This window comes from Panthera tigris, chromosome D2 (genome assembly GCF_018350195.1).
Source record: "Panthera tigris isolate Pti1 chromosome D2, P.tigris_Pti1_mat1.1, whole genome shotgun sequence".
Taxonomy (NCBI): domain Eukaryota; kingdom Metazoa; phylum Chordata; class Mammalia; order Carnivora; family Felidae; genus Panthera; species Panthera tigris.
This window is the reverse complement of record NC_056670.1, coordinates 45,282,500-45,570,857: the sequence shown is the minus strand read 5'-3', so window position 1 is coordinate 45,570,857 and position 288,358 is coordinate 45,282,500. Positions and strand designations below refer to the sequence as shown.

At 41.6% G+C, this 288,358-nt stretch overlaps 3 protein-coding genes, 2 long non-coding RNA genes and 1 other non-coding gene across 19 annotated transcripts in view; 2 read left to right on the top strand and 4 right to left on the bottom strand.

Annotated features, from left to right (window-relative positions):
* MAPK8 (mitogen-activated protein kinase 8) overlaps positions 1 to 27,599 on the bottom strand; it is a 97,231-nt gene extending 69,632 nt beyond the window's left edge. For 3 of the 5 annotated variants that reach the window (XM_042961236.1, XM_042961235.1, XM_042961238.1), the window contains exons 1-2: positions 27,456 to 27,599; positions 25,943 to 26,096 (exon numbers count right to left, since the gene is read on the bottom strand). The gene's annotated coding sequence lies outside the window, so the exon portion shown is untranslated. The remainder of the gene's footprint in view (positions 1 to 25,942; positions 26,097 to 27,455) is intronic. The other 2 variants (XM_042961241.1, XM_042961237.1) reach the window with 2 other exon arrangements.
* Positions 27,600 to 68,923: 41,324 nt separating this feature from the next.
* Positions 68,924 to 150,390, top strand: FRMPD2 (FERM and PDZ domain containing 2). The gene is given in 28 exon segments (XM_042960270.1): positions 68,924 to 69,138; positions 70,689 to 70,846; positions 75,290 to 75,355; positions 77,860 to 78,051; positions 79,604 to 79,736; positions 80,404 to 80,491; positions 82,516 to 82,651; positions 84,556 to 84,627; positions 86,745 to 86,919; positions 90,256 to 90,406; positions 91,049 to 91,187; positions 97,842 to 97,994; positions 102,958 to 103,143; positions 108,597 to 108,744; positions 114,685 to 114,907; positions 120,286 to 120,386; positions 121,743 to 121,835; positions 122,436 to 122,543; positions 122,633 to 122,749; positions 126,132 to 126,337; positions 130,095 to 130,199; positions 131,249 to 131,342; positions 132,205 to 132,290; positions 135,700 to 135,847; positions 137,802 to 138,016; positions 140,327 to 140,425; positions 145,454 to 145,797; positions 150,323 to 150,390. Coding segments are annotated over 28 exon segments (3,909 nt in total). The 5' UTR covers positions 68,924 to 69,014; the 3' UTR covers positions 150,372 to 150,390.
* LOC122232163 lies at positions 128,535 to 128,653 on the bottom strand. The gene has a single exon (XR_006209523.1). It is a non-coding gene; the product is annotated as a 5S ribosomal RNA (ribosomal RNA).
* A 749-nt stretch (positions 150,391 to 151,139) lies between the features above and the next one.
* Positions 151,140 to 166,244, bottom strand: LOC122231794. Of its 2 annotated transcripts, XR_006209037.1 has the most exons (5): positions 165,773 to 166,244; positions 160,502 to 160,576; positions 159,630 to 159,747; positions 155,102 to 155,341; positions 151,140 to 151,213 (listed from the first exon to the last, which is right to left on the bottom strand). It is a non-coding gene; the product is annotated as an uncharacterized LOC122231794 (long non-coding RNA). The 2 variants fall into 2 exon arrangements; XR_006209036.1 differs by lacking the exon at positions 160,502 to 160,576.
* A 107-nt stretch (positions 166,245 to 166,351) lies between these two features.
* Positions 166,352 to 283,621, top strand: PTPN20 (protein tyrosine phosphatase non-receptor type 20). 9 transcript variants are annotated; one of them, XR_006209035.1, is made up of 14 exons: positions 166,373 to 166,395; positions 166,705 to 166,785; positions 193,562 to 193,715; positions 222,922 to 223,019; positions 228,754 to 228,848; positions 234,731 to 234,840; positions 253,680 to 253,828; positions 256,819 to 256,909; positions 268,661 to 268,995; positions 272,937 to 273,152; positions 279,674 to 279,736; positions 280,598 to 280,867; positions 282,333 to 282,376; positions 283,542 to 283,621. XR_006209035.1 is itself a non-coding variant. In XM_042960269.1 (13 exons), exons 4-13 carry the CDS (start codon positions 194,110 to 194,112, stop codon positions 280,661 to 280,663), a joined length of 1,245 nt encoding a protein of 414 aa, XP_042816203.1. In that variant the 5' UTR covers positions 166,366 to 166,395; positions 166,705 to 166,785; positions 193,562 to 193,715; positions 194,035 to 194,109; the 3' UTR covers positions 280,664 to 283,621. The 9 variants fall into 9 exon arrangements, 5 of the variants coding, with proteins under 5 accessions (XP_042816200.1, XP_042816203.1, XP_042816198.1 ...); XM_042960269.1 differs by adding an exon at positions 194,035 to 194,131 and having other exon boundaries at positions 166,366 to 166,395; positions 280,598 to 283,621; XR_006209034.1 differs by having other exon boundaries at positions 282,333 to 283,621.
* LOC122231795 lies at positions 241,152 to 247,812 on the bottom strand. The gene is made up of 3 exons (XR_006209038.1): positions 247,772 to 247,812; positions 241,329 to 241,454; positions 241,152 to 241,226 (listed from the first exon to the last, which is right to left on the bottom strand). It is a non-coding gene; the product is annotated as an uncharacterized LOC122231795 (long non-coding RNA).
* Positions 283,622 to 288,358: the final 4,737 nt, after the last annotated feature.

Here is a 288,358-nt window from a genome sequence, read left to right as displayed (position 1 = left end):
TTCTTTTAGGAAGCATTTACCAACCTTTTGTTTTCTGACTCCATCTGGATTTCAGTGGGCAGAGAGGAAAAAATAACTTACTCTTTTCACTCCTAAAGAGCTCGATCATATCACAATCACCTAGAATTCCTGAACTCTACAGCATTTTAACTTTACCTGTCTCATAGCAATTTAACTACACAATTTGGGTATATTTACATACATGCTACCTCTCCATGGACTGCAGACATTTGGAGGGTAGAAAAATTTTTGTTACTTTTTTTTAAAGTTTTCCAAAGTAATTAACACATTGCCTTGTTCATAGAAGCTATATAACGTATATTTTGAATTTAATCAGGAAGATTAATCTTACAGCATTATGAGGCTAGAAAATATATCAACAATGAGATCCTAATAAACAGTCTACCAGTTTAGAAATGTACACTGACAATGGCCACCAAGAAGACGATACCCAACAGTGGCCTGCTGTGAAACTCCCCAACATAGGAATGAACAGAACTGTTTTGGTTAAGTACATGATGAAAAACTAATGACTAGTGGGAAACAACTGCAGATGGCCAATCTGGCAAATCTTAAATGGGGGGAGCTCTTTAGGAATGAAAAGAGTAAGTTATAAATAGTACCATAATCTGTAAACTCAAAAGTAGCTCATAAAATATGTGCAATTTACAAAATGAATATAGAGAAGCAAATCTTTTAGCCTAAACTTTCTAAAATTCATCTGGGCCATATTTCCTTGTAATATTTTCAAAGGTGATGAACTATAGTCGCTTTTAAATTATCTGTGGTCACTGGTGAAACCCATAATTAGAGTCAAAATATCATTGTTTACTCTGACATTGTTCTATATTACCAACTATTTAACTTGCATTCCTTAAGTGTATCTTGACTAAATGAAAGTGACTGGAGGTACACCAGAAGATACACATGTGCTATGTTCAATGGGTAATCTTTCTAGAATTAAAATACTACAAACCCACATATCAAATAATCCAGATTTGTAAATAATAAATTTATAGCACATATTTCCATATATTTTTATGGATAGCATCACCTTCTTTTGTCTCCTTCCCTTCTGGCTCCTTGACCTCTACTGCCTTCTCTTAGAAACAGTAGAAATAAAAGCCTACAAAAGCTGAAACACTTGCCTTGTGAAGCAAGTTAAGACTGAGATCAACTGAAGCCTTCACATTAGGTCAATTTTAGTCAATTATTTTGAGAACTGGGCCCAGTGTCCACCATCTCAAAGAAAAAGGTGAAAAAAATCATAATGCCTCTCCTTTCTCATTTCAGCAAAAACCAATTATTTTTAATGCCTAACCAAATGCCCACCATCATCTCCATGGAATTCTATACCTCTGACCTGTGACCAAGACCTCCACTCTTCCTTAACCTTCCCAAACCTTTCTATAAAGCCACTAAATCTGCAGCTCCAAATTCCCCTATATTGTCAACCTTTTTTCCAAACATTTGCTTTGTTTGCTTTCAATGAAACCCTGTCTTGTCTCAAACCACCACCCATGCTTTCTCAAATGGTGGTATAGGTATCTTGCTTGCTCCCCACTACTACTATGATTCCCAAACTCTCTTAGGAGACATATACACAAAAACTTGCTCCTTTAAAGTTCATGTTTCAGCTGCAACACCTATTCCCATCTTTACTGCTGTGATCTACCAGCCTTCCTCGCACCTCCCTCATTCACTGAGGAGTTTCATGCCTAGTTAAAGTCTTCCCCTTTACCCTAAACCCTATCACCCTCAAAGATTATCAACATCCCTGAGATCACTGTCCAAAACTATGTTCTTTCAGTTTTCTGACATCCTCATCTACAACAATCTATCTCTCTACTTAACCCTAGCTAACTCTTCCCATGGTCACTATCTGGGATCTAGTCATCATCTGAAACTGACCCACTTGTAGAAAACATAGTTCATGTATACCACTCTAACCATAATCTCTTCTCCTGGAGGCCTACTGATAAACCACCCTCGTAATAAGCAATCTTTGAACTCAAATGGTCTTCTAGTACCTTGACTTTCTTCTCCCCATCTATCCTCCTCTTACTATATTCTTTTTGGTTTTGGGCTTTTTTGGCCAACTTAAATTCCATGTTCCATCCTGTTAAAAAAAAAACTCTTAGGAATACCTTAAATTCCTGTTTTGCAAAATCCTAAGCCCAGAGGAACCCAAATATCTGCTTTCTCCATACTCACACTCAAGTGCAAGTAGAAAAAGTAACACAAAATGACGGATACAACTATCATTTCATGATAAACCTCAATGAGTGCACAATGTTTTTAAAATTACTTCCTACTCTTTACAAAATTCATTTCAAAATTTCTCCCTTCTCTTCAACCTGCCAAATCCTAGAACATCCTTCTCTTCACAGAAAAGCTATCAAACAAGAAGTTTTGCAACTTCTAGGTACTAAACAGCCTCCCTACACCCTTAAAACACTCCAATCTGGCTTCTGCTTCCATCAAAGAGGTCTCCGAGACGACCAACAGAATATTGTCAATTCACATTTAACTTGACCTAACATAGCTGATCAACAGAATCCTTGAAGCATTCTCTTCTCCTGTGTGAAAGGTTGAAAAATGCTTCCCCAAAGATACCAGGTCCTAATCCTTGGAACCTGAGAAGGTTATCTTATTTGTTAAATGTGACACAATAAAAAATGTATTGATTCCTGGCACACAGCTCCTAAGATAAAACCTTTGGAATCTCTGCAGTGGTAACAGTGTCTTTTGTATGCTAACTGGATGGCTAGATGGTAGCTAAGGGCCATAGGTAACTTCAAGATGTGTCCTGGTTGCAAGGAAGACCAAAGCATGATTAGAGGGTTGGAACTTTCAGCTCCATCCCCTGACCTTCAAGGAGGGGAAGAGTGGCTGGAGAGTGAGTAAATCACCAACGTCCAATGATTTAATCAATCGTGCCTACATAGTAAAATCCTGAACAATGGGGTTTGGAGAACTTCCAGGTTGGTGTACACATTAAAGTACTTGGGAGGTGACATGCTTGGAGAGGGCATGGAAACTCTTCAAACTCCTCATCCCGTGACTTGTCCAATGCATTTCTTCCACCTGGCTATTCCTGAGTTGCACGCTTTACAATAATCCGGCAATAGTTGCTAAAGTGCTTCTCTAATCTCTGAGTCATTTCTTGCAAATTATCAAACCTGAGGTGAGGGGTCATGGGACTCCCCCCACCTCCACTTTACAGCCATTTAGTCAGAACTATGGGGTGATCCAGACTTACAACAGACATCTGGAGTGTGGGCAATCTTGAAGTACTGGGCCTTCAACCGGTGGGGTCTGCATTAACTCTGGTAGTTAGTATCAGTATTGAATTGTAGAATACCCATGTAGTGTCCAGAGAATCAGAGAATTGGTTGCTATGAGGAAAAAGCCCACACATTTGGTGTCATCAGTGTTGAGTAGGTAAAAACAGCTCAGGGTAAACCTTTGGCAGATGAGATTTCATGATGAGATTATCCAGATAGACCTTAAATGCCATCATAAATATCCTTACAAGGTAGAGGGAGATTAAATAGAAAGGGGGAGGTCATGTGACCACAAGAGGCAGTGACTGAAGTGGCATGGCCACAATTAAGAAATACTGGCAGCCACCAGAAGCTGAAATAGTCTCTAGAAGGAGCATGGCTCTGTCAACACCTTGATTTTGGCCTAGTAATACTGATTTCAGACTTGTGACCTCCAGAACTATAAAAGAATATAAATTTCTACTGGTTCAAGCCACTAAACTTGTGGTGATTCGTTAAATCAGCCACAAAAAACTAATACACTGTAGTTTCTCTAATAATTCACTGTCCTGGTGTGCTGAAATCAGTTCTTCTTGGGCTTTTAAGAACTAGTCATTCTCTCTACCTAGATATTAAAATAAAAAAAATCTTCAAAGGCTAGGACTTCTATTCCTTTGCTCTGATGAATTTCACCCCACATCCACAGCTGTCACCACCTTGATCCAACAATCCAAATGCGTATTTTCAACTCTGATCTCTCTTCTGATTTCAAATCTAACCGCCTACATGATATTTCCATTTGGATGTTCCAAAAGCACCTCCAGTTCAACAACCAAAACCCGGTTCTTCTAAAAACTAAATCTGGTCCTTCCTCCAGTGTTCCTTGTCTCAGCAAATGATATTCTGCCTTTCAATCACCATATTAGCCTTCCCTCATTCCTTGGAATATGTAAGGCTCTCTCCTGATAGCTTCTGCATATGCATTCTCTCAGCCTACACTGCTCTGTCCAAGTTCTACTCAACCTACTTCCTTCCCTCACAATTGAGGAGCATCTGCACACCCTTCAAATCTCAGATTTCAGCTCAGCTGCAAACTTCTCAGGTGGGCTTTCCCTCACTCTCCAATCTAAACTGGGTGTCTTTATATGCTTCCATGACACCAAGTTCTCTTTACTGCATTTATCAGAGTTCTAATTGTTCACTTAGTTTTGTGATTAATGCTATTCTCCACTAGACTATGAGCTCCAAGATGTCAGGGAATGCTTATTTTATTTTCTTCACTCTATATCCTGAAAGCCTAAGCAGAGTGTCTGCTTTGGTATTTAGGAAACACCAAATAATATTTGATAAATAAATGAAAACTGAAATTTTTTGATTCAAATATGGGTGTCCTGGAAGTCTCCTACACTTTTTACAATTAGTTACTGAGGCTATTACATGTATCTATGCTTTTTTAAAGTTTACATTATGCCAATTCACTTTTAGAAAAGACCTACCTACATTAGTACCTGTTTTCACTAATCAAAAGAAATCCAATGATCTCCATTTTTACAAAAAAGAGGCAAAAAACAAAAATAGCACTCAGCACTTGTTTTGCAGCAAGCCATTATTTTTTTTCAATATATGAAGTTTATTGTCAAATTGGTTTCCATATAACACCCAGTGCTCATCCCAAAAGGTGCCCTCCTCAATACCCATCACCCACCCCCCCTCCCTCCCACCCCCCATCAACCCTCAGTTTGTTCTCAGTTTTTAAGAGTCCCTTATGCTTTGGCTCTCTTCCACTCTAACCTCTTTTTTTTTTTTTTTTCCCCTTTCCCTCCCCTATGGGTTTCTGTTAAGTTTCTCAGGATCCATATAAGAGTGAAACCATATGGTATCTTTCTCTGTATGGCTTATTTCACTTAGCATAACACTCTCCAGTTCCATCCACGTTGCTACAAAGGGCCATATTGCATTCTTTCTCATTGCCACGTAATACTCCATTGTGTATATAAACCACAATTTTTTTATCCATTCATCAGTTGATGGACATTTAGGCTCTTTCCATAATTTGGCTATTGTTGAGAGTGCTGCTGTAAACATTGGGGTACAAGTGCCCCTATTGCAGCAAGCCATTATAAAGGCAGTGCACACTCCAAGCAGGAAGAGTGCACTGCCAAGCTCCTTCCCAGGAACTACACTCAGTATCTTAGTACCAAACCACCATAGCCTTGAACTCTGCCTGTGAGCATGTGTGCATTAGCTTAATTATTCTGTGCATTTACTAGCAAGCCGTGTCCTAAGGTATCAGAAAAGCCTGAGAGAAGTTATGTTGGGGTCTGGGAATGCTCAAAAAATTGTTCCAATACACTAACGGCGATTGCTTCTTTGCTTAACATCATTTTAGCATACTAAAGGTGAAATAGGAATGTTCTTTCAGATTAGGGGGGTGGGGACCTGTAGTATGTTTTAACCCAGGTAACAGATATTTAGAGCTTCCTAAAGAAAAAAATATTTCATTGTCCAGTATTATCCATTTTATATTAAACATGGATATTTATAAATATTAAATATTTATATTAAATATGATTCAGTTCTTTTAAAACAATCATTCTTGGGGTGCCTGGGTGGTTCAGTCGGTTGAGCACCTAACATTGGCTCAGGTCATGATCTCATAGCTCGAGCCCAGAGAGTTGGGCTCACAGCTCACAGAGTTGGGCTCTGTGCTGACAGCTCATAGCCTGAAGCCTGCTTCAGATCTGTGTCTCCCTCTCTCTCTGCCCCTCCTCTGTTTGTGCTCTCTCAAAAATAAACGTTAAAAAAAAAAAAAAAAAGTTCTTAAAGCAGCTCTAAAAATACATATTAATAAAGCTGATTTCTGTGTCTGGCTTGCTTGAGTACTAGCATCAGATTTACCCACTTTCAGTAACTAAAAAGTAGAGAAAATACAACACTGTTATCAGACACTGGACAGAGATTAGGTCTGCAACCTCCCAAGAAAAGGAAAACAAAGTTAAGTAAACCCTCTAACTGTCCTACCGTTCTGCCTGGGGGCCCCTTCCAGACCACTGTGTGGAACAGGCCACACTACACAGCACAGCAGCTTCACTGAGTTGAGAAGCCACATCAGGAAGGCAAAGGTATCTAGAATCTTGAGGGTGGAGTAGAAAGAAGGGAGGTAACTCAGAGCAGAAAGAACTCCAGAAATCACCATGGGGTCCTCTTGTGTCTTTGGCTGAATACTAATCTATACATGCCCAAGGCAAACTCCCCAAGTGAGGTACAGGGAACTGTTAAGATGAACAATTCCCAGAATTCACATAGAAACAGGGATAAAAATGACCACAGGCTTCTCTGAAACTGCGCGAGTCGAGACAAGGAAACTACAACTTTAAAGTTTTGACACTGACACAAATGTCAATCTAGAAATGCAAATCATTTATATTTTTCAATCTCATTCACAAATGTACAGGCATTTTCCAGAGGCTAAAAGACGGTGATTTCATAACAAATACTATTTTTCTTCTGGAAAATAGTTGTTTTTCACAAAAACATTATTCATGTTAAAAAGAAAGCTATTCATGTTAACTTGTAATTGGTTTATCATTTTGTAAATAAACAAACTTCTTAAAGTTAATTTTAGTTTTCTAATAAGGTAAACTTTGATACCTATAGTTCATATAAAGGCAATCTCTTTGAGATCCTCAATCATTTTTAAGAACATAAAGACATAAAGACATTTCAAGACTAAATAATTGGGAGAATCACAGCTTTAGGAGTAGTGGCCCCATTGAATTAGTGTTCCTTTGTGATGCCAAAGAGCCCAGGTGAAACTTTTTCATTACAAAATCAATTTTTTTGTAATAAATACACTGCTTTCTTGTAGTGTCAATCTGGGTAATGCATGTCTTTAAAAAGAGTTTTTCCATTCCATCTAAGTTGTTTAATTATTAGTATATATTGTTGATAATATTCCCTTTGTCTGCAGGATATGTTGTCATGTCCCTCTTTTACTTTAGATATTGGTAATTTGAGGCCTTTCTCTTTTTATAGTAACCAGTCTGGCTCCAGATAACAATTTTAATAATTTTTCCCCAAAATTATTAATTATATAAATCTTAGCCCTCAAATACTTGACACAGATGGGGTTTTTGGTGATAGCCCAGTGAGTCCTAAGACACTATGACAATAACAATATACTGAAATATTTCAACATTCAGAAGATCTGCAGACCTGACTGAACCCATATTTATGCATAATCAATTTTATGCAATACCATTTTTACTTGAAAGAATGACTGACAACTATTAATTTGGAGTAGGGTATCTGGAAGACATTTTCTTGAAAATGAACAAAGTCAGTCAATTACCTCAAGGAAAACAAATGACAGCATTTACTGCCAATGATAAAATTCAAGGTTTCAAGTGAAAATTAAAACTCTGGAAAATTTAAACCTGTCCCTGTGAGTCTTGGCAGCTTCCCAAGATATTTCTGATAAAATAAGCAGTCACGTGAACAAATGATTTCTTGATATCCTATAACGCAGCAGCTCTTAAATTTTTTGGTCTCAGGACCCCATATGCTCTTTAAAATTATTGAAGATCCCAAGGGTGCCTAGGTGGCTCAGTGGGTTAAGCGTCTGACTTCAGCTCAGGTCATGATCTCACAGTTCATGAGTTCGAGCCCCACATCGAGCTCTGTGCTGACATCCCAGAGCCTGAAGCCTGCTTCGGATTTTGTGTCTCCCTTTCTCTCTGCCCCTCCCCCGCTGGTGCTCTATCTCTCTCTCTCAAAAATAAACATTTAAAAAAAAATTGAAGATCCCAGACAACTTTTATTTATAATTTATATTGGTTATAGCTATTAATATGTACTACATTTGATGCTAAAATTGACCATTTAAAAACTTTAAAGCTTACTTAAATATAATAATAAAACTTATTACATGTTAACGTAACTAGCATTTTGCTGGAAAACATTTTTTCTTTTAAACACTATTGAGAAGACTGCCTCTGTTTTACATTTTTACAAATTCCTTTCTTTTTGGCTTAATTTCGGACAGCTGGATTCTCTTATGTGCTTCTGCACTCACTCTGTTGCCACATCACAGGTCTGGTCACATGGCCTCTGGAAAACTTGAGAACAAGCATGAAAAAGGCAAATAACAACTTAGTATTATTTTTTTAATGTTTATTTATTTTTGAGAGAGAACACAATTGGGAGAGGGGCAGAGAGATGGGACTGAGGAATCTAAGCAGTCTCCATGCTGACAGCAGAGAGCCCAATACAGGGCTGGAACTCACGAACCCTGAGATCATGGCCTAAGCTGAAGTTGGACACTTAACTGAATGAGCCACCTAGGCACCCCACAACTTATTATTATTATCATTATTATAAAATGTTTCACTTCATGGAACCCTTGAAACCCCTTCCTATATTTTCTACTGTCAAAGAAATATTAATATTAACATAAGAGATGTTAATAAACCTTAGCAGACTAAGGTATGAAAACCAATATTACAAATTTTCTTTTATTTTATAAAAGTTCTTACTCCATTAAGGACACATTTCTTTTAGAGAAAAATCTATTTTTTCAGGCTTTATTCCTAATCAGATCAAAGCACTTATCACCATGATAGTTCCCAATTGATACATGTTAACACTACTCTTGGATCCCTTATAAACATATACCTGATGTGTGAGCTCATGTATATAAATAATGATCTCTCTCACACATACACAAAATATATGGAAAGAAATATACCAAAATATTATTAGCAAGATTATGAGCAGTTTTGATCTTTTTATCTTTACTTTCCCCAATATTCTGTATGTATTTGCATTGAATTTTTAAAAAATAAACAAAAGGGCACCTGGGTGGCTCAAGTCGGTTAAGTATCCAACTCTTGATACCGGCTCAGGTCATGATCTCACAGCAGTGGGATCGAGCCCCACGTCTGGCTCTGCACTGAGCGGGGAGCCTGCTCAGGATTCTCTCTCTCCCTCTGCCCTTCCCCTCCTTGTGCGCGCTCTCTCTCTCTCTCTCTCTCTCAAAATAAATAAAAATAAACTTAAAAAAAAATAAACAAATGCCTACTCTTTTCCTCTCATTAGCACTGGATAACATTCTTTCCAAAAGGGGTGCTTCCTAACCTTAGGGAACTAGCAGGCCTTAGTAACTGCAGGGAGGCACAGAAAGAGGAGAAAATTAAAGAGAAAATGGGATGCAGTGGATCCCTTGTTAACACAGCAAAGAACTGAAACTTAGAATTCTAAGAATCTCAGATTTCCAGTAAGATGTCCTCATAAAATAATAATCCTTTCTATATATACAGTACCGGCCAAACTACGTACACCAATAAACTTGTTACAAATATTCAGCTCTCCATACCTTATGAAGTGTTTTTACTTACTCTCCTTTGATCTTACATCATCACAGAATATAGTACTTCAAAATTCATACTCTAAATGGATTTAGTAAACTTTTTTTTTTTTTTTTAAGGAGAATGCAATCTTTTTAGAGATTATCTCTATTAAAGAAAATGTCTTTTGGCCAAAAAGAATTGCAGCAAAGGGCCAATAGTACAAAGCAATGAAATACAAGGCTCTGAATTCTTCCAATTAGGGATCTCAAAACTCTACTGCTTATATAACTGGTGCCTACAATGCCACACCAAGTCATTACAGTAATATGAGTGCCACCCACCACACCATAATTAACAGGAAGAGAAAGGGAGAATGTGATGCAAAATCACAACTCATCCATGTAACTATCACAGGAGAGGCCACACAGAGCAGTGATTAAAACTCAGACTCTAAAACAGATTATCTGGGTCAGATTCTGGCCCCACCACTCTGGGCAATTTACTTAACTTTACCTGCCTCAGTTTCCCCATCTATAAAATGGAAGACAGGGTAGAATAATAACATCTACCTAAAAGGTTGTTAGAAGGATTAAATGGGTTAATTGTGAAGTGCTAGCAGACAGTAAATATTTGGTGAAAAAAAAAATAGCAAAAACCTTGAAAGTTAAAGTTCAAACACTTCAAATATAAATGATGAAACAATTCTAGAGATGCAGAAAAGCCAAATCAAGTAATTCAGAAAATTGCATACTTAATTTTCTACCTTCTTAAGAAAGTGTGTTCAGTTATCTCTTAACATAGCAGGAGCTCAAACTGCTGAAGTTCAAGTCACTTTCAGTGACTTATAGAAGAAGTTTGGCTATATGTAAAGTATCATTACGCCTATACATACTGAACAAGAAAATGTTCTGTTTTTTAAAAAAATTTTAAATGTTTTATTTATTTTTGAGAGAGAGAGAGAGAGAGAGACAGAGTGCAAGCTGGTGAGGGGCAGAGAGAGAAGGAGACACAGAGTCTGAAGCAGGCTCCAGGCTCTGAGCTGTCAGCAGAGCCCAACACGGGGCTGGAACTCACAAACTGAAAGATGGTGACCTAAGCCAAAGTCAGACGCTTAACCGGCTGGCTGAGCCACCCAGGCACCCCTGTTCTGTTTTTGAAACAAGGAAGAATTCAACAAATACAGGAATGGACAGGATACCTCAGTTGCTCTGTAGCCTACCAAAGAAAAACAAAAGGGCTGATCCTTTGTGGCAGACCTGTTCAAAGTTTAAATGAAAGAAGTAAGCAACCATGTAAAATTAAGGTTAAAACCAATTTCGTAAGGAATGGAGTGTTCCAGGCTGAGGCAGGGTAAGTACAAGTTGAAACGCAGATATCTCGTTCTGCACGAAGCACTCAATGACCAACCAGGTCAGATCAAAACGATAGGGCATTCACTTCAAGAAATTCCCACTGGCCAAATCTGGAACAATGTGAGCATCAAAAAGAATAATGACACTTAAAGCAAGCAGAAGGAAAAACAAAAAACAAAAAACTAGAGCAGAAAGCAATAAAACTAAGAACAGACAAAGAAAACAAATCAACAAAAACAAAAACTGGTTTCTTGAAAATATAAAGAAAATCTAGCCAAACTAAGCAAGAAAAAAGAGAGAGAAAGAAGACAAAAATTAGTAATATAAAAAAGGAAAGAGAGGTCATCACTACTGATTTCAAGTACACTAAAAGGATAGTGAAAGAATACTATGAAAAATTCTATACTCACAAATGTGGCAACTGAGATGAAATGGACCAATTCTGTGAAAGATAACACCCACCAAAATTCACACAGAAACACATAATCTGAATAGGAGTACACTAATTAAAGAAACTGAATCAATATTAATTAACCTTCCCAAACTGTCAGCACCAAGTCTAATTGGTTTCACTGATGAATTCTACCAAACATTTGGGGGGGGGGGGAATGATACAAATTATTAATTCTCTACAATGTCTTCCAGAAAACAGAAGCAAGGAAACATTCCCTACTTCACTGTATGAGGGCAGCATTATCCTAATAATCAGACAAAAACATTACAGGAAAGGAAAACTACAGAGCAATATTCTTTATGAACACAGATATAAAAATCCTCAATAAAATATTAGCAATGGAATCCAACAATATATAAAAAAAATTCTACACCACAACCAAGAAGTATTTATTTCAGGTATGTAAGGCTGGTTCTAAAATCTATTAATGTAACCTACCACGTTAACAGGCTAAAGAAGAAAAATCCTATGGTCCTATCACTGGAAAAGAAAACGCATTTGACAAAATCTAACACATATTCGTGATAAAAACTCTCAGCAAACTAGGAATAGAGAGAATTTTCCTCGATTTGATAAAGAAATCTAACAAAACAAAACTCTGTAATTAATATCATACTTAATGGTGAGAAACTGGATACTTTCCCTTTAAGTTCAGGAACAAGACAAAAATGTCCCCTCTCACCACTCCTATTCAGTATCATACCAGAAATTCTAGCTATTGCAGCAAGACAACAAAAGAAAATAAAAGGTATGGGGTGCCTGGGTGGCTCAGTCCTAAGTGTCTGACTTAGGCTCAGGTCATGATCTCACGGTCTGTGGGTTCCAGCCACAGCTCGAGCTGTCTGTGCTAAAAGCTCAGGGCCTGGAGTTTGCTCCGAATTCTGTGTCTCCCTTTCTCTCTGCCTATCCCCAGCTTGTGCTCTCTCTCAATACTAAATAAACTTTTAAAAAATTATTAAAAATTAAAGAAAAGAAAAGGTATATAGATTGTGAAAGAAAAAATAAAATTGTTTTTGTATGTACATGTGATTATATATGTAGTAATTCCTAAAGAATACACAAAAAGCTCCTGGTTTTTGGGTATGGGTTAATAATTCTGATACTGCTCTGCATATATACATACTGGAATTAAACAATTAAGTAAATGAATCCTATATGGTAGGAGGCAGGTTTCTCAGTATGGAAGGAAATTTACTGTCACTAAGGGGAGAATGCCAAAAAGATCCATGTGGTGATGGATTAGAGTTGAAGACAGTAAGAACTCGTTTAGCTTAATATAGACACAGATGGTTACATAAAATATTTATAGATATGTGTATAGACACATATTTATATACGTGTATGTTAATATACGTACACATTCATTTCTTTGCTGAATGCTAAGAGCACCTAAAAGAAATTAGATCCCAGTAGCAATAAGCACACCTAGCACCCAGATCTTGGTTTCTAATTTTCCAACAACATTCTCTAATGAAAGGAAATAGAGCTCCTTGGAGAAGTGGTTGATTTTAGGATTAGAGCAGAAAATATGTAAGATGGGCTGGAACCACCTTGTACTGACAGAAACTAAAGAAGGCCTCAAAAAACAAACTACAACAAAAAACAACCCACTCTGATGGAGGTATGTCAAAGGCACACAGGAGCCAACTGGAAGACCAACTGGAAGGCCAAAGCTGGAACAATTTGAGCAAGAAAATAATTTAGTATTATTGGGTTACAACCTAAAGTATGAAACAAATAATCATGAATCTATATTGATACAAAGTCCTGAATTAGTAAACGAGGAAAAGAGTCAAATCTCTCATGTGAAAGGATTTCAATTAATTTATGTATTCCACTCTTAAGGAGGCAAAACATACCTCTTCACTCTTTAAGTATAGCTGCACATAGTGACTTCTTCCAAATAGTACAATGGGGGGGGGGGGGGGGTGAGTGGAGTCACTTTATACCAGAGAAATCTTACAAACATTATCTCAGCCAGGTGCTAAAGGCCAACATCAAGAGTTACAAATTATGTTAATAGTATGTACCCTTGATATGATGTAATGAAAATGGCACTTTACCCCTATGATCTGCTTCCCCTAAACCCACAATCCCAGTCTAAAAATGAGAAAAACATCAGACAAATTCCAACAGAGGGGAATCTACAAAACACCTGACCAGTGCTCCTCAAAACTGTCAAGGCCTTCAAAAACGTTGAAGGAATGTCTGAGTACCCAATGGCAAGAAGATTCTAAGGGGACATGACAAATAAATGGAATGTGGTATCCTAGATGGGATACCTGGAACAGAAAAAGGACATTAGGTAAAAACTAAGGAAAGCTGAATAAACTATGGACTTCAGTTAGTAATGATATATTGACATTAGTTTACTAATTATCATAAATGTACCATATTAATGTAGGAGGATGTTGTTAATAGGAGAAATTGGGTGAGGGTATATGGGAAATCTCTGTAATATTCACACAAATTTCTGTAATACCGAACGAGAGAAAGAAAGAGGTAAATAAAGTTGTTTGCCACCATCAGAGATAACTAATAACTAATTTTCAGAGTAGAAATCAAGTTCAGAATTCAGAATTCAAGGAGTTTTCAGAGTTAAAAGATTGATATATCAAAGGAAAATAAACATTTACCTCATCTTTTTAGGAAAAAACTGTGGTTCAATCCTAGTTGACAAGGGAAAAGTCTTTTTAATGGAGGACAGCTGGCTAACAGATCCAGAATAGAAACATTTTGTGAGTCCAAATGAAATAACTGATTTAAAAATTTTTAATGTTTATTTATTTTAGAGAGAGAAACAGAGAGACAGAGCACAAGTGGGGGCAGAGAGGGAGACACAGAATCCGAAGCAGGCTCCAGGCTCCAAGCTGTCAGCACAAAGCCCTGACACAGTGCTCAAAGTCACAAACCTTGAGATCATGACCCGACCAAAGTCAGACAACCTACTGAGCCACCCAGGCGCCCCTGAAATAACTGATTTAGACAACGAAAGGCTTTAAAAACATCAAGCAAAAAGCTTCTGGGAGACAGAATTTTCTCGGTGAACCAAACTACTGCCTCTGATCAGCTGCTAATTGCAAAGAGGGGGAAAAAACATCTTTATAATGGATGGATCTATAAAATACCACTTTAACCAAATGATCACACTTTAGGCATACAAAACCCGGTGTTATATGCCTTATATTATGAATGAATACAATGTACACAAGAGCATCTAAGCTAAAAAATCTAAATATAATCCAGCATTTAGACCCAACCTTCTATTTTTAGGAAACACAGTGGCTGCAGATACAAATTAAATACCACAAGGAAACAATCAGACAAATTCAGAATGTGAAACATTCTGTAAGACAACTGTCCTGATCTCTTCCAGAAGCCAGGACCATGGGGAGAGCAAGTGGAGGTAGGACAAATGTAGTACAGTAGTCTCCCCTTATCTGAGGTTTTGCTTTCCATGATTTCAACCACTGGTCCAAAAGCAGATGATGCTCCTTCTGACTCACCGTCAGAAGATCAATAGTAGCCTAACACTACATCACAGTGCCTACATCATTCACCTCATGATGAAGTGAATGAATCACACAAGCATTGTATCATCATCACAAGACGGGTGTACAGTACAATAAGATATATAGGAAGGGACAATTTTCACATAGCCTTTATTATAATATATAGTTATGAACTATTTTATTATTATTGTTATTAATCTCTTGCTGGGCCTAATTTACAAATTAAGCTTTATTACAGATATATATGTATAGGAAAAAGTAGGGTTTGGTACTACCTGCAGTTTCAGGCATCCATTGGGGGTCTTGGAATGTATACTCCACAGAGCGGGGTGGGAGGTGGGAGGGGCACGGATTAAAAGTGTCTAAGGCAACAACAAATGTAACACATGAACTTTGATTGAATCCTGGTTTGAGAAACCTACCTACAAAATGGACAACAGAAGAAACTTGGATATAGAATAAAAATTAAGGTGTTTGGTGTTTTGGGATTTGTTTTTAGTTTTTGTTTTTGAGAGAGCAAGGAGGGGCAGAGGGAGAGTGAGAGAGAGAATCTTAAAGAGGCTCCATGCCCAGGGCAAGAACTGCAGGATGCAGGGTTCCATCTCACCACTGTGAAATCATGACCTGAGCCAAAATCAAAAGTCAGACACTCAACCAACGGAGCCACACAGGCGCCCTAAGTATGGAATTTTCAGAGTGACAAATATGTTCTAAAATTAGGCTGTGGTGATGGCAGTATTATTCCATGAATAACAAGAAGAATTTTTTTTTAACTTGTATATTTGAAATAGGTGAATTGTAATGGCGTATAAATTAAATCTCAGTGAAGTTGTTAAAAAATTCTTAGCCCCTTATTACTTGTGATATTACTCTGTGATATTTTCTATTCTGTTTCATTTAAAACCACAACATTAGTTGTGACCTCCTAAATTCATTCTCCATTAATGGGTCATGACTGGCAACTTGAGATACACTGCCATAGAGTCCTCTAACAGTAGAACTGATGCCCACATCTCCTATTATCAGGACCAATCTCATTCATGCTTCATGTCCCAGAAAAAGTCCAACTCTTCCTGGTCATCTTCTCTGAGTTCTTAACTGCCACATCCTCCATGTACATGTACAATGGAGGTTGTGTACATCCGCCATTTTACCGAATCCGTCATCTCTCCTCAGCCCTTCACTGGGCTGAAATTCCTAGTTTGTGACAAACTTAGCTGATTATACGTTTACCATTCCTCATTATCATCTACCCTCCTTCCATTTCTTCTCCACTGATTAAGGATGTTGGCAACTCGTTCACAGTATCCTTACTGCCGTCACCACCTACTGACCACCATTCATGCAGACTGACTGACCCCTTTAATACCTCAGCCTCTTTAATTCATTGGCGTCCTCATTTCCACAGACTTTTCATTCAATCCCACTTTAGCAGTCCATTTTCCAAAGCATCCTGGGTATTATCATTGCCAGAAACGATTATACCTGTTAAATCTCTATTTCAAGCATCCCACTCTGACCAACACACTCAATCCTTCTAGTTCATTACTTTACCCAGTCCCACCCACCCCCAACAATTCTAATTGAAATTTCCAATACATTAATGCTACCACTTCCTTACTATCCATTCTGATTTCACCTCCTTTTCTTGTCCAGTTAAGAGTTCACGATTCATCACCACTCCTGTAAGCACTCCCTTTAAAAAGCCCTTATTTTCCTTGTCCCTTCCTTTTTCCTTATTTTATAGTGACCTAGTTTTATGTGTCACTTTGGTTGTGCGGCAGTCCTGTTATTCAATCAAACACAAATCTAAGTGTTGCTATGACGACATTTTGCAGATGTTGCTAACATCCACAGTCAGTTGACTTTAGGTAAAGGAGATTATCCTCAATAATGTGGGTGAGCCTCATCCAATCTGATGAAATGTCTTAAGGGACAAACTGAGGTTTTCCTGAGAAAGAGGAAATTCTACTTCAGGTCTGTAGCATCAACTCTTGCCCAAGAGTTTCCTGCTAGCCTGCCCTACAGATTTCCAACCTGCCAGCCTCCAACTGTGTAAGCAAATTCCTTGAAATTTCTTTATATATAAATATCTGCTACTGATGCTCTCTCTTTAGAAATCTGATACACCTAGCAAAACCTCACCCCAGAAGTTGATCTGCCTATCCGTGTTTGTATCTAACCAGTTAAATAATGCCAGCGGGGGGGCGGGGGAGATCACAAAACCAGGCTGACTAATATCACTTTAAATTCAAGATTTCAAACCTTAAAAGGATAATTAATCAATACTTCCTGGCAAACTGCTTAAAACTTCCCACACTCCCTTCCCCCTCTTGCCCATACCAAACTCATACTTCACTGAGAAAACTGAAACCAGGACAGAAGATAAAGGCTGAACACAAGAAGGATAAGCTTTCATCTTCTAACCACCAAACTTCTTACAAGGGCACACAATTTTTCTGCATTTCCTCCTCTTTGATGGAAGACCTCTAACAAAGACCAATCTCTCTACTCATGCTCTCCATTCCTTTTCCTGTATATTCTCTTTTTCATTCACTAGACCCTATATTTTACTTTACCTACCCATTCACTCTTCTGTTTCAATTCATGGCTAATCTTTAAAAAGTTTTCTGCATATACTATACCTGCATTTGCTCATTTCTCATTTACTCTTAAAAAAACTTTTCATTCAATGTATTTTGACTGATTTCAATTTGGTTTCTTTCTCTTCACTTCAATAAAACTCATCAACGTCACCAGCAATTTCCCACATAATCTTTCTGTGCCTGCTTCCTCATCTATAAAATGGGAAAAAACACTGAACAGAGTCTACCTCATAGGGCTGTTGTGTGATGTTCAAACACTTTAACATAGGTAAAGCACTAGAACAGTGCTTGGTATATGATAAGTATTGAATAAGTATTAGCTATTATTAGAACATTCTGGATTCTTGTTTTCCCTCGGTTTTGATTATTTATTTCTATCTGCTTATTCAACAGTGTGTGAGTCCTGGAGGAGTAAATCACCTCAGATTTTTGTGGGGCAGGGAGAGGTGGAAAGATACAAACCCAACTATGAAATCTCCATTAAACAATTAAATTGAATTGAATTTCAGCCAAATATCTTCAACCACGACATAATTTCACAAGGATGAGATACCTCAAGCCCAATAGTCAAATCAAACCCACTCCTTCTACTCATTCCTCCACCTCCATGCTTTCCAGTCTTGCAGATTTTTGCCAGCATCATTTTTCTAAGTCCTTCCTCTCCACATTCATTTGCTGCTCACTTCTATATAGCTTGACTCTCCACTTTGATTATATGTTTCCAGACAGCAGACTAAGTTATACTTCCAGAAACTGCCTCTGGGTGCTATGTACATAGAAAACTATCTATAAGTATTACCAAATAAGAGACAAAAAAGTTATTTACTAATTCTGCATTCACTGTCAAATCATCACTAGCTTGTCTACTTGACGTTTTGGAAACCATGATTCAAGTCTATTTAATGTTAATGTTAAAAAACTACACATTGCCCTAATTACTCTCATAATCCCTCCTGAATTTCACCACTCACATCCTTTAAATACTCAACAGGTATACAGATATTTTGATCTTTGTTTTATACACTGTGGAAGAAAACTATGTTTAAAAATCACTAAAAGTTGGGAGAGAGGAGGTAAACCTGGAGAAAGTAAAAAAGGATACATGGTTTATACCTGATAATAAAAATTTCAACTACAGAATTACTACAAATTACAAGTTTTAAAAGGGAGTTTAACATACAAATTATTATTAAATATACAAATTATTAATTAATGAGCAAAATAAACAGCTTTCTTATATATACAATCAGGTAGAAGATAAAATGAAAGATGCCATTTCTAACAGAGAAAAGAAAGAAAAAAAATTAATAGCAAAGAACCTAAAAATGCTATTAGGAACCCAAAAAGGGACTTGAAGAAATGAAAAGATTAAGGTTTTCCATATTCTTGGATAGAGAGACACAACACTTTCATAAAGCTGCCAATAAATATGAAGAAAACCCTAAACACAAAGTGAATCTATGTGATAGAAGTTAAGGTGGGAGGGGTGGTGCACAGGAGGAGATATTAACTTGAAAAGAGCGTAAGAAAACTTTCTGGGTAATGGTAATGTTCCAGATCTCGATCTGGGTGTTGCACAGAATATATACATAGGCAAAATTCACTGGGCTATACATTTAAGGACTGTGCATCTTACTGCAAATTTTACCTTCATAAAATAAAAAAATCAAGTCATCCCAACAGAAATGGTAACTAAACTAAATGGACTGATTGCAAAATTTCATATAAACAAGATGGACGTCAGAAAAGATTTTGAAGAAGAAAGGGAATTAGCCCTAACAGAAAACATAGTATAAAATACAATAATTAAAACAGGATGGTTTGGTTCCCAAATGGGCAGATAGGTCAGTGGACCAGAAATGGTCCCAAATACACATGGAAATCCAGTAAATTATAAAGGTGGCATTTCAAATCTGTAAGACAAAAACTGTTATTCAATAAATCATGTTGGGACAACTGGATGGTTATGTGGTAACAGAAATAAGGTTGGACCTATGTATCAGATCTTACTCCAGAATAAATTCCAAATAAGTAAAAGAATTAAAAGTACAAAAAGAGAGTGAGAAAAGAACAAAGAAACCATAAAAGTTCTAGAAAAATAACATTTGAGAATTCTTGCATAGTCTTTAGCTTAGCAAAAGACTTTCTAACCATAACATGCAATTTAGAAGTCAGTAAAGATTGGTAAGCATTTTAACTATTGGGGAAAAAAATTCAGAATGATAAAATCACCATAAAGAAACCAAAAAGTGAAGAGCAAATTAGGAAAAATATTTCCAAAAATTAGCATAGAGCTATTTTCCCTAATATAAAAATAAATTCTACAAATCTAAAAAGATGAGTAACAAAGTGATATAAAAATAGGCAAGGATATGGACAGTTCACAATAAAGAAACTATAAACAGCCCTTAAAAGTACAAATATGTTTAATGTCTCTCATAATGGCAGGGCTGGTGAAACGCAAGTTGGAACAACTTCTACAAATGTTATTTTGGCAATGTCTGTCAAATTTAGAAAGGCACATACGTTCTGATCTAGCAATTCCACTTCTGGATATGTATCCTACACATTTCTATGCAAGTGTTAAATGATGTATATTTAAGGTAATCCACATGACCGTGGCTTTTGACAGCAAAAGAACAACCTAAAACAACTTAGATGTACATCAAAAAAGGGGCTAGTTAAATCAATGTTACACCTGTAAAATGGTGTTATGATGTGAATTTGTGTCCCCTTTGGAACTTTGGGAGGTAATTAGTACTGTACGAGCTTGTGAAGATAGGACCTCAATGATGGGATCACTATCATAAAAACAGGAAGAGAAAGCAGACACTCCCTCTCTCCAAGTGAGGACACAATGAGGTGACATCTGCAAGCCAGGAAGAGTCCTCACCAGGAACCAAATCTCTGAACACCTTGATCTTGCACTTCCCAGCCTCTTAGAACTAGAATGCCTATTGTTTAAGCCACCCAGTCTATGATATTTTGTTATAGCTGTCCAAGCTAAGACAAATGACACATTGTGAAGGTGTTTAAAAAATAAAATAAATTTGGTATTTACATACTGATGTGATTAATAGGAAATCATCTCTAAACTATATTGTTAAGTTAAAAATAAAAGATAAAGGATACTGTGCAAAGTATGCAACAACTCAATGAATAAGGAGGTGAAGTCAGAGGACATACATTACATATGTAAGACACACAATTCCTCATTGGCAATCCTGAAATCTGTCAAGCTCAGAAAAATAAGTTTTTTATAAGCTTAGTACAAACCTACTTGGTGTCAAAATCTGACAAAAATTTCCATAAGACTTTATAATCTTTATTTATCTTTAGTGTACTATTTACGCTTTTGAACAGAAATATTAACATTTAATTACAGGACGCTACACACTTCCCCCCCTCCACTAGGGATTTTGATGAAATGGTAGATGCACTACATTACCTTTCTGCAGCAACCCCCCCCCCCCAAAAAAAAACACCAAAAAACAACTAATTCTGAAATGCATCTGGATCCAGGGTTTTGGACAAGTAATTGTGTATTTACTTGCACATACATTAACTTCTTTACAGGGATTCACAGGAAACTTAACACTGTTTCCATGTGGAGGAAGAGAATGGGAAGGATATTTTTTACTATATCTTTCTCAATCTTTGGAATTCTGAATCAAAATGAATAAGTTACTTAGTCAAAATATAAATAAAATTACTAAAACTTTTTTAATTCTCAGCCAGATGCTTTGGTTTTTGTTTTGACTAAAAAGTAACCCTTTCTTAAGTCACAGAGAAATCTATACAGTGATGGCTTTCCTTTATTTCATTTTTGGTTGACCCTTATGGCAGCTGCGATTCACTCTGTAAAGAGCAAGTCAGAGAAGGGTGAATATCCATTCCCATTAACAGCTTTTAGAAAACAGCAAGTTCCTGATGTGTTAATGTCTCATGCCAAGCAAAGGCGGTGTGCTTGGCTCTTTTCTTTCCTAGTGACCCTAAAAATATGTTGGGGCTTGAGCCCCTCAGCAACAGGAAGCAGTGAAACCCATACTTCTCTGAGAAAAATTTAAGAAAAATGCTCCTAGCGTAAATCTAGCTTTAAGTCTTCAGAGCTTCAATACTGCAGAGTTTGAGGATTCTGGTTAATATGTGAATAGCATCTTTTCTATCTGCTTTTCATATACTTCTTTTAATATCCTATTGTGCTCCAAAATGCGTTTGAGATGACTATAAAGTTTGTCTTTTCTCATGATTTACATTTTGACTTATCTGTACCATGTCACAACTTTAACCAGAAATTAGGGAAGAAGACATCTTGCTTTTTGCGGTTTATCTAGTGAGTATATTTTACTTTATTTTTTTAATAAAGTTTATTTATTTTGAGAGAGAGAGAGAGAGAGAGAGAGAAAGAAAGCATGTGGGGGAGGGGCAGGGGAGAGGAGAGAATCCCAAGCAGGCACCACAAAACTGTGAGATCATGACCTGTGCCAAAATCAAGAGTCAGACACAACCTACTGAGTCACCCAGGTGCCCCTAGTAAGTATATTTTAAAAGGCAAGGTAAGACATGTATGGTTTGGAAGTCGCCAAATGCTCCACCATCCAGCACTCAGGCCTCAAGATGAAAGAAATTCCCAATGAAATGCCTAACAATATCTGGTTCCTTGAATTAGGACATAAACGTACTTATGTTTGTCCTTATTTCCCATCAAGTTATACTCACTGAAAGGAAAGACTAACTTCTACTTCCTGTTGCCCCCACATCACCTAATTCCTGGATTGGTGTGGATGGTTTCTCAATGAATACTAACATCATTTCATAGTTGCTGTCTTCAAGAAGGAGCAAGAAATTTGATGTACCAATATAACCACAGAAACACTACACAGAAAACAGAAAAACACAGGGAAAATATTTCCAGATGCCACTTATAAATAATTTCCCTCGTTTTTCTAGAGACCTCTAGAAAATGCTTAATGAACTGTTGTGGTTACCCGGTCTCTGACAAATCTGCAATCTTCAGAGTCAAAATTAAGATTAAAGATATAACAGTATTCCATTTGCTTCAAATACGGGTACATGATACAGCTATTCCCAGTTCCTGGATTGCCATTCTTTTAGAAATCTGTCAAAATCAACCTAGGAAAGCTTGGACAATTCTCTGCAGTGGTAAAGGTAAACACGGCAAAATAACTTTGTATCAGAGAATGTGGCAAATAATTTTCTTTTAATATTTGTTTCTGGAACGTTTCTAAATTTTAAAGCAGAGAGGATTATTGGTACAAATGTTAAATCATTTCAGTCAATTCAGATTAGATACTAACACAATCCAATTTTAAACAAACCCCAAAGATGCAGCAGAAAACAACTGGCACTTTGGAGAATTCAAATGTTTACTGTACATGAAATTAGTTTTTAATTTACTTGGCATTTTGCATTTGTTCCAAGTTAAAAATCTTAAGTGTTAATAATAGCTAAAATTTCCTGAATACTTTTATCTAGTATTCCAGGTACTATATTAGTGTCAAGCACTTCACATACAGTACCTTAAATTTTATAGCCCTATGAGATTATGTGCTATTATTACTCTCATTTGACAAATAATAAAACAAGCCCAAAGATGTTATATACCCTTAACTAACCTGGCCATATAATTAGATTTGGAGCATGAATGTGAACTCAGAGATGACCCTAAAGCCCATGTTAACAACCACTATTAAGTTTGGGCTCCTTAACTTTCTAAAGAATTGGCAGATTTTAACCAAACCTGATGTATCAGGAGACAGGGTATCAGGAGACAGACATGTATTAACACCACATTAGCTATATTTATGATATAATCCACCACCCTGAAAAAGAATGGCGGCTAGTAAGTTTTCTTACATATTCGCATATAATTTAAAAAACAGATTTCAATGAAATTTAGCCAGTCCAGATATTCGGGGCAGGCTTTTGTTTGGGGAAAGCTCTCATAAATCTTTTAAAAGAACATAAATTTACTGTTTAGATATGCCTTTAGTCCCATGTCTGATCATAAGCTTCTTAAGGCTAATAAACTCTTCATTTTCACATCTTCCACTAACCCTCTGAGAGTAATGAAGTCTCATTAGTAAGCATGGTGCTGTAAAATGAATAAAATCTATCATTCAAAAACTCTTAGGTTACTGTGAAGCTTTTTTTCTAAAAGAATGGATATTACAGAAAATATTTGACTTAACAATTTTCTCTGCTTCTGAAAATTACAAAAGTCTAAGTTTCACTGCTGTTCTTGACACAGGATTCTGATTATCACCCAAGGACTCTTTCCGTCCTAGCATGTTTTCTGAAGAAAAACCTATCTGGTAACATTTCTATCAAAAAAGAGTTCCAACAGCTTCAGTTTATAGTTCTAAATCCAAAGAAGCTAAGCAACTTTTCTATGGCTCTAGAACTCAATGACAAAGCCCAGAAGACAGAACTGAGAAGTGAACCCAAGTTTGATTCCTGGACAGGTCTAGTTTCACCTACTGCCCTGAATGATAGGACAGCTCTTATTTCAATACTCCTGTCATCTTTTAGGTAGTAAAGTCTGTTGACTCAGAACTCATTTCTTAAATCAGAGTTCAAGTTAATCTGCATAAGAGTAAGACAAATTTTCTAAATGTTCATGTAAGAGCTTATGACTAAGACAAGCATCACAGCTCACTGAAATAGGCAAATGATTCATACCTAGAGTTATGTGGCTATAATAACTTCCTTGCACTACATGAATCAGAAAGGCTACTACCTATACCATTGACTTGACCAGAGACCTCTAGAGAGCTGGCACTTTCATGTCAGACATTATTTGATACTTCTGTATTTGCAACACAGCATCTAAACTACCTGGTCGATTCAAATGTGTCCAAATTCACTTCACAGACAAATCAGACTAACATGAACCAGACTTCCCATCCAAGTTCTAACCAGGCCCGACCCTGCTTAGCTTCCGAGATCAGACGAGATCGGGCGCATTCAGGGTGGTATGGCCGTAGACAACATGAACCAGACTTCTATTCTACAACTTCTTCAACTGCCACTAGGATAATCACTTAAATAATTTCAAGTTGTTTCACTTGAGAATCTTCACAAGGTCATTTCCATAATATTAGGCATTGAGTTAATATTCTAACATCATTAATTTGGGTGGAATTTATTCTTTAATTGCCTTCCCAAGTGGCCTTTCTCCCAGGATCTAAAGGAATTTAAAGGCTATAGTTTCCAACTGTTCCGGGACACTTAAGGAGAGCCCATTTCAGTGCTATCTCTTCCTTTTAACATAATTTAGAGTAGAATGAGGAATGACTACTAATGGGTACAGGGTTTATTCTTGGGGTGATGAAAATGTTCTGGAATTAGATAGTGACCAATGCAAAACTTTGTGAATACACTAAAAACCACTGATGCACACTCTAAATGGTAAGTCCTATGGTATGTGAATTGTATCTCAATAAAGCTGTGATTTTAAAAAACAAAAGAATTTCAAAAACAAAACAAAATAAACTGGTTTGACATGTAACCTGACAGTGAGGTACTGCCAAAGGATTGTATCAGTAAACCTTACTGAAATCTGACATACTAGGCAAAGCAATGAAAGTTTGGGATCTCAAGATTTTCATTCCTTATCTTAATAAAGTATCATTGCCTTTTTATTTGTACTCTACATCAGATATTAATGGGCTCACCTCAAATTCGCTCATATCCAAAACAAATGCTAAAATTTATTAAGCAGTGAGTGGGGAAAAAAGATGTAACTTGGGATAAATCGGTATTATTTGGAGTTTTAGGCCCATATGCTTCACCAAGATAGAATTTTAAATTAAATATTTCTAAAAATGCTATTAGAAGTTAAACATTTCTTTTTTTTAGTTTTTTTTTTTTTTAAATGTTTATTTATTCTTGACAGAGAGACAGAGCATGAGCGAGGGAGGGGCAGAGCAAGAGGGAGACACTGAATCTGAAGCAGGCTCTGAGCTGTCAGCACAGAGCCCGACTCGAACTCGCAAACTGTGAGATCACGACCTGGGCTGAAGTCAGATGCTTTAACCAACTGAGCCAACCAGGCACTCCTAGAAATTAAACATTTCTAATAAAACTTTTAGGTAGCCTATTTCCCATATCCTAGCTTTTCTGCTTAGTCATCAGAAACTTCAAAAGCAATAGTCACCAAAAGACAAATGCAATCATTTTTAGACTCCTATTGAAACATCACTGTCTGTGCATGATACACATATTTAAAAAAAAAAAACATTTTAGACGAGGTTTTATTTTAGGATAGCAAATGGTTTAGAAGGGATAGAAAAAAATTGATACTGAAATTGATAAACACTGGACTTTAAATCTTATTAACTGTAAAGAGCTTTTCATCAATCAGACTTTTATTGAACACTTACTATATTCCAGGCTAGGTGCTGGAGACACAGATGCAAGACAGGCCTGTCCTCAAGGAGGTCCCATTTTGATTTCTTGCTTGCTTTTGTCAGGCACAGCACTAAACATGTTCACTTAGAGCATCTGACCTCCTAGGTTAACCCACAGCAGGAAAATCTGAGATAGACATTACAAATGACTGTAAGACTGTAAGGCTGTTAAGACTAAAAAGTTAGATTTGGAAATAAATAAAGCTGTTGTACATTTAGACCAACTTCCTAACTCAACTTCCTAATACAACACTGCACTCTAAGTTCCAGATTGTACTACTAAAAAAAAATAGTGAAATGACCGAGAGTATAACTAATACCTTTTTTAACACTCATCACTTACATAACTGTATCATTTAAAGGCATATCTATATTTCAAAGCATCCTCTTCCATTAAAAGATATTTCCCTTTACCTTCAAACTCTCCGAGTACAGTACTGAACAGTTGCTGAATGAATGAATGAAATAAACAGATGTTCTAATTGTCAAGAAGGTACTTGCTGGATGCTTGTCTCCAAACACAATGGACTGACAGACCAGAATTCTACCGAAGACTACTGAATTTCAGAGGTAAAAATAGTAACCACTGAACACTGATACCATGCAGTCAACATGTTATTAAGTTCACAGTAAACATCTGATAGGGAACTCTCAGAAATAAAAATCAAAAGCGTTCATCGCAATACTCTAAACCGGACTTGATCCTACCATCTAAGGATTGGGAACACAAGGGCAAGACAAAGAGAGGAGAGGGTGGGGTGAAAAAGTCAAAAGGTCACCGCCGAGTGACCCTCAAGAGAAATGCCCGCTGACCACTTAAGCTCGCTCACAGCGTGATGGACACCTTCCACGCAAGTCGCGGGCCGGGCTCCCCCTCACAGCCCAGCGCTGAAAGCCACCCCAGCCTTTTTCGAAGCTGCTGCCTGTGTTCGCCCAGAGCCTTAGCACAAAGAAACCACCGAGAAACAAACCACGGACCCCGTGGGCGCCAGGAAGGCGTCCGGACCCGGCAACCGGAGGAGCGCTCTCATCTCCCCATCGCCGGGAGAGGCAGCCAGGGCGCGGCGGGCCGCCCAGGCGCCTCCGTCCGGACCTTCCTCGAAGTGTTTCAGAACTTGCCGCCCGCCGCTTCCCCCTCCCCCCCCGCCCCGCTCCATTTTCCCCTCCCGACGCGGATGCGGGACCCGTGCGAGGAGGGCGCGCGAGGACTGACGGGTGGAACTGGAGTGGCGGGCCGGGGGCTGACGGCCTGGGCGCGCCGGGTCTCGCAGCCCCACGCCCCCTGGCCGGCCCCAGCCTCCCCAGCCCCTATTGTTCCCGCGCCGCCCCCGCCCGCCGCGCGCCCCCAGCCGGCGCGCGCTCCCGCCCCCCACTCCCGGGAGGGGGTCAAGGCTGAGGAGAAGGCGGCGGCGGTGGCGGCGGCACAATAACATAAACACGGCGGGGCCGCCGGCCGCCCCGGCCCTGCGGCACCCGCCGCACTCACCCCGCAACGCAGCGAACGGCGACAGGAAAGCCCGCCGGCGGGACTGGCGCCGTCCAGGCGCTCGCCACGGCCGTTACCCAGGGCTGCTCGCGGCTCTGCGTTCCCGGCCGCGTCGTCCGGCCTCGGCCGCTCCGCTGAGTAACAGGGACGCGGGCCGTCACCGCGCACGCCCGCCCACGTCATCGCGCAGGGCCCCACCCCCGCGCCAGGCAAACGGCTCTTGGGGCGGGGCAGCCTCGGGGCCCGGATTGCGGGGGCGGGGCTCGAAGTCTGGGGCGGGGCTACTATAGGGGCCGGGAGGACTTGCGGAGGTCGCCTGGAGGCGGAGCTGCGGGGAGAGCTTTTGAGGGCCAAGTGTGAGGGGCGTGTCGGGGAAATCGGAGGGGGCGGGGCCCTGCTCTTGGCACGTGGCGGCGTGTGGCCGGAACTCTAGGCTGCTGGCCGGGGGCGGTCCACCCGTGGGAGCCAGATCTGCTGGGGCTCCTTGCCTCAGGGTTTGAAAGCAGGGTGTGCTTAGACCGGACCCACGCGGGGAGGAGGCACCCGGATTCTGAGCACATACCCGCGAGACAAAATGTCCATTACATTGACCGACATTACGTTCCATTCTGGGGACACGTGCCCGGGCCCAGCAACCTACAAGAAGGAATTGTTCTTTTCAGCGTCCTTGGAAAAACCTGCCTCCTGTTTTCCCAAAATCCACCTCGTGCCAAATTCAATGCATTACCTGATTTATCTCTCACCCCAGAAGAGACAAATTGGGAAGCCCTTAAATATCCAACAATGGGTGGAAAGGTGTCTAAATTACATACATCTTATGCAATGGAATATATTTTATCAATTTAAATGCCACGTGTTCAAGAAACTCAAGGATGCAGGAAAATGTTCCAATATATCATTAAGAGAAAGAAGGAGGTCTGCCTATATAATGATCCTACCTATATATTATGTGTTCATAGAAAAACCTGGAAAGAAATCTGCCAAATTATTTTAACAGTAGTTTATCATTGGACTGTGGAATGAAAGGTGAATTGGTTCTCTTTTATACTTGGGAATTTTTTTTCCATGGTTTCTAAATGGAACAGTTATGTTCATAATCAGAAAAAAAAACTACATTAATAATGAATATAAATATTTGTTGAATAAATGAGTGAATTCAGGTACACCATCTTCCCATGTCCTGGTGGGCTGGCCTGTTTCCAATGATTCTGAAATGAAAAATAAATGCGAGCAATCATTCATACATTCTCTTCCCATTTCCTTGCTTCCTTTTAGGCTTCTTTATTTCCTTCCTTCATATTTCCAGTAAATACGTATTTTATACCCATTCTGTGCCAGGCACTGTGCTAGCACTACAATGGAACTTAAAGATGTAATGAACATAATAAGGAATTAATAATGGTAAACAAATGCAAAATGATCACTGCATTATAATATAAATTGATATGGATATAAGGTATTATGAAACCAATTAATAGAATTAATAAGGCTAGGAAAGTCTTCCTTGAGGCACTGCCTCTTAAGCTAAGAGTAGATTTAACTGGGCAGAAAATATTTCATACAGAAGTAACTTGGTGTGTAAGGGTCCTATGATGGCATATAATTGCTTATAATATTCTCTTATTATTGTTTTTATTTCTGCTGTGCTGGTTGTGATCTCTCCTCTTTCATTCTTTATTTTATTTATTTGGGTCCTTTCCTTTTTCTTTTTGATCCAACTGGCTAGTGGTTTATCAATTTTGTTAATTCGTTCAAAGAACCCGCTTCTGGTTTCATCTGTTCTACTGGTTTTTTGGTTTTGATAGCATTAATTTCTGCTCTAATCTTTGTTATTTCCTATCATCTGCTGGTTTTGGGTTTTATTTGCTGTTCTTTTTCCAGCTCCTTAAGGCGTACGGTTAGGTTGTGTATCTGAGATCTTTCTTCCTTCTTTAGGAAGGCCTGGATTGCTATATACTTTCCTCTTATGACTACCTTTGCTGCATCCCAGAGGTTTTGAGTTGTGGTGTTATCATTTTCATTGACTTCCTTATACTTTTTAATTTCCTCTTTAACTTCTGGGTTAGCCCATTCATTCTTTAGTAGGATGTTCTTTAGTCTCCAAGTATTTGTTACCTTTCCAAATTTTTTCTTGTGGTTGATTTTGAGTTTCATAGCATCGTGGCCTGAAAATATGCATGGTATGATCGCAATCTTTTTGTACTTACTTAGGGCTAATTTGTGTCCCAGTATATGGTCTATTCTGGAGAACGTTCCATGTGCACTAGAGAAGAATGTATATTCTGCTGCTTTAGGATGAAATGTTCTGAATATACCTGTTAAGTCCATCTGGTCCAGTGTGTCATTCAAAGCCATTGTTTCCTTGTTGATTTTTTGATCAGGTGATCTGTCCATTGCTGTGAGTAGGGTGTTGAAGTCCCCTACTATTATGGTATTACTATCAATGAGTTTCTTTATGTTTGTGATTAATTTATTTATATATTTGGGTGCTCTCACATTTGGCGCATAAATGTTTACAATTGTTAGGTCTTCTTGGTGGATAGACCCCTTGATTATGATATAATGCCCTTCTGTATCTCTTTTTTTTTTTAATTTTTTTTTAACGTTTATTTATTTTTGAGACAGAGAGAGACAGAGCATGAACAGGGGAGGGTCAGAGAGAGGGAGACACAGAATCCGAAACAGGCTCCAGGCTCTGAGCTGTCAGCACAGAGCCCGATGCAGGGCTCGAACTCACGGACCGCGAGATCATGACCTGAGCCAAAGTCGGACGCTTAACCAACTGAGCCACCCAGGGGCCCCCTGTATCCTTGATACAGTCTTTAGTTTAAAGTCTAGATTGTCTGATATCAATATGGCTACACCGGCTTTCTCTCAGTGATAATTAGTATGATAGATGGTTCTCCATCCCCTATTTTCAATCTGAAGGTGTCTTTACATCTAAAGTGTGTCTCTTGGAAACAGCATATAGACAGATCTTGTTTTTTTATCCATTCTGTTACCCTATGTCTTTTGATTGGAGCATTGAGTCCATTGACATTTAGAGTGAGTATTGAAAGATACGAATTTACTGCCATTATGGTGCTTGTAGGGTTGGAGTTTCTGGTGGTGTTCTCTGGTCCTTTCTAATCTTTGTTGCTTTTGGTACTTATTTCTGTATTTAGTTCTATGTATCTATATATCTATATATATTTTCACCTTTTCTCCCCTCAGAGAGTCCCCCTTAAAATTTCTTGCATGGCTGGTTTAGTGGTCCCAAACTCCTTTAATTTTTGTTTGTCTGGGAAACTTTTTATCTCTCCTTCTATTTTGAATGACAGCCTTGCTGGATAAAGAATTCTTGGCGGCATATTTGTCTGATTCAGCACATTGAATATATCCTGCCACTCCTTTCTGGCCTTCCAAGTTTCTGTGGATAGGTCTGCTGCAAACCTGATCTGTCTTCCCTTGTAAGTTAAGGACTTTCTTTCCCTTGCTGCTTTCATGATTCTCTCCTTGCCTGAGTATTTTGTGAATTTGACTATGATATGCCTTGTTGATGGCCAGTTTTTGTTGAATCTAATGGGAGTCCTCTGTGCTTCCTGGATTTTGATGTCTGTGTCTTTCCCCAGGTTAGGAAAGTTTTCCACTATGATTTGCTCACATAACCCTTCTACCCCTATTTCTCTCTCTTCCTCTTCTGGGACCCCTCTGATTCTGATGTTGTTACTTTTTAATGAGTCACTGATTTCTCTAATTCTTAAATTGTGCTTTTTGGCCTTAATCTCCCTCTTTTTTTCTGCTTCATTGTCCTCTATAAGTTTGTCCTTGATATCTCTGATTCTCTGTTCTGCTTCATCCATCCTTGCCACCGCTGCATCCATCTGTGATTGCAGCTCAGTTATAGCATTTTTAATTTCATTCTGGCTATTTTTTACTTCTTTTATCTCTACAGAAAGGGATTCTAATCTATTTTTGACTCCAGCTAGTATTCTTATTGTGATTCTAAATTCTGGTTCAGACATCTTGCTTGTATCTATGTTGGTTAAATCCCTGGCTGTCATTTCTTCGTGCTCTTTCTTTTGGGGTGAATTCCTTCGTTTTGTCATTTTGAAGGGAGAAAAGAATTAATGAGGGAGAAAAATTAAAATTAAAAATATTAAAATTAAAAAATTAAAAACACAAACACACACACAAATCGAATTAATGATGCTAGATTCTAGGTGTGTTTTGTCTGGGTGTTGATAGTGGTTTGACAGATTAGAGAAAAAAAAGGGGGGAGAGAAAAACAAAGAAATCGTTTGAGAATTTGAAAAATGAATACACTGATGTAGACTAAAATGAGATGATGGGAGTAAAATAGAATTTGAAAAAATATACACAAAAGTAGAGAATAAAGTAGAAAAAAATTAAAGAAAATTAATAAAAATTAAAAATAAATATGAATATTTCCTTTTCTGTATTCAAGAAAATGAAAAGAAAAAAGAGAAAAAACATTTTTAAAAAATCTTAAAAAAGGAAATTGTTTGAAAATTTGAAAAAGTGAATACACTATAGTATATTAAAATAAAATGATGGAGGTAAATAGAATTTGAAAAAATTTACATAAAAGCAAAAAATATAGTAAAAAAATTAAAGAAAAATATTTTTAGTAGAAATTGAAAGTAAAAATTAAGTTTTTCTCTTTCTGCATTCAAGAAAAAGAAAAGAAATGAAAAAGAGAAAAAAGAAAAAGAAAGAAAAAAAGGAAATCATTTGAAAATTTAAAAAGGTGAATACCTTGACGTAGACTAAAATGATGGAAGTAAAATAGAATTTGAAAAAATTTACACACAAGTAAAAAATATAGTAATAAAATTTAAAGAAAAATATTTTTAATAAAAATTGAAAATAAAAATGAGTTTTTTCTCTTTCTGTATTCAAGAAAAAGAAAAGAAGTGTAAAAAAGAAAAAAAAAAAGGAAGATAGAAAATTGAATAGATGGACCTGCTAACAGATTGAAGTAGGACTGAAATTATTTCGTTTTCCCCTAGAAGTCAGTCTATGTAGCGCTTTATAGTCCATAAACTAAGCCGGGGGTGAGACTTGGGTTCTTGAGAGGAAAGTTGGCCCAGTTGGGTGGGGCTCAGTGTAACGGCTCCGTTCTCCACTAGATGGCGCTGCTAGCCTACTGGGGTGGATTGTTGTGGCACTGGTAGGTGCGTATGCGCATGCGCAGGAGCGGTGAAAATGGCACCACCCAGCCACCCAGTCTGTTCTCCCGGATCAACAATCACTCACCCGTCCTCTGTCTTCAGCTTTCGTCCACTCCCCACTTTTTCACTCTCTGTGACCAGGCCCCAGGCAGTGCCTGTCTCCTGAGTTTTGTCTCAGATGCGGCTATTTTCCCTGGCCCCTTACTTCCGAAGGACTATGGCTTTGACCCGTTCTGTCCCTCCGTGGGAGGGTCTCACCGAGCAATGACCAAATGAGCACTGGCTGAATGTGGGCTGCACCCAGGAACGCTTGCTGGACCCTGCTGTTGCTGGTGCCCCGAGACTGCGGCCAGATGCCAGCCTGCCCCAGAAAAAGTTCACAAGATAGTGTAGCAGCAGTGTTTCAGGGATTATGGGAAATCACAACACACATCTGGCACCAGCTTCACCCTTAATGACCTTGTTCCAGCACCAGCGAATGTGGCCGTTTTCTGGGGTCTGCTGGGATCAGGAGGCTTCAACAGTCTCTATAAAATGTCCTTCCAGGGGCACCTGGGTGGCTCAGTCGGTTGAGCGGCCGACTTCGGCTCAGGTCATGATCTCGCGGTCTGTGAGTTCGAGCCCCGCGTCGGGCTCTGTGCCGACAGCTCAGAGCCTGGAGCCTGTTTCAGATTCTGTGTCTCCCTCTCTCTGACCCTCCCCCGTTCATGCTCTGTCTCTCTCTGTCTCAAAAATAAATAAACGTTAAAAAAAAAATTAAAAAAAAATGTCCTTCCAGCAGTGGAACTGCTTTTCCCCATGTGGCCCGAGAACTTCCCAGACCCCACTCTATTCCTGGGGATTCGCCCTTCCCACCAGAGCACCACCAGGCATCAAGCTGCGGAGTTGCAGACTCTACTCCCCTTGTTTACAGTCTTAATGGAATTTAAACCCACTCCTTTCTCCTTTCTCCCTTTTTAATTTAGTCCCTGCAGCTGTTTCCAATTTTCCACTTTTCTCCAGCTGCTTTTGTGGAGGGGTGCTTTTCCCATATCCTCTCCCCCCCCCCCCAGTCTCCATTCTGTCTCCGCTCACAAAAGCACCTCCCTTCCTGCACCTTCTCCTTCCCCAAGTTCACTTCTCTGCACCACGTACCTGCTGAATTCTGTGGTTCAGGTTGTGCAGATTGTTGTGTTAATCCTCCAGTCAGTTTTCTAGGTGTGTAGGGAGGTTTAGGGTTGGTCTGGCTATATTTCATGGATGCAAGACATACAAAAAACTTCCGTGCTATTCTGCCATCTTGGCTCCTCCCTGTTAAAATTCTGCAAGGGTCCTATGATGAAAGGGATCAAGGTGAGTTGGAGAAATTGAGGAAAAGACAGTGTTGCTGGAAAAACAAAGAGCTATGAGAAGAGGTTGGGAAGACTGCAAAGAGACCAGATTTAGTGCAGTCATACTACCCATGTTTTTGTTCTAAATGCAATGGGAATCCCTGATATGCTTCAGCAAAGGGAGCGGAATGATCAAAATGGCATCTTGAAAAGATTCCTTGTTTTAAGGAGGTCATGTGGATATAGGTCTAGATGGCAGATGTTAGAAGCTTGTTCTAGGGTGATGGTCATGTAAACAGTAAGAGGAAGGATCTGAGGACCATTTAGGAGATCCAATGTACAGAATTTGGTGACAGATTAGGTGGGTAGTGAAGGAAAGGGAGTCGTCAAGGGAAACTCATAGGTTTCTGGCTTGTGGGCAGAGATGGATATTGGTGCTGGTTCACTGAGATAGCAATCTTGGCAGAGGTTGAAGCTTGAGTGGAAAGACTACATGAGCAGGTAGTTTGAAGGCTTTTGATCTGCCCTAAAGAGACCTCACATTGGCAGTTGGATATACAGAGCTGGGCTCAGGCAGAGAAGAGATAAATGTTGAACATTCAACATACATTCATGATAAAAACTCTTAAATATTAAGCATAGAAAGAACATATCTCAACATAATAAAGCCCATATGCCATATATGACAAGCCCATAGCTAAAATCATACTCAGTGTTTGAAAGCTTTTCCCCTAGGATCAGGAACAAGACAAGAGTGCCCACTCTCACTACTATTCAACATAGTTCTGGAAGTCCTACTAGAACAATCAGGCAAGAAAGAAAGAAAAGGTATCCAAATTAGAAAGGAAAAACAAAAATGTCTCTGTTTGCATTTGACATGACTTTGTATACAGAAAATCCTGATGATTGAACCAAAACCTCTTAGATTGAATAAATGAGTCCGTAAAATTACAAAGATATAAAATTAACACAAAAAATCAGTAATGTTTCTATACACTAACAATGAATATTCTGAAAAAGAAATAAAGAAATTGATCTCATTGACAATAGTATAAAAAATATTTAGGAATAAATTTAACTGAGGAAATGAAAGATTTCTACTCTGAAAACTACAAGACATTGATGAAAGAAATTGAAGACACAAATAAATGGAAAGGTATCTCATGTTCATGAATTGTAAGAATTAATATTGTTAAGAGATCAATACTACCAAAAGCCATCTATTAATTTTTTTTTTCAACGTTTTTTATTTATTTATTTTTGGGACAGAGAGAGACAGAGCATGAACGGGGGAGGGGCAGAGAGAGAGGGAGACACAGAATCGGAAACAGGCTCCAGGCTCCGAGCCATCAGCCCAGAGCCTGACGCGGGGCTCGAACTCACAGACCGCGAGATCGTGACCTGGCTGAAGTTGGACGCTTAACCGACTGCGCCACCCAGGCGCCCCCCAAAAGCCATCTATATATTCAATGTAATCCTTATCAAGATTCCAGTGGCATTTTTTGCACAAGTAGAAAAAACATGCTTAAAATTTATATGGAATTACAAAAGACCCTGAACAGCCAAAGAAATCCTGAGAAAGAACAACAAAGCAGGAGGCATCATACTACTTGGTTTCAAGCTATAATATAAAGCTATAATCATCAAAACAATATGGTACCAGCATAAAAATGGGCAAATCAGCCAATGGAACAAAACTGAAAGCCCAGAAATAAACCCAGGCCTATATAGTCAACTAATATTTGACAAGGGAGCTAAGAATACTCAATGGAAAAAAAGACAGTCTTTTCAGTAAATGGTGCTGGGATGATTGGATATCCACATGTAAAAGAATAAAACTGGGCCCATAACTTATACCGCTCACAAAAATTAACTCAAAATGGATTAAAGACTTAAATGAAAGACCCAAAAGCATGAAATGCTTAGAGGAAAACATAGGAATAAAGCTCCATGGCATGGGTCTCAGTAATGATTTTTTGTATGTGAAACCTAAAGTACAAGCAAAACATGTGGAAGTACAGAACCTAAAAATTTTCTGCACAGCAAGAGAAACAATCAATAAAGTGAAAAGACAGCATATAGAATGGGGAAAAATTTTCCAAAACCATATAAAGGGTTAATATCTAAAATATGTAAAGAACTTCTATAAGTCAATAGCAAGAAACCAAATAACCCAATCAAAAAATGGGCAAAGGACCTCAATGGATATTTCTCCAAAGAAGATATATGAAAAGCCAATAGGTACATGAAAAGATGCTCAACCTCGCTGGGAAATGCAAATTTATTATCTAAAAAAAATGTTTAATGTTTATTTATTTTTGAGAGAGAGAAGGAGAGTAGGGGACGGGCAGGGAGAGAGGGAGACACCGAATCCAAAGCAGGCTCCAGGCTCTGAGCTGTCAGCACAGAGCTCAACATGGGGCTCGAACTCACGAACTCACAAACCGTGAGATCATGACATGAGCCGAAGTTGGACACTTAACCACCCAGGTGCCCTGTAAATGCAAATTTAAACCACAGTGTTACCTCATACCTGTTAGAATGGCCATCATCAAGAAGAGAAGAGAAAACAAATTCCTGCATGAATGTGGAGAGAAGGGAATCATTGTGCACCATTGGTGGGATTGTGAATTGGTACAACAACCATGAAAAACAGTATGGAGGATCCCACCCCAAATTAAAAATAGACCCACTATATGATCCGCCAATTCCACTTCCGGAAATACATCCAAAGAGAATGAAAATACTAACTGGGAAAGTTGTCTGTACTCCTATGTTCATTATTTACAATAGCTAAGACATGGAAACAACGTAAGTGCCCATTAATGCTCAACCGACTGAGCCACCCAGGCGCCCCTAAGTGCCCATTAATGGATGAATGGATAAAGACATTGTGGTATATATGTGTATAGTAGAATATTATTCAGCCATAAAAAGGAGGAATCCCATTACTTGCAACAACATGGATGGACCTTGAAGGCAAATGCTAAGTGAAATACATGAGACAGAGAAAGCAAATACTATATGATCTCACTTATATGTGAAATATTAAAAAAACCCAACAACATCAAAGCCAAACTCAGAAAAAGAGATCAGATTTGGGGTTACCAGAGTTACTTGAGTTGGTAACTCTCAAGTTACCAACTTGAGAGTTGGGGGAAGGAGAATTGGTGAAGGTGGTCAAAAGGTGTAAATTTCGGTTATAAGATAAATAAGAACTAGGAACATGAACCACATGATGTCTAGAGCTAATATTGATGTAGGGTGTGTAGGAAACCTGTTGAGAGACTAAATTCAGAGTTCTCATTGCAAGGAAAAAAGTTTTTTCCTTCTTTTCTTTTTATTGTCTGTATGACAACATATGAGATATTGGATATCGATATCATACCTCATATCTACATGAGAAAATGGATGTTAGCTGGACCTATTATGGTAATCTTTTCACAATACATGCAAATCAAACCATTATACTGTATGCCTGAAACTTATACAGTGACCTAGATCAATTATTTCCCAATAAAACTGGCGGTGGGGGGAAGAGATTAATGACATTGACAGAGAGTAATGACTTGAAGCCTCGGGTATGGAGGAGTTAGCCTTAGGCCTGAGGGACAGCAGGTAGTGAGGAAGAAGAGAAAAAGACCAGGAGCCAGGCCTGAAGAACTTCAGAATTAAATGACCACGGAGAGTCTGCAAAGGAGCTGCCAAGGAGGTAGAAGGAAAGGGGAATTCAGGAAGAAAGGAGTGTTTAATGGTATCAGTAAAAGAAGAGACTTGAAATCCCAGAGTACTTAGAACCAGGAGTGGATGAAAATGTGCTGAGGAATGAATGGGAGATAGAAAAGGAAGGCAGTGAATATTGATTGAGTTAGGCAGGGAAAGAAGACAAACATATTTTACATCTAATAGGAAGACTCTGTTGAGAGAGAGAGAGAAAAGAAGAAATAAGCATGAGGGTTAAGTGTCCTGGGAGAGCATGGGTATGGCTGGACACACAGATGGAATTATTGGCTGGCACCTCCTACTCCTTGCCAGACCCCCAGGTAACAAAAGACAGCATAATCAGAACAGTTGTGAAGTGAGAGGTGTTGCCAGAACAGAGCTCCTGCGAGTTTCATGTCCAGTTCTGTAATGTTATTGACAGCCTCTCTTTCATTCAACAGAGATAGCTTCTGAGTTAGCATCAGCCTACCACTGTCAGCTTCTAATTCCCTACATCTAGAAAGGACATCCCACATGTTTATATATGCATGTGTGCATCTGTGTGATTTCAGAAAGCATTTCAGTACTTGTGATTGAATGTGATCATCTCTGATATTCTACAAATTCAGAATGCTTTTTGTACCCAGATGTGGCTCTGGGCCTCGTTCCTCCTCATGGCATTGTTCTTTGTTAACCCACTATGCTCCCTTGTTAACCTATTGGGGGCTAACTCAGAAAAAGAGGAAGAGCTAAGGAATTCATGTTTTTTGACTTTCGCCCCAGGCGAGTTGCCTTGGGGACAGCGGTTTCTTGGCTCCCTCTGAGGCTGAGATGAGGGGAAGGAAAGAGGAGAGGTTACAAGCCCCTTAAACCCAGTCTCTGCTGGAGTCCTGAGAGATGGTCACGAAGAAGTTGCACCCTGTCCAGAGAATCTCTTCCCTTGTCATTTTCACTAGACCACACACATACACTAGACTGTGATGGAGTTGGACCTTTGGCTAATGAGTCAGGTGGATCTCACTAAGCTGTTCAAAGGTACAGAAGCCAAAAGTTGAGACTTGATCTCACTTCCTAGTTCCCTGATTTCAATTCGGGGGTGAAGAGTCAGGGAGAGAGGATTTACTGACTAAGGTCTGTGGAAGGACATCTCCAAGGACACACCTTCTCTCCTAACCCCACCTCTACCACTGTCCTCCTTTACCCTCACTTTCAAACTTCCCAGTCTGGTTTTCCAACCATGCCCCTGATCCTATCTACTCCCTCTGGGAGAGGGAGAGGTTCAGCACCTTGGTCAGTCACCCCCTGGCTCTGGGATGGTCTCTGAAGCTCTTTGGAGGTAGAGGCTGCTGGCTCCAGAAGGGACAGTTCAGGCCCTGGTTGTGTGAGGAGAGGAAAGATGTCTGTTCACCTTGCCAACTGCTCTGTCCCGACTTCGAGAACGATGGGTCATTTCCTCAGGGGTAAGACAGGACCAAAAATGAACGGAGCTCCTCAGTCACAACTTGAACAAAGCAAAGCAGATTTCTCTGATTTGAACTTACAAAAGAACTCCCCTCTTCACTTGGGCTTCCTCTTTCCCTTTACCTCTATGTGTGCACATGGTTTTCAGATACACACAAGAGACAACACAGCTATGCAAATCTATAGACTGAGTACACACACATGGTCTCATTGAAAAAATGGTAAGCATTTATTCCTCTAAGACACTGGTTCTCAAATTGTGGTCCCCACATCAGCAACATCAACATCACCTGGAGACTTGCTGAAAATTCAGATTCTCAGACCCACTCAAGACAAGCTGAATTAGAAGCCTTAAAGGAGGGCCCCGGCCATCTGTGTTTTAATGAGCCCTCCAACTATTTCTGGTGCCCACTAGGATACTAGCTCTCAAGTCAGCCAGCTTGTTCACATCACCCTGGGAAATTTTAAAACTACTCATGCCTAGATTCCACTTCTGGAGATCCTTCTTCAAAGGTCTATCAGGCTTTTGTAGTTTTTCAGAACCTCTCAGGAAATTTTGATATGCAGCCAAGATTGAGAGCCAGTGCCTTAATTCAACATATTTTCTGTTCTTTAAAATCTCAGAGCAAAATTGATAGGACCACCTGCCCTCCACTAGCGTTTGGGTTTCAATTTCTCTCTTGAGCCTTACTTTCATTAGTGGCTCCCTTTTCCCTAATGTTCTGCCTGCCCCCCCCTCCCTGCCCCCCCACCCCACCCAACCTTCCACAACTTAGATGTACCTCTGCCAAATTTTCCTCTTTCCATCCACATTCAGATATTGAAGATATTCGGTATTTATTCCCTAGAGATAAAGAGAAAGGGAATTGAATAGGAGAGAAAGAATATATTGTGGAAGTCCTGTAACTAATAAAATCCTTTTTGTTATTTTAAATAAATATGTATTTAGGAAGAAGGCTTTCCACCAGACTTCTCAACAAGAACTCTCGGCCTCAGTCACAACTATTTAGCCTAGAATTTCTACCAGCCCGGTGGAATCTTGCCATTTGTAACTCCTGTACTGCAGAAAACCTGTTCAGACCCTGGCAGAGAGAAGGCAGCACCTCATTACTGGCCTCGCGTCCTTGACATCTTTAGGAAGGACCAGTGTCTATCCCCACCTCCATCTCCCCCTCCATGGCTCCCTCCCTCACCCTTCAGATATAAAACTAGAACTCATGCAGACTGGCATTCTACAAATGACCCTTTGTCAGAGAGACCCCTGTGAATTCCTACCCATTATCAATTAAATGTTAAAAGGCTCTCTGTGGTGGTATTGGGTAATAGGACAGAGATTCTGGCATCCCTGGAGGGTTAAGAGTCATTGCTTGCAAGCGGCAGAATTTTGAGCCCCTTAGAAAGCCAAAGTGATGCTAAGAGAGATGTTTCCCTGCTACTGCCTTTCCAGGGGCCTCTGACAGGACAGGATTTGTCCCATTTTCCTGACTCCGGGGGTAATCTGAGGCCCTCTGATAGTCCTGAGAAGATCTTCTTGCTTCTAGAAAGCAGAGGTCTCTAAGAGACAATCTGATACAGAAGTTTCAACACCCTGTTATCCTGTTCCTGAAGCAGATTTCCATACAAGGCAGCTTTGCTTCTGAGGGTAGGCTCCAGTGCCCCTCATGCCAAAACCAGCAGGATTAGTTCTCAGCTTCAAGTTGACATAGTTGTATCAGGCAGGCCAGCTCAGAGTTTGTTGTGAGATTAAGAAGGCAGAGGAGAGGAGGGTGCCTATACATGGGAAAAGGCAGGGGAATGTGCCATAACCCTTCAAGGCATGACATTGGAAATGAAGGACAATTACATAGAGAAGTAAGTGAGCATTCTTTCCTGAATCCAAGGCAGTCTACACTCCAACTGTAGCTTGAAAGATACACAATCCAGGGTAAATAGAGGAGAAATTTATTTCTAGGGTTGCTAAGTCATGATGACTGAATAGGGTCTCAATCCCAGACCCCCACCTACTTCCACCCACCCCTTCAGTATTCTATTTCCTTAAAAGTCAAGATGAGGTTGATAACTGTCAGCCTATGCAGAGCAGGAAGCAGGACTTCCCTTGGAATCAGCAGGAAAAGTAGGGATGTCACAAGTACCCTCTTCTCAAAGGCAGGGCCATGGCAAGTGGTTCTCTCTACCACTAAGCAATCAAACAAGGTCTGTATGGGGGTGTCTGTGTAGATACAGGGACCATGCTGTTTGGATTACCTTGTGAGGGCACATCCGCACCTATTTAGAGAAGATGGAGTTACACAAAATGACCTCAGATTCAAATACTGGGCTCACTCTGCCCTCACAGCAGGCTGGGGCATCAGGAGGCAGAATTTCCCCATTGTTTCAAAGGTCTGCAGCCCCGGGAAGGAAATCGGACAGGGTTGAAAGAGGCAAGCCAAAGAGAAAACCAAATATGGAGAGCTGGCCTCAGAGGCAGAGATATTAACCATAACAAAACAAGACAAAACAAAACAAACCCACACAGATACATAGAGACAAAATCCCCCCGAAGAGGCTAGCCAAGGCACTAGATTTCCCCCTACTCCAAATGGTCCTACAGCTTATAGATCAGAGGGAAGATGCTTAAGAGTGTTGAGTAAACCGTGAAGTCAAGGAGTGTTGAATGGTACTCAGTAGGGATTGAAAAGCTTGGATTCAAAAGGACATAACTGTAGACTTATCTCCAGAATCCTTGTCAACCCGGGGAGAGAAATAGAGACAGCACTTAAAGGAGTGTGGCCAGGAGCTGGGGGTTTCCTGGGCTTCTTGAATGGAAAGATAGAGGACAAGGAGGCTGAAATAAGGACTTCTGGACCCAGGTTGAGCAGGAGGAATAGTGAAGCCAGTAGGGGACAAACAGACGGGGGCAAAATTCATACAGAGAGCAAGCGCTTTCTATTCTTTGGGACGGAGAATGGTTGTCAGTGCACATAAGGGGTGCAAGAGGGAGACAGACAGGAATTGGATGAGATACTGCAGTCTACATCCAACATGGAGCAGCCCCTAGGTATGTTTACAGCTGTGAATGGTTGGCCAGAAGCGGATGTCTCAAAGTGAGTCATCGAGAAACGGTGAGTCTTTTGTGTTGGGCACAGAGTTTGATCAGATGTTCCTGCTTGTGTAGGACGGGCCCATTTTGTACCTGTTGCTCCAGGGTAATTACCAATAGTGCTTCCCACACTCTCACAAGTATCCAGGTTTGCACGACTACATTCGTTGGTGCGGCAGTAGCAGAAGTAGCGGTCGTGGCCGTGGCCAAAGAAAGAAGAGAGAGGCAGCATGAGGGCGTGCTGGGTCCTCTGCAGCACGCACCTTCCCATCAGTCTCCAGAGACTCTCCCTGGGGCATCTTCACAAATATGAACTCTTTGGCCTGAACTCGAGACCAGAAACTACCCACACTCAGGCTTCAAATGTCATGGTTCTGGGTAGAGGACTTTTAGCTAAGTACTCAGCCTTGGGGTTAGCTAACTTCTCTCTTCTCCATGCATATCACAGGGTCAAGAGGTGGATAGAGTGAGAAAGGCAATCCCAGGAAAGCGGAGTCAGAGACAACTTGGGTGAGTGGCCCAGCCAGTCACTTCCATTTTCCCTCTAGTGCGCTGAACTTGTCTTCAGCAGCTAGGCACAGTCAGTTTTCCATACCAGTCCAATGTATCTAGCAAATACTGCTTTCCCATCTTCCTGACTGGGGGTCCTTAGATGGAGCACAGATCAGAAAGAGAACATTGGAGGGGCGCCTGGGTAGCTCAGTCACTTGAGTATCTGACTTCAGCTCAGGTCATGATCTCACAGTTTGTGAGTCTGAGCCCTGCATCGGGCTCTCTGCTGTCAGCATGAGGCCTGCTTTGGATCCTCTGTCCCCCTCTCTCTCTGCACCTTCCCTGCTCATGCTCTCTCTCAAAAATAAATAAACATGAAAAAAAAAAAAAAAGAAAGAGAACATTGGAATAAAGTCAGCAGGCCTGTGGAAGTATACAACTCTGTCCATAACCGAGAAAGGTTTTTCCCCTGGTTTGGGCATGTTGGTACCAACAATGGGTACCCTAATTGTCCTGGAACCATTCATACTGTGCCCTTGGATCTCAACATTGTGCCTAGAGAAGATGACCTGCATGAGACCAAAGTTCCCCTCAGAGGTGAATTGAAGTCCAAAATTTCATATTGTCCTCATATGACTCCATGAGAAGTAACAGTCAGACTCTTGTTCAGATGAGGAAATCAGTTTAGAGAGGCTGGGTAACTTGCCTAAGGTCACCCAGTTCCTCACCAGAAGAATCTGGAGTTGAAACTCAGGTCTGGCTCCAGTCACTGCCACTGCTGCCTTCCGAAGCATGTGTTGTTTTCCTCTTTAATTTCTAAGAAATGGTTGCCTTAATTAGGCAGTGTTGCTCGTCAAGTAGCCCTCAAAGTCATCCTGACAAAGAACCTTGGCATGTCATGGTCAAGGAGGTTGGGTGTGGTTCCAGGGGTGGCCAGCAGGTGTCACGGTCACTGGTCAGATGCAGTGCGCTGAGTCTGCATTGCTGGACATGAGACTGCGCTGTCCATGTTCTTAGAAAGCCTCTCTTTTCAGCAACTTGACAAGGGCAAAGAAAAACATCCTGGACAATGCACGTCACTCCTGTCTTTATGAACTCCTGCCCACGTTCGGATGCACGCTTCATTCCAGGGGAAGAAATCATGTTGACATTGAGCTCATGACCCAAGAGAATGTAAAGAATTCCTAGATTTCTAAAAGAAATGCTTTATTTAAAAATATTTTTTCCTGCAGATAATGACTATAGAGGCAGCTGCAGAGGGGCAGTGTGGTAGGCTTCTCCAGTACTAAGCCGTTTGTACACAGGCCTCCTTTACCATCCTCCTTTGCATGCCATGGAGTGTGTCTGTCACAGAGTTGATTTCAGCAAATTACGATGATTAACGTGTATCCGTGTCTGTGCCCATTTAATTCTCACAATCTTTCCATTTGAACAGAGAGGGAAAGCAACTCATCCAAGTTCCTGTGGCCAGCGAGTGTTAGGATTGGTGGACGAATGAGTGATGGAAGGATGGAGAAGCCTTAGTGTTCTCATGCTTTTCCAGGCCAAGCCTCCACCTGTGGATGGAAAGCTCAAGTCGATCAGAGGGTACAGCAGGTGCTGGGCATAAGGCCTAGAGAGGCAGACCTCTCTTCCCCAGGGCTGTTTGGGTAGGGGCATATAGCTATGAGAGTGGGACTGCAGAGCAAAGTTGTAGAGCACCGCCTTCCATCTCAGGGACCATCGGCATCACCTTCATCACCAGTGAGTGTGAGCCAAAGCCACTGTGGGCCATTTATGGTTTAGTGCTGTCTCATTCATCAAGGAAAATATTTGGTCAAGAAGTGGTGGGAAAGTAGTGTGCTTGGTCCTTTTATTACTGAGCAAATCCAAGGAGTCTACTGCTCCCTGTGGTATGGCAGGAGCAATGACAAAGGTTCTGCCTGGGCCAACCTCCCCTTGCCAGTGATTGAGAAAGAATCGAAGAATGGATCCCCTTCCTGAATTTCGTGCTTCCTTTTTCAGCTGGGTGCACAAGAGGTTATCCGTCTCTTTCTAACACCTTGCCAGCAACTGGAATATGTTGCCATGAGAAGAAAGGACACAGGAGCTTGGTGTCTTCAAGCTTCATCTTGGTGGCCTTGACTTGTTTTTGTCTACATCTGCTCTGCCTCCCAAGGGCCTTTGTTCCTCCTCTGTTTGCTGAGCTGGCTTCAGTGGATTCTGGCCCCAAGGCACTGCTGCTTTGTCTCTGAGCTCCAGACTTGTCTTCTTTTCTCCCTGGGCTAGAACATACCATTGAGATCATTGCTCCTGAAAGGAGAGCCACACCAGGTGACATGAGCAGGGAAAAGGTGTCTGCATGCACAGTGTCTGACCCTGAGGTGGCTCATTCTGCTCAGACTGTGAGGACCCTCCCTTTGCCTTCTTCTTGTGACTTACAGAGTTGGCCCAGAGAACCTTGCCATGAGAATCTTATTAAAGTATGTGCCTTCCTTTCACTTATGGTTCACAGAAAAAATAATGCCCAAATTTTATCTCAGTAGGTGGTAGCAACACTAACTAAGGTCAGTCATTCCAAATCACACATATTTATCAGATGCCCCTGCACCTGATCAGGTAAACTTAGCAGAAGTTGAAAGTGAAACCCTGGGACAGGTAAGTAAAATGGCAGGTCCCAGGCCCTGCCCCAACATTTCTGGCTGGTGTGCCAGTCTCAGTGGGCTCTGTCCCTCTCCCCCATTCCCCCACCTTCCCTGTGCTTTCTGATCACATAACAGATCTTACAAAGTCTAGCCCTGTTCTGCTTAGCACTGTCTTGCCCTGGGACAGCCCTTCCTTGATATTTACCAGGATCCTCCTTCCTTTGTATTCAAAGCCCCCTTTCTGCCAGTCTTCTTCAACAACTGCCCAGGCACCATCCACTCCAGATTTGGGATCTGGGTGTCTGGTCTGTAAAAGTCCTTGCCCTCCCCCACTGAGGGGACATGCGTTGTCAGGCACTGAGCTAGTCTTTGGCACTTGTCCGTGCCTTGCCCCACTCGTCTTCTCCCCTCTCTGGGCCTCCCTTTAGCCTTCTTGACTCTCTGACCCTCTACACAGCTCCCACCCCCTTGGGCCCACCTGCTGCTCGTCAGCTTTGCTATTCCCTTCAAATTGATTACCATCTCAGTCTTCCCAGGATTTGCCACAAATTGTTACCATTTTTAAGTCTGAACCTCATCATAGGGATGACTGTGTGTACTACTTTCCTGAAACAACTGAGGCCATCTGACATGAGATTTCTCAAATTACCCCCCCCCCATCAGCCTCAAAATTTCTGTGTCCTTCCACTCAATTTCTTCCCTTTGTTCCACCTCAAAAAAAGAACTACTTCACGGACTTCTCCAAGGCTTTCTTCTAGTGGTTCTTCCATTGGTTCTTCTAGTGGAAGGGATACAGGGTTTGAAGTATGACCCTTTGGGGTTCAAATCCTAACTTTACCATCTGTTATAGCTATGTGTCCTTGGGCAAATTATTTGACTTCTGTGAGCCTCAGTTTCCTAATCTATAAAATGGATATGATACTCCCTACTTTCTAGTATATGTGCATATGGAATCATATGTAAAAAGCCTTGACAGACAGTAGGCCCTCACTAAAGCAAGCAATTTCCTGGTCCTGCTCTTGTAAGACCACTGATCGTCAATCACTCCCTTGTTCTTGAGTGCAACTTTGGCCATTTTTGAAACTTCTCTATGGGTTTGAGCACCTTACCCACTTCCTGGCTGGGTGACCTTGAATAATTCAGTCAACCTCTTCAAGCTCTAATCTTCTTTGAGAAGCAGTGAATAGACATTGACTTCACAGGGCTGCTATGGGAGATGAGCAAGACTGGGCCAAAGAAAGTAGATCTCTGCAAGGTCATCAAGAGTGCTGTCTGGGTCACTTTTAGTCTACTGAAGTACAAATATTCCATCATCCAGTCAGCTTGTATTTTTTGAGCCTCTGTTCTGACTTGGGCCCCATTCCAGGTATATGGGGGTGGCAGACATTCTTGGTGTCTCTCTCAGTAATCACACCCCTCCCATCTTCCTTGGTGTCAGGGCCCTAGTTTGTGCAGACATCAGGGGGCAGGTGATCTGGAAAGATGGGTTTGTTCTCCTCTCTAGGGAGAAACCACGATTGATCAGAGCCAATCACTGCCATCCTATTCCACTATGGTTTAGTGGCAGCCCATGACCTCACGTGGACAAAAATATAAAAGAGGAAGTTAGCTAAGATTCTGAAAAAGATTCCAAAGAAATGTGAGAGAATGAAGTCTTTTCTCTCCCTTATAACATGGTTGGGTCAGGATGTAAGGACTGGAGCTGCAATGGCCATTCCTCAGTGTGAGAAGAACAGAAATGTTAACCCAAGGCTCTGGGGCTGTTGAATTGGCAAAGACACATTTATGTCAGAATGTAGATGTCCTTGAGTGTTTGAGTCACTTTCCATTGTTTCACTTGCCACACGCAGCTGAAAACACCCTGCAAGCAGTAAGCAAGATGGATAAAATTCCTGCCCTCATATAGCTTATATCTATTGGTGGGGCAATAGAAAATAAACAAGTCAACAAAGAAATACATATTATTAAAGTAAAAAAAGAAGATAATTGGTATAAAGAGAAGTGAAGAAAGCAAGGGGATTCAGAATGATGAAGACATGCTACCTAAGGGTAGCCTTTCTGCGAAGGTTACACTTGAACAGACACCTGAATTAAGTGATGAAGTAAGTATGTGAAGATCTGAGGGAAGATTCTAGGCAGGGGAAATAGCATGTGAAAATCTTTGGATCAGGAACAAACTGGGACTGTCTGAAAAGCGTCAAAAATACCACTGTGACTAGATTACAGGAAATCAAGGAAAGAGTGAGGTAGCTGGAGTTAGACTGCACTTTGTGAGCCATGGTAAGATACTCGGATTTTACACCATTAGTGTGATGGACATTTACGGGAAGATGTTGAACAAGATGATGAGATGATCTGCCTTTGGTTTTAAAAAGACAGCTGTGACTTTTGAGTGAAGAGTATTCTGGGAAGGGCCAATTGTTGAAGCAGGACCAGCAAAGAAGCTACTTTGCTGGTTGACGTTAGAGAGGATAGTAGTTTCGATGGAAGGTAGGGGGTGATTCTAATGAGTCATCAGATCCAGCATATATTAAAAAAAAATTTTTTTTAATGTTTATTTATTTTTGAGACAGAGAGAGACAGAGCATGAATGGGGGAGGGTCAGAGAGAGAGGGAGGCACAGAATCTGAAGCAGGCTCCAGGCTCCGAGCTGTCAGCACAGAGCCTGACACGGGGCTCGAACTCACGGACCGTGAGATCATGACCTGAGCCGAAGTCAGACGCTTAACCGACTGAGCCACCCAGGCGCCCCAGATCCAGCATATATTTTAAATGGCCTTCCAGTTGATCAGACATGAGATGTGAAAGACCTAGAGGAATCAAACTGACTGTTAGTTTTTTTTGGCCTGGGCCAATGGATGGTGGATGGTGGCATTTATTGAGATAATTAGACTGAGGAAGGAGTAGGGTTTAATTTGGTGGGGAAGGGGACTTTAGAAATCAACAATCTTCTCACAGATAAACTTAAATTTGAGTTGGTTATTTGGCCTCAAAGTGAAGATATATGGGTAGTTGCATAAAAGAATCCAGTTTAGGAGTGCTTGGATGGCTCAGGTGGTTAAGCATCCAACTCTTGATTTTGTCTCACGTCATGATCTCACAGTTAGTGAGTTTGAACCCCAAGTTGGGCTCTGTGCTCACAGCTTGGAGCCTGCTTGGGATTCTCTCTCTCTCTCTCTCTCTCTCTCTCTCTCTCTGCCTTTCCTCCACTCATTCTCTCCCTCTCTCTGTCTCTATCTCTATCTCTGTCTCTCTCCCTTTCTCTGTCCCTTTCTCAAAATAAATAAATAAACTTAAGTATCCAGTATATTGGATATCCAGTATACTGGATATAATGTATCCAGTTTATTGGAGGGGTAAGGGCTTTTCATAAATATGAACTTGGGATTCATCAGACTATAGATGGCAGGTAAAGACATGGGAGTTGAGATTTTATGGGGCAAGTGAGTGTAGAAAAAGAAGAGAAGGGTGCCATGGAAGCAATCCCCAGGCATTTCAACATCTAGAGGTCAGTAGAAGGGAGGAAAGTAGGCATGGGATGGAAGAAGTGGCCAGCAAAGTAGGAGGAAAGTCAGAGGAATTTATTCTGGAATCCCAGGGAATAAAGCATTTCAAGGAAGAGGGACTAATCCAGTGCTGCTGTAGATCACGTCAAATGAACATTGGAGACCTTACCCTTGGACTTGGCAGCTTAAAAAATAGCCCTTTTCCAGGGCTCTTGTGTGGGGAGAGCCTGATTTGAGAAGAGGAGACGAGACATGAGGAACAGACTGGAGAGAGCAAGAGGCAGGTAGACTTGATGCTGGGACCATGAAGGGGCTCTCTTCGGACAGATTCTCCCTCCTCAGTGTAGCTTGAGGTTATCGGCTGCACAGAGGGAGAGAGGAGACGGCATGACTGTGGCCTGGGGGAGTTGAGGGCAACGGGGCCAGGGAAATGTGGCAGGATTATTGGGCAGTGCGGTTGAGGTGTGTGGCCACCGGTGTAGAGTGAAACCGGTTGGCACAGGTTTGTGCTGTTCTTCAACCTGGTTCAGCTGCGTGGACATAGGGGTGCAGCAGGTGGAAGCAGAGAAGCAGAGGGGTGCGTGCCCCAGCAGCAAACACACAGCGCTTACCGCGTCAGGCAGTGGTCTAATCGCTCTACACCCTGGACATGTGTCCACTTGCTTCCCTCTCGAACAGACCTATGAGCAGGTACTATCATCTATACTTCACAGATGAGGAAACACAGATGAGCAGAGAGAGAGCAGCCAAGCCAGTAGGTGGCAGAGCCAGGATTTGAACCCCGGTGGTTTTAGTTCAACAATCCGTCTCTTAATCATCGTGCCGTGTTGTAGCTCATGCTTCCACGTACACGCATGTGAAATTTTAGTGACAGGCTATACTAATGTAACCGATGTGGCAAAACTCAATGGCTTAAACGACATGTTTGTTTCCTTCTTAGCACACCAGGGAAAGTCTTCTAGGTGGGTGGAAGTCGGGGTCCCAGACTGAATGGGACTCTGCCGTCTGTAATCTACGGCTTCCAAGTTCCCTGAAGTCGTCATCCTCACTGCCATTCCAGCACCCCCTGCTGTAGGGGGTGCACACATCCTGTCCACTCACTTTCCGTTGGCAGGAACTCTATCACATGGTTCCACCCAACCACAAAGGAGGCTGGGAAGTGTAGTCTAGATGTATGCCGCAGAGGAAGGGGAGAACACATTTTGTTGGATGGCTAAGCAAGAATTTCTGCCTCATGGACCATGGACTGGAAACTGGATAATGAGGGACGAAAACTGATGATCGGTGAAAAGGTGGTAAGGCCGACGGATGGCAGGTCTTCAGGGGCACAAAAATGTGTCAGAATGGAGGTAACTTGAAGAAATTAGCTGGGAAAAGTGTCAGTGGGGTGTCTGAGCCTAGGATATTTGAAAGGTAAGTTTTGGAAGGGACACCATTACTTGTAATGACAAAGGCTACAGTGTGAGTGCAGCGACTGAGGTGGGGTGAGGAGGGGGAAGTGACATGGTCAAGGATTTGTTGAGGTCATAAAGATAGCAGGAGAGACCACAGAAAGCCCAGAGCTGACACTATCAGTGAATAAGAGCGGCCCGTCCCTAACTTTTGCAGGGCCCAGGGAAAGAATATAAATGGAGGCCCACATACCTTAAGTCTAAATATTTTAAAGTTATAGGTGAAACCACCAGGTTTAAATGAAGTATTTCTGTCCTCTAACCCCTACAAATGTAACTTTGTAACTTCCTGCAAGACTGAATTTGAAATGAAAGTTCTGAGCCTCTGGGACACCTGCTTTGAATTTCTAGTCCCAGGCCACGGCCACTCCTCTTCAGGCTCTGCCTCACATTGTGAGGGGGTTTTGGTCTTCCCATCCAAGCCACAGCCACGCCCACACTGGGAGAGGCCTGCACAAGCCCTGAGAGTAGGCTCAGTGCTGGTTGGGCAGGACACCTTGAACAAAGCCCAGGGGGCTGACACAGGGGCTGGTCAACATGAACCCTCGGTCCATGCACTTCTCACTCACGGGGAAGGGGTGCCTTCAGACGAGGGCGAAGCTGGCCTTCTTGCTTGCCATGGTCTCAGTGGTGGACTTAGGAGTCAGTAGGTGATGGCAGCAGGGGTAGCAGGGCATCGTGTCCTGTGTCTCAAAGAAGAGGTAGGTTGTCAGGGAAGCGGTTAGAGGGGCAAGAAAGACAACTGGACCCTGCAGAGGCAGCCAGGTGAGCTAAAGCTACCGGAGATAGAGTCAGGCCAGGGGGTTGGGGATGGACAGAGCTGCACTTCCCCTCCATAACCACCTAGAGCAAGACACAGAACTCTCCCATCACCACAAAGGTCTCCTTGTGTTCGCCCTTTATAATCACCCCTCCCTCCACAACCTCTAACCTCTGGCAACCATTAATAAGTTTTCCATCTCTATAATTTTGTCATTGCAAGGATGTCGTATGAATAGAGACATACCGTATGTGACAATTTGAAATTGGCTTTCCCACTTAGCTTGATGCCCTTGAGATTCACCTAAGTGTGGCATGTACCAGTGGTTCATTCATTTTTATTACTGAGTAGGTTTCTGTGGTATGACTGTTCCACGCTTTGCTTAACCATTCACCTCGTGTAGGACATTTTGGTTGTTAACAGTTTTTGACCGTTGTAAAGAAAGCTGACAAACAATCATGTACAAATTGTGGGGTGGACAGAAGCTTTTTGCTTTGGGAAAAATGCCTAGGAGTTCAATTACTGGCAACAATATGTTTAGTTTTTAAAGAAACTGCCAATCTCTTTTCCAGGATAGCTGTACCCTTGTTACATTCTCACCAGCAATGTATGAGAGGTCTTGGATTCTGTTTAGAATAATAAAACTTTATCACTTTAGATGTAGGTGATTTGCAATATACGACACTGTAGACATTGGACATATCCTTGGCAACAAGCATAAAATAAGGAGCATAAGTGGGAACTGGTCTTAGTATTAAATCCTGCTCGATTCTACATCCTACTTTAAAGAACTGTATTTAAATATGAATAAACACGGTTCTTGAAAGTGAAGCAGTTGAATTTTCGAAAATTATGCAAATTCGAAAATCTCAGTACTGAATTAGGGTTTTTCCTTGCTTTAATTTGAATGAATGAAATCTTGGCAGAAATAAGTACAGGAGGAAATTGCAGCCGAGTGCTAATATTTGAGACAAAAAGGGTGAAGGCAGTGGTGGCTTTAAGCAGACCGGCATGTTCCTGGGGGTCAAGGACTTAGATGTTACTCTCTGTCCTGCCAGGAAACAGCTCCATGACTGGAAGTATTCATTTTCTCCCTCTGGGACTCATTTTCTTCCATTGTACATGGTTGGCCTGAACAAATTAATAAAAACTACTTGGACACTTGCTAAAATGCAGATCCCCCTGGCTCTCCCTCAGAGATTCAGTGTCAGCAGGTCTGGGGTGGTGCTGGAAATCTACATTTTACCAAGATCCATTCTGAATCTAATGAATTGATGAGTTTGGGAGAAACAGCACAAGATGATTGCGATGATCATAAAGTGCGTTACTAGCCTAGTGTGGAATGCAAGTAGGTTTGAGCCGGAAAACATAAATTTTGTAAGATATTATATAATGTTCACCACTTAAAAAAACACCTATATAACACAGGGTATAGGGGGAAAGTCCAAACATGGACAATATTTTTCCTGATTAAGTAATAACTAATGACTAACAGCATTTAAAATGGTCTCAACAAAGCAAACACTATTAAGTTTCTAGTGATTCTTCCTTAAGACTATACATGAATGTGTAATACATATAATTGAATATATAATATAATATATATGTAAAGAACATTATATATATATATATATATATTCATTTACACTAAGAGGAATTATACAGGGCGAATCCACACTTGTGTTGTTTTAAAAGATTTTCGGGGCAAGTGTTGAATGCCAGCACACACAGGTCTATCCACCTCCTTTGCACAGCTGTGTAGCTGGATTTTCACTGCGTGTGAACAACAATTTACTTGCCTGTCCACTATTGATGGACATTTTGGTGGCTCTCAGTTTTTCCCCATAACAACAACAACAACAACAACAACGAAATACTACAATAAGTATCCTTTTTCATATGCGTGGGTGAACGTTTGCAAGCATGTTCACGGGGTCAGTTCCCCACAACTGGGTTGGCAAATAATGTGTGCAATTACAGCTTTAATGAATATTACCTAATGCCCCACGGAGAGGGTATGCTAACGTACATTACCACTACCGACATGGGACTGCTCATCCACTATGCCCTCACCTGCACTGGGCTTCATCAAGTGTCACTATTTTATTTTTTGGTCAATGTGTGAAGTGAAATGTTCATTTTCTTTTGGAAGTCAGTTTTGCGGGGTGCCTGGGTGGCTCAGTTGGTTAAACATCTGACTCCTGATCCTGGCTCAGGTCATGATCTCACAGTATGTAAGTGTGAGCCCAGCTGATGGCATGGAGGCTGCTTGGGATTCTGTCTCTCCCTCTCTCTGCTCTGTCCCTGCTCGCTCGCTTTCTGTCTGGGGCTCAAAATTAATAAACAAATTTAAAAAAACAAAAATTTCAGTTTTGAAATTGCTGTTGATCTAGAGGGCTCCAAAGATCCGTTCTTTCTCTCTTACCTCTGCAGAACTGTGATCCAATTCTTCCTATTCTTCTCTGCTGGTTCCTTTCTGCATCCAAATACCAGAGAGTGTGGGAATTCCTTTTCCTCCTTCTCCAAACACATTCTTCTTTTAAAAACAAAACAAAACAAAACAAAACATTTTATTGAGGTATGATTGACATAAAAGAGTTGTGTATATTTCATGGATTTAATTTGTTGAGTTTGGAGATAAATATCCTCCAGTGAAACCCTCACTACGATCTATGCCATAAACATATCCGTCACCTGCAAAAGTTTCCTTCTGCCCCTTTATTTATTTATATTATTGTGAGGATTATTTTTGTGTGTGTGTAAGAATCACAACCGCATTCCTCTTGCCTTCCCGCTGGCAGCTCCAGGTCACGATTCCTCATCACGATCTTGGGTGTTACTCTGCCCCGTTGGGTACAAGTCTAAAGTCTGCCTCTGTTAAAGGGCACGGAGGGCTGCTGAATTAATGAAACTAAGACTCGGCTCTTGGCGGGCCCCCTGGTTCTTCTCAGGGCTCTTTCTTTTGATTGGACCAGGAGATAAAGTGACATCAGTGTAAAAGCCCCTGCTGAGCCACAATCCTATTGTCTTCAGTGGCACCTAATCCAGTTGAGCTCTTACAAGCTCTCTCACAGGTCACCGGCCTTGGGGACGAAGCCATGGCGGGATGGCTCTGCCTGCGACTGGAGACTGCACAGGGCTCAGGGCAAGAGAGCCAGTGGCAGGAAAGGAAAGGCCCCGTTGACTCACTCGCTGGGCAGCCAAGTGCTTAGTAACAAACAGTAAACAGAGGCGGCAGCGCCCGTGGCCGTGGCAGCTCAGCAGAGAGGTGAACGAGATCCCTGCTCGTTGTTGGAAAATTGTCTGTGATGGAGGCCTAGACCCGATCACGATCACAGAGAATTTCACATGCAACCTCTGACTCAGAACACAGGTATTTCTCCGTCTTGTTCACTTTTCTTCTGTAAATCTGGGTCGGGGGAAGGGCAAATCCATTCACTGGCTTGGGTGTCAGGAATAAGGAGAACACGACTGGACTAAGTCCTGTGCTAGTGACTCTGTGGTATTATTTGGAGTGTTATTTGTTCCAGGCTACTAGTGGGACCTGATTCAAATGGTGAATTTGCTTTAAAGCAGTAACGAATGGGCTCAGCAGAGGAAACATGGGGTTTAGAGTCAGACCAACCCTTGTTTAAGTCATTGCTTTGCTATTCAGCATCTTTTAGTGAATTCAAATTCAAAGCAAAGGCAACTTCCCTGAGACTCAGTTTCCTCATCTGTAAAATGGGGATAATAAATACCTACATTATAGGGCGATTAAGGATACACGAAGTGACATATATCAAGCACTTAGCACATGCTTGAGGCATAGACGTAGCTCTTAGTAAGTGATAACTCACTATCTTTCAGAAATGAGTAATTTGATTATGCTTAAAGAAGGTCAATGCTTTAGAGTAAAGAGTTTCAGGTTTTATCCGGCTGACTTCCACAAAACAATGGGGAATAAAAGTATCAATGATTCATCTGGCTTTTGTTTTTTAAGTAACAATTAAATTCAGAGATGAGGTATGCATATTTCTCCTGACTACATCCTGTCATTTGCTACAGATTAGAGCTGAAATGGACCAAGTAATCAATTCAGCAAGCACTTACCACCTATCTCCTGGCTGCCAAGCCAAGTGCTAAGTACTGGGGACACCTCTCTCTGCTCAGAGGCTCTTCTGGGTGAGCACAGGAGCCAAAAGAGGTGAGCCTACAAGGTGACGTGTGGCAGCAGCAAGTGCTGAAGTGGTGTAGGCTCCCGGAAGAGATGATGTTTGAGAGCGGTTTGAATGCTGGGTGGGAACTAGCAGGAGGTAGGAGGAGAGGGGTTGGGGCAAGCTATGCCAGGCAGAGGAAAGCATGTGCAAAAGCCCAGTGGCATGAATAAGTAAAGCATGTTCTGGGAATATCAGGCAGTTTGGCGTAACTGTAGTGAGACGTGAGTGTGGGCATCTGATAAGAAAGAAGTCTGCATAGGTGAATAGGGTAGAGCAAGGAAAGCCTTCTATGGCTTGCATTTCATTCAGAAAGTTCTGGAAAGCCATTGATAATTTTAATGAGGGGATGTCATGATTGCATTTAAATATTAGAAAGATTACTCTGGTAGTAATATACATGTTGGGTTGGAGGGGATGAAGCCTGGAAAGTTGACAGATAGACTAACCTAAGGAAAACAGTTTGGGGATGTATAGACCTGTCAAGCAAGGGCTGCCAGCAGTGTGCAAAGAAAGATAAACAAACATGCATACATGTACATAACATAGGTTTGTTATAAATTTTATTTATATGAAGGATGCTCATGTTGCACAATTTATAAGTAGTAAAATACAGCATAGTCTCTTTTGCAAGTTCCGTACAGCCAATAGATTCACACAGAATGCAAACATTGATTTCGCTGAACTCTTACATCCTCAGTCAGTCTATGTTTGCAATTGACCACTGAGTATAGTTCCAACATGAATGTTGGCTGATATCTTTGTTTACGTTGACAAGTCAGAAGAAAGTTAAGCAATGAACGTGAATGTTTTAACTTTGCTCATTTCTCCGTGACATGAGGAACTGCTGAACTGGATCATAATTTTTGAATTCTGGAAGAATAGTTCCTCAATTTTTGCACTATTCACAATATAACAGCTATAGACACAACACACTTTTAGATTTAATCTGAATTATTAACATTTTCTCCATCACTTTCTTAAGTCTAGATAATCAGCAAAACAACAAACCAAGCCCTGATCTGTAGCTTCTGTCAATTTCTGTGGTGTGAATACTGCCTCTATGGTCAATTCCAAGCTCCCAGTGTGATAGCACTGAACGCAAAGTTTGAAGAGCTGTGTATTAGCACACCATTATATCGTATTTCCACCACGCAAATGCAATTGATTTAAATGAGCTGAAGAGCATGGACAATAATGAAATGTAGTGAAACAATTAGGAAATATATTGAATATATTATTAATATAATTTATTTAATTGGAAGTTTCTGTGATTTGATTTTTCACAATGGCTATGTTTAACATCCAGCTTGCAAAATCCCTGGGCATTCATTGACTCTCACTGGTGAGTAGGAGTCTTCTTCAGCACAGCAAAGGGGCCCAGAGAGTTTTAAAGAGGCAGAATCCACGGGGCGGGGAATATGATGATCAGGAGAAGCAGGGATGAAGAAAGGAGTTAAGAGGAATATGTGTTTCTCTCTATGGACAAACACATCAGCCACCAAAACAAGAAATACAGGATTGGATTCAGCGGTGCAAAGCGATGTTAGATAATTTGAAAAGACTGATAAAGAAAGATGACTGTGGATTTAAATACAGAGTGGAGAAGGTTGAGGGCTATTCACAGTCTTGAAGAGAAGTCACTGGACTTTTTCAGATGCCTGCAGAATCCTTGCTCACTCCCCTGCTAGGGGATATCTGTGTTTGATGGAATTTATCTTGGCCGAGTTGGTCTGCATTAATCCTTTTATTTTTAAGGTAATGTTTACTTTGCCTTTCTAGAAATTGAAGGTGATTCTGCTCTCTACAAACTGTATTTTAAGCCTTCAGGGATGTCTGGAAAGTGATGCAACCCTTCTTGGGTGCTGCCCCTTGCCCAGGCTGCCTCTCTGTCAGTCGTGCTCATTGGACTTGAGGTTATGGAGGAAGGGCAGGCCATGCTCAGAGGGTCTGGCTGGACCAAGGGAGTGCTTTCGGTGGGACAGGGTAGTGTGGGGTGGGCGCGCAGCCTGTAAGGGAGGACACAGGAAAATAGCCCTTTTCACCATCTCTCCCCCTCTCAATTTGCTTAGTTTCTGATCCTGGTAGTCACCTCTCTCCCACCTATTGTCCCCTTGTACAGGTCCCCTGCAATCACGGCTTCTGTGTTCAGGCCATGTAAGCCCACCTGACACTGTGCAGCCGGCCTGAGTTTCTGGCCTCAGTTCATAAGTCTTCCACCAAATTCCTCCCCTTTAATCTAAGAGAATAGTCACCCAAATACCCTGGAGCATTGCCAAGGACTAGGTAGGGGTCTCCCTGGTTACCTCACACAGTAATTCTATCTCTAAATTCTAACTGGCTGCAGTCATTGCCCACCTATAACTGGGTCTTCCAGATAAGCAACGGGACCTAGGGCAGTTCTGTCTGTAACTTGCAATGTGCAGATTATCCTGTTAAAACATGGATTCTGACTTAAAGGGCCCAGGGAAGGCCTGAGTCTGCATTTCTAACAAGTTCCTGGGTGATGCCCACGTGGCTGGTCTGAGGGATCACACTTTGAGTAGCAAGGACTGGGGTCGCTGGCATCTGTAGTCCCACTGGTAAAGCCATTTCTGCTCTCAAGCCCGAGTTCTGTGGGTTTGTCCCCACCCTATCCCCTGCCCTCACTTTATATTCAATGTTAATCATATGAACGGCTAGCATTTATTGAGAAGCTACCACGTGTCAGATGCAATAATTCATGTTACAGATGAGTATCGAGGAAAAAAAAATAAGTTACCCAAGGTAGACAGGGGTTAGCCCGACTCTGACCTCAGAACCTGCCCTCTCAGCAACTATGCTTTGCTATTTCCATTTTCCTTTCAATATTTATTGGCCCTGAGGTCAATGTTTTTAGCCGTTTTCCTCTCTGACCTCTCTTGCCTAAGACAGTCAGACTAACTCCCCTGCCCCAGACTTGGTCTTCATTTTATTTTATTTTATTTTATTTTATTTTATTTTATTTTTTTAACGTTTATTTATTTTTGAGACAGAGAGAGACAGAGCATGAACAGGGGAGGGTCACAGAGAGAGGGAGACACAGAATCTGAAACAGGCTCCAGGCTCTGAGCTGTCAGCTCAGAGCCCGACGAGGGGCTTGAACCCACGGACCGTGAGATCATGACCTGAGCCGGAGTCGGACGCTTAACCGACCGAGCCACCCAGGCACTCCTGGTCTTCATTTTATTCTTGGTCACTGGTAGCCCTATTTCTAATTGCTCTTCTCCTTTTTTTTTGCCTTAGTTCTTAGTGAATTACCTCCTTTTCCCTATAATTCCTTGAGTTAAAATGGTTATAATAGCCCAACATCGTTGGAAACAGAGTAGGTGGTGAAGGAAAGCAGGAAGGAGATCCACAGAATGGTGGAAAAGGACCAGTTCATGGTGGGCTGGTGCCAGTCAAGTGGTAGATTTTGAGACTAAGTGGTCAGAACTTACTTCTCCATAGGTTAAAGAGGTGTGGAAAAGTATCTGGTTAGGTAGGAAATGTGTTGGACCTTTAAAGAAAGTGTCACCTAAGTATTTCATTCATTTCATGTATTGGTATCTTTTCTGTGTGTTGCTGGTCCACAGAGTGCAGACAGCTCCCGACTCACTCAGTCAGGGAAGAAGGAGCTCCAGGTGGGAGTGTCCCCACATAACCCTGGGGAGGACAGGAGATGAGAGGGGTGTGGTGCATCTGGAACTTGGAGAGAGGCTATGGAGGGAAGAGGAAGTCGCTGGAGATCAGTGTGGAAGGGTGGACTGGAGGTCGCATAAGCTTTGTTTAGGAGTCAGGAACTGGAAATGATTCTATGGAAAACACAAAGCCACTGAAGGCTTTAATGTGGAAGAGTCATATGGTCAAATGTGTTTTAGGAAGAGGTCTCTCTGTAGGATGGAGACTGGATTGGGGCAATGGTAAGACTTTTGCTATGAAGGTGCTTTATAGATGGGGTTAACGTCTATAATCAGTTGACATTAAATTAAGGAATATATGTAATGTGGGTGAGCCTAAGCCAGTCAGTTGAAAAACCTTAAAAGCAAAACCGAGGTTCCTTCAAAGGAGAATAAATTGTGCCTCAAGACTATAGCATCAGGGCGCCTGAGTGGCTCAGTTGGTTGAGCATCTGACTCTTGATTTTGGCTCAGGTCATGATCTCATGGTTTGTGGGACTGAGCCCTGCTTGGGGCTCCATGCTAACAGCACAGAGCCTGTTTGGGATTCTGGGATTCTCTCTCTCCCTCTCTCTCTCTGCCCCTCCTCTACTTTCTCTCTCTCAAAATAAATAATAAATAAACTTAAAAACAAAAAGACAACAACACCAACTCCTACACAAGTTTCTAGCCCACTAGTCTGTCCTGTGGATTTCAGACTTGCCAACCCTGCATTCAGGTGAGCCAATTTAAACAAAAAATTATAATTTATATTTAAATTTAAATAAATATATTTAACTTCATATATATAAATAAACCTGGTTCTCTGGAGAACTGCTGACAACAGTTATACTATAAATTAGGTGAACATTAGTCAAATATCATGTGAAGTAGGGGTGCCTGGGTGGCTTAGCCAGTTAAGTATTCGACTTTGGCTCAGGTCATGATCTTGTGGTTCGTGAGTTTAAGCCCCATGTCTGGCTCTGTGCTGACGGCTCAGAGCCTGGAGCCTGCTTCAGATTCTGTGTCTTCCTCTCTCTCTGCCCCTCCCCTGCTCTCTCTCTCTCTCTTAAAAATAAACATTAAAAAAAATCATGTGAAGTAGCTCTTTTTATATATAAATCACCAGATGAGTGGATCTTAATACTTTAAAGCTGAATTTGAAGGCTCAAGACAGCAGCTGTTAAAATTCACAACTTTATTTTATTTTATTATTATTATTTTTCTACAGCCCCAAAGCAGCTGTGCTGAAATACCAGACCATTCTTATCAACCTAACAAGACTGATTCTCACCTAAAATTCACAACTTTGAATAAACTGAATAATGATTTAAACATACGTAGCTTCAATTAGTCTTGTTAGCTTACAAGCCCACCATCCCCTCCTTTAGAAACTTAAATGGCACTTACTAGCCATGCAAATTTGGGGACCTTAAGTCAGTTAAATTCTCAGTTTCCTCATCTGGATATGGGGATCATTTTGCCTTGCCTTGAAGGATTTTTGTGGGAATCACAAAAATGTATGCAAACTCTATAAGCTGCAAAGGGCTATTCTCCTTGGAAGGCATTGCCTTTAAGTAAAATTGGTGAGGACTCAATCAATCATCTCTGAGTATGAATTACATTAAAACTGTCCCTGCAGCCTTAGAAAAGGAGGATACAGCTCTTCCTAAAGGACAAGCAGGACCAAAGAACACAGGTGGAACACGAAGTGCATTAATAACAGTGAATTATATTTTTGACATTTTACTTAAATTCTTCCGATTATGTCAAGAAGAAAGTCTGTCTGGAACCCTAGGCTTTCACATTTCTCAAACGAATGGCTCCTTTCACAATGAAAGACCAGGCTTTGGGACCATTGGAAGGCAATATTATCTGGCAAGAATTCAAGGATTTAAAAGAAATAGATAATTACCTTCTATTGTTGTCCAATACTAATTTTCCATTTCCTATAAAATATGCAGTTTCCCTGAATGCATTCACTCAAATAAAAAACTGGTCTTATCAGCACGGGTTATATAGGAATGTAGCAAATATGGAGTAAGTCGAATGTAAGCAAATATGGGTGATGAGAAAAACCCTCCTCTAAAACCCTCTAAATGTTTTTCTGTACTGGAACATCCATTCTCTTATCTACAAATGCAAGTTTCCATCTGGGAACACTGAAGAAAGATAGGACATCTGCTAGTTGCCATGTTCTCATTAGCTTGTTCTTCTCACAACCATCTTGTAAGGCAGGATGTATCATCTCCATTTTACAGCGGGGAGAAGAGATTTTGAGAGTGCTCTTGCTCAAGGTCACACGACGTTGGTGCTACAGCCAGTATTTATATAGGGCAGTAGGGCAGGATCTGTGTGAAGAACTCAGAACTGAGATCAGCTTCCAAGGATCTCCCAGTAGGAGAGTGCCGGAAGTTAAGAGCCCTGACACCTTTAGCCCAGATGAGGCTTTCAGTGGAGCCCAGATGAGGCAGAAGCTGACTTTTCCTCCTGGGGGAATGATGCCATTTGCCTTCTGGAAAGTTTTGCTCAGATTTTGGTCTTAGTGCAAGCAGATGGTTTTTAATGAATGTCCAAAGGGAGAAGGAATGAAGGGAGACATAAGGACCAAAAGGAGGAAGGCAAAAGGATCATTCTGAGAGCTTTGATTCCTTGGGAGCCCCACATCCTTCCCTGGTTCCTCCCTAGGGTGTCTATTTTGGGGACCTTGAGATATTTTAGGCATTTTGCTAAGGTTTAAAATGGGTTGTTTATAGCACCTCAATCCTGGCAGACAGATGGAAACAATTAACACCATATCTTAAGAATCTCATACTTGGAAACTTCTCAGCAGCTTTGATGCTTAAAATCCCTTTCTGGGTGGTTAGAGCAGAGATGGAAAGAAATGGAAATAAGATGTGTTCATCACATTTTACATACTGAGCCCTTGAATATAATTTCCTAACAGTTACATGAGGTAGATGCTATGATTAACATTATATCCCAGATGACAAAACTGAGGCTCAGAGAGGTTAAGTATATATACGCTCTGTGCCCAAGCTCACATAGCCAGGAAGTTAGGGAGCTGGAGTTTCAACCTCCCAGAGCTCATGTCTTTTTTTAGCCAACAGTAGACTGTTGAATGAAAAAGAGCTAGTGGTAGGTTGAACAATGCTTCCCCCCACCACAAAAAAGATACATACATCCTGATCTGTGGAATCCATGAATACTACGTTAAATGGCAAAACAACTGCAGATGTGATGAGGTTAAAGGGTCTTGAAATGGGGAGATTATCCTGGATCATCTAGGCAGGCCCTACTAGATGCAATCACAAATGTCCTTGTAACAGGCAGACAGAGGGAGATTTAAAATAAAGAGGAGAAGGTGATGAGACCATGGAGGCAGACATTGGAACGATGTGGCCACAAGTCAAGAAATGCTGGCTGCCATTAGAAACAGGAAGAGACAAGGAGCAGACCCTCCCTTGGAACTTCTGGAGGGAATGCGGCCCTGCCCACAGCCCGATTTCAGCTCAGTGAAACTGATTTCTCTGAGATGATAAATTTCTGTTGCTTTCATCCATCAGGCTGGTGGTAATTTGTCCCAGCAGCCATAGGAAACCAGCACAGGGCCGGAGCTAGCATCCTGGGGGAAGACATTCCAGGGACAGCGAGAGGGAGTCACGGGAAACCGGGATCTGAAGCAACGGGTAGTGTTTCAGGGAGGGAGTGGTCACCCACTGGCTGTCCCCACGAGACCAGAGGCAGTGTGCCTTGTCCCTTCCACTTCCCTCGCAGGCACCTTCTCAACCTTCAAGTCTCAGCTCATATGGTGCCTTCCTTGACCACTCCGGCTCAAGTGCATAGCCTTGTCTACCTCTTCTTCATAGTCTATCTCTCTGTGGACTTATTTTGTTCCTCTGCTTACCTGTTCGGTATCGGTGCCCCTCTGCCCATCCCCACTAGAATGTAAGACTTGCAAGGGTAGGATGTTATATTTTCATGTTTCTATTTACAGCTTAAAATATACTAACTCCTTGGTAGGATTTGTTAAATAAAGGGATGGCTGAGGCAAGGATGTCAAGGGCATGGGCAGAGCTTCTAGGCCGAGCCAGACCAGAGAAGGGCTATGAAGCTGGAGGCCAGTAGAGGAGAGTCCCTAGAGACAGAATGCACCATAGCTTGGGAACTTACGGAAGGGAGCCTGAGGAAACTCCTGAACAGCAATGAGGCCTCAGATGGAGGAGACTTTTGGGTTATGAGCTGACTGCAGAAGCGTTCGGAGAATCGAGTCAACATACAGGACTTGGCCCACAGAGGTGTGAGCCTGGGAAGTGAATGAGAGACAACAGAGCTGCCCCCCCAGAAGCATGGCCATGGGCTGGACGCTTTCCCAGAGCTTCCTCACTGGCAGGAAGGCAGGGTTTATCTGTGTGGTGGGATCTCTCTGTCCCTTAGATGGTTAATGGTCCCCTTCCAGTTCACGGTGCAGTGGTACCTCACCACCAGACTGTGTAGACAAACACTTGGATGCAAGCCTGGAGGCATCACGGCATGCCGGGGCAGGGCTGATGGCGGCTGTCTCATAAACCAGGACTGGTGCACATAAAGCCCTTGGAACAGTGCCTGGTGCACAGTAAGCGCTAGGGAGTGTCTCCTTGTATTGGTGTTGTCAGCTGGCCCTGAAATGGAATTTACAATATTGCAATGTTAACATATATTTGGGTTGCTTCTTAAGGACTAGTGGACTGAAATGGAGTCCCTGAAGTATCCCCAAACAGGTTACTGCCTACCAGAGTGGAAGGGTGTGGTCAGGGCTGCCGTGGAAATTCGGGGCCGCCAATGGTTCCCAACTGTTGGCACTCCCTGGAGGCACAACTCACTCCTGTGGACAGAATGTCACGTTCATCTGTGGCCCTGGGGTCAGAGAGAGTTTGTACAGAGAAGCAGAACGTAGACATTTCTTTCTGCAGTGGGAGCATGCACATGTCTTGGAACAGTGGGATGGGTTTGTAGTTGTCGTATTTTGTTTTTTTTTTTTAATGGAGAGGCTGATGACTAGTTCACAGGCATTACCTCCTGTGTTTGGGGTTTGTTGCCTTTGACGTGGAAGCTGCAATCCTGATACACCAGGAACGAGAATGGCAACTTCAAGCCTCAAAGAACTCTTGGTTCCAACCACAGACAGGGGTGTTTGACTAGCCAATCCGAGCAGTTATGTGCTTTTCTAGATGTTGGCTGTTTCCTTATCCACCCTAGATGGAAAGAATGGTTGGGCCTCTTAATCTGGTCGGCATTTGTTGGCAGGATTTCAGATAGAGTCTAACATAACTGATGAAAATTGCTGGATTTGTATTTCAAGAAAGGAGGTGGAAATGGAGTGCTATTTTTTGGATTTGCCTAAAAACATTTTTAGCAGGGCAATGCTTGAAATTGTTTTAAACTTATTGTAAAAGAACGGACCCAGAGAACCGTTACAACAAATGTTCAGCTTACCGAGTCATTGTAAGATGAACACCTTATTTGAGCCATCACTGAGGCTAAGAAATAGGACTTTGCCCCCCATTCCAGAAACCCTTCCATATTCTCCATCTCAATCACAGGCCCTCACTCCCCCAAAGGTAATCATTATCCAGACTTTTACAGTCATCCTCTTGTTTCTGTAGCTTTGTCTCTCACATGTACATTCCTAGATACTATATTTACTTTTACTCATTTATTAATTTGATCTGTCTTTAAAAAATTTTTTTAAATGTTTATTTATTTTTGAGAGAGAGAGAGAGAGAGAGAGAAAGAATGAGTGGGGGAGGGGCAGAAAGAAGGGGGAGACACAGGATCTGAAGCAGGCTCCAGGCTCTGCACTGTCAGCACAGAGCCTGACGTGGGGCTGGAACTCATGGACTGCAAGATCACAACCTGAGCTGAAGTCAGATGCTTAACTGACTGAGCCACCCACGCACCTCATGATCTGTCTTTTAATTATAAGTTCCTTTCCATTCCTTGCTTTTCTCTTAAAAATTATTCACATTTATGGGGGCACCTGGGTGGCTCAGTCGGTTAAGCATCCGACTTAGGCTCAGGTTATGATGTCACGGTTTGTGGGTTCCAGCCCCACGTCAGGCTCTGTGCTGACAGCTTGGAGCCTGGAGTCTGTTTCTAATTCTGAGTCTCCTTCTCCCTCTGCCCCTCCCCTGCTCACACTCTGTCTCTCTGTCTCTCAAAAATAAATAAATGTAAAAAAAATTAAAAAAAATTATTCACATTTATGGTGTAATTCACATACCATAAGTCACCTTTTAATGTTCACAATTCAGAAGTTTTTGGTATGTTCACAAGATTGTGTAACTATCACAACTAATTCCAGAGTATTGTCATCAAGCTGTTAAGAAATCTATACCCACTTCAGTCACTCTCCACCTGCCCTTCCCCCAAACCCTTGCCAAACCACTGATCTTTCCGTTTCTATTCATTCGCCTCTTCTGGATATTTCCTACGAATGCAATCATATGAAATGTGACCTTTAGTGGCTGACTTCCTTTACTTGGCAGATTGTTTTCAAGATTCATCAGTCTTGTATGGCCTAGATCGTGGTGATGGTTTCATGAATATGTACTTATCTCTAAACTCATCAGGTTGCATACATTAAATATATACAGCTTTTCGTATGTCAGTTACACCTTAATTAAGGGGTATAAGAAAAAAGATTCATCCATCTTGCAGCATGTAGCAGGACTTTGTTCCTTTTTATGGCCACATAGCACTCCATTGTATGTGGATACAATTTTGTCTATTCATTCATTAGTTAAGGAACGTTTGGGTGTTTCCACTTTTTGGATACTATCAAGGATGCAGCTATGAATGTTTGTGCGTACGTTTTGGTGTCACATATGCTTTCATTTGTCTTGGGTATATACCAAGGAGTGGAATTGCGGAGTCACGTGGTAACTCTATGATTAACTCTTTGAGGAACTGCTGAACCGTTTTCCAAAGTGGCTACCTTATTTTACATCCCTATCAGCAATATGTGAGGGTTCCAATTTCTCCACATTTTTGTCAACACTTTTTGGTTATAACCATCCTTATAGATCTGAAATGGTATCACATTGTGGTTTTGATTTGCATTTACCTAATGACTAATTATGTTGAGCACTTTTCATGCGCTTATCAGTTATTTGTACATCTTTGGAGAAATGTATGTTCATAGTCTTTGCCCATTTAAAAAAAAAGATTTGGGTGGCCATACGTTCCAATTGGCCTGTGACACTCTCAGTTTTGCCTATTGTAGTCATTTTCTTATTCTACTTTGAATTTATTTATTATTGAAGCACAGTTGAGGTCTCTACCCATTTTAAAATTAGGTTGTCTTTTTACAGTGAATTGTGAGGGTTCTTTATTTATACTTTTTTTTAGTGTTTATTTATTTTTGAGACAGAGAGAGACAGAGCGTGAGTGGGGGAGGGGCAGAAAGAGACACACACACACACACACACACACACAGAATCCCAAGCAGGCTCCAGGCTCTGAGCTGTCACCACAGAACCTGACACAGGGCTCAAACTCTCGAACTGTGAGATCATGATCTGAGCCGAAGTCGGACGCTTAACCAACTCAGCCACCCAGGCTCCCCCAGAGTTCTTTATTTATAGATGACCCCAATTTGTAATGGCTTGAGTTACAAGTTTTTGACTTTACGATGGTGCAAAAGCCACACACATTCAGTGGAAACTGTACTTCAGACATTGAATTTTGATCCTTTTCTGGGCTAGCAGGATGCACCACAATCCTCTCTCGTGATGCTGGGCAGTGGCCTGGAGCCTCAGCTCCCAGTCAGCCAGGTGGTCACAAGGGTAAACAACCGATACGCTTACACCATTCTATTTTTCACTTTCAGTACAGTGTTCAATAAATGACATCAGATATTCAACACTCTATTATAAAACGGGCTTCGTGTTAGGTGATTTTGCCCAACCGTAGGCTAATCTGAGTGTTCTGAACACATGTAAGGTAGGCGAGGCTAAGCTATGATGTCAGTGTCAAATCTAAGAACTCTTTGCTTCGCCCTAGATCCTGAATATTTGCCTCGATGTGTTATTTCCTAAAAACTTACAGTTTTATGTTCTATGTTAGGTCTATGATTCATTTTCAGTTAATTTTTAGTTTTTTTAAATGTTTATTCATTTCTGAGAGAGAGAGAGAGAGAGAGAGAGAGAGAGAGAGCATGAGTAGGGGAGGGGTGGAGAGAGAAATGGGCAGAGGATCCGAAGCAGGCTCCAGGCTCTGTGCTGACAGCAGCGAGCCTGATGTGGAGCTTGAATTCACGAACTGTGAGATCTTTTTTTTTTTTTAATGTTTTTCTTTATTTTTGAGACAGAGAGAGACAGAGCATGAGCAGGGGAGGGGCAGAGAGAGAGGGAGACACAGAATCCGAAGCAGGCTCCAGGCTCCGAGCTGTCAGCACAGAGCCCGACGCGGGGCTCGAACTCACGGACCGTGAGATCGTGACCTGAGCTGAAGTCGGTCGCCCAACCGACTGAGCCACCCAGGCGCCCCAGATCTTAACCAGGGCCAAGGTCGGACTCTCAACCGACTGAGACACCCAGGTGCCCTGAGTTAATTTTTATATAAGATAAGAGGGTTTTTTTTTTTCTTTCTCCCATGATGAATCCAGCACTATTTGTTGAAAGTTGAATTACTATATTGAAATGATGGTCTTGACTAGCCACACCACACCAGCCTAAAATACTTTTAATGCAATTTTTTTTCTAGTCATATAGTGATGGGAAAACAAACCACACCACATTTGGTATTTCGTGAGAAATCTTGAGATTCAGAGATTTCGTATTTGAGAGTCCTAATCTTGTCCCTTTGTTTGTTCTCTAATAAGTAGCCTTTTACGGTGGCTGCAGAGAGCTGGGAACATGTGGCAGCATGGGGATGCCTAATCCATATGTCTCAAGCCAAGTTTAGATAAAGAAGTAGGAGGAAGAGAAAAAAGAAAGACAAGAGAGGCCTTGCACTTTAGCTTTGAATCTATTACTTTTTACCTGGGTGACCTTGGACTGCCTTCCTGTCTGCCAATGGGAACGACGGGCTTTCTTTGCAGACTCCTTGTTGTGACATCTCACACATCAAGCTTCCGGCCTAGGCCTGGCTCCAGCACACCTCTGGTCCCCAGGGGAGAGGAGGACGTGCAAGGCTTTTTTCTTCTGGGAGTCCAACTCTCTTCCTGAGGCCGGAGGAGGTTGGACTACAGGCGTACGTAGAGCTGAGCAGGCGGCGAGTGGAGAGCTTGGCTTGGCCATGTTGGACAGAGGGATGAGGGTGCCATAACGTGCTCTCCGCCCTGCCCCCCACACCGCCCTCCCGCCCTCCCTGAGGCCGCAGAAAAGATCAATGACGTAAATGGATTAGGAAAAGCCTGCCTGGCCTCTTCCTGCTGTCACCCCACCTGGGGCTGGAGATTAGTGGGTGGCAGCTGTGTCAGGAGGACAGACATTTAAATGTCAGCTTTGGTCGAAAGGAGCCCTTCTAAGAAGAGAGGAAAAGAGAAGACCAGCCTCCTTCACCCCTCCTCCTGCGGGTCAGTCCCACGCTTCCCTGAGCCTGCACTTTTTCAAAACACAGGACTCGCCTTCCTTCCAGTGATTTTCACTCCTCAGGCAGGCGTCGTGATCATTACAGACAGGGCTGGTGCTGGCGCCACATCCGACTCGGCGTGTGGCAGGGGAAAAGCCATGAATCATGTAGTGGAGATTAAAAAAAAAATGCCGTTAACCTACTTTCCCAGACAGAGAGGAGAGCAGGCAGAGGATGCTACCTGGGCCAAGGGAGCTCTTTTCAACAGCACAGCCCAGCTCAGAGGGCGGTGCCATTCTCATGGATCATTTGTTCATTCATTCATTCATTCATTCGCCTAAGCTTTCATTTCGGAGTTTATTTCCTCATTCACTGATTCAGCCAGGCAGACTCGCAGGTCCCCCCAAAAAACATTTCTGTAGCTTCCTCTGTGTGCCTAGCCCTGCGCCCAGCCCCGGGGATGCAGGTGATGAAAACATGGTGCTGCCAGGCCGCAGAGGGGGCTGGGCTGTGCCTGGGCTGGAGCGGTGAGTACAGGCCCAGAGAGCTGGTGGACGTTGTGGGGACTCTGCCACACGCATGTCTCTGCAGGCATGAGCCCGGCCTCTGTGACCCTGGCCAGCGCCCTGCAGGTCAGGGGCGAAGCTCTGTCGGAGGAGGAAATCTGGTCCCTCTTGTACCTAGCTGCGGAGCGGCTCCTGGAAGACATTCATGAAGGTAAGAGGGTGTTTGGGCCACATGAATCGCAGGGAGTTGAACGCAAGGCTTCCCAAGCCATCTCTGACTGCTGCTTCTCAGATCTGTTATCAGTCCAAAGCATTAGATCAAGTAGTCAAATGACACCTGCCTATGGAGTTGCCCTGGGAAGGCAGGCCTGTCTCTCGGACCCATGGCATGCAGCAGAGTTGAAAAAAGGCCTTGCTTCTAGGGAGACAGTGGCTGCAGCTATATGGGCCTCTCCCAACACCTGGACGGTCTGAGCATAAGGGACAGGAGGCAGGGGGCTGCCCTGCTGACACTCCCATATTGTCTCCTGCCAGATGGTGTATCACCTGTGCCCCATCAGGGGCTAGAACCCACACACTAGGTGGTATAAAGAGCGGGAGGGAGGTTAATATAAAGAATTATTAAATTCCAACAGAAGAGTAATTGTAAGATATGGTTCCCCAGGACTGAGAGAAGTACCAGTGAGGGACAAACTTGGAAGGGAAGCCCCTTCCCCAGATCGGGGTTCAGATTTGCTGGAATTGCTGTGCTTGGAGCCCACGATGAAGGCGAACTTCGCTGCTTTGCGGGGCCAGAAGGGTCTGGCATTCACTGGACAAGCGAGGCACAGGAATCGCCACCAGGGGCGAGGGTGACCCTCTGGATGGAGGAGGGCAGCGGGGAGACATAACTTCCGGAGCTAGTGCTGCCAGGAGGCCTGGAGCCCGCGGCGTCTGTGCAGAAGCAGTGATCACTTGGGGCCGGGAGGTGCGTGCTGGACCACGGGGCCTATATCAGGGCAGAGCGTCACCAACTGTCCTCCCGCCGGCGCTCTGAGACCCGAAACAGCAGGAGGGCCCCGCCTCCCGCCATGTCTCTCTAGCGCCCTCTACTGAGAAAGCTGCATGTCGCACTCGCTGTAAGGGAGAGCTTGCTTCAGGGAGCAGGTATTGAAAGGTGAATTTGGAGCTGCGAAGCCTTACGTTAATAACTGGAACCAACGCTGAGTCCGCACACTCACATGTCAGCTCCGAAGTCACCCGCGAGACCGCAGCCGAGGCTCCCCACACATGAGTGAGACCACATGAGCAATCAGGCAGGTCCCAGTGTGGGAAGATAAAGGAGGCTGCTGTGCACCTCTACCTTCAGTTTCACCCTCCCCGTGATTCTTCACTCTCTCCTCCCTGCCCCTGGTGTCGGTTCCGGGATGGGGGAGGGGAGACTGATGAACCCCTACAGTACGCCCAGAAGACCAGCTGCCCTGGTCCCAGGCTTGGCTCCAAAGAACTCAGACTTGGGCTTATTTCCAAGTGGACCTCTGACCTTGAGACGCTTGGGGCACTGAGGAATTTGGATGCAGGTGGCTGGTTTCCTGGCCACCACTGTGGTCGCCCTTGGTAACACGTGGTCTTGTGCACGCATGTATCGGGGTTGTATCCACTTCATGTTTCCCTGGGCATTGCTCTCAGTCCATCCCAGGGGCACCTGCTGGTCGCAGTCCCACAACTGGCCCTCCGGACAGTGGTCATGTCTCTATACTCCCATCATGGCCTTGTTTTCAGATTCCGCGGACTATGTGGTCTGTCCCTGGTCAGCCCTGCTGTCTGCAGCCGGAAGTCTTTCTTTCCAGAACCACATTTCTCACATAGAGGCTGCTCCTTTCAAGGCCCCTGAACTGCTACAGGAACAGAGTGACGATGAACAGCCCGACGCATCTCAGGTAAGTTGTGGGGCATCTCTGTGGCACCTTTGGGCCTGTCCCGGGGAAAGGCCTGGTCCTAGGACCTTGGATCTGTCCTGGGGGTGGCATCCCCAGCTCCCAGTTTAGCCCCGAGGAACACTGAGGCAGAATGGATTTAAAGAATATTATTCCCAGGCTTTTTTTTTTTTTTTTTTTTTTTTGCCAGTCTTTTAGTTATTCGATGAAGACAGGTCACCTTCTCTGAGCTTCAATTTCTACACCTGTAAAACAGGGTTAATTTGACTTAATCTATCAGATTATTATAAATATTCAAAAAGAAGTGTTGGAAAAGTTGTGGGTACACGGTCTGAGCCATGGCTCATTTGCTACATGAGCCATGTAGCAAAACCCTAAAACGTCCCCAACCAGGAGTTGATCCTAAGGTAGGAGTAAAGACTGATTTAACTGCAGTAATGTTCATTGTTGTATTGTTGACATTAGTGATAAACTGGAAACAATGTCCAGTAAATAAGATAGCATTAAAATGAGGCTGTGGGGGCTTATTTAATGGCTTGAAAAGAACCTAAATATATGCATGTATAATGTGACCCTAGTTTAATAAACACACACACACACACACACAGGGGAGAGAGAGAGTTCTAAAAATATATACACCAAGATGCCTGCAGTGATTATTTCTGGGTGGCAACATCAGTGGTAATTTTAGTTTTTTCATGGACTTGTTTTGCTTCTGGATAGCAAAAGGTCTAGTAAACATTATATTCAATTTTTAAAAGAAGAAATTCTTTTTTTAAATGTTTATTTACTTTTTAAAAAAAATTTTTTTAACGTTTATTTATTTTTGAGACAGAGAGAGACACAGCATGAACAGGGGAGGGGCAGAGAGAGAGCGAGACACAGAATTGGAAGCAGGCTCCAGGCTCTGAGCCATCAGCCCAGAGCCTGACGCGGGGCTCAAACTCGCGGACCGCGAGATCGTGACCTGAGCTGAAGTCGGACACTTAACCAACTGAGCCACCCAGGCGCCCCAATGTTTATTTACTTTTGAGAGAGAGAGAGAAAGAGAGTAAGGAGGGCAGGGGCCGGGGGGGTGTGGGTGGGGACAGAGGATCCGAGGTGGGGTCTGCACTGTCAGCAGCGAGCCCCATGTGGGGCTCAAACTCATGAACCATGAGAGCATAACCTGAGCTGAAGTCGGATGCTTAACCGACTGAGCCACCCAGGCGCCCCCATAAGAAGAAAATCTAAGGAGAAAGTGGTGTAAGGCAGGCACACAGCACTCAGGGCATAGTGGCTCTTAATCAACGAGTTCTGCTTCTTCTTGCCATCCTTTCAGGAGAAAAGTACAGCCTGGAAATTCTGCCTCTCTTGGAAGGAGAAGGCGTCCTGGAACGGAGGCTGCTTTTCCTTCGGGCTCAGATAACGGGCTTGGTGGCTTCCAGGGTTGATTTATCTGGGCCCACGTGTCTCCAAGTCAGATCACAATAGCGAAAGCATCAAGTTCCCCATTGCAGTGGCCCTGACTCTGTCACCCACAGGCAGACACCCAGCACCCCGAGCCCCTCTACTCTTTCCTGCACTGACAGAATCTCAGGGATAAATCCCTGGACCCCTGTGTTAGATACAGATGTGGGTACCTCTCAGTCCCTCTGTTTGGGTCTCTCTGGTGGTGCCTCCTACAGTCTGGAGTCAGCTGACATGCCACAGCTGGAGCCAGGGGATCTTTCTTTTCTTTTCTTTTTTTTATAATTTTTTTTAACATTTTTATTTATTTTTGAGAGACAGAGCACAAGTGGGGGAGGGGCAGAGAAAGAATGAGACACAGAATCCAAAGCAGGCTCCAGGCTCCGAGCTGTCAGCACAGAGCCTGATGTGGGGCTCCAACTCACAAACTGTGGGATCATGACCTGAGCCCAAGTTGGACGCTTAACCGACTAAGCCACCCAGACACCCCAGGGGGATCTGACTTTCTGAGCAGCCACTAGAGGGGCGCATGCTGATGCACCCCAGAAATGCAGGGGACTTAGCTTCCTGGGGGGTGAATTGTGGCAAACTGGTGCTTAGTAGACCAGGTCACCTGGCCATTACCCCTCTTAACACATCTCTACCATTCAGTTCTGTTAATTGCTCTTCTCTTCCGTCCACTGCAGGCTCCTCTCTGCATCCAACTTGGCTCAGGTCCTGTGGGAGGTGAGGTGAGCAGTCAGGAAAGTGGTCTCAGCAGAGGCTGTGCTCACAATCCTCCCCCAGCTCTGGGCTCCGTCCTGAGCTTTGGAGGATGTATGCCGACTCCTCTCCTCAGACCAATATCCAGCTCTCCCAGCACACAGAGGCATTTTTCCCACTGCTTGGCGAGTTCCAGTGCAGGTGGAAGGTGTGCGCTGGTCTCTAACTATGAGTCACTCAAGCCACTATCACCCCATCCTGTGCTCATGGCAGACATCAACAATCGATCATGCTGTTCTTTCCCGTGGCACCAGGAGTCGCATTCAAAACTGTCACCACCCTTCTCCAGGCAGCATATACTAAGGGGCTGGATTTGGGATTTGGGAGGAAGCCTGTTGTCACTTTGGCCTTAGGCACCACCAAGGGTACTTAGAGCATTTGGAATCCAGGTCAGTTCCCCAGTGTGGACGGTGCCTCTGGCAGTGCTCAGGGCACGGCTTCAGCATCTGCTCTCAAGACCATTTCTCCAGAGGTGAGGATGAAATCTGTGAACTTGTCTGCAGGTGTCTAGTCACATTCCTCAGAGGGCTGGTTGATCAGGTTGGGGATATAAGGTCAGAGAGGCAATTGGCACGTGTGATACTGGACACATGCTCTTGACCTAGGGATGTCAGAAGCCAAAACCAAAGTCACTTGTACTTAACTGAGTGGATGGCTCAAATAAGCGTGTATTTTCCACATACTATGTTTTATGAATTCAGCGTGTCCCTTCTGAAGTTCTCAAAAGTCATTTCCCGTGATCCTAAGGGGAATGCGCCTTGTCAATTACAGTAGAAGCCCCACAACAATAACAGATTGACATTGATTGAAAACTTAGTATAATCCAGAAGCAACATAGCCAAGGCTCTGGTGCCTGGCTTTAGGTCTTCTTTGGGAAAGTTCCCAAAGTTTCCTTTGCATCGCCTCTTCTGTATAATGGAGACAATTAAAATACCAACCTCACAGGATGGTGGTGAGGACCGAATGAGTTCATGTAAGTAAAAGGCTTGGAGCAGAGCTTGGCATGTAAGTGTTCCACGTCCGATAATGATAAAAAATTTTCATGACCATTTGCAGGTTCTTTTTACTCAATCCTCATGAGTATTCAGGTAGAATACTCACTTTATTATTATTATTTTCTTTTTATTATTAAAACAATTTTTTAGTGTTTATTTTGAAAGCAGGAGAGACAGAGTGTGAGCGGGAGATGGGCAGAGAAAGGAGACCCAGAATCTGAAGCAGACTCCAGGCTCTGAGCTGTCAGCACAGAACCTGATGGGGGGCTCAAACCCATGAACCGGGAGAGCATGACCTGAGCCAAAGTCAGACACTTAACCGACTGAGCCACCCAGGTGCCCCAGAATCCTCATTTTGAAGATGAAGGAAGTGAGGGTGGAGAAGTCAGATAATGTTCTTCCATTTCATCTTGTTTTCTGACAGGTGATGCTTTTAAAGCAGGCTGTCCCAGGGGCGCCTGGGTGGCTCAGTCGGTTAAGCGGCCGACTTCGGCTCAGGTCATGATCTCACGGTCTGTGAGTTCAAGCCCCGCATTGGGCTCTGTGCTGACAGCTCAGAGCCTGGAGCCTGTTTCAGATTCTGTGTCTCCCTTTCTCTGACCCTCCCCCGTTCATGCTCTGTCTCTCTCTGTCTCAAAAATAAATAAACGTTAAAAAAAATTTTTTTAAAGCAGGCCGTCCCATAGTGTTTCACGTGCAGATGGTTTCAGCTATGCGCCATCAGAAAGCCTAAAGTGCAGCGGCTGGCACCACAGATAGAGTTATTATTTGCTTCACCAGGAGTCTTGGGATTGGTCGGCGGCTCAGTAAATGTCATCGAGGATCCAGGCTGTGTATTTACATTCTACCCTTTTTAGCTGCTGGTCTTTTTTCCGGTGCCTGTTGCCTCATGGTCCCAAGATGGCAGCTATGATCCATATACGTTGTCAGCATTCGAGGCAAAATTGAGGAAAAAGTAGGACCATGGACTGTGTTCTTATTGTCAGTAAAGCAAAAGCTTTCTCAAAAGCCCCTTAACAGACTCCCCTTGCGTCTCTTGCCAAAGTGGGGTGTCACGGTCACTGTGGTTTCAAGCCGCTAGAGTGGGAGATGGGAAGTTCACGGGAGTCGCAGATGGTGGGGGGGGGCTAGCTGGCCAACACTGTCTGCTGCATGTGGAAATGGAATTGTGATTTGTTTGCAGGACTATGGAATACCAGAGGTGACCGAAATCTAATCTTGTGCTTTTTCTCTTGAGCAGGTGCACGTCTATTCTTTAGGAATGACCCTCTACTGGTCAGCAGGCTATCATGTCCCACAAAATCAGGTCTGTAAACAAGTTACTCAAAGTCTTGCCAGGTCATGTCTTTGGATTTAATGAGCAGTTTTCTTCAGGACAGGGACCACTTCTCTTGAGCTCTGTGTCACCACTCCGTCCTCCTGGGTTCTAGGAAGGCATTGCCAATGGGTTACAGAAGTGCTCCCGCTGAGTTTAGAAACCACCGCAGAATGCTACTCAACATGGCCATCCAGGCAGCCACGATTTAGGGTTGGCAAGCAAAATAAGACTTATCCGCTCAGGGGAAGTGGCAAACGAGAGGATTTTATAGATGGCGAAGATGCAGATTTATAAAACAGGCTTTAAAGCAGCCGTTCCTGACGTGAGATGCTTTCCTGAAAAAGGGTTCTGTGCTCAATTGATTTGGGAAAATGCTCCCTCTATTACCTTCCTCTTCAAGATTTTGCAGAGTAATTTATTAAAGACTCCAAGAAAGCTTAAAGCATAGAAAAATTTTAAACTTTTATCACAGCACTGTATAAAACTTTTGACTACAGAGTATGTGTGTTTGTGTGTGTGTGCAAATTTTCATCTCACACTATAAGAATTTCTTAGACCAGGGTAACAAGAGCCAGAGAATTCTCCTCTTCCTTCTTTTCTTCTTTCCTTCTTTCCTTCCTTCCTTCCTTCCTTCCTTCCTTCCTTCCTTTTGTTCCTTCCTTCCTTCCTTCCTTCCTTCCTTCCTTCCTTCCTTCCCTCCTTCCCTCTTCTTTCCTCCCTCCCTTCCTTCCTCCCTCCCTCCCTTCCTTCCTTCTATCTCACCTTTGTCCCTCTAATTCAACATCCCAATGTTTCCTGGTGCTTTGTATTCTCATCCCTCCTCGTGTGATACCCTTCTTACCTTCCCACTCTACTCATGAGGTTAGATTCCACTTCTCAGCAGGGCATACCTGGAGCCCCAAATTGGGCTCTTACCTGTAGCTCTGGTTCCTCTCTGGAGCTCTTCCATAATCAGGGCCAGTTTCATGGGCGTGTGGCCTGTGTAATCGAATAATGCCCTGCGCTTACAAGGGCCCATGCTTGGTGTAATGCTCTGATGTCACCGTCTTGAAATTCTTAAAAGTTTTGAACAAGGGGCCCTGTGTTGTCATTTTCCCCTGGGCTCTGTCCTGCCCACAGTGCCCTTCTTTTCAGACATGCCATACTTACTATATACTGCTCCTTCTATCTGCGGTCCCTCCCCCCACTTTTCTCCTGGTTAACACCAGTGTGCTTTTGGAGATTTAGTTCAAGTTCTTTCCCCCAGCTCCTCGTTCCCTCCCCAGGTTGGGTTAGACCTTTTCCTCTGTGTTATCACCATATCTGTGCTTCCCAAGACTTGAGTCCTTATCTCTCTCTCTCTCTTTTTAATGTTTATTTATTTTTTAGAGAGAGAGAGAGAGAGAGATAGAGTGCAAAGCAAGAGAGGGGTAGAGAGAGAGAGAGGGAGACACAGAATCTGAAGCAGTCTCCAGGCTCTGAGTTGTCAGCACAGAGCCCGAAGCGGGGCTCAAACCTACAAACTGTGAGATCATGACCTGAACTGAAGTTGGATGCTTAATTGACTGACCACCCAGGCGTCCCAGTCCTTGTCTCTTTCGGTGACCATATTTCTCATCAGACTGTGAAGTCCTTGAAGACAGGGACTGTCTCCCACTTTGTCGTTCAGGCATTGGGATTTGCTGTATGAGTCCGGGATGCAGCATCCCTCTTACACATGGAGATGGGAATTCACAACTGATGCTCCATGGCAGGAAATGGTAGGGCAGCCCTTACCTCGAAAATGACTCACGGTATGGGTGAGCGGGACAAAAAGCCTGATTTTGAGTCTGAATTTGAGGACTTTCCCAATATAAATGGTGGCCACTTGAATGCACGAGGGAAATGCTTAAGCAAATATTTTTTCTTTTGCTTCATGGCTGCATGTGACATGAAGTTCAACCAGTGATCATTGACCTTGTGCTGACCATTGGAAATGCCCAAGGATGAAAAGGCACAGCCCTTATGTTTCTGGAGCTCACATTCTAGGGGAAAGGCCCAGTGAGATCCACCTAAATAATTTGAGAAGTAATTTGGCAGAAAGTAATTGAGGAAGTAATTTGAGAAGTAATTGCATTTGAGAAGTAATCGAGAAATAATTTGACAGGTTACCCAGGTGGGTGAGAGTTGAAGGCTGATCCCTGGTTTGATGTGTGTACTTGGCATGGGTGGATGCCCACTTTGTCAAGCACCTATTTTTCATAAGTATTCCAAGCACAGGTTTGTGCTCTCTGGGTACCAAAGAACATTCCAGACTAGAAAGCAGCAAACTTCACACAGCTGGCGTAGAGATCGTTGCTCTGCATTTTGTGGCCTTGGTGATATATCTTGTGTCCGTCCCCAAATGCTCCAGAAGGAGCAGGTGTCTGTCTAGTGGTAATGAGATCATCTGTTTCCATTAGTCCCCACCGCACACCCGACAAGGTATTGGACTCAGCTGTCCAGGCTTCTCATGCAGCCCCTCTTCTCTCCAGCCTCTGCAGCTCCGTGAGCCCTTGAGCTCCATTCTGCTGACCATGTGTGAAGACCAGCCTCGCAGGCGGCTCCCCTTGCAGTCAGTTCTGGAAGCTTGTCGGGTTCATTGGGAAGAAGTGGCCGTATACCCAACCTCTGCCGGTCTCCACGTTAGACGGCTGGCTGGCTTGGTTCTGGGCACCATCTCGGAGGTCAGTGTAGATCTGCGCTTCTCAACCCAGGAGCCACTAGCTAGGGGGAGCTATTGACATTTACATTAGCTAAATTATAGTTAATTGAAATGCAAGTAAAATCTTCAGCTCCTTGGTCATACCTACCACGTTTCAAGTGCTCAGTAGCCACATGCAGCTGCTGATGACCATACTGGACACGGAAGATCTAGAACAATCCCAGCCTTGCAGTTCTGTTGGGCAGCGCTGGTAAAGATGATTGAGCAAGCCCAGATTTCTAATGTGGCTGAGATTCTTGGAATCTTTCAAAGAAGCTCTTTACACAAAAACAATTGCATTACATGTTTGTAATCCGTGAGTCAGGTCACCTGTCAAAATTCAACTAGGCTTCATGCAAGGAACTTTCCCTGACTGTGCCTACAGTCCCTGGCCCCTCCCTCCTTCTGCTATCTTGTGTCTGCAGAGGGTCCCCCTGCTGCACTTGTCACATTTGCTGCCCTGTGTGCTCCTCACCGCCTAGTAAGAGGCTGGCACATAGTAGGCATTTGGCTTACGTGGAGTTCCCTCCAAACAAAGCCAGAAATGGTGATGCTTATGCATGTTATTTATTGGGTAAGTGCCCGTAGGAAAGCGGGAGTGATGGAGGGAAGACAGGATGGGAAATAAGCCCAGCCAGAAGGTGGTCTCAGGTGGAGACAGCCTCCACCTGACCGCACAGGGGTGGAGTGGGGATTCTGGGGCAGAAATTACTTCAGCATTGGCCCCCTTGAGGCCGGGGCAGTGCTGGGACTGGGGAGAGGCAAGCGAGGTGCCTATGATAGAAATGCAAGGAGGTCTGCATTTCAGAGGAACCAGAGAGAGGCAGGGCTGGAGACTGGCTGGGCACCTGTGCACCAGTCCAGGGGGCTGGTTGGAGAACTGAGACCAAGACTAACACAGGGGCAGTGTGGATGGAGAGGAGGGGACTGCTGGGGTGGATGCCGTCCACAGTCAATCAGAAAATGCCTGCTCTGTCTTGTCCTCCTTCTTGGATCCCTTTTTTCTTGGCATCTGAACATGTTGCCCCTGTTCATTGAGCCGGAGAAGCTATAATGAAGCATAAAGCACACAGTAAGGTCGGTGGGGTGGGGGTGGGGGCAGACAGACAAGCAAGCAAACATGATATAATGTGTCATTGAAGGAGATGTGAGTGATGTGACGAGGGAAAGTGACAAAAGGACACTTCCCTCTGCCTTCAGGGCAGAAGTGGAGAGCTTTGGAAGTACAAAGAACATAGTTCTGGGTCTTGAAGGCACAGAGGAGCTTAGCAGGGAGACCCTAGCCAATCGGGGGAGCACATGAGCAAAGGCACGGTTGTGCTTGAGTGCGCTGATATGGGGGGAGGGGAGTGAATTACCTCTAGGGCGCATGTGGGTGGTGGGGTCCAGAGCACATTCTGGTTGCCACTGTTAGGCTCTCACTGTGTGGACAGATACTTCTGAACTGACTTAATCTGACAGCCAGTCTGTATGTGTCTATATAAATGTCCCCTCTTGACTTTGGGGTGTGGATGTGTGATGCACTTGACCTTCAGGTGGAGAGGAGACTCATGGAAGAAAGCTCCTTGGCGCAGCAGGACAGAAGCTGCCTGCTCAGGCATAGGCTGCATCAGGCGAGCTGCGAGAACACAACAGTATGGGCCCTGGAGCGTCTGCACCCCTGCAGAGGTGGGTATGGTGTCCTGAGACTCCCACTCTACTGTTTCCTGCCCCGAGTGGGCCGGATGTCCGTGCCGTGGTGGCAGAGAAAACCCGGGCAAACTCCCCTCTTCCAGAGAGCCCCCACAGGGAAGGGGCTGGGTCCTGAGGAAAGCTTCACCTGGAGCTATAATTTTGTGTGATATAGATCACACATAAATTTTTTTTTATTGAGTTTTAACTGTCCCAGCTGATAAGAACAAATTTCAACACACAACATAATGGAAGACTTTCTTTTCGTTAGTTTCCAGGTGGAGCAAAAGGAAAAGCAATCTGTAAAAGATTGTTTCTGTTGTTGCTGTAGGCGTGTCCAAGGAATGGTTTTTAGAATAATCTTGTCTCTACTCTTCAACTGAATCGGAGGTTTAAAAAAAAATTAATACTACTGTTTTCTGTCCCTAAGACAAGGTACTCTTTGCCACTAGGTTTTATTCTCCCCCTCAAAAAAAAAAAAAAAAAAGAAAGAAACTCCTCTGAACCCCCTGTAGCTGTTATTTCCATTTCACATGTGAGCAAATAGACTCAGAGAGGGTAAATAAGTCACACAGCCTGTAAGTCATGCTGCTGATATCCACTTGATTCAAGAAGGCCATGCTCTTTGCCTCTTCTCATGCCCTGTACTGTGCTGTTTGGTTAGTTTCAGAGAGAAGCACAGAGACCCAGAGTTCCCTGGAGCCCGGTCTGAGCACCTCAGCACCCAGTCACCATAGCCTCTCTGTTAGCAGGTAAACAGTAAGGTGTCCAGGGGGTGGGCCATCCATGTGGGGACCGCTGTGTCTTGCTTCTTTACTGATTACTGATACAAAACCCTTTGCTTCTCCAGAAAAAGCTGACCCTATTCCATTGGCAGGTGAAAAAAACCCACATTTAAGCAGATATGCAGCCAAGGTGATGAGGGGCCTGATGGCAGGTGTGCTTTTGGGCCATTCTGTCTCCCCTGGGAACCAAGTTCACGCTTCCATGTTGTGATTTTCTGTTGCCCCATGAGGCAGCATAGCAAACAACCACAAAACACGCTGTCTGAAGATAATAGTTTACTTAGCTCTTGATTATGGGAGTTGGGAATTCAGACTGTGCTCTGCTGGGAGGTTCTTCTGGACTCTGCCAGATGCCTTTGTGATTGGCTGCAGCCTGGCTAGTCAGCCTCACTTCTGGGGGTGGCTGGTTGTTATCTGGGGGCGCCCTGGATCTTCACCAGCAGGCTTGCCCGGGGATTGTTCTCATGACAATGGCAGAGCTGAGAAAAAGAGAGGGAGGGAGGGAGGAAGGAATAGAGAGAGGGAAGGAGGAAAGGACAGAGGGACAGAGAGATGCAAAGGGCAGGGGTCAGGGAGAAGCGGTTGGTTTGGGGATGAATGTAATATAGATGCTTAAATCTGCTCGAAACCACATGAGACGATATCGTCCTGCATCTGGAACATTAGGAATTTTGTAACTTGGGTGTTTATTTTTTTATGTATCGATTTGTTGTCCTTCCATGATTCGGCCAAGGGCTGTGGCAGTACTTGACGTCCAATACAGAGCTGGGGCTTGACAGGATGCAGTCGAGTTCACCTTACAGTGATTTTGCCTGCTATTTAAAACTCTATTTTTGGGGCGCCTGGGTGGCTCACTCGGTTAAGCGTCTGACTTCGGCTCAGGTCATGATCTCACGGTTCGTGAGTTCGAGCCCCATGTTGGGCTCTGTGCTGACAGCTTGGAGCCTGGAGCCTGCTTCAGATTCTGTGTCTCTCTCTCTCTCTGACCCTCCCCCATTCATGCTATGTCTCTCTCTGTCTCAAAAAAAAAAAATGAACATTAAAAAAAATAAAACTCTTATTTTCTATTTGCCCAATGAAAACGGCTTTTTTTTTTTTTCTGATGCTGGAAACAATGTGTTTTTTTTATTTCCGAAACATTTTGTTCCTTTAAATTTTTTTAATTTTGTGTGTGTGTGTGTGTGTGAGAGAGAGAGAGAAGAGAGAGACCAAGCTGGAGAGGGGCAGAGAGAGAGGGAGACACAGAATCCAGAGCTGGCTCCAAGCTGTGAGCTGTCAGCACAGAGCCCGACATGGGGATCAAACTCCCGAACCGTGAGATCACGACCTGAGCCGAAGTTGGACGCTTAACCGACTGAGCCACCCAGGCTCCCCTACTTCCAAAACATTTTGAACGATATATAAAATTCTTTTTTCTTGAAACACTTCCTTTATTTTTTCAAATGTTAATTTATTTTTGAGAGAGAGCGAGAGCGTGTGTGTGCTTATGTGGTGGAGGGGCAGAGGATCTGAAGCAGGCTCTGTGCTGACAGCCGAGAGCTGATAGGGGGCTCGAACTCACGAACTGTGAGATCACACCCTGAGCCAAAGTCAGACACTCAACCTACTGAACCACCCAGGCGCCCCTGAACAATATATTAAATTCTAAGCAGGAAAGTCAGAACCTCCTGCGATCCCATCACCTGTGTCAGGGTGTTCAGGAGCTGGCGTCACAGGACCTGCCTGTCCTGAGCACAGTGAGGCAAAGCAGGGTCTTGGGGGTGGGGAAGAAGTGGGCTGTGGCCTTGAACCTCAGACCCTGCCCCGCTCCTTCCCTATGCAGCCCTAGCTGCCTCATTGGAAAAGTGGACACGGTAATTTCTCCCATAGGCTTGGGGCCAGGGCTAAGTGCGAACACACCCTGTCCAGCTGAGCACCTGCACGTGTGGGCTTTGACTGCTGGAGGCTGTTTCCGTTGTTAACCATCTCTCCCCTTCTTGACCACTGGCCAGCGCTCTTCCAGTTGAAGTTCCCCCAAATCTTCAGGAGGGACCGCGGCTCAGCTCCAGCGCCGCTCTGTCTGTGGCAGCAGAAATCTCACAGCCGGCAACTCCTTCTCAAAGGGCTTTTCTGCAAAGGAAAGGAAAGGTGAGCAAAAGGGGCCCAAAGGACGTTCTCCAGAGAGATGTGAGTGGGGACCTGTGTGTGGCTGACACAGTAGTTGAAAGTGGGCAGGTTCCTCTGGGGGTGGGGTGGCCAGGCCCCCTGGGCTGAGATTTGCAGAACTAAACTAAAATAAACTTTATAGTTGCAATCCGGGCAATAGGTGTTTACTGAGTGGCCTTGCTGTGGTAAGTGCTGTGTAGGATAGAAGGTTGAAGTAGCCAGGTCCAGCTGTTCAGGAAGTTGACTGCCATCAATGTGGGGTAGTGGCAAAACAAGGCATATGAAATAAGAGGGCTGACAAGGCCGAATGTACTTGGAAGGGGGCCTTGTGAGCAGGCAAAAGGCAGGAGCAAAGGTTTGGGTGAGCAGAAAGGGAAGGGAGATTCTCCATTCTGCTTGGTACACAGGGTAATAGGGTTTGGGCAAGTGTGAGGAGTAGAGGCTACAGGGTAGCCAGGCCAGGATGCCTTGGCCTTGACGTCCAGGTTGACAGGGGGGATGGATGTCCAGTGGTCCCTGCAGTGTGCTCATGCCTCCGGGAACAGTGTCTCCTTGCAGGCAGGCCGGTCTCTCCTGAGGGTCCAGCTTACTAAGCCTGCGCTGGAAGGTGAGATCAGGGGTGGTCCAGGGTGCACCTTCTGCCGGACACAGCCCTGGAACCAGCCAGCAGAGCCACTTGTGGTGGTTAGAAGAGAAGCACTCCCATTCCTTGAACAACACTGCCATGAGCTGAAAAATTGTCCTAATAATCACACAAGCCCTCAGTGATCCCGAGGGGATCAGGGCCCCCTGGAGCAAGGATGCACCCCCGCAGGGCTGGCTGCTCTCTGAGGAGGCTGCCTTTGCCAGGCGTTCTGCCTGTGCATCTAGATCCCTTTGGGGATCAGACTCAGGTGCCCCCAGAAAACCTTTGTCTGTTGCAGAGAGATTTGCTTAAAGCTCTTTAATTCGAGAGTAGTTGAGCCTAGAGCAGCTTCAGGACATCCTCCCCCTTATGACTTTCAGCTCCCACACTCTCCGCCAGGCCCTGATGCCCTCAGAGGCCACTCGCAGGTTCTCATGAGCTTGGTTGGTGGGGGGGGGGGTGTAGACAGGGTCAAGGAGGCCTTTTTCACCTTCTTTGATTTTTCTTCATGATCACTCACTAAGGACGCTTCTACTGGAAACTCTTACAGGATGCAAGTCACGTGCCAGCTGCCCTTTTGAGACAGGAGTCTTGTTGATTCTTTTGGGGAACACATTTGTGGGCCCACCCAATCCTATCACTCTCTGGTGTTAGATTTGGGCAAGTTTCTTAACCTCTTGGAGCCTCAATTTCCTGCCCAATGCCTCGAGAATAATCACCCCACAGGATGATGGCTAGGTCTAAACAGCAATGGTTATCAAAGTATTTCCCGGTCACAAGCGTGATATAAATAATGTGCAATTGGGAAGAGCTGCCCATGTACCTTAGTGACTCAACATGCAGAGCTAGGAAAATGTTTCCTCAAACTTAAATCTAAAGGTATTTTTACTTTAGAAAATCTCTTGCGTTTAATATCTATTTGTCTCATATAATGTGTTTTATGATTTTGATACATATAAAAGATTATGTAACGATGCGTGAATTATGAAACATGTAACGAAGGAGACACCCACCATAAGAGCACTATACTCACCATTAAGACTTTGGCTTTGAAATGTCCAGCCTAGCTGGGGCCTCAGCCCAGTTGGGCCCCATTTCCCTGGAGTCTATTTCCTGCTGGCTGTGGGGAAGGGGGAATAGATAGGGGATGAGGGGAGATGAGCCCATGGGGGAAGCCCAGTCCCAGAATCGGGGGGGGGGCCCAGATCCCTGGAATGTGACTTCTCTTCTGACCACGAGTGACTCCGAGTGTTTCCCACAGTTCTCCAGGCCGGAGTTCGTCTTGCTGGCTGGAGAGGCCCCAGTGACTGTGCACCTGCCTGGATCAATTGTGGTAACCTTTGGGTTGACTGGGCAGGGGTGGAGGGTGGGGAGGGAGCTACACTGCTGGGAAGGCCTGGAGGCCGACTGACCCCTGAGTGGGGTCTCAGGCTGGGAGGGCCCTGGGGGGGGTGGTGCTCACTCTCTCTTCCAGGCTCCTGCCAGAGCCCTCTGCCAAGTCCCACTCCTGCTTCCCGTCCTTCAGCACTTCCTCTTCTCCTTGAAGACGAGCCTTCTGCTACTTCCAGCTCATCCTGCTTGGCTTTCCAGATGCAGCTCAACTTTGTCACCTTAATGAGTCAGGAAATATTGTTTGAGCATCTAGTCGGGGCCAGGCCCCACTCCAGAACCCAGATCTATGTAATGTGAGCAAAATGGAGTCCTTTCCACCTGGAGCTTTCATTCTAGCATATTCATACTTGTCCATTTGCTGAGGTGGAAAAGTCAATCTCCTTTCCCTTAGCTCTGTTGCCCCAGCCCAGGGAAGACTGTGGGGCCCCAAGGGGTTCAGCCTCTGTCTGGAGGGGCACTCGGTGTCTGGATTGAGGGTGGGCAAGACACTTGTCCCTGCTGATATACACTCAAAGGGCTTTCGTGATACCAGACCAGAGTGGGGACAGCCACTGCCATGACCTGCTCCAAGATGTCTTGGGGGTATGTGTGCTTTACTGAGACCTTCCTGAGCCAGCCCCCTGCAGAGGAGGGGAGAGATAGGCTTCCCTGGAGAGTGGAAAGGGGCAGCGGGAGGGACAGGTTGGGCTGGGCTGGAGCACCAGGGTGTAAGGGAGTTTGCAGCCAGGACCTGTCCTGGCAGGTGGGCAGCAGAAGCTTCATTGTCCCATTGGGCCCCACTTAGAAAACACACGTTCAAAGGCACAACTATTAAGAATTTCAAGGGGGCCCTTGTAGAACATTAAACCCAAGCAGAGGGCCCTTCAGAGCACATGGGTGCCCCCACACCTCTCTCTCTTAGCCTCTGCACCAGAGTGCCTCAGAGTGTATTGTGTGATCAGCCCTGCCCAGGATCATGTAGGAACCCTTTCATACAGGGACCTCAGTTCCACACTGGCCCCTGGAATGTGGGGGCTGCCCCTGGGTGCCACAAGGGTTGGGATGTGGTCACAGGCATGGTCTCCATGACACTAAAGTCACACATGTCAGTGTCCATATCCATGACTGTCCTTTAATGAGGACTTTCTGGATGGAGGTCCAGGCCAGACCCCTGGCTGGGCTTTGGACACAGGTGATACTCAGCCTATGTCCTTAGAGAGGCCAGGGCTCTGAGCCAAGGTGCCATGGAAGTAGAAAAGGGAGTGGGTGGCTCTGCCCTCCAGGCCACAGACAAGGATTTTGAGCCAGACCTCAAAGACTGGTAGGAACCCGCCATGTGGGGAAGGAGAGGAGGAGTATTCTAAGCAGGGGACATTGCATGCAAAGACACAGGCAACAAGCCCATGTGGGGGCAGAATGATGGGTGGCTGAGCGGTGGCAGCTGTGGTCAGGGTGGGGCTGTGGTAGCAGATGAATCTAGAATTAATCTCAGCAGGGTGAAGAGAGAAGTCTGGCTGCTGCTTATCTTTGGATGTGGCTCTGCTGACCAACTTCTCGGTTCAGAACAATCCCCTTAACTCCTATCTCCTCACTGGATCTGTGCCCACCCCTATTCTCTCTGCTGTGCACTGGGGGTGGGGGTGGGGGCGGGAGGAACAGATTCAGGGTGATTGACACCCCTGGGACATATGATCCATGGATGAGGTCCCTGAGAAGCCTAAGCCCTTCTAGGAAGCGGAGCCCAAGGGTCAGCTGGGGTTTCAGCAAGGGGGAGACATCCACTGGACCTGCCTCCCAGCCTTTAGAGTCCCTGCAGAGCCTTATAGAATGCGGACTTGAGTCCAGTTCTGCCTCCTACTAATTCTGGCACCGTCCCTTCCTATGCTTGTCATCCCTTAACTAGTATCTTTGAACCTCATTTTTCATCTACTGTATGGGAACCCTAACATACTTATCTCATAAGGTTGTTTTTCATTAAGTGAGACAATGCGTATAAAGTGCTTAGCACAGTAGCTAGCCCACAGTCAAGACTCCTGTCTCGTAAGTTATTGTTACAATTGATACTATTATCATTTTCAGACCAGAAAAGGGAAATCCTATTTGGCTCTCAGGGCCCTCTGTGTGGTGCTGTTGAGTGGGCAGTGTCTGGAGGTGAAATGTGACATTATGTCAACGGCAGGAGCTGTCTTCAGTGCTGTCATGTCTTTTGTCAACCTTGGGGAGCTCACCTGCTTTGGCTTGGCTTACATGAAAGGTAAGCGTGTGTGCATAACCTACTGCTGGCCTGGTGCCTCACGTAACCCAGATACCTGGTTACCTGAACCTTCTTCCTTCTACGAAAATTGCTTGAGGCTGGGATGCCTCACCTTGCGCATTTAGACATCAGTTAGCATGGTGAAGCTTCAAGTGCTCATTGCAAAGTGTCAAGGGAGTGCAGGAGATTATAATGAAATCGTATATGTAAGAGGCTATGGGTTTCTGTGATTTGCCGGGTCTGGTTGATCTGGTTGATCAGTCTCGAAGCACTGATGCTAGATAAGTGAATGTTAAAAGCATCTCCTTGTAGGGATGCCTGGGTGGCTCAGTCAGTTAAGCGTCCTACTCTTTTTTTTTTTTAATTTTTAATGTTTTATTATCCATATATGAAAGAGAGGGAGACAGAGCGTGAGCAGGGGAGGGACAGAAAGAGAGACAGGAAGATATGGAATTCAAAGCAGGCTCCAAGCTGTCAGTACAGAGCCTGACGCGGGGCTCGAACTCACGAACCGTGAGATCGTGACCTGAGCCGAAGTAGGACGCTTAACTGACTGAGCCACCCAGGTGCCCCAAGTGTCCTACTCTTGAGTTCAGCTCAGTTCTTGATCTCAGGGTTGTGAGGTCGGGTCCCCCCGACTCTGGGCTCCACACTGAGCCTGGAGCCTACTTAAAAAAAAAAAAGCAGTTCCATATAGATGGGAATGTAAAATGGTGCAGCCACGGCAGAAGGCAGCAGAGCGGTTTCTCAAAAAATTAAAAATAGATTTGTCGCATGATCCAGCAATTCCACTTTTGCACACATGCCCAAAATAATTGAGAGCAGAGTCTTCAAGAGAAGTTTTTGCACCCATGTGTGTAGCAGCATTGTGTGCAGTAGCTAAACTGTGGAAGCTCCCCCAAGTGTCCATTGGCAGATGAATGTGTAAGCAAAGGGTGGTATGTACGTATGATAGAACATGATTCCACCTTAGAAAGGAAGGAAATTCTGACCTATGCCACAACACGGACGGACCTGGAGGATGTTGTGCTGTGTGAAATAAAACAGTTGCAAAAAGGCAAATATTGTAGGACTCCAACTGGGTGAGGTACCTAGAAGAGGCAAAATCATAGAGACAGAAAGAATGGCGGTTGCCAGGGGCAGGGCGGAGGGGGAGTAGGGGGTGTGGTTTAATGGGTACAGGGTAGCAGTTCCAGTAGAATTCTGGAGGTGGGTGGTGAAGATAGCTGCATGGCAATGCGAATATACTTAACAGTACCGAACTGTACCTTCAACTGTGGTTAAGATGGTAATTTTTTTTATTATGTGTATTTTACCACAATAAGTTTTTTTTTTTTTTTTTTTTTAATTTCCATCGAATCATACAGGACTAACGGGAACTCAGCACCCCACCCAGGAGCCGTTATGAAGACCTTCCCCTTTCCCAGTTCTGCCCAGTTCTTCCCTTTGACCAGCTCTGCCCTTCCATTAGGGACTCCTATTTCCAGCCATGCAATTATACCTTTGCTGTAGTTGACGCTAAGTGCTGTGTGGGAGAATGGAAAGGAGGTCGAGTTTGGATTATTTGGGCTCTCAGGTTCAATCCTGGCCAGCCCCTCTTGCTTAGGAATCGTAATCTTGGTGTTTCTCTATTCTCCCATCCCCAGTGGGAGGGGCTCGGGAGCTTGTTGTGGGGTCGGTTAGTGTCCAATGGGGCGGGGGGACAGGATGGGGTAGGGGGTGTCCTTTCTCCATAGCTCTCCATAGACCTCCGAGAGACCCCTCTCCCAAGTAAAAGAACGAGCACGATATGCTTCGATGTGATGGACTGATGTTGGCTCGATCTTTTGTAAAGTGTGAAAAGAAGAATCTTTAGGAAACACTGTATCTTTATTGATCTGTAACATGCAACTTAAAGAAAACCAGTGTGCTTGTTCTGAGTCCCAACCTTGTGTGTATCCTGGACTGTTTCCCCCCAGTCAGGTGTGTGTCCTAGACCCCTCCATGTGGGCATTCTTGAGCCGCTTAACTGGGATGTTCTGAGTAAAATGCTCAAAAGTCCCCAGTGTGGGGCTTGGAAATAAACCCACTGGGAGGGTTTGCTAGCCAAACAGTAATGGACACCTGTGTATCAACTGGGGAGAAGTGGCCCCAAGGGAAGGGTGAGTTGGTGTGAGTGGTCAGATTCAGGAGCAAGGGCTGAGGGCAGAGGGGGCAGGGGTCTGGGCGCCGTGTGGTGAATGCTATTTTATCTTCTCTGGAGACCTTCCTTTCTCCAGCACACGCAGCTTTTGAGAGAAAGGGCTGGTTATCCACTTAAAGGGTCTGCCTTCCAAAACTTGGCAGAACTCCTGTGCCCGAGGAACCTGCTGTAGTGTGCCTCTGGGCTGAGAGACTGACGCATGGAGAAGGGTGTGGGCAGAGCAGGGCTGGGGCAGGCCTGTGGGGGTCCCAGAAGGAGTGGGGGAGGGGGTCAGGCTTCAAGTGAAGAGAGCAGAGGTGAGGAGGCAGTGCCTGCAGTGGCTGGGGCTGATTCACCGTCCCTCCTGGCAGTGTTGGGGGACAAACTCAGCAGGGGTTGAAGTCCTGAGCTTGGAGTGGAGTTTCCAAGCTGGCAACATTCAGGTCAGAAGGCAAAGATGACTCCACTTAAGCCCGGTCAGTTTGCTGGGGCTGCTAGAACAAAATACCATAGACTGGGGAGATTAAACAACAGATCTTTATTTCTCACAGTTCTGGAGACTGACAAGTCCAGGATCAGGGTTTGAGCTTTGTCGGGTTTGGGGTTCTGCTCCTGGCTTGCAGATGGCCACCTTCTCATGGTGTCCTTACATGGCAGAGAAAGTGAGCCCTGGTCTCTTCCTTTTATTACACTAATCCCATCATGGAGGCCCCATGATAAACCTAATTACCTTCCAGAGGCTCCCCATTCCCCCATTACATTGGGGGTAAGAACTTTGGGGAGATACAGACATTCAGTCCATTTCATGCCCATGGCTGGGGAAGTTTAAGAATGGTCCAGTTGGGGCAGAGGGCCTGGCCCATGGCAAAGAGCAGAATAAATAGTCATTTCTTTGTTTTTGACTTTATCTCTATAGATAAATAGCTGGAAGGCAGCTATTAAGTGATTTCTTCTCTGAGATAAATAATCACATTTCTCCTCTTGGCCTGAGTTCTTCTTTGACTCTCTCCTCTCTGTTTCTGACTCCTGGCCCCTCCACAGACCCAGCAAAGGTCCTGTGGCAGCAGGTGTCCAGATGACTTGCTTTTCTCCTGTTTGACCCTTCTGGGCAGAGCTCAGGGCTGTGGGTGTGAAGGGGTGGAGTCTGTCTGACTGCCCTTCCCTCTCTGTTTCAGACAAAGAGTTCTTTTTCTTGGACGATGAAACCAGGCTGTGCAAAATAGCCCCCGAAGGCTGGAGTGAGCAGCCCCAGAAGAAGGCCTCCTCGAATACCTTCACACTCTTTCTGAGGATAAAGTTCTTTGTCAGTTGCTGTGCACAGCTCCGGTGAGTGCTCCAAAATTTTTCATTTGTTCCTTCAGGGACCTGTGTATGTGCTGGCTGATGTTAGAGATAATGGGTGACAAGTGCTTGGTGAATGGCAAATTACGCATAAATAACAACAGTCATCGTGGTCGATCTTGCTGGTTAGATTCCAATATGACAGAACAGGGGGAAATCAGCATTTGGGTCCCAGTCAAAATGAGAACTTGCCCTTTTGTTTCAAACGTGGTCCACTCAAAGCCAAAGTTCTCCCTTGACCCCAAAATGACCCTCCCCGAGCCGCAGATGAGGGTTGGAGGAAGGGGTTATGTGTGGCTTCGGAGTTGGGTAATTGCCTCTTTATTCCTTTGCTTCCTGAAAACAACATCTGAGCGTCAGTTTTCTCACTTGGACCACGGCAACAAACATCTCCGTGGGTGTTGTGTCAAGTGCTTGGCACACACTAGCCCTCAACTTGTGGCAGGAGGCATGATGTGGGTAAAGGAGACCACACTCATCTTGCTGGCATCGCCCTCTGGGTTCTTTTAGCTTGTACCCCATCTTTTCTCCTTGCCCTGCTTCCCAGACTGAGAAAACCCTCTGGTTTTAGTGTTCTTTCCCCCCCTCAGCATTCCAGTGACCCTTATTCCTGCGTCTCTTTTCCAGGAACAGCCATACAAGGCACCAATTTTATCTGCAGCTTCGGAAAGACATCCTGGAGGAGAAGCTGTACTGCAATGATGAGACGCTGCTGCAGCTGGCGGTCCTTGCCTTACAGGCTGAGTTTGGCAACTACCCCGAGGAGGTGAGGGTGGAAACTTGGGGCCTGTGGTGGGGTCATTGGAGAAGCAGTTATGGGAACTATTAGAAATGTGGAGACTGAGACTTTGAGAAGTTTTCAGCCTCTACCACTGAGACTGAGGTAAATGGGATCCATCCACTCACCCATCCATGCATGCGTGCATCCATCCATCCATTTATCCATCTATCCATCCACCCATCCACGCATCCATTCATCCATCGATGCACCCATATATCCATCCATGCATCCATGCATGTGTCCATCCATCCATCCATCCACCCATCCATCCATCCATCCACCCATCCATACATCCATTCATCCATCCATGCATCCATATATCCACGCATGCATGCATGCATCCATCCATCCAACAAGCTTTCACTGAGTGCTTTGCTGGGTTTTGGGGGTACAAAGATGGACAAATCAAGTGTCTACATTGTAATGTACTTCTAATTTGAGGTTTCTCCTAAAAATAATAATTTGCTTAAGTTCCCATCCCCTTCATCATCACCAACAGGAAAAGACAACCTTTATTAAGAGATCACTCTGTACCTACCGTTGACCTAGACTTTTCCCACAGTGTTAACTCACTCAATCCTCATAGCAACATTGTATTACTCACATTTTCTAGAAGAACAGTCTGAGACTCATTTGCTAGAAAATGGTAAAGTCTAAATTTGAGCTTAGGTGTGTCTGACTCCAAGGCCAGTGCTGATTCTGCTGGAAACATTGCTTCTCAGAGCTTTACTCTTTTTGGCCAAACCCTTGTCCTTGCAGCAGAATCACACATATATTCCTTTGACTGATTTTGCCTATGATGGTCTCGTATTACAGTACTCAGGGAGTTAGTAGAGGCTACTGGCTATTTAATTTGCAGATGCATCACAGCAAGGAGAGATGATGTTAAGCGATTTACTTCCTTATTTAGGATTCAAAGTGGGGACACAAGACAGGAAGGAGGGACCAGCCAGGTAAGCTGTGACAGAGAGCAGTGCAACTTTGCTCTGGGTTCAGGAAGCCCCTACCCGTGTTCCAGATGAGGGGAAAGGGGCTTGGCCACAGACCTCAACTGAGACTGAGTCGTGCGACCCAGCAGTGTGACGTGGCATGCAGTTGTGGAGGCCATCTCTGGCTGTGTCGGTAGAAATGGAGAGGGAAAAGTGAGCAAGCAAGGTGGGCTCCCCACCAGCCCACTGGGCTCTCTCTTGGATGGTATTGCCATCATTATGTGACATAAGCTGGGTGCCTCTAGGAAGTGCTTACCTTGGAGAAGCTACGCTCAAGAGAGAACCTGAGAACTGCGTGAAGGAAGAATCCACTGCTCAAAGGGAAAAATGTAAAAGGCTTAATCCCTGTTCCCCGGGGCCTTTGACTGCTTTCCGGAAAGTATCTGTACACCCATCCCCACCTCATGTACCCTCCAAAGCCAACCCCAACCTCACAACTTTCCTGGCCTCCCCATAGGTAGAAGGAACCCCACTCTGGTCCTTGGTCCTTTTTGACATCTCCTCCACACCCCTTGGCCAGAAGAAGGGATGATTCAGCACTCTCTTGATAGCAAGTGACAGAAAATCAAGCTCAGATTGGCTTGAATGAAACGTGTAATTTACTGGTTTGCAAGACTGAAGTGTTCAGGTCCTGCCTACCCTTATGACAGGCTTCTAGTCCTTTTACTGCTTACCTGGTAGCTTCTTGCTATCTCTTTTTAGCCTCCAGGCCTGGGGTCCTAACCATGCCTAGGGCTTGCTGGGCTCAGGGATTCAAATGACATCAACAGGACTTGGGCTTCTGTATCTCTGGGCCGTGCTCTCCTCTTTCAGTTTTGCCTTCGGTGGCTTCCGGATTCTACCCTCCAGGTTGCAGCCTGGCACCAAAGGGAGGGTCTGTCTCTCTCTCTCTTTCTCTCTTCTTCTGTCAGTAATGCCATGGAGATCCTACAGTTCTGTCTCATTGGTTCTGATGGGGTCATGTGCCTACTCAAGCCAGTCACTGTGCAGGGAGATGCCATGCTCTGATTAGTTAGACTTGAGTTACATGGCCACCCCAAGAACCAGGGTGGAGTTCACACTATGCAAATACACGGACTGAGGGGAAGGAAGGATGGTTCCCATTTCCAGAAAGAGAGGAAATGGTTGCACATGGCTAAAAATATGTCTACCTACCAGTGAGCACTTAGCGGTTGGCAATGCTACATCCTTGGTGAACAAAGGAGCTGCGTTTAGCCGAAGTTCTGAGTCCGCTGGGGTCATTTTGGTCTGGCCTTGTGTTATGGGCTGAGGAATGTTCCTCCAAAATTTATGCGTTGAAGCCTTAACCTCTGGTACCTCAAGAATGTGATTGTATTTGGAGACGGGCTCTTTAAAGGGGTGATTACATTAAAATGAGGCTTTCTGGTCGGGTCTTAGTCCATTCTGACTGGAGTCTTTATCAGAAAAGATTAAGACTCACAGGGAGACACGAGGGATGCTGGAGCACAGGGGAGAGACCAGGTGAAGACAGGGAGAAGATAAGCACTTGCAAGTAAAGGAGAGAGGCCTCAGAAGAAACCACCCCTGTCAACACCTTGATCTTGGACTTCTAGCCCCCAGAGCTGTGAGAGAATAAATGTCGGTTATTGAAGACATCCAGCCGGTGGCATCGGTTATGGCATCCCAGCAGGCCAACGCACCTGGAGTCGGAGAGGGAGAAGCTGCAACCACCAGAGAGTCTGGACGCCTTGGTGGAGATCTGTGTCTTTAGTCTTCACACAGTGTGGGGTGGATAGTGTGCCTGTTTGCCTCAGTAGCTGGGTTTAAGAGCGAGGACCAGTTCAAAAGTTAAAATGGTTCTCAAGAGCAGTGGCTTTCAAATGTTCTGTGCTGTGACCCAGGTTTGAAAAAGAAAAAAAAGGTAGACATTATAACCCAACCCACGTGGGTATGTACATAGAACAGAACTGAAACAAAAGTTTAGGAAATAAGATGTACCCTTTCTGTACCTGTTACACATTGGTGTTTCCTATCCTATTGTAGTTCATGCTGGTTATGAACCATTAACCATTAGCTCGCTAATGTGTTACAAGCTGCAGTTCGAAAAACACTTTTTAGCCCGTAGCATTCTCGTTTTGCTTTCTTCCCAGTAGATCTTCAGAAGGGACAGCCATGTCCAGAGTCTTCCAAGGCCCTCTTTATTCCTCACCCTGCCGCATTTTTCTCCAGAGCATTTACCACCGCCTGCGTGGTATACGCATTTATCAGCCATCCTCCACCTCCAGCACCTCCCCCAGATTCACGGAGCCTCGCTCTCTCTCACTGCTGTGGACGAGAGCAGTTCCAAGACGCTCTCTGCTGTCCCCACATGGGCTCCCAAAGGCAGACACTTTCCTTTTCTCTTGTATGTGTAAAGGCAACAGATTACACAAACCCACTCATCTGGGCACCCACACCCTCAGTCCTAATTTATGGAGGGCCTGCTCTACTCTTGGTATCATCTAAGCCCTATGTCAACCCTGCAAAGTCCGTGTTACTTCCATCGGCAGTTGAGGCAAATTGCGCCTCTGTGAGCTTAGGTAAGCTGGTGAGAGCACAGCCAGGACTCACTTTCAGGGCCTCGCTTCACTGTGAGCCAGGCACTGCGGTGGGCGCATCAGAGGGTGCTTGGGGAGACGCAGAAAGGAGGGCCTGCGCCTGTGTCCGTGTCATGGGGAGCGGGGGGCGGTGTGGCAGGAGGAGAGGGCTGCAGGCATTTCCCTGCAGCCCTAGCTAAGGCGGCTGTGAGGCTAGGCGGCACCACCAGCCAGATCCAGGAAAAACCTCATGTGCCCCCCTAAGGGGCTTATATCTTGTTGGATAAATGGTTCTAGGGCTGGGGGGAGAAATTTAATTTGGAAACCACTGTAGTGAAAGACTGGGAGCCGCTGCAGAATTCTAAGCAGGGAAGTGACATGATTACATTTGCATTTTAGAAAGGGAGACAAAGACATGTTGGTATAAAAATAAATCTCCTTCATCACATCAGTGCGACAGAACAGCTCTTCCTCTGGGTGTCTCCCCTACCAGCCTTTGATTACACGTGGGGATGTTATACAGGTGTAAGCATTGCCGCCTGCATTTGCATTCCGCTTTCCTGCTTGCTGACGCGCCTTCCTGCGGCCTTCCTTGTCATCATCTGCGACGATGACAGTGGGAGCCTTAGCAGGGCTGGACCTCTGCTCACTTTCCAACCCCGCCCCTGTCAGGCATCACCCGGAAGTGCCACGTAAGTGGTAACTACTGCTGTTACTGTTCCTGTTGCTTCCGATCTTTCTTTGTGATGAATGACATAGAAATAAATGCTTCTGCTAGGGCATTTTTAGTTGCATATTGACTTCTTCTCTTGGACATATTCCTAGCTGGGTCAAAGGTCCTAAGTGCTTGTAGGTTCATGGCAAAATTGAGTGGAAGGTACTGAGATGTCCCGTGTGTTCCTTTGTCCCCACACATGCACAGCCTCCCCCATTATCAACATCCCTCACCGACATGGTCATTTGTTTCAGTTGATGAACCTACATCGACACGTCGTCGTCCCTCAGAATCCGTTGTTTACGTTCATGTTCGCTCTTGGTGTTGCGCGTTCCATGGGTTTGAACAAATTTATAATGACATGTGTTCACAATTAGAGTATCATACAGTAGTTTCACTGCCCTAAACATGCTCTGTCTTCCATATATTTGTCCTTCCTTCTCCCCCACCCCCACCTGCCAACCATCCCCTGGCAACTACTGATCTTTTTTTTATTGTCTCCATGGTTTTGCCTTTTCTAGAATGTCATATAGCTGGAATCATACAACATGTGGCCTTTTCAGATTGACTTCTTTCAGTTAATATGCATTTAAGTCCCGCCTCCCTACCCCCCCCCCCCCCGCATGTCTTTTCATGGCTTGGTAGCTCATTTCTTTTTAGCTCTGAAAAATATTCTGTTGTCTGGATGTACTATAGTTTATTTATCCATTTCACCTACTGAAGGACATCTTTTGCTTCCAAGTTTTGGCAATTATGAATAAAATTGCTATAAACACCCACGTGCAGGCTTCTGTGTGGACATACATTTTCAACTGCCTTGGGTAAATACCAAGAAACATGATTGCTGGATCATATGGTAAGACTATGTTTGGAAGACAAATTGTCTTCTAAAGTGGCTGTACCATTTTGCATTCCTACCGGCAACGAATGAGAGTTCCTGGTGCTCCAAATCCTCACCAGCACTTGGTGTTGTCAGTATTCTGGATTTTGGCCATGCTAATAGCATTCTGAATGCTTTTTTATGCAGCAGATTGCTGAGCAATTTCTTTCCATTTGTGTCTGAGCTTAGCTCAAAACTGGCATGGGCTAGCTCTCAGTTGAGGATTCTTAGTCCATGGCCACATGGGGATAGGTCTGTGCCATACCAGGAAATGGGGATGCTTCCCTTCAGATCCCCTCACCAGACCGACCTGCCCATCACCAGCCCTGAGAAGGCAAGATCCTCCCAGTTCCCAGCTGCCTTTCTCATGGGTAATTATCCTCAGCTATGGGGAAATGACTTGGCCAAGTTTAAGCTGGGAGGGGCTGTCTAAGACCAGGACATGCTGATTCAGGAGTATAAGTGCAATTTCAGCTTCCTCTGAAAGTTCTGTCTTCCTCATTCCTTATAGTGGACCCTAAGACCACCCCTCCAAAACTTTTTTTTTAAGTTTGCTTATTTATTTTGAGAGAGGGAGAGAGAGAGAGAGGGAGAGAGAGAGAGCATGTGCATGCGTGAGAAAGCGGGGCAGGGGCAGAGAGAGGAAGAGACAGAATCCCAAGCAGGCTCCATGCCATCGGCACAGAACCCAATGTGGGGCTCGAGCTCACGAACTGTGAGATCATGACCTGAGCTGAGATTACCCCTCCAAAACTTCTGCATACCTCTCTGCCCCAGAGTCTTTATCAGGGAACCCTGCATCAGATGGCGAGTGATGCTGATCTCCTAGCTGCTCACTGTAGGGTGGCAGCCTCAGGTTCCCTAAAGACTGGATGGAGGTTCAGGCTTGGGGTAAGGTGGGGCTCTCAGATCGCTTGTTCAGGAGACAACATCTTGATCCCCTCGTGGTGAGATGCCGGCATAGGCAAGACCTCCTTTGTGAGAATGTGACAGTGTACTAAGAGCATATGCAGACCGGAAATGCTAAATGCATAAAAAGGAACAAAGTTTTGGGGCTAGGGTTTTGCTGTGACTTTTGGGAAGCGGTGTGGCATCGGGGAGGGTGTGAGAGCTTTGGATGACCGAATCTTGTTTCTGTCACTAAGTGGTGTGATCTCGGCCCTGTTGAATGACTTCCTTCCTTGTTCATTTTGTTCATCCTGCCAGTGGCAATAGAAATATCCTCGTAGGATTGCTGTGGGATGGAAGGAGCTAATGTGTTCTGAGGACCACCTGGCATACAGAAGGTCTCAAAAACAGGTGGCTCCTTTCTTCTCTCCCTTCTATTCATGTCATATAGTTTGGGCCAACTTCTGATACAGTGTAAAATGTTACCCTTGGTGGGCACTTCAAGGGAGCATCCTTGCCCTGGCGCCCTAACTGGAGTTTGGGTTGCAGAGGCTTCTGCTGTGCTCAGAGTTCCATAAAAGGCACCTTGACTATGCCCCCCCCCTTTTTTTTCCTGCATCTTTCCAGCAGATAGAGAGTAAAGCTTATTTTCGAGTTGAAGATTACATCCCAGCGAGTCTAATTGAGAGGATGACTGCTCTCCGGTTGCAAGTTGAAGTCTCGGAGATGCACCGTCTCAGTCCTGTGCTCTGGGGAGAGGATGCCGAGCTGGAGTTCTTGAGGGTAAGAGCTCTGTACTCTTGAGAGGGGGTGTTGGTGTTTAAGGGAATGCAGCCAGCCCTCCCCTCTGGAGCTTTCTCTTGGGGATTGGATGTGCTTAGACCCACAAGGAGGTATGAGCGAGGGACTTGAGACTGGGAGGAAGGAAGCTCTAACATCCTGCAGGGCAAGGAGACTGTTCTGGGAGCAGGTGGCATATTGGAAATGATCCCCCCAAATTTAGTGGGCTGGGGTGGGGATGGTAGGGCCTTTCTTTAATCACAGAGTTCACAGTCACTTTTCTCACAGAGACATACGGGAGAACACTCAAGTACAAAACTGGGGTATGAGCCAAAAGCAAAGCCATGGGAAGACCTCTGGTTTCCGGCCTTCCAGGCAACTGTCCTCCGCACAGCACAGATGGTGTGGTCCGTGCATATGGGTATGGCTCTGGTCCACACTCTCTTCAGCCCTCAAGCAAAAGCAGTGGCATTCCGGTCCCTGATATCTGTGGTACACACAGAGCCTAGGATGGATAGCCTTTGTACACTCCACAACATACCAGCTCTGGGCCGAGGGCTGCATGGAATGGAGACAGAGAGAACCTGCTCCCTGCCCGCCAGGGAGTTCTACATCTCCTGGGGAGGAAAGACAGGGACCCAGAGACTTGCATAGTGTGCTATCTGATGAAAACAATAACAATGTGTCAGGAGAGGAGGGAGGGGTGCTTTGCTGGGGGCAGATGGAGCTGGGAGGGGGGCACATGGGAGCCCCCACCCCCTCCAGCCTGGCTTTCCCAGGGCAGGACGCTTGGCTGGCCTTTACAGCTGAGGAGCTCTTTCAAAAGAAGCTCCGAATTTATACATTTCTCTGTGCAAAAGTCTCTCAAGATGGATAGAAACATGTCCATGGTTTATTTTTATCTTATTTTTTGCCTTTAATAGAGATGGGCATTGGAAAGCAGACCTGCCCAGGGGAGATCTGGCCTTTTCTTTTTGGTGTCATTTAATAGACTGTCTGCAACACCTTGCACATGTGAGTCCACAAGCACTTCATCTGAAACGCCCTGATGGCAAGGCACTCACCGCTTTCTATAACCCAGCATTCGTGCATGCTGCTTGTAAGAGGATGCGGCCTTCCTTTGATGAGGGACAAGTGCGCACCTCAAAGCCATCAGTGCACATCTGATGGAGGGTGGCCACAGAACCACAGAACCAGGGGGGAAGCCAAGGGCTAGGGCCCGCGGGGGCCCCTGTAGGACCGAGAATGCCCACCTGATCCCCCCTCCCGAGGCTCCAGCTTTGTTTGCCTGGCTCTGTGTCCCTCCCTCTCCTGGTTGATTGATGGAAATTGATTGTGAAGGAAGCCACCATCTCATAAGCAGAAATACAGGAAGACTTTGCCTCAGTCATTGCTGGAAAACAGTGAATAGATTTGGCTTCATTCGAATGCCATCTTATCAGTGTTGAGGAATACTGGCTTTTAGTTCCCCGTGGTGGCTGGTTGGGCTTGCTAAGGCTGTGTGCCAGCCCTGGGGCGTGAGACACCCACACGAGAGGGCTTTGTGACCCCCAGAGCACTTTGCGACCCTTCTCTTTTGGGTGAGTGTTTGTTAAGCAAAATCCCCCCACCCCCATAATGATAAAAGTAACAATTTGCTCGGAATTCTGTGGAGACAGCACAGTTATATTTTGTTGCATTAATTCTTTGTTCTGTGCGTTCACACTGTGTATACACATACACATTTAAAATTGGGTTTATATTATATATGCAGTTTTGTGTATTTTTATAATTGCCTCTCACCAACATTTTGAAACTTTATTTTAAATCAGCACACGGTGTACCCTAAATTTTTTCTCAATACTCTGGTGTTTGGCACATAAATTGTTTTTAATAGGGGACTATCTTAAACAATACTGAGATTAGCACTTTTTCTACGTAAATCTTTAGCTGCATTGGTGCTTAATTTCTTAGGGATAGAATCTCATGAGTGGAGTTACCAGGTCTCAGGTTATGAACGTTGTAAATGTTGTTGACAAATATTACTAAGACACTCTACGTTTTAGTCCTTTCTATACTTTTCTTGTCCCCTCTACTAGGCTGTAAATGTCAGGGCCCTGAATTCTCAGAGCCCATCACAGAGCCCAGTTACTTCACGAACAGTCACTGGATTATTTAATTACAGTTCCTCGTGGCTCCTCTTTTCTATTATCAGATGGTGCCTCTTGGCCTCCAGTTCACCGATGACTAATTCTGCTAGTTCATCATCTCACACTAGAAGACTTGGCAGAAATCCAGTTTGGGTAACACTGAATAACATACTCTGGAAGATTCACAACTACATTAGCATATTAATCCCAGAACAACCTGTTCAAAGTTTACTCAATGTTTTCCAGACTTCTTCAGCCATGGAACCATTTTTTCCCACCTAACTAGGGGTTTCGATATTCTATTAAGACATTTTCTTTTCTTTTCTTTCTTACTTTTTTTTTTAGCAGTTGAAATCATACTGGCTGTATCCTGTGTTTTACCCCACTTAGCATTGTAACATGTGCGTTCCCCAGATAATTACAAATGCTTTGTAAATATCCTTTCTAAAGGCTGCCCAATGATCCCTTTTAAAGTAGTATTGCCTTTAGGAAATATTTATCTCTGGCAGCTGGTCCCCCAACCCAACCTCGCTAGTCGACACCAACCCTGAGAAGGGTTTGTCTTAATTATGCAGTATATTTTCTTAGGACGGATCCCCAGGAATGGAATTACAGGGTCAAAGGATCATGAGTTGTTATGAATTTCTTGACGGACAAGTCTGTTTGTTTCAACAGTTTTCAGTACAGCAAGGGTGCTGCATAGGCTGGGAGCCAGGAGAGCCTGGGTCCGGTCTAAACCTGGCTGCTGCTATAGGGGGCAGGAGAAAATAGTGAGATGCCTTTAAGCACCTGGAAATACAGTGACCCTCTGAGGGCAATCGGCAACTGCAACATGGAATGACCAGGAGAGGCACTACAGAAAATTCCCTAGTAGAGCATGGAGACATAGAGAACATTATTTTTTACAGATTGAAAACGCCCCCGAGGATCTTACACATATGCACCCATGTTTCCAAACTTTACAGAAACTCTGAATTTTAGTTGTGAAGAGTGGAGTTGCGGAAGGAATCAGACTAGTACTTCCATTTGTGACTCCGAAGTGTATCTCTGGTTTCTGATTTGAAAAGAGATAGCTACTCCTGTCTGTTGTGATCGTTGTGAAGGTTAACGTCAAGACTAAGTGACATCATCCAGGGGAAACGTTTAGGATGGCGCTTCACCACTTAAAAATTTTGTCCCTCTAAGTACTTGAGGATCACGTCCTTTAAAAAATAAAATTAAATACTAAACAATTTCAAAATGTAGGCAAGTCTAGCAAAGGCCTCTTTATTCTAGTGAAGACCATTTTAAGGCTTTACACTTTTTTAGAAATATCACATCAAATTATTTAAAAGAATTTTATTGTATTGGTTTGGGATGACTCTAGTATCTTAAGCGCATGCCTAGCCTGGCCATTGGATATTTCAGCCCCAGTGTTCAATAGATAGTGTTTTGGATGCTACTGCTGATGACAATGATGGTGATGAACAGTGTCTCCAAAGTTAAAACAAGCAGGCTCAGGGCCCAGAAACTTAATCAAGGTCATGTGAAGAGCTGTAGGCTCTGCAGGCAGCAGAACCTGTCTGAAGAGATTATTTATTTTTTATTATTTTATTTTATTATTTATAAGAGAGATAGTGCATGTGAGCAGGGGAGGCAGAGAGAGAGAGAGAGAGAGCGAGAGAGAGGGAATCTTAAGCAGGCTGCACACTTAGTGTGGAGCCTGACACAGGGCTCGATCCCACAACCCTGGGATCATGACCTGAGCCCAAATCAAGAGTCAGGAGCTTAACCAACTGAGCCACCCAGGTGCCCCTATCTGCAGAGATTATTAACAGAAATAAAAAATACAGCAAGGATCCTGAGAAAGGAGCCCTCAGAAGTCGTAATTTCTCTCTATTTTTGTTACCCCGTGTGGCAGTGGGAGAAATTGGCCAGGGCAGACTGCTCTCTTTTGCAGGGTAGGGATGGGATACCAGATCTCACCAATGAAACCCTTCTGAGAGGGTTTCCAATTCCTGGAGCAAGAAGTCCCTGCTGTGAGTCCCGGTGCATCAGCCTTCTGATGAGGACTGGAATCTTTCAGGAGAAGACGAAGGTGGTAGACCCCAGGATAGAGAGGTGATTACCAATCAGACATAAAAAGATTTGCATCAGATTTATACCCCGATCTCTTAAGAGTTTGGTGGGCCTGATGCAGTCCCCATCTCTGATTGACCCTCAGGGCTCTGACAAAATTCAGTCTCCTGACCTGGTAAACGGAGGACAGACCTTGGGCTATAGGGACCTGGCCAAGGCACTGCCACATGGTGAGAAATTCCAGTGATTGTTCATTTTTTCTGCAGGATGTTCATGGCTTATCTTGCTTTAACAGTGATGCTAGCCGCCTGGAAGGTTGCTTTCTGTGCCCGGGACTCAGTTTTTCTGTAAAAATCTATAAAATGAAGGGTTTGTACGAGATAATATTGCAATAGGCCTTGGTGGACACAATTATGAAAAGGAATCCTTTACCTTGAGGTGACCTAGAAGAGTCTGCATTCTAAAAACTTGCTCAGAATATTATTACTCTGTTGTATCATTTTCATAATAACGTGTTCCAAGTGTTTTGTTTTAGGTACTCCATGATAAAAGGATTCCTAGGGTTAATAAGATAGGAAATGCTATCATATTAGAGGTGAGAAATTTTGTAGTAAGGAGATCTGTTTGACTCAGTGTTTCCTAAACTCAGTTTGCAATTCTACTCTTTTTAAAATTTTTTCAAGGCATCTGTTAAAATGTTTTTCTTGAACTGGTTTGGAGTCCATTATTTTGGATTAGTGTAACTTGTCTCTTCTTAACTGGCCTTTTTCTTGCTGTAGGTCACTCAGAAACTCCCAGAATATGGTGTGCTGGTTCACCGAGTCCTCCCAGAGAAGATGACACGAGAAAGGGAGATGGCCTTGGGGATCTGTGCCAAGGGCATCATAGTGTACGAAGTGAAAAACAACAGCAGAATTGCAACTTTACGCTTTCAGTGGAGAGAAATTGGCAAGATTTCTACTTGTGTGAGTATCACTCAGTTGATAAAGGTTTCAATTTCCTTTGATCTGTTGCCCCTTTAAAGGAGCAGTGGGGTCCTGTGATCATCTTCCGACCAGATAAGCTCACAGCCTGTCTAACCAGTACTAACCAGTACTCCGAGGTACTGTGGCACATTTGGAAGAAGCCTACTGGGGGCCTGGAGAGTTCTCAGGGGGCTATTTCTCCCCACCATGTCTTGCCCAGTCCCTCTATACCCCCATCAGCCATCAGCCATCAGCCATCAGCCAAAAGAGCTACTACGCCCTTCCTCTGTGTAGAGATCTCTTAATTTGGGGAATCCACTGATGTTGAGAGCAAGGTTGGTGGTGGAAGACGGGAGGGGAGAGTCTGCTGTAGGTGGGGTGAAATCTGCAAGGTTTTGAAACATTTCCCTTGTGTTTCAAATTTTCCCCTGCACGCAGCATGCTGAGGCATCTGGCCTGTCTCCTGTGAACTACAGGTGTGCTACAGGACACTGGGGACTGCAAACCTTTGATACCCATTGAAAATTGAAGAGCATTTTTTTTTTAGAAACAAAAAATCCCTGTTAAATGTATAATGTTTGAAACTGTATTTCAACGCCATTTGCATGAGTATTTATATACTTCCTGAATTTAGTTACAATAACTCTGCCACCCAAAGCATTATGTGTGTCCCCACATGAGAGTGTTCTGGTCCCTAATCTACCTGCCTGTCCTGTGGGTCACTGAAGCCAGTATGCCATTACTTTAGCGATGATTTCGTTATCAAATGTGAAGTTCTTTGTCTTTTGGCCCATGCAAAAAATTGGCTTTTTCTTTCCATTTAATTTTCTTTTAGGGCTTTAAGAATTTTCCTACTGATTAGATTGCTGTTTTAATAATCAGCAATCTGATGTTAGCTTTTCCTAAGTGGAACCTAATTGTTTCTTCCATCTTGGCCATTGAAGATAACATATTGTTCAAATACCACTCTTGATAGTATTTAATGATAAATTATTGTTTGTCTTGGGACACCTGGGTGGCTCTGTTGGTTGAGCATCTGTATGACTCTTGATTTCAGCTCAGGTTGTGATCCCAGGGTCGTGGGATGGAGCCCCGCATAGGACTCTGTGCTGAGTGTGGATCCTGCTTAAGATCCCCTCTCTCTCTCCCTCTCCCCTTCTGCTCCTCCCCACTTGCGTGTGCATGCACTCTTTCTCTGTCTGAAAAAAATTGCTTGTCTTTAGAAAAAAAGCTTATATCTAAAAGTAATACCTGAACAGAATTTAATTGAGTTCATTAAAGTGGCTTATAATACACTATCAGGAAATTGACTTTTTCCCAAATATTTTTGACCATATCTAAAAGTAAACAACATTTATATTTGTAATTTTTAAAATAATTTTAATGACTCGACTTACTTTAATTCAATTGAAAGATTATTTGAGGAATTTTAATGATTAAATTAATTCTATACTATTGCATTGCTTCTTATTTTCTTTAGGTCATGGTTAATTCAAAATTTTCAAAGAAATTTGTTTTAAAACATCTGTAAAAAGGCAGATAACCTAAAATATAATTTTGAAAAGTAGAAATTTGACATTATAAAGTTGAACAATCCCTTTAAGTAAATGCTTTATATTTAAGTTGTTTTAATGTTTATAGATACTCATTTTCCCATGGCCAGGGACAATTTCTTGATTAAAGCTGGAAAGTCATCAGGCTTACAAGACAAACTTAGTAGCTTAAAATAATAAAACAAAGCAAAGCAAAGCAAAACAAAACAAAACAACCTTGCCACTAATTAGGATTTCCATGCCCTGATGATCATCCTCTTCCTCAGCATGAATGTCTTTTTTGTGGAAAAGTCATCCCATGAAATAATGTCACCAATTGCTTGCCACAAATTAGGCATCTTGCACAGAAAACGGGGAACTCTATGAACAATACAGGAGTGAGCTCCAGCAGCTGGTTTGAGATTTGCCTAATAGCAGAAGCCAAGATACTTCAAATAATTGCAGACCATTCATCTTTCCAGCCTGCAGGGAAGTAGCAATCGAGATAGAAAAAGACGTCATTTTCAAAGACTGTGATTTATAGGTGTGTTGGCAGCCTGTCTGTGACAGAGACAACATCAATTCAGATTATTCAGTTGAGAAAGTGTTGGTTGTAGAATGATGAACCTCCCCGAGTTAGCAACTGTTCTCGGTGATTAGCAGTAGTTAAAATGCTTGAAGAGAAATGCACGAGGGCAGGAGGGGATACAGGCTTTGTAGGGCTCTCTTTAAGAAAAAGAATACAGTGGCTCAGTCAGTTGAGCCTCCAACTCTTGATTTTGGCTCAGGTCATGGTCTCAGGCTGTGAGATGGAACCCTGAGTTGACTCCGTGCTGAGGGTGGAGCCTACTTGGGAGTCTCTCTCTCTCTCTCTCTCTCTCTCTCTCTCCTTAAAAAAGAAAATGTTGTTTTCTGTATTTAGTGTGTCCTTTTTGGGCTCCTAGGTGACTCAGTTGGTTAAGGGTCTGATTCTTGGTTTCAGCTCAGGTCATCTCTCACAGTTTGTGGGTTTGAGCCCCGTGTTGGGGACCTGGGATTCTCTCTCTCCCTCTCGCTCTCTGACCCTCCCCCACTCATGCTTATGCTCTCTCTCTCTCTCAAAAAAGGAAAATAAACATTAAAAAAAAAGAAAAAAGAAAACGAAGTTCTGAGTACAAACTATGAAATGAAAGTGAATATTCATTTGGAGTGAGAAAAGAAATCACCAAAGCTTGTGAATTTAAAGAAGTGAACAAATACTGCAAAACTATGAAGCCAAAAAGTACTACTTTTATTAATGAACTCCCTGATGAGCTATAATTTCTTTCTTCTTTCAAATGTTGGTGGCATGTGCTCTGATTATGTTTCCATGTCATGGCACTTCTGTAGTATTTTCTCTAGAGGCAATAGAAATATAATTCAGACTTTCTTCTAGCATGGCTGGCTGAAAGTTATTTTTATTATTGGTAAGATGCATAAAACATGCAGCTTTGCAGAGATGCACTTGCTCTTTGCAGTGCCGCTGTGGGCTTCTGTGCAACAAGTGAAGGGAATCTAGTAAATTCTATTTCATGTGATTCCTATCCATAAAGGAAAAATATCGTGTGATGTATTGAGAGTGCAGTATATACAGTTATAAAGCATATCCCTGATCGGATGGAAATGCCAGTTGATAGGGGTGTTTTTAAGAATTAAACTACAGTTTTTCATTTCTTACAACTGAAGATTTCTGTCAGACTGGCTTCTGGCTCTGAACATTTCAAAGCTTGCTTTCCACGCTTTGCAAGAACACGTGAAGACTTGGCCAGAGCCCCTCCAGGACCCTCAACTTCATTAGCTCCAATGGCAAAATGGTAAAACCATGCTTTGAAGCGAACGTGATGTTATGGAAGCACTGAGTGTGTTTGTGCCGCAATGACAGGGGTGTAAATACGTTTTTCTTGTTTGTACGGAAAACTCTGAGATTCAAGTTTTACATCACATTGTTCACAGAGCAGCTCGCCTGTGTGAAAGTTTGCTCGCGGATGTGCGTGTCTCATTAAATGACGTTATCAACATGGAAAAAAAAAATCCAGACTACTAAAGTCAAGATTGTTTGCAGCTTTCTGACAGGAAATTCCACTCTTTGTGGTGTGTAATACCTTAAAGCATTAGTGTCTAAAAGGAGAGTCTTGCCAAGAGTTTATGAGTTGAAAGAAACGTGTGTGTGTGGATGTGGATGATTCTCTCTTTTCAGATTTGTCAAGGAGTAGGTATTAGATTTTTACAAAATGACAATACTTATCTAAATTTTTTTTAATACTTGGGTGCACTTAATGTAACATTGTCAAGACTATATGAGAGCATATCAACATGTACTGACCAAAGGGATGGATTCCAAGCAAATATTCAAGTTTGGAAAAGCAAATATTCGACTGCTGGAGTTCAGGCATCATTATAATTGGAATATTAAGAAAAAATTATCAAGGATGTTAGGGAAGCATCTGAGTGTTTGAGAAAACACATTATTAAAAAAATGCTAGATATGGTACAGTTTGATTGGATTCCAAGTCCACTCACATTAGTATAAGGAGGTTCAACATTACATGCGTCAATACAGTGAAAGAATATTTAGAAAATGCTCAGATTTTTAAAATTAGGTTATGGGCAAAAAAGTTTCTCAGAGGAAAAGTAACGAATAATTATCTGCCTTTTGTTAATACTTGACAGTGTGGATGGAGCTTCTTGGAAATGCTAACTACTATGAATTAAAAGGGATTAGCATTAGCCAGGATCAGGAGTTTCAGGGAACCCTTTCAAGCATAAGCCCTGTATTTATAAAGTTATCTTTCTAAGAGCAAGCTCCAAGTTGTTACTGAAATACCTAGGATATCTAGAGATTTTATTAAATTTTTTAAAGTTTACTTATTTATTTTTGAGATAGAGTGGGGGGGCAGCAGAGAAAGAGAGGGAGAGAGAGAATCCCAAGCAGGCTCTGCACTGTCAGTGCAGAGCCTGATGTGGGGCTCGAACCCACAAACCATGAGATTGTGACCTGAGCTGAAACCTCAGTCAGACGCTTAACTGACTGAGCCACCCAGGTGCCCCATAGACTAGAGATTTTATTTAGAAGTTATATTTAAATCCATACTTAATATCATCTCTATTTACTTTGTATTTGATTGTTTTTAATAACATCGTGCATTGAAAATAGTTATGGATCTTTTCCACAAAGCTCCATATAGATAATCCCATGTAGATAATCCTCTCCAGTTTCTCCCACTGTGCTGAACAATATTATCACCTTGTATATGGACCCTGAAGGTATAAATGAGGAGAAGGATTGCTTGGTGATGTGGCTTCAATTCCTGCTGCATTCTGAGGACTCTTGGTGTGTTTCCTCATCTGTAGAATGAGGATAATGGTATGATCTCCCTCATTCTGTAGCCTTGAGGATGAAGTGAATCAATACCCAGAAAGCACTTAGAACAGAGCCTTGTCCATACAGTAAGTAATACGAGGATACATACAGCGATCTTATCTTTTCTCTAACCCTACCAGCTGAAATTTTGTCTGCACCTTCTGGGAGTTTGTGCAATGAAAACTGTAGGTAATTTAATGGCCTTTCAAAATGCACACGGGGGATTATGTTCACTCCTTGCCGAGGGCCACGTGTGTGCCTGGCTCATTTCGTATTTTATTTTAGCGTACTTCCTGACAGATAGCCATGACCCGATAAACAAACATTTGCTTTGTGAATGAAGAAAAAAAAAAGGGATTTTCTTTAATCTAAGAAAACATATCAGGCCATGGTCAGACAGACAGTACCTGTCGCACACTTCTGGATGCCTAGTACGTTGATATTGAATGGAGGGCTCCAGCATTTGATAACTCTCTGGACACTTGTGCTTCAAGGATGGTCAAAATGACCAATACATTCAAGTCCGTGTTTGCTTCCTTCAGCGAAAGAAGTTCACCATCACAAGTGGCATCACTGGGAAAAAGCACACGTTTGTCACTGATTCAGCCAAGACCTGTAAATATTTACTGGGACTCTGCTCTGCCCAGCATGGATTTAATGCCCAGATGAGCTTCCTGCCAGTTGCAGCTGGTGAGTAGACACTATATTCTCAACCTCCAGGTCGGAAAGTTTGTTGTTTCATAAAATAATTTGTATAAATGTATACAGTTGACCCAGAAACTTCCACAAAGTTTTAGATGTCTCTAACAACTCAAGAAATACCATCTTAAAATGAAATACATTTTGTTTTTCTTTGGTAAATGCTGAAATAAGTAAATGGTGGTGGGTGGGGTAAATGGATACCATCTTTCTGAAGTGCAATTGGGAACATATATCAAAAGCCTTTTAAAAAAAGTGCATGTCCACTAGCCCTGCAGTTTTGCTTGTTGACAAATATTTATCCAAAGGTGATAAATATGGAAACACACAGTTGTTTATGGGCTCATGGGTGTTCACTAGAACATTATTTGTGATAGTGACCATTTGGAAGCAAGCTAAGTCCCCAAACACGGACGACTAGCGAAATAAATCACAACACATGTCTATAAGTTAGACATTAGAGTCAGTTTTGGAGACTGATGACACGTGAGAATGTACATAATATGGTGCTCAATGAGGGAGAGCAAAACTCGAAGCCGTATCTTGGCGTGGATAGAGCTCTCTGCAATGATGGGCTATCTACACCGTTCTCTATGGGGGGGCACTACCAATTTGTACCTCCTGAGCACTTGAAAGGTGGCAAATATAACTGAGGAACTAAATTTTCTCTTTTATGTAATTTTAACTAACTTACATTTAAACCTAAATGGCCACATGTGCCTGCTGTATTGGATAGCACGGGCATAAACACCAGGATAGTAATTTGGTCGGTGTTAATGTGTTATAAAATGAGAAAGGAAGAATATGGAAATGAACTGCACCAAAGTACCTTTGGGGGCTTGTTATTCCCTTTGTGAGTCAGGCACACAGGCATGATTATTTCCCCTTTTGTGTGTTTTTCAATAGTCACCAAACTTTAACAATGCACATGTATTATTGCTTTAATTAGGAAAGAGACTATTAGTGAAAATGAGGCCACACATCACAAAAGGCTAGTTCATATTTACTGAATATTTAGGAAGTGGTAGGGAACCATTTGTTACTGTTATTAGTACTTTCCCAGGCAGTATGCTAAGCCCTTCCATGAATTATCTCATTTATGCTCGTAATACACTGTTTCCTTAAACCCCAATTGTCTGGCAGCTGAATGAGGCAGGCACCAGCATTACTGGGGGAAGCAAATTGAAGCATGGAGAAGTTAAGTGACATGCCAGCTGGGTGCCAGGGCTGAGGTTTGAACCTGTGGCTCCCCTAGCCTAGTGCTTGTGCATTTCACTCTGCAGTACAGCCTTTCATAACCTGCCAGAACAGGGACTTTCGGACTAGAGAAGTTTGGCTTTGCGTGTTGGATTGATCACATTTGCTATTGATCTCTAAGCATTATTTATTCTTTACTTAGGAAAGGGAACAATATAATATAGTCGTTTCAGCCTTCATATTCATCCAGTGGTCTCTTCATGCACATTATTAGGGAGCTTGCTAGCGATCCAGAATCTCAGGCACCATATGGATCTACTGAGTAAGTCTGCACTTGACAAAGAACCCAGGTGATTTGGATACACATAAAAGTTTGAGAATCCCTGGCTTGGAATGTGACCCCTGCAGCCCAGTAGACTCAGGGCGGTGACATTTACTAGCTGTGTGACTTTGGGCAGCTCACTTGCCTTCTCTGAGCCTTGGTGTCCTCAGGTGAGCACACCGGCATCTCTTGGGCTAGTATGTATGGTGTTTCTACGTCCGTGTCTCATGTTCATGGCTCCGTGTGGGAAGTAATAGCAGCTTCTGCTTGTGGGGATTTTGTTCAGTGCTAGCCAGTTCATGTGGGGACTGTGAACGCTGGGTTCTGTGGTCCTGGGACACGGCATCAACCAGGAAACGAAATCACTGAGTGTTTTGATGCAGAACGAAACATAGAAAACAAAGGGGGTATATTAGCAGCAAACCAAAATAAACTATAAATATTTCACTGAGATCACAGAGTGGCAGTTTTAGGATGTTTGCAGGGAGCTGGAGATAATGAATGTAAATTAATTATATTTTACCTGCTATTGCTGAGATACAGCGTGAAACGTCATCAATATTGCTTTTACTGCCTAATACCACTGAATGTAAAAAATTTATACAGATCCACAGGCTCCCTTGCGAAACTAGACCTTCTAGGCTTATTTTGCTCATAATATATTATTCTCTCAAACTGCAAATACTACCACCCTAAGAGTTTTCAGGAATCTAACATTTGCATTAAAAGGATTATTTCAGACAATTTTTCTTTGTTGAGCTGGGTTGAGGTGATGCTATTCTCTTGTATTTTTTCTTTTACTGCATTATTATTGACATAAATATGTAAGTTTAAAGTGTAAAATATGATTGTTTGAACACCTATATATTGCAAAATGATTGCCACAATAACGTACTTAAAACCTCCATCCCTTCCCATAATTACATTTTGTGTGTGTGTGGTGATAACGTTTAAGAGCTCCTGTCTTGGGGCCCCTGGGTGGCTCAGTTGGCTAAGCGTCCGACTTCGGCTCAGGTCATGACCTCACGGTCCGTGGGTTCGAGCCCCGCATCGGGCTCTGTGCTGACAGCTCAGAGCCTGGAGCCTGCTTCCGATTCTGTGTCTCCCTCTCTCTCTGACCCTCCCCCATTCATGCTCTGTCTCTCTCTGTCTCAAAAATAAACATTAAAAAAAATTAAAAAAAAAAAAAGAGCTCCTGTCTTAACAACTTTCAAAGATATAATAGAGTATTGTTCACTATAATCACCATGCTATATACTAGATCCCCAGAACTTATTCATCTTATAGCTGGGAGTGTGTACTCTCTGTCCAACATTTCCCCATCTCCCTTAATCTCCCTTACCACCCCCCGCCCCCAGGTCCTGGCAACTACCATTCTCCTCTCTGCTTCTGCTGGGTCAGCTTTTTAGACTCTGCATATAAATGAGAGTATACAATATGTGTTTTTCTCTGTCTGACTTATTCCACTTAGAATAATACCCTTAGAGTCCATCCATGTTGTCTCAAATGGCAGGATTTCCTTCTTTTTGATGGCTAAAAAATATCATATATATGATGTATAAATATCATATATGAGGTATATATACACACATTATGTAACATATATTATATCATATATAAAATATATCATATATAAAAATACATATACACACATTGCTTCTTCCGTTCTTTTGTTGATGGACACTTGGGTTGTGTCCATGTCTTGGCTATTGTATATAACGCTTCAGTGAACACGGGGTACACGTATCTCTTCAATGTAGTGTTTTGATTTCCTTCAGGTACATGCCCAGAAGTGGGGATTGCTGGATCATACGGTAGCTCTATTTTTAATTTTTTGAGAAGCCTCCGCACTGTTTTCCATAGTGGCCGCACCAGTTTACATTCCCACCGACAGGGCACCAGGGTTCCCTTTGTTCCACATCCTCACCAACACCTGCTGTCTCTTGTCTTCTCGGTAGTAGCCATTCAGACACGTGTGACATCTTATTGTGGTTTTGATTTGCATTTCTCTGTTGATGAGTGATGTTGAACACCTTTTCATTTGCCTGTTGGCCATTTGTATGTCTTCTTTGGAAAAATTAGACAATTTTTCTTTGCCTTTAAAAATATTTCTTCACAGGGGCTCCTGGGTGGCTTGGTCGGTTAAGCGTCTGACTTCGGCTCAGGTCATGATCTCACGGTCCGTGAGTTCGAGCCCTGCGTCGGGCTCTGTGCTGACGGCTCAGAGCCTGGAGCCTGTTTCAGATTCTGTGTCTCCCTCTCTCTCTGCCCCTCCCCTGTTCATGCTCTGTCTCTCTCTGTCTCAAAAATAAATAAACGTTAAAAAAAATTAAAAAAAAATATTTCTTCACATTAGAAACTCTGTCTGCAGATGCCATTTTCAGTGATCGCATCCAGCTAGGAACCGGCCATGTCCATCTATCTATCTAACGGCCCCGTATGGCCTTCAAACTCAGCGTGTCCATAATTAATCTCATCCTCCCATACAACTCTCTCCACCATGATCTTTGTCTTGTTCAATTGAGACCACCCACTCGCTCTGCAAGAAACTGGGTGGGGGAGGGGGCCTGAACCCGCATCCTCTCATCACATCCCACCTGTCCCCAAGTGCTCTCAACTGGGCTCACTGCTGGCCGTCATGTCCCTCTAATTTGCCTTGCTCTTGGCCTTCAAAGTGACCTTTTAAAAGCACCAATATGATTGTGTTCTTTCATGCTGAAAATTTGCAGGGGCTTTCTACTGTCTGCAGGGAAAAGCCCAGACTTAGGATGGCATGTCAGACTCTTCCCAGCCTGGCCTGAACCTTCACTTATGTCTTGTCCTGAGTCCTTCTCTTTGCTCTCCGGCTACACTGCATGTTGTCTTGCAGGCTGCTGAACACATGAAGTTATCTCACGTGCATAATTAAGCCTGAGATCACTGTCCCTTTGGGCCCTGGTGATCAGAAGGCTGAGCATGTCTCGGGTACATCCCCATGCTGCTGCCTTTGTCTCTGTGTCCTGGGCACTTCCATTTCTAGTACAGACTGTGGAGTCAGCTGACTTGAGTGTAGGTCCTGCCCTACCACTTACAAGCCCTGAGACCTTGAGCAAATCATTAGCTCTCTCTTAGCCTCAATTTCCTCCTCTATAAAATGGGTATAATAATATCTACCCCAACAGGGTTATTGTGGAGTTTAAATAAGCCATATAGCGAACATGTTCACCACTGTCCCTGTCACATAATAAGCATTCAGCATATGTGAGTTGTTGGTGTTGATGTTACTGTTCTTGTTGCCTCGTGTCTGAATGGGCCCGGGCTCTGGAGGAAGATACTATACGACTTGTGCAAAAGCTGCAGGTCATATTTAACTTGACTATAGTCCTTTGTTCTTTCTTGCCCACTGTGGGTGAGTAATAGTGCCAAACGTCTCGGACACAGAAAGTTCTCAAGAAATATTTGTAAAAGGCTACCTTGTTCAGGGGGCACAGCCCTGGCAAGGAACCAGACACGAGTGTAGCAAAGGGGGTTCTGCCTGAGAAAAATCGATGCTCACGGACACCCTCAAAGTGGAAGCACTTCACCGTGCTTTAGATACGCGTATATGCAGACAGACAAGACTGCAGCCACACAGGCGCCATGTGCCCAAGCATTTTTTCCTTCCCCGTTTTAGCAGGGAGCAGATGGCCCGAATATAGTCATCATTTTCCTTTTTCAAAATACAAACTTGGCTTTATAAAGCCTAGTTAATTTAAGAACTCTATCAATCAAATCTCAATTTCTTATGAATGACATGAATAGTGAAGTGGTAAGAGTCACTTACATGCATGGTCTCGAGTCAGGGGATTCATCAGAGCCATTTATTACATCCTTCCACGTGAAGGAGAAAGGGAAGTTTGAGGCTGGGAGGCTCAATACATCTGATACGTATTCATATTGCAGAATATTGGATCTTAAATATTACCAGGGAAACTAAACTGTGTAGAGATTAAAGACTGTAATCCAGGGGCCAGAGCCTGGTCTTGGAGCCCAGGTAATTTGAAGACCCACTTGTTACATTTGGGAGGACAGTTTTGTAAAGGTACTGAGCAGAGTGGATGGTGACAGCAGATGTTACACAAGGCTCTGCTGACATTTGTGACATCGCCCTGAGTGTTAATACCCATCAGACCCTTGGCTGGGGGCTTGTCAGCTGCAGGGGGAGGGAGAGAATCCTCTTACCCTTGCTGTGTTTCCGAGGTCGCTTTCACTAGTGAGTGCTAATTAGGAAGGCTTGGCTAACTGCAAGGACCCCGTGAGTCAGCCTGAGGATAAATTGTGGAGAAAGAAAAGCAACAATAGAAACCGGGGTCTGTGATGTGTTGTTGCCCTGAGAGTGATAGATCGAGGGTCATGCTTGCGTGTGTTTATGTTGTTTATCTTTTTCTTCCAAGTTTCAGACCATGATAAGTGTGTGCAAATGGCCAGTACGAGTCTTGCACACCTGGCCCAGTCTCAGCCTCTCACTTGGATTCAGCGGCTGTCGGACTCGGAAAACGCGCTGTTCACACCCGCACCCGGGCCAGAAGCCACTGCAGGGGGCCTGCGGCGCTTGTCTCTGGATAACTTCACCTTGGAAACCAGCAAGGAGACTGCGGCCTGGGGGATCCGAGGCAGGTGGGTTTAACACATCTGTTCTCTAAGCCCATGCCACCTGGTACTTGGCCCTCCGGGGCACTCTGTACCTGAAGAAGTTACTTAAAAGATGTCGGATATCTAAGGGGAGTATATGCTCACTCAACTATCAGCCAGTTCCATGGAGATTTCCTGAAGGCCGGCTCTGGGCAAAGTCTATGCTAATGTCACAGGGCGGACACACCATCCCCCTGGGCTGCTCTATGTTGTTCTGGTGGAGAAAGAACTAGGTGATGGAACAAAATCGAAGAGGACAAAATAAACAAGTTGTCATTAGCCTGTTTGGCCTTATCATGAGCCAAGTACTGTTCTAAGCACTTGCACACATCAACTGATTTTACCCTCACCACCCTGCGAAGAGGTTTCTGTGGTTTTTCCAGGTGTACAGGGGACAAAATGGAGAGTTTGGGCTTTGAGCCCATCTGGCCCTGGCGTCCACACTCCTAACCTTTATACTACGCTGTCTCTCTACTGATGGATTGCTTGTCATTTGATTTGCAACTGAAAATAATGAGCTTCTAAACACAAATTTACATTATAACACATGGATCCGTAAATGTAGAAATAGCTTCGAAGTTGGATTACACTTACATGGCAAGTTATATAAATAGCTTGGATTCACAGGCAGCACATGACCAATGGAGGTTTTCTGGAGGAGGTGTTTTTCTGGAATGAGTTATACATTTGCTTCAGCAAGAGGGTACGGATAATTCGTCCGAACTGCAATGTATGTATGTACCTACCTATCTATCTATAATTCTTTTCCATATAAATACATATATATGTAATTCTTAGATTCACGCCCCAAATTCTGTTGATGCAGATATGCATCACCGTGCACCACAAACAAAATCAGCAATGATGGAACACGACTGTTAGTGTACCCAGTGCTGCGTAACAGACTCCTCTAAAGCACAGGGGCTTAAAACATCAGCCATTTTGTTATTCTGTTTCCCAGTTTTCTGGGATGGAAATTCAGGCAGGCTTTGGCTGGGTGATTCTTCTGCTTCATGCAGTATTGGCTGGGGTCACTTAACAATAGCACTCAGCAGGACAGTACTCAGCAGGACTGGTCTGGAGGCTCCAAGATGACTTCACTTACACGTGTGGCCCTTTGGTAGGGATGGCTGGGAAGGTGAGCTCTGTTGGGCACCTCTTACTCCCTATCTGGTCTCAGGCCCCCCCCCCGCCCCCCTGCACATGGTGCCTCCAGCCAGGTAGCCAGGCTTTTCCATGGCGGCTCAGGACTCCAACAGGTCAAGGGGAGGCTGGCAGTCTTCCTAAAGGCTGGGCCTGGAGCCGACACAGTGTTGCTTCTGAAATACTCTTTTGGTCAAAGCAGTCACAGGTCAGCACAAATTCAAGGGTAGGACAAACAGACTTCACCTCTTGATGCAGGAGTGTCAAAGAATTTGTGGCCGTTTTTACTCTGGCATTTAAATTAATAGTGCTTTACAACATTTCAAAAGCCAGAAGAAGCTATGATTGACTCAAGGCCACCTCGAGAATGTGTTGATTGCAAAGGATCCTTCCTGAGGATGAGGGGCTTCCGGCGATCTGCCCACGGGCTCGCACAGTAGGGCCTCACAGCACTCCATGGCAGCCAGCCTACTCCAGAGAAAGCCGGGTGAGAGTCCTCAGCAAACCCTGCTACTACTTCCATCTTAGTTCACAAATGCCCAATGTTCAGAGATCTTGGCAACTCGCTTTGGAGGTTACTAGCAGCCCTTACATGAAAAGGGAAACGGGGTCCTTGGCCATCTGGAAGGCCCCAGAAGCACAGCCAGAGACAATGACTGCAGTGGTTTGTGGAGATGGTGCCAGGAAGCAGGAGTGAGCAGGGTGAGACAGGAGGGGGAAATCAAACCAAGGAGGGCACTGCCATCGGAGTAGCTGGTGTGGGCAACCAGGGCTGTTTCCCAATAAGAAGTGTACAGAAGGCCTCCCAGAATTGTCTGTCTGAAGGACAGGCAGGCGGACACTTCCGGACTGGCTCCTACCCCCTCTGCTGGAACGTTGTCCATGGGAGGCACGAATTCCCCCATGCTTTCAGGCAAGTGGGGGATAGCAGGGGCAGAGGGCAGCCGAGATGTACGACAAGCTCTAGGGCAGAAGGAGGACCACACTGGACTTTGTCAGCACGAGCTGAGCCTGAGTTCCCGTGGGACTGCTCACCGCTGCTGTGGTCAGAGGAGGTGGGCTGAGGGCGGGCGTCCATCTGGCTCTTTTGGTCTCCGTGACATGAATGAGATGTTCAGCATTTCTACTGTGGCTGGTGCAAAGATGACTCAGCCAGGGGCCCCTTCAGACGGGGCTCTGGAGCCAGCTCAGCATCTTGCTGCCTGCTCAGCCATCTATTGCTGTATGATTTTGAGCAAGTTATTTAATGAGTCCCTCCGCCTCCTCATTTGTCCATGGTGATAACACACCCACCCCCTGGATGGCTGTGGGAATTAGACCATGCTGGAAAGCACTGAACATGGGCTGGGCCTGTGGTCAGTGTCCTAACGGGGGTCCCTTCTCCTCGTCTCTAGAGGACACGGTAGGAACACCCCCTAGAGGGATAGAATGGGTTAAACATATGTGGTTATTTCCAAATGAGGGGGCTGGAGAAGGCTGCATGGGGCATGTGACACCAGGTCATGATGGCTGGTGGGTTTGGGCACAGGGAGAGGGAGGGTAGGATTCCTTGAGTAAAGGCCCAAGTTAGTCTTGCTGGAAAAATTGGTTGAGCACCTGCTGTGTGCCAGCCCCGGGCTAGTGGCGGAGGATGCAATATGAGCAGGACAGACACAGTCCCCGCCTCGTGGCACTCACAGACGTGACAAGCCCAGGGGCCTGTGTGGGCAGGAGCAGGCTGTGCTATTGGCCTGCAGCCCGGAGCTTGTGGCTTGGTGGCTGGAGCCGGGACAGGAAGGGTGGCACTGCATGCCGGCATTCACACAGGCGAGGGGGGACCCCAATCCCGGCGCCATTCTCGACTTGTTTGCTCAGCACGCCTTAGAATGGAGATGTCAGTGGGGGCATCAACCCTGACACACCACCCCTGCCTCACCCTCCTCCCCTGAGAAGCCGGCTCCCCATTTCACATCACCTTTCCTGTGAAAACTTTCCTGGCTGTCCCTGCAAAGGGGTGGCTCCTTGATGTCACTGGCTCCTTTAAGAGCAGCCGCCCTTGTGGTGCCTGGGTGGCTCAGTCGGTTGACTTTGGCTCAGGTCATGATCGCACAGCTCATGAGTTCAAGCCCCGTGTTGGGCTCTGTGCTGACAGCTCAGAGCCTGGAGCCTCCTTCAGATTCTGTGTCTCCCTCCCTCTCTCTGCCCCTCCCCCACTCACGCTCTGTCTCCCTCCCCTTCAAAAATAAATAAACATTTAAAAAAAATAAAAAAAAAAAAGAGCAACCGCCCATGCCCTTCATGCCCTTCTACCCTGACATCCACATGTATCTACCTGTCTGCTTGTTAAACAGTGAACTTCCAGAGAACAGTAGCACCTCTGCTTTTTCCTCAGCTCTGTGGCCAGCGTGTGGAGGCTTCCAGGAAATGGTCTTTTTTTTTTTTTTTTTTAAGGTTTGCAGTAAAATACACATGACATAAAATTCGCCATCTGAACCATTTTTAAGGCTATGGTTCAGTAGCAGTGTTAAGCACGCTCACGTTGTTGTGCGAACGATCTCCAGCACCGTTTTCATCCTGCAGACTTGAAGCTCTAGCCACAAACCCACAATCCCCACCCCCCCCCAACCCCTGACTTCCCGAGAGCCACCATTCTACTTTCCGTCCCTATGCCTGTGACCACTCTAGCTGCCTCCTAGGGATGGAATCATGCAGCGTTTTGTCCTCGTGGGACTGGCAGGAAGTGCCAGCCCCTTATCCTTTTTAAACAACAGTGGCACGTGTGGCGGGATCAGGCAGGCCGTAGAAACCTGGGGCATGAAAGTCCTTCCCTTTCTCCAAAGGTTCTCCCCAGTGACCTTGTCCTCAGAGCCTCTGTTGGCCCCTCCAGGACTCCTGGGAGTGTCCTTCTTGTAAACCCAGGAGCGCTGCGCAGTGCCTCTCCTTGGGCACTTTGGTGGGCTCCACGTGGTGCGAAATGCACCTGTTCTACATTCTGCCATGGGCTGGGGACTCCCGGAAGGCGGAGCCCACCTCCGATCCACCTTTGCCCTCAGTGTCTTGCCAGCCCAGGGCCTGACACCTGGCGGGGGCCCAGTCGACTAGGGTTGAACCTGCTGAAATGCACAGTACAAACAGAAGCCAAGCCAGAGCGAGGCCTCATTCCTAATCTCTGAAGAATGGCTCTGTGCTTGCCCCTGGCCCCCGCACTCGCCTCCTCTCCCCCTTCACTCCTGTCCTTCCCTTTCTAGCTCTGGCCTGTCTGAACAGAGCGGTGCCAGGCTCCATGCCAAGAGCACCTGGCATTACTGATCCAAGGGAAAGGCAAGAGGCTCCGTGGGAAGCTGCCTGCGCCCGCATCCCTGCCTTAGTCTGGCTGCCTGAAACAGTGGGGCGGCTGTGAGCTCACTGAGGCTGGGGACAGTCTGGGGGAACAAGGGCCAAATCTGTTCAGATGGTTGGCCTTCCTGGCCTTCCTTTCTTCAGATGAGGCCCACGCCGGCTTCTTCCAGGGCTCTGAGCCCCCCATGGCTGTGCATCTACTTTTCCTTTTTACTCTCTACTTTGCTCACCGCTCAAGGTAGCTTATCGTGTGTGCAGCTGACCCTGGGGGTGGGGCAGTGTCACCGCTTAATTCATTGTTCCCCTAGGGCATAGGATATTCTTTGTTCTCTAGAATGCTGGCTCTGCAAAGGCCAGTTGGATGCCTGCATGAGAAGTTCTTGTTCTTAGCTTGGTATGATTAGGGGGTAGCCCACCCAAAGCCTGCAAGGGTCAGGCAGGTGAGTTACTGTGTGGAGCCCTCAGGGCCCATCACAGTGGGGGGGGGGGCTGGACTAAACACAAAAGCAAACAACAAAAAATCAGGACCCTTCATACTCGTTACTTTGTTTTGGAGCCAAACGTGTGATATTACTTCACGAGTGTGGGAAATAAGAATACTATTCCTATTATATGGTTAAGAAAACGGGGGTTTGGAAGGGCCGCATATCCAACACAAAGGAGAGACAGTAGGAGGCTTATAGGGGGCCCAGGTGATTCTAGGGTCCCCTCTGAGTCAGAAAGACCCCAAAGCTATTCTTTCTAGTACACTCCTGACAGCCACGTCAGCCCGTGATGGGGTGTGTCTGCGGGTCTGCTGGCTGGCCAGGCATGCGGCTACCTTCCCCACGAACCATACTCAGAAATGCCAGGAAACTGCCTCTTAGAGTCATCTTTTCTCATCTGGTGGCCTTTCCCTGCAGCCCCTGCATGGGTCGGGAGCAGCTGGAGACCATCTCTTTGATCCAGAAGCCGACGACTCGTGACCGTCTCTCCGGGCCGCCTGTTCCCAGCGTGCACAGGGGTATGGGCCAGGGCGTGGGCTAGGTTTGGGAAAAAGGCAATCCTACACGTGACGCTTGCTTTTAAAGCTTTTGCCACCACTGCACGCTGCCTTCCCAGTCGTATTCACAGTCTTTGTGATTTTTCAATTAATGTCAAAATGACTTATGGTCAGGAAGAGCCCTTGCAGTCCCACTTTGGCTTGGGCCGGGGGCATGTGGGTCTGAAATGTGTCAGTGCTGGTGAAGGTTCTCAGCGCTCTGGTCCCACACAAAGAAGACCTGTGGAGTGCTGTGGTCAGAAATGCACTGTCCGTTTCAGCTACAACTCTTCCCCGACCCCGAATATCACCAGACAGCATTCTCCCTGTCGTACATCCTCTGGGGAAACCCTAGGGAAAGTAAAGACAAAATGATTCCAGAACTAGAGAAGATATTTAGGCTTGACAATTCCCCCTAAGCCTGGGGAATCCCACTGAGCAGCACTTTTTTTTTTTTTTTTTTTTTTGTGAGAGAGAGAGAGAGAGGGAAAGAGAGAGAGGGAGGGAGAGAGAGAGAGAGAGAGAGAGAGAGAAAGAAAGAATGAATCTTAAGCAGGCAGGCTTCACACCGAGGATGGAGCCCAACGTGGCTTCAACCTCACAACCCTGTGATCATGACCTGAGCCGAAATCAAGAGTCAGATGCTTAACCGACTGAGCCACCCAGTCCCTTCTGGGCTGCTCTGTACCATAATTGTCCGGCAGGGTCTGCCAAGGTCCCTGGGGGGGAGGAGAGATGTGGACAGCTCTGAGCTGTGGGTCATATTTGGGGATTTTCCCTTGTGCTCTGTGGCCTGAATTGGAGCGCTTCACCCCAGGACTCCAGCTCATCCAGAACAACCTCAGAGCTCTGCTTTGGGTCCCCTCTAAGACCCAGGCTCTGGGGGAAGCCCTCCAGGGTACCCTTACTGAGCTATGGGACTATGTCACCCCCGATTATTAGAGACCCAGGAGGGGAAGGCTTTGCTGTCCCATGTCCGTGCTCTAACTTTAGTTTGACTTTTCACTGCCCGCAAGTACATCTTTGCTCAAATTCTGTCTTGTCCCAAGACCAATGCAGAAAGATACTAGCTATAGGAAGTTGTATAGAAAACAAGTACCATGCCCCCCACCCCCACTCTTGTCTCTGCTCGTCATGAGCCTGTACTGACCCAGTGAGGCTCTATGAAGCAAGCGTGTTGACCCAGTGATGGTAATCAGAAGTGTGTGTTCAGTGATCCATTCCCAGTGTTGTGTGTGCATGTGGACCTGTGTCTGTAAAACACTGTTTACCCCTTTTGTATTAGGTCTCAGATAATTTGAGGAAAAGCACAATGTGGGGCTTTGTTTCCACCTCTAGAGCCACAAAGTAACAGGAGAAAGAGCTTTATAGCTGAGCCGGAACGAGAAATCGTGCATGTGACACTGCGCCGGGATCCACGTCGCGGTTTTGGTAAGAGGGCTTCTGGTAGGTGAGACCCAGCCTCTCCCTCTGGGCAGAAGGGAGGCTTGTGCCATTTTCCCTTTTGACTTGTCTACTCCCCTCTCCTGCCTCTCTCTCAACTTGCCTTTTTCAGTGATCACTTCTTTTTCTTCCCTTTAAGTGTCCCTAACAAACAATGGAATTTCTGGGTCAAAGTTTTCCTTTGATACTGTAATAGTGATGTATGGGGACAGATCATAGCTACACTTGTGAACATAGCGTAATATATAAACTTGTTGAATCACTATGTTGTACACCTGAAACTAATGTAACATTGTGTTTCCAGTACACCCAAATTAAAAAAAACATCTCTTTCCTATTTCTGAATCTACTGGGGCAAAATTCAGTGCCCATTGATGGGTCGTGTTCCCAGCTTTAGCTGTGCTTACTAATGGGGGTTAGTCAACTTTTATCCATGTGTCTGGCAGAGTAGAAAGAACTATTTGAGAATCAGAGGACTTAGATATAAGCAGTGCCACTTGGTAACTGTGTGATCTCAAGCAAATAACCTAACCTCTCTGGGCAGCAAAATCATTAAGTATCATCTTATTAAATACCATTGGATTATAGGTTTTGTCATCAATGAGGGAGAAGATGTTGGCAAAGTTGACCCTGGCATCTTCATATCTTCTATTATACCTGGGGGACCAGCTGAAAAAGCTAAAAGGATCAAACCAGGTATGTCTTTTTAAATTGCCAGACACACTACCTTAAGGAATGTCTCTTTCTTTCCTTGATGGTATTATTAAGATGCTTTATTTTTCCAGGAGGGCAGATTCTAGCCTTGAATCACATCAGTCTGGAGGGCTTCACGTTCGACATGGCTGTTAGAATGATTCAGAATTCTCCCGAGAGCATAGAATTAACCATTTCTCAGTCAAAAGGTGTGTATATCTTCATCTGTGTTCAGAAGCCGGAGAACCTCCCCCATTTGCAGGAGGTTGTTATCACCTCGAGGTACTAGATCTTTGAGATTACATAGGTTTGGCGTCGCTTTTCTCATGCTGGTGGCTTGCAGAGAGGCAGTGTTGTGGCACAAAGCACTAAATTCTGTAGTTCTTTGGGCAGAATGGGCTCTACTCTTGCTTGGTCTGCCCAATGGGAGTGGTCTCCTCCATCGAGTTCTTTACCAGATGTGACCAATACAGCCATTGTGTGTTTTCCTGCTCACTCTTCTTGCGTGACAGGGAGGACATTCTTTTTGTCACTCAAGTCCTTATGGAAAGTGGCTGCTCCAGAGTTTCTACATAGCTGGGGCTTGGATATGGCAATCAACTGGGGAGGAGACTGGAGAGCTGTTCTTGAAGGTGAGCTCGTATAGCAAGTGCACTGGTCTTACTGGCTAAGACTTGGCATGTTGGAGATCAACCTAGAGAGTCAAATTCTTTTAAGAGACACTTTTATTTATCCTTTAGGTAAGTATGAGAGAGCAACAATTTCCCACATCAAAGAATAATATTATTATGTGCTATTTTTTTGGAGCAGGTTTGGGGAGATGAGTGGAAGTAAGGAGGGATGTTAACTTTCCCTTCCCTCCCAGTTACCTGGAATCACTACTGTGTTTGGGATGAACGATCCTGTAATTGAACCGCAGACTGCCCGCAAATCCCAGCTCCTGGATTTCTTTCTCACACTCCCGGTTCTCTGGACAGTTTCCCCGTATGTACAGAAATGCTTCACATCACACCAGCCAACGTTTTCTTGGTCCTAAACGTAGGCACCCCATTTGCCTTGCCCTGTGAAAGGCACGTGCGTTCTCTCAGTCTTGCACACGTTGACCCCCGTGGCCAGATGGTTTTCCCAGGTGTGGTAGCTGCCACTGGACAGAAGCCACAGGGGATGGGAGGTGGCAGCAAAGCTGGAGCATCAGCCATTTGCTTTCTACCCTGTGTTTGGAGCTGACCTGGGGGCTCGGCCCCAGCACTTGTGAGACACCAGCCCCGGTTCACACTGTCTGCTGGATTTCCCAGCACTGTCCCTGTTCTTCACATCCTAGTTTAGGCTTCCTTTCATTCCCTTCCACATTTTGCACAGGACTAGGACAGAAAGGAGGAACCGAACCATCCTTTTTTTTTTTTTGTCAGGAAACGATGCAGCTGGGTTGGGATCGGTTCGGCATCGTTCAAGGCTGGCTATTGGGATGGGAGGTGTCAGCAGTTGGCCCCCAGAGTCTGTGAGGCTCAGACCACAGTTTCACACTAGAATTTTGGACATCAGCCTTCCCATAATGCCTGTGAATTGCATGTCTTTCCACATTAGGGCCCCAGTTACCTGTTGGTAAGTGTGAATCACCACAGTTGGCGTTCCTCACACAGCTGCCAAGGCTTCACTGCTGTGCATTTTTTTAAAGTTTTCTTTCTTTCTTTTTTTTCTTTCTTTCTTTTTTTCTTTTCTTTTCTTTCCTTTTTTTTTTTTTTTGAGAGAGAGAGAGAGAGAGAGAGAGAGAGAATCTTAAGCAAGCTCCATGCTGTCAGCACGGAGCCCAACATGGGGCTTGATCCCACAAACCTCGAGATCATGACCTGAGCCAAAATCAAGAGTTGGATGCTCAACCGACTGAGCCACCCAGGCACCCCTTGACTGCTGTGCATTTGTCTGTGGCTAGGCTGCTGTTGGGGGCAGGTGCTCTGGACCCGAGGTCAAGGACAAGACAGATAACGTTCCCATCATGGGAGTCATCGCTCTCTACGACAGATTGAGTTTTAATTTCCGCAGAAGGTCTCCTAGCTTGTATTTCCGTTAGGCAGGCTAACGTTATATAGCTTAATTTTTTATTTCAATCATAAATCCTGTCCTCATCTCGCATGGAGTGTGTGGAAGAAAATGAACAGATGCTTACAACATTGCCAGAGGACAATGACAATAGAATCTGTGAATGAAATGGTTAGGGATAAGGCATTAAAGAACAATGGCCCCACCATTCCCTACTGAATACCTTTATGCTCGAATAACTTCCAATCTAATTCATTAAATTACAGTTCATTCAATGTGTGAGTTTGGGTACTTCCCTGTGTGCTAATGAGTCTGTATCAAAAGTAAACCTACTTGTGTGTTTATATATACAGATCTAAAAAAAGTCAGACTAGTATACCTTCCTCCCACATTTATTTGTTAAGCAGCTAGTATTAACATATTAATAGTAAATACATTGGGGTGCCTGGGTGGCTCAGTGGGTTAAGCATCAGACTTTTGATTTGGGCTCAGATCATGATCTCACCATCATGGGATCGAGCCCTGGGTCAGGCTCCATGTTGACAGTGTGGAGCTGGCTTGGGATTCCTTCTCTCCTTCTCTTTCTGCCCTTCCCCTGCACACACTTGCACTTCCTCTCTCAATAACTAACTAACTAACTAACTAAATAAATAAATAAACATTAAAAAAAATAGTAAATACATTTATTGAGGCTCTAGCATGTACTTAACTAATTTCTCTTCATCTCTCTCGTCTATATGAAAGATCTCTCTACATATATAACTTCTAAGCCCTACCAACCCCAAAAGGTAGTTGATACTATCTATATTTTAACTAATAAGGAATTTGAGGTCCAGAAATGTTAGGTACCTTGCCCAAGATTTTGTCTATTGATTCCTGACCTCATGTTCTTTCCCCTGTTTTGTGCCAGGTCAAGGGTCAGACATGGGGTAAATACGAATTAGTTGCCTAGCCTTCACCCACAAGGAGTCCGCCATCTTGTTATTACCAAATCTTCCCCAAAAGACCTAACATGTTAGTCTTTGGATCACATGGTGATTACAGGCACGCTCAGCGGGATCTCTGGAAGAGGCTGAGTTTAAGAGCACCACCACATGCTTGCTGTGGGATCCTGGGCAAGCTACTTAATCCTTTTGACTCTGCTTTCTCATATTTGAACTGGGATAACACCATCCTGGTGGATATGTCGAAAAGATGTGTGTGTGTGTGTGTGTGTGTGTGTGTATACATATGTGTGCTTATGTGTGTGTTGATGTATTGCTCATCACATGGCAATAAATTAATAAGGTGGAGCTGGCATTATTAACTCTCCATTTGCTCCCATATTTTCATAGTTGGGTCACAAACCTCTACTTAGGTTTTTAAATCACACTCAGAATCTTCCCTTCCTCTATTCTAAATGCATCATCCTTTCTGAGGTGCTAAACTGACATCGTTCCCAGCAGCTATAAAAGGTCTCTCTGTCATTGAAGGAAAATACTGTACCCCATGTAGCATGATGCCACTGAAATGCCAGCCTTTCCAAGCTGTTGACTTCTTGGCTTGTTTTCATAGGTATTTGTGGAAATACCCCAAGTGAGGAAAAGAATAGCCCAGCCAATTCTGGGGTCTTCTCTACAGACAGCCCAAGCAACGGGCACCTGGGAAGTTTTTCATCACGCACACAGGACCAGGAGAAAAATACTGAAGAACTAGAAATGGCTCAGACTCAGAGCTTACTGCCCAGGGTGAGGCCTTAGCTTTCCCCTCTGTCATTAATGGTAATCATCCCTTGGTTCACTCTCTAGAATTTGGAGAAAAGAGAACAGTGTGGACTCCAATAGTCCTGGCTCCAAATTCCTTCTTTGCTCTTTTTTTGCCATGTTAGCTAGATAGAATTTACTTACTCCCTCTGACCCTCAGCTTTCTCATCTGCAAAATGGAAATAAATGGCTGCATTGCATGGCTATGGAGAAGAACATAAAGGGGAAAAGGCAAAGCCATGCCTGGGCCGTTCCCGGGCTGTAGGGCTCAGTCTTTGAACCTTCAGTGTCCTCAGTCACTGATTATAATTGTTACTGGTAATAACATTGACTGTTACCAAGGACCATGTATGGACAATCAGGCATTCCGTAATTCTTGGCCTCTAGTTGTCCCTCGAGATCCAACTCAATGGCTTTGCTCTTGACAACGCCAGGGAGGAAGAAGACAAGCCACCTTTGGGATACAGAGGGCTATGAGCTTCAGTCCCAGTGCCACCGCCTTGAGCTGTGTCTCCTTGGACACTTGGTAGAAAGGTCTCCTTTTGCCCTCCAGAACTTTCTCCCTTCTGCTCTGGGCCCCACGAAGCTGATGCTCAGAGACGATGTCAGCCTTCTCTCCACTCATTGGCTGTGCCCAGGAGAGGCCCTGTGTCTAGAAAAAATTCTCTGCTTTCCTTTACTCTCACACCAGGACCCCACTTACGACATCACACTTACAACACCGTTGTGTGGGTTTCTCACCAGAAGCAATTCTGGCAGTAACTGAGTGGAGTTAGCACCAGGTCCCACAGGTTTTGTGGGATTGGACTCAGTCCCACAAGACTGCCTCCATCTGGGAAGCCAATCACAAGTAGTAGATCCACAGGTTACCCACACTTTTGTCCAAATTTGGCTACAAATTGGAGGTTCCCATGTCTCCCCCTTGGGTTTGATAATTGCCTAGAGCAGTTCATGAAACCCAAGAAAACAGTTTTCTTGGTATTACCAATTTATTACAGAGAATGTTTGAAAGGGTGCAAGTGAACAGCCAGTGAAGAGGTGCATAGGCCAAGGCCTGGAAGGGCCCTGAAAACAGGACCTTCTGTCCTCGTGGGGTTGAGGTATGCCATCCTTCCAGCACATACATGCTTTTGGTATTTTTATGGAGATTTTATCACACAGGCATGGTGGATCATTAACTCAATCTCCAGCTCCTCTCACCCTCCCCCCCGCCATGGATGGAGGGTGGAATGAGGTGGAAGTTCCATGCTTTTAATCATGGCTTGGTCTTTCTGGTAACTGGCCCCCATCCTGAAGCTATCCAGAAACCCACCGAGAGCTGCCCCTTTAGAACAAAAGACTATTACTCAAGAAATTCCAAGGGATTTGAGAGCTTTGTGTCAGGAACTGGGGTCAAAGACCAAAAATTAGTATAAAAGATTCTCCCAGTCTCTTAAGACTTAAGAAATTACAAGGGTAGGAGCTCTGTGCCAGGAAGCGAAGAGAGACCAATATATGTATATGCTATTGTTTTATACCCTGGTTGAGCCAGTAGTTGGGGGTGGGTGGGGGCAATATTGCCACCCTGCCTGTGCTCAGGTTGGCCTCGTCCCTCTCCTGAAAGCACAGCTCGTATGAGGTGCTCTTCACCATAGAACTACTCTGTAGATTCCATCACTCATTCCCTCCTCTTGCTTCTCAGGCTCAGAGAAAGTAAGAGACCCTACTGTTTCTGGCCCCAGTGTCCTTAGCCCTCCTTGCTGGTTTCTTTAAATGCCACTACCTCTGAAAGCAGGCCTCGCGCAGGCTCTCATCCATGGCCCAGGTTGAGCCTGTACACCTTTGCTTTCTTGCTGGGAGTCTGGTTCACACAGACAAGTTATCTCACTTCTCTCCATCTCATTTTTATCCTTTATGAGTAGAGGTAATGTCTATCCACAGAGCTGTGGGGACAGAAGTGCCGGGGATCTGCCTCGCAGTAGGGCTCCAGGAATGTTAGCTCCTTCCTAATCAGTCATGGTGCCTCAGCTGGACAGTGCACCCCATGAAGAGCAGGGATAAGGGGTCAGTATGAGGATAATCTTAACAGCGGACATTTATGGGGTAATTAACCATGTGTCAGGCAGGATCCTGAGCACCTATATGTTTTATATCACATAAGCTTGGCCGGAGCCATGCTCCCTGGGGAGGGAGGGTGCCAAAGGAGAGGTGAAGGAGGCCAAAGGCCAAAGGCAAAAACCTACAGCACCCAGTATTCCCAGGTGGTCTCCCATCCAAGTACTAACCAGGCCCAACCCTGCTTAGCTTCCAAGATCAGATGAGATAGGGCGCGTTCAGGGTGGTATGGCCGTAGATGCCATTACAAGCTTATGAGATAATAATTATTATCATCAACCCTTTTTATAGGTGTGGCACCTGAGGCACGAGAGGAAAGGAATATGCTCGAGGTCTCTCAGGGAGTGAGTGGTAGAGTTGGGATTTGAATCCGCGAAGTGGGACTGTAGAGCAGAAGCTTTCACCATAGGGCTGTACTTCAGAAGGTCCTCCTTGGCAGGAAGCAGGGCCAAGAGGGATTCAGGTTGGGGCCTCTGAGGCTGCAAACCTGTGAGTTAGTTTTTGGTGAGCAGTTGACAGGAGTGATGGTGTTCCAAGGCCACAGCTGACCATGGTACAGGCTATGGAATCTGTGCAAGACAGGCTCTTCTGGGCTACAAGGCCAGTTTTGTGCGCAGGTAACTTTCAGTGGCCTAGTGGGGTTTACACTCTTGCTTTGGACTTCACCCTTAGTGGCTGCTTTACTCTTTGGATTTTAAAGTTTGGACAAAACATCTTGCCAGACTCTGTAGGGTGGACTGTCTCTGGAACAATTGGAGTTTTGTCTGTTTTATGCCGGTCTCTTTGGAACCTCCTCTGTTGGACTGATAATTTTCTAGCTTACTTCAGCCTGTTTATTTTCCTATGGTATTAATGGTATTTTCCAATATGGTGAACCAAAAGCAGCTAAGTAAAGGGGGCAGACACGACAGAAGTCTGGGCTTCTAGCCCGTGGCTCTATCTCCACCCGTGGGTACAGTTCATTAAAAGTTTCTCCCCTACTAAACAGTAGTTCAGTAGGGTCAGGTCCGTATTATCACTGCTGTCCCCTCAACTTGCGCAATGCCTGACACATAATTGGTGCTCAATTAACGTTGTTACATGACTGGATGAATGACCAAACAAATCACACACGATAGTTGTCATAGTATGGAGTTAAATCCCTGGCACGTGGTAGATAATTCTTGTCTTCTGACCTTTCCTCAGGCATTCAACCACTGTTAAGTAGAGCTCCAGTGCAGCTACTCTTGCTAGGGATGATGGGAGTTTCCCCTGAGGTTTTTTCTGTTCAAGAAGCTACTGTATATCTGGTATCCAACATCGCTTAGCTGGGGTCATGCGTGAAGCTACCAGAAAGTGCCTAGATGGCTTTAGTTCTCAAAATGATATTTGCATCTTGAGTGGAAACAGGAGGGAACCTATATTTGTTGAGCCCTGCTATGTGCTGGGTGTGATTCATAGTCACAGTGAGAAGGGGATCTCTCCTGCCAGTTCTGTGGATTGAGAAACCAAGGCTGGAGAGACCAAGGGACTGGGCCAAGGTCATGTAGGGAAGATCTGGTAAAGCTGGAAATGATCCCTGTTGAAGCTGAAATTCATGCTTCTTTTGGTGCGTAATCCTGGTGAGAGCTGAGAGGTGCTGTTGGCTTACTTAGGGCAAGTGCCTTCATGCCTTCTTTATTTTTGTGTTCTTTAGGGGCAGGATGCTGGTTCGTCTTGTCCTCCACCACCTTCAGAAATCAATGCCAGTGAAATCTACTTTGTGGAACTGGTTAAAGAAGATGGGACACTTGGATTCAGCGTGACTGTAAGAATTATTAGGCAAGCTCGGGAAGTACACGGTTGAAAAGATGTTCATCTGTAGCCTTGGTGGGAATTCCACTCATATAGCAACCTCTGATAATGTGGTCCTGGGTACAAGAAGCACATGAGAAGTGGTGAGCCAAGAAAGTCATTGGGGCCTCCGTTGGGGTGGGGTTAGGAGTTCAAAGACAAACTGGGAGATGCAGGGCAGATTTAGGATGATCAGGCACTCCAAGCAGTGCGGGTGGGATTGGGTGATGGGGTCCTGACTCTGTGGTCATGCTGTACAACCAGGAAGGGGCAGCAGAGTGGGGTTGCAGGGACATAAGCTGAAGGTGAGTGGGGGTGACCCATGGTCATCCAGAGCGGCGTCACGGTGAAGCTTGGTGCTCCCGCTTCCAAGGACAGAACAGAGTCATCTTGGCCAGAGTGGGGTCCAGGGTGATCACTTTGCACTGGCTTCTAAGCTCTATCTGCAGACCCTGGAGGAGGGAAGGGGAAAAAAAAACTGCACAAAAATGATATACTCCCACTGCTGGATACGTGTGTGAAGAAATCAGAAGAAAAGATAAACTTAGATCTTCATCTCGTGACCTGTAGGGATGTTCGCGATCTATTGTTAAGTTAGAAAAACAAACGTAAGTTATAGAACACTGTGTAGTTAATTCTAAGTTTGTACCTACAAATAAAAACTCAAGCACACAGGATGTGTCAGGCCCACCTTTGGGCCTGTGCCTGCATCCATGAATGCTGTTTGCTACTTATGGAGAGATGATGTGGTGCGTTGATGTGACTTCAATTTCTGAACACCTGCCATGGGTCAGTGCTGGGCTGGGTGTGGGGCACAGCTCCCTCATGTCCTTTTGGGCATCTAACCTTGCCGCACAGCGAATGATGTAGTCTGGACGAACAAGTGAGTATATAAGACGTTGTCACATGGAAATGAGGTATTGGGATAGAGTGTCAGGCAGATGGGGGAATCTCTTAGGGAGGTTGGGGAGGCTCTTTCAGGAGGGGGCAGACAGGTGGTGAATTTTTCATTGTGTTTTCCAGGGTGGCATTAACACAAGCGTGCCCTATGGGGGTATCTACGTGAAATCCATAGTTCCTGGAGGGCCAGCTGCCAAGGAAGGGCAGATCCTGCGGGGTAAGGGACGGAGTATGTTGGGAACTGCATTGAGTTGTGTGATGAGCCCTGGCCTGGGGGGTACAGCCTCCAGGCCTTGCCTCACTCCCTCCCTAGACTTTGTGCAAATGATGGCCTCTCCAGGTCCTGGTTTCCTCACCTGGGAAAGGGGCTGATTTAACCTGTTCCACCTGCATGATAAGTTAACAAGGGGATCAAATGTTTGTAGTGGCACATTGGGAAGCAAAAGGTGATTTTAAAATATGAGATTTTAAATAAGCCCATTGCTGCTGGCCTTCATGGGAGAAAGTAGTGCTTCCCATGGAGGACAGAGCATGCATTGGTGACCCCACTTTTTTGTATCCAGGGAGGACACTGGCAAGCCTCCTCTCTGGCCTTCCTCACAGTCACTACACTGAAGCAAGGGGGTGCCTTTGTTGCTCTCCAAAATGGCCAGTTGAGCTAGAAAGGGCACCTCGGATCTTAGTTATTTCTAATTTCTCTAGAATTCCTCTGTCTCTGGCATCAACCAGGTCTTTCTGACCTGTTTTGAGATAAAAAACATCCTCGGGATATAAATACAATCCCTAAGTGACTTGAAAATACTTTCAAAAATGGTTTCGGAGGAAAACAGGAGAAAGGATATGGCTCTACAGAGTTGGCTCAACCTCTCTGTGAGCCAATAATAGAAAGATTTCTGTATCATTGATCTATAAAGATGTCCAGAGAGGTGGCTGGCAGCCAGGACCTATCTGGGCTCCTCACAGCTCAGCTTCCTGTCCCTCCTTGAGGCTGCATGGAAGGGTGCTGGGCAAGGGCCTCCCAGAGGAGTGCTTCCTGCAGCCTCGGGAGCTCAGAGACATGACATCTGTCCCCCTCCCAGGTGACCGGCTCCTGCAGGTGGATGGAGTGAGTCTGTGTGGCCTCACCCACAAGCAGGCTGTGCAGTGCCTCAAGGGTTCTGGGCAGGTGAGTGCACCATTACTGGGAGCTGTTCTTCCTTCCAGAGCTTTCCTGGACAACATCAGAAGCTGCAGTTGCTTCTGGGTGGGAGGTGGACAGGCAGGAAACCAAACAAGACTTTCTTCTTTGTCTTTTTGTTCTCTTTCACTTCTTCACTTTTCTATGGTGATGTGAAAGCCAGGAGGAAGCAGAAAGATTTCCCAAGCGGAATACCTCACCCCTGCAAAGACCCTTGAAAAACTTGCTTTTCCCTTGCTGAGATTCTAGAATCAGAGAGCTTAACAGAGCTGATGTGCTGGAGTGACTTCTTGCGCCTCGCTCTGGCTGCCCTCTCACACTCTCCACAGCTCCAGCCTGAGCTGACCAGTTCTTCCATCGGCTCTCAGGACCTGTCACCAGCTGGCCTTTGCACTTGTAGGCACCCTCTTCCCAGTTCATGCTATTCCCATCACCCTGGGTAAATTCAGGCCACATTGTCCTGGGATTCTTTTCCCAGTGAAGTAGAAATTCAAGACACCCTGAGCCGAAGGCATGAAGCCGTTATTCTATGCAGCGCCCAAACAGCATGTGGATGTTACCATGCTGTGTTCAGTTCTCGTCCTGAAGGTGGGAGCCTTTACATGTCTCAGTGTGTAAGCCACAGAGCTGGCGTTGCCCTCTAAGTAACTGGGGAGTTGGCAGAGAGAGGAAGGACTCTTGTGGGCCCTTCTGGCAAACTGAGGGAGCAGAAGGGCCCCTGCTTGCTTCTTTTCCCAAAGCAGTCTTCTGGTTTGTAGTGCAATTAACTTATGCTGGTGACCTTGGTTGACCTAACTTGAGAACAGAGTCATAATTTATTAGTACTCTCTGTTAGACTTTTTCTAATGAACGTGATTAGAAAAGGTACTTGCTTGCTGCTGGCATCTTGCTGGCAGCGATAACAGGTAAGAATTGTCATCACGGGCTTGGTGCTGAATGACAATAGCAGCAGAAGGAATGTTAGCAGGGCCAAGGCCCCTGAATGGAAACTTGGCATTTCTAAAAAGCTTCCAGGTGATGTCCAGCCACTGGTTCCTGAAATATGCTTTGTGTAACAAGAGTAAAGAGTGTGTCGGGAGGAAGGATGGGAAATCAAACCAGAAAGAAAAGGGAGGCCAGATTGGCAGAGGTTGAGGATACCCTGCTAGGGGTTTGGACTCTAGGTGATGGGAATCATTGGAAACTTTTGTTTTTTAAATATGAAATTTATTGTCAAATTTGTTTCCATACAACACCCAGTGCTCATCCCAACAGGTGCCCTCCTCAATACCCATCACCCACCCTCCCCTCCCTCCCACCCCCCATCAACCCTCAATTTATTCTCAGTTTTTAAGAGTCTCTTATGGTTATGGCTCCGTTCCTCTCTAACCTTTTTTTTTTTTTTTTCCTTCCCTTCCCCCATAGTCTTCTGTTAAGTTTCTCAGGATCCACAGAGGAGTGAAAACATATGATATCCGTCTTTCTCTGTATAACTTATTTCACTTCGCATAACACTCTCCAGTTCCATCCACGTTGCTACAAAAGGCCATATTTCATTCTTTCTCATTGCCACGTAGTATTCCATTGTGTATATAAACCACAATTTCTTTATCCATTCATCAGTTGATAGACATTTAGGCTCTTTCCACAATTTGGCTATTGCTGAGAGTGCTGCTATAAACATTGGGATACAAGTGCCCTTATGCATCAGCACTCCTGTATCTCTTGGGTAAATTCCTAGCAGTGCTATTGCTGGGTCATAGGGTAGATCTATTTTTTCATTTTTTGAGGAACCTCCACACTGTTTTCCAGAGCGGCTGCACCAGTTTTCATTCCCACCAACAATGCAAAAGAGATCCTCTTTTTCCGCATCCTTGCCAACATCTGTTGTTGCCTGAGTTGTTAATGTTAGCCATTCTGACAGGTGTAAGGTGGTATCTCATTGTGGTTTTGATTTGTATTTCCCTGGTGAGGTGTGATGTTGAGCATCTTTTCATGTGCCTGTTGGCCATCTGGATGTCTTCTTTAGAGAAGTGTCTATTCATGTTTTCTGCCCATTTCTTCACTGGATTATTTGTTTTTTGGGTGTGGAGTTTGGTGAGGTCTTTATAGATTTTGGATACTAGCCCTTTATCCGATATGTCATTTTCAAATATCTTTTGATCAAGAGTGTTGCACACTGCTGGTGGGAATGCAAACTGGTGCAGCCACTCTGGAAAACAGCATGGAGGTTCCTCAAAAAACTAAAAATAGAACTACCCTACCACCCAGCAATTGGACTACTAGGTATTTATCCAAGGGATACAGGTGTGCTGTTTCGAAGGGGCACATGCACCCCAATTTTTATAGCAGTGCTGTCCGCAATAGCCAAAGTATGGAAAGAGTCCAAATGTCCATCGATGGATGAATGGATAAAGAAGATGTGATATATCTACACAATGGAGTATTACGGGGCAATCAAAAAGCATGAAATCTTGCCATTTGCAACCAAGTGGTTGGAACTGGAGGGTCTTATGCTAAGCAAAATTAGTCAGTCAGAGAAAGATAAATATCATATGACTTTACTCATATGAGGAATTTAATATATAAAACAGATGAACATAAGGGAAGGGAAGCAAAAATAATATAAAAACAGGGAGGGGGACAAAACATAAGAGACTCTTAAATATAGAGAACAAACTGAGGGTTGCTGGAGGGGTTGTGGGAGGGGGGTTGGGCTAAATGGGGAAGGGGCATTAAGGAATCTACTCCTGAAATCATTGTTGCACTATATGCTAACTTGGGTGTAAGTTAAAAAAAAAGTGTTACATGTTCAGTTTGTGTCTTAGATTAATCCACGGGTAGCCAAGGGCAGAATGGACTGAGGAAGAGAAGATAGGGTCCAGGAAGCCAAGTTAGCTGGAGCTTTGCCACAGTCCAGCTGGGCATTGGCAATAGGGGAGGAAATGGGGGAGGGGGAGCCCTGGGGGGAGATGTTTCTGATGGTGAACAGGCAAGTCTTAGAAAGCAGATGGACATTTGGAGGGCAGAAGGGGGCAAGCTGGATCACTGCAAGTGTGGCCTCTAGGAATTAATTGAGGGATGGTTCCATGTTCTGAGAAAGCAGGTGCGGGGGGAGGAATGTTTTAGGCAGTATGGGGAGAGGGTAGTGAGGATGTGAGAGAGGAAGAAGATGAATGTGGCCTTGAATGCACAGAAATGGAGGTACATGTGTTACCTCCAGGAACATTTGTCTAACAGGCACTTGAAAATATGGCTCTGGATCCTAACAAGGAGGCTAGATTGAAGATTTTCATTTGAGATTCAAACGAAGCAGCTGGTGGAAGTATCAGAAAATTAAGAAGCAATTGCAGGGCGAAGGGAGAGCCTCCTGGTGGCTATATGAAGTGTAAACTGAGCTTGTCCACCCATCTTCTAGATTGCAAGACTGGTCTTAGAGAGAAGAGGCCCCAGGACCACACAGCCGTGTCCTTCTGTTAATGGCAGGATGGCAGACGGATGCACGGCTGTTTCCTTGGCAACAGCCTTGCCCGGCAGGCCTGCGAGCTGTGTCTCAGCGACAGATGGTGAGAGAAGAGCGAATTGAGTGTTACTATTGTTATGTCATCCTGTGCTGCCTTTGAATTCTCAACTCAAAAGAGAGAGCAGGAAGGCTTCCTCTGGGTTCTCAAAGGACAGTGAGCACAATGTGGCTGGCTTTCGGATGCAGTGGAAGCCAATCTGATGGAATATGTTTCTGGGAAAAAAAATATATTGTCCCCAAACAATTGCTAGGCATAATTCTCCCCAAGTTTTCTGAGGTTTCTTGATCAGCTGCCCGAATGCTTCTGTGTAAATATGTAGGAATGAAATTGGAATGAAAGGGTCATGCATTTCCTGACCAGGTCTCCACATTCCAGCCAAGATATTTGTAACAAAAGATCTGGGGAATGATGAGGCAGGCTAGGAGAGGAAGGTGCTCAGAAATCTAACCTTGCTATTAGCATCATTTCAAACCGTAAACCTCCATAGGTTTGCAGGGACATCATTTGCATATCTTCTGAGAGGTGGCCTCTTTGCACTTCCCTGGTGACTTTGTTTCCTGCTAGGAAAACATGTATTTCTTTTGTATTTCATGATTTGGAGCTTAGCCATTTTTCAATCCCTTTATAGAGATTTTCCTGAAAGTGTAAGTCAGGTTGAATATAAGGTAGCCATAGTGAGTGATGGGGTTGGGTGGAGGGGGACACATGTGCATAAGATGAGTCTGTTTCCTTTTTCATTGCTCCTCTGCTCACTCAAATGAGGCCCTTTGACAAACTGACTATCAGATGAGGGGAGGGGCCTAATGGCAGTGATGGTGAAGTTGGTCGCACAATACACCTGAACCTAAAAGCGTTAGATGCTTTCATTCTTGCCCCAAATTAAGGTTTACCAGCCAGTGCTCTGTCCTATTGATCGATTGCCAACTGAGTTGAAGGCAGACCAGGAGAGACCCAGAGACCTCTTTTGCTGTTAGACTATGGAGGTTCCTGAGGCTGTGTCCCTCTTTGGTGCCCAGAGGTAGCTGTTTTGTCTTATGGTCCATCCACATGGCTGAACAAAACAGCAGCTAAAAAATTGCCACAGAGTTTACCATAATTTTCTCCATGGTCTAGTGATCAAAATTTTGTTTCAAGTGTGCTAAAAGTGATTGAGGTTCTAAAGGAGTAGTAGGAATATATATGATATACGTTTTACTAAACAATATGGGCATATTATGTCTGTCTATAAACTATATCTTTACATATAAACTTTGCTGATTATCTAGAATTGCTTTGTCCAATATGGTAGCTACTTGCCACATGTGGCTATTGAGTACTTGAAATATAGCCAATCCAAATTGATAAAACACATATTCAGTTTTTGAAGACTTAGTTCATAAGAAGGATGCAAAATCTCTCACTAATATTTTTTCATATTGATTACATGTTGAAATGGTAATATTGTAGATATATTGGGTTAAGTATACTATATGATTAAGTTTATTTTTACCTATTTCTTCTTACTTTTTTTTAAGCTTATTTATTTTGAGAAAAAGAGGGAGAGCGAGTGTAAGTGGGAGAGGGGCAAAGAGAGAGGTGGAGGAGGGACAGCGAGAGAAAAAGGGAGACAGAGAATCCTAAGCAGGCTCTGCATTGTTAGTGCGGGGCTCAAACTCACGAACCGTAAGATCATGACCTGACCTGACATCAAGAGTCGGACACTTAAGGGCCTGAGCCACCCAGGTGCCCCATCTTACTTTTTAAAATGTAGCTGTTCGAGAACTGAAATTACATACATGGTTCGTCATTTGCATTTGCACCTCACCTTGTTTCCATTGGACAGCACTGATCTAATGGATCTAAGTGTAATGGACTCTGTCATAAAAATTAGCAAAATGAAATCTTTTTGTGTAAAGCAGAAATAATTCTTGCCTGCTTGACAGTTTGCATTTTAAGGCTGGTCAGTTTCGTTCGTAATCTGCTGTCAGATTTATCTTGTTCGCATCCCACAATACAGGTCCTAAGTTTGAAGTCACTCTGAAAAAGAATGCCAGTGGCTTGGGATTCAGCTTCATGCAGATGGGGAGAGAGAGCTGCAGCCATCTCAAGAATGATCTGGTGAGAATTAAGAGGCTTTTCCCAGGGCAGCCGGCTGAGGAGAACGGGGCCATTGCAGTTGGTGACATTATCCTGGCGGTGAATGGAAGGCCCACAGAAGGCCTCGTCTTCCAGGTAGGAGACCATCTGGCCCTGTGTGCAACACTGACACCACCCATGTTTCTTTCAGGCCCACCTAACATAAGGAATACCCTGGGCTCTCGAAAGTCACACCAGGGGCCTGGATCAGATAAAGAGAGCAATTGGTGGAACATTCTCACATTTAATTTTCTGTCTCAGTTCTTAAATATCTGACCTTGAGTAAGCCTTGCTTTTAATTAGGTTTATAATGGAAGTGAAGATAAAACCCTGGCTCTGTGCTGGCTAAAGAACACCTAAATTCCAGAAGGGGGATATATGGGCTGAAGAGATTACAGTAGGTCCTTTTCTGCCCTTCCTCACATTTCTCTTTTAAATTTACAGTTTTTGATGTGTCGTGTTGCATTGGTTGTCCTGTATGTGATCAAAAATGTAATTAAAAGAAGAGAGAGAGTGAAAAGTGGACACTTCTCTTAATCTCAATGAAATATTATGCATATGCACAAAATCTCAATGAAGTATTATGCATATCAGTCAGGGTCCTGGCCGGAAATTGAGTCACTTGAGGAGAGTTTAATAAAGGTGTGAGCTGGTTGTTAAGAAGCTCAAGGGAGAGTATAGAGCCCTGGGGCTGGGAACAATGGGTGCAGTTTCCCTGTCCACCCCTCTCAAGTCCAAAGGCATATGGGAAGGAGCAATTATACAACCCGGGAAACTGAGAGAGCTGGTGAAGTGGACGTGGTGACATGAGCTGTGATATTAGGTGGCAGACCCAGCCATTCTGCACAACCCCATGGGGAGGAAGACAGAAAAACAGACATCCACCTCCCTTCTCTTCTGCCGCTGATCCTGCCCATGCTCCCATTGGCTGAGCCCAACAGGAAGTACCTCCCTCTCCTCCTGTCTCTGATCCCCGCCCATGCTCCCATTGGCTGAGCCCAACAAGAATCGTGGCTGCAGTCTGCACAGGCCCACCTCCAGAGCACAGAGCAAGGTGGATTAGTCACTCTGGACCGGGTGGTGAGAGGTGGGGAATCCTCGGGACAACGTATGTTTGGGTGGTGATACCTTCATCTATCTAGTGTGGGAGCCAGCTGTTTTGAGAGAACCAGTGCTGGGTCAGCAGCTCTCTGGGGAACTAAAGACACAGAGGCGGGCCATACACGTGGTCTCAGAGCTCGCAGTGAGGTGGACAAACAAGAAAACAGACCCGACTGTGGAAAAAAGTGTCATGAGAGACAAAGCTGCTTGCCCCGGGGAACCAGGGAGGGAAGAAACACATTCTGTGGAAGTCCATTGTCGCCAAGGGGGAGGGGGGGCGGGTATTATGTGGCGTCCAGATTAGCCATTCTCCAGTGGGGATGATACTACCTTTCAGGGGACATTTGGCAAAAAATCCACGTATGTTTGTGGTTGTCACAACTGGGGGGTGCCCACTGGCATCTAGTGGGCAGGGACCAGAGATGCTGCTCAACATCCTACCATAACAGGACAGCCCCACAGCAGAGTTATCCAGACTAAGATGTCAGTAATGCCCAGAGGCTGAGAAATCCTGGCCTAGATAAGAAACAGGAGCTGTCAAGGCACCCTGGGCTCTGAGAGAGTGGGTTGGAGGGAGAGGCTCAGCACGGTGGGAGCTTAGGATATGGGAGCAGAGGGGACAGGTGGGAGAGAGAGTGGGGGCGAGAGGCAGGTGAGAACGGGTCCTGCGTGCTGGGCTGCAGAGCTCGTTGAGTGTGAGGTGAGCCAGAGGGGGAGCTCAGCAGGAGAAGGAGCTGGTTATATCTGTGCTTGGAAAGAGCTCTCTTGAATAATGTGGAGGAAGGGAGGTGGGTGACACTGGAGGAGGCAGGGAGCAGAGAAGAAGGCACTGCAATTTCACAGGTGAGAGGTTCTGAACGCCGAGCTGAGCAGTGGAGCGAAGCTCGGGGCCAAGGGGCAAGCTTTAGAGATTGGGGTGGCGGAGCGTACATGACTGATGGCCCCTGAGATGAGGGGGTGCTGAGAGGAAAGGGAGGTTGAAGTGATGAATAGCTATTTGCTTGAGTCATTCTCTCAGTGAAGAAAAGGCATCAGTATTGGCAGGTGCTGCCATGAAAAGACCCTGGGCAGACCCTGGCCGCTTCTAGCCCAGCACGTCTGCATTGCCTGCATGGGAACTTCAGGCCCGTGGCTTTGGCTTCTCTCCCTTCAGGAAGTCAGGCCCAGAGCAGTGTTCTCCAGAATTCTCTGGAGGCGAGAAACAGATCAAGGGGATGGTGCCAGAGAGATAGTGGGGAGCCCAAAGGAGGAGCTGTCACAGCCATGCCACTCCCACATCTAACCACAGATTTTGGTTTCTCGTAGGAGGTGCTCCATTTACTGCGAGGAGCATCACAGGAAGTCACGCTCCTACTTTGCCGACCCCCTCCAGGTGCACTGCCTGAGATAGACCAGGGGTGGCAGGTAAGATGGGGTGGTACCCGCTGGTGCCTTCAAGCACCCCTTTTCTTGTCTGGTGGGTCCTGAGAAACCCCACTTTGTTTTAGGTAGGGTTCAATGCCATTTTCTTCCACTGGGGCAGGAAAATAGCTGGCCTCCAAACGTCAGTCTGTGAGAAGTTCATGAGGTTCTATCTCTCTCTTCTCCTTGCCCTCCCTACTCTGCCTCTTCAATGTTTGGGTCTTCCTGTAGAGAAGTAACATGTTTAGATCTTGTCTGTGAATATTCTGGAGCCAGGGCCTCTGGCAGCCCAAGCCTCAGAGAGGGGAAACGAGGATCAAGGGGAATACATACAAAACCAGACTGAGGGAAGGTAAGAATTTCCATTGTGAGGAATGAAATGGAGAACAGGATGTATGTCCACCCTCCTAAAGCGTGAATTAGACATGTATGGTCTAGTGCAAAGAAGAGGTATCGAAATCAGGAAAATTCAGAATTTTTGCTTTGATACCTATATTAGGTTCTCCAGAGAAATAGAATCTACAGGGTGTGTATGTGTGTGGGTATATGGGTAGTTGGAGGTGGCGGGCAGTTAGGGCATGGGCTCACGTGGTTGTGGGGGCTGCAGTCTAAATTCTGAAGAATAGGCTGGTAACCTAGGGAGGAGTTGATGTTGCAGTGTGCATCCCAAGGCAAACTGGAGGCAGAATTCCTTCTTTCTTGGGGATCTCAGTTGTTTTTTCCTAAGGCCCTCAACTGATTGAATTAGGCTGACCCACATCATGGAGGGTAATCTGCTTTACTCAAAATCTGCTGATTTAAATGCAAATCTCATCTAAAAAATGCCTTCCCAGAAACATCCAGACTCCTGTTTGACCACGTGCCTTGGTTCTGTGGCCTAGCCAAGTTGACAGATAAAATTGATCACAATGCCACTTGTGGGGTCCCCGGGACACAGACTCTGCAGCAGAGATTTGAGTGCAGGAGGTTTATGGAGCCAGCTCTTGGGGACACCCCTGTGAGGGTGAGGGAGGCAGGGTTGGACAGTCAGGGAAGTTACTGTGTGCAGCTGCAACGGGGGCCTGTGTTCATGCCATAGGGAGCTTTGGAGCTGGGATGGCCCCTCTGAGCCATCTTGAATTAGGGCAAGAGAGCCTGTGCCTTTGCATTTTGTATCAACCAGCGCTGGAGTGGGGCTGCCCCAGAGGGGACCTGACTTTGGCTGAGACAGCTCCCTTGAGTTGAGCATGATTCCTGCGGAAAGGCTAGCTGTGAGCTGTCAGTACCCAGCATTCCCAGCAGCTGGGAGATGAGGGATTCGTCCTGGGGAGGGATCTGTGTGGGTACCCTGCAATCACCTGCACCTGTTCTGCCACTCACTGGCTGCATGGACCTTGGGACAATTGCCTGACTTCTCTAGGTCTCATGAGTCTTCAGTTATAAGATGTGGGTAAAATCGGTCCCTTATCACTGGGGTGACAGTCACTAGAGATATCACAGGGGATTTTGTGACCCAGTTCCTTTTGATTCTTGGACCCCAAGAGGTCATTTGATATACACTTTGGTGTGTAAAATTGCCAGGGAAAGGAAATCAGAAAGCTGCCAGTTTGGAAAAGAAGGTAGGTACAGCAGTTGTGTTGAGAAACTGACCAGGGTGCGAAGGTCAAGCTTCACATGCACAAAGATCAGGCCACAGGGCTTGTGTCTTGTGTTTTTGCTGAGGTATCTGGGAAATGCCAGGAAAAAATGGTCCTTCTGTTCTGGAGAATAGATCCACCTAGGAGGACCCAGAAAAGTCCCATGCGAGGGCTTGGAGTGGGGTATGGTAGGCATGCTTTCTCTCTCCTCAGACTGGAAGGCCAAGTGGAAGAGGAATTTTCATTCATTCATGTGGCTTCAGAGGTCAGATAGAAGACCAATGAAGGGAGCATTTAGTTCATAACTAGAATAAAGTAATCATGGAAAGGAGGCAGTCATACAAAATCTAGAGTAAAGTCAATCCAAGCAGAAGTGATAGCAGGTGTGAAGGAATGAACCTGGATATTTGAGGGACAAAAAGTAACAGGTGTGCCTGGACTGCAGTTAATGGAGGGGAACGTGGAAGGGGAGAAGCTATAGCGGGAGTCAGGGGCCACATCGTGTAGGGACTTATAGGTCTTGGCCATGTGCGGATTGCATCTTGGCTGCGATGGGAGGCCACGGGGCTGGAAGTGGTTTGAGGGTGAAGGGTTAGGCAGGAGCATACCCTCGTCTGGTCTATACTTTAGAAAGACCACTGAGCTGGAGATGGACTGGAGCACAGAAGCCCTCAGTCATTCAAGTAAGATACTGCATGCAGCTTGGAATCAGGTTGGAGGCAAATAGTTGATAATAAGTAGTCAGATGTAGGATACATCTGGGGGGTAGAGCCCAAAGGATTACTTTTGGCTTAGATGTGGTCAGATGGAAAGAGAGCAAAGTTTGCCTTGGACAACTGGTTGAATGACGATACTACTTGCCAAAACGGAATGTATTTACAGAATGCAGCTTAAAGTACGCATCAGAGAAGTGGTAGTTCTTAGTAGCATCTAGAACTGAAACGCCATAGAACAGTCAGGGGGAGATGTCAATTAGGCATTTGTTTATGGAGACCTGGCATGAGGTCAGGGCTGGAAAAGGTAGATTTGGGAATTGTCAGCAAATAATGTTATCTGAAGCCATGACGTGGATGAGATCACCTTGGGAAAGAGTGCAGAGAAGTAAGCCATGGGATCTGCCCAAACACTGAAAGGTCCAATTCAAAGAAATGAGACAGCAGGGGTGCCTGGGTGGATCAGTCGGTTAAGCATCCAACTCTTGGTTTCAGCTCAGGTCATGATGTCACAGTTTGTGAGTTTGAGCCCTGCACTGGGCTCCACGCTGATGATGTGGACACTGCTTGGAATTCTCTGTCTCCTCTCTCTGCCCTTTCCCCACTCGCACTGTCTTTCTCTCAAACTAAATAAACTTAAAAAAAAAAAAAAGAAATGAGACAGCAGAAGAGTAGGGGCCTGGGAGTGGTGGGAAAACCAGCAAGGGCAGAGTTCAAAGGAAACTCAAGTAGAGTAAGTGAGTAAAGGATGCTCTCAAGGACGGAGAAACCAGTTATGTTGCCAGGAGACAGAGTGAGGTGAAGACAGAGAATTGTCCTTTGGCTTTAGAAGACATAGGTCACTGGAGACCCTGATCAGAGCTCCTTTAGTTGAATGATGTAGGCAGAGGCCTGGGTGGAGTGGGTGCAAGGAGAAGTGGGGAGACACTGACAGAAATAGTGAGTACAGGCACGCATTTAAAGAACAGAGAAATGAATGGCTTGGTGCTTGGAGGAGGTTGGGACAGGGATGCAAGCTGGTCAACTGATTGCTGTGGGGAGGTGAAGGGTTCTTATCTGAATGTGCCCATTTTCACTGTCAAGGTCAGGGGGATGGTTGAGGAGAGAGATGAGAAATAGAGTAGAGGGAGAGAGAACAGGAGAGAACAGGAAACTGACTTCACAAAGGAAGTGGAGAACAATTATCTAGAAGTCTTGAGTGCCCACTTGACACCTGTGCCCATATGCTTGGCATTAGTCAGTGGCTCAGAAGCAGGCATAAAGCCCACATAGAATGTCACTAGGAATTGGAATTACAATATGGCACCTGCATATAACACTGAATCGAGGCAAAATGGAGGCACATAACACAGAATGGGAACTCGGGGTTTTCTTGGTTTTTAAGGGAGTGTTTATGGGATAGAACCATGGAATCTTAGCAGAGGAAGAGGGTGGAGTGGTGGTGGTAATGTACCATGGACTGGAAGCCTTGAAGAGGGTGAAGGATCGCTATAGAGTGAGTACTGGGGATGATGAGTTGGCGGGAGAGGAATGGTTGAAAATGAGATTTTGGAGGTCTCATTACAAGAGAAAATATAAATGCTCTTACTATTTATTTCTTATCTCATCCACTTCAAATTTTAATTTTTGGTATATCCCTTATAATTTACATTGTGTATCAGTAGACTAATAAGAATTCATGGTTTATAATTAAATAAAAGTGTAGCTTTGGAAACATAGCCCCCTCTCGTTTGGAGGAGTGGGCAATCGGCAAGGCGAGGAGATATCCAGTGTCGGGGGCAGAGTAATAGTATCTGTGTTACAGGTGAAGGCAGGGATGGGAGCTCAGCCCTGTCTGGCTCTAAAGTCTGTGTTCTCTGTCACATCAGGGGTGTAGGTCATGGGACGGAAGTGCTAAAAGATAATTTTCAGGAAAAGGTAAAATCATGACTCTCACATAGATGTAAAAATGAATATATGTTAAAGATTTTATCTAACTCATTCAGTGAAGGAACCAGGTAGATGTTAAAACTGGTTCGAAAGAGATTTCAAAGGAAAACAAATTTGTTTATACAGAGTTATGAAATAGCTCAAAGTGGAAAATACAGTACAGTCAGATAACCCAGAAAGTTGTGCTGTAAACAATGCATAGTTTCCATTGACGTCTAGATTTTTTTCTCCAATAGAAAGTTGAACGGTGTTAATGTGCACAGTGTGTCATCAAAATCAGAACCTAAAAGGCCCAACAGGGATGTAAACAGTTGAGAGCAATCAAGTAATGTTTGGAGAAGTGAGGGGGACACCTAGGGAAGGGAATCAGGATGGGAAGGGAGATGAGGCTGTGAAAAGGAACCATCATGGATGAGGACAGATAAAGACAAGAGTTTACAAAACTCATTTCTTATTGGAAAGTGAGAGAAAGAGTCAGTGTTACTTCTGCTTCCATGTTTTTTTGAAGTTTTTAAATTATTAAAAATAATGTTTACATTTATCAAGAGCTTCCAATGCCTGAAGCTAAGGGGTTTAGAGATGGTTACTTGGGTCATCTCGGGCCCAGTGGGAGCTGGGGTCCTGACAGTGGGAGACTGACCCCAGAGTCCATCTTTTAACTGCTTTGCCCTACAATCACAAAAAAAAAAATGGTTATTTTTAAAAGAAGCACTTTTTAGACTTTGCTTAGTGTGCACCATTGATCCAATAACCCTTAGCATTTCTTTTAATAGACACCTGTGCTCTCAGCAGACAAAGAATTCACCAGGGCAACTTGCACTGACTCTGAGCAGAGCCCGAGTCCGGATCAAGAGGACAGCCGGAGGGACAGTGCCTCCCCAGACACAGGGGAAAGCTTGGGTCCCAGGCCCGAGTCTTTCCAAAAGGCCGCTGGCAAGGCACAATGGGACCAGGACATAGAGAGACCCTGGGCCACTTCCTCTATGCGTCCTCAGGATTCCCCCCCTCATTTGTGCAGACTTCAGCAAGAAATGGATGCATCCACATTGGCCACCTCTTTGGAAAGGGATATGAGGCAAAACTGCTATTCAGTTTGCGATATCAGGGGACTTGAAAGGTAAGAATCACCACGTTCGCAGACACTTTGTAAATGGTATGCATTTCATTGCTAGAAATTGCAATCAGTTAATAACTGTGTTCAGATGCTTACTGGGCCCAGGACTCTGCTAGGCCTTTGGAGGGGAGGTGGGAAAAAAAGAAGCATAAGGTTTGGAGTGGCTGCAACCATAGTTTGTGAGCTTTTGGGAAAGCTACCCTCACCCCATGGTCCCCTAGTACCCTTGGAGCCTGCGGATGGCAGGCCTCTGTTTTTTCCCAGCACACAAACCTTTGTGGTACATTCTGCATGGCCTTTTAAAGCATTGTGGTAAGAAAGAAGGTCCCTGGTATGCATCACCATTTTTTATTGCTAATGTTACACTTTATAGTCAACACCAGCTTAAAAAAAATCTATGTCTTCAAACACTAGACTGAAACGTTCATTTTCATAGCCCCTTTTAAAAAGTTCGTTTATTTATTTTGAGAGGTGGGGGCAGGAGGGGCAGAGAGAGAGGGAGGGAGAGACTCCCAAGTAGGCTCTGCACCTTCAGCTCAGAGCCCGATGAGGGGCTCAAACCCACGAACCGTGAGAGTCAAGAGTCGATGCTTAACCAACTGGGCCACCCAGGTGCCCCATTAATAGCCATTTTAACTCAGGCTTCATTTTGTGCCCATCCCCCACAAGTATTTCCAGTTTTCCATCCTGTTCTGCTGAAAAACATTCTCTTTGATTCAATTTGACGGTATTTATCATGTAGAGTCAAGGTGCAGGGGAAACTGTTAGGAGCAGAGAGAAGGTACAAATACTAAGAAAGGGTGAGATACTACTTCGGGGCATGTGCTAGCTAGATACACAGGCACAAAGCAGGCAAATAATGAGGAACAATGGTTTGTGTTTGACGTTGTATAAACCCACTGCTATGAAATGGCTCTTTTTTGTTGCTCATCCTGGAAGACTAACTAGGGCAGATCTGTAGGGACTGATAGGTGACATGAAGTCTGAGGCAGCAGGTGTAATGAATGCAGTTAGGCAGGGCGAGATCTGTGACTAACAGGTGCCAGGCATGTGTTCCCTAAAAGCATCCAGACACAATTTTTATAAGTATACTGCACCCGCCAAACAAAAACTAGTGTGCCAAGTAGAACAGAGTGGGCAAGCACGATTCACCAGTAGAATTCATTTTCATTGTCTGAAAATGCATAAATACAAGTGTATTTATAGCTTCTTACAATTGCATTCTAGGCAGTAATAGATACACTTGATCACATGATAAAGGAAATAATCTACAAAGGTTTATCCAAGGACAACTATTAGTGTTATCTTATAGGAAATATAGAAGGAACTGTACTTCCTTGTAGGCATGAAGCTCCTCTTTTGGATTTTTAAAAGTTTTACTGCCAGAGAGTTCAGGGTGATGGATGGAAATGGCAAGCATTGGATTATAAGGTGACTGTGGGTTTAGGTACAATACTGGGGTTTAACTTGCCATGTGCTTGTAATCTGATATAGTTATCTGCTATTAATAATTGGCTTGTTGGGGCGCCTGGGTGGCGCAGTCGGTTAAGCGTCCGACTTCAGCCAGGTCACGATCTCGAGGTCCGTGAGTTCGAGCCCCGCGTCAGGCTCTGGGCTGATGGCTCGGAGCCTGGAGCCTGTTTCCGATTCTGTGTCTCCCTCTCTCTCTGCCCCTCCCCCGTTCATGCTCTGTCTCTCTCTGTCCCAAAAAAAAAATAAATAAAAAACGTTGAAAAAAAAAATTAAAAAAAAAAATAATTGGCTTGTTTGTTTTTACTAATTGTTAGTTTGGTCACTGTTTCATTCATGGAGTCACAGAATCTGGGGGTTGTTCGATAAAAAATGATCTAATCCAACCTCATATCCCGTCGTGAAATCTGTTGTGTAATATCCCCGCAGTAGGGGGCTTGCTTTGCTTGAATACTTCCAGGGATGCAGAACTTGCTACCTCTTTTTTTTTTTTTAAGGTTTATTCATTTTTTAGGGACAGAAACAGAGCATGAGTGGGGGAGGGGTAGAGAGAGGGAGACAAAGAATCCGAAGCAGGCTCCAGGCTCTGAGCTGTCAGCACAGAGCCCTATTCGGGGCTCAAACCCATGAACTGTGAGATCATGACCTAAGCTGGTCGGACACTCAACCACCTGAGCCACCCAGGCACCCCAGAACTTGCTACCTCTTAAAGTGGCCCGTTTTATCACCATGTGGTTGTTGATCAGAAAGTGCTTCCTTGTGTTAAAGTGAAATCTGCCTTTTTCTGTCTTCTACTTATACATAGATGCTTGTGTCCTCCTATCTTTTTTGTCATTATTTTTGCAAGAAATAACACATTATATTATTTTTCTGAATCAAATTAAATCTGACTTAGTGTTCCTACTTGAAAGGGTGTACCTGATGTCCAAAATATTCCATCTTTGGAGGGGGTTTTTCTCTCCTAGAGTTACACAAGAATCCTGAGGGCTTTTCCAGAACATTCTGGGAGCGCTTTTGATATTCAGTTGGTTGTGGTTGCTGCCCATGCTTGTTGTCCAGGCCGATGTGGTCCAGGGAGCCACAAGTAGGACAGTCTTACTGTTTCTCTGTCCTGGCTCCCTCCATGGTCAACACCTCCCCTTTGCACTTGACCTTTCCTGTGATGGTCCTGGTAATGACGATGCTCTGTCTTCTCACATTTCCTTACTTCACTTTTACCATGTTTTCTTCCCCCTATTCAGGGACCTTTCTCTGTCTCTGAAGGAAGGACTCAAACCACGTTAGCTTCTCCTCTAATGGGACACTAGCTTGCTCTAGATGCATATATAGTGACTGTCTCCTATGGGAAGAGAAGCACGACACATGCCCAGCCGTCTCTGAACACATTCCACCAGTTCCTGGTGGGGTTGTGGCTCTTCACAGATGCCTTTTAGAAGTGTCTGTACCTCAGTTCTGAGGTGGCTGTCCCAGGCAACTGCTCTTTCTGCAGTTTAGAACAAAAAGAGCATGGACTCCTTGACTGTCTAGCCTTGGCTTCAGCTCTACCACATACTGTGTGTGCCTGGAGTGTTGACTTCTCCGAGCTTGAGGTTTCTCAAATGTAAACAAAGACCACAACAGCCCCACAGGGCACCTCGCGGGTCAAAAGAAGTAACACAGGCAGAGTGTTATCACAGCGCCTGGCTCCTGGCTCGCAGCGGGAACTTAACACAAGTCAGTTTCTTTCTCTTTCTTGAATTATTTCCAGCTAAAGAACAGGTCCTGTCAACTGAAATTCCCAGCAAACTGCCAGAATTTACCGTCTACCAGGTGGCTACTCTTAAAGCCAGGTGGCTGCCGGCACCCCAGCAAGCCCAGAGTACTCATAGAAGATGAGGTTTTACTTTTCCTTCCTTCCTTTCTCTTTTCTTTTACAATTGTATATCTGGAGACTGCCATATCGCAGTAGATCTTTAGAAAGCATGTTAATAAAGCAGTACAGTATATTTCCATGGAGGAAGGTTAGAACTGTGTGCCTGCTGGAAGGATGGCTTGGCACTTGGCTAGAGTTGCATCTTATGCAAGGTTTATTTCTAAAGTTAGGGCATAAGGCAAAAATCACATCAAGTCACATCTCCCTGGAACATCACTTTGGAAGGCGCAATGTTATTTGCTCCCTTGGTAGGGGGACAGATCACCTCTTCTTTGGTTGAGCCTCAGGTGAAGGGCCTTGCTGTCTGCCAAATGGTTATCTTTAAATGCTGGACTCAGAGGAATGAATGGGGATGGCAGATTCAAGGCTTCCACTTGGCCTAGGGGCTACCACGCCCTCTCTACACACTCTGACCCCCTCACCTCTTGCAAGGAGCTTACTAGAAAGATTGGAGGAAGATGGTGGCGGGCGGTAAAGGGTGAACTATCAGGCACTGCAGTGGCCCATGGGCACGTGTTGCCACCTGCTTGTCCTCTGCCTGGAGGGAGGAGGGGGGCAGGTTCCTGCTCGGGACAGGGTGGGGTGTGGTGTGGGCTGGACCTCAGCAGCAGGCTGGATTTCCCATTTTCTGATGAAACTTCCACATTGTCCCCTTCCATGTTTACAAGAAAATGCATTTTCTACACAATTTGGTCAAGTGCTTTAAGGTTTTAAACTGATTTTTCCTCAAAGTGCATAGTGATTTTAAATATTACTTTCTTAAAGTGAGTGTCCTCCTTTTATTCCTGGTAGCATACAGTCTCCTTTTTGTGCATGTGAATGTGCATATATTTACATGAAACACACATTGACATATACCTGTAGGTCTCCTGAGCAGAAATAACGTCTTTTTGACAGTGAAACTCAGGTTGGGACAGACATGCCACTTCTCCCAGGGAGGAGGACAGGCTCTCTGGGGGTCTGGGGGCCTGTAGCTATTGAGGGGCACCAGAGCTGAGTTTACAAGAAAGAGGCGTTTCGAGAAAGGGAAGGGAGGACAGCGGGCACATAATAAAGCCAACCCATTGCTTTGGGTGTGGGGACAGAGGCTGATAAATGAGGATTTGCGTGTTTGGTGAAAAGCTAAACCTGTGCATTTTTTTTTAGATTTTCCTACTCACCCTCTCTAACCAGGCTTTCGACAGATATTTTCTGAGCACATTCTCTGCATGTTTGAAGCACTGTACAAAATGCTCTGCCGTCTGTGTGGACTGCTTTTTCTAATCAAAAGGCGTGTGTGGTGACCTTTGGGCAGCCCCTGGAAGGCTTATTCTTCATGTTGTGTCTGCGTCTTCACCGCCAGACAATGCGCCCCACTCACCGTTCATCTGCCTCCTGTGTCACACCGGGAGTAAATGTCACTCCAGCTGGCTGCCTTTCCAAATAGGCACTTTCTCAGCGCTCAGAAAAGGACTCGATATTTGCACAGAGTGCTTTGAAGGTCACCTGCTTGAGTTGTTCCCAGCCTCCCGCTTTGGCCCTTTCCCTCTAACCCCTCTGTTGAAACGGCATTCATAGTCATAGCGATAACAGCCCCTCCTATTTACTGAGGACTTACCCTGCACCAGGAGCCATGGATGGATGTACCAGAATTATGTATTCTAAGCATCTCAGAAATCCTATAAATTTCTCGACCTTCTCACTTTTCAGATGGGAAAACTGAGGTCCCAGAGAAGTTAATAAGCTTTCCCGAGAACCGAAGTCATGGCCCAGAACTGAGGCATAGCTCTGCTTTTGATGCCATGTCCTCTGGCAAGTCCCCCATGGTCTCCTGGCCTCCGTAAGGAGCTCCCCTTGCTCCCATAATGCTCTGTGCTGCCGCTCCTATAGCACTTTCTCCCTGGATTGTAACATTTGTTCACCACTCACTCTTCCCATTAAATCAGGGGATCCTCAGGCACAGGGGCCATCCATATCTTATCCAATGTTCAGAACAGTCTCTGGCAGGAGCTGTTTGGACCCTGGCTGGCTCTCCTATGATGTGCTGTGATGATCATCCTGAAAGCAAGGCAAGATGGGGAGAGGAGTTTCTTATCAATGCTGGAAGACACATGGGTTTCTGTTTTCTAGTCCTGAATTGGACAGGGATGATGAGGAAGGGGACATGTGCCATCTACCTGAAGCCACTTCTCCCACTGTGGAAAATGAAGCCTATCTTACCATCAACTCTGCATGGGAAGGCCAGCTACTCTGTGAAGAATGTTTGGAGGCAGATTCAGGGACCATTCCCTTGCCACAGTTCTGTTCTTGGAGTGCCCTCTCGGAGTCTTTGCCTGCAGAAGAGGCTTGTGAGAGTGACAGTGAATGGGAAGACCTGGAGGAGGCTGTGGACCCGGAAGATGGCACCCTCAGGTGGGTGTCACTCTGGGTGGACTGAGGCTGGGCTCAGTGTTCAGTCCACTTTGGCTGGGTGATGGTCTATGGGCATCACCTCGTTCCCCTTGCATCGCCTCGGAGGGGGGCGGTCACACCTCGTCATGGCATTCACCACTGCCCATGTTCCATGACAACACCCTGTAAGATAGGGTCACTGTCATTCCCATTTGGGACTTTCCCAAGGTCACACAGTGGGTAAGTGACAGCCATAAATCATTCTAGCTCTTTTATTCCATGGACCACATGTTCGGGGCCTTCCTCTGCTGCCATCTATATGTGGCCCAGTGTCCTGTCTCTTTTGGGAGGGCTGCTTGTTAAGTGCTCATTCCTCTTTTGTGTGCTCTTGCCTACCCTTGGGCTACATAGATTTCAGAGAAGTGTCTCGGTGCCCTGTAGTGCAGTCCTTCTCGACAGCCTCTGTGGCTCACAGCGAGCTCTTTTTTGATCGAGAAAGTCATTCTGTTAACTCAGGATGCCACCAGAAGTTGGGACTGGGTCAGAGAGCTGGAGGCAGATTGTACCGATGAAGACGAGGGAAGAGTAAATATGACAAAAATCCTCTGACTAGGAGCAGAGCGGGTTAAACTCTTGACAGGTTGGTAAACCCACCCAACGTTCTGGTAAAGTGCCTATAACATATGTTGTTCCAGTATTTTATTATTTATTTATTTATTTATTTACTTATTTAAAAATTATTTTAAATGTTTGTTCATTTTTGAGAAACAGAGAGAGAGAGAGGAAGAGAGAGAGAGATAGTGGGGGGGGGCAGAGAGAGAGAGACAGATAGACAGAGAATCAGAAGCAGACTCTGTGCTATCCGCAAAAAGCCTGACGTGGGGCTAGAACTCATGAACCCGGAGATCATGACCTGAGCCAAAGTGGGATGCTCAACTGACTGAGCCACCCAGGTGCCCCTTTTTCTTTAAAAGAATTTTTTAGGGGTGCCTGGGTGGCTCAGTTGGTTAAGCATTCCCACTTCAGCTCAGGTTATGATCTGAAGTGAGTTGTGAGTTCGAGCCCTGCATTGGACTCTGCGCTGACAGCTCAGAGCCCGGAGCCTGCTTCAGATTCTGTGTCTCCCTCTTTTCTCCTCCCCTGCTCGTGCTCTATCTCTCTCTGTCTCACAAAAATAAATAAACATTAAAAAATTTAAAAAAATGTTTTAAACATTTATTCATTTTTGAGTGTGTGTGTGTGTGAGAGAGAGAGAGAGAAAAAAAGAGAGAGAGGAGGGGCAGAGAGAGGGAGACAGAGAATTGTTCCATTATTTAAAAAATGCTAAATACTCAAGAAACTTTCATATAAACACATTTTCAAGGCACCTTGAAACTTACCGAGGCATCAGCTCATGAAGATTTGGGTGTACCTGAGACAGTCTTGTTCACTTTTAGCCCATTGTGTCATAGCTACATATTCACCACAAATGACTGACCTGGATTTCTTAGAGGACAATGGCAGGCAAGCTAATAAGGTGGGTGGCTATTTGAAATTTAAATATGCCAAAAGGACTGGTTCTTATCTGAAATAGGAAGCAACAAGTTCATAGAGGAGATCACGTGGGGGCTTTGAAGACCGTGCCTACCATCCATGGGAAAGTTGGACACTGACGGCTTTGGGGATGATGCAATGATGGATTCATACAAGTGGAGCAGGCAGGGTGTGGCTTATATGTGGAGGGAAATATTTCCAGTGTGGGCTCCTCAGGGCTGGGGAGCTAAGAGAGGATGGGGTAAGCAATGCTTTTGGGACCTACGGGGAAACAAGTAAGGACCCCAAGTGTCGGTACTTATGAAATGTCCCAGGAAATCTGCTGTTCCTCTGGAGACTGGAGCAGGTAGCAGAGAAGAGACAATAGGGCTTTTTGGTTGGAGGGGCTCAGGCTCCAAGCCTGCCTCCATCACTTACTAGGGGGGTAACCTGCAGCAAACGACTTTTAAACCATCTAAGACTCAGCTGACTACCAAATGGAGATAGCAAAAGCTACCTCATTCTGTAAGAGAGGACAATGCGTGTCAAAGGTTTAGCACACTGCCTGGTGAGGAAGAACTCAAGAAGTGTTAGTGCATTTTAGTCATAAATCACAAAGGAGACTATCTCTCCAGTGAGATGGTGCAACCTTAGGAATCCATTCAATACTGGTTGTTTTTTTTTTTTTTCTGTGCAGACAAAGGAACTGGGCAACTTTGTCAGACTTGCCCTCTAACTTGAGGGGCGGGAAGAAGTATTGGTCCATGGCAAGGGTGCCAGGATCTGGGTAGACTGAATAGCTCTCTGCTATGACAGTGGCTTGGGATGTCATTAGGCCTAGGCTGTCATTAGCCCCTTATCCCACCCTGCTGATAGAAGGCAGGCCTGCAGGGAAGTGCTTAAGTGAGCTCTCAGCCTGGGCTCCTTGGAGCAGCCCACAGATGAGCTTCAAGGCATCTGTGCATCTCTACAGTTAGAATATTGACTTGCATGCTTCTTTTGGAAAAAGCAGCTCTTTTTTTTTGTTTGAAAAAGCAACTCTTAACATTCTTTAAATTCTCTAAGTGGTCCACAATCCCCTAAAGATTAAGGATCTCTGTTGTATATATTCTCTCTTTCATCCTGGAAGTGGGGAGGGTATAAAGAGGATTTTCCTTATGGATGGAGTCATGCATTCTTTAAAACCATATAACAGATTATTTTCTTTGGTCCTTTTAGACAATGAGATAATAAATAATTTCATTTAGCCCTCATATCAACTTTGAAAGATATTCTTATTCCTCTTTTATAAATGGCACTTAGAAGGCTTATTTAATTTGCCCAAAATCACACAGCCAGAAGGGGCAGATTCACGCTGCATCTGTCTGATTGAACTCTTGGTGCACTTTTACATTTCCTCTAGAATGTGTGTTCCACATGCACTTGTGTAACACACATGTCTTTGCCTCAGATGTCATGAGTCCTACTAGTTCTGTCACAAAATATTTCTCTCTTAGGAGGCTAAAACAATCCCTGCTGTCTGGTGGGATCGAGAAGGCAATTAAACTGTTCTCTTTGGGAAAGGCTAGGGCCAAATGGTGAGGCCAACCAGTAAAAGCTGCCTATTGTTTTAGGTGAACAGAGAAAGTTGGACAGTCACCCAAGGCAGAACCCAAGGTTTCTGCATGCACATCCTTTTGACAGTGATCACATGGAAGAGGCCTCAGGTGCCCTTGGTCCGGAGAATGTATGCACAAGCTCTACAACCAGGAAAGAAGCCTGTGGGTCCCCGAGAAGGCAACATGGAATGGAGGGTCTGGCCCAGTTGAGAACTAACTTCAAGAAGATCATGCCTGTCAGTTCTGAGACTCATTTTGAATAGTGGTCATGACCTCTCCTCGGTTCTGGGGTTTATGTCCAATAAAGCTTGGTGTGTGTGTGTGTGTGTGTGCGTGCACAAGTGCGCTCACAAGGGCTTCCCCTTGTGAAAGGATTTGAGAACCAACCACCTATGTCAAGATAAGCCAGCCCAGGGTGAGGTCTCGCTGCTGCCCTGGTACACACCTTCTGGGACAGATGCAGTGTTCCAGTTTCCACTCTTTAGTTCTCCATTGGTTGAAGGAGTTTCCATGGCCTTCAAAGTGCTGTCAGTTCCCTCAAGGGAATCTGCTGAGAGACGGCTCAAAAGCCATGGGAGTAATGTGTTTTGACATCTTTCTGTGTTCCTCCTGTGCAACTCCATATGGTTGTAGATTCTTTTAAAAGCATTTTCCTTTTGAACTCCACGACCTGATCCTAAAGATTCTATGGAGGAAAAATAAGATGGGAACATGTAATAAAAAAGAAAGAGCAAAGTGGTAGATCTGGCATTATCAGATATTATGATATATAGCCACGGCCATAATAAGAAGCTAATATTACGTGGGATTAGCTGGTGGACACAGTGTGCGCCAAGGAACACGCATAGCATGACGCAAGAGGGGATACGTGGCAGTCAACATTTCAACATGGGGAAGGAAGACGCCTTCACACACATAACTGGAAAAGAGGATTTGATTCAAATCTCACTTCATCTATTACAATTACAGACCGTTTGATTAGGAAAAAAAAAGCAACACAGAGAAAAGCTGGTGAAAGCAGATTCTAGTCTCACCAGATCTACACAGGAATAACACACTTCTTCTGGCCTACAGCAATAAAAAAGCATAACAAGGAAGAACTAAAGAGTTGACAGTATAAAGAACGTAAAAACTTCTGTGCAGCAACGATGACAAAATTAATGTAGAAATAGGTGCAATGGATGGGGAAGCACTTACATAATTGTGAATAAAGATTAATACCTATAATATTTAGAAATCCCATTATAGTTTATAATAGATTAATAAAGGATTTCAGTAGCCGGTGTACACAATAAAAATGCAAATGGTGGACAAATACATATTCTGTTTAAAAAAGTTCTTTTTTTTTTTTTTTTCAACTTTTTTTTTTTTTTTTTTTTTTTTTGGGACAGAGAGAGACAGAGCATGAACGGGGGAGGGGCAGAGAGAGAGGGAGACACAGAATCGGAAACAGGCTCCAGGCTCCGAGCCATCAGCCCAGAGCCTGACGCGGGGCTCGAACCCACTGACCGCGAGATCGTGACCTGGCCAAAGTCGGACGCTCAACCGACTGCGCCACCCAGGCGCCCCAAAAAAGTTCTTTTTAACGTTTGTTTATTTTTGAGAGAGAGAGAGACATAGTGTGAGCAGGGGAGGGGCAGAGAGAGAGGGAGACACAGAATCCGAAGTGGGCTCCAGGCTCTGAGCTGTCAACACAGAGCCCAGACATGGGGCTTGAACCCTGAACCATGAGATCATGATTTGAGCCGACGTTGGACACTTAAGTGACTGTGCCAGCCAGGCACCCTGACAAATATATAGTCTAATCAAAATAATCTCAATGGATTAGTTTGTGTTCACATTTGCAAAATTAAAAAAAATCCTATCCAATTTTGGCAAAATTTGGGTGAAATTGGTATAATCAGAAATGCCAAAAGCCATATAAATGCTTATGCCCAATACCTCACCGTGCCAGTCTTCAGAATTTATCCCAAAGGAATAATTCAGAATAAGAAAAAAATACCCACATATTTCAAGATGTTCATTGGAGTGCTCTCTCTGAAAACAACTTGAAAATGGTGAAAATCCCTTAGAATACAGTAATGTTAAAGACAGTTATGTCAGCATGGTGAAAAGATTGAATAGAATAAAATATGGTGATATTAAAGACAGTATGGTGAAAAAGAAAAGTGAGACAATTATGGGATGGTAGCATAATGGGATATTATGTAGCGAAGAGGACAATAAACCAAATACGGAAAGTCACGACTTAGAGCAGTGTTTGGTATAACAACATCAAGTTGCAAGTTGAAATGGGGTACTGATGACATCCACAGAAAGGCATATGCACATACACACAGACTAGTATAGTGAGGGAGTAGAAATCACCCAGGGGTTGGATGATAGATTAAGAGAATACATTTTGTTAAAAAATACCTTTACTTTTCTGTATTTATTACTTGTATAACGAATTTTAAGTTGAAAATAAAAAGACTGGACCAGAAAAAAAAAAAAAAGAGAGACAACAGACAAACACAAAGGTTTAGAAAAGCCTATGTTCTAAAATTTAATTTACTAACTCTTCTCCATGTGCTTTGATTCCTAATTTCTTGTTTTCTTTATGAGAGAAGTCTGATAGATCCATTGCCTTGTTTTGTTATTAATTAAAGAGAAATTCCGGGCATCTGAACAGTCTTGTTTCAAATGCACTCAGGGCTGGAGCCAGCTTCCTCGGTGCACTATTACACGGTTTCACAGACCTCAAGTTTAGGGAATTAATCAAGCATGCAATGAAGTGAATAAATAACAGTATTTACAATTTTGGAACTGCTTGTGCTCTGCTGAACCCTGGTTGCTTATTTCCTTTTTGGAAAAGAAATGGATGCCTACAGGTTCAAAATGAATCTAGTCCTCCTCCTTAGGGGAAAGGACCCCCTTTCCCCCCAGGGCTGTTAACCCATTTGAGCCATATCTCATGAAGAGCATGTTAATTTGCCTTGGGTGGACTTGACTGCAGCTGCTACTTGCTTTGTTTCAGGGCAAATGTTGGAAAGGACAGTGCAGTCCTAAGGGACTCAGACCACTGAGCGCAAACTGCTTCCCTGCCTGGCTTCTGCATTGCGCATCCTCAAATCTGGCTGTACCTAAGTCAAGTCAACTACAGAGGGTGTTAAAAATACAGCTTCACTGGCCTCACCCCTGGAGACTCTAAACCAGCAGGGTTGGGGTAAAAACCAGAGAACTGTCCTTTTATCAAGCTCAGCAGAGGATTGTATATATGGCCAGATTTGGAAAGCATGGATGCACACTCTTCAAGATTTTGCTTGGCTCTCCCATCCTTCCTCTCTGCCATAAATATTTATTAAGCTTCTGTTATGTGCCAGTACGCCATGTGTATGAGGTTGCCCAAACATATACACGGTCACCACTAAATTGTAGAGCTAAGGCGGGCTTCCCAAGTCCACTTAGCAAAGATGTGAATTCTCCCTGACAAAGTTTAATTTAGAGGTGTAATGGGATTCCTGTCAAGTTCCCTTCAAGTTATTTCGTAGATATAGACAAGCGTCTTCTAAAATTTATTTTATGCATTTTGTATTTTAAATATAATTTATATAAATAAAAAATACGTTCTGAAAAGTCACAGGCCCTAGAATAACTAAAATAATCTTGAACATGTAGAATGAAGTGGGAGGAATAGCTGTGTCCAACATCAAGGCTTACTAGATAGCTACCTTCATTAAGTGTAGTATGGCAGAGGGATAGACATACAGATCCATAGAATAGAATAAAGAACCCAGAAATAAACCCATACATATATTTCCAACTGATTTTTGACAAAGGTGCAGAAGAAATTTAATGGAGAGAAAGTAGCCTTTCAATAAATATTGCTGAAACATTTGGACATCCACAGACCAAAAAAAAAAAAAAAAAAAAAAAAAAAAAGGGGACTGACCTAAATATCACAACTTGTACAAAAATGAACCCAAAGTGGATCACAGACTTAAATGTAAATGTAAAACTATGGGACTTTCAGAAAACAAACAAACAAAAACAAACAAGAAAGCCTTGGGATTGAGGGCTAGGCAAGGAGTTCTTAGACTTGACATCAAAAGCATGACACATAAAACGAAAATGGATAAATTGGTATTTTGCTCTGTGAAAGATTCTATTAAAAGGGTGAAAAACCAGGAGTGTCTGGGTGGCTCAGTTGGTTGAGCATTTGACTCTTGATTTCGGCTTAGGTTATGATCCCAGGGTTGTGGGACAGAGCCCTGTGTTGGGCTCCATGCTGAGCATGGAATCTGCTTAAGATTCTCTCTCTCTCTCTCTCTCTCTCTCTCTCTCTCTCTCCCCACCCCCCGATCCTCTTTCTTGTTCATGTGTGCATTCTCTTTTGCACTCTCTCTCTCTAAAAAAAAAGAAAGGTGGGGGAAAGTATTTGCAAACCACATATCCAACAAAGACTAGTATGTAGAATATACAGAGAACTCTCAAAACTCAACAGTAAAAAGCCAAAATCCAATTAGAAAATAGGCAAAGGTATGAACAGGTATTTCCCTGAGGATTATATACAGGTGACAAGCAAGCACAGGAAAAGATGTTCAACCTTATTAGCTATTAGGGAAATGCAAAAATCAAACCACAATAAGGTATCTCTATATACATATCAGAATGGTAAATAAATAGTGACACCACCAAATGCTGGTGAAGATGTGGACAACCTGGGCCACTCATGCATTGCCAGTGGGACTGTAAAATGGTGTAGTCACTCTGGAAAATAGTTTGGCAGTTTCTTATAAAAAAGTAAGTATGCAGTTACCATGAGACTCAGAACTTGAGATTAGGCATTTATCTCAGAGAAGTGGAAACATTTTCGTACAAAGATCTGTATATTAATGTTCAGAGAAGCTTGATTTATAATAGCCCCAAACTGGAAATAATCCAGATGCTTTTCAACCAGGCGAATCATTAAACAAACCATGGTATATCCATACCCCAAAGGGTGAATTATGCATGTTTGGATGGTTCTCTGGAGAATTCCGCCAAGAAGCCAGTCACAAAAGTGTGTGCAGTATGATTCCATTTGTATGACACTCTTGAAGTGACGAAGTTCTAGAAATGGAGAAGAGATTTATGGTTACCTTAGGTTAAGGAGGGAGCAGGGAAAGAGGGGGCAGGTATGTGAGTGTGGTCATAAAAGGGCAGCAGGAGGGACTCTGATGGTAATGGTTCTATATCTCAACTGTGGTGTTGGATATATAAACCTACCCATATGGTAAAATTGGATAGAACAGAACACACACACACACACACACACACTCAATCTATCTGATTGAGAGATAGATCAATGTTAATATCCTGGTTGTGATACTATACTAGTTGTATAATAATAAAGTTGTTATCCTTAGAGCAAACTGGTAAAGGTCCAGGGCATCATCTGTATTGTTTCTTATAACTGCATGTGAACCTATAATTACCTCAAAATAAAAAAGTTTAATTAAAAACAATGGTTTTCTCAACTCTGCTTTAACCATATTGTGGCTGCTCCACGTACTGGCAGCGCGGGTTCTGCATTAAGTCATAGATCCATTGACCAAGAGTGAGAGCTCTCAGCTTCTGCCGCCAGTCTGTGTCTGACTCTCCCACAGTACATCTACATCATGCTATTGCTGCGACACTTCAAGTATATATATTTTTTTCATAAATTGCAATTTCATCCTTCAGCTACACAAATCTCGGCTGCCGAATAAGTGACTCAGCTTCAGAGTCAAGCAATCCTAGAGAGAAATCATCAGGAAGAATATCGGAACAGCTCTACATGTTTCTGCCCCATTTTCCATTTGACACACATTCACTGAGTACCTACCATATAGCAGGCTCTGGGCAAGGCCCAGGGGGTAGAGATGACCATGGATGGCAGTTACTTGCTGGGGGCTTGTGTCTTGTGAAGGAGATAAAACACAGACACGTTACTATCAATGGGAATAGTGCTAGAATGATGGTATAGAAAAAAGTAATGTAGAGAGAAAAGGGATTTTTTTTCCCCAGAAGTAAATATTAATGCTACCCGAGGGGAGGGTCTGCAATGGGGTAGCAAGATGTTCCTCTAAGAGGAGAGGCATAAGCCTTGAAGAGCATGGGAATGATTCAGCATAAAGACAGAGTAAGCAGGGGGCTGAGAGGCAGGAGAGGAGCCGAGGATGGGGTGTGGACAGATTATGAACTAAGCTTGGCTTTTCAGCAGTGTTTGTTATAATAAGAACTCTCATCAGAAAGATTAGTCTGGTTTGTGGGGTGGAGGAAGGATTGGTATAGGGAGAGACAAAAAGTAATCAGATCACTTTGGAGACCACTGCTGATTCCAGAGCAGAAGGAATGGTGGGCCCATCAACTAGGATGGGGATGATCAAGGAGTATCATATTTGGTGATCAGTTTGGTTTTATACATTCTGAATTTGAGATGTCTCTGGATCTGAGGTACCCCAGAAGGATGTTTTCATTAAGATGGGATCATCATGAATTCCATTGCAAAGGGCGCCATCACTGAGGGCTCAAGGTAATGCCATGGTGTGGTTTTACCTACAAGAGTTTCTGTAGAACAGACCCTAAGGCTAACAGTGCTATGAGGTGCTAACATATAAAGGGAGCAGCAGCAGAGGGACAGTCCCATGCAGCGGTCTCCCTTCTTCATTTGGTGAACTACTCCAGTCACCTCCCCTGGCAAGCCAGCAGCACTGGTGATCACCCACCCATAGCCTATAAGGGTTTAGAGGGTAAGGAGGCCAGGAATGGACAATTCCCCTGAAAACAGATGTTGGAATGCTATGGTATTTTCCCTTCCATACCTGTGAGGGAGGGTGGTGCTTTTCCCCGTATGAGAGAACTTTAAGAGAATAATTTATAAGGCTTGATGTGTGTCTCCTGAAGTTGGAGGTGGTGGTGGGGGGGGGGGGACACACGGGTGTGTAGCTGCATCTCAATAGACTCTAAGCCAAGTGTGGGTGACGGTCCAGTGAGGCCAAAGAAATGACCCAGACACAGATGTCAAGACATCGGTTTACTCCTGCAACTTACATACAAGGAGTCCGTAAGTGGCTGACTGGACAAAGCAACCATTGCTGGGATCTACATGCAGCAAGCTTTTATAATGTAGTAACTAGCCTAGCAACTATCTGTAGCCTCTCCTTCCTTCATGGCCAGCATTCCAAGGAGATGAAGGCCTGCTGTCTGGACATTCTTCATTACAAGGGAGACGCTTCGGGTTGATTACCCCCAGAGCCCCTGACCTTGAATGCTGAACAACATGTTCTTCTGCATATTCTGCTTGATGGGAATATACAAGGAGGATGGGATCTCTGCATTCTCAAGATAGCGATGAACATGGACACTCACAATGTGCTCGCACAAGCTAGCTATCCAGCACGTACCGGACAAAAGTCTTCGTGTCTAATCCATGCCTGAGCCATGTAAAGGTGAGAGGTGATGGCAGAAAAAATAAGCCTGGTGGGGGAGCAAAGAGAAAAAGGACTGCCCAGGAATAAATTGTCATACACTTGGTAGGGTAAGGACGTGGAAGCTTTTCTTATAGTCAAGTGGCCCTACAGGTGGGGCACAGCCTACAGCTCTTGTAAAATAAGTAGGCATGACCCAACCAGAGTGAGAGAGAGAGAAAGAGAGAGAGACAGGAGTGTCAGAGCCTCCGCTCACACAGAGGGTGTGTCAGTGAGAATCCTAAAAAGCCCCCTTCTGTGGCTGATACATTATACAAAGGTGGCCTTTTCTCCCTTTGACAAACCCCTCATCGGGGGACTAAAACCAAGTTGGCATTTTGGCTCCCACTTACCCATTTGTCTGGCACCTGTACTCATAGCACAGACTACATAAACTCATTGGTACTCTGGAGTGGGGGAGCAGAGGGAGGGCATTGTAAACAGCTGTCCAGAGACAACATCACCCAGGCAATGGAGTTGCGCCTGGAGACACCTTGCAGGGGAGTTGTTGGGGAAGCCACAAGATTCTCTCCCAGCACAAACAGCTGACTCAAAATACCTGCAGAGCCCAGAGGGCCCAGGGCTGCGTTCCAGCTGCAGAGAGATCAGGCACTGGGTCTACAAAGTAGGATGTGGGTGTGAAGCTGAGTGAGGAGGAGAAACTGATATGTCCATTTCCCATACCCGTTTCCAACCCAAAGCAGTCCCAGCCTCAAGGGCAGAGAGCTTAACAGATCAGAAGACAGAGGGAATCTTACACTGAAATGGGACTGTTCTGGGTGCTCATAGTTATGGGCCTGCCCAAGATTGATATACAAGGGCCCAGGAAAAAAACGCATCTGGATATCGAACTTGAATGGCACTGGAAGGAAACAAAGACGTTGTCTTCCGTGTGCCCCCTATTCTGTCTAGCTAATAAGATGCAATCAGCTGATGACATCTGTATTCTTGCTGTAGAGCCCAGGGCTTGGCACAGACCAAGCGGTAATACATGAAGGTTGAAAGGCATCTATCCAGCTCCCCTGTTAGAATCTGTCAGTGTTTGCAGTTCACTTTCTGCCACATCATGATTTTACTGTTAATAAGTAGAGCTGGAAGCGGAAGGCGGGGCATTTATGTACAAGAGTTGGTGACAGGCGAGCCTGCCAACTTAGCGACTCTCCTTGTCAAAGCCTCCGGGTTCCTTCCCTCTCCGTGTGGTGTGTGCCTGCGGAACGATGGGCTGGTTGACACTCTGCAAACAGATGAGCAGCAGCTAATGGTCAATCAATTAATATTTATTGGGCATCTACCATGTGCCAGGCTCAGGGACCGGGCAGTGGGGAATTCACAACGAGGTAAGTGTGTGTCCTTCTGCTCTTTAAATAAAACAGTTTTCGGCTCCCACTGGGCTTTTTATTGGCGTTGCACTTTCCACAATTTATTTTTATAGAGCCTTTTATGTGAAGTGTCTCAAAGCTAAGCAGAGAGAAAGAAACACACAGAAAGGCCCCATGGCTTCTTCCAAGCTCACGATCCCCATCCACTCACACTTGGTGGCGCTGGGTGTGAAGAACATCATCTAAAAATACATCAGGCTGCCAAGCAGAGGCCTGGGCCGTGACGGATCCGACGGAAGGGTAGTGTTGCTGAAAAGATTCTTTTCTTTCCTGCCGGTGTTTCTTATTCTTAGTTATGTGCTCTTCCCTGGGTCAAACCAAGTTTAGAAAGCTCTGGACTTGAGCGTGGACCTTGCGGACTGTGAAAACATGCCTTTGGGTTCTGAGGTCCTGGGTGCACGCTGCTTACTGGAGTCTGGAAGCCCCTCATGGGTCCTCTCTGATTGTGTCTGGAGACCCATGGCTTGGGATGAGGGGCCATTTTGTCAGTAAATTCTTGTACTTGAAAGAAGCAGAAGGGCCCCACCTCAGCAGAGAGCAGGTCTTTGGCTGGCCTTCAGGTGCATCCAAGAGGGAGCCTGGATGTCCAGACCAGGGGTGGGGGTGCAGACTGTGAGATGACACAGTCAGCGTTACCTCTTTGTGCTGGTCACTGCTATTCCCCCATCTGAGCTTTCCCAGGGATCTGTAGTGAGCCCCAGGCAAAGCAGGACAGGAGGAGGTGGTGTCTGGGGGGGGGAGTGGGGGGAGCAGAGAGGGGATAACCAAGAGACTCCATAGCTAGCCTGGAAAGGGAACCTGGATGGATGGAATACGAGAGGCAGAACTGCGCTGGAGGACCACATTGGGACCAGGCCTGCAGTAAGCACCAAGGGTTGTGTGGTGAAGAGTCCTGTAAGGTTGAGTTCTGGAGCCCAAAGGAAAGGGAATATTAGCAACCTAGTCTCCTAGACCTGCTTTTGGAATGACGGCGACATCAATATGCCTGGTCTAATTTGTGGAGGGTATCCAGCCTTACCCACAACAGGATAGAGACCATGGCTGCAGCAGGTCCTTTGCTTAGAGAGAAACAGACAATGAGAGATAGAAACAGTCAGCACAGAAACTCTGGAAGATCCACAGCCCTAGCAAACTCTGTGAATCCATCCTTCTGGGAAAGGGAAACAGGATTTAGCACCAGACACAGTGCTGGATGCTTCTGTACTTTGTCTCATTAAGCACTTACAACCTTATGGACTCTTTTTAAGTTTATTTATTTTGAGAGAGATAGCATGAGCGGGGGAGGGGCAGAAAGAGAGAGAGAGAGAATCCCAAGGAGGCTCTGTGCTGGGACTCAATCTCATGAACCATGAGATCATGACCTGAGCTGAAATCAAGAGTGTGCTTAACCGACTGAGTCATCCAGGTGCCCCTGGACTTTTTTTTTTTTTTTTAAAGAAACTGAGGCAGAAATTAGGAAGTAACTTGCTCCAGGTCACCAGCTATTCAGTAGCAGAGCAGGGATTGAAATCTAGGCCTGCAAGACTCTTTGCACTACTGGTGACTGGTTAGACACAAGAGTTTGAAAAGGCCTCCAAAGCATGGCAGAAAGTTTGGTAACATACTACATCATTCTTTCAATTTTCCACAGAAGCAACCAAGAAAAGCCTTCTGGGTTGGTGGCCTCTGAGATTATTGTGTGGTTTAGTGGAAGGTTGGTGGATAGAGACCTCAGGATCCACTTTGACCAAGTGTTCATTTAGTCTCCATTCGGGGATTTCCTGACGCTGTGGGTGGGAATTCTTTCTTCTGTGTGTCCCTAAGATAGCCTTCTATGTAGGGACATATAACAGTATACATAACATTTCAATTCATTCATGCTGTTCATGTTTGTGAAATGGTGACCACGGCAGACTTCTGATATTAGAGACTATGAAAAACAAAAGATACATCAGACAAGGGGGTCCGTCTTTAAGAGGAATCTTACCCTGACACTGGTACAGCTTGCCTGGAGGGTGCCTTGGCTGCTAAGGGAAAACCAGGACTCTGATGGAGAGAAGGCAGCTACCTATCGTCAGTGACTCCTAGAGCAGGAAGCTGACCCCTCCATGCCTGGACAGAGGGTGGCCGTTTTTGCTGAGTCCGCCTTCAGCTTAAAGATATGGCTGTCTTCTTTGGACCAACACTGACGACCGTGGGCTGAGCCAGGCAGGTCTTGTCATGACTTCAAGGGAAATGGATCTGCTAGAATGGCTCGGGTCAGGACCAAATGGAGACAGATGTACTCACCAAGATAAAAAGATTCCAGCTTCGTGGATTGAGGCAATGTTTACATCCTGAATTGCCCCTGCACCGACGATCCGAACAGAAACTCTCAACCGACCTGTAGCCAACCGACCTCGCACTCCGGCACGGGTTAGTGACTTCTGCAGTAGTCTATCCTGTCCAACGTTCCTAAATACTCTGTCCTGCTCTGACACTGCAAATCCACTTCTACTCTGGCCGCTCTGCGACTCAGTAGAGGGGGACAGTCAGACGTACGTATGAACCAAGAGGCCATCCCTAGGGAACAAAGTCAGTGGTTCAAGATGTGGGCATGGCTCAGAGAGTTGCTGGCGTCAGGGCTTAGTTTAGGAAAGGGGTATGTACAGCGGGGTGGTGGACCAGCGACCCGCAGGGAGGCGTCAGCTGGGTCCGCAGGGAGCGCTGTATGGCCTTGAAAGGCCAGCAGGGGAGGTACTGCAGGCTCCAGCCAGGCCAGCAGAGGGCGGTGGCGCAGGGTGAGGCTCCAGTGCGCAGGCTCGCAGGCGTGGCTGGGATTGGGTCTGCGGGCTCCCGCGAGAACCCAACTGGCAAGGCGGGCTGGGGGCGGGCAGGGGGCGGTTGGTGCCAGGCAGGGCGGGGCAGGCCAGGTGAGGAATGGTGGCTGGGGCCAAGTGGCAGCGGGGAGGGTGGGGGAGGCTGCTGCGGAGCAGCGTGAGAGGGCCGACTTGGGCTCACTCGGTGGCCCGGAGAGGAAGATGCCTTTGATGCCCAGGGGCAGAAGGAGTGTGTTGTGGCCCCAGTCCCCAGGAGGCCTGCAGGTGCTGGTTTTGGGCAGGCCCTGGGCAAAGAGAAGCCAAGGAGGCGGGGGGGGGGGGGGGGGGGGCGGAGACTCAGCCTGCGTAGTGTGATGTCCAGCTGTACTGTGACATGTGTTGTGGTTCCTGTGTGTGTGACAGGTTTGGGGCAGGAAACACTTTGGCTCTGTGGTAAAGAAAGGCCTTGAACTCTCATTGAGAAGCATGGAGCCGATATGATTGGTAAGAAGCCATAATCAGATACTAAGACATGGTATGGTCCTCGCTGGCCTGGGCTGGGGAGGTTTCAAGGCCAAGAACTCTGGTCTCACTCAAGGCCCAATGAGGGTTGAGGGGCCTAGCAAGAAACAGAGCATTGATTCATCAGTTAATTCAGCAGCTAGTTTTGAACACCTCCTGTGTGCCAGGCACTGCTTTCGAAGTTGGGAATATACATGAACAAGATAGGCAGGGCCCCTGCTTTGATGGAGTTATAGTCCAGGGGGGAAGATAGCTAGTCAAGGCTGAGTCCTGGGTTTTTGCCTCGCCTACTCTTTTGCCTTGCTGTTTAATGAGATGGGGAAAAATGTAGGTGGGGTGTAGGTTTCATTTTTGGAAGGGGTGGAACCAAGAATTAATGTTTTGAATATGTTAGGTTTGAGATGCCTACTAGGTTTTCCCCCAACGTGCGACATACAAACAACATAGTTGGAAAGAATTTTCCACTGAACTCTCTATACCCGCCACCTAGGTCCCACCACTAACATTTAACCACACTTGTTCTTGTTTTTTTTTTTTTTTTTTTCCTCACGTATTGATTTATCTCTCCATCCCTCTCTCCATCTGTCACCTTGTAGATTTATTTTGTTTTATTATGGTGAAATATACATGACAAATCTAGTAGATTTTTAAGTTGAGATGCCAGAGAGGCCATTGGAAATTTGTATCTGAAGTCCTGCGCGATGTCAGGGCTTTGGAATCACTACCACATAGATGGTATTTAAACTAAGGGACTGGCTGAAACCACCTAGGTTGAGAGTGTACCCAGAAAAGAAAAAGGGAAGCCAAAAAAAAGAAGGAAGTGGTGGTTAACTGTGGCGAATGCCGCTGTGTAAGATGGATTTGGAATTAGGATTTTAATCATTTTAACAAGAATAACTTTTTGGACTAGAGGGGCCTTTAGGTCAAGTGGGTTTTTTTTTTTTTCTAAGATAGAAGAAACTAGAATATATTTATATGCCAGTAGGATTGAACTCCTAGAAAGGGAGAAATGATGCAGATGAGAGAGGGGAACATTGCAGGGGTAGGTCTTGAGTATCTGAGAGGGGAGGAGATCCAGAGCAGGTGGGTGGTTGGCTTTGAATTGATCAGGAGCACATATTCCAGTATCACTAGAGGGGAAGCCGAGACAACAGGTGCAGATGCAGGCAGGTGGTAGTGGCACCATCTGTCTGTAATGCAGTCATTGACTGAAAGGACAGTAGGGGAGAGGAGAAGAGGTGTTAGACTCTTGAGGAGACGCATGTGACGTAGTCCTTCCGCAGAGTGGAGAAGTGAAGTGATTAGGGAAATGGGATTGGACTGTCAGGCAGTGTTGAATACCTGTTCGAGGTGTGTAGAAATGAATTCAGAGTGAGATCGACCAGTGGGGTTGTGTGGTTTTCTCTGGGAATGTTAGCCCCTGGAACGGTGTTTTGAGGATTAGATGAAGCAACATATGGAAAACATTTAATAAGTGGCAAGCACATGATGAATGTTACCTATTTTTGAGCTCTTGTTTTGTTTTTCTTTTGGTTTATGCAAATATAACCAGGGGAGGGGTGCTGACCTTTAGCAACTGACAGGGTCCTCTCCATTCAAACCTGAGTCCACTGTTTGCAGCTATTTCAAAGTCTGTCTCCTAGTGTGTTGTATTTATATAGCCTGATAATTGGGGATGTTGGCTAAAAAAGGCTAAACTATAGCAAACGGGGCTGTCCCTGGCAGACTCATTCAGTCTTGGCCTGGATGGGCTGGGGCTTTGTCACAGTAACAGTTACAAAGTTCTCGTGAAAGTCTGTTTTGCGTTTCCTATCGGGTCTGATATACTGGGACTTTACAGAATCTACAGATCTAAGATCACCAGAGAGGATTTTCAGTTTAGTAGGTTGTCATTTCTCCCCAACCACTTGGGCCGTATTATGGTACAAATAACAATAATGGCTGACATTGACAGCTCTTAAAAATAATCAAGTACCGTTCTAAGCACATCACATGCATTGTCTTGTTTAATCCTCACCCCAACTCACTGAGGCAGGTACTGTCATCTCTATTTTTCATGTGCAGAAATGGCACAGAGAGGTTAAGTCACTTACCCACAGTACACATAGTCTGATATCCAGTGTTTGCTGCGGACTAACTTAACATTTTTTAAAAATTTTTTTAAAGATTGTTTGGCCATCACTCATCTACTAGTTAAGGTAACAGACTGAAGCAAATTGCCTGGGTTCAAAAACTGCCACTTACTGGCTCTGTGTCTTTGGACAACTCATTTAACTTCCGTGTGCATTTTTTTTTTTTAACTCATGAAATGGGAATAATAAAAGTACAGTATGTGCTTAATAGGGTTATTTTGAGGATCACATGATTTATGTATTTAATAAGCTTAAGAATAATGCCTGGTTGTTTAAATGCTATTACCATCTGTCTGGTAATGCAGCCAGGGTGATATGTGTACTGATTGACTCCCCTAAAATCATTCACTAAGGGTCCTGCTGCTGGGTTTAGTAGAGTTTGAAAATTACAGGGCACTCTGTTAATGCTCCTAATTAAGAGATCACCTTTCCTTAGATTTTATTATGTCCGAGGGAAGCAAATTTAAGTTTGCCTCTAGGTGCAGAAAACAACTTGGATTTCATTCAGACTCATCTGACCAGTGAGGTTAATGTCATTAGTCCTGGTATCACATACCACTTAAAGGGAAATGAGGCCTGGGCATTCCATTTTGCCATTCCCAAATCGGCAGCCTAATGGGATTTGGTTAGAAAGGCCAGCGGACTGCATAGCTGGTGCTGGGCACAGTGTGTGGTAAATGATGTGGGTCAGTAGTCTGCACATGAAAATGTTTTGAAAAGGTCTGTAGACTTTAGACTTGCTGTGATGTATTGCATCAGTTACTGATTAAAAGAAACTGAGAAGGCTTGGCATGGGCGGCCATGAAAGCTCTAAACATGCCAGGAAAGTTCTAAATGACCTTTGCTGGTACACAACAGGGAGAGTAAATTCATAGTATAAAGTAGTGTTTCCCTGCGGGTTTCTGTCAGAATCACCAGGGGGAAGTTTTATGATGCTTTGCAAAATGACAAGTTCCATGTCCATGGACTCGGAATCACTAAGTTATGGCAGGATTCTGGAATCCATCTATTTTTTTTTGAGAGCTCCACAAATGACTCGGATATGTAGTTAGCATGGGGTGTCATTAGTGCAAATAAGTATTTTTCAGCCCTGACTGTGTTTTAGAATTACAGATCAATTAGCCTTTTAAAGAATATTCATGCTCTGGACCTACCCCAAGGATTTTGATTTAAGGGCTTTCGCATGGTCTGGACACTTGGTATGGGTTATTTTTAAAAAAGCTTATGTTGATTCTAACCTGCATCCAGGTTTGAGAATCGCTGGTATAAATAATAAATTAGATTTCCCTTCAAAGTTTAGTTACTCATAGATTTAAAATGGACATAGCTTCAGGTGGCATCTTATCATCAGAACACTGATAAAGTTAGCATTTCTAAACTTCACCAATGCAAATGTTCACTTCAATAATCAGGTAACAATGGAAGATATGAATTAATGATTGAATTAGCATTTGTCATACCAAGCAATGAAGATTTCATCAAGCTTGCCCTGGAGAGGCACATTAACATTTACTTAGAGCTTTATATAGAATCTCAGTCTTTGGGAGGTATATATTGTTCCCATTTTATAGATGAGATTTTTGGGGCAGAGGGAGGTTATGTCACTTGCCCAAGATTTTCACCCAAGTAGGTACAGCTCCAAAGCCTAGGTTCCATTTCCTCAGTAGTTTTTAATCTTGACTGCACACTAGGATCACCTGGAGAACTTTAATGATCAATACTTGGACCCCATTCTCTGATTTCATTCATTTGATGTGACCTGCAATAGGTATTTTGCAGAGCTCCCCAGATAATTCGAATGCGCACAGTCCTGGCGGTCTAAATTTACTTTCTTTTACATCAGGTTGCCCCTCTTTGGGCTGCTATGACTGGGTTCCTTGCTTTTGCAAATTTACTTATCTTTGTGTCACTTCTTTCTGCTTCTTACTGCCTTTTAATACATATGTATTGAGTGCCCACTTTCTACCATTCATCTTGGTGTTGAGGTGACACTGTGGTGACAAGACAGACCAGGTCACCAGCCTCATGGTACTTATACGGAGGGAGATAGACAGTACATATATGAGCAGATACACAAGGACTTCCATACATAGGTAAATCTTAAGGTAATGAAAAGTGCTTTTAAGAAAACTAAAGCAAGGTAGTGAGTAAAGGGGTCCTGACAGCGGTGCATCAGAGTTCCAGTTGTTCCATTTTTGCCAGAATTGCTTTGTATTGTTCGTGTGATTGTATTTCATTTTAGCCATCCTGGTAAGTGTGTAGTGGCATCTCATTGTTTCCTTTTGCATTTTCCTGTTGACAAATGGTATTGAGTGTTTTTTTCCTATGTTTAATTTACCATCTGTAGTTTTTTATTTGGTGAAGTGTCTATTCAAATATTTTGCTCATTAAAAAAAAAAAACTTGGGTTGTTTGTCTTCTTGAGTTTATAAGGGTCTTTACATGTTTGGAATACAAGTCCTTTTCCATATAGGTGTTTCTTCCAGTGTGTGGCTTATCTTTATATTTTCTTAATGTAATCTTTTGAAGAATGGGATTAAGAAAAATTTTAAAGAGTCTTCCAATTTTTTCTTTTGTGGTTTGTGCTCTTAGTGTCCTAATATATGCATTCTTTCACAATTCTGGAAGCTAGAAGTCTGAAATCAAGTTATTAGCAGGGCCATGCTCTTACCGAACTTTGTCAAACCATACCTTTAGTCTTGTTTCCAGAGCATGATATATTGGATAGGTTGAGAATATTCCAAATCATCAAATGCTGGTTCCATTTCGCCTAACAATTCCTTTCTCAATTTATCTCTTCCCTCTTGCATTTTCTTATATAGGCAGCAAGGAGAACCCATGGTCACATCTTCTACACTTTGCTTAGGAATATCCTCAGCTAAATATCCAAGTTCATTACAGTTGACCCTTGAATAACATGGGTTTGAACTGCATGGGTCCACTTATATGTGGGTTTTTTTTTTTTTTTGATAAATGTAGTACTATAAGTGTATTTTCTCTTAAGAGATTTTAAATAACATCATCTTTTCTCTAGCTTACTTTAAGAATACAGTATATGAGACATACAGATGTGATATATCCGTAGATATGATACATTCAGATGTGTCAATTGACTCTGTGTTATTGGTAAGGCTTCTAGTCAATAGTAGAGTATAAGTAGTTATGTTTTGGGGGAGTCAAAAGTTATAGGTGTATTTTTTACCATGGCGGGGGCGGGGGTGGTCAGTGCCCCTCACCTCCACTTTGTTTAAGGCAACTATAGTTACAAGTTCTACTTCGACCCAACAGTAGAACACATTTCAGGCAGTTTTTGCCACTTTGTAACAATGATTGCTTTTCTTCCAGTATCCAATAATATATTCATTATTTCCTTTGGAAAAAATTTTTAAAAAATGTTTATTTATTTTTGAGAGAGAGATAAACAGAGCACAATCAGGGGAGGGGCAGGGAGAGAGGGAGACACAGAATCTGAAACAGGCTCCAGGCTCCACACTGTCAGGACAGAGCCTGATGTGGGGTTTGATCTCACAAACCATGAGATCATGACCTGAGCCGAAATCAAGAGTTGGATGCTTATCGCCTGAGTCGCCCAGGCGTCTCTCATTATTTCCTTCTAAGGCCTAGCCTGAAGAACCTTTAAAGTTTATGTTTCTAGCAACATTCTTTTCTTGGACGGTACATGTATTATCGAAGACTGGAGATGCTTTTTACACCATTCCCCTCTTTTCTTTCTGACCCCTCACCAGAGTCGCCTTTAATGTCCACATTTCTACCCACAGTCTTTTCAAGGCAGACTAGGCTTTTTCTATAATGTGCCTCAACACTCTTATGTCCTCTATCCATTACCTAATTACAAAACCACTTCCACATTTTTTTTGGGTATCTATTATAGCAACCCTGTACTTCATGGTACCAAAATATGTATTGGTTCTTAGGGTTGCCATAACAAAGTACCGCAGACTGGATGTCTGTGAGAAAACAGAAGTGTATTCTTTCAAGTTCTGGAGGCAAGATTCTGAGATTTTGTCAGCAAGGCCATGCTCTCTCTGAAGTTTCTACAGAAGGATCTTTCCTTGCTTCTTCCTAACTTTTGGTGGTTGCCAGCAATGCTTGCTGTCCTTGGCTTGTAGACACATCACTCCAGTTTTTGCCTCTCTTGTCATATGGATTTCTTCCTCTGTCTGTGTCCAGATTTTCCTTATCTTAAAAGGACATCAGTCATTGCATTAGGACCTCACCTTAATTACGTCTGCAAATAGCCTATTTCCAAAAAAGTTTATGTTCACAGATACTGGGGGTTAGGACTTCAAAATATCTTTTTAGGGAATACAGTTTGCCCACAACAATCACACAGGAGAAAATATGGGTGACCTTGGTTTCAGCAATGAATTTTTAGATACTACACCAAAAGGAATCGTCCATGGATCACCATGAAAGAAAAAAAATGATAATTTAGTCTTTATTAAAATTAAAAACTTCTGTGAAAGGTACTGTTAAGAGAATAAAGACAAGTCTCACACTTGGAGATGATTTTGCAAAATACATATATGATAAAAGACTTGTAATATAGTTGAAATCATCCAGTATGTGGCCTTTTCAGCCTGGCTTCTTTTCCTTAGCAACATTCACTTAAGGTGCCTACATATCTATTTATAGCTTGATAGCTCTTCTCTTTTTCTTTATTTTTAAAAAAATTTTAATATTTTTTTATTTTTGAGAGAAAGAGAGAGAACCAGAGCATGAGCGGGGGAAGGGCAGGGAAAGAGGGAGACACAGAATCTGAAGCAGGCTCCAGGCTCTGAGCTGTCAGCACAGAGCCCAACGTGGGGCTTGAACTTGGGAACGGTGAGATCATGTCCCGAGCTGAAGTTGGACGCTTAACCTACTGAGCCACCCAGGTGCCCCCTCATTTCCTTTTATCACCAAATAATACTACATTGGGTGGATGTACTACAGTTTGTTTATCAATTCAACTAATGAAGGACATTTTGGGCATTTCCAGCTCCACCTCCCCCACCCCTGTTTTTGATGATTGTGAATAAAGCGGCTGTCAACATTTGAACACAGGGTTTTGTGTGGATATACATTTAAAATCAATTGGGTCAATACCTAGGAGTACAGTTGCCAGATCATATGGAAATACTATGCTTAGCTTTGTAAGAATGTGCTAAATTGTCTTCCAGAGTGGCTGTACCATTTTGGCATTCCCAGCAATGTATCTCCATCCTTAACAGCATTTGGTTTGCTCAGTTTTTTTTGGATTTTGGCCTAATAGGTATGTAGTAACATCTCATTGTTGTAACTTGCAGATCTCTAATGACATATGATGTTGAACGGCTTTTCATATGCTTATTTTCCATTTGCATATATTCTTTGGTGAGACATCAGTTTAGATCTTTTGCCCATTAAATATTTTTTTTAATTGTTGAGCTATTTAGGAGTTTTTTTTTTTTTTTTTTTTTTTTTACTTCTTAAATGTTTATTTATTTTTGAGAGAGAGAGAGACAGAGTGGAGGAGGAGGAGCAGAGAGAGACAGAGACACAGAATCCAAAGCAGGCTCCAGGCTCCAGACTGTCAGCACAGAGCCCAAAGTGGGGCTCGAACTCACAAACTGCGAGATCATGACCTGACCTGAAGTCGGATGCTTCACCGACTGAGCCACCCAGGCACCCCAGTTTTTTTTTTTTTTAAAGTCACCCAGTTTGTGGTACTTTGTTATGATAGCCCTTGGGCACCAATACAGTTAGTTATCTTTTAGAAGTTTTATAATTTTGTGCTTTACATTTAGGCCTATAATCCATTTTGAATGAATTTTTTAAAAGTGTAAAGTCTAGATTTTTTTTTTTTTTGGCATATGGATGTCCAGTTGTTTCAGTGCTGTTTGTTAGAAAGAATGTTCTTTCTCTATTGAATTGCATCTGCTCTTTTATCAAGGATCAGTTAACCAAATTTGTGTGGGTCTGTGTCTGGTCTCTCTGTTGATCTATTTGTTTTTTTTCCCACCGTGTCATGCTGTATTGATTACTGTATCTTTATAGTAAATCTTGAAATCCTGAAGTGTCAGTTCCTACTTCGTTCTTCAGTATTGTGTTGATTATTCTGAATCTTTTGCTTTCTCACATATACTTTATTTATTTTTTTAATATGGAATTTATTGTCAAGTTGGTTTCCATACAACACCCAGTGCTCATCCCAAAAGGTGCCCTCCTCAGTACCCATCCCCCACCCTCCCCTCCCTCCCACCCCCCATCAACCCTCAGTTTGTTCTCAGTTTTTAAGAGTCTCTTATGCTTTGTCTCTCTCTCTTTCTAACCTCTTTTTTTTTTTCTTCCTCCCCCCCCCACCCCCACCCCATAGACTTCTGTTAAGTTTCTCAGGATCCACATAAGAGTGAAAACATATGGTATCTGTCTTTCTCTGTATGACTTCACTTAGCATCACACTCTCCAGTTCCATGCACGTTGCTACAAAAGGCCATATTTCATTCTTTCTCATTGCCACATAGTATTCCATTGTGTACGTATACTTTAGCATGAGTTTATTGGTAACTACAAAACAACTTGCTGGGATTTTGACTGAGATTGCACTGACTCTATAAAACACATTTGGAAGAATTGAGATCTTAACAATTTGGAGTCTTTCTATCCATGAACATGTAATATTTCTTCATTTATTTAGACGTTTCCTTTCTTTCATTAGTTTTGTAGAGTTCTTCATGTACATCCAATACATATTTTGTTAAATTTATGCCTATGTATCTCATTTTGGATGAAGCTAATGTAATGATGTATTTTTTATTTCCAATTTCATTTGTTCATTGCTGGTATATAGGAAAGGAATTGACATTTGTATATTAACTTCAACCTTCAACCTTGCTATAATTCCTTATTAGCTCCAGGAGTTCTTTTGTTGTTGTTGATTCTTTGGTATTTTCTTCTTAGGCAATCATGTCATCTGAGATGAAAGGTAGTTTTATTTTTTCCTTACCAATCTGTGTATCTTTTATTTCCCTGTATTATGCATTAGGTAGGACTTCTATAATTTGGTCTTGAATAGGAGTGGTGGGAGAGGATATCCTTGCCTTGTTCCCCATCTTAGAAGAAAGCATCTAGTTTATCATCATTAAGTTACCTGTAGATGTTTTTGTAGATGTTCTTTGTCAAGTTGAGGAAGTTCCCCTCCTCTAATCCTGGTTTCCTGAGAGTTTTTTTTTTTTTTTATCATGAATGTGTTTGGATTTTGTTAAATGTTTTTTCTATGTATATTGGCGTGATAATATAATTTTTCTTCTTTAGACTGTTTTGTTGCATTACGTCAGTTGGTTTTCACATGTTGAGCCAACCTTGCATACTTGGAATAAGTTTTGCTGGTCATGGTTATAATTATTTTGATATATTTTTGGATTCAGTTGCTGATAGTTTTGTTGATTTTTGTATCTGTGTTCATGAGTGATTTTGGCCTATAGTTTTTTTTTTTTTTTCTTTTAATGTCTTCATCTGGTTTTGATGTTAGGGCAATGTTGGCTTTATAGAATGAGTTAGAAAGTGTTCTCTATGATTCTGTTTTATGGAAGAGATTGGAGGTAATTGGTATATATTTATTGATTGAATTTCTTTTATAGACATAGGCTCATTCAGATGATCAACTTTTTCTTTTGTGAATATTGGTAGTTTATGTTTTATAAGGAATTGATCTCTTTAATCTGAGTTATCAAATATGAGGGCATGATAATATTCCTCTCTTATCCTTTTAATGTCCGTAGAATCAGTAGTGATAATCCTTTTTTATTTCTGATATTAGTACTTGGCATTGGCTCACTTTTTTCCGTGGTTATCCTGGTTATAGGTTTATCTATTTTATTTATCTTTACAAAGAACCAGCTTTTGGTTTTATTGATTTTCTCTATTGATTTGGTGTTATCAACTTCATTTATATTTGCTTTAATTTTTATTCTTTCTTTGCTTGTTTTAGGTTTATATTGCCCCTTTTTCTTTAATGTCTTGAGGTAGAAGCTTAGTTATTGATTTTATCTTTCTTTTTTAAATATATGTATTTAGTACTTTAAATTTATTCCTAAGCATTGCTTTTGCTGTATCTCACAAATTTTGATAAGTTGTATTTCAATTTTCATTTAGTTCAAAATATTTTAAAATTTCTCTTGAGACTTCTTTGACTTCTGTGTTATCTAATCACATGTTGTTTAATCCCCAGCTATCGTTCTGTTACTTATTTCTAGTTTAATTTCACAGTGTTCTGAGAGCATATTTTGTATGATTTATACTCTTTCCAATTTGTCTTAAAGTGTGTTTTGTGGCTTGAGGTGTGACCTGTCTTTGTGAATGTTCCATGTAAGCTTGATAAGAGTGCTCATTCTGCTATTGTTGAAGGAAGTATTTGATAAATGTCAGATACAGTTGATTGCTTGTGTTGATCAGCTCAACTGTATCCTTACTGATTTTCTGCTTGCTGAATCTGTCCACTACTGATAGAAAGGTGCTGATTTCTATAACTAAAATAGTGGATTTGTTTATTTCTCTTTGTAGTTTTATTACTTTTTGCCTCACATATTTTGACACTTTGTTAGATGTGTACCTGTTAAGGATTGTTATATCCTCTTGGAGAATGGATGATTTATCATTATGTAGTGCCACCTCTCGTCTCTGGTAATTTTCCTTGTTCTGGAGTCTGCTTTGCCTGAGATTAATATAGATATTCTAGCTTCCTTTTGATTAGTGTTAGCATGCTATATCTATTTCTTTCCCTATCTAAAAAATCTATCTTTGTCTTTATATTTAAAGTGGGGTTCTGAGAGACAAGTTATATTGGAGGTTTTTAAAAAGTCTACTCTGACATGTGAATGTGTTTATTAGACTATTCATATTTAAAGTGATAATAATATAGTGGGGTCAATATCTACTGTATTTGTAACTGTTTTCTACTTGTACTTGTTCTTTGTTTCTTTATCTTCCTCCATTTTTCTGCCTTCCTTGATTTTAATTGATCATTTTGTGGTCAGTCACTTATGGTAAATCATTTTCTGTCCTCTTAATTAAAAAATTAATTTTTTTAGTGGTTACCTTAGTGTTTGCAGTATACATTTATAATAAGTGTAAGTCTACATTCAAATAACATTATGCTGTTTCATGGGTACTCCCCATTTTGCCTTACATATTTATCTTATTACACAGTAGTCCCAATTTTTCCCTCCTATCCCTTATGACATTGCTCATTCACTTCATTTATCCATATGCTATAATCACCCAGTACATTGTTGCCGTTATTACTTGAAAAATTATTAGATCAATTAGGAATAGGAAAAACAAGAGATTCTACTTGACCTTCATTTATTCTTTCTGTGATGTTCTTAGTTTCTGGCCTTTTCCTTTCTTTGAAGAACTTTGTTAAAATTTCTTATGTGGAGGTCTGGGAAAAATCCCCTAGTTTTTGTTTGTTTGAGCAAGTCTTTATTTCTCCTTCACATTGGAAGGATAATTTCACTGTATGCAGAATTCTAAATTGGGTTTTTTTTTTCCTTTCATCATTTAAAGTACTCTATGGTCTTCTTTTTTGTGTGGTTTCTTACAAGAAATCAGATGTAAATCTTGTCTTTGTTCCTCTATAGGTATTGTATTTACCCCCCTTCTCACTTCTTTCAAGATTTTCTCTTTGTCTTTGGTTTTCTTCAGTTTGAATATAATATGCTTTGGATATTTATCCTCCTTGGTGTTTTCTGAGCATCTTGGTTCTGTGGTTTCATGTCTGTCATTAATTTGAGGAAAGTCTTGATTATTTTTACTTCAGGTATTTCTGTTCCTTCCTTCCCCACCTTCTTCCCTCCCTCTCTTCTTCCCTCCCTCCCTTCCTTTATGCTCCTTCTGGCATTCCCATTATACATATGTTACACTTTTTAAAATTGTCCAGTAGTTCTTATATATTTTGTTCTATCCCCCACACCCTTTCTTTTTTCTCTTTTTTTTTAGTTTGGGAGGTTTCTGTTGACGTGTCTTCAAGCTTGCTGATTCTTTCTGCAACCAGGCCCAATCTACTGATGAGTTCATCACAAGCATTTTTCATTTATGTTACAGTGTTTTTTACTTTGAACATTTCCTATTTATTTATTTGTTTTTACAGTTTGCCATCTGTTTGTGTCCATGACCCATATATTCTTACACATTATTACTTCTTTTTCCTAGAGCTCTTAGTTTTTGTTAAATCCCTACTGGATATGTGTGTCATATTGGAATCTAGTTCTGAACTTGCTTTGTCTCTTTAGATGGTAAGGTTTTTCTTTTGCTTGTTTAGAATGTTTTGTAATTTTTCTTGAAAGTCAGACATAGTATTTGAGTAATAAGAACTGAGGTCCTTAGGCTTTAAATTTTTTTTTTAATGTTTATTATTTTTGAGAGAGCATGCAGGGAAGGGGCAGAGAGAGGGAGACACAGAATTGGTAGCAGGTTTCAGGCTCTGAGCTCTCAGCACACAGCCCCACGTGGGGCTCGAACTCACAGACTGCAAGATCATGACCTGAGCTGTAGTCAGCTGCCCAACCAACTGAGCCACCCAGGCACTCCTTTAGGCTTTTAGAGTGAGATTTTGTGTCAGTCTGGCTGGAAACTGGACTCTTGTCTAATGTTTCCTATAGCTGTAGGTGTCAGAGCTTGCAGTTTCTTCTAGTTTCTTTCTTTTTCTTTCTTTAAAAAAAAATCTTTCCATACCTCTGTTGTCTCTAGGTTTTCCTAAGAACTCCTCCTTACACAGAGTTTGTAACTTGCAGCTTGCAGCTTTTTCAATTATAATGCACTGCTAACATATGCTAGCATACTGAAGCCTAGATGATATGGTAGGGCTTTGAGGAAGAAAAGCATTGTGTAATTTTAGGATTAGATCTTGTATTTTTGGTGGTCCTGAGTCCTTAGGATGTGATTTTCTGAATTGTTGATTAGTCTCTTTTCTTATCTCTTTACCTAAGACAGATGGCTAGAGGAGGCTAGAGTTGGAGGTAGCTCTTCCTCCAGGTCAGATAAAGCTCTAGTCAAGTACTCTTCCTTGGAGTGCAGGCCTTTGTTATGGAGAATGCTTTAGGGACAATGCAAATTGTCCCTATTGTCCAGATTGTCCCAGATAGGTTACGCTGTTCTCCCCTCCCCCATCTAAAACACAAGGGTATTTTTTAAAATATTTTTTATCATGGGAACCCAGTGCAGTTCTTGGAGCTAAAATTCATATAAGTATTGAGGCTTTTCCAAGTCTGGACCCTCAGTTGTTTGTTTTTTTGTTTTTTTTTCACTTCACCCCTTTTTATTTTGGAACAGTATTTCATTACATTCTATGATTATACATCATCCAGTGAGGGGCATTTGGACTGTTTTAAGGTTGGAATTATTATGAAAAGCACTGCTATGAACATTGATGAACAAGTCTTTATGTGCGTGTAAGTTTTCATTTTGCTTAATAAATTTTTCTTAGTAAATATCTAAGAGTGAGCATGCTGCTTCTGTGGTAAGTACATATGTAATGTAAAAAGAAACTGCCACACTTTACTTATAAGCATTTGTATCATTTTACACTCTCCCACTATACGTGAGAATACATAATTTGTCCACATCATTGCCAACACTTGTAATTTTTCCAAATCATTGTCAACACTTCCAATTTTTAGCCTTTGTAATTTTGGGATTTCTAGTTGGGGGAGTAATGGTATCTTACTGCAGTTTTATTTTGCATTTTCCTGTTATTTAATCATGTTGGGTTATTTTCAAGGCATGTTGTCAATTTCTTTCCCTCCTTTAGGCGAATTCTGTCTTTTTCCCATTTTTTAAAGAATTGATAGAATTGGCATGGAATGTTATATTAATTTCAGGTGAACCACATAATGATTCGATATTTGTATATATTGGGAGATCAGCACAATAAGACTAAATAACATCTGTCACCACACAATTATAATTCTTTTCTTGTGGTAAGAACTTTCAAGACCCATTCTCTGAGCAACTTTCAAATATACACTACAGTTTTATTGACTCTAGTCACCTGCTGTATGTGACATCTCCAGGGCTTGTTTACTTTATAACTGGAAGTCTGTACCTTCTGACCTCCTTCACCTCAGGGGTTTTTCACTTTCAAAGTAGTCCACGCTCAGCCTACAGCACTTTGTAAAAGCAGTGAGCTTAATTCTCCCTACTCCCTACTGGCTCTGATGCCTCTTTTAGGTAAGCTGATCTCAGCAGCACTTGTCTGTATCTGCCTGTCTCTCCAGATTTGGGGTGGCGATTTTCTCTGCCACCTCAGTCCGCTGGTGGATCTAAGAAAAGTCATTGATTTTTACTTTCTTCATCTTTTTTTCTTGTGAAGATGAGAGTGATGACTTCCTAGCTCTTTGCCTGTTAAAGCTAAACCCGAAGTCGCAATTATCTTTTAAAGAGATTAAAAAATCCTGTATATTTTTACCATTCTTTGGCATTCTTACCGTTTTTGGTATTTTCCACATGTTTGGCATGTAACTTCAAATTTCCATCTGTGGCCTACTTTTCTTCTTGAAGAACTTCTTTTAACATCTTTTAGTGCAAGTATGCTGACCCTGAATTCTGTCAGTTTTTTCATAGGTCCCTCCCAGATTTCCACAATATCTTTGTTTGTCAGCATGTGGACTATGATGTGTGTAATCCATACACTCCCCCCTCCCCCGAATTGAGGTTCTGAACACATCTTTGATTTGTGATTTCTTATCATCTATTAATTATGGACATTTCTCAGGTATTCTCTCTCTTGGTGACTCCACTTATACAGAAATTAGGCCATTTGATAATGATCCACTACTTTTGAACGATCTTCTGATTTTCACTCATCTGCTTATTTCATTTTGGATCATCTTTATTTACCTGTCTTCAAGCTTACGATTTTTCTCTTCAGCTGTGTTCAGTCTTCTAATAGATCCACCTAAGAAATCCTTTATCTCTGATATTGTTTTCTATTTATAGCATTTCCATTTGATTTTTTTAAAGTAGTTTCTGTCACTCTACTTAAATTCTCTACCTGTTCATATATGTTGTCCACCTTTTCCCCTCGACCCTTTAACATTGTGCAGTGACATGTTCCTCATTTTAGTTTGAGACCTCATCAGAATCACCTTTAACATCCATATTTCTACCAAAATTCTATTCGTGGTTACTTATGTATTCTCTAAGAAAATGGAAACTTTGTCTGTAGCACTCTTCTTTGCTTCCTGAGCTCTCACAAAAATTGCCTTTAGAAGTCCTTTCATGGCAGTCTAGGCTTTTTCTAGCATGCACCTTGAAACTCTTCCAGCCTCCACCCATTGCCCGGTTCTAAAGCACTCCTGGATTACAGCAGCACCCCCACTTCTCAAAACCAATTTTTGTCCGAGTTCAGGCTGCTTCAACAAAATACCATAAACTGAGTAGCTTAAACAACAAACATTTCTTTCTCACAGTTTTGGACACTAAAAGTCCAAGATCAAGGTGCCAGAATGGTCAGGTTTTGATGAGGACTTTATTCCGGGTTGCAGACTTCCATCTTCTTGTTGTGTCCTCACTGGTGGAAAGAGAGCTCTCTGCTTCCTATAAGGGCCCTAATCCCATTCATGAGGTCTCACTCTCACGACCTACCTCCCAAAGACCCCACCTCCAAATACCATTACATTGGGATTAGGGTTTCAACATATGCATTTTGGAGGGACGCAAACATTCAGTCCTTTGCAGGAGGAAACCATGTGCAAGCTTTCCAGAGTCCACTCTTAGTGGGGTCACACAGAATGTATTTAATTCCCCCAGCAACAAATTGTGACAGCTCCTGTGAAGTATGTCTACCTAGGAAGCTCACCTGAGGTTAGGCATTGAGGGTCTTTCTTGGGGGTCAGTCATGAAGACACACAGTATTTGTGTGACTGATGGTGGTCACTGAAATTCCAGATGTCCAGAAGGAAAACAGATGTTCAGCATACACCACATCATTTATACAGTGTAGGCACAGTGAGTCACTCTTCTCATTTAGGGAAATAAATGACTTCTCATTTAGGGCAATCCTGGAAATGACTTTGCCAGGAAAGTTCCCGGATGACAACCAAGGGCTTGCAAGTAGGTTTTTCTAAGTGTGGCAGCCTAAGGCCTGCTATGTCAACTCTTGTCTGCACACGTATGTCATGTGTATATGTTTGTGACTGACATAATCTTAGTTATGGAAAGGCTCAGCTGTACCCTATAAATAAATAGTTCCTTGGGGTATACAAGCCAAGGTCTATTGCTTAAAGGTACAGGAGCTACATATTTTGAAACAGGCAGGCACTCTCATGTAGTTACTGGCAAACTTTATTTCCTAAAGAGCGAGAGGAAGGTAAGAGGGAAGATAAAAAAAGAAGAACAACAGACAGATGGATATGATGTTCAGGGGGTTCGAGGGAAGATGCCAAAGCAAGTTATGTCGTGAATGAAACAAGCAGTAGAAGATTGTTTGTCTTGGCACCTAAATACCAGAAACATCTAGGTAATGAAGTCATTTTCAAATGTTGTTAGTAAGTAGTTATTTTTACTAATGCCATTCTAATAATTGAAAAAGTATTTGCTCAGAGTGTGGCTTATGGTAACTATGTCAGTCCCTGGGTTGCAAGTGACTGAGCATTGTTGACACAGACTTCCAGTGCTTTAAAATACAAACAAGATGGTAAAGACCCGCGAAGGGGTAACAGTTCTCTCATTTCCATGATGGTGGATAACAGCTCTTTAATGTTTAAACTTCCATTAACAACTTGATTTTTAAAATCATTTTAGCACAATCACCTCTGTGTTTTATTTTACTCTTACTGAAGTAGATTATCTTTTTATGGCTTTTTTTTTAACGTTTTATTTATTTTTGAGACAGGGAGAGACAGAGCACGAACAGGGGAGGGTCAGAGAGAGGGAGACACAGAATCTGAAACAGGCTCCAGGCTCTGAGCTGTCAGCACAGAGCCCGACGCGGGGCTCAAACTCACGGACCGTGAGATCATGACCCGAGCCGAAGCCGGCCGCTTAACCGACTGAGCCACCCAGGCGCCCCTTTTTTTATGGCTTTTTAAAAATCAGCCTTATTGAGGTATAATTATGCACACAAATCTTAATCATGTGAATAAAGACAGTTTTATTTTGTCCTTCCCAATTCGAATACCTTTATTTCTTTTTCTTGCCTGATTGTGCCAGCCAGAATTCGCCAGCGGCTCTTGTGCACTTCAGCACCTCATCCCTCCCTGATTTGTACCCCCCCCCGACCCTCACACACACATACTTCAGAGTGACTAGTAAGCCACTGATCAAAAGAGAAATTTCCTGATGGGAACTTCACTTTCTACATGAATACTGGTTATCTTTATAATTGGAAAAAGCAGTAACGCTTATCCTTTAAAAAACACAACAAAACTAAAAGCAATTCTTAAGTGGCGTAAAACATGCTACATAATACTAGTCCAAGAAGCTTGCCCTGAGAATTTAGTCACCGGAAATACAGATTTCACAGGAAAGAGCTCTTATACCTGAGGTGGACTTCAGGTAGGGCAGTAGTTACTCAGTACTGGGCATTTGGATTTCTTTCATTCTCTTCTTTCTAGGCCAACACAGGTCTCAGAGAAGAATTTTCAAAAAAATTGGAAGTACTCAGCCCTAGAGGTTAGAATTGTCAGGACAAGGTGCTGAGCATGTCATTTCAAACTATATTTTGGCATTTTGCTTCCAACATAAAGTCCAATATACAGAAATGGCCTTTGCTGGCATCTGCTTTAGTTTTGAGAGCATGTGAGACAGACTGACAATCGCACCTTAACTAAGCATTGGAGAATATGTACAGTATTCATTGGTTCTTCTGTGTCACTCTAACTCCTAAAGAAAAATGTCCTGCATTTGTTTCTTGGGAAACCAAACACGTGTTTTCTTCCTCTTGTGGTCACATGGGACCACTTTGTGCCATATTGGAACTTTATTTGTCTGTCCTCAGTGCTGTATCCCAAAGCAAGTAATAATTTTTTAATGTTTTCCCCCTTCTCAGGGTTAATTCCTTGATTTTCTATAGTGTAGAAAACGTCTTCAGGAGTTGGGAGAGAAACTTTTAATTTAGGGATCTGACCTCTGGGACTTCCCAGAGTTCTTGGCATGCTATGCAGATGCATACACATTTTTCATGGAATTAAATAATTAGTTAACCCATCAAACATTTCTTGAGTGTGTAGAATGTGTTAGTCACTGAAGATACAACAAGTTAAAATTCCTGCCTTCAAGGTGTTTATGGTTCAACTTGGGGAGATGAGTCCAGAAAGTATTATAAAAAACAGAAATTATGGGGGGAAGCCCTGATGGGGGCTTACTTAGTCAAGCATTGGAGGAGGTGTGTAATATGGTAGAAGCTTTCACTATATTCCCTTAGAAGTTTTCCTTTGCATTATAATAAGTGAAGATTCTGTTTTTTATTATGTAATTTACTTTTGTAGACTTTATAGAGCCTCTAGGCTTTAATACACACTTGTTGAATTTTATAATCTTATGCTGTTGCTGATTTACTATAGTAGCTGCAACTCACAAACTGAATTAAATGTTAATCAGCTTAATTAAGATATTCTTTTATCTATTTGTCCTGCGATATACTATATCAAGTATAAGAGAAGGGAAATTCATCCAGTTTTATTTTTATATTTCTATAGGCTGTCTCAAACTCATCGCACTAATAAATGCTAGAAATGGGTATGTGTTTCTGATCAGAGTTGTTTGCTCTGGGAGAAGTACTGGCTTATATGAAAGATTTGATACTGGTGACTGTTGGTATGGATTAATATGAATTTCAGTCTACTTACCTGTGTGCTAGAGAGATCTTGTGTGTGTGGGGGGTGTGTATTCACATAAAGATGATGAGCTGTTGGAGTGCAGGACCATTTATATGTTTGATTTGGTGGAATGCAGCATATAGCATATTTAAATTATTTAATTTATTTATTTACATTTATTTAGTTTTGAGAGACAGAGAGACAGAGCGTGAGCAGGGGAGGGGCAGAGAGAGAGGCAGACACAGAATCAGAAGCAGGCTCCAGGCTCTGAGCTGTCAGCACAGAGCCTGACATGAGGCTTGAACCCACAAACCATGAGATCATGACCTGAGCTGAAGTCGGACGCTTAACCGACTGAGCCACCCAGGCGCCCCCAGTATATAGCATATTTAAACCCTGATATTTAATTAAGAGTATCTCCCGTTATCAAAGAGCATCTTAAAATTGTCTGGCAAAATTTCTAAAAAATATTCATTTTTTTGTCTTTAGTTAAGATTGTGTCATTTTTTTTTTTTGAGTTCTTTTTTTTTTATTTTTTTATTTTTTTATTTTTTATTTTTTTTAATTTTTTTTATTTTTTAATATATGAAATTTACTGTCAAATTGGTTTCCATACAACACCCAGTGCTCATCCCAAAAGGTGCCCTCCTCAATACCCATCACCCACCCTGCCCTCCCTCCCACCCTCCCCTCCCTCCCACCCCCCATCAACCCTCAGTTTGTTCTCAGTTTTTAACAGTCTCTAATGCTTTGGCTCTCTCCCACTCTAACCTCTTTTTTTTTTTTTTTCCTTCCCCTCCCCCATGGGTTTCTGTTATGTTTCTCAGGATCCACATAAGAGTGAAAACATATGGTATCTGTCTTTCTCTGTATGGCTTATTTCACTTAGCATCACACTCTCCAGTTCCATCCACGTTGCTACAAAAGGCCATATTTCATTTTTTCTCATTGCCACGTAGTATTCCATTGTGTATATAAACCACAATTTCTTTATCCATTCATCAGTTGATGGACATTTAGGCTCTTTCCATAATTTGGCTATTGTTGAGAGTGCCGCTATAAACATTGGGGTACAGGTGCCCCTATGCATCAGTATTCCTGTATCCCTTGGATAAATTCCTAGCAGTGCTATTGCTGGGTCATAGGGTAGGTCTATTTTTAATTTTCTGAGGAACCTCCACACTGCTTTCCAGAGCGGCTGCACCAATTTGCATTCCCACCAACAGTGCAAGAGGGTTCCTGTTTCTCCACATCCTCTCCAGCATCTATAGTCTCCTGATTTCTTCATTTTGGCCACTCTGACTGGTGTGAGGTGATATCTGAGTGTGGTTTTGATTTGTATTTCCCTGATAAGGAGCGACGTTGAACATCTTTTCATGTGCCTGTTGGCCATCCGGATGTCTTCTTTAGAGAAGTGTCTATTCATGTTTTCTGCCCATTTCTTCACTGGGTTATTTGTTTTTCTGGTGTGGAGTTTGATGAGCTCTTTATAGATTTTGGATACTAGCCCTTTGTCCGATGTGTCATTTGCAAATATCTTTTCCCATTCCGTTGGTTGCCTTTTAGTTTTGTTGGTTGTTTCCTTTGCTGTGCAGAAGCTTTTTATCTTCATAAGGTCCCAGTAATTCACTTTTGCTTTTAATTCCCTTGCCTTTGGGGATGTGCCGAGTAAGAGATTGCTACGGCTGAGGTCAGAGAGGTCTTTTCCTGCTTTCTCCTCTAAGGTTTTGATGGTTTCCTGTCTCACATTCAGGTCCTTTATCCATTTTGAGTTTATTTTTGTGAATGGTGTGAGAAAGTGGTCTAGTTTCAACCTTCTGCATGTTGCTGTCCAGTTCTCCCAGCACCATTTGTTAAAGAGACTGTCTTTTTTCCATTGGATGTTCTTTCCTGCTTTGTCAAAGATGAGTTGGCCATACGTTTGTGGGTCTAGTTCTGGGGTTTCTATTCTATTCCATTGGTCTATGTGTCTGTTTTTATGCCAATACCATGCTGTCTTGATGATGACAGCTTTGTAGTAGAGGCTAAAGTCTGGGATTGTGATGCCTCCTGCTTTGGTCTTCTTCTTCAAAATTACTTTGGCTATTCGGGGCCTTTTGTGGTTCCATATGAATTTTAGGATTGCTTGTTCTAGTTTCGAGAAGAATGCTGGTGCAATTTTGATTGGGATTGCATTGAATGTGTAGATAGCTTTGGGTAGTATTGACATTTTGACAATATTTATTCTTCCAATCCATGAGCAGGGAATGTCTTTCCATTTCTTTATATCTTCTTCAATTACCTGCATAAGCTTTCTATAGTTTTCAGCATACAGATCTTTTACATCTTTGGTTAGATTTATTCCTAGGTATTTTATGCTTCTTGGTGCAATTGTGAATGGGATCAGTTTCTTCATTTGTCTTTCTGTTGCTTCATTGTTAGTGTATAAGAATGCAACTGATTTCTGCACGTTGATTTTGTATCCTGCAACTTTGCTGAATTCATGTATCAGTTCTAGCAGACTTTTGGTGGAGTCTATCGGATTTTCCATGTATAATATCATGTCATCTGCAAAAAGCGAAAGCTTGACTTCATCTTTGCCAATTTTGATGCCTTTGATTTCCTTTTGTTGTCTGATTGCTGATGCTAGAACTTCCAGCACTATATTAAACAGCAGCGGTGACAGTGGGCATCCCTGTCGTGTTCCTGATCTCAGGGAAAAAGCTCTCAGTTTTTCCCCGTTGAGGATGATGTTAGCTGTGGGCTTTTCATAAATGGCCTTTATGATCTTTAAGTATGTTCCTTCTATCCCGACTTTCTCAAGGGTTTTTATTAAGAAAGGGTGCTGGATTTTGTCAAAGGCCTTTTCTGCATCGATTGACAGGATCATATGGTTCTTCTCTTTTTTTTTGTTAATGTGATGTATCACGTTGATCGATTTGCGAATGTTGAACCAGCCCTGCATCCCAGGAATGAATCCCACTTGATCATGGTGAATAATTCTTTTTATATGCTGTTGAATTCGATTTGCTAGTATCTTATTAAGAATTTTTGCATCCATATTCATCAGGGATATTGGCCTGTAGTTCTCTTTTTTTACTGGGTCTCTGTCTGGTTTAGGAATCAAAGTAATACTGGCTTCATAGAATGAGTCTGGAAGTTTTCCTTCCCTTTCTATTTCTTGGAATAGCTTGAGAAGGATAGGTATTATCTCTGCTTTAAATGTCTGGTAGAACTCCCCTGGGAAGCCATCTGGTCCTGGACTCTTATTTGTTGGGAGATTTTTGATAACCGATTCAATTTCTTCGCTGGTTATGGGTCTGTTCAAGCTTTCTATTTCCTCCTGATTGAGTTTTGGAAGAGTGTGGGTGTTTAGAAATTTGTCCATTTCTTCCAGGTTGTCCAATTTGCTGGCATATAATTTTTCATAGTATTCCCTGATAATTGTTTGTATCTCTGAGGGATTGGTTGTAATCATTCCATTTTCATTCATGATTTTATCTATTTGGGTCATCTCCCTTTTCTTTTTGAGAAGCCTGGCTAGAGGTTTGTCAATTTTGTTTATTTTTTCAAAAAACCAACTCTTGGTTTCGTTGATCTGCTCTACAGTTTTTTTAGATTCTATATTGTTTATTTCTGCTCTGATCTTTATTATTTCTCTTCTTCTGCTGGGTTTAGGCTGCCTTTGCTGTTCTGCTTCTATTTCCTTTAGGTGTGCTGTTAGATTTTGTATTTGGGATTTTTCTTGTTTCTTGAGATAGGCCTGGATTGCAATGTATTTTCCTCTCAGGACTGCCTTCGCTGCATCCCAAAGCGTTTGGATTGTTGTATTTTCATTTTCGTTTGTTTCCATATATGTTTTAATTTCTTCTCTAATTGCCTGGTTGACCCACTCATTCGTTAGTAGGGTGTTCTTTAACCTCCATGCTTTTGGAGGTTTTCCAGACTTTTTCCTGTGGTTGATTTCAAGCTTCATAGCATTGTGGTCTGAAAGTATGCATGGTATAATTTCAATTCTTGTAAACTTATGAAGGGCTGTTTTGTGACCCAGTATATGATCTATCTTGGAGAATGTTCCATGTGCACTCGAGAAGAAAGTATATTCTGTTGCTTTGGGATGCAGAGTTCTAAATATATCTGTCAAGTCCATCTGATCCAATGTATCATTCAGGGCCCTTGTTTCTTTATTGACTGTGTGTCTAGATGATCTATCCATTTCTGTAAGTGGGGTGTTAAAGTCCCCTGCAATGACCACATTCTTATCAATAAGGTTGCTTATGTTTATGAGTAATTGTTTTATATATCTGGGGGCTCGGGTATTTGGCGCATAGACATTTATAATAGTTAGCTCTTCCTGGTGGATAGACCCTGTGATTATTATATAATGCCCTTCTTCATCTCTTGTTACAGCCTTTAATTTAAAGTCTAGTTTGTCTGATATAAGTATGGCTACTCCAGCTTTCTTTTGGCTTCCAGGAGCATGATAAATAGTTCTCCATCCCCTCACTCTCAATCTAAAGGTGTCCTCAGATCTAAAATGAGTCTCTTGTAGACAGCAAATAGATGGGTCTTGTTTTTTTATCCATTCTGATACCCTATGTCTTTTAGTTGGCGCATTTAATCCATTTACATTCAGTGTTATTATAGAAAGATATGGGTTTAGAGTCATTGTGATGTCTGTATGTTTTATGCTTGTAGTGATGTCTCTGGTACTTTGTCTCACAGGATCCCCCTTAGGATCTCTTGTAGGGCTGGTTTCGTGGTGACAAATTCCTTCAGTTTTTGTTTGTTTGGGAAGACCTTTATCTCTCCTTCTATTCTAAATGACAGACTTGCTGGATAAAGGATTCTCGGCTGCATATTTTTTCTGTTTAGCACACTGTAGATATCGTGCCAAGCCTTTCTGGCCTGCCAAGTTTCAAAGGAGAGATCAGTCACGAGTCTTATAGGTCTCCCTTTATATGTGAGGGCACGTTTATCCCTTGCTGCTTTCAGAATTTTCTCTTTATCCTTGTATTTTGCCAGTTTCACTATGATATGTCGTGCAGAAGATCGATTCAAGTTACGTCTGAAGGGAGTTCTCTGTGCCTCTTGGATTTCAATGCCTTTTTCCTTCCCCAGTTCAGGGAAGTTCTCAGCTATAATTTGTTCAAGTACCCCTTCAGCACCCTTCCCTCTCTCTTCCTCCTCTGGGATACCAATTATGCGTATATTATTTTTTTTTAGTGTATCACTTCTCTAATTTTCCCCTCATACTCCTGGATTTTTTTATCTCTCTTTCTTTCAGCTTCCTCTTTCTCCATAACTTTATCTTCTAGTTCACCTATTCTCTCCTCTGCCTCTTCAAGCCGAGCCATCGTGGATTCCATTTTGTTTTGCAATTCGTTTAAAGCGTTTTTCAACTCCTCGTGACTGTTCCTTAGTCCCTCGATCTTTGTGGCAAGAGATTCTCTGCTGTCCTGTATACTGTTTTCAAGCCCAGCGATTAATTTTATGACTATTATTCTAAATTCACTTTCTGTTATATTATTTAAATCCTTTTTGATCAGTTCATTAGCTGTTGTTATTTCCTGGAGATTCTTCTGAGGGGAATTCTTCCGTTTGGTCATTTTGGAGAGTCCCTGGCGTGGTGAGGACCTGCAGTGCACTTCCCCTGTGCTGTGGTGTATAACTGGAGTTAGTGGGCGGGGCCGCAGTCCGACCCGATGTCTGTCCCCAGCCCACTGCTGGGGCCACAGTCAGACTGGTGTGTGCCTTCTCTTCCCCTCTCCTAGGGGCGGGATTCACTGTGGGGTGGCGTGTCCCGTCTGGGCTACTTGCACACTGCCAGGCTTGTGTTGCTGGGGATCTGGCGTATTAGCTGGGGTGGGTAGGCAAGGTGCACGGGGGCTGGAGGGGCAGGCTTAGCTCGCTTCTCCTTAGGTGATCCACTTCAGGAGGGGCCCTGTGGCAGCGGGAGGGAGTCAGATCCGCTGCCGGAGGTTTGGCTCCGCAGAAGCACAGAGTTGGGTGTTTGCGCGGAGCGAGCAAGTTCCCTGGCAGGAACTGGTTCCCTTTGGGATTTTGGCTGGGGGATGGGCGGGGGAGATGGCGCTGGCGCCTTTGTTCCCCGCCAAGCTGAGCTCTGCCGTCCGGGGGCTCAGCAGCTCTCCCTCCCTTTGTCCTCCAGCCTTCCCGCTTTCCGCGCAGAGCTGTTAACTTATGACCTCCCAGACGCTAAGTCACGCTTGCTGTCGGAACACAGTCTGTCCGGCCCCTCCGCTTTTGCCAGCCCGACTCGGGGGCTCTGCTTGGCCGATGAGCCGCCCCTCCGCCCCGGCTCCCTCCCGCCAGTCCGTGGAGCGCGCACCGCCTCGCCGCCCTTCCTACCCTCTTCCGTGGGCCTCTGGTCTGCGCTTGACTCCGGAGACTCCCTTCTGCTAATCCTCTGGCGGTTTTCTGGGTTCTTTAGGCAGGTGTAGGTGGAATCTAAGTGATCGGCAGGACGCGCTGTGAGCCCCGCGTCCTCCTACGCCGCCATCTTCCCGGGGTGTCAGCACCTATTCAAGATTGTGTCATTTTAAATATTTTCAGTCATGTATTTGGAAGGCAGAAACTTGGGCATTATTCTCAGTGGTTCTTAGTTACCAGTGAGGTCTTTAACTTCTCAGGTCTGCTTCCAAGGAAGGCTCACCACTGAAGTCCATTACCACAGTACCAGTCATGAGGCCACCGCTGTCCTTTTAAAAAGAAGAGATTTTTTTTTCCTTTCGTCAAAGTAGCATTTAAAAATAAAATTAAAAGTGTGATGCATTAAAATATGAAGTGAAACCATGACAGAGATTGTATTCAATTTATTGATTAATGAAGAAACCAGGAAGTTGGTGAAAGTAGTTCAGAGAAGGTTTGATGATCCAGATTTTTATAGGCAATTGGAATGAATGTTAGAATAAGAACTCTAGGTTAGATTTAGAAAGCCTGGTTTAAGGTCTGACAGGGCAATAGATGATAATCTCTGATGTTATCTGTCCTACTAGAAGAAAAATCTATAGGTTAACATGTAATTTTATTAAGTCTAGGATTTAAACAATGAGTCGTAGTTAACAATTCTCTACATGATTGATAATCCTTGGAAAGGCCTGTTAAATATCAACGTCAACATGAAAAGGACATGCCACCTACCTTTTTGCCTTATATCCATGTTTTAAATAATCTTTTTTAACATCCTATATCTCAAAATTCTAAAATTTGTATGTTTCAGGGGCACCTGGATGGCTCAGTTGGTTAAGCGTCTGACTTCGGCTCAGGTCATGATCTCATGGTTTGTGGGTTCAAGCCTCATGTCAGGCTCTGTGCTGACAGCTCAGAGCCTGGAGCCTGCTTAGGATTCTGTGTCTCCCTTTGTCTCTGCCCCTCCCTCTGCTCATGCTCTGTCTCTGTTTCTCTCTCTCAGAAGTAAACATTTAAAGAAATTAAAAAAAATAAAATATGTTTCAAAACATTAACTTTTAGATTCAGATTACAGCAATCCCATATCATTTGCAGGTAGTTAATGGAGAAGTTGCCAAACAAAAAGTACTCTAGGTTTTAACCAGAAGGAGTAATGTACCATGATTTTACAGGCCTATTATTTACAGGCAAAGATTAGAAAAGAAAACATGCTTATTCTATCTGAGGATTTTTTATAGATTGAACATGAACTATTTGAAGACGGGCTCTGTAGTCAGTTCTTATCCATTCAATATTGAATCCCCAACACCTACTTTAGCATAAGTGTGGCATTCAAAGAATTAAGTCATCGAGTGACAGTGACTGGGTAAATATCAGTAATAATCTAATAGAAATTTCTTTGCATTGTGTGTTTGACCAGGTGAACAACAATTGTGTGCTGGCCCCAGGATACTAATCAGAACTTCTGCCTGACTCTCAAAGCACAAGGCTCAGTACCTGCAGAAGCCTTTTACCCATCTAATCCGGGCGTGGGGACAACATGTCTGCACCTAGGAAGGCCACAGCAGAGTCTGGTAGGTTCTCATGCCTCACACACTTTGGGGGATGTGGAGCAGAAGGAACCAGAGCAGTGCTTCTCAGACTATAAATACATGTGGGAACCACCTGTGAATTTGTTGTTAACCTGCAGATTCTGACTCACTGGGTCTGTGCAGGAGTCCAAGATTCTGTACTTCTAACAAGCTGTCACACTTTGAGTAGCAAGGAATAGATTCTAGTGTTTTATTATACTCTTTCCATAGAACATTTTTCCAATTATGTAAATAATGTTACCTATATAACATGTAATATATAATTATATATAATAATAAATGTAATATGTATTTATTGCAGAGAATTTGGAAAGTACAAACAAGCACAGAAACACAAGGAAGGCTTTTGGTGTGTAATAACTAACACGGTGTTTAGATGAGATGCCACTGTGTCCCAGGTGATCCATATTGTCATTGTCTTGTCTCAAACATTAGCAGCTTGCCATCATTTTTCAACATTTCTTTTATACCTGTCCTCATTCTTTCCATGTTGGGCTCAGCTGCTGGTCCCTCTCCTAGACTGCCCTCCTTGTCATCGGTGTTACTCCCTGGCCTAGAGGGCTGAGCCAGAGCTCTACATAGGGCTGTTCTTGCTGGGCTGCTTCTCTGCTGTTTCACCTCTGACTCCAGAAGTCCTTCTGGTCCTGTCTACATTCTGAAAGACATGGAGACAGCTTTTTTTCTCATTGTGGTATTACTTATCCAAGCATATATGTTGTTTCCAGTTTCTTTCCTTCCATCATAGACATTCCTATTGACAACATGTTAACATTTGCAGGTTTATTCTTTGGTTGAATTCCTCCTTTAGGATAAATTCCCAGGATTGGGCTCCTTGAGCTAACAGGTCTGAAATTTTGTATTGCCTTTTTTTTTTTTTTAAAGTTTATTTATTTATTTTGAGAGAGACAGCACAAGTTGGGGAGGGGCAGAGAGCAAGGGTGAGAGAGAATCCCAAGCTGTGAGATCATGACATGAGCCAAAATCAAGTCAGATGCTCAACTGACTGAGCCACCCAGGCACCCCAAGAATTTTGTACTGCTTTTACTATCTATTGCCAAATTATTTTCCAGAAAAAGTTAATCATATTACCAGGATTATACCAGTTCTACTGTAACCTCACCATATTTGGTGTTATCACAGCAAGAAGAAAGGTAATTTATGAAATGATGTCTTGAGTTTCCTTTTCTCTTCCATTTCTATGATTACTGTTCAGGATTATCTATTTCATTCTGTGTAACTTGATTTTTTTTTAATGTGTGTTCTGCGTTTTCCTTCTTGAGATAGCTATGGACTCACCAACAGTTCTGTCAATTATCTTCTGACCTTCTACTAAAGAATATGATCAAATTTGGGGCGCCTGGGTGGCTCCGTCGATTGAGTGTCTGACTTCGTTCAGGTCATGGTCTCACGATTCTTGGGTTCAAGCCCCGCGTTGGGCTCTGTGCTGACAGCTTGGAGCCTGGAGCCTGCTTCTGATTCTGTGTCTCCCTCTCTTTCTGTCCCCTCTCCCCCCCCAATTACTCTCTGTCTCTCAAAGGTGAATAAATGTTTTTAAAAAATAAAAAAAAAATAAGATAATGATCAACATATACATTTTACTGAGGTCTTTTAAAATACAATTTTGAATCAGTTTCTTTCCTGTTGTATGTTCTAAACACTCCATTCCTTTATTTTAGGTTTTTTGAAAAGGACAAAAACAGCACACAAAAAGATAGTTGAGGCACCCATTTACCCAAGACCTTTGCAATTACTATGCACGTGACCAAACTGGGTGGGTTTTCCTGAAAGAAATTACAATGAAAGTAGCAATTGTCATATTTTATTGGCAGAACTTTTTAGATTCTAAATATATATGGTAACTTACAGCTCTGTTCTTTATTGCCACCTAGTGAATGCAATATTCTTTTCTTGAGGAAAGAGTGTGCTTGTAAAATTGAAAAGTTAAACATATAGATGGATTGAAAGTCCACAGTAAGTGGCGCGTGGGTGACTCAGTCAGTTGAGCATCTGACTATTGGTTTTGGCTCAGGTCATGATCTCATGGTTTCTGAATTTGAGCCCTGTGCGGAGCCTGCTTGGGGTTCTCTCTCTGCCTCTCTCTCTCTGCCTCTCCTGCTGTCTCTCTTTTTCTCTCTCTCTCTCAAAATAAATGAATAAACTTAAAAAAATTAAAAAAATAAAGTCCACAGGAAAAGAGACAGAGCAAGAACCAAGTTACTTTATTTTTTAAAATTTATTTCTTTATTTACATTTTAGTTAGTCAATATACAGTGCAATATTGGTTTCAAAGTAGAATTCAGTGATTCGTCACTTACATAGAACACCTAGTGCTCCTCACAACAAGTGCCCTCCTTAATACCCATCACCCATCTAGCCCATCTCCCACTCACCTCCCTCCATCAACTCTCAGTTTATTTTCTATCATTAAGAGTCTCTTGTGGTGGTTTGTTTTCCTCTCTTCTCTCCCCTCCCTCTTCCCATATGTATATTCATCTAATTTGTTTCTTAAATTCCCCATATGAGTGAAATCATATAATGACTTTCTCTAATTGACTTATTTTGCTTAGCATAATATATTCTAGCTCCATCCATGTCTTTGCAAATGGCAAGATTTCATTCTTTCTGATGGCTGGGTAATATTCCATTGTTTGTATATACCACATCTTCTTTATCCATTCTTCAGTCGATGGACACTTGGGCCCTCTCCATAGTTTGGCTGTTGTTGATAATGCTGCTGTAAACGTTGGGATGCACCTACCCCTTTGAATATGTATTTTGTATCCTTTGGGTAAATACCTAATAGTGCAATTGCTGGATTGTAGGGTAGTTCTATTTTTAGTCTTTTTAAGAAACTCCATACTCTTTGCCAGAGTGGCTGCACCAGTTTGCATTCCTACCAGCAGTGCAAGAGGGTTCCCCTTTCTCCGCATCCTTGCCGATACCTGTTGTTTCTTGGGTTGTCAATTTTAGCCATTCTGACGGGTATGAGGTGGTATCTCATTGCAGTTTTGATTTTGTTTCCCTAATAACGATGTTGAACATCAACAATGTTGATGTTGAACATCGTTTCATGTGTCTGTTAGCTATCTGGATGTCCTTTTTGGAAGAGTGTCTGTTCATGTCTTCATTTCTTAACTGGGTTGTTTGTTTTTTGGATTTTGAGTTTGATAAGTTCTTTATAGATTAGATATTAACCCTTTATTAGATATGTTGTTTGCAAATATCTTCTCCCATTCCAGAGGCTGCCTTTTAGTTTTATTGACTGTTTCCTTCACTGCGCAGAAGCTTTTTATCTTGATGAAGTCACAGTATTTCGTTTTTGCTTTTTTCCCTCTTGCCTCTAGAGACATGTCTAGTAGAAAGTTGCTATGGCAGAGTCAAAGAGGTTGCTGCCTGTGTTCTCCTCTCAGATTTTGATGGTTTCCTGTCTCATGGTTAGGTCTTCCATCCAATTTGAATTTATTTTTGTATATGGTGTAAATAAGTGGTCTGTTTTTCATTTTTCTGCATGTTGCTGTCCAGTTTTCCCAACACCATTTGTTGAAGAGACAGTCTTCCATTGGATATTCTTTCCTGCTTTGTTGAAGATTAGTTGACCATATAGTTGTGGGTCCATTTTTGGGTTTCCTATTCTGTTCCATTGATCTATGTGTCTGTTTTTGATGACTACAGCTTGTAATGCAGCTTGAAATATGAAATCATGATGCCTCCAGCTTTGCTTTTCTTTTTCAGGATTGCCTTGGCTATTAGGGGTCTTTTGTGGTTCCATACTAATTTTAGAATTTTTTTATCTAGCTCTATGAAGAATGCTGGTGGTATTTTGATAGGGATTTCATTAAATATGTAGATTGCTTTGGGTAGTAGAGACATTTTAACAATGTTTGTTCTTCTGATCCGTGAGCATGGAATGCTTTTCCATTTCTGTGTGTCCTCTTCAATTCTTTCATAAATGTTCTATAGTTTTCAGAGTACAGATCTTATACCTTGTTAGTTAGGTTTATTCGTAAGTATCTTATTGTTTTTGGTGCAGTTGTAAATGGGACTGATTCCTTGATTTCTTTTTCTGCTGCTTTGTTATTGGTGTATAGAAATGCAACAGATTTCTGCATGTTGATTTTATATCCTACGACTTTGCTGAATTCATGTATCAGTTCTCGCAATTTTTCTGTGGATTCTTTTGAGTTTTCTACATAGAGTATCATGTTATCTGCAAATACTGAAAGTTTGACTTCTTCCTTGCCAATTCGTATGCACTTTATTTCTTTTTGTTGTCTGACTACTGAGGCCAAGACTTCCAGTATTGGTATTAGTTGTGGGTCTTTTATATACGGCCTTTATGATGTTGAGGCATGTTCCATCTGTCCCTACTTTGTTGAGGGTTTTTATCAAGAATGGATGCTGTATTTTGTCAAATGCTTTTTCTGTGTCAATTGACAGGATCATATGGTTCTCATCCTTTCTTTTGTTAATGTAGTGTATCACATTGGTTGATTTACGAATATTGAACCAACCCTGCAGCCCAGGAATAAACCCCACTTGACCACGGCAAATAATTCTTTTAATGTACTATTGAAATCAATTTGCTAGTATCATGTTGAGAATTTTTGCGTCCAGGTTCATCAGGGATACTAGCCTTTAATTCTCCTTTTTAGTGGGGTCTTTGTCTGGTTTTGGATCAAAGTAATGCTGGCTTCGTAGGAGGAGTTTGGAAGCTTTTGTTCCATTTCTATTCTTTTGGAACAGTTTGAGAAGAATAGGTATTAACTCTTCTTTAAATGTCTGGTAGAATTCTTCTGGGAAACCATCTGGTCCAGGACTCTTGTTTGCTGGGAGATTTTTTTTTTTAAGTTTATTTATTTTGAGAAAGAGAGTGTGAGTAGGGCAGAGAGAGAGGGAGAGAGAGAATCCTGAAAGAATCCTAAGTAGGCTCCGCACTGTCAGCACAGAGCCCAGCATGGGGCCTGAACCCATGAACCGTAAGATCATGAACTGAGCCGAAACCAAGAGTCGGACATTTAACCAACTCAACCACCCAGGTGCCCCGTGTTGGGAGATTTTTAATTACTGATTCAAGTTCTTTACTGGTTATTGATCTGTTCAAATTTTCTATTTTTTCCTTTTTTAGTTTTGGTAAGTGTGTGAGTTTCTAGGAATTTGTCCATTTCTTCCAGATTGTCCAGTTTGTTGGAATATAATTTTAGTAGTATTCCCTTATTATTGTTTGTATTTCTGTGGTGTCAGCTGTGATAAAAAATGTGATTTTTATCTATTTGGGTCCTTTCTGTTTTCTTTTTGATGAGTCTGGTTAGGGGTTTATCAATTTTGTTTATTCTTTCAAAGACCCAGCTCTTAGTTTTGTTGATCTGTTCTACTGCTTTTTTTGTTTCTATATTATCTATTTCTGCTCTAATCTTTATTATTTCTCTTCTTCTGCTGGCTTTCAGCTTTATTTGCTGTTTTTTTCCGAGCTTCTTTAGGTGTAAGGTAGGTAGTGTGTTTGGGATCTTTCTTGCTTCTTGAGAGAAGTCCAAATTGCAGTATCCTTTCTTTTTAGGACTGCCTTTGCTACATCCCAAAGGGTTTGGACTGCTGTGTTTTCATTTTCATTTGCTTCCATGAATTTTTTTTCTTTAATTTCCTGGTTAACCATTCATTCTTTAGTAGGATGTTCTTTAACTCTCATGTATTTGAGGGCTTTCCGATTTTTTTCTTGTGGTTGGCTTCAACTTTCATAGTGTTGTGATCTGAAAATATGCATCGTATGATTGATGTTGATGACTGTTGACGACTGATTTGTGACCATGTATGTGATCTGTCCTGGAGAATGTTCCATGTACATGAGAAGAATATGTATTCTGCTACTTTAGGATGAAATGTTCTGAATATATATATCTATTAAGTCTATCTGGTCCAGTGTGTCATTCAAAGCCATTACTTCCTTGTTGATTTTCTGCTTACATGGTCTGCCCATTGTTGTAAGTGGGGTGTTAAAGTCCCCTACTATTATTGTATTATTATCAATGAGTTTCTTTATGTTTGTTATTAATTGATTTATATATTTGGGTACCTCCAAGTCAGGGGCATAAATATTTACAATTGTTAGCTCTTCTTGATGAATGGATTCCTTAATTATGATATAATGCCCTTCTTCATTTCTTGTTACAGTCTTTGTTTTAAAATCTAGTTTGTTTGATACAAGTGTGGCTCCTCTGGCTTTCTTTTGACATCCATTAACATGATAAATGGTTGTCCATCTCCTCACTTTCCATCTGCAGGTGTCTTTAGGTCTACAGTGAGTCTCCTGTAGGCAGCATATAGATGAATCTTGTTTTTTTTTTTTTATCCATTCTGATACCCTATGCCTTTTGATTGAAGCATTTAGTCTGTTTACATTCAGAATGATTATTGAAAGATAAATTTCATGCCATTTGTTACCTGTAGAGATGATGTTTCTAGTGATGTTCTCTGGTCCTTTCTAGTCTTTGTTGCTTTGGTCATTTTTTTTCTCCACCCAAAGGGTCCACCTTAAAATTTCTTGCATAGCTGGATTAGTGTTCATGAACTCCTTTAGTTTTTGTTTGTTGGGAAACTCGATCTCTTCTGCTATTCTGAATGACAGCCTTTCTGGATAAAGAATTCTTGGCTGCATAATTTTCCCATTCAACACGTTGAATATATCCTGCCACTCCTTTCTGGCCTGCCAAATTTCACTGGACAGGTCTGCTGCTTACTTTGTGTGCCTACTTTTGTAGGTTAAGGACCTTTTGCTCCTAGATGCTTTCAGAATTCTCTTTATCTTTGTATTTTGCAAGTTTCACTATGATATGTCATGGTGTTGACCTGTTTCTGTTGATTTTGAAAGGAGCTCTCTGTGCCTCTTGGACTTGAATACTTGTTTCCTTCCCCAGATTTCTTTTCAGCTAAAATTTGTTCCAATAAACCTTATGCTCCTTTTCCCCACTCTTCTGGAATCCTATGATACAGATGTTGTTCCATTTTATGGTATCACTAAATTCCCTAAGTCTCCTCTTGTGATCTAATAGTTTTTTTTCCCTCTTCTTTTAAGCTTCATTGTTTTCCATAATTTTATCTTCTATATCACCTATTCTCTCCTCTGCTTCTTTAATCCTCATTTTGACTGTATCCAGTCAATTTTGCATCTGTTATCACATTTTTTATTTGAGCCTGACTAGTTTTTATGTCTTTGATCTCTGAAGCAAGGGTTTCTCTGTTGTCTTCTATGCTTTTTTCAAGCCCAGCTGGTAGTCATATGACTGTTCTGAATTCATCTTCAGATATTTTGCTTCTATCTTTTTTAAATTTTCTTAATGTTTATTTATTATTGAGACAGAGAGAGTGAGTGAGAGAGAGAGTGGGGGAGGGGCAGAGAGAGAGGGAGATAGAGAATCTGAATCAGGCTCCAGGCTCCAAGCTGTCAGCACAGAGCCTGACATGGGGCTCGAACTCATGAACCGTGAGATCATGATCTGAGCAGAAATTGGAAGCTTAACTGACTGAGCCACCCAGGTACCCCATATCTGTGTTTTTTTGAAAAAAAAACCACCTTTTTTTAATGTTTATTTATTTTTCAGAGAGAGAGAGAGAGAGAGAGAGAGAGAGAATGAGCATGAGAATGAGCAGGGGAGGGGCAGAGAGAGAGAGGGAGACACAGAATCCAGAGCAGGCTCCAGGCTCTGAGCTGTCTGCACAGAGCCTGATTCAGGGCTTGAACCCACAAACCGTGAGATCATGACCTGAGCTGAAGTCGGATGCTTAGCCAACTGAGCCACCCAGGGGCCCCTTACTTATTATATCTGTTTTGAGCAAGTCTCTGGATGTGATTTCTTCTTGACCTTTCTTTTGGGGGGAATTCTTCCATCTTGCCATTTTGGCTATGTTTCTGTCTTGTGTGTGTTTTGAAAGCTTGTTATATTTCTTGCACCTGAGAGTACTGCTATATTTAAAAGGCGTCTCACACTGTCCAGAGCCTGACGCTTCAGGAAGTGTTTCTGGTATGTGCTGTGTGTATTCTGCTGTTGCATTTTGGCTGCCCTTTCCCACTGGTCAATCAGAGTTCCTTCTTGCTTGTCATGTGGTGTTTGGACCTTTAACTAGGTGTGCTTTGATTTGTTTGTTAAAATAAGCCTTGCACCTGCCATGCTGTCTCCCTCCAACTGTGGAGATCCTTCTGCCAGGCCACAGATCGATTTCCTAAGTGTTCCACATGATCTGACCTCAACACAGCTGTGTTTGATGGATGTGGAAAGCCCAGGGTCCCCCTACTTCTCTGTCAACTTAACTCGTTCACCCTAAGAACTAAATTACTTTAAATGAATTAAAATCTGTAGTCACATACACAGTCCCCAAATCACCTTTAAAAGCATTTATAGTGTTCATGGAATTCCAGCTGAATTTATATTCTCTTTTCTGGGCTCCCTTAAGCCTTTATTTATATTCTTATTTGAGTGCTTGTTTTATTGTCTCATGTTATAATTACTTTTATACTTCCTTATTGAAGTACAGACTTCTTGAGGATAAAGGTTGAGTCTTTTTCTTCTTTGCTTAAGCACGCTCAGTGCTTTGTATATTGTAAATATATAATGTTTAATAAATGTTGAGTTGAACGTGATTTCAGAGCTGCTCTTAGTGGTGGGAAAAATCAAAGAACAAAAGAGGTACCCCGATCTGTGGTTTCTGCAATATATTGTCCTTAAAGAAATGACAGATTAGCAGTTTTGATTTATGCCAAATTTCGATGAACCAAACAGATAGCTTATGACACATTAAGTGAATGAAATGATCTTTAAGAACTGAGCTTCACTAAGAACAAGAGGGATTAAACCAATCTCCATCTAGAGTAATCTAGAGCAGCCCTGGATCAAGACGAAGCTTTCTTCATCCTGATAGTGTAATTGTTCTCCTTCCTGGCTACCCTAAGATTAGGATGACCCAAACCTCCAAACCCCAGGAAATTATTTGTTTGGAGAATTTCATGGCCCTGAAGCTTCCCTGGAATCCCTTTGCAAAGTGAAATAGGTGCTTGAATTTAGCAATGTTTGCTGAAGTCAGGAGTCATCCTTTTAGGATTCCAAAAGTGGTAGAATACACAGGAGATTCATTTACTAGTTTAACTAGTTTACTAGCCATTTATATGTCCCATTGGCAAAGTCTATGTGAAGATCATCAGCCTTCTTCATGTTTTAGTCTCCTTAAAGCTTAACCACAGTGACCTGAAATTTCTGGTGATTTTGATGCATCAGGTCCGGTATTCTGAATTATTCAGAACCGTGTAGGCCCTAAGCTAGCTACCTAGCCCAGAGTTTATGCTACTCTCTGTTAGTTCCTGAGGATCCTGGAAGAGAGCATCATTTTCATTATGGTAAATGTCCAGGCCACAATAGACCAGTAGGTTCTTTGCGCTAGTTCACTTTTAGTTTTTATAGCCAACCCCACTTTTTCTTGAGATACTTCTTTATCACCTTCCCACCCATGTGTCTGGGAAAGGGCAACATTTGTACCTTGTACTTTTTAAGGTTCTCTAAGTTCATGTCCCCTTATCAATAAGCCAGATGGGGTATTTAGAGGAGTCACTGGGAAGTACGTTTGGTACTGTGCCTCATATGAGTACAATGACAGGCTGCATAGCTCCTAAATAAATGTTGAATTAACGTACACCAGGTCATGAGATCAGTCCACACATCTTTCCTAATAATTATGTCCTTCCTTCTTAGTTCTCCTCTCTCTAGAATCATCCTGACTCTGGCCATTGGTCAAGGGGTCTCCATCCACAAGAAAGATTTATAGGATACCACACCAGAGGCTTCTACTAGCCTAGCTACTAGGCTACTAGGCCTCGGCTGCTAGCAGCCTCGGCTGCTACTAGGCCTCGGCGAGCCTTGCTCGCCATTGGAAAAATCCCACAGGCTTACCCAACTCCTGTGAAATCTCTACCACCTGACCCTTCAAGAAACCACATTCTGGATTTTTCCTAAATCACTGAAGTAATAAAGGTTGCCATCTTTCTACTACCATTAATTAATTCATTCACATTCTCCCTGGTTTTTAACTTCCTGACCATTCCGATATGCCAGTGTATAATGCCATGCACCTGGACTTTCAGGACATGCTCTACAAATAGCCTTCTTCAAGGCCTGCTCCAGTGCCTGAGCCGAGGAAAAAAGGTTGGACACCAGAGTAATTCATAGGAGCTTGAGGCTCAGACTTTTTTAGGGACAGGATCTCAGACTGAGCAAAAAAGGGACACCTTGCCTTATCCCAAGGCTAGGGAATCTAGGAATGAGTAGGGTGGGACAAGAGGATGTTCTCTCCAGCCTGCTGCTTTTAAACTTTCATGTCTGCCCATAAACAACACATGAGCACACATAAAAATGGGTCTCTTATGTGTGTTCATTTTCATGGACCATAAATTAAAGAATTTATGGCCTTGTGCCTTGTATGACTTTCCATTTCATATTTCATTCCTTGCACAGATGCCTAGCGCCTCTTCTCCAGTTTTGACCTGTTCCTTTCCTTCTTTGATTTTTATTTGCACTCTTCTTCTGGCCAAGGGATTTTCCTGGTCTTGGGAAAATACCATTTTAATCTACTAATCTAGAACCTGTGATAGAAGTCCACACCCTAACAGAAAAGCTTTCCATGTTGCCCAACACCTTGCATTTGTCCAGATCTGGTAAAAGTACTCTTATTGCTAGAGAAACGTGATAAGATGGACCACACAATGACAGTTGGTAACAAAATTCATCGTTCCACAAACATTTTTCTAGTGCATGTTTTGGCTTGGCCAGACATGGAAGGGAAGGGAAGTAGAGAAAGCATGGTCTCTCCCAAGAAGATTACAATATACTGTGGACATTTGTATGCAGGTAGATTGTAATAGAAATGTTTATCTTGTAATAGTCATATGGGGAAAGTGCTATAGTAATCTCAGCGGATTTGGAAAAGGAACTAAACAAGGTAAAATATAGTAAGAATAAAATTAAAGTTTTTTGTTTGTTAAAAATTCAGCTCTGAATATGACCAAGGTAAACTGTTTAAAATGTATTTAGGAGACAAGAACCTGAGCAATCCTTGCACTAAAACACGGCAGACTAAGTACAGGCTTTAGTGTATGCTCCCTCTAGAAATCCTACTAAAGAGGTAGTGAGGGAATGGAAAGATGTAAACCCATACAGACATCTTGACAGGAGAGGAGGCACTGGAAGGTGAAAGAGTCTAACCATTTTGGAAGATGGAAGGCAGATGAGTGATGACTTTAGCAGAGCAGAGGAGAAGAAACCCACTGCCAGAAAGGGATGAGGTAGGAGAAGCTGCCAATAAGAAATAGCTAGATTTTTGCATTAGAACTAAGAAGTATTCAGGAATTGAAGGTACTGAGTGAAACAGGAAAATTATTGAAAGCCTGTAATATTAGAATTTTCTAGACACAAGACAGTTGTTCTTTTCTTACCTTGGCTAAGCACAGGAGGCTTGCTCTGTAGAGGTGGAGGTGGAGGAGTTGTTTGGTTTGGAGGTTGGCTGGACTGGGAGGGGAGAGGGCTGCTACACTGAAAATGGAGTGGTAGTAGAAAGTTTGTGCTTAGCACAAGGTTAAGACTCTCCCTCCCTCCTTCCCATCAACCGTCCATTTTCTTCCACTCAGCTGTTAACAATGCTGGTAGCCAGGTTTATACACCATAGGCAGGAAATCAGAGGATTTATCTCTGGGGAAATTGGCTTTTCTGAGGAAACATCTACAGACTTTGGGAAGTTCTCAATTAAAGGACAATGTATGTGTATCTCCCTCTGTCTTTGAATTTTCATATAACAAGGACTACTTACTACTAGTCAAAGACACACACACACACACACACACACACACACACACACCTTCTTAATACCTTAGTGTTATGCATGAATGAATGGCCAAAGGTTACCAGATAGATATCTAAGGAAAGCCTTTGAGTAAAATAAACAAATGGGAAAAGAATGAATTCAGATAGCGCCTGGGTGACTCAGTCAGTTAAGTGTCTGACTTCGGCTCAGGTTATGATTTCACAGTTCATGGGTTCGAGCCCTGTGTTGGGCTCTGTGCTGACAGTTCAGAGCCTAGAGCCTGCTTTGGATTCTGTGTCTCCCTCTCTCTCTGCCCCTCCCCTGTTCATGCTTTGTCTGTCTGTCTGTCTGTCTGTCTCTCTCTCTCTCTCTCAAAAATAAATGTTAAAAAAAATTTAAAAAAAGAATGAATTCAGAGACAATGCAGGTAGAAAACAAATAAGTAAATACTGTAATTAATATGCTTAGAGAACTGAGACAATAGTGCAACAAGAAACGCGAACAGGATTGTCAAAACAAGGACCAATCAATCAATAAAAAGAGCTGTTAGAAATTTAGCAACTGCTAACAGAAATATCAGAATTGAATATAAAGTTAGATATATCTTTCAGAAAATAGGATAAAGAGATAAAAAATAGAGAAAAGATAAGATTAGAGGATGAATTCAAGATAGTCTGCATGTAACTAATAGGAATTCAGGAAAAAAAAAAGCAACTGAGGAGCTACTTACTAAAAAGTTCACAGACTGAAGGACATAAGTTTCTAGTTTTGAGAGTGAGTTCAAGTACTAGTGAAACAAAAGGAAAAAAAAGACACCACATCAAGGAACATTACTGTAAAATTTCCACTCACAGGGGAAAATCCCAAAAGCTTTCAGTGAGGGTGAATAAAACAGGTCCCAGGTTGTGCATTAGAGTCAGAATAGCATCATATTGGGGCACCTGGGTGGTTCAGGCAGTTAAGCGTCCAACTTTTGATTTCAGCTCCGGTCATAATCTCGTGGTTTGGTTCATGGGATCAAACCCTGAGTTGGGCTCCATGCTGCCAGCACGGAGCTTGGGATTCTCTCTTTCCCTCTCTTGCTGCCTTTCTCTCTCTCTCTCTCTCTCTCTCTCTCTCTCTCTCTCTCTCAAAATAAATAAATAAATAAACTTAAAAAAAAAAGAAAAGCATCATATTATTAACTTATCAAATTATCTCACTGGAAGCTACAGTAAAGGACTTCTCAGACATGAAGTAAGTTTTATCACATTTATTTTCAATGTAGAATAAGACAGGAATTGAAGGGAGTGGAATAAGGAAGTAGGGATGTGAATCCTGGAGAAAAGAACCTAATAGTAGATGTTACACCAGTGTACAAATGTGCCAAGAGCTATTGTGAAAAGGCATGTTCTGTGGTGCTCCAGAGGGCAGGGCATGGAATCCGAGATTACAAAGGGAGACTCTGGCTGAACTTGTGAATGACCTGTGGTATTCAGTGATGAAATCATGATTGTCTGATATGAGCCTATATAAGTTTGAATAGAATCATATAAGGGAATCTCTTGAGAGACTGCTAGACTATTAAATATAAAATCTAACTAGACGATGAGATGCTATTGTAACAATAAATGCCATTATGTATATAAATTAGTAGAGAGGAAGCTGTTATAGGCACAAAAAGTGGGTCAGTAAATCTAGCAGGTTTTTTAGTTTTAAAAAATTCTTAACAGAGCCCTGCATTCCTTTAAAGAAGGTAGGTTATTTAAAAAGTGCAAGGTCTAGTAAACTTGAAGGTTTTTCACTTATTCAAATCAAATTTTGAAAGCCTCAGACTTGACAAAATTCTCAAAAGCATTGTAGACAAGGAGACAATCCCTTTTTTCTAAAGGTTAAAGTCATATATGCTTGAAAAATCACTCAGCATTCAAGTGTCACTTCATTTAGCTACCTTGTATTAGAGGAAAACCCTTCCAAATATGGAAAAAAGCTGTCTCAAGTAATTTATTCAACTCATTAAATAATCAGGGAGTAGTGCTGGTTGAAAGAGCATTTTGAGCAACAGGGTATGTGTTGTCTATTAAGGAAGGCATTTCAAAATAACTTTGCTGAATTAGAAATAAAACTGATTAGTGTTCTACAGGGCATCAAAACCACAGCCTTTCTGTCAGGGGGCTCTTAACAAAATATTATTAAATTAATAACTTTACTTCTGATATGAATATATAACCTGCAATTTTAGTTATTTAATTATTATAACTTTATTTAATTATTTAATTTTTAGTTATTTAATTTAATTAAAATTAATTTAATTTTTAGTTATTTAATTATTTATAACTTACTGTGCTGTATGTCACCAACTGTTTTGACTCAGTAGAACTTTATGAAGTTTGAAAGCCTTTGAAAGGGCAGTGGGATAGAAATCAGGGAAATTTAGGATGGTCTATTAGATTTCCATTTTATGGATGTCTTAATTTATTAATTGTCCCATAATTGAAGGACATTTTGGGTTTTTTTCCCCAAATTTTTATTGTCCCAAACAGTACTATAGTAAACATCCTTGTTCTTCGATCAATATTTACATGTGTCAGTATTTCTTTATGAGAGATACATAGAGGAGGGATTTCTAGTTAAAATTTATGTACATTTAAGGGGATTGATACTATTTCAATTTACTTTCCCTTTAGCCTATTTCCCTAAACCCTCATCAATAGTGAATGTTATCCATTTTAATGATTTTTCCCAACTGATCAGTTAAAGTGGTATCACACTATTTTAATAAGCATTTTCCTGAATGCTGGCAAGGTTGTCATCTTTTTTATTTATTAGGCTATTTCCATTTCATTTGAATTTTCTGTTTTTTTTTTTTAAAAAAATTCATATATTCTGTATTTTATAGCTAGTAACCTTATCTTGAATACATAAATCAAAAATCTCCCAGCTTCTAGCTTGTCCTTTTTTCCTTGAATTTTTATTGAAATACAATAGAGTACTACCTCAATATAGTTTATTTTATATACATATGATAAAGTACTCATAAATGTACAAGCTCAGTGAATTTTCACAAAGGGAGTGCACCTTTGTAACCAGAACTCAGATCAAGAAGCAGGATGTTACCAGAATCCTAGTGCATCTTTTGAGTCCCTTTCTCTAAGGATAACTACTGCCCTTACTTCTAATACCTTAGTTTAATTTTGCTTGCTTTGGATCTTTATGTAAATGGAATCACATTTTATGTACTTTTTTGAGTCTGACTTCTTTTACTTAATGTTTTATTTGTGAGATGCAAACATGTTACTGTATGTAGTTGTGACTTGTGCATTCTTACTGCTGAGTAATATTCTACTCAATGGATATACTACAGTTTGTTTATTCATTGTTTTAAGTAAACAGAGTGTTAGTAGTCTTTATTACAAATGGTACTGCTATGAATATCCATGTAAATGTCTTTTGGTGAATATATACATAGGATATATACATAGGATATGTACATAGGGGATATATACATAGGAATATATGTACATTGGGGATATATACATAGGAATGAGATGCTGGTTCATAAAGTATGCATCTGTTGAGGTGTAGTAGCCGTGCCTACCAATTTTCCAAAGTGGTTAATCCACCAGCAGCGTTTGAAAGTTTCAGTGGTTCCACATCCTCGTCAAAACTTATTTGTATTATTTGTGTTTTTCACTTTGTCAACCTAGTGGCTGTGTAGTAACATTACATTTTGATTTTAATTTTTATTTCCTTGTTGATTAGTGAAGTTAAGTATTTTTTCATATCCTTCCTTATCTATTCTTTTTATCTGTGTTAGCTGTTCAGACACTTTTCCTGTTCTTCTATTAGGTACTCTCATTTTCTTATTCATTTGTAGAAGTCCTTTTTTTAAAAACATATTTATTTTGAGAGAGCGAGAGCACACATATGTGTGCATGCTGGGGAGGGACAGAGAGATGCGGAGGAAGAGTGAATCCCAAGCAACACAGAGCCTGTTGCAGGACTTGAACTCACAAACCATGAGATCATGACCTGAGCCAAAATCAAGCATTGGACGCTTAACCGACTGAGCCACTCATGTGCCCCCATTTGCAGAAGTTCTTTATGTGTCATTTAAATGAGTTTATTATAGGATATATGTATTGCAAATATCTTTTCCCATTCTGTAGTTTGTCTTTACTTTTTTTTAAGGTTTTTTTTTTAAGTTGTCTCTACACTTCATGTGGGGCTCCAACTCATGACCTCAAGATTGAGTTGTATGCTCTTCTGACTGAGCCACCCTGGCACTCTTGCCTTTTTACTTTCTTTTTTTTTTATTTTTTATTTTTTTAAAATTTTTTTTTTCAACGTTTTTTATTTTATTTTTGGGACAGAGAGAGACAGAGCATGAACTGGGGAGGGGCAGAGAGAGAGGGAGACACAGAATCAGAAACAGGCTCCAGGCTCTGAGCCATCAGCCCAGAGCCTGATGCGGGGCTCGAACTCACGGACCGCGAGATCGTGACCTGGCTGAAGTCGGACGCTTAACCGACTGCGCCACCCAGGCGCCCCGCCTTTTTACTTTCTTAATAATATCATTTGATGAAGAGAAATTTTTAATTTTAAGGAAGTCCAGTTTTTCAATGTTTTTCTTTATGACTGGTGTTTGTTTTAGGAATATTCACTTTCTGAAGGTCATGAAGATATTTTCTTATATTTTCTTCTAAAGGCTTATTGTTTAACTTCTCAAATTTAGATCTGTGATCCTTCTGGAATGTTTGAATATGGATATTTAATTGAACCAGCACCAGATAATTAAAGACTTATTTTTTTTTAAATATGTTCATGAGAGGTAGTGGTGTTTTCTTTTAATATTCTTGTCTTTTTTTTGATAGCAGGGGATGTCTGGTGTCATAAAGCGTTTTTGGGACGTATTCTATCTTCTTTTATTTTCTGAAATTCTCTGTGTAGAATTGGTATTATTTATTCCTGAAATATTTGGTATAAGTGAAGTCATAGAGCCCTAGAGGTTGTTTGCATGTCTTTTCCAAGATTTTTGACCCAAATTCAACTTCTTTATTTGGACTTTCTGTTTCTTACTGTGTCTGTGTTTAAAATTTGTGTCTTTACATTGATGAAAGAAAAGGAAGAAGGCACAAATGAACGGAAAGTTATACCCTGTTCATGGGAAGAATTAAAACTGTTAAAAATGTGCATACTACCCAAAGTCGTTTATGGATTCAGTGCAATCCCTATTGATACTCCAATGGAATTCTGTACAGAAGTAGAAAAACAATCCTAAAATTTATATGGCACCACAAAAGACCATAACACTTTGTATTTCAAGCTATATTATAAAGCTATAGTGATCAAAACAGTATGGTACTGACATAAAAACAGATACATAGACCAATGGAACAGAACTGAGAACCCAGAAATACACTCATGCATATATGGTCAACTTCTGTTTTACATGGGAGCTAAGAATATTCAATGGAGAAAAGACAGTCTCTTCAATAAATCGTACTGGGAAAATGAAATATTCACATGTAAAAAATGGAACTATACACACACAGGAATATTATTCAGCTATAAAAAAGAAGGAAAACCCTCTATTGCAATTACATGGATGGAACCTGAGGGCATTATGCTAAGTGAAAAAAATCAGAGAGACAAAGACAAATACTGTGTGGTCTCACTTATGTGTGGAATCTGAACAAATGAAAAAGTGCACAAAACCTTAGAAAAAGAGATCAGATTTGTGGTTACCAGAAGTGGAGGGGGTGGGTTGAGGTGGAGATTTGGATGAAGATAGTCAAAAGGTACAAACTTACAGGTATAAGATAAAAAAGTGCTAGGGATGTCATATACAACCTGATGTCTCTCTGGTTAACAGTGTTGTGTGTTGTATGTGAAAGTTGTTAAGAGGATCTGTATGAGATGCTGAATGCTAACTAAACTGGTTTGGTAGTCATTTCTGGGTGTACATAAGTCAGATCATTGTGCTGTACACCTTAAACATATACAATGCTGCCTGTCAGTTATAGCTGATAAGACTGGGAATTAATGGGTGAATGGATAATCAATATGTGGTATATTCATACAATAGAATATCATTCAACCTTAAAAAGGAAGAAAATCCTGTCACATGCTACAACATGGATGAATCTTGAGGATATTATGCTAAGTAAAATAAGCCAGTCACAAAAGGACAAGTACTGTATGATTCTACTTGTATGAGGTATCGTAGATGGTCAAATCAATAGAAACAGAAAGTACAATAGTGGTTACTAGGGCCTGGGGGGAGTGGGAAAAGTGGAGTTGTTGTGTAATGGGTACTAAGTTTCAGATTTGCAAGATAAAAAATGTTCTGGAGGTCTGGTTCACAACGATATGCATGTAGTCAACACTTCTGAGCTGTATACTTAAGAATGGTTATGATGGTAAATTTTATGTTTTATGTTTTGTACCACAACAAAAGCAAGTGGGGGGCAGTGCTAGGGTTGGAAAATTATCATTTTGTACCCATTATAAAAGACTGAATCAGGCAAAAAGCGACAATGGATGTTAAACAAGGTGAAAATTTTGATGAAGAGCAGAATGTATGTGTGGTTGCAGGGTAGGGATAGGGATCCAATGCCTAAATGGAGGGCGCGTGGCTCCTGTGTTACCTACCACCCTAGGAAGAGGTCAGATGTGCAGAGGTGGAGGATTGGTCTGTTATGCATCAAGGATGCAAGGGAATTCCAACTGATGGATTTATTTTGTCTGTGAAGTGCAGGTTGGTCCACTGCTGGGAGTGAGGGGAAGATATGGATATGTTACAGGCTTAGGAGAATAGGCAAGATTTGAAACAACTTTTGGGAGGACCAGGAAAGTAAGTGAATCTCCCAAATCTACTAGACCCATTGAATGCCAGGATTAGGTACTGTTGTGAATGGTAGAAAAACTGAAACACTGATGGCTTTTAAGAGCTGTAAGGTTATTTATTTCCCATATAAAGGTCTGAGATAGACAGCCCAGGACTAGAATTTGGTGCTGCTCCAAGAAGTTTTCTAAAGAAACGTATTTGACATAAAATATTATAGGTTTGGGAGAGGAACACCACAGAAGTGAAGTTCCCTTCTTGTCACATGATATCAGGAGGCACATGACATCCACATGGCACTACTGACAATGGTTAAGGTGGTATTTACTAGAGGTGTTTTCTCTACTACAAATTTATTGTGTTTCCCTTTTCTCACTCTTTGGAAGTGAGCCACTAAGTGTAGTCTGCTCTCATGAGTGGGGAAGGGAGCAAGAATTAAACTCTACCTGTTGGAAGAGGAGGTATATATATGGTTTTTGGGATTATTCTATAAAAATATTTTCTCTCTTCTCCCCTACTTATTTATTTGATCATTTGTTTATGAGTTTGGAATCATTTGTATTTATTTTATACTTTATTATAATCCAATTGTCATTTAGCTTATTGTTCAAATTGTTCTAGCCTTGGCCCTTGGAATGTCTTTCAGGTTGACTCCTGTGTCTTGTCTTTATCCCATATTTGTGTTTTGGGTTTTTCTTTTATTAGCATTTCATTAATTTATTGCTTTGCAAGATACTGCAGGCTTATCTTGTATTTACCCACACCCTAGCCCTAAATTCAGCCATTTCTCCACAGAGATTTGTTTCCTTTTATTGGAGAATAGTATTTAGGAACCAAGATCTGGGCACTGGGCTTTTTGTTGCTACTGTAGTATCATTGTTTCTAGCTTCTGGATAGTTCTTTTCAACAGATTGAAAAATAATCACATGGTTTAATGGAATAAATCTTAAAAAATGTAAATGAAGAAAGTGAATTCTTGAAACATTAACAGTAATAACCAACATGTTAAATGCTGACCCTGTGTGAAGCACTTTGTTGAGTGCTTCAGGTATAATACCTCATCTAATCATTATAACATCTTTTTTTTTTAAATATCCTTTAGTTAACATACAGTGTAGTCTTGGCTTCCAGAGTAGAACCCAGTGATTCATCTCTTACATATGACACCCAGTGCTCATCCTGAAAAGTACCCTCCTTAATGCCCATCACCCATTTAACACATTGCCCCTGCCCACCCCCCCACCCCTCACCCCTCCCATCCAGCAACCCTCAGTTTGTTCTCTGTGTGTAAGAGTTTTTTATGGTTTGCCTCCTTCTCTATTTTTCCTTCCCTTCCCCTGTGTTCATCTGTTGAGTTTCTCAAATTCCACATATGAGTGAAATTGTATGATACCTGTCTTGCTCTGACTTATTTCACTTAACATAATACCCTCCAGTTCTATCCACATTGTTGCAAATGGCAAGATTTTATTCCTTATTTATCACTGAATAGTATTCCATTGTATGTGTGTGTGTGTGTGTGTGTGTGTGTGTGTGTGTGTGTATACCACACCTTAATCCATTCATCATTTGATGGACATTTGGGCTCTTTCCATAATTTGGGTATTGTTGATAGTGCTGCTATAAACATTGGGTGCATGTGCCCCTTTGAATCAGCATTTTTGTATCCTCTGGATAAATTCCTAGTACTACAGTTGCTGGATCATAGGGTAGTTCTCTTTAATTTTTTGAGGAACCTCCATAATGTTTTCTAGAGTGGCTGTACCAGTTTGCATTCCCACCAACAGAACAAAGGGTTCCCCTTTCTCCCCATCTTCTCCAACATCTGTTGTTTCCTGAGTTGTTAATTTTAGCCATTCTGACAGGTGTGAAGTGGTATCTCATTGTGGTTGTGTCTTTTTTATATATAATTTATTGTCAAATTGGTTTCCAAAGCAATCTATGCATTCAATGCATTCAATACATTCAATGCAATCCCAATCAAAATTGCACCAGCATTCTTCTAGAAGCTAGAACAAGCAATCCTAAAATTTGTATAGAATCTCATTGTGGTTTTGATTTGTATTTCCCTGATGATGAGTGATGGTGAGCATCTTTTCATGTGTCTGTTAGCCATCTGCATGTCTTCTGGAAAAGCGTCTCACCACTGTCGCTCAACATAATGTTGGAAGTCCTAGCCTCAGTAATCAGACAACAAAAAGAAAACGTGTCTATTCATGTCTTCTGCCCATTTCTTCACTAGATTATTTGGTTTTTGGGTCTTGAGTTTAGTAAGTTTTTTATAGATTTTGGATACTAGCCCTTTATCTGATATGTCATTTGGAAATGTCTTCTCCCATTCTGTCGGTTGCCTTTTAGTTATGTTGATTGTTTCCTTCTCCGTGCAGAAGCTTTTAATTTGGATGAGGTCCCAGTAGTTCATTTTTTGCTTTTGTTTCCCTTGCCTCCAGAGACATGCTAAGTAAGAAGTTTCTGTGGCCTTGGTCAGAGAGGTGGCTGAAGGATTATCCTGTAGGATTTTGATGGCTTCCTGTCTTACATTTAGGTCTTTGATCCATTTTGAGTTTATTTTTGTGTATGGTGTAAGAAAGTGGTCCAGGTTCATTCTTCTGCATGTTGCTGTCCAGTTCTCCCATTTGCTAAAGAGACTGTCTTTTTTCCACTGGATACTCTTTCCTGCTTTGTCAAAGATTAGTTGGCCATACATATATGGGTCCATTTCTGGGTTCTCTATTCTGTTCCATTGATTTATGTGTCTGTTTTTGTGCCAACACCATACTGTCTTGATAATTACAGCTTTGTAATACAGTTTGAAGTCTGGAATTGTGATGCCTCCAGCTTTGGTTTCCTTTTTCAACATTACTTTGGCTATTCTGTATATTTTCTGGTTCTGTACAAATTTTAGGATTGTTTGTTGTAGCTCTGTGAAGAATGCTGGTATAATTTTGATAGGGATTGCATTGAATGTGTAGATTGCTTTAGTTAGTATCAACATTTTAACAATATTTATTCTTTCAATCCATGAGCATGGAACGTTTTTCCATTTCTTTGTGCCTTCTTCAGTTTCTTTCATCAGCTTTCTATACTTTTCAGCATACATACCTTTTACCTCTTTGGTTAGGATTATTCCTAGGTATTTTATGGTTTTTGGTGCAGTTGTACATGGGATTCCTTGATATCTTTTTCTGTTGTTTCATTATGTGGTTTATAGAAATGCAACCAATTTCTGTGTATTGCTATTATATCCTGCAACTTTGCTGAATTCACGTATCAGCTCTAATAGTTTTTTGGTGGAGTCTTTCGGGTTTTCCACGTAGAGTATCATGTCATCTGTGAAGAGTGAAAGTTTGACTTCTTTGCAATTTGGATGCCATTTATTTCTTTTTGTTGTCTGATTGCTGAGGTTAGGTCTTCCAACATTATGTTGAGCAACAGTGGTGAGAATGGACATCCCTGTCGTGTTCCTGATCTTGGAGGGAAAGCTCTCAGTTTTTCCCTGTTGAGGATGATATTGGCTGTGGGCCTTTCATATATGGCTTTTCTGATGTTCCTTGCATCCCAACTTTCTTGAGGGTTTTTACCAAGAAAGGATGCTGTTTTATGTCAAATGCTTTTTCTGCATCTATTGAAAGCATCATATGGTTCTTATCCTTTCTTCTATTAATGTGACCTTAGCACTTAATTGATTTGCAAATATTAAAACCAGCCCTGCAGCCCAGGAATAAATCACACTTGATCATGGTGAATAATTCTTTTAATGTACTGTTGAATTCGATTTGCTAGTATCTTGTTGAGAATTTTTGTATCCAGGTTCATCAGGAATATTGGCCTGTAATTCTCCTTTTTAGTGGAGCCTATGTCTGGTTTTGGAATCAAGGTAATGCTGACTTCATAGAATGAGTGTGGAAGCTTTCCTTCCATTTCTGTTTTTTGGAACAGTTTGAGAAGAATAGGTGTTAACTCTGCTTTAAATGTCTGGCACAATTCCCCTGGGAAGCCATCTGGCCCAGGATTCTTACTTCTTGGGAGATTTTTTGATAACTGATTCAATTTCTTTGCTGGCTACATGTCAGTTCAGATTTTCTATTTCTTCCCATTTGATTTTTGGTAGTGTGTGACTGTCTAGGAATTTTTCCATTTTTTTCCAGATCGTCCAGTTTGTTGGCATATAATTTTTCATAGTATTCTCTAATAATTGTTAGTATTTCTGTGGTGTTGGTTGTGATCTCTCCTCTTTCATTCGTGATTTTATCTATTTGGGTCCTCTGTCTTTTCTTTTTGAGAAGTCTGTATGGGCATTTATCAGTTTTGTTTATTCTTTCAAAACATCAGCTTTTAGTTTCATTGATCTCTTGTACTATTTTTTTTTATTCTATATTGCTTATTTCTGCTCTGATCTTTGTTATTTCCCTTCTTCTGTGGGCTTTGGGCTTGATTTGCTGCTTCTTTTCTAGCACCTTTAGGTGTAAGGTTAGGTAGTATATTTAGAACCTTTCTTGCTTCTTGAGATAGTACTGAATTGCAATGTATTTTCCTCTTAGGACTGCCTTTGCTGCATTTCAAAGGGTTTGGACTGTTATGTTTTAATTTTCACTTGTTTTCATGTATTTTTAAATTTCTCCTTTAATTTCCTGGTTAACCCATTCGTTCTTTAATAAGATGTTTTTTAACCTCCATGTATTTGAGGGCTTTCCAAATATTTTCTTGTGGTTGATTTCAAGTTTCATAGTGTTGTGATCTGAAAATATGCATGGTATGATCTTAGTCTTTTTGTACCTGTTGAAGGCTGTTTTGTGACCCAATATGTGATCTATTTTGTTGAATGTTCCATGTGCACTTGAGAAGAATGTGTATTCTGCTGCTTTAGGATAAAATATTCTGAATGTATCTGTTAAGTCCATGTGGTCCAATGTGTCATTCAGAGCTGTTGTTTCCTTACTGAGTTTCTGCCTAGATTATCTGTCCATTGTTGTAAGTGGAGTATTACGGTCTCCTACAATCATGGTATTATTATCAATAAGTTTGCTTATGTTTGTGATTAATTGATTTATATATTTGGGTGCCTCCACGTTAGGACATAAATATCTTTGATTCTCTGGGATTCAAAACCCGAAGCCTTAAAGGACCCAGCTTGGTGTGTCTCCTCTCCCCTGTTCCAGAGTAGAGCCTTTCCACCTGCTGATAAAAGGCCTTTGGCTGGCGCCTGCAGGGTCTTTTGTCCTTGGGTACACAATAAACCCTCTTCCCAGAGTCCGAGAAAGGGACCGTTCTCTCTCAGTGCACCTCTGAGATTGCTGTACCACATTATGCACTCCAGGGCCTCTTTGCTCCTCCCCAGGAGCGTATGCCAAGGCTCCTGGATTCACTCCAGAGAAGGTTGTGCACTCGAACCTCTAAGTTTTAGCGCCTAAGGCTGTTTGCAAAAAAGAAAAACTGGCACTCTCTGTATTTCTCATTCCTCAGTCTGTGGTCCAGAGACGTTTTCCTCTTGTGCTAACTCCATACCACCCTTTCACAACCCCTCTTTCTGTCCCTTTTGTCTCTCCACAGAAGGGGTTCCCTCCCCTTCGTGCCTATGCTGTTTTATCTCCCCCAAGTCACATACACACACCTCGATCCTGCCAAGCTGTCTCCCTCCAACTGTAGAGATCATTCTGCCACTCTGCAGATTGATTTCTTGGATGTTCCAAGTGATCTGACCTCGATACGGTTGTGTTTGAGGGACGAGGAAAATCCCAGTTCCCCTACTTTTCTGCCATCTTAACTCCCTCCATCATTATAACATCCTTATGACACAGGCACTGTTAGCATTTCTGTTCTATAGATGATGAGCCTGAAGCATAGAGAGATTAGGGAACTTGAGCAAAATCATGAGCCGCATGAATGAACTGGGATCAAAGAGGTGAAATTAAGGTATGATATATGACACTTGGAAATTTACTGATTGTAATAAATCAAGAGAAACCTTCTGAGAAATTATTAAACAGTGAATTTTGATGAAATTTAATTTATCAGTTTTTCTTTTACCTTTCATGTTTTTTGTGTACTAAGACATTTGCATAATTGTAAATCACATTCTCTCCTGTTTATTTCTAAAATTTACAGTTTAGTTTTTAGATTTAGATCTCTGATTTATTTCATTTCTTTTTTTTAAAATGATGTGACATAAGGATTTTCTTTTTCTTTCCATGCTATTTCAGAATTACTTTTTGTAATTAATTACCATTAAATTACCCCCAAAAAATAATAGCAACAATTTTGGGGGCACCTGGGTGGCTCAGTTGGTTAGGCATCCAACTCTTGGTTTCGGCTCAGGTCATGATCTCACGGTTTGTGGGTTTGAGCCCTGCATTGGACTCTCTGCTGGTAGCACAGAGCCTGCTTGGGATTCTCTCTGTCCCTCTCTTTCTGCCCCTCCACCATTCTCGCTGTCTCTGTGTCTCTCAAAATAAAAATAAATAAACTTTAAAAAATGCTTTAAGAATAGCAACAGTTTTGAAAAAGAACAACATTGAAAGACTTAAACCACTTGATTTCTAGACATCTTACAGAGCTGTAATAATTAAGATACCATGACACTAGCATAAGGACAGAAGTATGAATCAATGGAACCAAGTAAAAAGTCCAGATATAATTCTACACATATATATTCAGTGATTTTTAGTATGGTGCAGTTTTAGCATTCAGTATCAGGAGTGTTAAATGTGCACCCTCAGCATTCAGGAGACCAATGACTTTTTGCTCAGCTTTTTTGGTGGTTAGAGGAGTTGTCCAGAGGACATGCAATGAATTTTATTTATTCTCAAATCAGCAGAGGTTGCTTGTTACTTCCAACTAAGAGTATCTGCTAGTTTAATATACTTTACTCGTTATTTTCTATTGGCTTGTCTTCCTATTGAATTTCAAGAATTCTATATGTATCCTAGATATATATCCTTTATATCCCTTCTTCCTGGTGAATGCATTTTTAAAGCTTTGTTGACAGTATATTTTATTTTTGTTTTTTTAAGAATTTATTTTTAAGTAATCTCTACACCCAAGATGGGGCTTGAATACACAACCCTGAGATCAAGAGTCAGATGCTCTTTTGACTGAGCCAGCCAGGTGTACCCCTGTTGACAGTATTTTTTATTGAATATTCAGATTTATCAATATTTTCTTCTATAAGTTGTGTTTTTGTAATTCAAAAATCTATTCCTATGCTGAGATAATAAAAATAGCCTCTTTTATTTTATCTTGTATATTTTGATCTTTGATCTTATCATGCTCTGAGATAGGGATATAATCTTTTTTTTTTTTTTTTTTTTTTTCTGGTGGGAAAGCCAGTTCCCCAACCCCATTTGTTTTAGTGTTTTCCCTACTGGTCGGCAGTGCCACCACTATCAAATGGCAAAGGCTCTCATGTGCCTGTGTCTGTTTTTGAATCCCTGTTCTCTTTTCTTCATCTGTTTTTCTATTCTTACATTAATTCACATTGTTGATTACTTTAGCTTATAATGAGTATTGGTATCTGATAGGGCAAATGCCCCCAAACTGTTCTCCTTGTCCAAGTTGTCTTTGCTGTTCTTAGACTTGTATTCTCTAGTTTGTCTACATACAGAGCGCGCGCGCGTGCGCGCGCGCACACACACACACACACACACACACACACACACACATTCTACTTGAATTTTGATTGGATTTACATTGAATCTGTGAATTAGTTTAAAGGATTCTTATCATTATTATGATACTGGGTTTTCTTCTATATGAATATGGGTTCATTAGTAATTGTATTTTTTTTTACACTTCAATAAAATGTTTGCAATTTTTACTATATATTTTTGGTTTATTTCTAGTTACCTTATATTTTTATTTCTATTGTGAATGATACATTTTCTTTTGTTGCAATGTCTAGTTGGTTATTGTTGGTTTATGGAATGTTTCTAATTTATTATCAGCTATCCTGTCAAACTTTCTTATTTCTAGTGTTTGACTATAGAGTCTCTTTAATTTTCTGTGTAAGACAATTACAGTATTTATATATATATGATTTACTTGCTTTGTTTCTGATCCCTAAGGTTTTTTTTCCCCTTTCTTCTTTTGTTTTAGTGCTTGGACCCCATATATTATTCAGTGTTAAATAAGGGTAGTAGTAGCAGGCATTTTTATGTTTTCCTTAAACAATGAGAATATGTCTAAAGTTTCACCATTAAGTATAATGTTGGCTCAATATTTTGAATAGATAACCTTTTCTATTAAAGAAGTTCCCTTCTATTTCTCCCTTGAAAGACTACTGAATTTTTCAAATGATTTTTTGTTATATGTTCAGATGATACTGTGATTTCTGTCCTTTAGTTAACATTTGTTATGTACCCATTTACATTGATAGATTTGTATGATATTGAGCATACGTTGAATTTTTTTGATAAATGTTACTTAAATCTACACATTTCTTTCATTGCACTTTTTACTAATATTTTACTTAGGATTTTTGCATCTATGTCCATTTTTGAATTTGGCTTATGATTTTTCTTACTTGTATTTTACATATTTTGTTTTTATGTGAGAATTTTCTTAACCTTTTAGTATAAATTTGGTAACTTTAAAAAAATCTCTAAAATAATTAGTATAAGAAAGATATTTTGTTCATTGAAAGCTTGATAAAATTTCATCTGGAAGCCTCTCTGGCTCCAGATGCCTTTTACCTCCTGGGGATGAGATTTTTTAATTATTGAACTTTTAAACTGGCTATTATATTATTCCTGCTTTCTACACATTCTTGAGTAGATTTTGATGGTTTATAATTCTCTATAAAAGTTTCCATTTCATCAAATTTGTCTAAAGATACTTACTTCTTTTAAGTTTCTTTTTAAAGTTTATTTATTCATCCTGAGAGATAGAGAATGTGTGTGAGTGGGGGTGGGGGCAGAGAGCAAAGGAGAGAGAGGATCCCAAGCAGGCTCCTTGCTGTCAGATGCTCCTTGAGCCAGATGCTAAGCTCAATCCCAGGAACTGTGAGATCATGACCTGAGCAGAAATCAAAGAGTTGACACTTAACCACTTAACTGACAGCCACCCAGGCACCCCAAAAGGATTTAGTTCTAAAAGTGATAGTTGGGGGGTGCCTGGGTGGCTCAGTCAGTTAAACATCTGACTTCAGGTCAGGTCATGATCTCCCAGTTCGTGGGTTTGAGCCCCGAGTCCGGCTCTGTGCTGACAGCTCAGAGCCTGGAGCCTGCTTTGGATTCTGTCTCTCTCTGTCTCTCCCACTGCCCCTACCCTGCTCACGCTCTGTCTGTGTCAAAAATAAACAAACAAACAAATAAATAAATAAAAGTGATAGTTGGGTCTGTGGCTGTGCCCTTTTTCCTTCTTAATGTTAATTAAATTGAGTAGTGAAAGAAGTTTGCATATTTTTAAGTCTTTTTTTCAAGTCTTTGATTTTGTTGATTGTTCTATTGTTTTAAATTATTTTCTATTTGCTGTATTTCTTGATGATGTCTTACTTTCTACTTTTTTTGGAGATTTCCTCAGTTTTTCTTAGCCTTTATGATTACATATAAACCTAATATTTGTCAGTTTTTCTGTTTTAGTTATAAATGTATTTAAAACTGTACATTTCCCCTTTAAACACTGCTTTAGCTAACTTTCACATTAGTTTTGATATGTTGTTTTTTCATTGATGTTTCTTAAGATAGATACATATATATATATATACATATGTATATGTATATAAAATCAACTCATGTGTTTTAATAGTTCACAATTTCTATTTGGTTTTCTTTTTAACACATTCACAAGTGCACTTTTTGTTACAAAGTACTTGTTTACTATATTTTTTACTATATTTTATACTACTGATTTTATAATAGCCATGTCACAAAATTTCTAAATCATAATATTTATGGCTGCTATGATATGGGGGACAGTACTCTGAAATCTTAGTTCTAAGATCAGAGAAAAATATTTCCTTTTGTTCCTCTCTGAAATACTCTGTTCAGTGAAAGAGAGTAATTAACAATGCTCCTACAATAAAACCAGCACAGAGTTTCCTAGGGAGGATTCATATTATATTCTTCAATAAAGCCTGAAATGATTTTTTATATACATTAACATTTTGCTTATTTATTTATGATTAATAATTCAAGAAGTCAAAGTGAGGAATATGTAACACGCTGCTCTTTATCCCAGAAGTAGACCCTGAAGAAAGAATTATATTCTGTAATACCTAGTACATATGTTCTGTAAGTTGTGTATATTTAGGATTTATCTGAAGAGTACTTTCTTAAATAATATGGAAGTTGGAACAAAGGGACCGCTCAAAAATTAACTTAAATTAACTGAGAATAATCCTAGAAGAAGGATCATGTTTGCTCTGTTATTTTTTTAACGCAGGGAGAAAAGTGATTAATACAGGAGATAAAGATGAGATGACTCTACAACAAGAAAGTAAATTCCCCTTATGTAGCTTGGCTTTTCTCATTAAGGCACACCCTTTCTCTGTGTAGCCCTTTGCATTTGATCAATTCTTCCCTTCTCTTTGTTCAGGAAAAGATATGGAGGGAGAGGACTCTAATTTGAAAGACGTGATTTCCTGGGAGAGTTTGCCTTCATCAAGTCAGACACCTAGATCAGTGACTCGTGAGGTAAAACTAGACGAGGGAATCTCTGCTAATTGATTGTGACTAATGCCTAAATCACTGAGTAAGCCCTCTAAGGAATAGGTGTCTATTTTGTTCTCCTCAGCATAATAATTCTCAGTTCCATTTCATTCTGGTGTTGAAGATGACCCAAATATCTATTTGAAAGAGTGCAACTCTTTGTGACTCTAAAGAAAAAAAAAACCTTTGATACTATTCTGGAAAGTTTACTTATTTTGGCATCTACTTCATTTTGTGCTACTGATAGAGATACAAAATAAATTTCACATAAAATTTGAAGCACTTTTAGGTATATTGATGATGGAATTTTTAATTGATAGAGACATGGTGCAGTATCTCCAAACCATGGAAAGGTAGAGAGTTGGGAAAAATCTGGGGCAAAAACTCTCACCTTGACATGTGTCTCCTCCCTTGTGGAGGTTAACTGCAAGGATTAAAGCACAAAAAGCGAAATGCATTGTCATCGTGTGGGTGGCTTGCAGTTTTTTTTATCTACTGGAACTTTGGGACTTCTACCATGTTGCTGTCCTCATACTCACATTCTGTAAGTTGCAGCATTATTAGAGATAAAAATAAGTACCAAGAACAGACATTGCTGTCCTAACTTTCCAGTTTGGTTGCCATCCCCACCCAAGGGCTGACAGTCATGCTGCTTTGAAAAACAGTGCTATGGTTTGATTGTTCTCTCTTGTAAGAATCTGTGCGTTCCTCTGTGACATGTAAGGTGGCTGCATCAGGGCCACCCACGATCACATATCTGACTGGCAGTCTCCAATTTTTAGTGTACTGCTGGGCTCTCAGCTCCATTGTTGATACTCTTCTCTGATCAGAAGGATTTTCTACTTGAAGGACTGATAATTTCAAAATGAGCACCTTCATAGAATGTCCCAAGTAGATCGTTTTTATAACCATGCTTGACTCCCTTCTAGAACTAAATACATTTTATTGTTTTTTTTTTACCCCCATATTTTATGGCTTGACATATCTAGGATAAGTTTTGATATCCTTTAAAGTTTCATTTTAGAAAAGAGTATCTTAGCAATCATTTCTGGATGGTTTTTAGAGTATGTTGGGAAAACCAGCTGATTTTACCAGAATTTGCTTTTAACATTTCATGAATTAATTTGATGTTACAGCCACTTGATGCCCTTTGAGTTATGATGCTGTCTGTAGGAATTATCTAGACTCATAGATGATTGTATTTGGAAGCTAGGTCAAATCATTTTTATTCCAACAATCATTTTAGACATGAAGAACCTAAGTCCTGGAGAGCTAAAATGATTTGTCTGTGATCATACAGCTCTTCAACCACAGAGAAAAGACTAGAAACCAGGCTCCTGTCTCCTAGTATTACTGCTTTCACTTTGTCCTCATATGTCCTTGGCGTATGCAGTGCAAAAAACCCAACTTAGGCTCCTCGTAAAAATTTATCTAGCCCTTTCTTTAATTTGACACAAATTTGATTCAGTGAGCAATCTCTGAAAAGACCTGACATCTTGGTAATTTAGTATATTTCTCCTTGTACCTTCTTGGCGTTGCTGGCCAAATCACATTTCATTCAATCAAAGATGTATTAGAGTCCTAAGTGAGCCTTTAATTTGAATTGCAGCCATCTAAAACAGTTCGCTTCTTGGATAAATGTAATCAAGTTGATTTTGAAGTGTGACTTGAAATATGTCTCAGGTTTAAATTATGGTAGGAATTCTTACTCAGGTGATGTCATTTTTCCTCAGTGAGCAAGTGCTAAGAAAATGGCTTTTTAAACATGTCTTGTTGGAAGAAGAGAGGGACTGTGTTGGTGCAATAGTATTGTTCTCCTTTTTCTCCATCCTCACATTCCTGTTTTAATTATCCTGAAATTGATGCTTAGGGATTTGTTTTACCAATTAGCATTGATAAACTAGCTTTCAGGACTAAGCCAACTCTGTAGAACTCATTTAATTCGTTGGTCATCTGTATAGGTTAATGAGAAGGAATCTTTGGGGAACATTTTCCCCCTGATACACAGAACAACACTAACAAAAGAGAGGTAATGTAGCTATAGTAATGTCAGACAAATGAACTTCAAAGCAAAAAACATTAGGCTTTAGAGGTCACTATATAATACGGGAAGGTTTAGTTCACAAGGAGGATATAAAATTCTAAATTTATAAGCACCAGAATATGTAAATCAGAATTACAAGTAAGAATTGATAATTTCACTATGAGAGTAGACCGTTTAAAAATATATCTTTATTAATAGAATAGATAATAGTTAAGAGCAGAGAAGTAACAAAAAAATTTAGCAAGATATATATAATGAACATATATATAGAACTTGCATCCAGAAGCTAGAGAACCCATATTCTTTTCAAGCATACATGGACCATTTATAAAAATTTACTATGTACCAAATCAAAATATATCTTAACAAATTTCAAATAATACTATATATTTAAGTTTATAGCGCTGACTGTGATGTCTGACATAAAGAAATTCACTTAGAAATCAACCACAAATAGAAAAAATATGCATTTGGAATTTAAAGACATACTCAAAACTTGTGGGTCAAAGAAGAAATCATAATGGAAATTTAAAATATTTATAATAAAATAAGTATAAAATTACAGTATATAAAAACGTGATTTTCTCATTATGCAGTAGTTAGCAAATGTATACCAAATATTAAGTACAAATTATCTACCATAATGGATTATACTGTTATATTTACAGCTATAAAGTATGTGGGAGTCAATTTAATAAATGGTATGAATTGCCTTTCCTGAGAATATTTAAAAGTATTTTGATGTATAGCTGTATCATATTAATGGATAAGAGGAGTTAATATAATAAAGAAAACAGTTATCTCTAATTTAAATAAGAAATGAATTTAACTTAATTTCAGTAAAAATTCCAAAGTTTTGTTTTGTTAGTGTATATTTGAGGTTTGATCAACTGATCAAAAAGCTTTTGGGAGAACAGAAGGTCAAGAATAGGCAAGACAGTATTAGGAAAGAAAGCAAGAGTATATATGTGGTGGAGGGGGCCATTGGCACTGCAGAGTGTCAAGGCCTATTAGAACGCTGTAGGAATTAAAGAAATGTGAAAACAGTATAGGAAGTGGCAAATAAGACCCATGAAACTGCATAGAAATTCTAGAAAAGACCTATACACATATGGGAACTTTTCATGTGACATTGTAGATTTCTAGAATGGTGTGCTCAATTAATGGTGCTGGTATAATTGGTTATTCCAACATGAAAAATAAAATGACATTATTGCCTGTGAGTAAAGATGAATTAACCTTTTCTTTTTCGCAACGAGAAAATGATCTTGTGTTAGCCTTCTAGCACCCTGTTTCTCTGGAAACCTGGTGAAAGTGGACGATCAGCTGTATTACCAGGTGGCATTGGCTATGATAAAAATGATCCCCAGACTGGGAGGATTATGACTAGGACAATAAATGTCTTAATGAGAGTACTAATGGCATGAATGTGGGAATCCCCTTGCAGTGAGCCCTAGGTTAGGTTCATGCATTCTTACAAGAGATATGGGTTCCTGTGCTGTTTGAGGTTTCTAAGGAGGGGGACTTAGGTACCCACCCACCCATTGCTTCACACCTGAGCTTACACTAGAATGCTGCTAGGACTCTTAATGAGGGCAAGCCTAAGACTGTCCTGCTCACATGTTGTGGTTTTCCACCGTATCCTCTGCAAAGCTCATCTGGTACCAGGTGTGGCCTACTGGATCTTGTGAATGTCCAGTTGAACGCAAGATCATTGTTGGTGGTTGCGCAGAGTGGGTGAGGAACACTTCACATCGAAATTGTTTCTAGGTGAATTAAGTCCCCAAATATTAAAAGCAAATGTTAAAAAATTTTGGAAAAGTATTTGAGAGTAGATGGTTTTCTTGCATAGGGAAAGACTTTTTTTATCTTTTTATTTCAATTTTTATTTATTTATCTACCTATTTTTATTTAAGTACAGTTGACACACAGTATTACATTAGTTTTTGGTGTCCAACATAATGACTCAACAACTCTGTATGTTGTGCTATACTTGTGTCACCACAAGGAAAGACTTTTTATGTTTTATGTATTATTCAAAATGACAATTAGCTAATCCACTAGAATTTACTATATTTAGAAAACTACTGCTAAAATATGAGTTAACTTTAATTTCAAGCAATCCTTATTCATATTAGATTAAAAACCTAATAACTTATATGTTTTGATTTGTTCAACCAAATGAATATGCTTGGTAAGAACAGTGTTGGGTAATTGTTTACATCTTTCCATTAACATGCTTGTTTCTAATATTGATTGTGTTTGAGTCCATGTTCTGGAATGATGGCTGTATATATGCCCACAATAGGTATTCCAGGTCTAAAAAAATTCATGGAATAAGCAAAACACACACGCACATGCACACGCACACACACACACATACTTGCGAGCGGGGAAAGATTAATAAGTTTTACACAATCAGAGTCGTCAAAGATACTTGAGAAAAGATGAAAAGACATGGTATATAGGCTGTGACTTGAGATGCTGCATGAGAAATAGGCATGAGGTGAGGGTGGTCAGTTAGGCAGAGGCCAGAGGCTCTGCCTGGACCTGGGATCTGCTGTTTCTTTCACTCAGGATGCTTCCCTGTCTCTTTGCTTAGCCCTTCCTTTTGCCTTTTAGGTACATGGCAGTTACGTATCAGCATACTCTGTTACTGCAGTAACACCACCAGCTGTAATTTGTATATGTTTGCTTGTGTGTTTTCTTTCTCCCCATGAGAGTATATATGCTCTGCAAGGGCAGAACACATACCTCTCTTGTTCACTGTTTTATCCATAGCACTTAGACCACTATCTGTGCATACTGGGTCCTCAGAAAATAATTGTCAAATGAATGGATTAATTGAAACAGAATTGAGGGCTAAAATATTGATTGAATTTTTAATTTAATGTGATTTTTCCCCTCTACTCTCATTTTTTTTGTTATTATTATTTTTTTAGTATACAGGACTCTGTGAATGCAACACAGTGGAAAAAAGTCTAGGGGGCAGAAGAAAATCTCATGGCAGAAACATAGTTAGAATTAATTACTGGATTAGATTATATAAGTATTAAAATAAAGATAAATATAGTGCTAAGAATTTTGTATGTAAACTAAATGTGATAAGCATTCATTATAAGAATCTTCACTGGGCTACAGTGATAGTCTTTTTTTTTCTTATCACAAATGAAGCTTATTTTTATCAACCTCTGTAAAATAACTTGGGTGACTCAGTAAAAATCATTTGTGTGTGCATAGTACTTTATACTCTATTTTTACAGTTTGGAAAATATTTAATAGGGAGAAATACATTTCAAGTGATTTTATAGGAATAGAAATCAAACTGTGATTGTGGTCTTAATTCTGTTATTAAATACCTTAGCACTCTTCTTAATAAGCTATAGAAATCGGGGGTGCCTGGGTGGCTCAGTTGGTTATGTGTCCGACATTGGCTCAAGTCATGATCTCGTGGTTTGTGAGTTCGAGCCCCATGTTGGGCTTTGCACTGATAGTGTGGAGCCTACTTCACATTCTCTGTCTCCCCCTCTCTCTGCCCCTCCCCTGTGCTTTCTCTCTCTCTCTCAAAAATAAATAAACATTAAAAAATAAAAAATCTATAGAAATCATATTTCTTTTAAACTATACATTCCTAAAATCATAGCCATAATTTTCTTTCCTTTCTTATTCCTGTAGGTTTTGGCAAAGGAAGATAGCTCAGAGGAGGTAAAATTCTCTCCTCAGAGTTCCCAAAATGATTATGAGGATATTTTAAAAGATGCTACAGAAAGGTATAATGTGCTTATTTAGTGAGTTTTCTATTCATATTCATAGCTAGCTCTCTCAGTGGAGACAGTGAATAATGGCCTTCAAATGTTTGGTTAGTTTTTCAAGATACAGCTCTTTGTAGTAAGTACAGCCTGATTTGGCTAGAAATACGATGTATTTATGATCTCATAAATATAGTATTAACAGATGAAAAAGATATCCCTAAAGAATGTAATTTCTCTGTCATCTCAACAATTGTACGTTTCCAGAGTCATGGTGTTTGGAACTTTGGAGAGGACAGTGTACTTGAAGTAAGGTAAAGCTCAGTACACAACTAAATTTTACTAGAAATGATATTTGGTTCCAGAAAGAAAATAATGTGCTGGAAACAATAGAATTGTTAGCATGGTGAATTTTTGGTACTATATATGAAAGAATTTAAGGAACCAAAAGAAAAGTAAATTTCCATTAGAAAAACAAAACAAAAATAATATTCATCTTTATAAACTGTTCACATTTAGGTGTTACATGCAAAATCATGTCAAATAAGAGAACATTTTAGTGAGCCATATTTCCTTAGAGATTTATAACTAATATTAGTGGCATAGCACTGCATAATAATGTGTATAATAGGTAACTTGCATATATAACTTTCAAAAGTGCGTTAGGTGAACAAATAATAATTCAAAAGGCATTTTGAGATACTATTATAATCTAATAGTTTATATTAATTTACTAGATACTGATTATATACTAAACACTGTAAACAACTGCAAAATATTACACAGCTCTTGCCCTTTATAGGTTTTTAAAAATTGTTTTTAATGTTTATTTATTTTTGAAAGAGATACAGAGTGAAAACAGGGGAGGGGCAGAGAGAGAGGGAGACATGGAATCTGAGGCAGGCTCCAGGCTCTGAGCTGTCAGCACAGAGCCCGATGCGGGGCTCAAACCTGTGAACCATAAGATAATGACCTGAGGCAAAGTCAAATCCTTAACTGACTGAGCCACCCAGGCACCCCTAGTTTATAGTTTAATTAAGGAAACAGATATGTAAAAGACAAATTTAAGTACAATGTAGTAAATACTACTATAGAGTCAATGTCCAAGGATTGTGAATATAGAAGACAGATAAATATGTATAGGGGGCTTCACCAGCTTCTTTGAAGAAAAGATACATAGGTTGGATTTAGGACCTTAAATAAGTAGAAATCTAGCAGGTGAAAAGGAAGGGAAGATGGGGTGCCTGGGTGGCTCAGTCGGTTAAGCGTCCAACTTCGACTTAGGTCATGATCTCACAGTTTGTGGGTTTGAGTCCCACATCGGGCTCTGTGCTGACAGCTCAGAGCCTGGAGCCTGCGTTGGATTCTGTGTCTCCCTTTCTCTCTGCCCCTTCCCCACTTGCGCTCTGTCTCTGTCTCTCAAAAATAAATAAAAGTTAAAAAAAAAAATAAAAAAGAAAAGGAAAGGAAGAAAATGTCAAGCTGGAGGAAGAGGTTTGAGCAAAGGTAAGAAGTTGTGAAAATATCTTATTAATGGTGATTAATGTTATGTGTCAAGAGTTGTAGGGTACATGTGAATTGGAATGCCAGGAAGCTTGAGAAGGTAAGAGGTACAGCCAAACGTAAGGTGGGCCAGAGTGTGAAGGAAGTTGATATATGTGAGATCAAGGAGTACATATTTTAGTCCATTTGTTGGAATGAAAAGAAAGTACAGGGACTTTTTTTTTGCTGTATCCATGCATATGTCTGTCTGTCTGTTTATCTAGAAAAAGAGGATTGCTGGTCGCCAGGTGGATGATAGGTGGCAAGAAGTGGGGAGCAATTAGATATTTACAGTAATCTTAAAAAAGATGAGAAGGAGAAAGAGTAAGAAACTTTAAATATCTTCCAGAAGCAAAAGAAGAAGGCATTTTTTTTGTTAAGATTAAAACATAAGATACATAAAGGAGATTAGTAGGGATGACGAACAGATTGGCTGGGGCCAGATTGCCAGTGTCTTAAACTTATGTAAGGAGCCTGGGTTTATCTTGAAGGTGATGGGCAGGCATAATTAAATTTGAATTTAGGAACAGTTGTCTTTAGACATCAGAGATTAGAACCAGAAGTCAAATTAGGAGGCTTTTGTTAAATGGGGCTATGAATGAAAGCACAACAAGTAAACGGAGTAGTAAGAAGCTGGAAAGGAACAGAAAATGGGTATGGCTAGTATTTGAAAAGTCTGTTTGAGATAGGAGGTTGAAAAGGGTTTCTATTTTTTTCCAATTTATATTGGAATTCTAGTTAGTTAAAATACACTGTAATATTGTTTTTAGTGGTAGAATTTAGTGATTCATCACTTACATATAACACACAATGTTCAATATATGACATAAACATACAACATACATATAATGACAAGTGCCCTCCTTAATACCCGTCATCCATTTAGCCCATCCCCCACCCACTTCCCTCCATCAACCCTCAGTTTATTTTCTTTTGTAATGAGAGCCTTATGATTTGTTTCCCTCTTTTTTCCCCCATCCAATATGTTCATCTGTTTTGCTTCTTAAATTCCACAATATGAGTGGTATTCTATTGTATTTATCTTTCCCTGACTGATTTATTTTGCTTAGCATAACAAACACACTGCATCTCCATCCAGGTGGCAAGATTCTTTACTTTTGATGGCTGAGTAATATTCCATTGTATGTATATATGTATACACAGCTTTTTTCTCTTTTTTAAAAAAAATTTTATGTAAATCAAAGTTAGTTAACATATAGTGTAATAATGGTTTCAGTAGTAGAATTTAGTGATTCGTCACTTACATATTATTTCACTTAGCATAATACATTCTAGTTCTATCCACATTGTGGCAAATGAGATTTCATTCTTTTTGATTGCTGAGTAATATTCCATTGTGTGTGTGTGTGTGTGTGTGTGTGTGTGTGTGTGTGTGTGTGTATGTGTATAATATTTTCTTTATCCATTTGTCAGTCAATGGACATTTGGGCTCTTTCCATAATCTGGCTGTTGTTGATAGGGTTGCTTTAAACATAGGGGTGCAGGTGCACCTTTGAGTCAGCCTTTTGGTATCCTATGGATAAATACCTAGTAGTGCAATTGCTGAGTCATAGGGTTGCTTTATTTTTAATTTTTTGAGGAGTATCTATATTGTTTTCCAGAGTGGCTGAATCAGTTTGCCTTCCCACCAGTAGTGCAAAAGTGTTCCCCTTTCTCCACATCCTCTCTAATATCTGTTATTTCCTGAGTTGTTAATTTTAGGAATTCTGACTGGTGTGAAGTGGTATCTCATCATTGTTTTGATTTGTGTTTCCCTGATGATGAATGGTGTTGAGCATCTTTTCATGTGTCTCTTAGCCATCTGGATGTCTTCTTTGGGAAAGTGTGTCTGTTCCTATCTTCTGCCCATTTCTCCACTGGATTATTTTTTGGGGGATGTTGAGTTTTTTTTTAATTTTTTAACATTTATTTATTTTTGAGAGGCAGAGATAGAGCACGAGTGGGGAAGGGGAAGAGAGAGAAAGACACACAGAATCTGAAGTAGTCTCCAAGCTCTGAGTTGTCATCACAGAGCCCAACGCAGGGCTTGAACTCATGAACCGCGAGATCATGACCCGAGCTGAATTTGGATGTTTAACCGATTGAGCCACCCAGGTGCCCCTTGGGTGTTGAGTTTGATAAGTTCTTTATAGATTTTGGATACTAACCCTTTATCCGATATGTCATTTGCAAGTATCTTCTCCCATTCCATCAGTTGCCTTTTAGTTTTGTTGATTGTTTCCTTTCCTGTGCAGAAGCTTTTTCTCTTGATGAGGTCCTGATAGTTCATTTTTGCCTTTGTTTCCTTTGCTCCTGGAGATATGTCTAGTAGGAAGTTGCTGTGGCCAAGGTCAAAAGGGTTGTTGCCTGTTTTCTCTTCTAGGATTTTGATGGTTTCCTGTCTTACATTTAGGTCTTTCATCCATTTTGAGTTTATTGTTTGTATATGGTGTAAGAAAGTGGTCCAGGTTCATTCTTCTACAGGTCACTGTCCAGTTTTCCCAACACTATTTGCTGAAGAGACTCTTCTTTCCATTAGATATTCTTTCCTGCTTTGTCAAAGATTAGTTGGCCATATGTTTGTGGGCACATTTCTGGGTTTTCTATTCTGTTCCATTGATCTATGTGTCTGTTTCTGTGCCAGTACCATACTATCTTGATGATTACAGCTTTGTAATACAGTATGAGGTCTGGAATTGTGATGCCTCCAGCTTTGGTTTTCTTTTTTCAACATTACTTTTGCTATTTGGGGTCTTTTCTGGTTCCATACAGATTTTAGAATTGTTGTAGCTCTGTGAAGAACGCTGGTGTAATTTTGATAGGGATTGCATTGAATGTGTAGATCGTTTTGGGTAGTATCGACATTTTAACAATATTTGTTCTTCCTACCCAGGAGCATGGAATCTTTTCCTTTTTTTGTGTGTGTGTCTTCTTCAATTTCTTTCATAAGCTTTCTATAGTTTTCAGTGTATAGATTGTTCACCTCTTTGGTTAGGTTTATTCTTAGGTATTTAATGGTTTTTGGTGCAATTGTAAATAGGATCAATTCCTTGATTTCTCTTTCTGCTGCTCCATTGTTGGTGTATAGAAATGCAGCCGATTTCTGAATGTTGATTTTATATCCTGTGACTTTGCTAAGTTCATATATCAGCTCTAGCAGTTTTTTGGTGGAGTCTTTCGAGTTTTCCACATAGAGTATCATGTCATCTGTGAAGAATGAAAGTTTGACTTCTTCCTTGCTGATTTGGTTGCCTTTTATTTCTTTTTGTTATCTGATTGCTGAGGCTGAGACTTCCAACACTCTGTTGAACAACAGTGTTGAGAATGGACATCCCTGTCATGTTCCTGACCTTATGGGTAAAGCTGTCAGTTTTTCCCCATTGAGGATGATATTAGCTATGGGTGAAAAGAGTTTCTATTTTTAAGATTAGGGAGAATTGAGTATTCTTATGTTATGGCGGAATTTGTACATAGGGAGAGATTAATTATATATATATGAAAATGTCATTTCAAAGAAAAGACTTAAGAGATAGAAGGTGTGGAGTTGAATGTGGAAGGATTAATTTTGATCAGGGAGAAAGTAAAGAATAATGAAACATGTTGATGTATCTAAGTACCCATTTTATTTTTTAAAATGTTTATTTTTTGAGAGGGAGAGAGAGAGAGAGAGAGAGTTCAGGGCAGGGGCAGGGGAAAAGGAGAGAGAGGATCAGAAGCAGGCTCTGCGCTGGTAGTGCAGAGTCTGATGTGGGGCTCGAACTCACAAACCACAAGACCATGACCTGAGCTGAAGTCGGACACTTAACTGACTGAGCCACCCAGGTGCCCCATAAGTACACATTTTAAAAGAGAATTAGTTGAACGAATTCTTGCTTCCTGGCTTGCATTTTCCAGAAGGGGCTCTGTTTATACTAAGGCAGAGAATTAAGATAGGGTCTAAACGAGGGCGGTGATTCAGAATTAGCTGTCGTGGAAGAAAAGTAGAGGAGACTCAACAGGGACATACATCACAGTATTTTCCACATGGCTCTGTGCTGATACCAGAAATCCCAGTGACCTCAGTACTTTTCTCTCACAGCCTGGGTAAAGGAGGAAAGAAGGGGCGTAGGTAGATTGATCCAAGATGGCTAGTTTGCAAGCCAGATAAATGCGGGAAGAGATGGAGTTTGTGATCAGACATTGGGACTTCAGAGTGATCCCTTTTGAAGTGGGCCAATTCTGGGTGCTGACAACAGAAGTACATGGCTAAACTGAAATAAAGATGAATGTCAACTGAATAACTAATATAGATTATCAGAGATTCTTTAAAAAATGTATACATTGTTTGAAACCATGAACAGCGAAATATATTTCTTTTCTAGTGACAGTGACCCAGGTGTATGGGCCACCAGTGGCTTCCTAAGAGACAAGTGGAGCAGTGAGGATGAAGAACTTGCAGGGCCATCCCAGACTGTCCCTCCTCAGCTCCACGGTATGACTTCATCCTCTTTTTATTATCACATTCTTGAAGAAGCTATATTTCAGAGGTATGAACCAAGAAATTTCTAATATAAATGTGGGAAAGAGCTAGGAAAAACTTTTTTAGATGGAGCAAACATGATTTCCTAGGATTTTTTTAAGAATGAAGAAAATGCTCCACACCTCACCTTCATAAGGGCAAATATCTCCCTTTCTTTAAATATTTTAATTTACAGTAAAACCTTGGATTGTGAGTAACTTGTTTTGAGAGTCCTCAGCAAGACAAGCAAACGTTTCTAATAAATTTTAACTTGAAAAATGAGCGATGTCTTATTTGTGATCACATATTGTGATATGTGATGCCGAATGTCACATGATCACAACTGAGCTAATGGTTCTTGAAATTTGCTTTGTTATACAAGTGCTTTGGATTACAAGCATGTTTCCATTCTAATCGACTTAGAATGAATTATGCTTGCAATCCAAACATGTCAATTTAATAAAATGAGCTATTTATATTTTCTTATACTAGGAATTATAGATTTGTGTAGACTTGCACATGACCTTCTTCCTCATTTTTTAAATTTTAATTTGTTGCACAGTATATATACTTTGTAAGTAAAATAATAACTTTTTTTTGGATTACACATAGGGTATATTATGAGGAAAAAATAAAATACAAATTGTATAAAAAATAAATCATAATACTGAAGATAGTCAAAATTTTTGTGTATATGTATTTACATTTGTATATAATGTAAACATAAATATAACCATGAACATACGTAGATTTACATATAAAGTTATAAAAATTATAAAAACATATAAATTTATATATATGTAAAATTTTTGTGTGAGATTGGGGAATCCCATACCTCAAAAACCTTGGAGCTAGAGAGGACTATAGAGATCACCCATTTCAACCTTAGATCAAGTGCCAGAATCATCTTGTCTAATGACTTTTTTAAAGTTGGAAAATGTCAAATCTACTGATTTTGACAATCTCACACTTATGTAATTATTAAAATACAGATCTGACACAAAAATAGCTAATGAGAAAATTAGCATACAGTTCTGTAAGGTTAGACAAAAGGTCTACCACCACCGTCAGCATACAGTGCATTTCCTTCAGCCTTTAAATTTCTCTTGTACTGTTTTGAGTCTTCCCCTAACCCAACACAAGCACTTGACAACCAGTAATCTCTTTTCATTCTTGTTAGTTTTCTTTTCCAAAGTGTTGTATAAACAGAATCATAAATATGTTGCCTTTTGAGTACAGTTTTTTTTTGTAATGCTATTGATATTCATGTACACCATTGCTTTTATTGGTATTTAATTTTTTTTTTCTGACTAGTATTCCATTGTATGGCTACACCAGTTTGTTTATCCACTCACCAGCTGAGGCACAGTTGGGTGTTTCCACATTTTAACAATTATGGATAGGGGCACCTGGGTGGCTCAGTCGGTTAAGCGTCCGACTTCAGCTCAGGTCACGATCTCGCGGTCCGTGAGTTCGAGCCCCGCGTCGGGCTCTGGGCTGATGGCTCAGAGCCTGGAGCCTGCTTCCGGTTCTGTGTCTCCCTCTCTCTCTGCCCCTCCCCCATTCATGCTCTGTCTCTGTCTCAAAAATAAATAAACGTTAAAAAAACAAACAAACAAACAAACAAAAAACAATTATGGATAAAAAACACTACAAATTTTCACATACTGGTCTTGGGTAAAGCTACATTTTCATTTCTTTAAGGTAAATGTATCTATGATTGGGATTTTGAAATTGTAAGTGTATATAATTGACAAATTGTTTTCCAAAGGGGCTGTACAAATATGCTTTTTACCTTTTTTCCTCCTATTTTTTCTCTTAGAGTTTCAGTTAAGGTAATTTTTATCAATTCATCTTCAAGTTTATTGCCTCTTTCCTCAGCTGTGTTAGTCTACTACTGATGAACCCATTTGAAAGCATTCTTCAGCTCTCACAAAGGTTTTGACTTTATCTTATGGTTTCCTTCTCTGTTCAAATTCCCTATCTGCTCATGTACTTTGTTCACCTTTTCCATACAGCTTTCACATATTAATTATGGTTATTTAGAATTCCCTCTCTTATGATTCTAACACATGGGTCATTTCTAAGTTTTTTTTTTTTTTCTGTAGATTGCCTTGTTCTTTTGACACTGATTTTGTCATTGTTGCTGCTTCTTGTATATCTTGTAAATTTTGATAGAGTGTTGATGTTGGGTGTAGAAGAGTAGAGATTGAGATAAATGGAATTTATGCCTATTCCCCGTTAGGCCATTAGTATAGGTACTTGAGTTAGTGTGTTTAGGACATGAGCTGGGCTTTCCTTTTGTGTTGCTGTCATGACCTACGGTGAACTATTAACTTAAAATTTAAATCTTTCTCAAGATTTGAATTGTACTTAGGGTGGCAACTGCACTGCTGGAGTTTCCCTTCTCATTCCTGTTCCATCCTTAGCTTCAGGCCTTCCCCATGTACCTGTGCTTCAGAAGTGCTCTTCTCTACACTCATGGCCCTGCTCTAGTGGTAGGTAGCCTGGTGCTGGCTGGCCTGGAGAGGAGGGCAGGTAGTGTTTTGTGGTCGTAGTCCAGTCTCGGCCTTAGGCAAGTTCTCTGTTCCTGGTTGTCAGTGGAGGGGCTTTGTCAGTGATGCTGCCTCTCCTCATTATGGCATTCAAACTCTGCTTTATATTTTTGGCAGGTTTACTGTGGGAGGAGGTTTCCTGTCGGAGGAGGTTTCCTTAGTGGTGAGAGACTTACTATAGTATTGGTTTAGGATCCTGAGCTTAAGACTGTTTCCTGCCCTTCCTCCAGGAGTGGAGTGTTTTTCTTTTGCCTGTCTCAGAGGCGGTGATTCTTCACCTGTGCACAGTGGGGTTTGCTGCTGTTCTGCCTGCAAATGAAGACTTTTCTTCAATGCGGAGGTGTAGGTCCAAGTAACGGCTTTATACATTTTCTGCGGTGGTAGTAACTCTTCTCCTCCAAGCCTGTACCACTGAGGGAAAGATTCCTTCCATTTCCTACTCTGTTTCCTTTATTTTCTGCTTTTTAATGAGCACCTATTGGAGGCCTGTTGAGTCTGCAAGAGTGTTGCAAAACTCTTTTATCTGTGGCTTCCCGGAATTTTAAATTGTCACATTAGGCCACATTCAGCCTTCAGGAATACATCAAGTTTTTTTTTTTTATCTGAATACTTCTTTTACACTTGTATGGTGTCTGGCATCTCTTTCTCCCATTAGCTGCTACAAGTGAACTCGTGTTGGTGACCTGTCTCTCCTTGGAGGCGTCTGTCTTTCCTTAGACTTCAGACTACTTGGTTGTCCTGCAGCCACAGCTCTCCAGTGGATTTTTTTTTTATTGGTTTTTATTTTGCAGTTTTCAACTTTTACATGTTGTTAGTGTATGGGTGATGGGTGATACCAGCTTTCTACGTTTTAGGCAGAAGTGGAAGTTTTAATACAAATTTATTTTTAAAATAAAAATGAACACATTCCTTTGTAAACATGGCTTTTTAATAAACACACATTTACCCAACAGTTTTTAAAACCTAAATGATACTTCATTGTGTGAGTGCACAATTATCTGCATAGTCAATCTCTTCTTGTTGGTCAGTTAGGGTAGTTCTTTTAAAAATATTATTATAATATAAAGTAATATGATAAACATCCATGGAACTGAACCTTTGGGGAAATTCTTGGATTGGGTTGGGAAAAAGAAGGAAAGCTTTATTCATGGTACTGCTGCTGCAGCAATAGCAGGAAGCTTATGATCTAAGATCAGTGTCTAACCAAGCAGGTGGTTTTGAGAGCTGAGATTCAGAGCGATGAGGAACAAGAAGCTTGCAGTTGGTATATTATGGGTTATTCTTTTGAGTTCTGTCTGTGTTCAGATATGATGATTAGATGGTTTTGTTTTGCTTTATTACAGTCTTGCAATGACAACTAATATCAGTGCTATGTGACATTGGTTTCTGTATGATAGGAGAGTGGCACGGCCCGGCCCTCAGAAGCAAGGCCAGCTCCCCAGGGAGAGCAGACAGGAGCTGCTTTTTCTTTCCCAGTCCCCTTCTTTTCCCCTCTTTTTCATTTTCACTTTAGGGTTAGGTCTGTCCTGGGGTCTGTTACTGAGACTGAGATCTGTACTAATAAAGGATTAATGCCAGAAAACATAAAGAACTACAAATTAATAGGGAAAAGACAATAGGAAAAATGGGCAGAAGACATTGCTATGGACTACTTTTTTGCCCTCCCCCCAGCTCCCCGAATTCATGTTGGATCTCCAATGTGATGACAGATGGAGATGGGGGCTTGGGGAGGTAATTGAGTTCAAATGAGGTTATGAAGGTAGAGCCCCATGATGGCATTGGTACCTTTATAAAGGGATGAAGGAACTAGAGGCTCTCTTTCTATAACGTGGGGATGCAGGAAGAAAGCAGCCATCTCTAAACCGGAAAGAGGGCATTCACAGAGAATTCAACCCTGCTGGCACCCTGAGCTCAGACTTCTAGCTTCCAGAACTGTGAGAAAGAAATATTTGTTGTTTAAGCCCCCGAGTCTATTACTTGTTGTAGCAGCCCAAGTACTGTTTAAGCCCCTGAGTCTATTACTTGTTGACCAGACAGATGTCAGTAGGCACTTCACAGAAGAGGAAATCTGAAAAAGGTACTCAACCTAATTTTTAGTCAGGGAAGTGAAAATCGAACCACAGTGAAGCAACAATTTACAATGACTAAATTGTTAAAAATTTTAAAATGCGACAGTAGTTCTAAGTGCTACCTAGAAAGGCAAATCCTTCCCTTCATTTTTAAAAAAATAAATGTAAAGGAGATTAAAAGGTACAAACTTCCAGTAATAAAATAAACAAGTCATGGGGATGTAACGTAAAGCATAGGGTGTATAGTCAATAATAGTGTAATAACTTTGGTGACAGGTGGTAACTAGACTTATTGTGGGCATTATCTTATAATGTACAAAGATAAAAAATGACTGTACAGCTTAAGCTAATAGATATTGTATGCCAATAGTGCTTTAATAAAAAATTTTGTAGGCTAGTTGGGCTCTTGCTACATGTGGTATTTTAAATTATTTTGTTCATTCCCACAACCCCCCTTTTTTTCTTTCTACAAATTTTTATTTAAATTCCACTTAGTAAACATACAGTGTAATATTAGTTTCAGTTGTAGAAGTTAATGATTCATCACTTACAGTGCTTATCACAAGTGCCCTGTTTAATGCCCACCACCTATTTAACCCATCCCCCACCCACCTCCCTCCATCAATTCTCAGTTTGTTCTCCATAGTTGGGTCTGTTTCTTCATTTGCGTCTCTTCCCACTCCATGTTCATCTGCTTTATGTTTTAAATTCCACATATGGGTGAAGCCATAAGGTATTTGTCTTTCTCTGACTGACTTACTTTGCTTACTTACTTACTCGTAGTCTGTAGCTCCATCCACATTATTGCAAATGGTGAGATTTCATTCTTTTCCATGGCTGAATAATATTCCATTGTGTATGTATATATATATCACATCTTCTTTATCCATCATCAGTTGATGAACATTTGGGTGCTTTCCATAGTTTGGCTGTTGTTGATAACGCTACTGTAAATATCGGGATGCATATACCCCCATGTAAATTTTGAAATTCAGATTGGAGTGGCAACATATTCATTTGGGAAGTATTGCCATTTTTATGATACCAAGTTTTTCCCTCTGTGTAAAAAATGAGGTGTGTCAGGAGATAAGCTATAGTGTGTGTGAACTACAAAATGGCTATTGTTTCAGGTTCACCGTCCAAAGTCTCACATAAGAACCTCTCTCGTCAATCATCTTAACTGGAAACATTTAGGAAATGGAATTCTGGGAGAAGAAGTTCAGCCTAGCCATATTGACATATTGCAAAATAACCACAGTCCATCTTTTGTCAACTTGGCACCCACATATATCTCTTTAAACCATACCTAATCTCCAAATAAAAACATATGTTTCCATCTACGATGATACAGTTATCCTGTGTGCAACTGAAAACACCTTCTCACCCCATCCTCAAAAGAGAATATAAAAATCTCCCTTTTGTCTTTTTTTCTCTTTTTAATGTTTGTTTATATTTGAGAGGAGGAGGGAGGGAGAGAGAGAGAGAGAGAGTGAGAGAGAGACTGAGTGTGAGTGGGAAGGGGCAGAGAGAGAGGGAGACACAGAATCCAAAGCAGGCTTCAGGCTCTGAGCTGTCAGCACAGAGCCTGGTGCAGGGCTCAAACTCACAGACCTCGAGATCATGATCTGAGCTAAAGTTGGACCCTTAACTGACTGAGCCACCTAGGCTCCCCTCCCCTTTTGTCTTTGAGTGATGTCTTCCTTGTTCAGCTGATTAACACTTCACCTTTACTATCCTATAAAAGAAAACAAAAATATGTGGTTAATTTACATATTTGAATGTATGTGAATACTTGATATATTGTGTCAGACATTTATATTGAAAAAGGAAGACTTACTTGTAACTATTATGTCCTCATTTGTGCAGCTGGTCACAAGGTTGTATCTGGTAGAACTGCCTTCTTCTACTACTTTGGTATTCTCTTTGACCCCAGCAAGCACCTCAGTTGGTTGTGGTTCCTTGTCTGGTAGGGTGATGCAAACCTTCATCCCTTCATCCCTTCATCCCTTCATCACTAAGCTAGTAGCAGTCATGTCTAAATTTAACTGTTATCATTTTCCACTGACTTTAATCACTGTAAAGGCACTCTAGAAGATCACCTGCATTCTCAACATACTCCTTCTTACCCCTGCTGTTTAGTAGGAACCCAATTTCCCCTTGATAATTAGAATTAGTCATATCAAGCATTATAGTAGCCCCTCTTTTTCTGTCAGTTTGGTAGCATGAGGAGCCCAAAATGGGCTGGTGGCATTCTCAACTTCTAACGTTATCAGTGGGATCATAGTTGTGTTCTCCGATGGAAGCATTTCTCTTTATAGGTCGGCTTTGATTTCTTTTATCAGTAGTTAGTGTGTTATAGTTTTAAACATACAGATCTTGTACATATTTTGTTAGACTTTTATCTAAGTATCTTCTGCATTTTGGTGCTATTATAAAATACTTTAACTTCCATAGTTCACTGCTGGTATATAGAAATATGATTGATATTTTTGATATTGCCTTTGTATCCCTTTACCTTATTAAATTCACTCTTAATTCTAGGAGTGTTTTTGTATATTCTTTTTGGAATTTGCCTATGTAGACACTCATGTTATCTATGAATGGACACGGTTTTATTTTTCAACCTTTCTAATGTATATGCTTTTCATTTCTTTTTCTTAACTTGTTGAACTAGCTGGGACCTTTGGTGCAACATTGAAAAGAGTACAGAGAGTGGGCTCCGTTTTAGGGGGAAAACATTCTGTTTTTCATCATTAAGGATAATGTTAGTTGGAGGATTTTTGTGGATGTCTTTTATCATATTAAGGAAGTTCTTTCTAGTTTTAGTTTCCTAGAGTTTTCATCATGAGTGCATGTTGAATTTTTTCCCAGTGTTTTTTCTGTATCTGCTGAGATGATCTTACAGGTTTTATTCTTTGGTCTGTTGATATGGTGACTTATGGACTGTTGGTATTTGATTTTCAAATGTTGAATTTGCTTTGTATTCCTGGGATAAACCCAGCTTTGTGGTTTTTCCTTTTTATTTGTTGCTTGATTTGATTTGCTGGTATTTTGTTGAGGTTTTCGCATTTACGTTCATGATAGATATTGATTTGCGGTTTTCTTTTTTGGAGTGCCTTTTTCTGGTTTGAGTATCAGGGCAAAGCTGCCCTCATAAAGTTGGTTTGGAAGTACCCCTCCTATTTTATATTCTGGAAGAGTTTGTACAAAATTATTATTATTGCTGTCTTAAATGTTTGCTAGAATTCAGTGAAACCATCTGGTCTTGGAATGTGTTTGTAAGGTTTTAAAATACATATTTGTGTTCATTTTCTAGGGTTTTCATAACAAAGTACTAGTGGCTGAATGGCTTACATAACAGACATGTATTTTCTCACAATTCTGGAGGCTAGATGTTTAAGATCAAGGTGTTGGCAGTTTTGATTTTTTCTGAGGCCTCTTCTTGACTTGCAGATGGCTGTCTTCTCCCTGTGTAGCATCTGGGAGCTGTGTTTTTTGTTTTTGTTTGTTTGGTTTTTTTTGTAAGGATACTAGTCATATTTGATGAGGGTGCACCCTAAAAATCTTACTAGCTTAATTACCTCTTTAAAGATCCTATCACCAAATACAATCATATTCTGAATTATTAGAGGTTAGGACTTCAACATATAAAATTCTGGGGGGGGGGGGTGGGACACAATTCAGCCCATAACAATATTCAATGTTTTTAATTGATAAAGGACTATTGAATCATCTTTCTCTTCTTTAATGAGCTTTGGCAGTTTGTCTCATCAATATAAGTTGTCTAATTTATGGAATTAGAACTGTTTATAATATTCCCTTATTAACTTTGTAATGCCTGTAATATCTGACTTGATACCCTCTGTTTTATTCTTGATGTGGTAAAGTGTGTTTTTTCTCTTTGTTTTGTGATCAGTTTAGAGGTTTTCATTTTTTTTAATTCAGTGTAATTTTATTTATTTTGATAATTTTTAATTGAAGGATAATTAGAAGTGTTATATTAGTGTCGGGCATACAATAAATATAGTGATTCAATACTTCTGTACATTACTCAGTGCTCATCACAATAAGTATAATCATTATCTGTCACCAAACAATGTTTGGGCTATATTCCTCATGCTGTACTTTTCATCTTCATAATTTATTTATTTTGTAACTGGAAGTTTGTACCCTTTAAACCCCTTTACCTATTTCACCATCCTTCCACCCACCTCCACTCTGGCAACCACCAATTTATGCTTTCTATTTAAGAGTGTGTTATTTTGTCTCTTTTTTTCCTTTGTTTTGTTTCTTAAATTCCACATAAAAGGGAAACCATATTGTATTTGTCTTTTTATTGATCTTTTCTATGAACTAGTTTTTTTAGTTTTAATTATTTTTCCTATTGTTTTCAATTTTATTGATTTCTGATAAGAGTTATTTCTTCTGATCTAATATAAGTACTTAATACAACAGATCTTCCTGTGAATACTGCTTTAGCAATATCCCCAAATTCTTGATGTGTTTTTATTTACATTCCATTCAGAATGCTTTTTCATTCCCATTGGCTACAGCTGGAACAGTTTGAGCACCAACACAAGGTAGCATTGGATTATAACTCAAAGGATGAAATGAATGTCTGAGTCCATACTAATATAAACAAATAATTGAATATATAAATAAATGGGGAGAAGAAAGAGATGCAGAAGAATTCCAAATAAATTATTTTATATTCCACTCTAAAATAGATGTATTCCACTCTAATGTAGATGGAGCATAACATCCCATCCCTTAAGTGTGTGTTGTATATAGTGATTTTCTTCTAAAGAGTACAGTATGGAAAGAGGGATAAAAAGAGGAAGTTTGGGGGCGCCTGGGTGGCGCAGTCGGTTAAGCGTCCGACTTCAGCCAGGTCACGATCTCGCGGTCTGTGAGTTCGAGCCCTGCGTCAGGCTCTGGGCTGATGGCTCGGAGCCTGGAGCCTGTTTCCGATTCTGTGTCTCCCTCTCTCTCTGCCCCTCCCCCGTTCATGCTCTGTCTCTCTCTGTCCCAAAAATAAAATTTAAAAAAAAAAAAAAAAACGTTGAAAACAAAATTAAAAAAAAAAAGAGGAAGTTTGTAGTAAAGAAACATGATACACAGCTGCAACAGGTGAACAAGGTCAACATCAGTCATGTTGATAGTAGGTCCCCTTGATATGTTGTGATGAATATGGCACTTTACCTCTGTGATCTTCCCCAAAACTGATAACCCTAAGCTAATTATGAGAAAAACATCAGACAAATTCCAATAGAGGGGCATCCTAGAATATATCTGATCATTACTCCTCAAACTGCCAAAATCATCAAACACATGGAAAGTCTGAGAAAGCATCCCAGCCAAGAGGAGCCTAAGGAGACATGAGAACTAAAGATCATATGGATTCCTAGATGGGATCCTGGAACAGTGAAAGGATATGAAGGAAAACTAAGGAACTCTGAATGAACTATGGACTTCAGTTAACATATTAAGAATAATGTATTAATATTGGTTAATTAAATTCTTTTTTTAATGTTTATATATTTTGAGAGAGAGAGAGAGAGACAGAATGTGCATGCACACAGAGTGGGGAGGGACAGAGAAAGAAGGAGAGACACAATTCGAAGCAGATTCTGGGCTTTCAGCACAGAGCTTGATGTGGGACTCAAACTTGTGAAGCATGAGATCAGGACCTGAGATGAAATCAAGAGTCAGACACTTAACTGACTGAGCCACCCAGGAACCCCCAAATCTAACAAATGTACTAACCTAGTTTAATTGTTAATAATAGGGGAAACTATAGCAGAGGATATATGGGAACTCTCGGTACTACCTACTAATTTTTTTGGTAAACATAGATCTATTCTAAAGTCTGCTTTTTTTTTTTTAAATTGTTCTCTAATTTCTCTTGTGACTTCTTTGATCCATGGGTTATTTAGAAGTATGCTTTTAACTTTCTTAATATTTGAAGATTTTCCAGGTATGTTATTGATTTTTATTTAATCTCATTATGGTCCAAGGGCATAATTTATATTCATTCTTTTTAATTTGTTAAGGTTTAATTTTTGACCTAGAATATGGTCTATCTGGTGAAGGTACCATGTGCACTTGAGAAGAATTTTTACAATGTTGTTGGACAGAGTGTTTTATAAAGGCCAGTTAGATGACGTTGTTGTTTAGTTCTTTTCTGTCCTTGCTGAATTTCTGTGTACATGTTCCATTGATTCCTGAGTGAAGAGTTTTTAAGTCTTCAGTGATAATTGTAAATTTTCTTTCTTTTTTTTTTTAACACTATCAGTTTTTCATGTATTTTGAAGTTCTGTTAGGTGCATACTCATTTAGCATTGTTACGTCTTCTCTGTGATTTGACCTCTTTATCATTAGTAATTATCTCTTTAATTTTTAGAGCAGTTTTAAGTTCACAGCAAATTTGAACAGAAGGTACAGAGATTTCCCGTATTCTCACTGCCTTCACATATGCATAAGCTCCTCCACTATCAGTGTTCCTCACCAGAGTGGTGTATTTGTGACGGATGAATCTGCACTGACGTAGCAATACCACTCTGAGTCCATAATTTACATTAGAGTTCACTGGTGGTGTTGTATATTCTATGAGTTAGGACAAATGTGTAAAGACATGTTTTCACCATTTTAGTGTCAAACAGAATAGTTACACTGCTCTAAAATTCTCTTTGTTCCCCTTATTCATCCTTCTTCCCCCAAGTAACGACTTTTTTAACCCTGGTAATGTTCTTGGTCTGAAGTCTACTTTGTTTTTGATATTCTCTGATGTTAATAGAGCCACTCCACCTTCCTTTGATTAGTGTTCCCATGGTACATATTTTTCTATCCTTTTACTTTTAACTTGCCTACATTTTTGTATATAAAGTGGTTTCTTATGGGCATTGTATGATTGGGTCTTGCTTTTTCACCCAGTTTCCTGATTTCTGTCTTTTTAATTGGTGTATTTAGACTGTTTGCATTTATATTACCATATTTTAACTCTACCGTCTTGCTAATTGCTTTCTATTTATTCTTTCTATTCTTTATCTTTTTTCCTTTTTTTTTTTTTTTTTTGGCAGATTTCTCTAGGATTATTTTGTAATAACATTTTATTTTCCCAATGGCTTTTTAGTTATACCTCTTTAAAAGTGTTCTCTTGGTTGCCCTAGGATTTATAATATATATATACATCTTTAATTTTTCACAGTCTGTTTTTTCTATCTTCAAATAACATTATAACACTTGGCAAAAGGACCTTCCAATAGTGTCTTCCTAATTATTCCCGTGAATCTTTTGTACAATTGTTGTCAAATGTTTCTTTTACATAACAATAATTATGAAAAATAGGTATTCAGTGCTTTTGTTTTAGATAGCCAGTTACCCTCCAAGAAAGTGAAAATTAAGGAAAAAAAGAATTTTATATTTATCTACTTTCATGGAATTTTTACAACTTTTCATTTGTGTAGAGTCAGTTTCCTGTTCTGTAGTATATTCCTTCTGCCTGAAGATCTTCCTTGAGCATTTCTTACAGTGCAAGTGTGCTGCTAATGAACTCTCAGTATTTGTCTGTAAAAGTGTTTATTTCTCCTTCATTTGTTCTGAAAGACATTTTTGTTGGTTGTAGGATTCTGGGTTGTCTTATAACTTGTATTGGTGATGATGAGCTTTTGTATCTGAGGCTTGGTGTCTTTCATTCATTTTGGAGGATCCCCAACCATTGTCACTGCAAATATTTCTCCTGCCCAATTCCACTCCCACTCTCTGTTCTATTTTGGGTTTCTAATTATAGGAATATTAATCTGTGTGATATTGGGCTGTAGTTCTTGGATGCTGTCTACTGTGGCTTCCCTGACTCTTTTTTCTCTTTCAGTTTGAGTAATGCCTATTGACCCATTTTCAAGTTTGCGGATTCTTTTCTAGTCTGTATCAAGCCCATAGATAAGCCCACTGATAGCATTCTTTATTTCTATTATAGAAATTTTCATTTTTAGGATTTCTGCTTGATTTTTTATGGTTTCCCTAGCTCTGATGAAATTCTGCATTTGTTTATGCATGTTGTCCACTTTTCCACTGAAGCCTTTAACTTCAATCTTACTTATTTAAAATTCATTGTCTGATAGTTTTAACATTTATGTTGTATCTCTGTCTGGTCCCTTTGATTGCTTTATCTCTTGACAGTTTTATTTTTTTACTTTACTTGCTTCTTTGTGTACATGTAATTTCTTTGTTGAAATCTGGATGTCTTGTGTTCTAGAGACGGGTAAATAGGAATAGGCGTACCTCTTCCTTTTGTAGGCCTTCAGTCTGGTGAGTTAAGTCAGTTTAGTCAGGAATTGAGCAGGGTTTGAGTTTTTATGTTGCTAGGGTTACTCCTATTGCATCACCAGCTTCAAATTCCTGTATTGCTACTTTGTGCTCAGAATGGAAAATGCCAGAGGGTTTATTTCAATGTCTACCCTCTGCTTTAGGTCTCCGCCTTGCACTTGAACCTCAGAGAAGGTTTCTGTCAATGACCTTGTTCATTTCCCAGCAACAGAATGCTCTTGTTTGTAATTATGTTACTTGCTAACCTAATTGGGGGTGGGAGTGCATTCTCTGTTGTCTTTATTCAGCATTAGTTGTAGACAGGTGCAGTGTCCCTGGTTCTTAGGGATGGTGCCTTCTCAGTTACCTGTCTTTTCTTTAGGGGTAGAGGATATGTTATGGTCTGAGCCTAGGATGCTTTCCTCCCCTCCCAATTCCCAAAGTTATTGTGTCTTAACTTGTGTTTTGTGGACAATAGAGTTTGCTGCCCTTTTCCCAACTTCTTCTGCTTCTGATCCTTAGGGAAGATAGGGGAAAGAAACTGGATGGGACATCATACCTTGCCTGTAGAAGCTGCTGCTTCCCTCTCTGCGCTTGTACCAGGAAGGATGATTTCTGGAGTTCCTCACTGTATCTTAAGTTTTTATTCTGAACTTCTGATGATGTCCATACATGCACTATCTTTTATTTTTTGTCTCTTCTTCCACAAACCATGAGATCATGACCTGAGCTGAGATCAAGAGTGGAACGCTCAAGTGACTGAGCCACTTGGGTGCCCCTGTAATCATGTAGTTTTGATCTTTATTTTCTTAGGTCTGTAAACTTATTTTTTACCTCATTCTTTTTTTTAATTTAATTTTTATTTAAGGTTATGATTCAGCATTTGTTGGGTTGAATCCAGAAATCCCTATTTTCTTTCTTTCTTTCTTTTTTTCTTTCTTTAATATGAAATTTATTGTCAAATTGGTTTCCATACAACACTCAGTGCTCATCCCAACAGGTGTCCTCCTCAATGACCGTCACCCACTTTCCCCTCCCTCCCAACCCCATAAACCCTCAGTTTATTCTCAGTTTTTAAGAGTCTCTTATGGTTTGGTTCCCTCCCTCTCTAACTTTTTTTTTTTTTTCCTTCCCCTCCTCCATGGTCTTCTGTTAAGTTTCTCAGGATCCACATAAGAGTGAAAACATATGGTATTTGTCTTTCTCTGTAGGACTTATTGCACTTAGCATAACACTCTTCAGTTCCATCCATGTTGCTACAAAAGGCCATATTTCATTCTTTCTCATAGCCACGTAGTATTCCATTATGTGTATAAACCACAATTTCTTTATCCATTCATCAGTTGATGGACATTTAAGCTCTTTTCATAGTTTGGCTATTGTTGTAAGTGCTGCTATAAACATTGGGGTACAAGTGCCCTATGCATCAGCACTCCTGTATCCCTTGGGTAAATTCCTGCCAGTGCTGGGTCATAGGGTAGATCTATTTTTAATTTTTTGAGGAACCTCCACACTGTTTTCCATTATTTTCAAGGCACTTCCCAGGTGATATTGATACAAATGTAGATGTGGCAGGGCACCTGGCTGGCTCCACTGGTTAAGTGTCCGACTTGGGCTCAGGTCATGATCTCAGTTTGTGAGTTTGAGTGCTGCATTGGACCTGTGTTGACATCTCAGAGCCTGGAGCCTACTTCGGATTCTGTGTCTCCCTCACTCTCTGCCCTTCTCCCAGTTGTGCTCTGTCTCTCTCTCTCTCAAAAATAAACATTAAAAAATTTTTTAAAAAAGTAAATCTGGCCTCTTTTCTGATGCTTTCTCCATCTAAACCTCTGTCCCCCATAGGTGTGACCTCCCCTCTGACTCTAGGGTAAGACCTGGGGAGGCATCAGAACTGAGATGTAGGGGAGTTTTGCTGGCACCGGTAGGGAACAGCTAGGGAGGAGCTGGAAGGATGGCTTGAATTTTGCACAAAGGTTTTTTTGCACCCTAGTCTGTGCACTTGGGTTGAGGTTGCTGCAAACGTTGTATAGTGGCACCAGTGATCACTCTAGCTGATTCTTCAGCACTCATTTCATCTCTTTTCCATCAAGCTGCAGCAAAGCAGGTTGAGAAATTGCTTTTAACTCAGGGTGTGAACCTGAATGATCTGAGGATATGCCAGTTAGGTTTTGCCAGTTCTGTTTTGCCGGCTATGTTTCAGACACTTGGCCTGCCTGAAATTCAGGTAAAGGTTTGTTGGATGCTTTGGGGAAACTTTGTCCTTGCATTTAAGAAATAGTTTGTATGTGGGGCGCCTGGGTAGCTCAGTCAGTTAAGTGTCCAACTTCTGCTCAGGTCACAATCTGGCAGTTCATGAGTTCGAACCTCACATCAGGTTCTGGGCTGACAGCTCGCAGCCTGAAGCCTGCTTTGGATTATGTGTCTCCCTCTCTCTCTGCCCCTCCCCTACTTGTGCTCTGTCTCTCTCTCAAAAATAAACATTAACATTTTTTTTTAAAAAAGAAAATAAATAGGCTGTAAGCAAGAAAATACATGGCTCTGATTGCTGTTGACCATCTTTTTGTGACCATGAGGAGAATTTAGCTTTATAATAGCAGCCGATCTCTGGATAACAGACTATAAGTGATGCAAAGAATCTGGGTTATTAGTAGTATTTTAAAAATTGTGGTAAAATACACAGAACATAAAATTTATCATCTTCACCATTTTTCTGTGTACTGTTCAGTGGTATTAAGTACATTCTTACTGTTGTGCAAGCAATACCACCATCCATCTCTAGAACTTTTTCCTCTTCCTCAACTGTAACTCCGTACCCATTAAGTACTTAACTCTCCATTCTCCCTCCCCCAGCCTCTGACAACCACCATTCTACTTTCTGTACTGTGAATTTGACTACTTTAGGAACCTAATATAAGAGGCCATTCTGTTTTTTGGGGGGCATCTGGGTGGCTCAGTCGGTTAAGTATCGATTGGACTCACGGTTTTGGCTCAGGTCATGAATTCGCAGTTTGTGAGATTGGGCCCCACATCTGGCTCCGTGCTGAGAATAGCTGAGCCTGCTTGGGATTCTCTATCTCCTTCTCTCTCTGTCCCTCCCTGCTCGTGTCTCTGTCTCTCAAAATAAATAAATAAACATTAAAAAAAGAGGCCATTCTGTTTTTTAAAATCTCACTTTTAAACTCATTTAAAATAATTTATATTCCATTACTTCTTCCTACAGATAATAGATCTACAATATAAGTTATGTCCCATTCAGAATGGATTAAATTTTTTTTGCCTACCATATTGCATTGCTCATTTTTTTTCTTCGTCTTTCATTTTATTTCCATCTTGCTCAGTAACATGTATAGTTCTGCATCTCCTTGATTTTTCAGTTTGAGCATGAATGAATTCTTGTTGAGTCTCATTCCATTTGATTTGATTTGATTTGATTAGTTATCTTCCATTATAAACTACACTTTGAGGGCTGGATTTTGGCTGAGCAGATAATGACAAATGTGCAGAAGGGTTAGGGGAAAAGGAACAGAAAACTCACAGGGTGTGGATGAATTGTTGTATAGAAGATATTATAGATTAGCTTACTCAGCTTTGATCACATCCTTCTCCTAACATGTCTTTCTGTATGGCCCAGGCAGGAAAACTAAAAATTACATTTCCCGGAAATCCTGAAGTTATGTGGGTTTGACCAGTTGTATGCACTTAGCCAAGACTTAAATCTGTGGAGAAGCTCTCAAGCTGCTGGTACGCACCATAACACGCATGGTATTCCCCGTGTCTCATTATAACTGAAGTGGTACATCACTAGCACCAACAGTTGTGGTGCTGACTTTCTAATTCCTCCGTGGTTGCTATAGTAGTGTCATCCAGGAGCTAGTGGTTTGAGCAGCGGTGTCCAGCTCCCTCAGATTCCTCCTTACAGCAAAGCTAGCAGTTTTTGTGGTAGACCATTGTGCAGTGTTATTTTTGGACCATGTTAGGGGGAAGCACCTGTTCTTCAAACCTGTCCAATGATGTCGCACCAAATAGCTAGAAAAGAACTGCCCCTCTGCAAAAATCCCATTGCCATTATTGTAGCTGAAGCCTGACCTGTCCACCTTGATTGGAATTCTTGGACCAGGTCTCAATAAAGAGAAACCAAATTCAAAATGATGTTAACCACAGAAATATATTTTCTCCCATAATGGAAGTAGAGAGGTAGGAAGTGTTCCAAGTTCAATTTGATCAGTTTCTCAGTGATGTCATTAAGAGCATAGGTTCTTTATGTGTATTTTTTTCATATTTGCTGTATTCAGCTCATTCCTTTTATGTCACAGTAGGGCTGCTTGTAATAATCAGGGTCTTATACGTCTGTATCTATGTCTGGGCAAGGGATGGAGATGAGAGAGAAGCTTGCTTCTCTTCCTTGCCCGCAAGCCCTGAATATACTTCTTGCTTCCCATTGGATCAAGTCATCTACATATTGCTGAATTATTCACTGGCAAGGGAGTTATTGTGGAATGATCACTTATGGCTTTAACTAACCATCAGTGTAGAATCAGTGTTGGAGAGCCAACAACAGTGTCCATTACAATCATTCTACCTTTTCTTTCGTTTCCTCTCTCCCTTCTCTCAGCTTTTGTTCTAGCAAGGCTGGAATACATGGGAAACTCTAAAGATTTTTCTGTTGGGCATCAACGATGATCAAAATGGCTTCTACTCTTGCAAACTTTGGCTCCCCCTCTAGGCTTCCTAGATCTTCTCTCATATTCAGGTTAGAGATATTTGTGAGAAATTTTAGGATTTCTGTGACTGTCTCTCCCAACCAACAGTCCCTCACTTCCACCCCTGCAAAGAGCTTTTGGTTAAAATAGGGTTCCAAGACAAGAAGAGTTTCACAGGGCTGTGCACATTCTTAGAATTTTTTACTTTTTATCCCCATTCTTTTGTGGAATTGCTTCTGGTATATATATATATATATATATATATATATATATATATATATTTGCTGGTGTTAACTTTATTTTTGTTCATATTATTTGGCTTTGAAAAGAGATTTTGAGAACTGGCTTCACGTGAGCATTTTACTTCAAAATTCTGAAATTTTAAAAATATTCTTTTAATACTGACTTCTGGATTTATTGCATTTTTGGTCAGTGGACATGATCTGTAAAATTTCGGCTCTTTGGAATCTAGATTGTCAACATGACATAAAACATCATCATTAAAAAAAAACCCTCCACGTGTACTATTGAATAGCATGTATTCTCTTCTATTATTATTGGTTATAAATGTGTAACTATATAATGTATATATATGCATATAATACATAATTACAAGTTATATATTATATATATATTTTTAGTCTTATTAATGATATCACATAGAGCCTCTCTATCCTTGTGGGGGGTGTATTTGTGTTGTATGTCTGTGTGTGCATGAGTGTCCTTGATCTATTTTAGAGTGAGAAGTGTGTTAGACTCTCCACATCCTCTCCTCTCAAACTCTAGGGATGTTAAATACTTGGTCTGAGGGAAGACAAAAGTTCTCACTTTTTCCCATCCAAGTCTTGTTTGCACATGCTTGCTGTGCATAATTGTCAATACATATACTCAATTCACATTGTTAAATAGAACACTTCTCAGTCTATAGCATCTTTTATTTGTATAGCACTTAACAGTTTTTCCAAGAATAGTGGGTTTTGTGTAATTTCAAAGTACATAATCATGATTTTTCAAACCAAGAATACTTTCTTTCAAAGTAACAGATTTCTTCACTTCTGGAAACACAAATTTCCAGTAATCCATAGGTGGCTGTGCCTTTACTTAAGAAAAAACAACAACAGAAAGAAAATCTCCCTTCACATACATACAAGTAACTTACAAATGTGAATTTTTCTTTTTCTTAGGTATACAAATTGTTTCTGAAAGGGAGCTAGCTCAGCTGGCTCATGTTCGACCATTAATATTCAGTTTTCATGAGCAATTAACCATCAAGGATTGTGTTAACGTGCTTGAGAAAAAAGTAGCAGAATTTGAAATCCTCCAGGAATTTATGGTAAATATTTTGGTTTTAACAAAAGTCTCTGATTTTCCACATTACTACTAGAGGGTTTTTTTCTTTTTTTTTTCTGTGTTTTTTAAATTGAGTACTTTGTTTTTAAATATTAAGTTTGTTTTTAAAGTAATAGGTGTATATAGTTAAAAAAAGAGGTTAAATAGCATAAAAGGTTATAAAATGGATAAAGTATCTTTCTTTTTCTCTCTTGACTTCCTAGGCTCCCTTTCCACTATTAACTTTGTCATCCAAATGTCCAGAAAATCATTAGCATGTACTTTATTCACCATTACCCTTTCCTTCCTTAAAAAAAAAAAATGTGTCACCTGAGAAATAATTTCCAAATATATTATCAGTACATATAGCTCTATCTCCTAAAATCTCATTCTTTTTAAGGGTTGCATAGTATAGTTAATTGTATAGCTCTAAAGGCCTTCTTTTATTTACGTAGTCCGCTATCATGCTCATTTAGATTGTTCTAGGCTACTATGAACAGCAGTTACCCCTCTTCATATGCCTGTACATATGTATGAGTATCCTTTTTTTTAATGAAAGACTCCATCACGAGTATATCTTTCTTTGTTTTTTGTTTGTTTTTTCTTTTAATTTTTTAAATATTTATTTATTTTTGAGATCGAGCAAGAGAGAGAGACAGCACGGGGGAGAGGGGCAAAGAGAGAGGGAGACACAGAATCTGAAGCAGGCTCCAGGCTCTGAGCTGTGAGAAAAGAGCTCGACATGGGGCTTGAACCCACAGATCATGATATCATGACCTGAGCTGAAGTGGGACACCTAACCGACTGAGCCACCCCTGTATTAGTATTCTTTAGAACAAATTACTAGGAAGACCACCAGTATTTTGTGCTATTTAATTTTTGGATCTTTGCTTATCTCTTACATGACAAGTGATTTCTTGTTGATGATCTAATTGACACTTATTTGAGAACAGAGGAATTACTTTCCATATTTTTTAAGCCTTTTATATTTATTTTAGTGAACTGTTCCAATTCTTTGCTCAATTTCTGTTTATTCTTTTTCTTATCAATTGATAGCTTTATATAATGAAGAAATTGTCTCTTTTGTATATGCTTTATATGGTAACTTTCCTCCCTTGTTGTTTGTGCCACACATACATGTGCGTGCATGCACATACACATTTAGTAAGAAGAGAGGTAATTTTTAGTGGTCAAATATGGCAATCTTTTGGGACTTCAGGGTTTTCTGTATCCTTTAGATGCCCTTTCACTCTAAGATCATAATTATTTCATGTTTCTTACTAATATCTTTTAAAATGTATAAATTTTTTAAAATGTATAAATCTTTGATCCAACTAGATTTTAATTTTTTATAAGGTATTTGTTAGGGACCCCACGCTATATATCTATCCTCTTGTCCCAAGATCCTCTTGAAACTTCTATTCAGTGATGTAAAAGGCCACTTTTATTATATACTGAAGTGATATATGCATTTTAATGTATTCTTGGACTTCTTCCATTGATTTGTTTATTCATATGCTGTTACCAAACTCTCTTAATTAGTGTAGCTTCATGGGATCTTTTACTGTTTGTTCAGACTAGTCTTCCCTCATTTACTCTTCTTTTACAGAATTCTTCTAGTTCTTCCTACAAATATTTTTTTCCAAGTTAATTTTAGGATTAATTTGCATAAAAATTAAAAGGGTAAAAATCTTACTATCCTACTGCTTAACACCTTCTCTAGCTTCTCATCGGCCATGCCAGTGGTTGCCAGTGCTTATTTAAAGACTGGTGGTGCCAGGTTGGCTACCGAAGGGTTACTGAAGAGCTTTTGAAAAGTATAGACTCACAGGCTTCATCCACAAATATTCTCATAGACTAGGAATGGATACATCTCTGCTTCTTTTGTATATGAAACAAGGCCTTCCTGGGTAGTTTTCGTTTCCCTCTGGGCTAGATCATGTTCTCTGTTCTCTTGTTATCATCCTATTCACTGTTTCCCCAAGAGGAGATGTATGCCCCCGGGCCTTTATTCCTGTCCTTTTACCTGGAGTGGTACCTGCTCACCTCTGCTCTCCTTGCCTTCCGCACACACACATACTTTCATATGACTAACTTTTGATGGCAGTCATCAGTGCTGCCATTATACTAGCATCTCTGTACATTGATCTCATAGGTCCCCCTCTGATTGCTCTGATAGCTCCTTAAGGATGGGAAAATTTTCAGGTTCATCTTTGTATTCCAGTATCTAGGAAAGTGCTGAGTACGTATTAAATGTTCAATCAGTGTTTACTGAATTCACACTTGGTAAAGAAATTTTTTTGAAAGGAAGAATTCCTTAATTGATACCCGATAATTCCTTCATGGGCCAAGGAGTAAATTGTGAGTCTGCTTATATTTTTTTTGGTTTATATGTTTATATATATATATTTTTGCTGTTATTTTTATTTGTTTGCTTATAAAATGATAGATTTATGGGCAAATCCAAGAAGGGAATGTTCTGTATTGGCTTTTTTATGAAAAAGGAACAATATTGAAGTTTTAGGGAAAAAAGCATCTTTAGAGAGATTAGCATTTTCTCATCAAACAACTTGTTGATTGACATCTCAAATTTGAGGTATTTTCTATAGTATTTTTTTTAATGTTTATTTGTTTTTGAGAGAGGGAGACAGAGCACAAGTAGAGGAGGGGCAGAGAGAGAGGGAGAGACACAGAATCCAAAACAGGCTCCAGGCTCTGAGCTGTCAGCACAGAGCCCGATGTGGGGCTCAAACCCACGAACCACAAGATCATGACTTGAGCCAAAGTCAGACACTTAACCAACTGAGCCACCCAAGTACCCCTTTCTGTAGTATTTTTTAATGCGGTTTTGACTTCACTTATCATACAACACATTTAACATTGGGTCATGCCATATAGAGGTTTAAGGATCATGAACACTAAGCAAAGGCAGATTTTTTTTCTTTTTCTTTTTGTCGTAGTAAATATGTGACTTCTATTTCTTACCTTTTAAAGACTTTAGATTTTCAGAACCTACCTGGTGAGTTCAACTCTGGGAATGACCTACGCAACAGAGACAAAAACAGATATCGAGATGTTCTTCCATGTAAGCTAAAAATGGTTTTATTTTCCTGTTTACATTGCGGGAAAGATAAAAAGTGGGTTGTATGGCTTTCAGTATTAGGCATTTTGACCTGTGATCATGACAAAGAGCTCTGGTAGCTAGCTAGTGGGTGGCCTGGGCATATTCTTAAATATGCTAGAACATGGTCAAGTTCAAGTCTTCTATTCCAGGTACTTCTTCCAGCAACTAACATACGGTTATTTACAGAAGTCTTTAAACCTTCTTCTTACGTATATGCTACTTGTCAGGCCATGAACTATATCCAAAATATAAAGTCTAGTAGTCTGAGACACCTCTCACTTTTGGTACCCCAAGCCCTAACCACCTTCCTTGGCCATTTTGTTTAGACACATGGATACAATGGAGCTATTTATATCCTCTGCCCTGGACAATAAAACTGCCAATCTACCCTGCAATAGGAGGTTGCTCTTTGATTTTCTCTAAGGGCCCTCCACATTGCTTCCCTGTACTGGGTGAAGCTAGTGCCCCTCTCCTTCCCACCCAGTTACTCACAGGATTTATCTGTCTCAGGGCATCCAAACAGTAGAAACAAAATACAAGACATTTTTAATTTTAGGCAAGAAATCTCATTCTATGCCTCACATTCCTTTCAAAGTGAAATATTTTTCGTGTTACTTTACCATTTTTCTTCCTCCATCTTGACCTTTCTCCTTCCTCCTGTATCTTATTTACTGTAACCACCCAGTTGTCCACACCAGAAAACTTTGAGTCACATGCAATATTTAAAAGTGGTCACAAAGCCCTTTTAATTCTACTTCCTTAATACCCCCAGAATCTTCCCCCATGTCTCAGTTCCAACCACTGCTTGGATTGAGCCGATTTCATCTCTCGGCTGGTCTGTCTTCTTCACTGCTTCCATGCCCATCTACTCACAGCAGCTACTGAAATGACTTTCCTAAAACACAAATCCCTTCCAAGCTCTTCTTTGGCTCCCTGTTACTGTCATGGTAAAGCTCTTTAGCATCATGGCATCTATTCCACCTCTGTTGCCACAGCTCTCTGACAGAACCTCTTTTGGTTTCTGGAATTCATTCTCTTTCTTTGTCTCCAGGCCTTTGAACCTGTGGTTCTTGCAAGAGCCATCCATCCTTCTTTCTTTTCTGAGGTAATTCCTACTGTTTTTCAGAGCTAGCTCAGCCCGACCTTCCTTGTGGTCCTCAAAGCTAGGTTTGGTGTTTCTCTAATAGTCTCATACCACCTTGTGACTGACCTCCCCAATTTACCAAATTATATTTTATTTATCTATTTATGTTCCTATTTCTCCCACTAGACTTGAGGTGGTTATCATAGAAATTAGGGTAGAATAGTGACTGCCATAATTAGATAAATACCTTTATGTTTAGTTTGTTCATTCAGATCTAAAATAGCTTTATTATTATAGACTAATGAGTACCTTCCCAGATAGTTAAAATATTAATTCTGCTATCTTCTGTGGGGAGAGTGTGCAGAAGTACATTGATGAATATTCCTGAAATCAGGGTAATGTTTAAGAGATAATACCAACAATTTGGTGCTAGTCTGAGAAGTCAGAGGTTCCAGTTATATAATTCCTACACCTACATGTGCAGTTAGCCCTCAAGGGACCAAATGCAAACAAGACTTTAAAATGAGGATTACAAGAAGCTTGTTTTAGGATATGGGGTACATTTGACATTTGATCTGGCTTGAACTCTTTACTCTGGGTACAAGAAGAGTGACAACTAAAGAGAAAAGAGATGTGAAGATACAAAAAGTAAAGTTCAGTGATTAGGAAAACAGTATGGCATTTCTTCAAAAGTTAAAAATAGCACCAGCAATTACACAACTAGATATTTATTCAAAGGATACAAAACTACTGATTCGAAGGGGCACATGCACCCCAATGTTTATAGCAGCACTATCAACAATAACCAAAGTATGGGAAGAGTCCAAATATTCATCAACTGATGATTGGATAAGGGGATGTGGTACACATATGTAATGGAATATTACTCAGCCATCAAAAAGAATGAAATCTTGCCGTTTGCAGTGACATAGATGGAACTAGAATGTACTATGCTAAGCAAAATAAGTCAGTTAAAGACAAATACCATACGATTTCACTCATATGTGGAATTTAAGAAACAAAATAGGTGAATATAGGGGAAGGGAAGGAAAAATAAAATAAAAGCAAGAAGGGAGGCAAACCACAAGAGACTCTTAACTCTAGAGAACAAACCAAGGGTTGCTGGAGGGTAGCTGTGTTGGGGGGATGGGTTAAATGGGTGATGGGCATTAAGGCAGGCACTTGTTGTGATGTGTACTAGGTGTTGTTGTATGTAAGTGATGAATGACTAAATTTTACTCCTGAAATAAAAAAAACAAAACAAAACAAAAGTTCAATGGCTAAAACTAAGGAAAATCATGTAAAACCCTTTGCTTTTCTCTTAAAGAAAATCACTTGTTATTCAGTCAACTTTTGTTTTAAAGCCCACTAATTTATCTGCCTTATACTACAGTGTAATTTAATCTCAAATAAGCCTCCTTAAGTAACAATCATAGAAAGTTTTTTTTTTTTCTTTTAGAGAGAGAACATGCACGTGCATGTGAACGGGGGTGGGGGGGCAGAGAGGCAGAGGGACAGAGAGAGAGAATCTCAAGCAGGCTCCATGTTCAGTGTGGAGCCCAATGTAGGGGTCAACTCCAGGACCCTGGGATCATGATCTGAGCCAAAATCAAGAGTTGGGCACTCAGTCGACTGAGCCCCCCGGGTTCCTCAAAGGTTTCTTTGATTTCTTCACCACACATTTTTTGAAGTAATAGAGAAGGTTCAAAAAGAATCACGTCAAGAAAGCCAGGAAAATAATTCATTCATTCCTCTCTTCAAATGCTGGGAAGACTAATTGGGAGATTCACATATCTTGGCACACTGCAAGTATATGCAAGCCTCACTTTGCATGGCTCCAGTATGCACAAATTTCAGTTAATGTGTTTAGTGAAGAACACCATTCCCCCAACAACACAATTCAAATTTCAGTGATCACGATATATTAACTATGAGTAATTGCATAAAGTACAAACTTCACTTCTAGCTCTTCAGTCTGCAGATTACTATGTAAATAACAGATTTGCATCATGATCAGTGACTAATCATGTCGTTTTTTTTTTTTTTTGCTTCTTTTAAAATACTACTGCAGTTGGTCACTGTGTACCTGTTACTCAGCTCATGCACAGATAGCAAAGCGCATAGTTTCGTTGCCTCCTTATTTTTTAGCGATAAGCCCACATTACCTTTTATAAAAATGGGTTATCAAAAGTTGTTTGGTCAACAAAGATGAATTGAAGCAAAGAAAGGAAAAGTAGTAACACTGGGATGAAATCCTAATAGAACAAGAATAGAGTTAAGAAGAAATAGTGCCTTGGAAAAGGTTATAGAACAATTGTAATTTGTCCTGTTGATTATTAAGATCTTTTGCAAAGTTTCAGCTTGTGCAGTCATATTTATGGCCCTATACTACTACGCAAAGCAGGAATGGGCCTTATTATGTACACAGGGATTTTTAGGTATAAAGTAAATGTCTTGCATTTGTATAGCATTTTATAATTTGCAACATTTTAAAATGCATAATCTTATATAATCTTTATGAAATCCTCCTGAAGTAGACCATTGGATACCATAATTTCTACTTCACAGAAGAGGGAATAGCTCTGAGGTTAAAAGGTGTTTTGAAGGCTAATAAAGGAGTGGGGCCATACCACATGTCATGGCCTAATACTTTTTCTGTTTCTTGTCTTCGGGTCAGGATCTACTCAGAACTAACTAATAATGATAGTGACTTAGATTTCTATTAGTTTTCCACTTTACAGAGCACGTTTTCATATATGTCATGGAGTGCTGTCTACAGTTATGTAAGGAAGGCAGAGCAGACGATATCTGAATTTTAGGATGCAAGCAATGAGGAAAGGGTAATTTCAACAAATGGTTCTGGACAGTTGCATTTTCACATATTTAAAAATGAACTATACCCTTATCTCACACCTTACATAAAAATTAACTCAAAATAGATCATAGGCCTAATATGAATTAAAACCATAAAACTTCTGAAGAATACTTGGGAAAAATTTAGTGTTCTTGGGTTTGGCAGAGTTTTTCTTAATAGGACACAAAAATCCCAAATTGCAAAAGAAAAAAACAAATTAGACTTCTTTGATTTAAAACAAATATTGCTTTTCAGTGTACTGTTATGAAAATGAAAAGGCAAACAACAGACTGGGAGAAAACACATTCAAAACATTTGTCTGACAGAGGGCTTTTGTTTAGAATATGTAAAGAAATTGGGGCTCCTAGGTGGCTCTGTTCGGTGAAGTGTCTGACTTTGGTTCAGGTCATGATCTCTTTTGTCCGTGAGTTCGAGCCCTGCATTGGGCTCTTTGTTGACAGTTCAGAGCCTGGAGCCTGCTTCGGATCTGTGTCTCCCTCTCTTTCTGACCTTCCCCTGCTTGCTCTCGATCTCGCTCTCACGTGCTCTTTTGTTCTCAAAAATAAATAAGCATTAAAAAATGTTTTTAATTAAAAAAAGAAGAATATGTAAAGAATTTCTATGGCTTGATAGGAGGACAAATAACCCAACAATAAGTGAGCAAAATATTTAAGTGGCCGCTTGAAAGAAGATGTATGGATGACAAATATGTGAAAAGATGTTTATATCATTAATCAGTAAGAAAATGCAAATTGAAACTATAATAAGATACATTTTACATGAGATACACTTTACATCCGCTACAATGGAAGTGAGTTTAACAGTTTCTTATAAAGTTAAGCATGCTATTGCTGGGTCATAGGGTAGATCTATTTTTAATTTTTTGAGGAAACTCCTCACTGTTTTCCAGAGTGTTACTTCATTGTCCTCCAGCTTCCAGTGTTTCAGGTAATAAATACGATGGTATCGTGAACTTATTCTAAATTTTTTAATGTTTATTTATTTTTGAGAGAGAGAGAGAGAGAGAGAGAGAGAGAGAGAACAAGTGGGGGAGGGGCAGAGAAAGATGAAGACACAGAATCTGAAGCAGGCTCCAGGTTCTGAGCCATCAGCATAGAGCCCATTATGGGGCTCGAACCCACGAACCGTGAGATCATGACCTGAGGCAAAGTCAGACGCTTAACTGACTGAGTCACCCAGGTGACCTGGCCTTATTCTGTAAGAAACATATTCTTTCATTCGTAAACCTTATGGCATTTTAATTTTTTCCTGGAATTCAGAAATGTTACCATGTATGTTTCATTTCATTGGTCTTATGTAGAATTCATAGAACCTTTTAATCTGAAGACTCAGTCTTCCTTTAGCTCTAAGAGAGTTTCTTCAGTTATTTAGTAATTGGTCTTCCTCTCTCTAATCTGTTTTTCTTTTTCTGGAGCTCCTATGATTTAGGGTTGGTCTCTTGGATCTTTTTTCTAAGGCTTTCATCTTTTTCCTAATTATCTCTTTACTTTTGCCTCTTGGTAGTTTTGCAAATACTTCCTCCCCTCCCTCCCCCCCCCCCCCCCCCCGACCATATTTTAGTTCTTGCTTTCTTTCATTTGGTCTTCTAGGGAACTTATTTAAGTTTCAAGAAAACCTCCCTCCTTCCAATCATCTATTAAAATTTTTAGCTTGTGTGCTGCTTAATCTTATATGTCAACTTGGCTAGGCCACACTACCCAGATATTTGTCCAAACATGAGTCTAGATGTTGTTGTAAAAGTATTTTTAGATGTAATTAAGACTTAGATCACTGGGCTTTAAGAAATTCAGATCATCCTCTCTAATATGGATGAGCTTCATCCAATCAGTTGAAGGCCTTAAGAAAAAATGATTGAAGTTCCCCAAGGAAGAAGCCATTTTGCCTGCAGATTGCCTCTGGACTCAAGACTGTAACATCAGCTGTTCTTCGGATCTCCAGCCTGACAGCCTGCCCTGCAAATTTCAGACTGGCTGCACAGTTGTGTGAGCCAGTTCCTTAAAATAAATCTGTCTACTGTATATATATATATATATATATACACATATATATATATATATGTGTATATATATGGCCTATCAATTCTGTTTTTCTGGAGAACACTGACTAATATAAATTTTGGTACCAAGAATGATTCTAGAGGAACAGAATCTTAAGGATGAGTTTTATGAATTGGTTTCCTACTCTGATAAAATTTAAAGGCATTAATGACTCTATTTCTAGTAGTAAAGAGAACAGTGATAATCCATGGTGTAATAATAGTAACAGAGATAAATAAAATCTCACCATTGGCTTTTCCTTTACAAATACTTATAAGAAGCAAGGTCTGGATGACTGTGTATTTTATACCTTAGAACATTTTTGTCAACTAACAAATATAATGAGATTGGCTGGTTGTTTCTAATTGTGCTATGCCAAGTAGGGGAAAAAAAGGATGATCTCAGGGATTTGAATTTCCAGCTCAAGCATCACATAAATGACTTAAAAGTGTTCATGTTTTCCCTGAAAGAAACCCTTATCTCCTGTAGCCATGGAGCTCAGAATGTTGAAAATCAAACCCAGAGTCTCATCCTATGAATGGCTGACTTACTTTGCAATTTGAATTCCATACTTTGCAGGGTGTTTGCTATTAACGTGAGGGCATAGAATTTGAGAAAGAATGGGATTCTGAAAAACTGAGAACATATGGCAAAGTCCTGGTAAAGATAGGCACATCAAACCCCTAAATGCGGAAGAGTCTTGTTTGCCAGTACTACTGACGCTGGCACTAATCTGACACTAATTCCAGGAGACCAAAAGTGCCACCCTGGCCCACCCGGAAGAGGGGTACTTATGGCGGTCAGATAAGCAACGGAGTTTTAGCTTGGGTCCATTTCCTAGTGGGTTCGGTGTGTTCTGAACCACTGTGGTTATTTCTGAAGTTCTGGAATGCATACTTGGAACAGGCGTACTCAGCAACTGGCAGAATCCCTACCTGTGGAGTGAGGCCAGTTATAGTGGAAGAGGCCAAATGGAAGCCTGTAGATCTGCTTCTGTCTAGGAAGATAGTAAACTAAAAGCAATGCTGCGTTCTTGAGAGAGCACAGAGAGATTAGTGCCACCATTAAGAATTTAAAAGGTGCAGGGGTGGTGATTCCCACCACATCCCCATTCATCTTACTTATTTGACCTGTGCAGAAAACAAGTGGATCTTGGGGAATGACAGTGGATTATTATAAGCTTAAGCAGGTGGTGACTGTTAACTGCAACCATTGTACCAGGTGTGATTTGATTGCTTTAGAAAATTATTACATCCCCTGGTACCTAGTGTATACCTGTTGATCTGGCAAGTGCTTTTTCTCCATATCTGTTAGTAAAGACCACCAGGAGCAGTTTGCTTTCAGCTGACATGGCCAGCAATACACATCCAATGCCCTATCTCAGGAATAGATCAGTTCTCCAGCCCTATGTCATAGTTCCCAAGGATTTTGATTACCTTTCCCTTACTTAAGACATTATACTGGTCCATTATATTGATGACATTATGCTGATTGAATCTAGGGAATAAGGAGTAGCAATTAACTACTCCAGACTTACCAGTAAGACATTTGTGTGTCACAGGGTGGAAAATGAATCTAACAAAAATTCGACCTCTTTGAAATTTCTAGAGGTCCAGTGGTGTGGGGAATATAAAAATATTCCCTTCTAAGGAGAAGGGTGATATGTTGCATCTGGCCTCTCCTATAGCCCAAAGAGGTAGAATGCCTCACGAACCTCTTCGGACTTTGGAGACAGTATATTCCTCATTTCAGTGTGCTACCCTGGCTCCTTTACTAATATGGGTTTTGAGTGGGGCCCAGGACAAGTGCAAGTTCTACAAGTCCAGGCTGCTGTACAAGTTGCTCAGTTGATCCAGCAGATGCAATGTCAGTGGAAGCTAGGGGTACTGTTTTGAGCCTTTGGTGGGCCCCTATGGCTGAATCAGAGCCCAGGCCATGGGCTTTTAGAAAAGCCCTGCCAATCTCTGTGTATAACCACTCACCTTTTAAGGAACAGTTTTGCCTGCTATGAGGTATTAGTAGAGACTGGACACTCAACTATAGGCCATCAAACCAGAAAGTAGAGCGTGCAAAGCAGCACTCCATCATCAAATGGAAGTTGTAGATACAAGGTTGGGTTTGAGCCGGCCTTGAAGGCACAAGTAAGTTAGATGAAGGGACCAAACTGTCCATGGTCTTCTTTCCTTTACCTCCTCTCTTGCAGCCTGCATCTGTGACCTCATGAGGAGTTCCCTATGATTAGTTGACTGAGGAAGAGAAAATTGGGATGTTCTTTACAGATGGTTCTACACCATATGCAGGTACCACCTAGAAGTAGACAGCAGCAACACTACAGACTTTTTGGAGGGCACATCCCTGAAGGACAGTGGTGAAGGGAAATCCTCTCCGTTGGTAGAACTTTGGGCAGTATACGTGGTTGTCCGTTTTGCTTGGAAGGAGCAATGGCCAGAGGTACAAATCTGTACCAGTTCAGGCGCTGTGGCCCATGGCTTAGCTGGATGGTCAGGGACTTGGAAGGAACATGATTGGATAGTTGGTTACAAGGAGTTCTTGAGGAAGAGGTATGTGGCTAGACCTCTTGGGATGGGCAAAAATAATGAAGATATTTGTGTTGTATGTGAATGTTCACTGAAGGGTGACTTAAGGAGAGGATTTAATAATCAGGTGGATAGAATGACTCATTCTGTGCATACCAGTCACTTTCCCGGTCACCCGTGCATTACCCAGTGGATTCATGAACAAAGTGGATGTTCTGGCAAGAATAGAAGTTATGAATAGGCTCAGCAACATTAACTTCTAGTCACCAAGGTCAACCTTGCTGTGGCCTGTGCTGAGTGCCCAATCTGTCAGCTGTAGAGATCAACAGTGAGGCCCCAATATGGCACTGTTTCCCAGGTTGTTCAGCCAGATACCTGACAGCACGTTGATTACATTGAACTACTTCTATCACAGAAGGAACGGTGCTTTTTTCAGTGCCTTTTTTTGTTTGTTTTTTTACAGAATAGATATTGTGTATGGATTTGCCTTCTTTGCATGCAGTACTTCTACCAAATCTACCCTGCAGAGACCCACAGAATGCTTTAGCTAACGTCATGATAGTCCACACAGCATTGCCTCTGACCAAGGAGCTCACCTTGAGGCAAATGATTTGTGGCAGTGGACTCGTGCTCATGGAATTCACTGGTCTTAACATATTCCTCATCCTCCTACAGCGGCTGGGTTGATAGAACAGTGACATGGCTTTTTGAAGACTCAGTTACAGTGCCAGCTAGGTGGCGGTACCTTAAAGGGCTGGGGCAGTGTTCTCTTGGAGGTCATATGTGCTCCAAATTAGCATCCAGTATATGTTTCTGCCACAGCCAGGATTCAGGAACTGAGAACTGGAAATGGGAGTGGCACAGCTCACTAAGACCTCTAGTGATCCAGTAGCGAAGTTTTGCTTCCTATCTCTGTGACGTTATGCTCCGCTAGTCTTGAGGTCTTAGTGGATGTCTTCAGTAATGTCTGGCATTTGAAGTGGTCTTTCCTTGAGTCTTCCTTGAGGGCCAGCAGATCATAGAGTTACTTGTGGAGACTGTGGAATCTAGAAGAACTGCTGCATAATAGGGAACAAATTACTTAGCCACTTTGAGTAAAAGTGTCTCATCTGAAAAGCATGCATAATATACCTCATTCAAAGGATCGTTTTGAAGTTCAGATGAGGTGATGCATGCAGAATACATACATGGTGCCTGGGCCTGGGTGCATGTTAGCACTAAATTCTACAACTGTCTCTTCTCTTAGAGGAACATTTCTCCTGTGATCACTTGAGCTATTTCCTTACTACTGTGTATTCCATAGTTTTGCCTCTGAAATTCCTTTTATGTATTTTCTTTATATGCTCTGTACTCCCTAACATTTTACTCATTATTATCATTGTTTTCATCTTTTTTTCTGAGTTCTTGGGGAAATCTCTAAGCCAATTTTCTAAATCACTAATTTTTCTATTCACTTCTCACTTTAGAGGTTTTAATTGAGTAATTGTGGTTTTATCTGAAGGCAAGCTTTTATTAGTTTAGATTGTTTGATTTTCACACATTTAATCTCCCTTTTAAAAATAAAGAAATACTTTTCTACTATAAAGTAGTACAAGTTCACTATAAACAATTAGGTAATAAAATAGCCACTACTAGTATTTTGGTGAATACTTGCCAGGTTTATTATTATTATTATTATTATTATTATTATTATTATATGTTTATATAAAGTAACATAATGTATTTGTATATATGTTCATATATGAGGAAGACCTTTTGCTTTTGTTACCTCCTTTATAATTTAATAACATGTCAATAAACATGTTATTCTTTTTAAATAATAAAATAATGTTCTCATATTTCATTTTATTTTTTATTATTTTTTTAATATGAAATTTATTGTCAAATTGGTTTCTGTACAACACCCAGTGCTCATGCCAAAAGGTGCCATCCTCAATACTCATCATCCACCCTCCCATCCCTCCCAACCCCCATCAACCCTCAGTTTGTTCTCAGGTTTTAAGAGTCTCTTATGGTTTGGCTCCCTCCCTCTCTAACTTTTTTGTCTTTCATTTTAAATGAAAATAGCTTTTAAAGTATTCTTCCCTCTTATAGGAAGGAAAACCTTTGCTATGATTTTTAAAAATTGTATCCTTTTGTGAAGTACTAGCCTTCTTCATATATCTAGTGATTGTTTTTCCTATTTATTCATATTTACAAGGGAAAGTTTATGTTTGCTATGTTGGAATTTGAAAAGGGTTCTATCAGAACTTGTGTAAGGCCCTGTTTAGTTATCTCAGTCATACCCTATTTGCCAGATAAGTGGCCCACAGGACTCTGAGTAATAGGGAGGGGCTCTTGGTGAGACCACTGCCTGGCAGGGAAGGTCTGTCCTTTGCTGAGGGCATTTATTGTCTGTGTGGGAGCAGTGGTTGAGCCAGAGGTCCAGATGTCTATGTAAAATGAAGAAAGAGCTCTGGGGCCAGTGGAGTTTGTGAGTAGGCCAAGTAATTGGCTTCCTCTTTCATATTTGTTGCAATAGTTCATGTTTCATGAGTCCCATGTTACTTGGAGCAAATTCCCTTCATAACATCATTTTGCCATAATACCTTTGCTTTGATTACATACTGTTTCACCCAGTGAATGCTGAGGATGGACATAAAAGTTGACTATCATGTAGTTGGGGCATTGGTAGAATTCCATTAATCCTAGGGTTTGGATCTGATCAACTATCACAGTCATTTTTTTTTTTTTTTAATCCTGGTCCCTACTGCTCTGGGCTTGCAGCTTGTCTGGATTTATAGAGAATGGCATTCCCTTGCCCCCTCAGAGGGCTCCTCCTTGGCTGTATTCAGTTCAAGGGAGTTAGGTAACTCCCTTGGCCTAATCATACCTGTGCCATATCTAACAGAAATCTCTCAAAGTGTCTGGATACCGATGGCAACCTTCTCTATTTAGTAGAAACAGATGAAAACAAAAAACACTCATTGTGTATTTTGTAGGTCATGCCACTATGTTTGGGGGAGGGAAGAACTTAAATGCATGGACTCCTGTAACTCTTGAAATGACACTCTTATGCCATCTTCTCTGCTTGTCAAAGAGATGAATGAATTTACCAGTGTGAAATACTTTCATGAATCCAGGGTGTATTGTATCTCCTACTTTTCTGTCATCTACCAGATATTTCTGTTTTTATGATAGATGATTCAACACGTGTTCCTCTTGGAGAAAACAAAGACTACATCAATGCTAGTTATATTAGAATAATGAATTCTGGAGAAGAGTATTTTTATATTGCTGCTCAAGGACCACTGCCAAGTACCACAGATGACTTCTGGCAAATGGTTTTAGAAAATAACTCTAATGTTATTGTCATGATAACCAAAGAGATAGAAGGTGGCGTTGTCAAATGCCACCATTACTGGCCCATTTCTATGAAGAAGCCTTTGGAATTGAAAAACTGTCGTATCTTCATGGAGAACTACCAGATACTTCAATGTTTCATCATCCGAATATTTCAAGTTGTGAGGAAGTCTGTAAGTTTTAAAAAAAAATCAGTATTAGATGTATATTTCATTAGATAAGCCACATATCAGGAGGAGAAGTTAGGATTAGGTTGTGTTACAGACTGGGGGTACTTTTTTGAGTAACTTGTTTTTACTGCTCCCTGGTGCTAGAAACCAAGACACCAAACTCTGACTGGAGAGATGAAAAACCTAAACAGGGAAGATGGGACAGGGAGCATCAGTATTGGAAGTTGCCTAATCCTGGGATGCACTTTGGCTGCTCCTGCCTAGTGTGACATATGTATTGAGTCTTTCAGGTATATTGCTAACCACTGTGCCAGGCACTATCACTACCTTACCAAGTAGTGGAGATTCAGGTATCCTTACTGATACTCCTAGTTACTGTGGTCTGTGGTAATCCTGAGATCTGTATGGAATGCTTTGGGGCCTGGAAGGGAAGTACTTAGCTTTACTTAGGGTTCGGGGTAAGGTTTACTGGAGGAGGGAACATCTGGATTGAGAACTACCCAAACAAGAAAGATGTAAATAAGAAGTCGGTAATCAAGATATGAAATGCGGTGTGTATGGAGAAATGTAAGTAGTTAAGTGTTTAGGGAATGTAAAAGTTTAACAGTTTAACTCAGGGAAAAGTGAGAGGTGAGATGAGGCTCTAGAAGGTAAGCAGGGACCAGTCATAACATGAAGTATCTTGGAGTTTGGCTAAGGAGCACAAACTTTATTATGAAGATAATTGGGAGACATTGAAGAATTTTAGTCAGAAGGTATCATGATCAAGCAGGGCAGTTGGCATGGAGATGAAAAGCAGAGACTTTGGTGTTTTTCATATAAAATTGGCAGACTTATATGTGATTTATGACTTATAAGTGACAGAAGGAGTGGTCAGAAGTTAAGTTATCCAATACAGAAGCCATATGTGGCTATTTAAGCTTAAATTCAAATCATTAAAATTTATATGAAACAACAAATTCAATATTTCACTTGCAACAGCTGCATTTCTAATGTTTAGTTACATGTTACTAATGGCTGCCATATTGGGTCACACAGATTTAGAACATTTGCATCATTGTAGAAAGTTCTAGTGGGAAGTGTTGATCTAAAATAACTCATAGAGTTCTTGCTTTAATAGAATCAAAAGATACAAAAGGAATGGTTTATAGGAGCATTGGTATAAGTGGATTTGATTAGCAGGAAAGTGATACATGTGTTCAACAGGAATGAAAGAGATGGGAGTTAAACAGGAAGCGTGACAAGAGGATCAAAGAAGTTGATTGGAGTCCAAACAATGACTAGGAAAAGGGTTGCTGGAGATGATGAAGTTGGAACCAGTAAATTTTCAGTAGCAATAAAATGTGCATCTATGAAATTATTTCCTTCCCAGCAGCCTAACTATGAGATTCCTGAACACAGGTTAAGGGGCTGACCCAGGGTGAGGTGTTGTCCACTACGTGTGGTAAAATTCAAAGGATGAAAGGAGTTAACAGTTTGGTAAGAGAATGCTTCAGATAATCAGCCATGAAGTCTAAACTTAGGGAGACAAATGGAATCAGGAGCAGGTCAACTAGGAGTAGATGGAGGGCATAAAGGACAGGAGAGCTCCATTTGGTCACATTGTTGTTGGAGGGAAGATATTTGATACTGGACATGATTATAGGTGATAATAAGTTCAAGGAGTGACCATCACTGTGAGGACCAGAAGAAACAAGTGGTCTCCTCTACAAGAGAGAAATACAAACGCTGTGAGGTTAGAGTGTCTGTTGGGCTGTAGAGACCCTGGATTTGCCCTAGATGATGTCAGAGTCTGTGGCAAAGAGAAGGTCAGGAACTTTGGTGAACGTAGCAAATTGACCAGAGGCTAAAGCCACTGGGTAATAGCAATGAGAAGATAAAGCTAAGAGGTATGAAACTCAAAAGGAAGAGGGGTATTTACACAAGAAGGAATGATGAATTGGAAATAGGAGTGGGCAGCAAGGAGTATGCGACCTGATCTCTATGCTCTGTGGGACCTGGAGAATGGGAGAATAGCTGGCCTCGGTGAGGGGGCTGCAGAGAGTGAAGGGCTGTGGGAGGCAAGGAAAGAAATGGACGAAGCATTAAGGGAAATGATGAAGGTTTCAAAAAGTTTACGGTGGGATGGGGCACCTGAGTACGAAGGGAGAAGTTGATGAGATACAGGAGTAGGGTGAGAGGGAAAAGTGAGGAGGATTGGAGCATAGTTGTGACCAGGGAGGCCAAGAATGATGGCTGACACTGATGGATAACTTGCTGGCTGTGTGCTAGGCACTGTGCTTGGTCTGTGCACTAAGGTTGAGGGGATTCGTTTCAACCCTCACTCCCCTAATACTTGTGGATTCCCTCCTGTTGTAACCAGGTGTTGTGCCAGGTGCTGGAGACAGAAAACACACACACACATTATCAGCTCTTAGAACACTTATGGTCTAGTGGGGAAGGAAGTTCCAAATGATGTGTGAGGTACATTTTATGGCAGGGGAAAGCCAGTATGCTTAGAGAGTATAGGCAGGTGAAAGGCACCGAGGAATTATCTGTCTGCAAGAACTCAAATGCTTGGGTCCAAGCAGTGGTGGCCTTTGAGCTGAGGCCCACAGGCTCCAGAACCATGGGGTTCGTGTTTGAAGAATCTGCATCACGGTTTCTGTCTAAGTGATTAGGTCAGGAAAGTGGTGAAGTCCACCTTTGTGCAGATTCTTAGCGGTCAACAGTGGCAGGAGAGATTTAACTCCTGACATATGTGGTAAAGCTATCCTCACTCTGGTGCCTTCACAAGATTTTCAGTATTGTTTTCATCATTCAATTTCACGTACCAATGATTTAAACCTGAGTTTTCTATTTGGGACTTAGGAAAACTTATTTCTATTTGGAACTCAGGATAAAGGGCTACATTAGGGAAAAGCAAGGGAGGAGGAAGAAACCCATCCTCAGTTTCCCTGCAGGGGTGCCCAGAGAAGCAAAATGAAGGGCTTGACACTGGGAAAGCGCCATCCTTTTGGAAAGGATAATGGGTCAACTGGAAGTGTTTAGTAGTCGACCCTGAGGAGTTTCATGCCTGTGCTGCCAGAGGGCTCAGCATAAGGGTGGGGGCACAGCCCACTTGCCTGGTCACCACCTACCCTGTCCTCATCACCAGAAGAGATAGGTGCGCCCCTGGTCAAGCAACTTTGCAGCACCCAGCTGTTTTCATTAAATTTTGTATCATAAACATTCAAGCTAACATAGAATGCTTTTCCTAATGTGTTAGCCCATTCTTGGTTTTTGGATTCTGGGTTTTTCTGCACAACCATGGTCCAGAAGAAAGATGGTTGATTTGAATTCAGGAAGCCTACATTATAGTCCAAGCTCTAGACATAGGAGATTTCTGACCTAGCGTACATCTCTCCATTACCCTGATCCTTATAGTTTCATCTGTAAAATGGGGATAAAACAGTACCTACCTCCCAGAGTTGATGTGAGGATTAAATGAAAGAGTGCATGTGAAGTCTCTAGCATAGTACCTGGCACGTCATCAGTGCTTAATTCTTTTTTAAAAATTATTTACTTACTTACTTATTTATTTATTTATTTAGAGAGAAAGAGGGTGTGTGCACTCATGCAAAGTGGGGGAGGGGCAGGCTCCACACTGCCAGCAGGGAGCCTGATGTGGGGCTTGAACTCACTAATCATGAGATCATGACCTGATCCAAAATCAAGAGTCAGGTGCTCAACCAACTGAGCCACCCAGGTACCCCCAAAAGTGGTTATTAATTCATGCTACCTATTGGTATTCTTATTTGCATTACTGTATGACCATAGAGCCATTCTTCTTCTTCTTCTTCTTCTTCTTCTTCTTCTTATTATTATTATTATTATATTGGAAATGGAATTGAGATCCTTAACACAAGAAGTTGATAAATCTCTCTCTTCCCCTTCTTTCTCCTCCCTGTCTCCTCTCTCAACAGACAGGAACTAGTCACTTTATAAAACACTTGCAGTTCACCAACTGGCCAGACCATGGCACTCCTGCCCCAGTAGATGGCTTCATAAAGTATGTACGTTATGTGAGGAAGAGCCACCTTACAGGACCTGTCCTTGTTCACTGCAGTGCTGGCGTGGGCCGGACGGGGGTGTTCCTCTGTGTGGATGTTGTGTTCTGTGCCATCGAAAAGAACTTTCCAGTAAGTGACATTAAACAGATAACTTGATGCTATTAGTAAACACTCTACTACTTTTAACAGCCTTCTAGTACCTGAAGACTATGATTTGGCCCTCGAGAGAACTCAGTGAAGAGAAGGCATGTGAACTTTGGGTACCTGCTTCTCAATCAAGTGGTGCAGATTCTGGGAGGGGGTTGTGATGATTAAAGTACATAATGCAGATTAGTGGCATGGAGCATTGTTGGGAACACAGCAGGTGCACAATGATTGCAAGTTCATGTCTCTTTGCTTTTCCTCTACCCACACATACAGCTTTTAAAATCCTGTTAAATAATGTCAGTGAAGTATGCCTGTTTTTAATGAACAGAAAATACATGCACATGAGCACGTTGGAAAAAATGTAGACTTCAGAATTTTAATGAGCGGTCCCTAGCTTTGACTGCCAGTTTTGCCTCACACTTGAGATTTTGGTGACTTTGTGCAAATTGCTCATCTTCTCTGAAACCCAGTTTTTTCATATGTGAAATAAGGATAATAATATTGCTGGGTTTGGGTCAATCATTGACAATTCATTGCTTTCCTCTAAATTTGGAACCAGCTGAGAGATAGACACAAGAATTAGACACATACTGATTATACTATTACCTTTACTGTTGATTAAACTGATTAGGGAATGTGACCTTAGATTTGTGGCCAGAAAGACTGATTCACTGAATTGTTTTCCTGCACTGCAGGAGTGTGAAGGGAAAGACACCTGTTTATTAGCAGGCATAGGGGCTAGGAGTGACTCTTACCAGGGGCACAAGGAATGTGAAAAGCCACACCTCAATCCTGAGAAAACAGGCTGCCGGGCATTTGCCGTGCAAGGTAAATTCTGCGTTAGGTTGTTGTCACAACAGTCCAGTCTCTGCTCTCTTGGGCCTTCTGCACTTAAACCCTAACAGTGCCAGACTCTCTCCGGGGGCAGCGGAATGGCTGCTTTGGTTCCAGAACTCATTATCCTCAAGCTATATTATGTGGGAGGGTTGGAAAATGGTCTCTCCCAGTAGCTCCTTGGAGGACAGAGGAAATTACTTTTTGTCAGAAACCTGAGCCAGTATCTCCCAGCCTTTCACTGTGTCTGAGCTATAGCCCCTTCCCTGAACTAATCACTGTGGGAGATACTGGGCTATGTAGGCCGGTCAGGACTACTCCAGGCCATAAGACTGAGAGTGAGAAGAGGGATGGTTTTCCAGAGCAAACTCAGTGGATTAATATAAACTGGTGAGTCCCCCCGGTGTGCTAAACAATGCTGAAAATTTTAGTAGTGTAAGTCTGATATTACCCATTCCCATAACTAATGTTGTTTGAGCCTTTTAGCAGAAAATGTTAGTATAATTTTCTTTTATATATTCCCCATCATAGTTTCTTAAATAATTTGTTTATATTTGTCCTTATTTTATATTCCTTGTAGAAACTATAAAAACTGTAAATATTATATTTCATGTTTCTAAGGAGCACTGTTTTCTCCCACCTTATACCTTCTTTAAACTCAGAATGGGTTTTATAATAAGCCATCTGTCAGTTTAATTGACAGTGTTTTTCTTAGTGGTACATAAAATAATGATGCATTTTACAATTAAGGATGCTTAGATTTGATGGAGTAATTCAAAAATAGAAAATACATCCATTGTTTCTTTATTGGCTTCCCACAGAACCTTGAACTGTCAAATGTTCTTACCGATACCCTTTCTACTCTTTTCAGAAATTTTGCCCACCAGACCTACTCAGAGTGTGGTCTTGGACCAGCACCAATCTGTGGATGTTTATTATCTACCATAAGATACATTCCTAGAAATTGAGAGTGAAAGTTTAGAAACTTTCAGAGCAGTTTGATGTATTGCTGTGACATCCAAGAACATGACCAGTGGATGGGTCTTCTTGAACAGAGTATAGACCAGTTTGTGTGTTGTGGAACTCACATGGGGAGTCTTACATGCAGCAAGCTACATACCAGCTCTGTGAGGCGGACATTTGTGACCTGAGACATTTTAAGATTATCCAATCAATTATAACTCAGATATGAAAATTGGAGAATATGTAACCATTTCTTTCTTTTTTGTTTGTTATTTCTATAGCCATTTTCATTTTTAACCACGCCTGCTTAAAAATTCTTAAAATATTGGGAACACACTGCCTCTTTTCTTTCAGAAACCCTGAGACTGCTCTGTAGTTTGAACGGTCTCAATAGACCTTTCTCTTCTAATAGTCTTTAGGGTACAATAACAGTTGTTCATTACTGGTTACCGTATTATCACATAATGATGTGAATAATCCAAAATTTAGCACATTAGCCTTTACATAATTAAAAATTATTTACACAACTATGCACACTGTCATGTTTATCTGGCAGGGTTGGGCTTGTTTGTTTGTTTTGTGTAACATGACTCTAGATGAAGCAGTGTGATATTTATTTATTTATTTATTTATTTATTTATTTTGATGGGTGGGGGGAAGGGGCCCTCAAGAGAGAGGGAGAGAGAGAGAGTCCCAAACAGGCTTTGCACTTTCAGTGTGGAGCCCTACACTGGGCTGAAACTCATGAATTGTGAGATCATGATCTGAGCCTAAACCAAGAGCCAGATGCTCAGCCAACTGAGCCACCCAGGCACCCCAAAGTCCATAATCCATTTTGAGTTAAGTTTTGTATAAATGTGAGATTTAAGTCAAGGTTTACATATGTTTTCTTTCTTCCTTTTTTCTTTCTTTCTCTCTTTATTTCTTTCTTTCTTTCTTTCTTTCTTTCTTTCTTTCTTTCTTTCTTTCTCCTATAGATGTCCAATTTTCTAGGACCATTTGTTGAAAAAGCTATTCTTCTTCCACCAAATTGCTTCTGCACCTTTGTCAAAACCATTGGGCACGTTTGTATGGGCTTATTTCTGTCTCTGTATTCGGTTCCATTGATCCATCTGTCTATCCTTTTACCAATATCACGCTATAGATTCCTGTAGCTATATAGTAAGGTAGAGTGATTCCTTTATTCTTTTTCAAAATTGTTTTAACTTTTATAGGGTCTGTGCTTTCCTATATAAATTTTCTAACTAGCTTGTCTATATCTACAGAAAAAAAGCTTACAGGGATTTTGATAGGAATTGCTTTAAATCTATAGATCACTTTGGAGACAACTGACATCTTTGCTATGTTGAATACTCCAATCCATGAACATGGTATGTCTCTCCATTTATTTAGGTCTTCTTTGATTTCTGTCATCAGCATTTTGTCATTTTGGGCATATAGATCCTATATGTGATTTATTAGATTTATCCTATTTCATTTTCTTTGGAGCAATTGTAAATGGTGTTGTGTTTTTATGATCAGCTTCTACATGTTCATAGTTTATATGTAGAAATGTGATTGATTTTTGTGTTTTCATCTTGTATGCTCTGATTTTATTGAACTCACTATTTCTAAGAGGTTTTTTTTGTTCTATTTTGTTCTGTATTTAGATTCCTTGGGATTTTCTACATAAGCAATCATTCTCGTTGCCAATTGGGACACATTTATCTCTTCTTTTCCTATCTGTATGCCTCTTATTTCTTTCTCTGGCCTAATTCAGCTATCTAGAACTTTAAGTATTGGGTTGAATACAGGTGGTAAGAACAAACATTTTTAGGGGCAAAGTAAATTAAAATGATTCATTTTGTGAAAGACCCTGTGAAGAGAATGATAAGCTACAGACTTAGAGAAACTGTTTGCAAATCACATATCTAACAAACATACCTAAATATCCATTTAGAATATATAAAGCATACTCAAAACTTTAATAGTAAAGAACAAAAAAACAAAACAAAAAAAGCAACCCAGTTAGAAAATGGGTAAAAGACATGAACAAACATTTCACCAAAGAGGATAAAAAGATGACAAATTACCATGTAAATAGATTTTGGGCTTCATTAGCTTTTAGGGAAATGAAATTAAAACCATGATGAAATATCACTAGGCATGTATCAGAAAGACTAATATAAAAAAAATAGTGATACCTCCAAATGCTGGTGAAGAGTTGAAGACACTGGATTAATTATTTGTTGTTTGTTGCTTGTGGGAATGTAAAATGGTATACCCATTCTAGAAAATAGTTTTATAATTTCTTTAAAACAAAAGCAAAACTAAACTAAACTTACTATATACAGTATCAGCAGTAGCACTCTTAGGTGTTTATCCCAGAGAAATGAAAACTTACAATTACTCAAAAGCCTGTATGTAAATGTTCATAGCAGATTTATTCATAATAAACAAAAACTGGAAACAACCTAGATGTCCTTCAGTAAGCTGATGATTAAACAAACTGGTATATATCCATTTCATTTATTTTTTTAATGGAATACTATTAAGAGATAAAAAGGAGTGAACTGTTGATATACAGTAAAACCTTGGATTACGAGTAACTTGTCCTGCAAGTGTTCCACAAGATGAGCAAACATTTATAATTAATTTTAACTTGATAAATGAGTGATATCTTGCAATAAGAATAATACGTGACACTGAATGTTACATGATCATAACTGAGCCAATGATTCCTCTCTTTCTCTCTCTCACTGTGAGATTTTGGGTGATTGTCTCCCATGCTCGGATGCTTGGTCTCAGGCCACAGTGTTTGACAGAAATTGGTGATTTTTCAGAATGTTGGAAGGTACCCACAACTGGTAACCCACAACGGTGTATTTTTTGCCACTTAAAGCACCTATGGACAGTCCTTTGCTTTTCCATACAAGAGTAAGCTTAGGAATGCTTTGCTTCATTCTAGGTCAGGCTGCCTGCAGATATAGACACTTTTCTCTGCTGCCTTACTGCCAGTTACATTAAATACAGTATATGACAAGAGTTTATTAATACTATACTGTAGTCACCATCTGTTAGTGACAATGAAAATCATCCTACACAATAACCCTCCTCTCTCTTGTCTCCCTCACACCAGCCACAAAGGTTTTCAAAGGTAAATGCAGGCTAATTTGTTTATTTTTCTTTATATTTTGTATTTCCTTTATTATTTTATGTGATAATACAGTACTGTAATCATTTTTATATGAATATTTTTGGGTCGTGGAACAAATCATCTGAGTTTCCATTATTTCTTATGGGGCAATTCACCTTGATATACAAGTGCTTTGGATTACAAGCATGTTTCCAGAATGACTTATGCTCGCAAACCAAGGTTTTACTGTACACAATTTATAAGGATCTCAAGGCAACTATACTGAATGAAAAAAAAACCCTAAAAAAGTTAGGTATTACATGATTCCATTCATACAATCCTCTTGAAATAACAAAACAGTAGAGATGGATAACAGATGACTGGTTGCCAAGAGTTAGGGACTGGGTTGGGTGAGTAGTTCTAATGGATAACATGAGAAAGTCTTATGGTGGAACAGTTATGTATCTGGATTGTGGTTGCAGTTATCTGAGTCTTCACATGTGATAACATTGCACAAAATCACACACACACATATGTACACAAATTCACAAATGATTGCAGATAAAACTTGCAAAATCTGAATAATGATCAAAATATGATTCATGGATCATACCAATGTCAATTTCCTGGCTTTGATATTATACTATAATTATGTAGGATGGCATAATTGGGGGAAATTGGGTTTAGGGTACGTAGGATTTCCATGTATATTTTTGCAACCTATTGTACATCTATAATTATTTCAATATACAAATTTTTAAAGGTTCAATTAAAATTTTAAATTATTATAAAAACAGTTATAAAAATCAAGGAATGGTTACATTTTCTCTGATTTTTATATAATTTGGGGTTATAGTTAACAAACCTTAAAATTTCATGTGTCTATGTGGTCTTGCTGGACATGACTGGTCCTCAGCACCACTTGTGACTCTCCAGGCAAGTTCAGCAACACTTGAGCTGGTCTAGGCCTGTTCCACTGGTGATCCTCCTTGATGCTGCACCACTGTCAGATTGCCATAAAAGTCTCTAAACACTTACTACCAGTTTATGGACTCATCTCATTGTGGATTAGTAACAGCCCCTTGCAGACCTGCACCAGCTCAGTGACCACGCTGGGTAGGCTGGTCTCCATGCACAGGTGCAGAATCTGGTATTGGGCCAACTGTTGTTCAGGGTCTCCATTTGAGTTGAGAGGGCTCTTTAGATGAGAAACAGCTGTGTTACTAATGTGGCCAGAAAAAGTCTTCTATGCTCAGACTTTTCCAGAATTACAGTCCTGCTTTAAGATTTCCCTTTGGAGAACAGAAAAGTAGACACAGGGGCAAATTTGTTGTTATTTCTTTTGGAGAGCATTTCTTATTATAAATGATTGCTTCCTGCTTTTTCCTGGAAACCTTTTAAACTAAAGTCTTCCTTATCCATTAGACTAGCTTAAAAATAGTGCCTTTTCTTATAGTTGAAAACGAGACCTTTCTGGTTATATCTTGACATCTTTTTTACTGGAAAGAATTATGGAGTACTTATTTGGCAATCTGTGGGTTTGTATTTTCCCCCATGTGAATAATACAAAATCACTGTCATCCTGTTGCAGTTCAACATCAAGAATATAGTGGCCCAAATGAGAGAACAGCGTTATGGCATGATTCAAACAAAGGTAAGCCCTCACTACATAAATTCTAATAAAAAGAATAAAGAATATAAAGATTAACATGTTTAGCATGTTACAATTTGTAAATCTCTTCTACCTACATGATGTCATTGAATTCTCACTGTTTGAGGTAGACCTTATTTTTTCTCTGATATTACTGATGAAGTACTTCACATTCAGAGTAATGAAGTCTGTTCTGTGAGGTCATTCATATGGCACATGGGGGAGCCAGGAGGGAAACAGGTCTCCTGACACCCAAACACATGACGTGTCCATAATGCCATGTTATTTAAGTAGCATATCTGAAGTTATTTATAAGTTTCTGGATAGCAGCTGGGAGATATTTACTTGTCACTAAATTATCAAAGTCATTGGTCTGTCATAAAAAGATAGCGTTTATGTTACAGACCAGTTATTAATCATTGGGAAGGAGAATCGAGAGAAAGCCTGGATGATGAAAACAAGCAGGTACACCTAAATTTTTAGGTTGACCTGTTTTTAAGCCAATGCTGAATGATAGATGAAGCATTTTATGTGAACTAAGGTTGCCTGAGAGACCTGAGGCTACACCTAAAAAAATTTTAAGCATAGGTTTATCCAGGGCAATATAAGGAGATTGAGATTGGGGGTCAGTTTCCCCTGTGTTCAGTTAAGCCTTGAGTTAACTAACTCTAGACCAAGCACTATAGTATGATCATTTTTCTTATTGGTATTTAAAAAATATATACATAAAGAAGTTCTTGGTTAGATGTTTGCTCTTTTTGGGAACTTACCTTTATGGTTGAAAATTACAACTATGTTCTCTGAAAGTGGATATTGGTATTCAATTACTTAACATTCTGTTGTTTTTCATATATATGTATATAGGAGCAGTATTGCTTTTGTTATAAAGTTGTGCTTGAAGTTCTTCAGAAGATTCTGACTTTCGATTAAGAAAGACTTCCGTTGCCTCACACTTGAAATTACCAATGGCCTGGAGTCTCCTCGTAAAGAACACGTTCCAGCTGTCCTGAAGGGCTTTGCTTAGGCGTACAATGTACTTTCTTGGTGTATCATTTGACTGTCTTTCTGACAACTCCCGGAAGGCAGCATCATTTGGTTTGCGGTGAACAGTGTTTACCCATTAATCTTACTTAGGTAATATAAAAATATCTTCCCACATTTTCTAATGAAACAGAAGTTGCATAAAACAATTGCAGCCTAATTGGTTGAAGGGATTACAGAGCCAATAAAGGACTTAAACTATATTCATTAAGATTTTATTTGGACAGGCAGCTAAAGGGAGCTGAGGACTTCCAGGACCTTATAAAGCCCCTATTCTGGGAGAACATAGGGCCAGTAAAGGCAAGATCACATCATGACCTCTTGGAGGCATTTTCAAGACAGATACTTAACCCATGTGTTTTAGCTAGAGCATGTACTTTTAGCTGGTATTTTAATAACTCAGTTCGCTAATTAGGATGGATTAACTTTTTACACAAATTGGATTTCATTTTCCTATAGTTTCTATAGGACCCCAGGGACCTCAGAGGACAAGCTGCCTTTCTAGAGCAGCTGCACAAGGACCTGTCGGTCTGGGAAGTATTTCATGGGTGGGCAAAGCTCCTCTGCTCCATCACATGAACACACTGGTGAACAGGCCAAAACTAAAATAGATGTTTATATAGAAAGTCCAAGAGGAAATTTTTGCCCAGCTTGAGTTCTTTCCTATCCCACCCTAACACTTAACATATTACTCAGTCTGCTTTGTCAAAAGCACGTATTACATTTTACTTGCCTCTTACTCTTTGCCCTTTAGCTAATCAATAAACTTTGATATAAGCATTATTACATAATTCTGTGTATCTCTCTCTTACGCCAGATATATTTCTTAAACTAAGATCTATGATAGTTTTTTTTTTTTTTTTAAGAGTTCCATTAAATCATTTCTTTCCATTACTGCCCCACCTCTGCTGTAACATTTAAAAGTTGGCTTTGGGAACCGGGTTTTGGAAAACCAAATTCATAGCTGTGAGAATGAAAATTTTCATGTTCTCTTTTTGAAAAGATGTGGCCATTATTACATCCATCTTATTATAGGACTTTGCCTCATATAATTACAGTGATATTTTGGTCAAGGAATTTTAGTGACCATTTTTACCTGATTATAAGCTTATGAAGCAAATGATACATGTTTTTGTACAGTGTGATTCAATGGAGATCAGAATATTTCATGTATTATACTGAGAAAATTTCTAATATTAATCTGTAAATCTTTAATTTTTAAGAGGCTTACTTTGTTCCCTTGGCTGAATGCATATTTGGATTTGTTGAATTATCTTGATAATTTTCATTTTAACAATAATTATATGCCAGAAATATATTTTATATTAAATAAAATTGATGATTCTACCTATTTACATTGTTCATATAAATAATCTATGCTAAACATTAATTTCATTTTGATGATTGGCCTTTAATATTTGTATCCCTCATTTTATTTTCTCTCTGTTATTGTAAAATAATAGATATGATGTGCAGCAGTATTCCTGAGAAGGATTCTATGCTGTTACTTAAATGAAAAGACTTACTATGAATTGCCTGACGTATTTTTATTATCTAGGCCTTGAAATGTTCTTGTAAAGAAAAATGCCACAATTCTTGATGGTAAGCATATTTCTTCTTTAATGTGTGCCTCATATTTTTATAGCTGGAGTAATTTTTAGTTTTTCAGGGAAATTAAATAAGTAAACATGGAAATACTGATTGCATTTGTTTTATTTCATTTTTGGAAAGTGAATTCCAAATTGAAAATGTTTGACTAATTGAAATACTAAGTTTCATACCAACAGTAAATCAGTCTTTGCCTAGACTATGAATACGAAACTCCCATTGACACCTTTGTGAGTGTATGAACGCTTATGGAGAGGAACTTTTAAAACATTTAAATAAAAGCATATATGCATTTATTAACTTTCAACTTTAAATACATATTTTTAAAGATGCATGTCCTCGATGGACTGACATGTTGGACCAAATCTTTTCAGAAATAAACACTGTAGGTTTTATTCTCCTATAAGTCTTGGTAATTTATTTTTCCTTGGGCTTTTCGCCCCTAAGCTATCTAGAACATTATTGAATTTTCAATTAACTTTGCATTTACTACTCAGAGGTCATTTCAGTGATTTATTCTTACTGAAAAATCTTAAATGAAAACACCTTAACTCTAAAACAAAAAAGTTTCCTTTCCTACTTATTTTTTCTTAATACCTGGGAAGAATTAATTTTCTTTATATGTTGTCTTGAGATTTAAGTAATTGAACTGGAAGATTTGGAAAGTATCCATTAAGTAAAAACAGGTTAGTGGTATTCAGTGGGGATGATGGATTGCTCAATGGAGTGCTCAATTTGTCTACAGCTATAATCAAAAGGAAGTAAGTAATGACCTCATCATGTAACAATTTGAATTAGAAGGGATCTTAAAACATGCCTAATGTAACTATCATATCTGAAACTTGAATGTGATAAAGAACATTTTTTAGAAACTAATAGCAACATCATATTGGGAGGTGAAAAAATAGAGCCTTCCCATTAGGAAAACAGTAACTCCTGTTAGCACTATAGTATTGCTCAAGAGTTATCTAGCCAATACAGAAAGACTACAAAAAGGAATAAATGGTATATAAATACTGGAAAGTTAGAACAAAGCGATCTTTTGTTTGTATATTTGCTCACATAGAAATAATAGACTGAACTAAAATACAGTACTAGAAAAATCATTATGAAGTCTGGATACAAGATAACTGTGTAAAAATTTCTTTTTCTACATCAGGGGTCATCGGATGATGGCTTGCAGGCCAAATCTGACATGTTGCCTGTTTTTGTAAATAAAGTTTTATGCCCATTTGTTTACATATTGTCTATGGCTGCTTTTGTGCTGTAGTGACAATGGCCAAGTTAGTAGTGGCAGAGATCATATGGCCCATAAATCCTAAAAATATTTACCATCTGGCCCTTTAAAGGAAAAGTCTGCCACCCTCTGTATCTTCAATAGGAAAAATACCTCTGAGCAACAAGGATATGTAAAATGTATAAAATACTTAAGATTTAACTTACCAAGAACTTGACCAGTTGATGCTCTCGCTCTCAACGAGTAGTAAATACATGAAAAGAATCAAGATAGTTTTGAAAAAGAAAAGTTAATTGTGGGGAAGAGAGAGCATTTGCCTTAGTAATAATCAAAGTATCATCTAAAGTCACAGTTAAAACAATGTGATTCTGGCTCAGGGATACACGCATGGATCAGTGGAACAACATAGTCAAGAAAGAGACTCAACAGACTCATGTATTTGTGAATTTATTATATGCTAATGGTAGCATTTCAAATCCAGAGCATCAAAATTTATGAAGCAAAAACTGATAGAAGTGATAAAATTGGAAAGATAGATGAGTCCACAATTGTATTTGGAGATTCCACCATTCCCCTCTTAGTAATTGATAGAATAAATAGAAAAATCAGTAAGGATATAAAAGATCTGAATAACACTACCAACCAGTTTGACCTAACTGACATTCGTATAACACTGCACCAAAATACAGTAGAATACACATTTTTTTCAAGTGTATGTGGGACATTCACCAAAAGCGATTATATTTTGGCTTATAAAATAAGCCTCAATATAATTCCTAGGAAAGGAGCTTTATAGGTATGTTTATGGAATTAGCTACAAATCAATAACAAAGATATTTCAAAAGCTTCAAAATAGTTGAAAATTAAATAGTGTACTTCTTTTTTTATATATTTATTTTGAGAGAGAGAGAGAGCGAGCGTGAGCAGGGAGAGGCAGAGAGGGAGACAGAGAATCCCAAGCAGGCTCCATGTTGTCAGCACAGAGCAGGGCTTGATCCCACGAATTGTGATCTCAATCTCAGATCATGACCTGAGCAGAAATCAAGAGACAAATGCTTAACTGACTAAGCTATACAGGCACCCCAACAATTTACTTCTAAATAACATATGGGTCAAATAAAAAAAGAACCTCAAGAGAAGTTAGAAAATATTTTGAAGTGAAAATAAAAACATAACATGGGATGCAGTGACAAAAGTTTTGGAGAAAGCCATGTGCTTAGTTTGTACAGTGTTGAATTTATTATGCTCATGGGACCGCCAAGTGGCTCTACAAGTCTGGGATGAAGACCTAGATCTGGAGGAATCTTTGCCTTAAAGATGCTGTTTGAAGGCATGGGAATGGCTCCCCCAAAGAAAGTGAGACAGAGGCCAACGGCAGAGTCCTAGAGAATTGCCGCAGACTATGAGTACAGAGTTCTCCCTTGTCCAGCAAGAGAGCGGACATAGAATTGAATATGAGAGAGGCTAATGTCTGGGAGGAGACAAGAGCCCTGAACAGGGATTTCATCTCCATATTTATTGAGCTCACAAGATATTACCGATGTGGTGAATGTGAAGAAAACAAGATCTTGCACACGTGAACGTGGAGAAAACAATCGGTCAGTAATCATTAACTTGTGTATGTAGGAAGCAAAGGGTCTGGGGGACAAGTGGTGTTTGTGATCCAAAGTATAATAGTATATTGGCATCAGATGGAAAGTAATTTCTTGCAGGTGATATAACAAGTTACTCGTGATCCCGTTTCAATATCTTGCTAGCTAACCTTGGGCGCTATCGCCCCGTGGTGGTGGCTTTTCATCCTAAGCTTTTTCTAACCCATTTATGTAAGTAGAACCTGTTTCCCCACAGGGAATGTCAACATTCATTCCTATCTAGATTGCCCTCATGGCCCAGCCTAAAAGCCACCTCTTTTATGAAGCCTCCTAATACTCCTTTCTCCTTCATCAGTACTTCTCAAACTCTGTGGTGAAGAACCCATTTTATTTACAAACAGATGGACCCCAAAATACCCATCAGATATTTATTGGAAATTGTGGTGAGCTAATTTGAGGACAGTAGCTGAAATTGGATGATTGCCTCAAAAGTGAATAAGTGCAAGGAGCACTTGGTAAAATCTAAAGGAGTTGGAGCAATCCAGCTTTTATCTACTGTAAAAGCTGATAAGCTAAGACTCCTTTCCAGAACCAAGTTCCATACTGAGGAGAAACTGTAGAATCAACATTTAGCAAAACAGGGATAATAGGAATGAAGAAAAGAGAAGGTCTATATAAAAGTGAATGAAGGGGGGGGTGCCTGGGTGGCTCAGTCGGTTAAGCGTCCGACTTCGGCTCAGGTCACGATCTCGCGGTCCGTGAGTTCGAGCCCCGCGTCGGGCTCTGGGCTGATGGCTCAGAGCCTGGAGCCTGCTTCCGATTCTGTGTCTCCCTCTCTCTCTGCCCCTCCCCCGTTCATGCTCTGTCTCTCTCTGTCTCAAAAGTGAATAAACATTAAAAAAAAAAAATTAGAAAAATAAAAAAAAAAGTGAATGAAGGGAACAGAGGCAGAAAACTTCAGAAGGTGAGCTCAATGAAGTTAACAGATCTATATGAACAAACCACTTATAAGTTCAGGAAATTTAAATTCACATGAAAATGAACAATAGGAAAGTATCATGATTAAATCCCACACAAGTTAATTTAAGGGGAAAAACAATGCTAGAGGACTTAATAGCATCCCTAAAGACAATGAAGAAACACCAGAAAGACATGGTAAAAAAACAGATCAAAACTATAACCTAATATTTAACTTAATGAGCTTAAAGACATTAGGAAAATTACATTGGACACACAAATAACAAAAATCAGAATGAGAAAAATTCAAAGTGGTATGACAAATCGAGAATTAGAAACAAAAGTTGAAAAAATTAGAACTAAAACACAATAAATGTACTAAATGTGTACTCAGAACACAAACACAATAACTGATGCCTTGAGAAAAATAGGTTTCCAAGGAGGAACATTTTCAAAACAAAGTGAAGAAAGGAAACAACTTGAGAGCATGACATCAATGATGGGCAAAGAAGACTACCATGTAGATAATGAAACTTTTATTTATTTTTTAAATGTTTATTTTTGAGAAAGAGAGGGAGAGGGAGAGGGAGAGAGAGAGAGAGAGAGAGAGAAAACAAATGGGGTAAGGTCACCCTGAGATAATGACCTGAGCCGAAGTTGGATGCTTAACCGACTGAGCCACCGAGGCACCCTTAGAAGTTTTAAAGAAGAAAGCCAAAGAAAGGGTACAGAGCAGACACAATAAACTATAATTTAAGAAAATATTCCTGAAGTAAAAAATATTTAAAATTACATACTGGAATACCACAGTGTATACCTGAAAATACCAAATGAGCTTGACCAATACCAAGAAATGTTTTAGTAAAATTAGTTTGAAGAAAAGTTTGAAGAAAAGTTTGAAGTTTGAAGAAAAGGAAAAAATCTTTTGGGCATCTATGCAGGAAGAATAAGAGGAAAATAAAATTAGATTACTATCAATCTTTTTGACAATAACATTTTATGACAGGAAAAATAGAATAATATATTTAAGATTTTCAAGGAAAAAATATATGCCTTAATTTATAAAAGGTGCATATTGATGTCAACATGGGAGAAAAATTGTTTCCGAGTGTCCTTTCTGAGGAAGCTACTAAAGAACACACTTTAGATAACAAAAATACTTAGTCATTGACATAATGATATTATATACATATTCTAATTTTATATATAATATTTTTTATATATTTAATGCTTATAAATGTATTGATATATGTTTTTTTAATATAAAAGAGTTAAAAGGGAGAAATTATAGTATGCAATGGCTATACTACCTAACAAGTAGATATAATCTTTTAAAAATGGGAGAGAATACAATAGTGTAGGTATAGTATAGGCAAAAAATGTTTAACTGTTTTTGGTAACAATTGGTAGAGTTGTATTGAATTGCTATTTTGAGACTATTGTAATATTGGGTAAAGTAAATGAGTAATTATAGAATATTTGATTTCATCCATCCTTTGTGTCCTTGTGAATGAGAACTCTCAATGTGAGAGAAAAAAGATACAAGTGTAATACAGAAGTTAAGGAAAAACCCTATAGTTCACACTTAGAAATGACAATGTGAACTAGATAGTATTCAGATGATTGGCAAATAGATAGATAATAGATGATAGAGATGATAGATAGAAGCTCTGTCACTTAAATGGCCTACAAACAGTGACCAACCAGTAAAAATGAGCATCACTAGTGCCCAGATTTTGGTTTCTAAACCTTATAGGAATGAGAGTGACATAAAAACATTACCAGACACAACAAAACTGAGAGTTGTCCTCAAGCACTATTTCCTAAAGGAAATTCTAAAAGCGAAAATGGCAGAAAATGATCTCAGATTAGGAGGACCTGGGTGGCTCAGTCGGTTGAGCATTTGACTCTTGATTTTGGCTCAGATTATGATCCCAGGGTCAGAGGATCAAATCCTGCATCAGGCTCTGCATTGACCATAGAACCTGATTAAGATTCTCTCTCTCTCCCTCTGCCCCTCTCCCCAACTCACGTGCTTGCTTGCTGTCTCTCAAAAATTAAAAAAAAAAAAAAATCTCAGATTAATGATGGAATTAAGACCAGAGAATGGGTTAAATTTTTTGTTGGATTTAGAGTACACATAAAATGAATTAAAATACATTATAACACTAGCATATTGTTCAGAAATGA

Bases quoted from the DNA above. Each gene is read 5' to 3' on its own strand.
- PTPN20 (XM_042960266.1), top strand. From the start codon at position 193,682: ATGTCTGCACCTAGGAAGGCCACAGCAGAGTCTG. The intron at 193,716-222,921 runs GTAGGTTCTCAT...CTCTTTGTTCAG, and splicing joins GAAGGCCACAGCAGAGTCTG to GAAAAGATATGGAGGGAGAG. The intron at 228,849-234,730 runs GTATAATGTGCT...TTTCTTTTCTAG, and splicing joins TTAAAAGATGCTACAGAAAG to TGACAGTGACCCAGGTGTAT.